This window comes from Bubalus bubalis, chromosome 3, assembly GCF_019923935.1.
Source record: "Bubalus bubalis isolate 160015118507 breed Murrah chromosome 3, NDDB_SH_1, whole genome shotgun sequence".
Classification (NCBI taxonomy): Eukaryota; Metazoa; Chordata; class Mammalia; order Artiodactyla; family Bovidae; genus Bubalus; species Bubalus bubalis.
Genome location: NC_059159.1, coordinates 93,658,395 through 93,946,752, shown reverse-complemented (window position 1 = coordinate 93,946,752; position 288,358 = coordinate 93,658,395). Strand labels below are relative to the sequence as shown.

The 288,358-nt window shown below is 37.7% G+C and overlaps 1 protein-coding gene across 13 annotated transcripts; it reads right to left on the bottom strand.

The window, feature by feature from the left end:
- Positions 1-71,410: 71,410 nt before the first annotated feature.
- On the bottom strand, positions 71,411-239,489 carry MPDZ (multiple PDZ domain crumbs cell polarity complex component). 13 transcript variants are annotated; one of them, XM_044939853.2, is made up of 49 exons: positions 239,363-239,489; positions 213,987-214,064; positions 211,623-211,789; positions 185,633-185,842; positions 184,831-184,970; positions 183,766-183,979; positions 182,725-182,853; positions 180,550-180,759; positions 177,844-177,958; positions 177,396-177,484; positions 168,964-169,144; positions 168,044-168,133; positions 164,509-164,606; positions 161,901-162,047; positions 160,902-161,066; positions 159,326-159,511; positions 157,982-158,191; positions 155,595-155,711; positions 154,056-154,220; positions 147,216-147,500; positions 146,837-146,960; positions 136,063-136,261; positions 128,755-128,859; positions 124,551-124,643; positions 117,547-117,724; positions 114,654-114,764; positions 109,429-109,527; positions 108,630-108,701; positions 106,116-106,278; positions 104,200-104,396; positions 102,773-102,864; positions 102,466-102,556; positions 100,039-100,119; positions 97,457-97,549; positions 97,292-97,366; positions 91,803-91,977; positions 89,252-89,397; positions 88,509-88,592; positions 88,135-88,328; positions 85,797-85,944; positions 83,179-83,265; positions 82,312-82,402; positions 81,646-81,723; positions 81,360-81,403; positions 80,444-80,566; positions 79,095-79,199; positions 78,437-78,549; positions 77,521-77,644; positions 71,411-75,656 (listed from the first exon to the last, which is right to left on the bottom strand). In XM_044939853.2, exons 2-49 carry the CDS (start codon positions 214,000-214,002, stop codon positions 75,510-75,512), a joined length of 6,366 nt encoding a protein of 2,121 aa, XP_044795788.1. In that variant the 5' UTR covers positions 214,003-214,064; positions 239,363-239,489; the 3' UTR covers positions 71,411-75,509. The 13 variants fall into 13 exon arrangements, with proteins under 13 accessions (XP_044795788.1, XP_044795785.1, XP_025137305.2 ...); XM_044939850.2 differs by lacking the exon at positions 239,363-239,489 and adding an exon at positions 222,901-223,090 and having other exon boundaries at positions 168,062-168,133; XM_025281520.3 differs by lacking the exon at positions 239,363-239,489 and adding an exon at positions 222,901-223,088.
- Between the last annotated feature and the right edge of the window lie 48,869 nt (positions 239,490-288,358).

Sequence of the window (288,358 nt, the reverse complement as noted above, 5' to 3'; positions counted from 1 at the left end):
ACCAAGATTACTGTACCTGGCAAGGATCACATTCAAAACTGATGGAGAAATCAAAAGCTTTTCAGACAAGCAAAATTTAAGAGAATTCAGTACTACCAAACCATCTTTAAAATAAGAGTTGAATGGACTTATAAAGTCAAGAAATACAAGAGAAGAAAAAAGATTTACAAAATCAACCCCAAAGTTTTAAGAAAATGGCAATAGGAACATATATATATATATATATATATATATATATATATATATATATATAACATATATATATATATAACATATATATATATATATAACATATATATATATATATATATATCTCAATAATTACTTTAAATGTAAATGGATTAAATGCTCCAACCAAAAGACACAGACTGGCTGAATGGATACAAAAACAAGACCCATATATATGCTGTCTACAAGAAACCCACTTCAGACCTCAAGACACATATAGACTGAAAGTGAGAGAATGGAAAAATATATTCCATGCAAATGGGAAGTAAAAGAAAGCTGGAGTAGCAATCCTCATATCAGAAAAAACAGACCTTAAAATAAAAAATATTACATGAGATAAAGAAGGATACTACATAATGTTCAAGGGATCAATCCAAGAGGAAGACATAACAATTGTAAATATCTATGCAGTCAACATAGGAGCGCCTCAGTACAGAAGACAAACACTAACACACATAAAAGGAGAAACTGACAGTAACACAATAAGAGTAGGAGTCTTTAATACCCCACTCACACCAATGGACAGATCATCAAAACAGAAAATTAATAAGGAAACACAAGTCTTAAATGAAACATTAGATGAGATGGATCTCATTAATAGCATCAGAACATTTCATCCAAAGGCAGAAGAATACACCTTCTTCTCAAGTGCACATGTAACATTCTCCAGGATAGACAAAATCTTGGGTCACATATCAAACCTCAATAAATTTAAGAAAATTGAAATCATATCAAGCATCTTCTCTGACCACAACGCTGAGACTAGATATCAATTACAAGAAAAAAACTGTAAGACACACAAACACATAGAGATTAAATAACATGTTTCTAAATGACCAACATATTACTGAAGAAATCAAAAGGGAAATCAAAAAATTTCTAGAAAAAAATGGCAATGAAAACACAACTCAAAACCTATGGGATGCAGCAAAAGCAGTTCTAAGAGGGAAGTTTATAGCAATACAATCCTATCTCATAAAACAAGAAAAACATCGAATATACAGCCTAACTTTACACCTAAAACAACTGGAAAAAGAAGAACAAAATAAATCCAAAATTAGTAGAAGGAAAGAAATCATAAAGTTCAGAACAGTAATAAGTGAAAAAGAAATGAAAGAAACAATAGTAGAGATCAATAAAACTGGTTCTTTTGAGAAGATAAACAAAACTGACAAACCTTTAACCAGACTCATCAAGAAAAATAGAGAGAAGAATCAAATCAACAAAATTAGAAATGAAAAAGGAGAGGTTACAACAGACAATGCAGAAATACAAAGGATTATAAGAGACTATTATGAACAATGATATGGGAATAAAATGGATAACCTGGAGGAAATGGACAGATTCTTAGAAAAGTTCTATCTTCCAAGACTGAACCAGGAATAAATAGAAATTATGAACAACCCAATTACAAGCACTGAAATTGAAGCTGTTATCAAAAATCTCTCTAAGAAACAAAAGCCCAGGACCAGATGGCTTCTCAGGAGAATTCTATCAAACATTTAGAGAAGAGCTAATGCCTACACTTCTAAAACTCTCAAAAACTGCAGAGGAAGGAACACTTCCAAACTCATTCTATGAGGGCACCATCACCCTGATACCAAAACCAAAGAAAGACAATATGAAAAAAGAAAACTACATGCCAATAACACTGATGAACACAGATGCAAAAATCCTCAGCAAATTTTTAGCAAACAGAATTCAGCAACACATCAAAAAGCTCATACACCATGATCAAGTTGGGTTTATTCCAGGAATGCAAGGATTCTTCAATACATGCAAATCAACCAATGTGATACACAATATTGACAAATTGAAAGATAAAAACCAGATGTAAATCTCAATAGATGTGGAAAAAGCCTTTTACAAAATTCAGCACCCATTTATGATTAAAACTCTTCAAAAAATGGGCATAGAAGGAATCTACCTCAACATAGTAAAGGCCATATATGATAGGCCTACAGCAAACATTATTCTCAATGGTGAGAAACTGAAAGCATTCCCCCTAAGATGAGGAACAAGACAAGGGTGTCCACTTTCACCACTATTATTCAACATAGTTCTGGAAGTCCTAACTAAAGCAGTAAGAGAAGAAAAAGAAATAAAAGGAATCCAGATGAGAAAAGAAGTAAAGCTCTCACTGTTTGTAGATGATACATAGAAGACCCTACAGATAGTATCAGAAAATTACTAGAGCTAATCAGTGAATTTAGCAAAGTTGCAGGATACAAATCAATACACAGAAATCACTTGCATTTCTATATACTAACAATGAAAAATCAGAAAGAGAAATTAAGGAATCAATCCCATTCACCACTACCACAAAAAGAATTAAATATCTAGGAATAAACTTACCTAAGGAGACAAAAGAACTGTACACAGAAAATTATAAGACACTGATGAAAGAAATCAAAGATGACATAAACAGATGGAGAGATAGTCCATGTCCCTGAGTAGGAAGAATCAATATTGTGAAAATGACTGTACTACCAAACACAATCTACAGATTCAATGGGATCCCTATCAAATTACCAATGGCAGTTTTCACAGAACTAGAACAAAAAACTTCACGATTCATATGGAAACACAAAAGACTGCAAATAGCCAAAGCAGTCTTGAGAAAGAAGAATGAACCTGGAGGAATCAACCTTCCTGACTTCAGATTATACTACAAAGCCACAGTCATCAAGACAGTATGGCACTGGCACAAAAACAGAAATATAGACCAATGGAACAAGATAGAAAGCCCAGAAATGAACCCAGGCATGTATGGGTACCTTATTTTTGACAAAAGAGGCAAGAATATACAATGGGGCAAAGACAGCCTCTTCAATAAATGGTGTTGGGAAAACTGGACAGCTACATGTAAAAGAATGAAATTAGAACACTTTCTAACACCATACACAACGATTGACTCAAAATAGATTAAAGACCTAAATTAAGACCAGAAACTATAAAACTCTTAGAGGAAAACATAGGCGGAACACTCAGTGACATAAATCAAAGCTAGATCCTCTATGACCCACCTTCCAGAGTAAAAGATGTAAAACAAAAGTAAACAAATGGGACCTGTTGAATTTAAAGGCTTTCACACAGCAGAGGAAACTATAATCAAGGTGAAAAGACAACCCTCAGAATGGGAGAAAATAATGGCAAATGAAACAACTGACAAAGGATTAATTTCCAAAATATACAAGCAGCTCATACAACTCAATACCAGGAAAACAAACAACCCAATAAAATGTGGGGAAAAGACCTAAACAGACACTTCTCCAAAGAAGACATACAGATGGCTAACAAACCATGAAAAGATGCTCAACATTGCTCATTATTATTAAAGAAATGCAAATCAAAACCACAATGAGCTATCACCTCACAGTAGTCAGAATGGTCATCCTCAAAAAGTCTACAAACAATAAACGCTGGAGTGGGTGTGGAGAAAAGGGAACGCTCTTGCACTCTTGGTGGGAGTGTAAATTGATACAACCACTATGGAAGACGGTATGGAGATTCCGTTAAAAACTAGGGATAAAACCACCATATGACCCAGCAATCCCACCCCTACGCATATACCCTGAGGAAACCAGGGTTGAAAAATACACATGTATCCCATTGTGCATTCCAGCGCTATTTACAATAGCTAGAATATGGAAGCAACTTAGATGCCCATCAACAGATGAATGGATAAAGAAGTTCTGGTACATATACAAAATGGAATATTACTCAGCCATAAAAAGGAAGGCATTTGACTCAGTTCTGATGATGTGGATGAAATTAGAACCTATTATACAGAGTGAAGTGAGTCAGAAAGAGAAAAATAAATATTGTATTCTAATGCACATATATGGAATCTAGAAAAATGGTTCTGAAGAATTTATTTACATGGTAGCAATGGAGAAACAGATATAGAGAAAAACTTATGCACATGAGGAGAGGGGAGGAGAGGGTGAGATGTATGGAAAGAGTAACATGGAAACTTACATTACCGTATGTAAAATAGATAGCCAATGGAAATGTGCTGTATGGCTCAGGAAACTCAAACAGGGGCTCTGTTCAACCTAAGGGGTGGGATGGGGAGGGAGATGGGAGGGGGGTTCAAAAGGGAGGGAATATATGTATACCTATGATTGATTCATTTTGAGGTTTGACAGAAAACAACAAAATTCTGTAAAGAAATTATCCTTCAATAAAAGAAAAATTGAAAAAAAAAGTAACTTAAAAAGCAGAACATATTAAGAAGAGGTGGCAAGAATACATAGAGGAACTATACAGAAAAGATCTCAACAACCCAGATAACCACAATGGTGTGATTGCTCACATAGAACCAGACATCCTGGAATGTGAAGTCAAGTGGGCCTTAGGAAGCATCACTATGAACAAAGCTAGTGGAGGTGATGGAATTCCAGTTGAGCTGAAAGATGATGCTGTGAAAGTGCTGCACTCAATATGCCAGCAAATTTGGAGAACTCAGAAGTGGCCACAAGACTGGAAAAGGTCAGTTTTCATTCCAATCTTAAAGAAAGTCAACGTCAAAGAATGCTCAAACTACTGCATAATTGCACTCATCTCACACACTAGTAAAGTAATGCTAAAAGTTCTCCAAGCCAGGCTTCAGCAGTATGTGAACCGTGAACTTTTAGATGTTCAAGCTGGTTTTAGAAAAGGCAAAGGAACCAGAGATCAAATTGCCAACATTCGCTGGATCATCGAAAGAACAAGATTTCCAGAAAAACATCTATTTCTGCTTTATTGACTATATTGCCTTTGACTATATGGATCACAACAAACTGTGGAAAATTCTGAAAGAGATAGGAAAACCAGACCACCTAACCTGTCTCTTGAGAAATCTGAATGCAGGTCAGGAAGCAACAGTTAGAACTGGACATGGAACAACAGACTGATTCCAAATAGGAAAAGGAGTACGTCAAGGCTGTATATTGTCACCCTGCTTATTTAACTTATATGCAGAATACATTGTGAGAAATGCTGGGCTGGAGGAAACAGAAGCTGGAATCAAGATTGCTGGGAGAAATATCAATAACCTCAGATATGCAGATGACACCACCCTTATGGCAGAAAGTGAAGAAGAACTAAAGAGCCTATTGATGAAAAAGGAGAGTGAAAAAGTTGGTTTAAAGGTCAACATTCAGAAAACTAAGATAATGGCCTCCCATCCCATCACTTCATGGCAAATAGATGGGGAAACAGTGGAAACAGTGGCTGATTTTACTTTGGGGGGCTCCAAAATCACTGCAGATGGTGACTGCAGCCATGAAATTAAAAGACGCTTACTCCTTGGAAGGAAAGTTATGACCAATCTAGACAGCATATTCAAAAACAGAGACATTACTTTGCCAACAAAGTTCCATCTAGTCAAGGCTACGGTTTTTCCAATAGTCATGTATGGATGTGAGAGTTGGACTATTAAGAAAGCTGAGTACCGAATAATTGATGCTTTTGAACTGTGGTGTTGGAGAAGACTCTTGAGAGTCCCTTGGACTGCATGGAGATTCAACCAGTCCATCCTAAAGGAGAACAGCCTGAGTGTTCATTGAAAGGACTGATGTTGAAGCTGAAACCCCAACACTTTGGCCACCTAATGTGAAGAACTGACTCATTTGAAAACACCCTGATGCTGGGAATGATTGAAGGCAGGAGGAGAAGGGGACATCAGAGGATGATATGGTTGGATGGCATCACCAACTCAATGGACATGATTTTGAGTAAACATCAGGAGTTGGTGATGGACAGGGAGGCCTGGTGTGCTGCAGTCCATGGGATTGCAAAGAGTCGGACATGAATGAGTGACTGAACTGAACTGAACTTAAAGGAATAATACAGACTACTGGTGATGTATTTTATAACATGGGGAATATAGCCAATATTTTCATAACCATAAATGGGTATAACCTTTAAAATACATTAAAAATAAAATTTTTATTTAAAAAAGAATCTTTGTCAGTTTGTTAGGTGAAAGCTTGCATAATACTTAAAATTTACTTTTCTAATTTTATAAACTCACGTCTATTGTTCTCTAGAAGGAGGAAGGTATTTCTAAAAAGAAATTACACATCCATGTAGCTTTTTATGTTGAGAATGATTTTCTAATATTTATCTTTGGTTACAATTTCAAATTCTACATTTTCATTTCTAGTAAAAAGAAAGGTGAATGATTTTTGTATATTAACCTTGTATCCTGCACCCTTGCTGTAATTGCTCATTTGTTCCCAGAGTTATTTTGTCAGTTCTTTTGGATTTTTAACATAGGTGATCATATCATGTGTGAATAAAGACAATTTCATATCTTTCTTATCAATCTTGCCTTGTCTTATTGCATTAACTAGAGCTGAACTGATTTTAATGTAACCAAATAACAAAGTTTTTCCTTATAATATCTACATATATCATAAAGGAAAGGAAAAAATGTGGGAATGAAATAAATTCAAGTTTAATAGAATATAGCAATATAACATCTCTATTTAAAAAACTATATATTCTAGCATATGTATATGTTTACTGATGTATTTAGCTAACACCAGATTTGTTAAAAGAAATTATTTTAGGTCACAGTTCTGACCTTTGTGAGGTTACTCAGAGTCCAGCAACAGGTTTCTCAACTGTGCAGGTGGGAGACATCCATCGTTAGCTCATTCCAAAAGGATAAAGCTTAAGATGAATACCAATGAGACCTCCAACCAAATGTATTCACTTAAAATGGGAAAAAAATTCATAAGCAATCAGTTAATTGATCAGCTGTACACAGCACCCATCCCCTAATATAAGAGAGCTGTAAATAAGTGTAAGAAGTTCCTTGGAGATTGTAGAACTTAAGAAAAAAAGGAGTTTTGAATGGTCTATATAGTCTGTCACCTGCCCAGAAATGTATGGAGTGAGACATAGTCTTCAATAGGATCTGAACAGATTCTTTTGACTTAATTACCATAACTGAGTAAACTAACAATTTCCTTTCTCTTCTCATCATTATTATGACTTGGAGTAGTTTCTATCTGTGAATACAAGGCATACTGATGAGCTCCTTTTTGCATTTTTAAAGACCTCCAAGTCAAATGTAAGATTCAGGTTCTTCTCAACTTAAATGAATTGACTTGATAGTTTTGTGATTTAGTTGAGGTGGGGGGGGGGGGTCCTGCATATCAAGCACCATGTTAAGCAAAATTTCCCCCTAAAGGGCAGCTTTGTGGGGCTGATGGATAGAATATACAGGTGTGTATAAATTGCAAAACTAATTGACAGATGACAAATGTATCACTGCTCTATCCTGGAGCCAAAGAACAGCAGGTAACTTATCTTTGCTGTTTCATTGTTCCCCTTTTCAATATTTTCTTTGTCAATAGTGAAATCTCATTATTCCCTATGCATTTATAGTTCGGTATTTAAAAATTTTCTCTTATTCATTTCCAAAACCTCTTAAAATTTGTCACTTTTATTTCAACCTGTTACAAATACTGGCTCATGGTTGCAGCTTTATATAAAGTAGTAACTGGTTTTCAACACAGATGAAGACAGTAAGTACATAAACACCAGTCGTAAGTAGAAATATTTCTTTACTGACAGCCAAGAGTGCACATGCATTATCAGGCCTGACTATAATCAGGTGAAGAATGAAGGTTAAAACTTTGTTTTCAGTATATCTTTCTAATTAATCAGCAGCAGCACTTATTATAGCAGGCATTAATTTTAGGAATTCCAGAAGAGAAACACAATTCCTACTTTCAAGAAGGAAATGGCAACTCACTCCAGTAATCTTGCCTGCAAAATTCCACAGGCAGAGGAGCCTCGTGGGCTAGAGTCCATGGTGTTACAAAGAGTTGGACATGACTGAGTGACTAAACAACCACAAAACCTTCAAGAAGGTAATTAATTCTTTGAAAAGACAAAATATTCACACATGAAAAAGTGAACAATATGAAAGTTAGTCTGTTTAAAAAACAGCAGACTAGATGTCTGCAGGTATTATGCATGAATATGATACAGACAATAAATGCTATGGAATTCAGATGAATTCAGGGAGCCAACTCGGAGAATGTTTCATTGCTCATCAGACTTGAAAGATAGGTAGGACTCACAAAAAACAGAGGACAAGGGTGGATGTCTGGATGGGTGAAGATCGAATAAATGGTGTGAACAGCTATGTTGGCAAAAAGCATGCTGTATTAAAAGAATGACTTTATCAGTCTGAATAGATAAAGCAGTCAAAGACAGAATGCTCTCTTTCATGTCTTACAGAACGTTTGAACACTTCTTTTGTGTTCTTGGGCACTGTGTTAACAACTTTACAACAAAGCATATCCTATTGCTCAAAGTTTTGTTGTAGAGGTTTGTTCTTCAGCTCATCTGAGACCTCTGAGACAGAAGCTGTATTCTTTCTCTACCATGAGCATCTAGTACACGCCTGGTACACGGAAGTCATTTACTAGAACTTAGGTGAATGAAAGAAAGCACGATAAATACCGAGAAATGTTCCTTTTAGTAAAGATCGTCGTGCATGCGTGCATTCTCAGTTGTGTCTGACTCTTTGCAACCCTATGGACCACAGCCTGCTAGGCTCCTCTGTCCATGGAATTTTCCAGTGAAGATCATTTTTCATTAATTACTGGAGTTTTAATTCTCAGTAAGAAAGGCATAAGATATTTGAAGGGTTTCTAGTTTCCAATGAAATTTTATCTAGCTTTCCACTAAAAATGGGATCAACTGAAAAACGTATTTGAAAATGTTGACTTAGACCCCACTAAACAGGTTTATTTTTATGTATTCATTCACAAATATTTATTGAGTACCTACTATTTACAGGTCACTGTTCTACGTGAAAAAAAGTAAGGAGCTAAAAAAAAAAAAAAAAGATACAAAAAACAAAAACAAAACCCTGCCTTTAAGGAGCTTATATTCTAGTAAAGGGAAACAAAAAATTTAAAGTTCCAACAGGTATAGTAGTTTACAAAAGGACCCTGAATTGCTCACCTTTTGCTATATCCACATTTTCTTGGTATGTATTTTTAAAATTTTATTTATTTTATAATGGGTCCTCGCTGTTTATCTGTTTTAAATATAGCAGTGTGTATGTGTCAATTCCAAACTACCAATCTATCCCTCTCTCAACCCTGCTCTCACCAACCATAAATTCATTCTCTAAGTCTGTGGGTCTGTTTCTGTTTTGTAAATAAGTTCATTTGTATCATTTTTTTAGATTCCCCAGTGATACGATATGATATTTGTCTTTCTCTGTCTGACTTACTTCACTTAGTTTAAGGCTTTGTAGCACTGAGTTCCTGCCTGCTCTGAGCTTGTGTCTAGCCAGGTGACCTGCTTTGGCCAATAGGACATTAGCAAACTGATACAAGCTCATAGAAAGGCTTGCTGGCTCTTGCGTCTCTGTCCGGAGACTAGTCCTCTGCTAGTTGAGAAGTCAAGGCTGAGAGGCACATGCAACAGAGCTAAGATGCTCCCGTCATCTCACTGAGGCCCCCTAGAATACCTAGCATCCTGGAGACCCACGGATAGTGACTGTGCTTAACCCAGGGACTGTGCCTAACCCGTTTCAATAGAGTTGCCAGAGAGTGACAGAGAGACATGGGAGATGAAGATAGGAAAGTAAAGGGAATAGGTCAGACCCAATTTTGCAGAGCTCTAAAGTCCATAGCATTGCAAAGAGTCAGACATGACTGGACTGAACACGCACACAGCACAGGAATTCTCAAAGCCTTACTATGCTAATACGTCTTATGAGTTTCCAAGCAGGAGACTTAGAATTCTGCAATTCCTCAAATGTATCTGGTAACCCAACACATTTTCTCTTTTTCTCACAGAGCATCTCAAAGCTCTGCCAAATTCGTCAATGGGTAGTTTTCTTCTTTAGGTCCCAGGCTGGGCTGAGATGGAATGGTTGGAGACATGCTGAAACTAGCACCCTGACAACATTCCAGAAGATCCAAACACTTAGGCGGAGTCAGCTCCAAATCATGCCTCTCCCGGCTATGTAATTTGACATGCAGCAGATATACTGGCTTTTTTCATTAGAAAAGTTTTATATGTAGCATATTACATCATCACATAATGGTTCCAAATGAAATAAAGTTCTACCAAGAAAAAAATCAGATGGCATGTTAAAATACACAGAAGTTATAAATCACTAAGCCTTATAAGCTTTCCATTAATTAAAAAAAAAAAAAAGGTTAGGTTCTCCAGATGTTCCTAATCCACAACACTTGGATGAAAATCCAATACCTTAACCTGTCTCAGCAAAGAACATCTTATTTCTACATAAAAGAAATGGAATTGCTGTGATAATTTTAAAGATGGATTAACATTCAAGTGATTTATATATAAATACACATGACTGTTGATTTGTTACAGGAAGTATTGTCTCAACCCAAGACCCTGATGCCAGGGAGGTTTTGCTCTCTCTGCTCCATTTAAGACCATGTATGTATACACAAGACAAGAATTTTCATTCATACTGTATTATTTGATCCCAAACTCTGCTCTTCCCCTAACTTGTTCATTATACCTTTTCACTCCAACTCCTTCCAATTACAGCTACTTTTTCTGAGAATACAAATATTAAAGGTGAGAATGTATAGCATCTTCACCCAAACACTATCCCTTGTGTATACTATAATTAAATTGAAAAACTCTTGGCCATTACAAAACTATTTGATCAGTTATATTTTCCATATTTTCCCTCTGTCATATTGTATATGAAAGAATGTATGCAGAAATAATATAAATTAAGCACTCTAAGGAAATGGATTCTCAAAACAATATATCATACACACTTTTTAAAATTGTTGTTTAATGGCAAACTCCGTTTCTGTAAACTGAGAAGAGGCACCTTCTTTCTTTGCTCCCCTGAAAGGCCCATATTCCCTCTCTCTCTGACTGATCACACTCTGTCAGTTCCTTTTCTGTAGGCCAGAAGGGAGAGTCCCCCCACCCCCGCCGCCTCCCGCTTCTGTTCCATGTTGCTCATGGCAGGGGAGACTTGTCAAACACATGGAATTGCCAGAAAGCACATACAGGAGAATCCAAAGCAAGTTCCCAAGAGTCTCCTGCTGCAGAAACTGTTTTCCTTCCCACCACAGGACATACTTTCTGCTAAGACGGAGTCCTCCCAGGGAATCCACATATGAGCATGGCACTACATCCTTCAAGGGGACAGAAAAGAAATATCTACTCAATCAAGAAACATGTATTTATTACTTACCCGAGAAGCCATGTACTGGGTATTTTGGAGACATCCACTGTATAACACCAATACTGGCCACAAGGCAAATTCCCTACAGTTGGGGGAATAAGGTAGCACTTTCTCTGTAAAAAATATTAACTGTTCAAAATATATTGACTTATTCAGAGAATAACATTACGGAGTTCAGTGGAAGAGATACTATTTGGGATGAGTCAGGTCATCGGGAAGGAGAAAGTTTTAGTTCAGTCATGCAACATAAGCCTCAATTCAGTTAGTTAGGTAGAGAAATACGGAGATGAACACAAGCAAGGCTTATGGTGGGAACATATATTTCCTCCAGGGGAAAAAAACAAACAAACAAAGTTCATTAAGTGTATCAGGTAATATTCCAGGCAGAGAGACAGTAACACCAGACAAGGCTGGTTCCCTTGGCTCTTACATGAAGCACCATGACATCAAATCATGACAAACATTGTGAAGAAAACAAAACCGGAGGATGGCACAGGGAGGGATGACGACTTCCACCAAGATGGTCAGGGAAGGCCGTTCTGAGGTGTCCTTGCACCTGGGCAATGAAAGAAGCAAAGGACAGGGTTAGGGGTAGGATTTTCTAAACTCTATGTCAGAGAACTCTGGGAAATACCAAAGGGCAACTGAGGAAAACAAAAACGATCCCTTTCCATAGAGATTCTTTTTGAAGTTTCATAATACACATGGGAACACTGAAGACATCTGAAAGTCCTTGAGGAAAAAGAACCTATTAATATTTGGCCCCGTGCTTCCCCAGTACACTACAGAAAGTAGTGATCCTTCCTTTACCGGTGGTGGTGTCTGCATTGCAGGGGTTGGGAGAGTGCAGGGTGGTTCTAATACAATCATATTTTTCATATTGGCTCTCAAAACACTGCTTAATGCTAAATTAAGAAGTCTGCAGACGCCAGTAGAATGAAACCTGAATAGGGTTCCCTGGAGTTATGCCATATGGAGACCTCTTTGGAATTTGATTTATAAATAGGAAGTCCTTCTAACTTTTGAACAGAGAATTGATAAGGTAAAAGCGTGTGTTTTGATGCTGTCACCCTAATACTGATAACGCTGAGTGAGTTTAATAAAGGAGAATGTAGAATGAGGTAGATTAGCTAGGAAACATTTTTCTAGCCTAAGTGAGAATGCTTGAACCAAGATTTAAAGTGGATGAAGGGGAAGGGAGAGAGGTGAAAAATTAGGAAAGAAGACGTGGCCAAACAAGTGGACATCTCTCTTGAACTTGGGAAAGACAAGACACTCAGTAGTGAGTTGGAAGCAGTGGGCTGGTACTGAGATGGTGGATCAAACACAACAAAATCAAATTGATTAACATTTCACAAGCAAACAAAGATATGCAAAGACAGAGGCATGAAATGGCAATAAGGAAGGAAACAAGGTTGAGGTTATGATATGAATGACCTACAGGGGAACGTTTAGGAGTTTACTATGCATTTTATCGGCAAACTACTAGGAATTTCCCAGCAAGAATGATTTGAAGTATGTTTTAGTTAAGTTCTACCAAGTACAGTGTGTAGGATTCCCTGGAGAAGAGAGAATGAAGATAGAGCCACTCAAGGTCAATTTCAAAAGTCCAGGTGAAAGGTAAGCAGTTGCTTAGGAGAGAATGGAGCCTGCGGATGGGGATGAGGAAAGAGAGGCTAAAGGCATCTCACCGGTAGAACATGGGAACTGGCAGAGACCAAGTGTGAGTGAGGCATCATTGATGGGGATGGAAGAGATGACGGCATTTTCATCACAACTGAGGAGGTGAGTCAGCCAATTGAAGTCAAGGGTGGAGGCAGCAGGTACATAGGAGCAGATCCTCCATTCCATCTGCAATGTGCTGAATTTGATGATCTAGTGGGCCGTTTGGGAAGAGATGTTCTGCAACCCAAGTTGGAGATGAAGGAGGAGTTCAGCCTACAGACAGGGATTGTAGGGAGGATCCATTCAGCAGGAAGAGCAGGTGACAAGTCTCTGTCCTGACTCCACCACCTCCTCTCGTGATGACTCTGGATGTTACTCCTCCTTCCTTTGACTCAGTTTTCTCAATAAAATAGGAATGATAATACTACCAACCTTACAACACTGTCATAAGGGTTAATTAAGTCAGTATATGTGAGTTGCCTAAAACGGTATCTAGCACAGTGTGACCACAGTAGTGTTATTATTTTATTGCGGTTATTGTTATTTTATTGTGTTATTAACACAGTTGAGGAACTTTTAAAGTAACGAACTAGAGCAATAATCTTTCAAATAACTTTCTGCTCGCAGTGTCGTTATGCAAACTTTCTTTTCCTTCATGAGAATGGGTAAATAATGCTATTGCTATGCAGTTGAAATTTTGATTTTCAAATTCAGGCTCAGAAAAATAGCCTCATGAAAGCATAATACACTATATCATTCACTGCCTTGGGTACAAAGCTGTTATTTTCTTTGTACTATTTGATTAATTAGACCCTTATAGTAACATAGAGACTAGACCTACATTTTGAATGGATTTTAAAGACAATTCGAGACTCTGTAAGACTGGGATAGACTTGGGGGTTCAGGGGGATGAGTTGAGAAAGTGTGACTTCATTCCTGAAGATTCTGTATCAACTGTTCACAGTACTGATGACCTTCCTCAGACACCTCAGGCACCTTAGGGTTAGGCTGAGGGAAGCTGTAGAGAAATACGTTCTCCAAAAATGTATGACCATGAGAATACTAATCGTTTTCAACAGAAAAGTCTATTTATTTGACGTTAGAATATCACTAGTTACTGTTACAATAAAACTGCAAAGATTATAAATACTGTTTGGTGAAGCTGGCTGTGAACCACCACCTTAAAAATGCATGCCTGTTAATCTGTCTCTGGAAGCAGCCCTTCTCAAAGGAAAGGGTTATCTCACCAGTACATTCTGTTGTGTTGTGCTGTGAGGACACTTCATCGGTTCAACCAATGATGGTTTTCGGGATATCCTGAAGAGGCATGCTGGGATAAGAACAGCACAATTTCTCTTCACAAAGGTAAAACAGTTCATTCATATGTCTTAAATGCAAAGACCTCAAAAATAAAATTGCAAGGCACGCTTTCAGGTGACTTTTTAAGGTCTGAAAAGTATTTAAAATATGTATTTAAAAATGAGGATTCAGTTCTCTTATTGGACTTATTTAATAGTCACCAGTAAAGAATTTGCTTGCCAACATAGGAGACTCAAGAGATGCGGGTTTGATCCCTGGGTCGGGAAGATCCTCTGGAGGAGGGCATGGCACCCCACTACAGTATTCTTGCCTGAAAAATTCCACGGACAGAGAGCCTGGTGGGCTACAGTCCATAAGGGCACAAACAGTCAGACATGAGTGAGCAACTGAGCACAGCACAATAGTATGTTTAAAATTCTGATGAAACATAACTGTTCTTATGTGTAAGCATACATAAATCAGATTTATGTCCTTAAAGGTTAGAGTCAGAGATACATGGGAGAATTTTCTAATATTTGAGTTTAGTTATCAAAAGTATGTAGACAGTACCTTTTTTAGCAACTGCAACCAATGTAAATATACAGAGATTTAGGCAAACGATATTTTCCATTGTTGATCACAAGTTTGTTTTTTTTTTCAAAGATTTTGTTTTTTTCCTCTCAGATGGTACTGTGAATCCAAAGATATTTTCCTTGAAATTCATAAAGAGTGTAAGGTTGGTTTGGTGTATAATGTTTGAAACCCTTGGAACTATAAGGAAGTTGCCAAAGCATAGAATTTTCAATTATATTTTATATGAAATAACACATAGTTTATATTTAGCTTCAGATTAAAAAAAAAAAAACAAAAAAAAAACCTCTCTACAAATTTAAATAGAAGATTCTTTCCAAAGAAGCCAAACAGGAAGCTGAGAAGACTTACGGGTAGGAGGCACTGCGTGCGTGTAAGTCACGTAAGTTGTGTCCTTTCTGTGCAACCCCATGGACTGCAGCCCGCCAGGCTTCTCCGTCTAAGGAATTCTCCAGGCAAGCATACTGGGGTGAGTTGCCATGCCCTCCTCCAAGGGATCTTCTCGACCTAGGAACCAAACTTGGGTCTCTTGTTTCCCCTGCATTGTAGGCGGGTTCTTTACCACTAGCGCCATCTGGGAAGCCCCAAGAAAGCTGTGGCCCTTGGTGTTTAACTTGGTGGGAAGGGTAGTTCAGTTTGAAGGGCTTCCTGGCTCTTACCTCTAGTGAGTTCCATATGATTATTTCAGTCTTCTTTCATGTCAGAACACTAGAAGAGTTTCCCTTGCCTGCTCTGGTTCCCAAAGCTGGAGCAAATGGAAAGACAGCCTACTCTGTGTGTGACTGAGGGGCTGAAGCTGTGGTCCTCTCCCTGATAGCCGTGAGCGCAGGGGCTGGGTGTGTACACAGAGTGCTGCCAGCTTCCTACAATTTGCTATTTCGATCATAAAATTCTGAGACTGTTCATGTTTATTACATGCCTGACCCTAAAGCAGCTGGGAGAAACTGAGAATAAACCTGACAAATGAAGCATTTAATAGAACCAAGATAGAAGTCTTGTCCCAAATTCTGACTTTGCAGCTTAACTGATAAATGAAACCCTTCTGAGCAACAGGAAGTGAAGTCAATTTCCCAGAACCCCTGAGAAAGAAGACTTGATTTAACAGTTTAAATAAAAAATTTAAAAATCAAGCAGTTTGACTTAAAAATCTCAAACTAACCTCAAACAGTTTAGAATAATTGTTCACAAGCTAGTAAGTGGGGAATGGATAACATGGATGGGAAAGAGAAAATAAAAACAAAAAACTGGCCAAAAGTAAGAAAATAGCATACATATGTATATACATATATATATGACATATAAATATTTTTTTAATAGTTCACTCCCCACACATAAGCTTAAAAAAAGAAATATTCCCTGTCTTTTCCCTTTGTATCTGCATCTCCTGGCATCTAACAATAATGCCTGGTATATAGTAGAATCTCAATAAATAATTATTGAATCAAACAATATATCAATCAATAATTATAGCTAGATTTTAAGGTGTATGGGAAAATGACACAAGCAATAGGATCAACACAGGCTTTTCAGGGAATAAGATTAGAACACCAAATATGGGGGGGGGCTTGGGGGGTGTAACACAGCAAGTCTGGCAAATATTAAAAGCTTCCAGTTGGCTCATTTCAAAGGCACTGGCCCTCTCAGTCCTGCATTAGAGCATTTGTGTGATTGCTCTAATATTTTTATCGCAGGTCTGTCTGCACCATTAGACCATGATGCCTGCTTTCCTCCTGCTCAGTACAGTGTCTGGCACAGAGTGTTTAATAAATGTTCCATGAATGAAGGAGCAAATAACAGATAACCAGATAGCAAACACGATTCCAGATGTGTTACTAATTTAGATATCAAGAATTCCTTCGGTTTTTAAATGGAGAAGAATTATAGAGTGATATTCCTCTCAGGTTTTTCAGACTCTTGGGATGACTTGGATTTTTTATTCCACTCTTCAAAGGTATTGAGGAAAGAATGCTTTTCGTCCTCTGAAATTCCACTGATGACCACATGATGGCGCTGGCACTGCACCATAAATACAGAAGCAGCTGAGCAATGCGGATTCCCTCCAGGGGCCTCCCTGTCTCTTCCTCCTGCCCCCACTTTTCTGCTGTGTTTCCCCTCAGGTCCTCTTTCCATCCAGTCGCACTTGATACATATAAAACTTGCCAAGAAGCTGTCAGACCGGAACTGGATACTGCCCACCTGAAGCTGGTATGTTCTTTGTTCTCAGACAGGCCAAATTCTGTCTGTTCTCCCATCTGCAAATTGCCTTAGAACACTTTGAAGGTTATTTAAAGCTGTGCATTCTTAGTTTGCAGTACAGGTCTTTTTATTTCACATTTGACTAGCCCTTGAAAGTGACCTATTCCTTCCTAACAAAATAGCTAACATAGCAAATTATGTCCTGATAAATTATTAGAATTCTCTCAATTAAGGAGATTGACATCTAAGGTTTTGCCAACATTTACAGAAGTGGACTCTGACAGATGTTCATATATTCAAGGTATACTGGATAACTTAGAAAAGAAAAAGTAAATTACTTGATAATAACAGCTTTCAAAAACAGAACAGGGATAAACATTTTCATAAAATTAAATGATTTTCTCTTTTTAAATTGAGGGAAATATCATATGTGGTGAAATGCTCCAAGATTTATGATTCTTTATAACATATTTGTTGAGATATGAAAGTGGTGGAATTTGCTCAGTTGTGTTTGACTCTTTGTGACCCCATGGACTATACAGTCCATGGAATTCTCCAGGCCAGAGTACTGGAGTGGATTGCCTTTCCCTTCTCCAGGGGATCTTCCCAACCCAGGGATTGAACCCAGGTCTCCCGCATTGCAGGTGGATTCTTTACCAACTGAGCCACAAGGTAAGTTGAGATATAATTTACATTTAATAAAATGAATCTACTTAAGTACATAGCTCAGTGGGTTCTGATAAATGTTATATCAAATGTTATACACTAACATAAACAACACCACGTGTCCACAATGGAGATACAGAACTTTCCCAGTACCTAAGATAGTTCCTTCAGGCCCTCTCAGGTCAACTGCCTCCCATACTGGTCTGATTTTTATTGCCTGAAAATAATTTTGCTTGACCTTGACCTTCATATAAATGGACTTATATACTCTCTTTATTTCTGGCTCCTTTTACTATCTTCTCTGGTTTGGTTTTTGATGATCAACCATGCTATAGACTTTATTCTTTTTTTATTGCTAAATAGTGTTTATTTTACACATTTGTTTCCAGTTTTGGTTATAACAATTAAAGCCACTATCAATCAGTTCAGTTCAGTCGCTCAGTCGTGTTTGACTCTTTGCAACCCCATGAACCGCTGCACGACAGGCCTCCCTGTCCATCACCAACTCCTGGAGTCCACCCCAAACCGTGTCCATTGAGTTGGTGATATCCTCCAACCATCTCATCCTCTGTCGTCCCCTTCTCCTCGGGCCCTCAATCTTTCCCAGCATCAGGGTCTTTTCCAATGAGTCAGCTCTTCGCATAAGGTGGCCAAAGTATTGGAGTTTCAGCTTCAACATCAGTCCTTCCAATGAATATTCAGGACTGATCTCCTTTAGGATGGACTGGTTGGATCTCCTTGCAGTCCAACAGACTCTCAAGAGTCTTCTCCAACACCACAGTCCAAAAGCATCAATTCTTCGGCGCTCAGCTTTCTTTATAGTCCAAGTCTCACATCCATACATGACCACTATCAATATTCTCATACAAATATTTTTGCACACAAATACTTTCATGTCTTTGTGGTTAAATACTAAGAAGTGGAATTGCTGAGTCATAAGATAGGTCTTCCCAGGTGGTGCGAGTGGTAAAGATCTCGCCTGCCAATACAAGAGACATAAGAGATTCAGATTTGATCCCTAGGTCGGGAAGGTCCCCTGGAGAAGGGAATGGCAACCCACTCCAGCATTCTTGCCTGGAGAATCCCATGGACAGAGGAGCCTGGCAGGCTACAGTCCATGGGGTCACAGAGTCAGACACAACTGAGTGACTAACGCTTCACTTCAAAGTAAATATATAGATAGATAGATAGATAGATAGATAGATAGATATAGATATAGATATATATGCGTGTGTGTGTGTGTGCGTGTGTGTAAGGTTATCACTTAAGTTTCTAAGGTGGTTGTATTCATTTACTATGAGTGCCGTAACAAAGTACCACAAACTGGGTAGATGAAAACAACAGAAATGCATTGTCTCAGAGTTCAGGAATCTAGAACTCCTGAAATCAGGTAGTGTGATATCAACGTGCTATCACAGACAAACTCCCTCCAAAGGTTCTAGGGAAGAATCTTTACTTGCTTCTTCTAGCTTCTGGTGGTTGCTGGCAATTCTTGACACTCCTTGCCTTATGTCAACATGACTCCAATCTCTACCTAGTCTTGACATGACCTTCTTCCCTGTATGTCTCCTCTGTCTCTGTGATTCTATTTCCCACTTCTTACAAAAACACCAGTTATTAAATTTAGGATCCATCCTAATCCACATTGGGAACTCCAGTTGCTCTGCATCCATACCAATCCTGGGTATGGCCAGTTTTTAAAGTTTTGGTCATTCTACTGTATGCGCAGCAATACCTCATTTTGGTTTTATTTTGTAGTTCCTTGATGACTCCTGATGTTGAGCATTATTTCACATACTTACTGGTCAGTTAGGAATCTTCCTTGGTAAAGTTCTTTAAGATATTTCCCAATTTAAAAGTTAGGTCATCTTTTTTTTTTTTTTTTCTGATTTGTAGGAATTAGTTACATAATCTGAATATAAATCATTGGTACAATATATATTTTACAAATACCTTCTCCCTGTCTATGGCTTTGCTTTTTATTGTCTACAGTGGTTTTCAATGAATGGAAGTTTAATTCTGATATAGTGCCCCCTCTAAGAAACTCCCCGAACACAAGGTTCTGAAGATGTTATATATTTTCCAGGAGCTTTGTGACTTTAGCTTTTTTGTTTAGTTCTATGATTCATGTTGAGTTAATTTCTACATACTGTGAGGTAAGAGTAAATGTTGATTTACCCCCACGTTTATTTAATAGGCCTGACTACATTATTGAGAAGACTCTTGTTATTTCATTATAAAGCTCTGCCTGAAAATCAACTATTTTATGTTGGTACATGGTCAGTTCCAAGGATCTCTGCCTATTCTTGCCACATTAATTTAACTATGATAGTTTTATTGTTAAGTCTTAAAATAAGGTAGTTCAAGTGTTTCAGCTTTGTTCTTTTTCAGGATAATTTTGGTTATTCTAGGTACATTGCTTTTTCATACGAATTTCAGGGTTAGTGTTTCAATTTCCATCAAAAAACCTGTTTTGATTTTATTGGTTCAAATCAAATATATAGTAACTAGGCTTTTAAACAGTTATTTTGTTAAGTCCATTTATTGCTAAGAAAACCTCATTTTCTAAAATTTTTTATTTTTACCAAATTGCCTTGTCTTTGAAAAATATGCATTAACAGTCTTAAGCTAGATCAGAACATATTTTTTAAAAGCTTGGAAATTATCCAATCCATTTTAAGCTACTCTTCCTTGAAAATAAAATAAAACCTTCTCAATAATTCAAATATGGGAAAGAATTTTTCTGACATTAGAAAAAAATGTACCTATTTATGATAAGTAAAAACCATAACTCCCCAAATGTTTTAGAAGCGTTATTTAAAACACACACACACACACACACACATTAATTTCCGTTTCATTTAACTGTAGCGTCTAAATACATCTCCAGACTAGATTTGATAGAAAAGTATGTTGTCCAGTTATTTTAATTCAGTATATTCAAATCATGGAAAGTTAAAAACACAGTTACTTTTCTTCACATATCTCTCTTATTTCTCATTCCACTTTAATTGTATATTTCACAATCCAAGGGTATAGAACGTTGAGAAATCCACCACACAGAAGAAACACCTGGCACACTTTACTTTGCAAATGTTTTCAGCCTCAGGTTATTCCTGGTCTTGTTTGTGTTTCTTCGCACACGAAATATTTCAATGTTCAGAAAGTAAAAACTCAAAAACAAAGTCTTAATTATGACTGCCCCACATTCCTTTCAAAAATCTTGTTCCCTGGTACACTTTGAAGAAAGGAATCCAACTGCTACCCCTTCCCAGACATCTCTAAGCACTTTATCCCAACCTCACTTCAACTTTCAGTGCATGAAATATCTGGATTCTAACATGCTGTCCTTCATCTTTCCAAATTAAAAGTGACAAGAGCCGCAAAAGTAAGGAATTTTTCTGTCTACAGAATTACAATGGTTCAATGAAAACTGCAGCTCTCCCCAGGGTGCAATTTAAGGCTCCACGGTGAAGGCGCCATCTGCTGGGCGGGTCAGGTAGCACAGGACTGCTGCTCATCTCCCTCACTGATTCAAACAGGAGTGCTTCCTGTTTTTCTTCCATCATGAGATGTAGTATCCCCACAGTATAATATTTCCTAAAATTAAAATGCACTGGAAAATCTCCGTTAAAATTTAACCTGAGTAAGTAGTAACATCCCTCAATTAGAGAAATACATAATTGACTTTACTGAAGTTAAACCAATACAACAAAGCTTTAAGATTAGATCTGTTTGGGGAATGCCCTGGAGATTACTTATAAAGAAGCTAATTGAATGAATTATGAAACATCCATATAATGAATGTTTAATAGTTATTAAAGATATTTGAAAATGTCTAATGAAAAATAAAATTATTTTTATTTTAATACTGCATTTTAATATTAATGGGAAAATAAAGATAATGAAATATATGTACCATTTAAGCCCAAACTAAGGCATTAGTATTTCCTAGTTTAGAATGAATCAGACCTGGGTTCCAAGCCTATCTCTGACTTTATTTCCCACGTGACAGTGGGAAAATTAATGACTCTGAGCCTCTGATTCCTCATCAAAAAAAGCTAAAAATTACAAAATTCATAGTATTGTGAAAATTAACTGAAGGTAAAGCCCTTAGAATGATCCCAGGCAGAGATTACACTTTTATGGAAAGTATTTATGAGTTCATAGGAAAAATAAAATAATTCAGGTCAAAACTTAAAAGTTTGCTTATGAAAAACAATTTTAATTCTTCATTAAGTATGTTTGCTAGAGTCGGACACGACTGAAGCAACTTAGCATGCGTGTGTGCATTGCAGAAGGAAATGGCAACCCACTCCAATGTTCTTGCCTGGAGAATGCCAGGGATGGAAGAGCCCGGTGGGCTGCCGTCTATGGGCTCACACAGAGTCAGACATGACTGAAGCGACTTAACAGCATCAGCAAGTATGTTTGCTATTGTTGTTTAGTCACTAGTTTGTGCCTGACTCTTTCTGACCCCATGGACTGTAATCTGCTAGGCTCCTCTGTCCATGGGATTTTCCAGGCAAGCATACTAGAGTGGGTTGCCATGCCCATCTCCAGGGGATTTTCCCTGACCCAGGGACCAAACCCCAGTCTCCTGCATTGGCAGACGAATTCTTTACCACTGAGCCACGTGGGAAGCACCTAAATATTTTTCCACTTCCTAATTTTTTAAGAGTAAAAATATTTGCTTTCAACAATCAAGGAAATGAAGTAAAAATAAAAAATAAGAGATACCTATTAATATTAGTGTTTACAGGCCTGTGGACCAATTACAAAAATAAGAAGAAAATAACTACTATCTGGTTCTAATGTAGGCTTCAAGAGTGGTAGGCCAACTATCAGAAAAGCAGCTCTTTACATGCAAATCTTACACTAGTCCTAACTATGTTAGAGCTGTCTGTAGCAAATGCAGTGTAGTGCATATAAAAGACTTGGGCACCCGGGACCATCAAGATGGAGAGCCATCACTTCTTCTAGAATCTTATATACAGTTTTGGAAAAGCACAAAATAGTTAATATTAAAAGTGATGGGTCCATACCTTTATCAGCAAGAGATGATATTCTTCATTTTGGTAAGTACTAAAAACTGTACAAACCTAAAATTTCCCCACAAATGTATACCAACTAGGTAGGTGCGAACAACTTTATTTCTTATCCTAGGAGTTCTTATTTCCCTTTAGATCCCATAAAAACAAATAATTCTTAATTATACAAAGATGAAAGGGAAAGTTATAATAAAGGCATTGTAAAGAAGGTATGAAGGAGCATTATAATATTAAACCCTATACTGTGGCAGTTAGGAAATGCAGAGTGTATCAGTTTTAACAATATGTAACTGTTCATGAGCTCCTTATTGCAAAATTCAGGCTTAAACTGAAGAAAGTCAGAGAGGGCAATTGCACTCCACTCCAGTACTCTTGCCTGGAAGGTCCCATGGATGGAGGAGCCTAGTGGGCTGCAGTCCATGGGGTCGCTGAGTGTCAGAGACGACTGAGCAATTTCACTTTCACTTTTCACTTTCCTGCATTGGAGAAGGAAATGGCAACCCACTCCAGTGTTCTTGCCTGGAGAATCCCAGGGACAGGGGAGCCTGGTGGGCTGCCGTCTATGGGGTCGCACAGAGTCGGACACGACTGAAGCAACTTAGCAGCAGCAGCAGCAGCAGGGAAAACCACTAGGCCATTCAGGTATGACCTAAATCAAATCCCTTATGATTATATAATGGAGATGACAAATAGATTCAAGGGATATATCTGGTACACAGAGTTCCTAAGAACTACGGACCAATGTTTGTAACCCTACAGGAGGTAGTGACCAAAACATCCCAAAGAAAAAGAAATGCAAGATGGCAAAGTGAGTGAGTGAGGAAGTTTTACAAATAGCTGAGGAAAGAAGAGAAGTGAAAGGCGAGGTAGAAAGGGGAAGATATAACTAACTGAATGCAGAGCTCCAGAAAAGAGTAAGGGGAGGTAAGAAAGCCTTCTTAAATAAACAATGCAAAAAAAAAGAAAAAGAATTGAATAGGAAAAATGAGAGATCTCTTGCAGAAAATTGGAGATATCAAGGGAACATTTCATGCAAGGATGGGCATGATAAAGAACAGAAACGGTAAAGATCTAACACAAGCAGAAGAGATTAAGAAGAGGTGGCAAGGATACAAAGAAGAACTATACAAAAAAGGTCTTAATGACCCAGAAAATGAATGTAGCCACTCATCTAGAGCTAGACATTCTGGAGTGTGAAGTCAAGTGGGCCTTAAGAAGAATGACTATGAACAAAGCTAGTGGAGGTAATGGAATTCCAGCTGAGCTATTTCAAGTCCTAAAAGATGATGTAATTAAAGTGCTGCACTCAATATGTCAGCAAATTTGGAAAATTCAGCAATGGCCAAAGGCCTGGAAAAGGTCAGTTTTCATTCCAATCCTAAAGAAGGACGATGCCAAAGAACGTTCAAAGTACTGTGCAAGTGTGCTCATTTTACATGCTAGCAAGATTATATGCAAAATCTTTCAAGCTAGGCTTCAGCAGTACATGAACTGATTGATGTACAGCTAGGTTTAGAAAAGGCAGAGAAACCAGAGATCAAATTCACTGAGTTTGAGGAACCAGAGACAATATTCACTGGATCATGGAGAAAGTAAGGGAATTCCAGAAAAACATCCACTTGTATTTCACTGACTATGCTAAAGCCTTTGACTGTGTGGATCACAATCAACTGTGGAAAATTCTTAAAGAGATGGGAGTACCAGACCACCTTACCTGTCTCCTGAGAAACCTGCATGCAGGTCAAGAAGCAACAGTTAGAACTGGACAGGGAATTATGTAAAGTTTAAAATAAAATAAAATTAATTAAAAAAAAAAAAAAGAACTGGACAGGGAACAACAGATAGGTTCCAAATTGGGAAAGGAGTACGTCGAGGCTGTATACTGTTGCCCTGTTTATTTAACTTTTATGCAGAGTAGATCATGCTAAATGCTGGACTGGATGAATCACAAACTGGAATTGAGGCTGCCATGAGAAATATCAACAACCTCAAATATGCAGATGACACCACTCTAAAGTAAAGAGGAACTAAAGAGCTTCTTAATGAGGGTAAATGAGGAGAGTGAAAAAACTTGGAACTCAAGTTTGGAACTTGGCTTGGAACTCAACATTAAAGAAGCTAAGATTATGACTTCCAGTCCCATTACTTCATGGCAAATAGATGGGGGAAAAGTGGAAACAGTGACAGATTTTAGACAGTGTATTAAAACATAGAGATTTACTTTGCCTACAAAGATCCATAGAGTCAAACCTATGGTTTTAGGTGTTATTGTTCAGTTGCTAAGTCATCCAACTCTTCGAGACCCATGAACTGCAGCATGCCAAGCTTCCCTGTCCTTCACTGTCTCCCGGAGGTTGCTCAAACTCATGTCCATTAAGTTGGTGATGCCATCCCACCATCTCATCCTCTGTCGCCCCCCTTCTCCTCTTGTCCTCTATCTTTCCCAGAAATCAGGGGTTATTCCAATGAGTTGGCTCTTCCCATCAGGTAGCCAAAGTACTGGAGCTTCAGCACCAGTCCTTCCACTGAATATTCAGGCATGATGTCCTTTAAGATTGATTGGTTTGATCTCCTTGCTTTCCAAGGGATTCTCAAGAGTTTTCACCAGTTCCACAGTTTGAGAGCATAAATTCTTCAGTGTTTGGCTTTCTTTATAGTTCAACACTCACATCCATATCTGACTATTGGGAAAACCATAGCTTTGACTCTATGGACCTTTGTTGGCAAAGTGACGTCTCTGCTTTTTAATACAATGTCTAGTCATGTAAGGATGTGAGAGTTGGACTATAAAGAAAGCTGAGCACCAAAGAATTGATGCTTTTGAACTGTGGTGTTGGAGAAGACTCTTGAGAGCCCCTTGGACTGTAAGGAGATCCAACCAGTCCATCCTAAAGGAGATCAGTCCTGGTTGTTCATTGGAAGGACTGATGTTGAAGCTGAAACTCCAATACTTTGGCCACCTTATGCTGACTCATTGGAAAAGACCCTGACGCTGGGAAAGATTGAAGGCGGGAGAAGGGGACGACAGAGGATGTTTGGATGGCATCACCGACTCAATGGACATGAGTTTGGATAAACTCTGGGAGTTGGTGATGGACAGGGAGACCTGGCGTGCAGCAGTTCATGGGGTCGCAGAGAGTCAGACATGACTGAGAGACTCAACTGAACTAGGTTTGTTATAGCTATTTTCCAAGCAGCAAGCATTTTAATTTCGTGGCTGCAGTGATTTTTCCAGGAGTCCTGTACAGATGTGAGAATTGGACCATAAAGAAGGCTGAGCATCAAAGAATTGATGCTTTCAAACTGTGGTGCTGGAGAAGACTCTTGAGAGTCCCTTGGACTGCAAGGAGATCAAACCAGTCAATCCTAAAGGAAACCAATCCTGAATATTCACTGGAAGGACTGGTACTGAAGCTGAGGCCTCAATACTTTGGTACCTGATGTGAAGAGCCAACTCACTGAAAGGTTCCCTGACACTGGAAAAGACTGAAGGCAAAAGGAGAAGGCATTAGAGGATGAGATGGTGAGGTATCATCACCAATTCAATGGACATGAATTTGAGCAAATTCTGGGAGATAGTAAAGAACAGAAGAGCCTGGCATGCTTCAGTCCATGGGGTCACGAAAAGCCTTACAGCACTTAGCTACTGAACAACTGTTCACATATATTGCAGTTGTACAATTCCTACCAATATAAAAGTCTATTAAACTTACACATGAGGAAGGAATATAATGATGTGATTTCAGATATTTAAAATATTCAGATATTTACTCTGATAAAGGAATTAGCTTCTTACAATGAAGATTATATCTTAATATTTCTATCTTCTTAGTACCAGACATTAGCTTTAGGCTATGCAGCAGGTATGAATTTGCAACCTCATATTTGGGTAATAGAAACAGCACACTTTATTTTCTTTAATTCACTTAAATTCAGCTCTGAGCACCATCCCAACAACAGGCTGTCAAGAAATCTAGTCTCAATCAGTATGGGGACTTCTGCTCCAAAGTCAAATACTGCAGCAAAGCTTGAGAGTTTTGTTTGGCAAGGGGTACAGGGTGAGAGTAAATACTAGTCTTCTGGAAAAATAATGACAGCTGCTGAGATGCAGAATCCAGGCTCTCACGGTCATCACTGCCTCTATGTCATCCTCAGGGCATGTGAACTTGTGCCTTGCATGGGAACCAGAAGGCTGTGAGGACACGCTCCCCTTCAAGCCTCTCTCTCATATCTTGCTGTCACAATCCTTCAGGCTAGAAGGAGTTGGCCTTGGGCTTCCAACGTCCTTTACATAATTTTTATCCCACTTGGGCATAAGATAAAATTTTATGTTTTAATCAGGGAATGATAGAAAAATGGAGATACTTGTTTCTATCCTTTGTCAATCCTGACTATCTAATGCCTGGATAAGATGTCCAAATTTCTTATTGAAGGACAGAAACTTAATATTAACTCTTTCATATATTACCACAATAAAATTCTTAAATGTTCTCTAGTCCACTCATGCCAACACCCACACCTCCCTTGGGTCACTGTGGAAATCACATATACAGAAAAGAGTCTGCCTGCCAATGTGGGGACAGGTTAAATGCCTGGTCCATGAAGACCCCACATGCGGTAGAGCAATTAAGCTCATGTGCCCCAACTACTAGGCCTTAAGAGCTACAACTGCTAAGCCGGTGTGTCTAGAGCCTGTGCTCTGAAACAAGAGAACCACAGTGAGAACCCTGCGCACCGCAGTGAAGAGCAGCCTCCACTTGACACAGCTACAGTATGTCCGCATGCGGCAATGAAGACCCAGCGCAGCCAATAAATGAACACATCAATAAATGGAAAGCAAAGATGAGCAGAACATTTATCTTCCTGAGTGCTGGCCCATCCAATATGATTTCCCTCCTATTACCTCTGCTAAGACCAGTTACATAATTTGCAGGGTCAAGTGCAAAATGCTGGGTCCTTTTATCAAAAATTATTAAAAGTTTCAAGACAATGACAACAGAGCGTGAAAGCTAGCCCCGGACCTTTCTAAGTGGGGGACCATGCTTATGTGACTGCACAGGTCACATGACCTTGAAGCTTGTCCCGACCTCTATTTCAGCCCTTCACCATCTTCAACAACCTCCTAACTGATAGTCTTCAGACTTACTCCCTTGAGAATCATCTTGTACACATTCTCTATATAAAATGCTAAAGCAGACATCAGGTTCTGTCACATCCTTGTTTAAATCCTTCAATAACTCCCTGAAAGGGGGGTGTCCATGCTGTAAATGTGAACTGTAGCACACTCCTCCACCTGGCCTCTGATTGACCGGTCGTCTCCTATCTCTTTCTACTCTCTGCTTCATATGCGATGTTCCAACTAGAAGTCAAAATTCAGAGCCATCTATCAGATTCCATCCAAACCACCTGAGAAAGATGGTAAGTCAACATGAGATTACGCTATACACAGGCCTTTGTTTCATGTTGATAGCAGTCTGTCCTTCCAGAAGAAACAGCTTCCAGAGATGTTATTTTGTCAGCACAAGAAAGCTGAGGAACCATAAAGTTAAATGCTACTTTAAACATGATTGAGATTTATAGACACTATCAATGTCATTATTTCTAATCCTGCTATAGTACAAATTCTCAAAGAGATTTCACCATTCATCTTTTTTTTTTTTTATCTTTTGAGCAAATATGTATTATACAATTGCTATGTGCCAGGCTCTTTGCTAGGTCCTGAGGCCAGATTGACGAATGAGAAGAAATAAGATATTATCCCTTTTTACAAGGAGGTCATTGTTTAAACAAGATGAGGAAGACAGTTAACAAAGCAATTTGTTATGTAATCTATTGTGGCTGTTATATGTTGAGCTCTTACAAGTATAGCATGGTGTATTTCATGCATGCTATTGTTAATCCTCATAAAAATTAAGTATTCTTATTCCTTTTTGACAAATGAGAAAACTAGGTTTCCAAGAGTATAAATAATATGCTATGTAGGTTATAAACGAGGACTTAAGTTCGATTCCAAAGCCCCCTTCTTTCTAGTATGTTACGATGCTGTATCTCATATACATTAAGAGTGGTACTCTAAAAGCTGGTGTGTGCAGAGAAGTGACCAGCAAACCCAGCCGAGGTTTATCTATAATAATAAGCTAAAGAGAAAAGGATAAGAAGTGACTGGTCTGTGGACAAGAGTAAAGAACGGCATACAAAGAAGTACACATTTCCTGGCACAAAAGAGTATCATATTCTAGCAACTGCAAGTAGTCTGGAAGGACAGGACCATGTATGAAGTCAAGACACATGGAACCAAAAAGACAGGCAAAGGGCCCTATCACAAGTTCTCGGCAGGCCACTGAAAGAGCTCAGGCTTCGTTCACTGCGGCGGGGGGTTCCTGGAGAAGATCAGTGGGAAATGATACATCAGATACAAATTTTGGAAAAACAAACTGTTACCAATTTGGGGAACATATCAAAGGAACAGGAGACCACAGGCATAAAGACTGTTCAGCAGGTCACTGAAGTCTAGACAAAAATGGAGACAGCCTGGACAAAGTCAGTGAGGAGAATAATAAGAGGAAGCACATTTTATGACATAGATTACAAGAAGAGGGATTTGGTGATCAGTTAAATCAGGACTTTGTGATAAGTGTGAAAAAAAAAAACAAACCTACATAACTTGAAGGGTTCTAATTTAAATACTGGAGTGAATGGTTCTTAACCCAATTGCTCACCTAGATCAACAACCCCAAGTAGCAGACATGTGAGGTTTTATCTTCTGCCATAACTTTTCATGTAAGAAACCATTACAGCTTTTATCTTCTTCATAATCGAAGCACATCTTCATTCCCACTTTCTTGGATCACAATACCTTGTTGTTGTATCTCTTCTCAACAGAAGAGTCAGTGATAACTTAGGGATGTTGCCTTTCTTCTCAATTATTTTCTAAGAAACTGTTAACTGTTCCAGGATAAAGTGTTCCACAGCTTGTGTATTGGGAAATCTTTACTCTGTTATAGCTCTCTACACTATACACTGCATTTTCATGAAAAGCTTCTGTTTGAATTCCCTGTGAGATGGGAAGGAATTGAATTTCCTATTTTCAAATATGGAAAAGGAAACTTCCAGAGAATCTGTGTCATTCCTGTTCAAACAGGGAACAGAACCCAGGTCAGGCTGGTTTTCTGAAAAGGTGGGCATTCATTGCCATGACTCCTCCCTTTAGCAGCCATGTCTGAATTTTACTGACCAGCAGCAAAGTCACTAGCATGTGCCCTGTAATTAAACGTGAAATTTTATTTTTTCAAATGTATAAGGAGCCAACAACTGTCAGGATTTGGGGAAGCTAAGGCTCAAGCCAGTTGCTGTTAAATAAGGATTCATCTGGTCACTTGAATTTCCTCCCCACCCTCCTGAGACATTATGCATGACTGGATCCAGGCAGTTTGCACAATGCAGTGCATCAGCTAATTGCTCCTCCGCTTACGATAAGTACAATTGGCTACACTGGTTGGAAACCCAACCCAGGGAATAGGCTATGAAATTGGTATTGAAGCTTTGGCAGTGGACTGGCTGATCAGGATACTGAATGAAAAGCTGAAACACAAAGCACAGCTTGTTTTGTTTGGTTCGGTTTTTTTAATAGTAATTTCTAGTGGCGGAGACAGATGTTTCTTGAAGTGGCAAGAGATTTGCTAAGCAGAACGTTATAGCACTTACTGTAATTGCTTTATTAATATTGCATGCGTTTATGGCTTCTATCTGTTGGCTTGTGGCACCTCTTATTTCAAATGACTTTAGGTTTCCTGATGACTGGCAGTTAATCTTTACTCCAGAGATCCTTTGAGTCCCATATTCAGCTTTGTTCCTGCATAGTGAATTATTTCATATGAAGTCACATTTTCATTTGCTTTTATTACACTTAGAAGCCCTCAGGGGGCACTGGAACACTATCAGAGATGGCAGTCCAGTATCTGCCAAGGAACCTCTAGTCTGCAGAGATATAAACAACCAGATGCAAGCCCATCCTTGCGAAAGAAATGACCTAGAACATCCTTAGCCAAGTCTCAGAGCTTAACATCAGCTACCATATCAGGTGAAGGGCCTAAGAAATTTTAGTCCAGGGTCTTGAAAATACTGGATTCATTTGGGAGGGTCAAGTTTGTAATAGGCATATTCTAAATAACTTCTTTTTTGGTGCATGGTTTACTCTGCTTGGAAAAACAGGGATGGTATATTGATTCTCTTTTAGTGTGTGACCAAAAATTAAAAAAAAGGTGGGGGGGAAGGAATCGATATGGAAATTGACCAACAAATGCAAGTTAAATTTGGAGGTGATATTTTAAGAGGTTGGTTGTTTTGCTCAATAGCTATTGTATTTCCTTTATTCCTTCCCAGGCCCACCTGAGTGGCTCTGAGTGGGTCCTTCATCTTCTCTCAGTAGACTTCTGCTGTTTTCTGTGCTTACTCACTGGGCTTTCCTGGGTGAGGAGGGGAAAGGGGAAACCTTTGGGATGTTTTCCTCTGAGTTTCATGGCTGACATCATTATTGTTGCAGTTTGATTTAGAATTGCCCCTCATGGATCTGTGGGTTCAGTGCAGGCCCCACTCAAACAAAGGCCATAAAGGGCGCAAGGAAAGAGCAGCAGAGTTACAGAAAGATTCACATCATCAAGTCCTTTCCAAGAGCTGCTGCTGCTGCTGCTGCTAAGTCACTTCGGTCGTGTCCGACTCTGTGCGACCCCAGAGACGGCAGCCCTCCTTATAACACCAACCCGCGTGGAGGACGGAGCGGGGCATGGCGTCCTCCGCATGACACCAACCCGCGTGGAGGACGGAGCGGGGCATGGCGTCCTCCGCATAACACCAACCCGCGTGGAGGACGGAGCGGGGCATGACGTCCTCCGCATGACACCAACCCGCGTGGAGGACGGAGCGGGGCATGAAGTCCTCCGCGTTCGATGCTATGTTGTGACAGTCATTCCTTTGTAAGTCCTTTTGCAAAAGGACAAAAAAAGACTCACAACAGGAAGCTTCCAGACTCACTGGTGATAAAGAAGCATCTTTCTTTGATTCATTTCTCTAGGAAGAAGCCTGCTCAATATTTAATTTTAATCTAACATGTCACACTTTTTCCATGCCAAGAACTAACCCTCCGGTTATGCATAATTCATCATAGTGGACCAGCCTGACCACAGCGCTCCTGCAGCGGATGCCGTGGGGAGGGGCGTGTGGTAGCCAGCACCGCCACCTTCCCGCAGACTTTCAGAAGGAGGCATTTCTAAAACCAATCAACATATACAGAAATTATCTGATGCAGAGAAGAAAACACTAAAATAGAGTAAAAACATGTAGTGGTTTTTTTTTTATACACTCTGCAAGACGCATAAATAAGTGCAGCTTAGAGCTAACCACTGCTCAGAGCTACACTTGCTGTGCTTCAGTTTCTCCATCTGTCCCAATGGCCCTTCTTTAAATAATGTGTGTGAGACAGACTTGAGAATAACTCAAGACGAAGAAAGAGGACAGCAGATATACTTCCATGGTGCTCCATTATTGTTGCCTTTCAGCTGTAACTAGTAAGAAATTCAGTCAGCCTTCTCATGGTGAAAAAATACAAAAGGATAAAGTTAACTGGAGCCAACATGCAGCCCTCACCACTACATTCACAGTTGTTTCATCTTCAACAATCATCAGTCCTCGCCTCCAAATCTAACTCCTCTCCTTAAAAAAAGCCATTGATGCTACTTCGTTAATACAAATAAAAAATCAAATAAGGATACATATCTATAGAAGTGACATTTCTGTACTTAAGCTAATGCCATCTTGCAGGTAAACAAAGATGATTTATAAAGGCCAGGTTACCACATAATATTATTAAAATACTGCCATTCCCTCAAGCTGTTCCACAGCACAACCAATCTGACACATTAACATACTGCATAGTGAAAAGGCTGCACTTGCAAAATCCCCAGATTTTGTTTCCTTTAAAATATTGTGTACAAAAAAAAAAAGTCATATTCAAGACATTGCTTATCCACAACATCCCTGAAGTGCTTTGACAGCTATGAGACTTTTTTTAAGTAACTGAGCCATGTATACATGCATTTGTTCCTCCTTAATGCTTATTCTTTTTGTATCACTTACCAGCATTTAATTTCACTTTTCCTTATGGTTAGTTCTTAACGTTGTACATTTTTTTTTCTGTGTGGTAACAAACTTTCCAAATGGATACTTCTGAGAGGAAGCTACTTTATCTTATCTGTATATTACATCTGATGCCTTCCTGGTGCACAGTTACAGTGTCTTAAATTGTTTCCTTTAAAAAAAAAAAAAAACAAAAACAAGAAGCTCAGGTTAGTATTCTGTGATGACCTAGAGGGGTGGGCTTGAGTAAACTCCTGGAGTCGGTGATGGACAGGGAGGCCTGGGGTGCTGCAGTCCACAGGGTGGCAAAGAGCTGCTCAAGACCAAGAGGGGTAGGATGCGGGATGCATGGGAGGGAGGCTCACGAGGGAGGGTATTTATGTATACTTGTAGCTGATTCATGCTGTTGTGCAGCAGAAATTAATACAACATTGTAAAGCAATTATACTCCAATTAAAAAAAAAAAAAAACAAGAATAAGAGAAAGAACGAGTGGAGGGTAGTGAAGGAAGGAAGGAAGGAGAGAAAGAACCTCATGGATATTTTCCCTCCAATTTCTCATTTTCTTCAAATCCAACATGTGCAATTCTCAAGAATATTATGTTCCCTGGGCTGATCAGTATTCTCTTTCAATAAAACCACAGGACATAGCTGTTGGGCACAGAAACTAAATGTCATGAATTCAGTGCCTGCTACTTGGCAGGAAACTCTGGCTGCATGCTTTTTATGTAATGTTTTTTTCACCTTCACTCCTTTATTGTGCTTTTTTTCAACAAAAGTTAGACAGTAATAACAAGCACATTTACACACCGCAGTTAATGATTATAATAGTATAAAGTAAGAGGATAAATACTTATTAACACACAAAAAAATACAGTATAACCCTGCAATGAATAGAAAAAATTATTTCAGCAGTTAATGAAAACATGGATATATTTGACAGAATTACTTAGGGGAAGAAAATCGCTTACATGCCTCCTGGGGTCAAATTAACTGGGTGTGTATGTGTTTAATCCTTTCAGGACTATAAAATATAATTGTTGTAAACTGCCATCCTCCTTGCCTCCTACCCAAGTCTGAGTAGGCACCCCCCAGTTCTATCTCACCTTTCAGTAGCTAATCTGAGTTTCTCTTCCCAAGAAGCACCACAATGTCTGCAGGAAAGGAGGCCAATAATGCCTTCCTGGGAAATCCTATATTCTGTTCCCTGGGGTTAATTGTTGATCGAATAACAGACAATCAGAGCAGTAGCCACTTGGATGAAGAAGGAGGAAGGTGGGGAGCCATGGATAGAACAGGGGGAAAGAAAGGATACTTTCAAAAACATTCCAAAAATTATCAAAATTAATTTTTCTTTATTAATTAGCATTTTTATGTCTTTTGATACTGCACTCTGTTAACTTGATGGCCCAGACTAATAAAATAAAATATTTAAATACATATTAATTAATGGTCTTTCTACAATCACCTCGTTCCTTGTTAATCTAGGCATTAGCAAATAGCTTTCCCCCAGTATATATGGAATATATATCCCCAAGGAGAAGGCACTCATCACATATATACAGCCAGTCTATCAAGCCTTAGATGAGTAAAATAATCTTAAAGACATTAGCAAGTAATTGAACAAAATTAGTAAAGGAGCAGTCTAGGGTTAGGATCAATCCTTTCTGATTAGAAATGTCATGAAAGTGAAGAAATTCTCTTGAGACAATTCACTTATGATGGAAATTTTTTCTATAATTTTTGCAAGTTGAGATGAATCACTTAATTACTCTGGCTCTCAACTAAATCCTAGCATCTATAAAAGAGCACGGCTGGGCAAAGTGGCTACAACTCTAGAGTTACTTGATTTATATAATGTTAAAAATTTGTGGTTATCATAACTAAAAGATGTGTATATATATATACTCCAATGTTCACTGCAGCACTATTTACAATAGCTGGGACATGGAAGCCGGAGAAGGCAATGGCACCCCACTCCAGTACTCTTGCCTGGAAAATCCATGGATGGAGGAGCCTGGTAGGCTGCAGTCCATGGGGTGATGAAGAGTCAGACACGACTGAGTGACTTCACTTTCACTTTTCTCTTTCACGCATTGGAGAAGGAAATGGCAACCCACTCCAGTGTTCTTGCCTGGAGAATCCCAGGGACAGCGGAGCCTGGTGGGCTGCTGTCTATGGGGTCTCACAGAGTTGGACACGACTGAAGCAACTTAGCAGCAGCAGTAGCAGGACATGGAAGCAACCTAGATATCAACAGATGAGTGGATAAGGAAGTTGTGGTACATATACACAATGGAATATTACTCAGCTATAAAAAGGAATGCATTTGAGTCAGTTCTAATGAGGAGGATGAACCTAGAGCCTATTATACAGTGTGAACTAAGTCAGAAAAAGACAAGTATCATATATTAACACATGTGTATGGCATCTAGAAAGATAGAACTGGTGATCCTATGAGCAGGGCAGCAAAGGAGAAACAGAGAATGAACTTTTGGACATGGTAAGAGAAGGAGAGTGTGGGATGATTTGAGAGAATAGCATTGAAATACACATATTACCATATGTAAAACAGATGATCAGTGGGAGTTTGCTGTATGACACTGGAAACCCAAAGCCAGTGCTCTGTGACAACCTGGGGAGAGAGGTGGGAGGAGGCTCCAAGAGGAAAGGGGCATATGTATATACCTATGTTGGACTCACGTTAAAATAAGGCAAAAACCATCACAATATTTAATTATCCTACAATTAAAATATAAATAAAAAAAGAAAAAGAAAACATTAGTTTTCTTTAAACACTATGTTTCTTTAAACATTGTGGTTATTAGCAAAAAAGGAAGACTTCAGAATATGAGGACATGAATATATCATCTTAGATTTCTTGATAACATAAACCTTAGCAATGTAGATTTCAGTAAGTTGTGTGTAGAAATATGTGAGATTTTACTGCCAGAGAATCTAAAAACATCCCTAAGAAAGGATGGGAGACACTAAATATTTCAAGCAATCACAGAGCAGAATAAAAGGGAAACAACTCAAGGAACTGTGTCTCTTGGAAGCAGACATGAAAAGGGAATTTGGGGACAAGATGTTTAACAAGGGAGAAGGGGTGATGATGTCCATCGGGGACAGGAAGGAGCAGGAAGCAGGTGTGGGTAAGGAAAGGCATCAGGTGACGGTGCTGATCTGACCCTTGCGGAAGGAAAGCAGGGAGGGGGCAGGAGGGGCGAAGTTGCTGGAGGCAAATTCTCCACCAGCCCAAACAGGAACTATAGATGGAAAACTGATTAACCAGGTCCTGCCAAAATGGTCAGGTTCTAGAATCCCCCCGCCACCACATGCTCAGACATTGGCTGGGGACTTCCAGGCAAGTCTGAAGTCTTGATCCAAAGCAGAGGTGATGATGTCTCACTGTGGATTTGATTTGCATTTCCCTGATGATCAATGATGCTGAGCACCTTTTTATGTACCTGTTGGCCATTTGTATGTCTGTTTTGGAGAAGGATGGCTATTATCAAAAAATCTCAATAGACAACAAGCATTAGTGAGGATGTGGAGAAAAGAAAACAGTTGTGCTCTGTTGGTGGGAACAGAAAGTGGTGTAGCTACTATGGAAGACAGTGTGAGCATCCTCAAACAATTACAGATAGAATTACCTCTGGCTATATATTCAAGGGGATTGAAGTCAGGATCTAGAAGAGATATATGCCCATGTTTGTTATAAATTATTCACAATAGCCATGGAAACAACCTAACTATCCATCACTGCACAGTGCAAATTACTTTTCAATTTAATACCATTTCAGTCTTTCATTTTTCTCTATTACATCTTATTAAGTATTGAATTATACTGTATGTGAGGTATGAGTGCATCTTTTCAAGTATCAGATATAAGCACAAGGCTTGTTATTGCCAATGAATTCAATTTTTTTTTCTATGCACCAGTGCAATATTGTGACGTGTTATTTGACTATCTTAAGAAAACACCACAGATTATTATGATATCTATGTAATTTTAATTGATAATTAAATTGAAATGAATGATTTTACCATGATATTATCAACTTATTTGTATGGAAAACTTATCATTTAAAATAAAGAGTGGAAATGGTACAATTAGTATTGTAACTAAAGCAATAAAAAAAAAAAAGAAAGAAGAATATTTGCCACAAATATACTAAATGCAAAGTGAAATCTGCTGGGGCAAAAAGAAGAGCTATTTGTTGTATAAAATTTTTACAAATAAGATACATGACTATGCCTTTGCTAAAATCTATTCAGAGTGGATGTTGCTGTGAGGGTACTTTTCCATAAGATTAACATTTAAATCAGTCCACTTGCATAAAGCACACGTTCTCTCATAATGTGGGTGGCCCTCATTTAATCAGTTAAAGGCCTGAATAGAATAAGAGACTGACCTCCCCTGAGCAAAAAGGAATTTTCCAGCAGATGGCCTTCAGACTTGAACTACAACATCTGCCCTTCCCTGGGTCTCCAGCCTGCCAGGTCACCCTGTGGATCTCAGACTTGCCAGTCTCCATAATCACATGAACCAATTCCTTAAACAAATCTTTATATACACATCCTGTTGGTTCTGTTTCTCTGCATAACCCTGACTAGGGAACACTGCAACTCATACCACTGCTGAGTCCGCAAGCCCCATTGCCCAGCTCTATCATACTTTTAGTCCCATGTCTGACCAGAGCAGGAATCTAAGAACTTTAATTTCCTTCCCTTAGACTTCTCTTTTGATGGCTCTGTTTCTGAGAATGACTAACTCTAATAACTGACATCCTCAGAGAGACTGTCAACCTGGGTCCCCACAGAAAGACAGTTCAAGGTTAACCCTTGGGAAGCACAGAGTTGAAGGGGCAGAAATGCATCTGTTGAGTGTTCCATCTTCCTATCTTTGATCCTATTCCTGGCCTTGTGGTGCTGTGAAAGACACAAAAAGGATGAGAGTGGGAACTTCATGTCATTCCCCTCTATCTAGGCAAGATGAAGATATTCATCAATCACAAATAAATGCTTTTCAGGATTGAATTCATTACAAGCATTCATTACAATCAGTTTCCCACTTCTGTTATTCACTTAAAATGGATAAACTAGGACTTCCCTGGTGGCCCAGTGACTGAGATTCTATGCTCCCAGCAGAGGGGACCCAGGTTTGATCCCTGATCAGGGAGCTAGATCCCACAATCCCACATGTAGCAACTCGACCTGGCACAGTCAAATAAATAAAGTGGATGGAATAATTCTTCATTGTTTCTTCTCTGAAAAACTCAAGCAACAAAGGCTTCCTCAATGTGAGGCCTTCAATTGACGTATCCTTGGCTGAAGAAGGCACAGATCCTCAGAAACATCTGTGCCTCGTTCAATGGGATTTTGTTGCCCACTGTCCTCCAGGTCAGCCCTCACACAGGAAGAAGATTATCCCAGAAACAGCTGAGGTAGAAGGCAGCTGATGAACGATGTAGAGAAATATCACCTTGGGTGTTACGAAATACCTTAGAAAGACAAATTATCACCACTGATTAACGGTGTCTGGGATTTTCCCTGGTAATTCTACCACACCTGGGAAGATGGTCAGTGAATTTTGCATGGGAGTCTCCAACTCCACTCTGGCCTCTTTCCTGCCCAACTTTTTCCCCTAGAAGGATGGTGTCATATTACTTTCTGAGAGTTTTCATTCAAGTGTCTTTCTGCTCCTGGGAGCTGTTCCAAATTAAAGGAGGCTAAAGAAGCACTATAAGTTAAAGGGTCCAAAATATGTGATCCTTAATTGTATTTTGAACTAGAGGGAAAACATGCTGCAAAGGTCATTGCTGGGTGGGTGAACTGACAATACTGAAATAAAGGTGGTAGATAAGACAGAGCAAATAGGACAAATTATAAACAATAAGTGGATCTGGGTACTGTCTTTACTAGTCTTGCAAATTTCTATGTTTCACACTGATTCCTAATGAATGGTATTAACAAACGGTCCAATGATCATTCCTGCTGAGTTTTAACCATGTGTGTTTGAGACACACACATTGATGCCCACAGCTGTCAGTACCACATCCGACTCTTCAAAGTGAGAAATTCAAACTTTAAAAAAGATTATTTATTTTTGGCTGTGCTGGGTCTTCATTGCTACACGCAGGCTTTCTCTAGTTGTGACAGGTGTGGACTACTCTCTAGTCGTGGTGCATGGGCTGCTCATTGCTGTGGCTTCTCTCGTTGCAGAGCTTGGCCTCTAGAGCTCAGGTTTCAGTGGTTGTGGTTCCCTGGCTTAGATGCCCTGCAGCATGTGGAATCTTCCCTAAAGAGGGGTGGAATCCATATCCTTGTACTGGCAGGCAGATTCTTAACCACTGGACCACCAGGGAAGTCCAGAGATTGCAACTTTAAAGGAGTTTTATTAGATCCCGACTCAGACAAAAGCACCAAGACATGATTGCAACTATGGCTCTAACCTTTTCCACATGGATTTTAAAAATTACTGGAAAATGCAAATAAAAGAAAAATACTTACATGTAAACATGCAAAAAATAAAAGAATCATGTTAATATGATTTTAAACCTTTGCCCTGTAACATACCTGCAGTGTGGCCTGGGAAAAGTCATTTAACTGCTTTCTCTCTCAGTTCCTTTATCTGGAAAATAGAGATAAAAATCCTTTTTCACAGAAATAGACTTATGATTAAGAATACTAACAGAACCAATAGAAGATTTTCTGGACCTAAAATGCCTCTCTTCAGAAGATTCCAATTTTTCTAAATGCACCTGGCACAGTTCCTTGTCCACTAGTACATGGGACACAGTCCTACAAGCTGCTAGATTGATTCTCCTCAACAAGATGAAGTGCTAAGTTCTTCATATTTTCGCATGTTGATATCACTACCTCGTAATGCTGGTGTGTTGAGGACCAACTCCAGGCAAACGTCCCCCACTTCAGCCTTGTATGCGATTCTCCTGAGAGTTCTTTCCCCTCAGCCTTTCTCTTCCACCAAAACCCACTATTGAGTTAGCAGATTTCACTTCATTTCTGTATCTCTTCAAAGTGTTTCTACGCGGGGGTAAAGCTGCCACATGTTCACTTTGCCATGCCTCCTGTGACTTGTGGAGCATCTCCCTTTTAATCTATAGTTGTCATTTTCTACCAACAGAAACATTTTGTTTCCAGCCTCTTACAGAAGAGAAATAAATATTCAGGTACAGGTATCCATGGCTTGCCCTCTGTGCATCACTGTATGTATCTAAAAAGAAATCTACCTCTGGAAAAAAGTCTATAATTGCATGGAGAATATGAATGGTTATTTGAAAGCTGCAGCCTGCTAAACCTGCGGATGAAGGGTGTGTTTCACTAAATTCTTGAAATTCCCAATTTGAAAGCTTAAACCAATGAAACATAAGGCTCTATCATGTATTCCAATGCAAAATATTATTAAACAATTTTTACTGAAAAGGAAAGAATACAAAAGTTTTGGCACTTTTGCTTATGTAGTTTCAAATGCATACTAAAATACTGACATTTTTTAGATAAGTTTATTTTAAAGTAATTTTTTGCCTCAAACCCAACTTCTTTCCCAGGTGTTGCTTTTAAGAAATCCTATGGAGACTTAGCATTTTAGGGTTTCATATAATAAAATCACATTTGAGAAACAAGAAAAACTGTAAGTCATTCATGGCATAACTGAAGATAAAATGATAACCAATATTTCTGCTCTCTGCCTACGTTCCCCCAAAGAGAAAATAATTACCTTTATTTCTAGGGAGTTAGACAAGGGACTTCTGGAATGAAACATATGGATTACAAAAATGTACATTAGATTTAGGAAAGGATCTACAGGGTAAATTAGATTAAGGATTTAATATAATACAAAACTGAGTCCTAAAGAAGGTTTGTCCATGGCTCCACAGTTAGAAATGGCACCTCCACAACTACCTTGGTCTCCGTGCTCCCTGCCTTGTCCTATTTCATGGTCCTGCACGTTCTTCCAGTCCTATAGTCCTATCTCCAATATCCCTCCCCTTTAACAAGGTCCCCTTAGGCCTTCCTAGACAGGATGCTTCAGAATAACATCTTTAAAAGTCCTTATTTCCACCCTAGTTGCTTTCCTTCTGTAATATTGAGTCTTTTCTATTCTAACAGAAATAGCCCATTTTTGGTTCACTGAAATGCAATTTGATAGCCTTCACATCACTTCCTTTTTTCTTCTACCTCCTTTTATCCAACATTATTCAACTACTGCTGAATGAGAGGAACCTTGACATATGTGGAGGATGTAAAGTTAGACCAAGTCCCTGCCAGAAAGAACCCACAGTGTTCTTTGAGTTATTTCTACTGTCATTATTGAGGCTATCTACCGATTTGCAATTCTCTTGTTTCTTCCTGATTTTGTTCTATTTGACTGGGTGACACTTGATTACATGAGTACTAATATTGCCCGCTCATCTATCCATCAGTTCATTCTTCTGTCTGTCCACCCATCTATTTATCCCATCAGCTAAAGATACCACTCTGCTGCCGAGGGCACCAACCTGCCTGATTTATTAGTTGGCCTAGCACAGGCATGTTGAATTCTATCACCTACTTCTCATAATGAATGGGCTTTTGTCCAAAGGGGAAATAGTTTGGAGTTATGTAAGATGAAAATCTGTAATACAGTGGTTTTTACTCTTGTCCCCTCAGGATGATCATTTTGTTAAGGTTCTTCCTCTGTCATTTTTTAAGCTATAAAATGACATTTAAAAATAGTACCATATAATCAAAACTTCTCAAAATACCAGAAAAGAATCAGTAAACCTCTGGAAACCTGAGTCTTCATGTTCTTAATGGTTAGTCTCTTAATTAACAGCTTAGAGATCCCACCTGCTGTCAAAATAATTGTGCCATCTTTTCAGTTAATTTTTATATGACCTCAAAAGCCTCCATTTTTTTCCTTCTTGGAGATTAACTTTAGTTTTTCATACTACTTTTCTCATAAAGTGTTTCAATACACATTCTAACTCAAAGGAAAACTGGAGAAAAAAAAAGAAAAAAGAGTGTTTTCTTTGTTAAAATACAAGAGCCTTCTTGAAAGGGAGGGGCTCTGAAATAAAGAGAACAGCCTTGTTAAAACTTTGAGCTGTGCTTGAACACATCCTACAATGTTTAAATTGTCTGTTCCGGGAATAAATTATAAGCTTGGTAGTTTAAAGCCAACTCCCATTGACTAATAAAATGGAAAATACTGGAGTAGGCCAGATACTAGTTTTTAGTGAACAGCTTCTCCATGAATTGCAATGAGAAATGTTCAGTACAAGCGACAGTAAACAAAAGTTAGATTTAAAAAATGCCTGGAGGATATGTGATTCAGGAGAACTACAGAATTTGTTTCTGCTTCCCAATAAAGATGACTAATAAATTATAAGCACATCAAATGTAGCTGCTGATACAATAATAAATATTGATGTAAAACAAAACTCTGAATACCTTCTTTTGCCGCCTGAATCTTGCAGTCCAGTCTGGCAGCTCTGTGTTACTCAGACTTTACTAAGGGAAATCTTTTCTTTGTTTTTCTTCAGATTAAACAGCAATAATAGAAAGCATTGTGTCTATCTAACAAGGCATTGCAGTTCACATGAGAGTAATAGTCTCCGGTAGATAAGATTTTATATAATGCTAAGTCCCCAAAGGTCAAATAATTGGTACCTCGAAAAGAAACAATCACAATAGCAATAAAAGAAGGTGAGCTTATATGCTTTCATTCTTGGTGCTTCATGTAAACCACAAAATTTAAGAACCTATTTCTACTTTTCTTCACAAAACAATAATATTTGATCTTTAATTTTCAACTGGTTATTCCTATTCTTTGCTTTCCTCCTCAGCGTTCTTCCATTCTAAAAACTCCATGAAAAATATTTTGTGTGTGTGATTGGCTTTGAATTTCACTATACACTAAAATCTGGAAAGTGATATGTAAGAGGACCCCCAGTCTGGAAATTGGAAAATCTCCACTCTGGTTCAAGGCTTGCCTTGCATTAGCTGTGCGGCCATGGTGAATTCACTTCTCATCTCTGTACTTCTGTTTCCACTTATGAGGTGAGAAAACTGGCCTGGATGGCTGATACAATTCCTCCCAGCTATAAATTGTGATTTAGAAAGCTCAGCTTTGCATATCCAAGAAAATGGACAAGTTTGAATCCATCCTATCTTTGACTTTTTTAAAGCTTACATTAGTTTCAGAGTGACTTCCCAGAGAAAACTAAAAATGGTGTGAGACATGTTCTAGCTTTTTGGACTAAGTCTTCATTCCATCTTCCTGACTGAGCCTGGTACAAAAGAGGATGTTTTTGAATCAGCTTTGCAAATTGCAGTTACTCTTTCTTCCATCCATCCTCAATTATGCCAGACCATTTTCTTTAACACAGTTCTCCTTTTATCATTCTTCTATATTCAGTCTTTGCATACTCCCTGGTTGCTATCACTTCAAATCTAAGTATGCTCATCCACCTGAGGGACCTTCACTATCAACATCTACCACCCTCCTCACATACTTTTATCACAAGTTCCCACTGCTCTCAGCAGCTAATCACTGCTCCCCACAGCCACTGATGTCACGCCTTCATTCATATTATGATGCACTTCTTCATTCATCTAGTTCACATTCCGATAGCATTTTTGGCGAAGATGGAAATGTTCTGTGCTGTCCAATTAGGTAGTCACCAGGCGCAAATGATTATTGAGCACATGAAGTGTGGTGAGTCAACTGTGAACCTGACTTTTATTTCTTTTTAATTAATTTCTAATGGTCACATGTGGCTAGTGGTGAACATATTGGCTAGCACAGCTCTAGACGATACTATGATGTGACATCTAGCTCCAATCCCACTTCTTGCAGGATAGGGCTCATTAAACTTACCTCCAAAACATGAAAAAGAGAATTCTCTAAACTCCATCCATTAGATTTTCTAATCTAATGGATCTGGGGTGTAATCTGGCCATGAATATTTTTGAAGGCTTCCAGACCATGCCAGGGGGCATCAAGTTTGGCCACTGCTGCTCCATGAAACTCACTCAGGCTTCCCATGTCTCAGTATTTATTGCTGGATGTCTCTTAAACTCTGCACAATAGTCTGAATCATTCAAGTTAGCTTTTTACTGCCACTTTCAGTTTTCTTTAATTGGAAGCATCTTTCTCCTGTTTTGTCCACTGAATCTGTTGCCACTCATGACAGGTTCTGAATACATTTTTGATTATTGAACACTTTTTACATAGTTACACAAAGCCTTGAAGTGAGAAATATTTATAGTTATTGGATTTAATAAACCCTAAATTAGGGTTTCTATCCTGCCTGAAAATCATTATCATGTACTGTACTGAGTGTATTAATGAGACTTGTGTGCTAGATGGTACGCTCCATGAGAGCAGAGGCCACAGCCCTTCAGCAGTGTACCTCTAATGCCTAGTGCCTAGTCTGACACACAGAGGCACTGAATAAGGCATTGCTGAATGAGTCATTTAATGAAGTACTTGAATGAATGCTTTTAACATCAGTATATTGTCTTATTCATGGAAAGTGAGCATACAGTCATCTGTAAATTGAGGTAGTGTGTGTGTATGTGCGTGCACATGAGTGTATACAGCATGTGTACACACATGCATGAATGTACGTACTTGCAGTCATGCGATACATTATGTGGTGTGTATGTGTGTGTTTCAGATGCACAATCAGTGTGAGCATCCATAAGGGGATCCGAAAGTTGCTGAGTATTCCAAAGGATCCCTTAGCACCTCTTGATTCTGCACAGCTGGTAGCTCTGCTCTCCATAGCTCTCGTCCTGGGAAATATGGTATTAATACTGAATGAACAGATGGTGCAGGGTGTGTTACTTAAGACAGTTTTGCCAGGAGGTAAATTTATGCTTTATAAATGTACTTCAAAACTATGCTATTTGATTTAATCACTTAATGCAAAGACAGCTGCATACTATATTTGCCTTAACTGCAGTTATATGGGTTATCTGCCAATCTGTTAATTATAGTATTTTGAAAGGCTTCAGAAAAAGAAAAAAAAAACAGTAATTACACAGATTGGGAAAGGGGGAGGAACATTTTTGAAGCCTAAATTCAGACATTCATTCCCAGTGAACACAAACTTATTGAAGATTTAGAAAACCTGTTAAGAAAGTGGGAGTAGATGTGATGGCTTTCCTTCGAAAGGGGCTTCTGTGCGTGTTCAGTCTGCATTAGCCACTGTGGGTAACTGCCTGGGAGATGGGAACTGTGTGATGTTCCAACTGGGCAGAGCCCCGGCCCATTCGCCAAGGTCTTGGAACCACTGCTCGATTCTCTGAAATTAAAAAGAGGAGGAGGATGGTGATGAGGAGGAAGACCAGGATTAGGAGGAAAAGAGGGAGTAAGAGGGGGAAGGGGAGAAGAGGGAGAAGAGGAAAAGGAGGGGGAGGACAAGGATGGGGAGAAGGTTCAACTTTAATTGTAAACATGATTCCGTCCTTGCTGTTCTCATAATTTTCCACAATCTGCTTGCTCCCTGAGTTCTCTTGCCTAAATCTTCTTTGCTAAACAGTTGCAGAAATGATTAAGCAGATTTAATTAATATTATACCAGTGAAGAGGAATATTTCAAGTTTTAGTCTGACAACTTCCTTTTCTTGCCAAGGACTAAATGTCACCTACTTGAAGGAGAAGTCTGGCCCATTTCTCCTACCCTCTGGGGATTCATGTTCAATGAATTTCATTGTCATTTTAAGAACAAGATTTCTTCTCTGTGTACCAGGATGAAAGGACTGAATGGGATCCAGGCTGTAAATCAAAAATTGGGGAAAGAGTATTACAGGTTATCTGGTCCACTTCTCTATTTTCACAGATGAGGAAACCAAAGACCCTTTAAACTGATTCAGTTTCCCAAATTAGTTAAGGAATAATGGGGCTTTGACCATGAACCCTCTTCTATCAGTTAAAGCTCTTTTGACACACTCCGACTCTCTATAAATTATAAAGTAACAGGAAGTAAACAGAAAGAGCAGATAATTAATTTTCCTGTATTAGTCCATAGGCTGAACTGGCTGGAGCTGTCTTTGGGCAAAATTTAAAAGCAGCAATAATAACAATCACCATAACTGTCTGCCTAGGATCTCCATGTTCCACAGCTACCGGCGCCATTCACACCTGGAACACTGCCCCGTGGGCATTGCAGCGTGAGTGCTGCCTACTCTGATCTAGGTATTTTCCAAACATCATCTCAATTAAAACTGCCAAAAACTGACAATGCAAACATCATCTCCTGCACTTCACAGACAGTGCTCTCAGAGCCTGAGTAACTTGCTTAAGTCACACAACTGATTTCTAGTAGGATCTTATATTCGGACTTGGATTTACTGAATCAAAAAATACCATATTCACCATCCCAAGAAAATGTGCTTGTTTCTTGGCAACCTCCTTTCAAATATTCCCATTAATTCTCTGAGGCCCTTTACTATATCTGTTCTCCCTAACCTAGAGCCATTTTGTGGCTCGTTACTCCTAGGACTACCCTCTGCACCACAGTTCAACAGATGGACGTCTCACCTGCATAGCCAGGCTATATACAATGTTCAACAAGCCTCAAGTGATGAACTGATACACGCTTAGACAAGGGCACCAAAGCACACATTGAGAACTCACCTCCTTTTTTTGTTCTAAGTATACATTTCCATACAATCTTATCAATGCTGATACATAGGTGTCCAGCTGACCTACTGGAGTAGAATTACTTCAACTTCTTGTGTTAGGCAGAAGGAGAGGATAATACCAGGACTGGCAGGTGAAGAGGAGTTAGAGGGGGCAGGCCTGGCTTTTTGTACTTCTCAAATAATATTTAAATGAATATTGTACTGAATCTATGAAGAAGCTAGAAGGTACTTATTTCTTTAGTGGTCTCTAGTATTTCCATTTCCTTGAGATAAAAATTATGGACAATGCAATCTCTCTGAGCCTTCACATCTCTGCTTTGAACCCATGCCATATCTTAAAAACAAGTGTCTCATTAAAATTTTAAATGTATGCCTACAACCACAATCTTCATGTTTCAGGGCAATATAATCATCAATATTCTCTGGCTGCTCTGTTTTTTTTTGTAATATCTCAAATTTTTCAAAGAAATATTAATCATCTTTGAATGAAGCAACTTTATCATCTACCAGTTTAAAAAATGGTTTGATTTCTGGTGTATTATAAATATTGATATTTTATCAACAGTTTTTTCTATAGCTTTTGAGATTATCATATTTCCCTTTATTCCAAGGGTAAGCAACATTTTCTAGAAAGGATCATACAGTATATATTTTTGGCTTTGTGAGCTATATTATCTTTGTTGCAACCAATCAACTCTGCTATTGTAGAATGGAAGCAATTACAGACCACAGGAAAATGAGTGGGCATAACTGTTTCCCAATAAAACTTTATTAACAAAAAAAGGAAGTTCATGGATGAGAGACTAGCATTCCAAAATACGAAAAATTCTTTCTGGTTGATATTGAAGTACTTTATGTAACGGAGTTGAGTGTGAGAGAGAGTGTGTGTGTGTGTGTCTGTGTGTGTCTGTGTGCTTCTTTATAGTATAAAATTGCTTTCAGGAAAGTTGTGCAACCAGCCCAATTACCAATTTCTGTTCTTCCAAAGAAGGAATTACTCCTAGGAAGTATATTGACTCTGGGGAATTCCAGCTGGTTGGATTCACAGCCCCACATAGAAAACCTAGGTGCCTCCTGGCATCGTTGTTTAACCATTACAACTTCTCCCAATCCTTCATCTGGATACTGTGATTTAGAGTTTAAAAAAATCTCCTCTAGTTAGCAAAGATAAAATCTGTGTCTGCCATTATCCTTATTGCTGTGGAGTGATTACTGAAACAAAGGACCAAAATTACCTTTATTCAATCATCTAACAAATGGAAGCCTTCTCTTTATACATAATTTGTGTTTTTTTAATTATATTTCATTTTATTTTTTTTAATGTAGAAAAAACACCAGGTCCACTCAAATACAGTCAATTGCTTTGTCACCAAAAAAGCAAATTAATAGAAAAAAGATAAGTCTTTTCAACAAATGATGCTGGAACAATTGGCCACTCATATTGAAGACTATGAATTTAGACACAGATTTTATACTCTTCACAAAAAATAACTAAAAATGGATCATAATCCTAAATGTAAGATGCAAAACTACAAACCTGCTAGAAAATAACACAGGAGTACCTCTAGGGGACCTTGGGTCTGACAATAAGTTTGTAGATACAACACCAAAAATATGGTAATTCATAAAAATTAAAAATTTTTGCTCTGTGAAAGAGAATGAGCAAGTAAAAGCATTCTAGACCAACTCGTGCACGCTAAGTCACTTCAGTTGTGTCCAGCTCTTTGTGATCCTATGGACTGTAGCCCGCCAGGCTCCCCTGTCCATGGGATTCTCCAGGCAAGAATAATGGAGTGGGTTGCCATACCCTCCTTCAGGGGATCTTCCTAACCCAGGGATTGGACCTAAGTCTCTTATGTCTCCTGCATTTGCAGGTTGGTTCTTTACCACTAGCACCACCTGGGACTGCTTAAACCCAGGATTGCTTAAGACCAAGACTGCTTAAAAGTAAGACTCTAAAAGTTCAAGATGATGTGTTAAGTTGATAAGTAACTAGCTGTCAGAACCAAGCTCACCACTATTTTAAGAAAAACAACAAAATCAAACATTCAATTCTATATAAACATGATCCATGTGAAAACTACAATGTTGAGTGTCCAATATACAGTACAATAATTACTAAACATGCAAAAGAACAAAACAATATATACTCATTAAGAGGACAGCAATCTTAAATATTCTAATAATATGACTTCAAAATACATGAAGCAAAAACTGATAAAACTATAAAGCAAAAGAGACAAAGCCATACTTTCAGTAAGAAATTGCAATAGCCTTCTCTCAAAATTAAAAGAACATATAAATAGATCATCATCACTATAGATACAGAGGATCTTACCCACTGTCAACCAACTTGACCAATCAGCATTATAGACCACTCAACCCTATGAGAATGGAATGTGTATTAATATTAGTTCACAGCCCAGCCAATCCACAAAGAAAACTCCAAGCCCAGGTCACTTCACTGATAATTTCAACCAAATACTTAAGGAAGAAATATTATCATTAAACATAAACTCTTTCAAAAAACTGAAAAGGAGAGAATATTCCCCAATTTATTTTATGAGAATCACATTATTCTGATATCAAAACATGAAGACATTAATAAGAAAACTAGATGCGAATATCCCTCATGAATGCAGATGTAAAAATTCTAAACAAAATTTTAGCAAGTTGAGTCAAATAAAATATTAAAACTATAATACATTACAACCAAATTTGTTTTTTTCTAGGAAGTCAGGGTTGGTTGAACATTTGGAAATAAAAATAAATGTATTTTAACATATTAATAAACTCAACAAAAATACCAATTTAAGGGAAACAAAAAAGTCACTGAACAAAATCTAACATACCTGGTATATATTCCTAGCAAACTAGAAAAAAAGGAATTTACTCAACTGGATAAAAGGCACAAACAAAAAACTCACAGTTAATTTCATACTACAGGGTGAAAAACTAAACACTTTGAAATAAGACAAAGATTTCTAGTCAATATTATACTGGAGATTCTAGCTAATGAAATAAATCATGAAAAATAAATTGAAACCATTCAGATTGGAAAGGAAAAATAAAACTCTTTTATTCATAGATTACATGATTTTCTAGATGTGAAAGCTAACAGAATCTGCAAATAATGCTGTCATCACTAATAAGTGGTTCAGGAAGTTTGCAGAACACAAGAACAATAAAACCAACTGTATTTCTATATAACAGAAGCAAAAAACCAGAATTTGACATTTAAAAAATACCAATTACAATAACAAGAATTTAAGAGTGATAAATCTAATAAAAGAGGCAAAAGACTTGTACCCTGAAAACAGCAAAAGATTGGTTAGAGAAACCAAAGAAATCTAAATAAAGAAGAAATAGACTCTGCTCATGGTTCAAAAGACTCAGTGAGGTTAAGGGATCACTTCACCCCAAATTGATTTACATATTCAACATGCTGCTGCTGCTGCTGCTGAGTCACTTCAGTCCTGTCTGACTCTGTGTGACCCCATAGACGGCAGCCCACCAGGCTCCCCCGTCCCTGGGATTCTCCAGGCAAGAACACTGGAGTGGGTTGCCATTTCCTTCTCCAATGCATGAAAGTGAAAAGTGAAAGTGAAGTTGCTCAGTCATGTTCGACTCCTAGCAACCCCATGGACTGCAGCCCACCAGGCTCCTCCATCCATGGGATTTTCCAGGCAAGAGTACTGGAGTGGGTTGCCATCGCCTTCTCCGACATATTCAACATAATCTCATTCAAAATCTTCAAAGACTTGTTTTTCAGAAATTAAAAATCTGATTCTAAATCTCTTATGGAAATGCAAAATTCCCAGAATAGCCAAAAGCATTTTGAAAATTAAGATCAGATTTGGAGGATTAACACTAACAAAGTTTAAAGCTTAGTTTAAAGCTAGAACAATAAAGACAGTGTGATATAAATGTAAAGACAGCAAAATAGATCAACAGAACATAAATAAGGTCACATGTAAATGAACAACTGACTTTCCAAAAAGTACAAAGATAATTCAGTGGAGAAAGGACAGTCTTTTTAACAAAGGTGCTGAATCAACTGAATATACACACACCAAAAAAAAAAAAAACAAAACTCATTCATACCTCATCCAAAATATAAAAATTACATAAAAATTAACTGACAATAAATCATTGACCATAATATAAACTTATATCTAATAAGCATTTAGTAAATTAGAAAAAAATCTTTGTGACTTTGAGTTAGGCAAAGATTTTTAGATACACAGAAAAATGGATGACCCATGAAAGAACAAATTAATAATTAGACTGCATCAAAATTAAAATTCTGCTTTTTGAAAGACATTGGGAAGAGAAGGAAAGGACAAATCTAAACTGGGAGGGAAATTACATATAAAATAAAGGATCTCTTAAAACTCATTAATTAGAAAAATAAACATGCCATTTAAAAATCTGCATAAGAGATATGAAGAGACACATCTAAGAAGACATAAAAATAGAAATAAAATAGAAAATAAAAAACAGGAAAAGTTGTCCAAATTGTTATTCAATTTGTTATTGTTATAGCGACATGTAAATTAAAACCACAGTATAACATCACCACATGCCATTTAAATGACTACAATTAAAAAAGACTGATCATATCACATTTTGGTGAGTGTATCAACTAAAAGTAAAACTCATGCTTTGATGCAGGGAATACAAATATTTCCCTTATGACCCAACAATTCTATATAGGCCTTACCCAAGAGAAATAAGTGTTATATGGACACAAAAACTTTTTTAAGAATCTTCTTAGTATCTCTATTATAATAGTTGAAAACCTGAAACAAATGTCTATCCTAGCAGTATGAAGAAGCAAACTGGACATCTCAACAGTGCACCACCACTCAGAAAGGAACTACGAAAACACACAGCACGTATCTCACCGATGGGCTGAGCAAAGGACGCCAACACAAAGATAACACATACTTCATGTAATTTTACTCATATGAAATTCTAATGCAGAAAAATTAATTGGTTGTACAGAGAGCAAGTCAGTGGTTGTCTGTGACCAGGAGTGGTAACTTGCAAATGTGGAATTTGACTGAAAAGTAACACAACTGAACTTTTGGGGATATTGGAAATGATTGGCATGAAGATTTATCAAAGCATATTAAAATCTACAGCTAAATCTGGTACATTTCACTGAATATAAATTATACCTTATTAAAGGTAATTTCAGCTACAGCTCATCTTATCTCCACGAAACATCCTGACCAGAATACCCATTCCATAGTGAACTGTGAATCTACATAATTTTCTGTACTTAAAGTAATTGAAATCATCTTTATTTCAAAAAAAGAATGGGCATCAAAGGAAAGTTTGAAAATAACCTTCTAGAGATGTACCAGCTTGTTTTCAAAACAATCATTTGTATAACTGAGATTAAAATATAACTGGCCATTTCAGCTGAAGCAGATAAAAATCTGCGTTGCTGAAACTTGTTTAGCTGCTCTATAAAATAGCTGCAGTATCATTGGCACTTATTAGGCATGAATCGTGGTGCAACCTTCCTGTTTAAAGACATTAGCAGAACAGCTGCATCCCGAGTTATAATGATGTGTTTGAGGGCAGCATAAAGTCTGTAGGTGCAAGAAGGCTATGGGGGTTCATGCAATGGTTCCCATTAATAGCAATGACTCTTAACTTGGCTTTTGCTTTCAAACCCTCATTTAGTCCAGTTCATACCACTTTCCCTCCTTGGCATGGAACTACAGCTACAGTTTTGGCCAAAGCAAGAATGGAAGTTGACATCAAAAGATGCGGCTTTGATTCTCACTCTTGCCCTTTAAACTGTGTGACCTTAGATTGATAATTGATTTATCTGTTTTTTTTTAAATTTTCTTCATCTGTAAAATGGAGATCACTGTTCCCATCACATGAGTATTTTAAATATTCAATTCTGTAATGTAAAGAGGGAATTAGTCATTATAAGCTCTGAGTAAACAATGGTTGGATAGGAAATCAGAGTCTGGTGTAAAAAGCTAAAATGTTGGAGGTCACTCAGAAATGATGCTACAGATACCAGGGGATGACTGAACTACGAGCCTAGAAGAGGATTAACTGAAGGTTGCTCTCCAGGGCAGGCTGGCTCTCAAGTCCAACAGAGGAAATATTAGCAAAGTGGTAGTCTAGGCTGCAATGTTTGCTGAACTGGATTAAATACTGGGTTAACACCCTCTTTCCAGCTTAATCTGATCAAGTGTCTCTTTTAACTGTAATCCAATCCACAGAGAGGAAGAAAAGGACCTCTCCCAACCCTCATAAAAAACCTTCCTCAGGAATAATTGCCAAATAAGAATGTCTTATTTAAACTGGGCAATTTCATGAGATAAACAGCAGCTCTGACAGGCTTCCATTTTCGGAAAAATCACTTGACAAATGAGGGTCTTCATACCTGAAATACCAACGTTCTGCTTTAGGGTCTGAGGATTTCTATTCCACTCGGAGGAGAACAAAGTAGCATATTTGAGGTTAACCTGGATTTTTTTTTTTTTTTTTTTTTTAAGAAAGAAGTGTTAGAATCTATGGTGGCTGCCTCCCAAGAAATCTCGTTAAAAAATAAGACTGGATTCTTTTGATATGTGTGCACTGTTTCCTTAATATCATGTCCTCCTAGTTCCCTAAGAAGGGCCAATGTAAACTGAGCCACTGCATGACTTACACACCAAAGAGAAACTTAACCTGAACCAGGAAGATATTTGTCTACAAAGCTCTTACTGCAAAGCCTTTCCAGGAAGTTGCCTATCAAGCCCTAGGCCACATCCAGAACTAAATCTTTTGCAAATTTACAAAGTGAATTTGTGCAGGAGGGGCAAAGTACCAAAACTATGTATGGGAGTTACCAAAAAAAAAAATCCTGCTGACAACACGCAGGGAAGTTAGAGAAAATTTATCACTTAGGCCAGTAATTGACAACACTGTCTTTGAGACACTGCAGTTTGCTTGCAATAATAGTCTTAAAGTTTGTTTTACAATGCTCTGCAACAATAACCCAATTCACTTTCACTGGAAAAAAACACTTATCATGGAGCACTTTTGTGAGGAGATTGGGAAACTTTAACCAAAATTAACAAATATAAGTTTTAAAATTAATTTATCCTAGAGTTAGCAATGCAATGGAACCCCCCTCCAGTACCCTTGCCTGGAAAACCCCATGGACGGAGGAGCCTGGTAGGCTGCAGTCCATGGGGTCACTAAGGGTCGGACACGACTGAGTGACTTCACTTTCACTTTTCACTTTCCTGCATTGGAGAAGGAAACGGCAACCCACTCCATTGTTCTTGCCTGGAGAATGCCAGGGACGGGGGAGCCTGGTGGGCTGCCGTCTATGGGGTCACACAGAGTCGGACACGACTGAAGTGACTTTAGCAGCAGCAGCAATATTAAACATTTATTACTCTAGAAACTATTAACTTCCATAAGGAAGGGCTAAGAGTTCCCAGCACGTTTGGAATTTAGATACAACCAACAGATGCTAATTTTTCTTGAACAAATTGAGTATCTGCTCTATGCCCAATACTGTGTGGGGAATAAATAGTTGTTTAAGAGTATAGGTGAAGGTTTAATCATACTTAATCAAATTTTCTAAGGAAAGCTCATATTTCTCAAAAAATATTTCTCTATAGAATTCCATTATTTAGCAAGTAAAACTACCAGTTCTGTAACCATGTTCATAGAAAACTTTAAATTAAAATTAAAAATTTAAGTATTTCTACTCCAAAGATCCTAGCTAAGTTTACTTTATTTTTTCCCCTGCAGAGGAAATTTTATGCACAAAATGTTGACAAATGCAGTGATGATCACTGATAGAAGTGGAAGCAGAAACCAAAGAAATTATTTTAACTTATCAGTGATGTATTAAAACATAATCTTTCCTTATTGGATAAAACACAAAGTACTCACACAATCAGTTTCAACTTAAGTCAAAGAACAATTTTGACTAAATCTTTTGTTTTGCCAAAGATAAAAGCTTTTGTTAGAAGAGAGAAAGATAAAGAAAACTGAAAAATAAATTTAAAAACCCTTTTTTTCTCTTCCAAATTCTAGCAATTATATGCAATGATACCATCAATGAAAATCTAGGCTTCTAAGTTTCAAGTATTTTATGTGGCTATTATTTTATCTTTTTCATACAGAGTTTCTTATTAAGAATACAAAGAGCTTGGCTTTATCACTCTTATATTTTCTCACTTTAAGTTAGCTTTTCAGGAATGGAAGATTTCTTAAGAATTGACTTAAGAATTAACTAATTTAGTATTTTGTATTAATTTTTTCAATAGCTACAGATAAGCCGGTGGATATGCCCCCTCCTTTTTTTGCCCCAAGTATTTACTTCAAAATAGAGCTAATTTTAATAGAAATAAAAAGAATATAATCACACCCTTAAATTTGGAAAAAGATGTATCTCATATTCTACTTGTATCTCAGATATGTTTCTACAAAATGTTATGCTCCAGTATTTTAGAGAGAAGAAACAGCCCCCTTTCTGAAAAATACATTTATCTATTCAGAAAGAGAAAGATGGGCTGAAGACAGAATTGGGGAAGGGGGTCTGAGGAATGGGGCAGGTAATGCCCATCAAAGTCAAAGTACCGTGGACTCTCCTGCCCTCTAGTGGCTGGATTCTGGGAAAAAAAATTAAACTGTTCATGGATTTCTTTTCTTCTCATGGGTTTATTTTCTCTTTGAAAATTTAAACTGAATACAAAGGTGTTTAGCCAATTGGCAACATTTTTTGGAGTATTATGAACAGCCTGATTTTATTCCATCAGGCATATTTATGATCTGGTCTGTATTTTTTCAGTCATTGAGGTAGCATTCCAAACACAAAGTCAGCACTTTGTAAAAGGCACTGGTGGAAAGTCGTCCCCAGTTGTCCCCCAAATTCAACAGCATAGTTTCATAATCATCCACACGTTTTACTCAGTTACCTCCATTTCTCTTAAACATCTAACTTTGTTTAATACCTTGAAACTCAGAAGTAAGATGAGTCTGGCCCAGTGGTGTCACTGTTGCACCGTTGCATACACACATGAACCAGCCACGGCTGTCAAAACCAAAGTACCTGCTGTTCACGTCGTGAGCCTCATATTCAGGTGCGGGTGTAAGGTTAGTTCATCTGTTACACTTATTACTCTATCTCTAAAAGTTGTACGCTAATCCTCAATGTATTTATCCTTAAATTTTCCCTTTAAATGGGATTTGTACTTTCAAAAACTTACCCTGAGATATCTTAATAGTGTTCATTGCTAATCTCAACCTGTCAATTTGTAACGCATTTCCATATATTGAATGAGCTTTATAATCACACATGATTCCAACTGACTATACATGCACAAATGCTTTGAAACTTCTCAAAATATTAATTTACCACAAAATGGGTTTGTTCTATAACTTAATATTACAATCACTATCAAACAAACATAGACATTTAATCAAGCTTATGCAGGACTCTTGGCTCAGTAGTAAACAGAGTAATAATCAAAATATAATTTTGTTAGGATTCCCTGGTGGTACAGTGGCACGGGTCTTGAGTTTGATCTCTGGCAGGGAACTAGATCCCACATGCCACAATAAGAGTCTGCATGCTGCAATGAAGATCAAAGATCCTGTGTGCTGCAAATAAGACTCAGAGCAAATAAAAAATATATATGCATGCGTGCATGCTAAGTCACTTCAGTGTGTCCAACTCTGCAATTTCATGGACTGTAGCCCAACAGGCTCCTCTGTCCATGGGGATTCTACAGGTAGGAATACTAGAGTGGGTTACCATGTTCTCCTCCTGAGGATCTTTCTGACCCAGGGATTGAACCCTCGTCTCTTATGTCTCCTGCCTTGGTAGGTGGGTTCTTAACCAGCAGCACCACGTGGGAAGCCATATAGTATATAAATGTGTGTAGATACATATATATGTAATATTGCTTATTTTTGTTTTTCCGTATCTGTCACAAAACTTAGTTGCTGGAATGATAGTATACTGTTGGGAGGTTTGCCTTACATTTTCATGGAGAATGTAGATGAAAATAAATTAACGCCAACTCACAGACACAATCTGAGAAACAATAAACTTCAACAGCAACTGAAAATGTTGTTCATCTGCAGCTTACTCCTGTCAAAGAACGAGCTGAATCTGAACGATCTTTCAGATAGCATTCTACTAGAAATTTATACATAGTGATGATGATGAAGTCTCATGGTTTAATGTCTGAACTTTTCAAAGTACAGCTCAATAAGCTAATGACAATAATCAGCTATTATCCATTCATCTTCTTGGCTCCAATTTCAAATGTACAAGATCAATATTTGGCTAATTCCCCTCAATGAAATTAATATGGGAAGATACTATTATTATAAATCATTTAAGTACTGAATTCTTTTAAAAAGAATTCAAATCACATTTAAATACTTGTGTTCAATGAAAAGAGTCACTCATTGTCAGGAAACCAGAGTTTTAGTCCCAGTTTAACCATAGATTGCTGTTAATTTTGAAGATGGTTCCTCTATAATATCAGTGGATTAGATTCTTCTATAATTTAAAAATTTTAATCTTATGGAAAGTCAAGGATTTTCAGGCCTTTTATTTAGTATTCACTTTAGAATGACCACATGCCAGATCCATAATATGTGATCAAGGTTTTGGTCAAATTTAATAACCTAGAAAGATGTAAATATTGGAATACTAAAGTATACCCATACATAAGAACTCACCAAGGAAGAGCAGCCAACTTGGAACCATATTTGACTGTAAAAGGACTGGCTTGTACTCTACAACCTAATCTTCTAGTATCAGCTAAATTACTTTGTTGCAACTTTGTGGGCATGCCAAAAGCTAACCCAGTATTTCCCTGTCCAGCTCCATGCTCTCTGTGTGCTCGACAGGCACAGAGGGTTTCCTTTTTACCATTCACAACTCAATTAATTTCTTAAACATAATAAACACATGCTCTCTAACTTCCTTGCTTTCAACTCCTTTCCAGTTCCTTTAGGAAAAAAAAAATCTTTCTCTCTCAAAAAGAAAATGTAATATGGCCTACTATATGATACATGTAATATTTCATGGGGGAAAAAAAATTTAATTCTGGCTCCAGCCAGAAGCTTAAAATTTATTGGGGAAGAGAATATATAGCCAAATGACTTTATTAGATCAAAGTCTGGTGGAGTAGAGATTTGCTTCCTTAAAATGTATTCCTTGGAACTTCAGTTTCACCAGATATTTTTGGTCAATTTGGTTTGGAAAATGGTATCCCACACTCAGTGAAGATTTACAATATATTGCTGTATTTGACATTCTGAGAAGCCTGACATAAAACAAATCTCTTTAACTGAGTTTAACCAAAGATCCAACAAATTATTTTTAGACCATACAAGATTTTTTTTAGTAGGTAATATGTAACACTCAAAAAATTCTAAGCCAGAGATAAAATTTTTTTTTAAGTTTTACCTGTTTATTGCTACCAACCCCTCTCCATGGAGAATTCCATGGACAGAAGAGTGTGGCAGATTACAGTCCATGGGGTCACAAAGAGTCGGACACAACTGAGAGACTAACACTTTCACCATCACCCTCTATCCCCCATCCCCTGCATGCATGCATGCTCAGTCATGTAATCCCATGGACTGCTGCCCGCCAGGCTCTTCTGTCCATGGACTTTCCCAGGCAAGAAAAATGGAGTGGGTTGCCATTTCCTTCTCCACAGAGATGAAATTTTATGAGCATAAGAAGAAAGATGAGTTCTGATTAACAATAATCAGTGTTCTACGTACTTGCCATGGGAAGTACTTTAACACATACTAGCTCATTAAAGAGAGAACTTGATGAAGAATAAATGATTTGAGCTAGGTCTTGAAGAATGAATCCAGGGACAGGTTAAAGAAAAGGTTATTTCAGAAAAAGGTAAGTGTTAATAGAATCACGGAGGCCAGGATATACCAATCATGTTTTGAACATTACAGAGTGATAGGACTAGCACTTCTCTGAAACAGAACTGGAGAATCAGATTGGAAAACTCAGGGCCAAGCTGTAGACTAAGCAAAGTATGGACATGTTTCTACACAGCGGAACACCTAAGATGAATCTGAGTAGAGTGGCATGATTGCACAACTAGTCCAAATGAGTAGTGTTAGTGACACAAATGGATCAAAAAACTTAAAAAACACAGAAGTCTTACACTTATAGGCAAAATCAGGACTCACAAAGAACCAGCTTGCATTTCACTTCCAGAGTTCTTGAGCACATCCAAGGTTTTCTTTGATCTCCACAAAAGTGTTTGACTTATCTTCCTCCTCTAACAAAGCCTGTAAGTGAAAGTTGCTCAGTCATGTCTGACTCTTTGCGACCCCATGGACTATACAGCCCATGGACTTTTCCAGGCCCAAAATACTGGACTGGGTAGCCTTTCCCTTCTCCAGGGATCTTCCCAACTCAGGGATAAAACCCAGGTCTCCCTCATTTGCAGGAGGATTCTTCACCAGCTGAGCCACAGGGGAAGCCCTTTCAAACATGGTATTTAACACATACCAAACACTAGTTTTTCTATGTCAATTGCTTAAAAATGTAACAGAATACAACATAAGTAGACAATCTAGGGGCTTTCCTGGTAGCTCAGACGGTAAAGAACCCGCCTGCAATGTGGGAGATCTGGGTTTGATCTCTGGCTTGGGAAGATCCCCTTGAGGAGGGGCATAGCAAGCCACTCCAGCATTCTTGCCTGGAGAATCCCCATGGAGAGAGGAGCCTGGTGGGCTACAGTCCATGGGGTTGCAAAGAGTTGGACACGGGTGAGCAACTCAGAACAGCACAATCTAGACCAAGGACAAAGACAAGAACAATAAAAGGTCTTCTTAAGAGACAGGAAATGTGAAGTGGGGCTTTGAACCAAGGTCACACTAGGAGCCAAGATAACCATTTAACCTGCTGATTGCAGAATGAAAGTAAACTCTTTCCCTTCTGGTCTCTGCTCAGGACACACCCTGACAAAACAGGGATGCTATGCTATGCTAAATCGCTTCAGTCATGTCTGACTCTGTGAGACCCCATAGACAGCAGCCCACCAGGCTCCCCCAACCCTGGGATTCTCCAGGCAAGAATACTGGAGTGGGTTGCCAATTCCTTCTCCAATGCATGAAAGTGAAAAGTGAAAGTGAAGTCGCTCTGTCGTGCCCAACTCTTTGTGACCTCATGGACTGCAGCCTACCAGGCTCCTCCGTCCATGGGATTTTCCAGGCAAGAGTACTGGAGTGGGGTGCCATTGCCTTCTCCAGACAAAACAGGGATAGACACCCTCAGTGATCACAGAGCACGGCCTTGTGGGAGGACAGTGCTGCTAGGTTATATGAAGTTCAAGCAAGGGAAGTTTCTCCCCTTAACTAACCAGTCTGTGCCCAGGCTAACCATTAGCTAGAGCAGTGGTAAACCATGTTCCAAATGCTATTCTCAACCACCATCCTCTTCATCTCCAATTATTCTCCTTCCACAAAATTCGGAAATGCTAGCCACTCAGGAGTTAGAGATACCCTTTGTATGGGGACTTCAATGTTTGCTTGTGAGAAACAGAAGTGCCATGGTCCTTACTCCCCTCTTACAGAACTTTGTAACTGATAATGATACGCACTCTCCCTAACCAGGGAGGAAGACTTTTCCCTCATGTCACCAAACCTACCCAAGTCCTTCAGTGCCCCTCCCTCCAGTTCCATGACCTGGAGTGTCTGTCACAATCAGGGCACTGCTGGTGGATCCAAGCAAACTGTCAATGGGAGACATTCACTCAAGGACAAGAGGGCCCCAAGCGCCCTCCCCTCAGCTTCTGGGTCTTACATCAGGCGATTCTTTCCCCTGCGTCCCACTTTAAGGCCTTTAATTCCTTCTATTCCTTCTTCTTCAGCAGCGATGTTCTGATATTGTTTTGGGGGATGAAAACACTGTGTATTAAGAACTTAAACTTCTTCCTCTAATACTTTTGCCAGCAGCTACTTTGAGAGTTTGCTTATATTTTACTGTGGGCTGGGGAGGGGGGAAAGTGCTTTTTTTGTTGTTTTTTTGTTTTTTTGTTTTAGGAGAGGGAAAGAAAGAAAGATAGGTGAGGGGCAGAAGGAGTGGAGTGAGAGCTATGCAGTGCATAGAAAAACAGGTATTCCACAGTTCCAGATACAATCTCACTACATATTTGTGCTATATTCACATAAGTCCACCTAACCTTCCCTATACATTCTTCCAAGAAGACAGATTTCTTTTCTTTCTTCTTTTTATCTTTTTGCTTGCCATCATTTATGTGTTGAAACCAGATAATGAGATGATTTTGCCAAGAGAAGTGATCAGAGTTAGAGATCCAATTCATTTCCTATGGGCTACTCTGCATTTCCCTCCATGACAGTCAAGGAGTTTATGCAGAGTTTCGGGGTTAGCCAGAAGTCCTGGGTCAACCTGCCCTGCTTCCCAGACATACATGGCCATTCTAGCCTGAAGATGGAGCATAGAAACAGCGCAGCACGTAGTATGGGAAAAGGACTAGGAGATGAGCAGGCAAGGGGATGGAATTTGCAATCCCTTCTTTGAGAGTGAAGATTGGAGTAAGATAGAGATCAGTCAAAAGTTATTTAAGAAAGTTTAATGAGCATAAACCTAAAGCTCCATAAATGAAATAAATACTTCAGTCTCCTTTCAGTTGCATATTTTAGTTGCCAGTCTGTGCTTCTTCCAATACAGCCCATTTATCATTAATTATAGTTCATCCACTGATCATGTTATGAAAATCAGCTTTAGACTTCAACTCTACCATATAATATGTACTGGGAATCTGAAGACGGCTGACAGGAAAGCAAAAGTGATTGAAAAGTTGATAAATAAGCTACGGACAGAAAAGACTGAGTTATCAGGGGTGGCACATTTTGCTATCAGAGAGTAAAGACAACGGGACTTCATGAAACTGTCTGATCCCTTAACTTCCACAAGCTTCATTTCCTTCATCAAAAAGGTGTTGAGAGCACTTCTTCTAGATGAAGTATGACAACAATTCCGAGAATGAGCTGTGGTTCTTCAGTCTTTGTAGTAAAACAATGGGTTGGAACTGGGGTTCTCCCTGACAGTCACAGTCAGATGGCCCTTCCCTTCAGTTTACCTTAGCAACTAGAGTCCTTAAGGTTATGACACGTCTCGAGGAAATGTTTGCAGTCACTGCTCATTCTCATTTTTTTTTTTTAATCCAAGGCAAAGATTAAAAGATTTCCAGGAACTTAGCTCTTATCTATTTCTTTAAGAGAGGCATCAAATCATCTTTGACAGTTGTGAACAACACTGGAAAGAATAACAAGGACAGAAACAGTATTGGTATTGCAAGGGAACTGCTACAATGGGGATAAATATTTTCACTAAAAGGAGAGGGTTGTTTGGTGGAGGGAGAAGGGAAGACTGGGGAAGATCCTACAGAGGCTGTCCTGACAGTCACTGAACCGCTAATCAATCATCTATTTCCAGGAAACATTCACTGTCTAAAGAGTTCATGCAGAACACAGGTGAAAAAAAAAAAATTGGGCCAAAGAGTACTCTGGTTATCAACTTGTACCTCATTTATCAAACATTACATCTATAACTCTAGGTGTTGAGTACTTTGTTAATACTTTGATTATACTTCAAGCCAAATCTACAGTCTATAAAATATCTAGATTATGGCTTTACTTCACTTTTTCATCATGCCACCTCTAAGGATGCTTCTTAAAGGATTTCAGATGGTTCACAGATTAAAGTACAGAGAAAATATTCTCTGCATGGTATCAACTGGTACCACTGGAATAGACTATTCTAATTATCATTAGTACTACCTAAGGTAGAAGTCAAAGAGATACACAGGGCCTTAGTACTAATATTTATGAAGATTTACTGCTTGTCCAGTAGATGCTGTTCTCAGGTTGATATATTGTGGAAAGTGGGCTTGATTAAATAAGATACATATAATATATTCTTTTTTATAATAAAGACTATATTGGGGAGTAACTTCAATTGAGTAAGAGGTAACTTTTCTTCAAGGACATTCTGAAAAGGTTAAAACCATTCTGCCAGCTTCTACCTAGATACCAAGAATTCCTATGGAAACCATCCACTGGCCCTAAGTTTCAGCAATGTCTGCAGGAACAAACAGAAGCAGCATTCTGCCCTTCAACCCCTTGAAACCTTGTGTAATTTTCCTACTTCCTCAGAGAGTGAAAAATATCCATGATTTATCATCATTCTTTTCAGTTCAGTTCAGTTTGGTCATTCAGTCATGTCCGACTCTTTGCGACCCTATGGACTGAAGCATGCCAGGCCTCCCTGTCCATCACCGACTCCAGAAGTTTACTCAGACTCATGTCCATTGAGTTGGTGATGCCATCCAGCCATCTCATCCTCCGTTGTCCCCTTCTCCTCCTGCCCCCAATCCCTCCCAGCATCAGGGTCTTTTCGAATGAGTCAACTCTTCGCATGAGGTGGCCAAAGTATTGGAGTTTCAGCTTCAGCATCAGTCCTTCCAATGAACACCCAGGACTGATCTCCTTTAGGAGGGACTGGTTGGATCTCCTTGTAGTCCAAGGGACTCTCAAGAGTCTTCTCCAACACCACAGTTCAAAAGCATTAATATTTTGGTGCTCAGCTTTCTTCACAGTCAAACTCTTGCATCCATACATGACCACTGGAAAAACCATAGACTTCACTAGACGGACCTTTGTTGCAAAGTCAAAGTTAAATAAAAAGTCTGAAAAGAAGGAAAAGAGAAAAAAGTTGCAGAAGATGAAAACTAGCATTGGGCCCACTGGCATTATTTTTGGTTTCTTTTACCTTGATCTGGTCAAGTCTGTTCCAAAATGATTCTATCATTTATTTATTTGTAGTTACTAAGTACTTATAAAGGTCTTATTATTTTATATGTAGTATGTGAGATTTTGTAAATTCTGCTTTTTTCCTCCAAAGTGTAATTGATCTTGTCTTTTTGTTTTCCATTGACTCTAAGGAAGAAAATATTTAACTTTCATATTCAATAGTAGAAATTTTATAACAGTCTTGGGGCTAAAGATCTTCTCCTTTTCTCTAAATCAGCTTTTTCTTTCTTCCTGCCTTCCTTCTTTCCCTGGCTCACCTCTCTCTACATTGCTGAGTAACACTCCTGAGCTAATATTATTTCCCTCATCTCTGTATGGGATAAAACTTCTAAGAGGGGACTAGAGAAAAGATATTGTGTGACAATCCTAGAAAGCATTCATCGTAGTCCTCCTTTTAGAAATGAGGACACTGAAGTTCAGAGAAGTCACCTACTGGCACAAGGTCACATGACAACTAAAGAGCCTCTTGATGAAGGTGGAAGAGGAGAGTGAAAAAGCTGACTTAGAATTCAACATTCAAAAAACTAAGATCATGGCATCTGGTCCCATCACTTCATGGAAAATAGATGGGGAAACAGTGGAAACAGTGACAGACTTTATTTTCTTGGGCTACAAAATCACTACAGATGGTTACTGAAGCCATGAAATTAAAAGACGCTTGCTCCTTGGAACAAAAGCTGTGACAAACCTAGACAGCATATTAAAAAGCAGAGACATTACAATACCAACAAAGGCTGGTCTAGTCAAAGCTATGGTTTTTCCAGTAGTCATGTACGGATGTGAGAGTTAGACCATAAGGAAGGCTGAGCACTGAAGAACTGATAATTTTGAACTATGGTGTTAGAGAAAACTCTTAAGAGTCCCTTGACTGCAAGGAGATCCAACCAGTCCACCTAAAGGAAATCAGTCCTGAATATTCATTGGAAGGACTGATGCTGAAGCTGAAGTTCCAATACTTTGGCCACCTGATGCAAAGAACTGACTCATTGGAAAAGATCCTGATGCTGGGAAAGATTGAAAGCAGGAGGAAAAGGGGACAACAGAGGATGAGAGGGTTGGATGGCATCACCAACTCAATGGATATAAGTTTGAGCAAGCTCTAGGAGTTGGTGATGGACAGGGAAGCCTGGCGTGCTGCAGTCCATGGGATCACAAAGAGTCGGACATGACTGAGCTACTTAACTGAACTGAATAAAGCCCATAAGGTACAAAAATTAAAGCAACATGATGTAACTATCTGCTGTAAATGGTTATGTTCAAGACACATTAATGGGGGAAAGATCATGCTTGGGAATGAGTGTGGTTTTGCTCTTTAATGGATTTATCATTATTAATTTTTAAAAAAATTACATAACACAAATTTTAAATACATACACCACCTAATACTTTTGGAAAAGAGTGGCATATATAAATCTTTCATTCATTAATAAAACATTGTATGAGTAGGAACATTTCTAGAGCTATGTAACAGGAAAATGACAAAACATTATTTTGACAGGACTGGTCCATTCGATAACTTTTAATCAAAAAAGTCATAAATGTGTGGTTTAGCTAATAGATAACAACAATGATCTATGCTTTGAGCTATTTCAAATCCTAAAAGATGATGCTGTGAAAGTGCTGCACTCAATATGTCAGCAAATTTGGAAAACTCAGCAGTTGCCACAGGACTGGAAAATGCTGGTTTCATTCCAATCTCTAAGAAAAGCAATGCCAAAGATTGCTCAAACCACCAAACAATTGCAATCATCTCACACGCTAGTAAAGTAATGCTCAAAATTCTCCAAGCTATACGTGAACCATGAACTTCCAGATGTTCAAGCTGGTTTTAGAAAAGGCAGAGGAACCAGAGATCAAACTGCCAACATCTGATGGATCATCAAAAAACCAAGAGTTCCGGAAAAACATCTATTTCTGCTTTACTGACTACACCAAAGCCTTTTGACTGTGTGGATCACAATAAACTGTGGAAAATTCTGAAACAGATGGGAATACCAGACCACCTGACCTGCCTCTTGAGAAACCTATATGCAGTTCAGGAAACAACAGTTAGAACTGGACATAGAACAGCAGACTGGTTCCAAATAGGAAAAGGAGTACGTCAAGGCTGTATATTGTCACCCTGCTTATTTAACTTCTATGCAGAGTACATCATGAGAAACGCTGGGCTGGAAGAAGCACAAGATGGAATCAAGATTGCTGGGAGAAATATCAATAACCTCAGATATGCAGATGACACCACCCTTATGGCAGAAAGTGAAGAGGAACTAAAGAGCGTCTTGATGAAAGTGAAAGAAGAGAGTGAAAAAGTTGGCTTAAAGCTCAACATTCACAAAACTAAGATCATGGCATCTAGTCCCATCACTTCATGGGAAATAGATGGGGAAACAGTGGAAACAGTGTCAGACTTTATTTTGGGGGGCTCCAAAATCACTGCAGATGGTGATTGCTGCCATGAAATTAAAAGACGCTTACTTCTTGGAAGGAAAGTTATGACCAACCTAGATAGCATATTAAAAAGCAGAGATATTACTTTGCCAACAAAAGTCTGTCTAGTCAAGGCTATGGTTTTTCCAGTGGTCATGTGTGGATGTGAGAGTTGGAATGTGAAGAAAGCTGAGCACCGAAGAATTAATGCTTTTGAACTGTGGTATTGGAGAAGACTCTTGAGAGTCCCGTTGCAAGGAGATCCAACCAGTCCCTCCTAAAGGAGATCAGTCCTGGGTGTTCACTGGAAGGACTGATGTTGAAGCTGAAACTCTAATACTTTGGCCACGTGATGTAAAGAAATTTGAAAAGACCCTGATGCTGGTGAAGATTGAGGGCAGGAGGAGAAGGGGATGACAGAGGATGAGATGGTTGGATGGCATCACCAACTCGATGGACATGAGTTTGGGTAAACTCCGGGAGTTGGTGATGGACAGAGAGGCCTGGCATGCTGCAGTTCATGGGCTTGCACAGAGTCAGACATGACTGAGCGACTGAACTGAACTGATGCTTTGAGACTAAAAACTTTCACATCTATTACCTATTTCGACTTTAAAAACCTTAGTTGGAAGATATTATCCCCATTAAGAAATATATTTGGCAAAACCTAGTATCTGGCCTTAATAAAGGAAAGACTTATGGCTCTAATTTCATTTTTTTCTCCTTCAAGTAGGGAACATTTTCCACAATCCCATTCAAATTCTCTAGCAACTAAACTATCTTCTCTAGTATTTAGAATCCCTGTATGGAAAGTTAAATACTTTATTTATTTAATTATTAAATACTACTTTAATAATTTTTTCTTGTTTTCACTTGAAAAATAGTTTTCTAAGTAATAACATCGTCACAAGTGAAAGTTTCTCAGTTGTGTCTGACTCTTTGTGACACCATGGACTATACAGTCCATGGAATTCTGCAGTCCAGAATACTAAAGTGGGTAGCCTTTCCCTTCTCCAGGGGATCTTCCCAACCCAGGGATCAAACCCAGATCTCCCACATTGCAGGCAGATTCTTTACCAGCTGAGCTACCAAGGAAGCCCAACATTATCACAAAGTATCAAGAAATATGTGATCCGTGGTCATCAGGGAAAACCTACCAACATTTTTCCACTTTAGGACTTCCATTTCCAACTTTCTCAGGAGCTCATCTACCCGCAAAGGATCACTTCTGCACAGCTGGTGTAAACATATACATTCATTGGTATTTCAGTGCCTTATAAAGGTTTAAGATGATTCTTGGCTCTTAACTGACTTCTAATATTTAAGTAATTGAAAAGCATGATTTCTTTTGTAAATACCCATAAACCATTTTATTAACAAGTGGGGACTGAGAATGCTTTATAGGCTTATCCCTCCCAATGTCCAAACCTAGAAATTAGGCTTGCATGTACTAGTCATCTGCTCTCTAGTATGGAAAAACATCACCCTTCATCACACCTGAAGAAAAGCATGCTGCAGGATCCAAACAGAGGCCCTCACCTCAATCTTTAACAGTATGAACCATCAAGAGGCAGATCATACACCTTGAAGCTGATTTTATAATCAACTGTGATTGTCACTTGGGAGTAGTCCTCTTTAAAACTTAATAATGTTTCCTTAAATCCTTGGGGCGGGGGGAGGGGTGGTGGAAGGGAAGGGACTAAAGCATTTAATCACTAGCAGTGCATACAATTTCCACCTTACATTTCCCCAACTTGTTCAGTATCAATCACTTGATAAATAATATCTAAGAAAGGAGGATCTGACAGTCTGATCTCACCAACTTCCTTCTAGATGACTGTTTAGTCTACCAAGCTCATTTCTTCATTCCCTCCCTTCTGAAAAGACTGTACCTAAAAAAGAAGATGAAAATAAAGTTCACTTTTCCTATTAATTGAACACAGAAGACTAGGAGAGATTATGGGGTGATGAATATTGAACAACTTCCCATTTACTTTCAAAATTAGAAACTCTGCTTATTATGTAAGAGATGGGGCTCAGATTGATGATAAAGCCTCTCAGTAGGCTTAAATAACTCCCATACCAAAATATCTTATTTAAAATGTTAAGGAGTGACACATTTGCTTCATCAACCAATGAGATTATGTCATTCTCAGCTCTTCCGGAGTAATTTCTGACTTTGCTTTCCATTCTAACAGAAAGTATGAGGACGTTTCTAGGATGAGAAACTAAGAGGACACGTGACAAGTTTATTTCAAAATTGGATACAATTTAAGACTAGTGACAGCACATTCTACTCTAGATGAGCCCCACAATTTCACTACAGGTATCATAGCAGCCCTGAAGTTACACTAACTTAAGAAATACTAAAAATATGTCTATCAATTTACCTAGTGCCACCAGGAGCAGATACATCACCTCATTTGACACTAATGAAGCTGAGAGGAAGACGCTATCATTTCCCTTTTACAGTCAAGGAGGCAGAGACTCTAAGAGGTCAACTGCCCTTCAGTCTGGGACCAAGCCAGGACATGAATCCAGGGCCTTGAGGCCCAGAGGCCCACGATGGATTTCAGAGAAATCTAGAGCTCCTTGAGTGTAAGACATTCATCAGTTCTGACTTACATTCCTTCAAGGCAGTCAAAGTGGGTGTTGAGACTTGATGACTTTGTTACATGAATACCTGTAACATACAGAAAGGAAAAGCTATAAAAAATTAACTACTGAATAGGACTAATAGGTACTTAACAATAAATGTAGATGACTGAGTTGAACCTAATTCCCATTTTTTTTATCCAAATGTTTCTTGGCAGAAACATTACAAATGTATATTTCAAAATGTATAATTCCTTTACTCATTAGCCCTAAGATTAAAGAACAAAAGATGAAGAAATTATATGCTCCCTAGCCCTGATTTTTTTTTTTAAATGAGCCAGCATCCTTATCATAAAATGAACATCTGGCATTAGATCTATTTTGATAAAAACTGTGTCTGAAGAAGAGTATTTTACTTGTCATTTTTTAAAATGTAGGCTATATAAATGGGCTTTCCAGGTGGCACTAGTAGTAAAGAACCTGCCTGCCAATACTGGAGTTGTAAGAGACAAGGGTTCAATCCCTAGGTCGAGAAGATACCCTGCAGGAGGGCATGGCTACCACTCCAATATTCTTGCCTGGAGAAACTGACAGAGGAGCCTGGTGGGCTACAGTCCATAAGTTCACGGAGCTGGACACAACTAAAGTGACTTAGCATGTACACAGGTTACAGACATACATCTAATTATAAGAAAAATAAGGCATGTATACAAGAAGTATCATAAAAGCATTTAAAAAATCATTCTGAAGCTAACACTTGGGAAGTTGCACTTTTAAATGCATAGGTATCCAACTGTAACAAAACAAAGCCAGAATTCACATTCCTTGAAGGAAAAAAATACATAATAAGTTTTATAAAGTTCAGCGACATCTCTGAAATACCGGTAGTAAAAAAAAAAAAAAATTATCTAATTATTACTGACATGTTATCTAGAGTAACTACTTCTTAAATAATTGAACAAATTTATACATATCTGAGTGATATTTGGCCAGTCTAATTTGTACCTGGGGTAAGAAATCAGATGATTTAGGATTCTATTGTAAATTTATCTTTATAACTAATGCATAGGAAGTAAAAATGTAAACTTAAACTACTTCCTAGCTCGTTTGAGAAAATCTTTTCCTAATGGAACTGACCTATATTCTAATATACACAGAAAGGACAAAGACTATGACTCTAAGAATGATTTACTTTAAAAACCAGGCAAATATTTAATCATTTAACTTACAGAATTGCATGTTTTCCTCAAAAAAATATATGTTAGGCTATGTTTTTTTATGTATTGTGCTTGCTGTCTTACTCAAATGTGTCTGGAGCCACTGAACGAACATATTTTATACTCAGCTGAGAGATTTTTACCAGCACACTCAAAGGCAGCAGGGGGCATAATCAGGTATGCCTACCATCTGCATCGCCCTCCAGGTGCAGGAGACACTAGCTTCATTCAATATTATCACAACATTAATTTTACTCCATTAATTTATGTCATTTTCCTTTATTTCAAACTCAGATTGCCAATACGAAAGCATTGGAGGTGATGACCCAATTCTGATTTCAGTGAAAGTCTTATAAACAAAATCTTAACCTCATTAACTAATACTCTTAAAATAGGAATTGAATGGCTTCCTTTTACATTTTCAAAAGGAATCTACAAACAAAACCATTCAGAGTTTTTTTCCAAACAGATAGTATATTGAGAGATCTTTTTTTGTAGGGCATAATGACAAGGCACTAGAAAACTTTAAATCACATTATGAACAAGCTATTTTTCTTTCAGTTCTTTTAAGTCCAGGAGTGTCTCCATTGAGTCATTAACACCATTCTAGTATTTGTAACTCTCCCTCACAGAGTGTAGACTTCAAGTTTTCATCCTTGGTAGGCAATGGTATTTTGACAATTTAATAACACTGTTTTTGCTCATAGTTACCCTAAAACTTAAGGCAAATAACATGGTTTTCCACTTAAAGTAGTGAGATACAACTCTGCGGTTAAGCACACTTAAGTTAAATGGGAGTCTATTTTAATGATAAATATTTAGTAATTAATAGCAGAGTTGTTGGAGAAGGCAATGGCACCCCACTCCAATACTCTTGCCTGGAAAATCCCATGGACGGATGAGCCTGGTGGGCTGCAGTCCATGGGTCGCTGAGGGTTGGACACGACTGAAGTGACTTAGCAGCAGCAGCAGCAGCAGAGTTGTATGAGGATATGGTAAACACCATGAAGATTCTATGCAAAACCACTCAAATTGTTTTGTTGTTTATTTGCTAAGTTGTGTCCGACTCTGCGACCCCGTGGACTGAGTGCGCCAGGTTTCCCTGTCCTTCACTCTCTTCCGGGGTTTGCTCAAACTCATGTCCATTGAATTGGTGATGTTATTTTGCATCCAACTTCAGAAGCAAAAAGACATGGTTATATAAAAATGAAAACAAATCTATTTCAAGAAAGCTACTGAATTTATATTACTCTATGTCTTTCAGGATATAACACTACAATAACCATCACATTCCTTGACAGCTTATCATATGCATGGTTTAAATAGTTATCTAATTTTCCAAAACAAGGTAAATCTGTTAAGTTTTACTGAATGCAAAAAAGACCTTTAGGGAAATGAAATTTAGAGAGTGGAATTTTGAATGCCAAATACTTCAGGGTAGACTCACGTGAAAAATCACAACTTCTAATACATCAATAAGAAAATACGAGAAAAAGTAGGTTTTCCAAGGGTAATTGTTTATTTCAGAAAATACACATGTGAGGAGGGGAAGGATGTCGGAAGGAGGGAGAAAGGATCACGAAGAATCAGCAAATGACACAACTTTCCAAAAAATGTCCTTTATTAAATGAACAAGTTAAAGCACCCTCTTAGAAGCTGCCTTTTTGATGATGGTTGTAATTTTTTTTGAAACATCAAGAAACATTTTCAGTGAGAGAATTCTGAGGTCATTACCATTCGTCTGTCACTGTCTTGAAAGAATTCCTTTGTAGGGCCTATGACTGAACTTACCAGTACTTGAATGCTAAATAAAATTTAGAAAAATGATAAAATTTTTTTCTAATTTACATAAACTGGAGGAACTGTATTTTGAAGGCAAAAAGCTGCAAGGTCAATTTTACAAAAATCATAGTAACCACATTTGCTTTCCTAGTCTCCACACACTTCATTTAGAAATGGTCCTGCCGCCAACATTTTTTCTTTCCTTGAGGTAACAGAGTCCAATCCTGCCATAAAAATAAAATAACTCCCTTTAGGAAGAGTCAAAGTTAAACATTACTTTTTGGTAGACAAAGTTGAGGAACATCTTTGCACAAATCAAATGCATTCCAGAATACTTGTCACTGACACGAAACAACACACCAGGGCTGCTGAAAGCAGGTGATGATAGTTTTGACATTTCCACACCTAGACCTCAAAAGCTTATTGATTCTTGTCTCCCTGCAGGCATCCTTTCAACTTCTCCACTCACCATGATGGAGATCTGAAGAAAGGCACTAAATCACCGTCTGGCATTCTCAGACAGTAAGCTAGATGACCAGATCTAAGGCAGCTTGGCACAGTAATCTCAGAGCAGGGAAGAGCTTCCTTTGCTTCTTTGAATCAATCAAAACCTGCTTTATCAAGAGCCTTAAAATGGGAGAAAAAGATCTTTTTCTTGTCTTTCATGAATTTTAATCTTTCATATTTCCAATTCCATCACTATTCTGATAAATGGGTTCTACTGACTTGCTACACCACACTGCAACATCAGCTGCTATGTATCAGTAGATGTTGAAATTAAACACATCATCATTTTCACCATCATCATCATTCAGAGGATGTCACAAAGAAACCAGAAACGTCTGGCATTCATCGATGTGATTTAATCACACAAGCAAATATACTGAACCTATTAAAGGCAAGCCACAATCATGAGTTGTACAGGTTTTGAGTTGCATTTGGCATTAATACTATAATGTTCAAGTCTTCAAACTCTTTGCTCAAACACTTTCTTCCTTCCCCACCGAGAAATCTTAACGTTTCCAAGAAGGAATAATATAAGAAGCATAAGCCTCTGTCATTCTCTAATGCTGATGTATCTATATTCTTTTCCTCTCAAATCTTCTTTTCCTTCCTTTCTTCCCTCCTTCTCTTCATGTCCACACGCTTTGACTTTGTTAATTAATAGCAGTTCAGGAGGGACGCTTTCCTCTAGTGTTTCACACCCCTAAGTGGCATTTCCACTGCTTTGTTTTGAATTCAATATAAAGGCCGTAGCTAGCTTAACTAAAACAAGGTAATACCATGAAATTAACCACAACTTATAATTCAACCATCTACATACTGAATAAAAATGTATACAGTCTCTCCTATTTGCCAGGCACAGCAATGGTAGCTAAGAATATAAAAACATCCAAGATACTCTATTAAGTGTGTCCTAGGGTTTCCATTGCAAAGTACTTCACATGAGGTGGTTTAAAACAGCAGAAATTTGTTCTCAGTGTTCTGGAGGCCAGATGTCTGAAATTAAGGGACAAGGTGTCTCCGAAGACTCCAGGGAAAAATTCTTCCTAGTCTCATCGAGCTTCTGGTGGCTGCAGATATTTTTTGTTTGTTTTTTTCCCCCCTATCTTTACATGGTCTTCTATGTCTTTCTGTCTCTGCCTGGCCTTCTCGTCAGGACTTTGGGCCTACTATAATCCAGCATGACTTCATTTTAACTGAACTGACTACATCTACAAATACCCTGTTTCGAAATAAGGTCACATTCTGAGGTTCCTGGGAGACGTAATTTTGGGGGCAATGCTACACAGAACAGCACAGTGACCTACTGGGCTGCTGTCACGGCAGCACTCTCACACGTACTCAAGCCAACAGCCTTCCTCGGGCATGCCACAGGGCGGCCTCCATAAGACCTCTGCTACGTAAAACATAAAAGTGGGTGGCTCAGCTTCCAGCGGCCAACCATGAGAGGATCCTGACATGCCTTCATGCTGAAGGGCCATTCCTGGGCGACTAAGAAGTTGACTGTGTCACTGGGCTCCTGAAATGCATTTCGCAGCACCAGGTATCTCAGTTTACAAGACTTAGTTGGGAAGAATATCTCCTGAATTCTTGGAACATGTAGCTCTATCCATTCATTTTGTATATCTAAGAATCACAGAATTTTTATATTTTAGAACTTGACAGTAAGATTTGGGATAAAATAACCTATCACTTCACACAGGAGATAAATCAGAGGGAATGCATATGTTCATTAGCTAATTAGGGAAAGAACTGGCAGAACAAAGGTTCCCCAATTCCTTGCTCAGTGTTCAACTCATATTTCTCATGTTATTAAGAATAATTTTCATTATGACTTTTTCTGTCTGAACATGCTTTAATTTTTGACCCCTCTAAAGAACAATTCAAAACACTGCTTCACTCATAGCATTTCAGAAAAGCACATACAGGCACAACACCTCTCTTTCTTCAATACTGTTTTCTTCCTCTATGCAGAGTTTATGAATCTTTAGCATAAAAAATCTGGGCATAAAAAACATTGAGCTTTTCATAATGCAGTTGTCCAAAGTTTCTCTAACTGTAACTATGGACACCATATGTTCAGTTAGACATGATAAAAACCAATTTTAAATTGCAAATTTTGAACAATAAAGCTCTTTCCCAGTGAAAAGAACAAAAAATAATATGCCTGCCTTTTTTTTTGGTGTACCATGAAACTTATTTATTCACTTCAATTCTGCATTTACACAAAAGTGCTGTAATAAAATATCTGTACACTACTTTTGTTACAAATATAGATAATATTCAAAATGACTTTATATATTCTAATGTAGGAGTTTCATGCTCTAAAATGGGAATGAACACATGATAATTCCTCACCAGTTGTCTCAATAAACAGTTCCATCTGTTTCCCTTAGTCTTAAACTATTGTATTATAAGATGTTAATATAAGGCAATGAAATTAAGTTATGTTAATCCCCTTAATTTTTCTATCAATTTACTAATGGCATACAACCAAAATAATTACTAACACATTGCTTTTTTCTCTGTCATTAAGATTAATACTAACTGAAAACCAATTGCACAGCACACAGACACATTTTCAGCAAAGCATCCCTTAGTACCAGCACTAACAGTTCAGAGACCCTTCCACGCTCCTGCATGGTTAGCATGGAGGCTTTCTAGAGAAACCACAGTCAATACAGGACAAGGCCATCATTTTACTTATAGAAAGGTGACATCAAAAATGAAAATGAACCTCAAGATGTGCAATAAATGGTTTCTTTACCAATTTAGGGACATTGATTCCTATTGCTGCTATTTTACTCAATCATGAAGCCCATTTTTGGAGAAAACTATATATATATATATATATATATTAGAGCTAGGAGATGCAATGTTTAGTAAGTAATATTTAAAATAATTAAATATTGAAAGAATTTTTAAAGACTTTCAGTACAACTTTTCTTGGTTAGAAGTGGGGAGAGAAGGTAGATTAACAAAATACATTTTTATAAAACTCGAGATTTTCTTCCTTATACTTTCATTTTTCACCTTAATTTCATGAAGCCACTTCTCCTCAGTTAGCTTTTGAGTGACTTTTTCTTTCTCTACTAACCACTGATCACACATTAAAATTTGCCCACCTGATTATAAAATGTCAGGTATCTTCAGGAAGAAAGACCAGCTTTATCTATGCAAACAAAGTGCCCTTCTCTTTGAGTTTGCATCACAAAATATAAAGAGAATGGGAATGTGATGCTAGGGTGTCAGTAAGAAAATCATTTCCATATGACAAAACAAACTTAAATGTTATTTTTTTTCCTACAGTATTGAAGAGCCCAGTGAACACAGCCTGGGAAGAATGTGCAGGATCACTCTCTTTATAGTGTGGGATGTGAGGGAGAAGTTGAAGTGGCTCAATTCTGGCAGCAAATTCAGGAGAGAACCATCAAAGTGACAGTGCCTTTTGTCCGCTTAAGGATGGCAACGGCTTCTTCATGGGTTACGCCTTCCAGACTCTGCCCATTGACAGCAATGATCTGATCACCCCTCTTTAGACGGCCATCTTCGGAGGCTGCTCCCTGCAATTATAAAGTGGGCTTATTTACTTCTCAAAAAAAAAAAAAAATGCTGCCTCACAGCTACACAACAGAAAAAGATCCAAACAAGAATGTAAATTGCTCTGCGTGTACACACACATTGCTCTCAGTGCTCCACGGGTGCTCCACAGCCATTAAGCAATGATGAACAGACACAAAGGAAGCCTTTCTCCTAAATGGCTTTAGCACTGAGATTCCAATTTAAGAGAGAATTTAGCAGTCAGTAGATTAGTTGGATGGTTTTTTGGCTGTTCAGCACAGCAGTTGGTGGGAACTCAAATTAATAAAGAATATTTGGGAATATGCCTAGTAGGAATGATTTCATAGAATCCAAGATTTTTTATCCTGTAAAGAAGACCTACAGAAAGAAAACAAAGGATTAGCAGTTTTGTAGGACAAAAGCGGTTTTATAGGACAACGACATGAGGGCCACTGAACCCAAAGTTCTGCAGAAGCACAAAAGCCCACATGTATGTTGACAAGCGCAGGATGAGGCCCAAGTCATGCAAACTCTAATCCTAATTCTTTCTGTGGCTTCAAAAAGGAAGCTTAAGCTGCTTGATTCTTTACTTCCCAAGCGTAGATGGAGTCTTCATATTCCTTATGGGCCCTAAATGATTAAGACTAAACACAGACACTGCTGTTTGTAGAAGAACCCTATCTTAAGGCATACTTACAGTAGGCAATTATGCAATTAAATATAAGATAAAAAATATGGAAAAGTTAATGAGGAATCCATAATGATGAAATTCTTAAAATATGCTCTAACTAGCATGCCTTAAATAAACTGTTCTGAGGCTGAGAAAAAGGATTGCATGACTCTTTTATTTACTGGCAAATGCTATTTGTGTTTTTGGACATACCAATGGCTTTAAAAAAATCTCACAAAATAGGCTTATTGTTAGATTGCTATAGATATAGCACTTTATATTGGTTAAAAAATAATAATAGAATGAAACCTCCATAGGTAAGTACTCAAAAGAATGATACACTAATCTAAAGCCCCTAAATGAAATCTTTTAGTAGGTTAAACATATTGTTTCTTTGTGCTGCAAAATTTTGAGAATCTGAATTTTCTCCTGTAGGAAATTTCATCTAATTTTATAGTTCCTAAAAATTGTCTTCACAACAAATTACCAAATAATAATTATATGGGTTTAAATTATTTTAACAGCCTCACTAATGTTTTAATAACTTGTATCCTAAACATTCTTCCCATCCAACAGGATGCTATATGATTATAACTATATATAATGGTTTTCTTTTCTTCACTGAATCCACATACACTGAATACACATAGCTCGTTTGTGGTAGGTGACAGGGCTGCTGGATACGCAAACATTTTACCAGTTATTTTTCTATTCCATTTAATGAAATGAAACTTGCAAAATAAATACATCTTAGCTATTCTGCGTATGTATTATATGTACTCTTCTGTGCCTATTTTATATTTCACAACAAAAAATGCAAAGAAAAAGAAATGCCAGAGCTCTTTAACATCACATATTTAAAATGTCCTATTTTCAAAAGGCATTCAACTATATGCATCTTGTTTGCAAAGGAAAACAATCAGGCCTGACTGTATAACTCAAGTTCATGAATTTTATGTATATTGTTGAGAGAGCACCCATGGAACTTCAGTTTGAGGCTATATTCCTTTAAACATAACTAAACCTCAAACTGGACAAAAATACTTAATGACCTGTTCCTGCAGGGAGTTGTGCAAGAAAATAATCAAATGTTGACCATTTGGCATTACCTCAGGCCATAAACTAATAAGCCAGCTGCTGACCACTATTAGTGAACATTTTGGGGGGGAAAGGGTAGTTAAAATTTGAAAGCTTACCTTCGCAAACACTGTTTTAACGTAAATGGGTAAGTCTCCATGAGGACTGCCATATCCTCCTACTATACTGAAGCCTAAGCCATCTGGTCCTCGGTCTAGGGTAATAGACTTATACTGAGGAGGCCTACAGTAAAGGCAAGAAAACAAGAGCCATTAGATCTTCTATGTATATCAATGGCTTATCTGACACCCACCTAAAGCTGATATAATTCTCTGTCACCAACAGTGAGAAAACCATGGGTATTCGGGGATGCTTCAATTGTCGGTGTTTGCTGTGCTACATATCTTAAATTTACATAATCTAATAAAGTCCTACTTAACTCCCTGATTCTATTACCCATGTATACTACCCTTAACCTAACATATCTATGGCAACTTCTCATTGTACACGGTAGCAGCTCTTTCTTTTTCCAGTTCATTTAAAGTGAGAGGAACAAGCACCAAAGACTAAGATGGAATAAGTCATAAACATCAGTATTCCCAAGCTCAGAGACAAAAATAGATAAACAAAATAAAAGCAGCATCAAATAATTTAAAATTTCTAATATGCTCCTCTCTTCTCCTCTCTCTATATTCTAATTCTTTTGTACTCAAGTTTTGGGTAATTGTTAAGTTTTTTTACTCAAAAGTATGATCTATTAAATGATTAGGCAATGTAGACATTTTTAAAAGGATAGACTGACCCCAAGACTAAAATGTTCCTTCAAAAAACTCAAGAGATGAAAATGCAGGAACAGCAGTAGCACACATACATGCCTGTCTGTCATCCACCTACTTACCTGTCTTTGATAAAGTAAATCCATACCAAACTTAAAGAGCTTAGACACACCTGGCTTTCAGATTTTATACTTTATCTCCCATCATTTCACCTTTATGTGGCTCATAGGGACATACAAATGGTAGTATGTGAGCTCACCCTAAGTCATCTTGAAATATACTACTTGACGTCAGCCCAGTGGAAGAAAGACTAGAACTGGCAGGCTCCTGTTGATGACCTGTGACCACACTCACATCTCCTCCAGCAACCACCTGAACACAGAAGAAATATAAATAGAAAAACACGCTCATGTGGCTAGGAAGACATCAGTAATTCTTCTTCAAAAAGAGCACTGGGATTAAAAATGTGTATTTCATCATTCACTTAATCATTTTTGTTAACATAAATTTCATAAGGTCCAGAGGTATCTTTGACACTAAGGATATTCTACTGATTCCATTCTATCAAGTTCTTGATGCTTTCAAACATGGTATCACATGCAATTGATTTCTAAAGATCTTTAGAATACAAGCCACTCAATCACACCACTGAAAATTTCAGCAATTAATCATATCCTGCCAAGACTGAGAATTTTCCCCCTTAGACATAAAAACTATGAAATAATACATACATTAAGAAAAAAATGTGACAGAATGTATTTCCTATGTACTTTCTTGGAACTCTCAATGTAATCATTTCTGTTCAAGGGAAACAGTAAATAAAATACGAGCAGGAAATTTCACTTTATAGTTTTAACATCAAAGCTCATGTGTCCTCAAGCTACTCACAATCGGAAGAGTTGGGATAAAAATCTTACCTGTATTTCAATGGAGCCAGAGGCATTTTTCAGTAAGTTAACTGCCTGGGTGTGAGTCATCCCCTCAGTGGATGTGCCGCAGATAGTGACAATCCTATCCCCAACCTGCGATGGAGAGAAATAGCCATCTACTACAAAGCCATGGAGAGGGGGACTATTTGCTTCCCCAGCCTCCACGCCACACATATACTGCTAATCAGCACCAGAAATATAACCAAGGAAACCTCCGATTCCTAGCAGCAGCAACCACAGAGAGAAGCTGCACGTAATGGCTATGTTCTATCATCTTTGGGGCCAGGGGCAGGGAACCACACTTCCCTTATCTGCATTTCTCCCAAAGAACACTGCATCTGTTATCATTTGTGAACAGGAATTCCTCTGGATATTATTATTATATACATTATCTGTGACTATAAGTCAAGGGTTGGCAAACTGTGGCTGATAGGCCAAGACTGGCCCCCCACTTATTTTGGTAAGTAAAATGTGGTTGTAGGAAAGACACAATTATTTGGCTGCATTCACAGGGTAGAGTTGAGTAACTGCAATACAGACACATAAGCCCTGCAAAGTCTAAAATATTCATCTTTAGAGAAAAGTCCTTTAGAAAAAGTTTTCTAACCCCTATGTTATCTGTACAATTAGTTTTAAAGTGCTAGTCAGAAATTCACATATCAAAGGGAGATTGAACCATTACTGATTTACATAGCATTTCTAAACAGTGGTCATTGTTTGAGACAATTTTAAGGCATGAGGCCATACAGATTTTACTGTGTAGAGACTGAGTTACTAATGGAATATTCACATGATTTCAGAACTGGGCAGTTAGCATAAATTCTATCATAGCGCTCTACAAATGAAAAATCCCTCAATTTTGAAGCAAGTTTTGTAGTTTCACGTTATAAATCACATTTACATCAAACTTCTGCAAAACAGATAAATAATATAAATGCAACATAAATGATAATTTTCAGTTTAATAAAATACCAAAAAGACATGTAAATAAAAAATTTCACTTCAAAAAAATAATTTTACTTCATTCTGCCAATACTTTCTGAGAGTACTTTCTGCTTTCTTTTAACTTCTTCCACAGGATTTCAAGCAAATAAAAATATTAAAAAACAACTACAAATTATCCCATTTCATTTACTGACAAATTGCTTACAACAGCAAATTCTTCTTTTAAAATTTCTTCATTTTTTACTCAAAGCAACCCCTATTGCAGCTAGATTAGCTGATTTAAAAGCTGATAGAGACATTTCAAACTGCTTGCAACAGTTGGCCAGATGCAAAGGGTTTATAAAACCTATTGGCAGATTTGCTAAGGCTACCAGGGACTTTGAAGAACTTACTCTGAGTTTCTGCGTCTGAGCTGCAACTCCATTCGGGTGCATCATGGCAATAAATACAGGAACATCACCCAGTGGACTGCCCACTCCTCCAGCAATGCTGATGCCCAATGAGTCAGTGGGCCCCTGCCACAGGACAGACAGAGCATTCTGGTCAAACTGTTATCTTTCATTGGCTTTTGTTCTCTTTGGCACAATGTTCCATAATTAATTCTGATCTAGACTTGAGGGAGGAAAAGGATGCCCAAGAAAACTGCATTAATTTATCTGATACAAGTCCTTAATGTGACTTAGAAAACTAAGCATCTGTTCGGGAGGTAAAAGAAACCACAACAGGCTAAATAAAAATCATGTTACAGGGAATGAGGACAACAGGGACCTGCATTCAAAGCCACAAACCCACACTAACAAATGCTGGGACCTGGAACAAGTCCACTGCTTTCAATGAATCTCTAGCTCTTCATGGACAAAATGGAAATAACCGGGCCTCTTACAAAGAGCTGCAGTGACTACTGAATGAAATGGCGATGGTATGAAGTGTCTACAAGCGTGCTCAGCACTTAAATTTGCTTTTCTTTTCTCTGTTGTACATAGCTGTCAGAAGAATCTGTTTCAGAAGAATGGGAAACTTCTTCTGAAAGTCTGAAGAAGGCAAAGGTTTACTGATCCATAAAAGAAGTCAGAGAGGCCCAGTATCTTTTGTGTGGGTCTGGGTTGATACCATTTTGGGCAAAAAAGGGTATATCAAAAATGATTTTTCAAACAAGGAAATTCAGCAGAGTCTAGATTGTGCTATTTTCACTGCATGTAATACATATTTTATCAGATGGTCCCATAAAGCAGTAAGGCAGCGAACAGGAAAACATGCAGACGACCTTGGAGCCATCAGCGTGTATACTATTTTCTCTCTCCCCATTACCTTTTTAATTTCAACAGTTCTTAATCCCTGTATTTCAGATGCCACTGTAAATGAAAAAAAACAAGAGAAAAATATGATTATTAACACATTTTTAATGTTAATAATAGTTTAAATTTCAGTCGATTCTAAAACTAAATGGGACTAAGTACCTAAGTGAGGTACCCCAATATTTTTGGAAATAGGGTGTTCAAAGTTACTAGCACACATGATTACATCTGTCTTACAGAGGGGCTCCCAACTGAAAAAATGGCACACCATCCCATATCTTCCTTCTTATTTCACGCACCGCTTATACAACTGCATACTCCACTCTGAATGAGACAAGGACAGGATGTGTTTTGGACAGAGACACACATGTGCACAGCTGAGAGGAATAAAGTCATGGAAACATTAAAAAGAATCCATGGACTTAAGGGCCTAAATTTCTAGAATATTAGTCACATTGCACACAGAGACTGCCATATGGTTAGTTTCTTCAATTTGAACAACTTTCAACCAATGCTCCAAGCCAAAAAGCCCTCTGCATCATGATTTCATGTAATTAAAACACAGGAGGATCATATTACTTTTCTCAATCAACATTTTTGCAATCTTATGAAAAATAGATGGCTTCAACTAATAGCATCTTCTGATTTATTGCTATTACATTAAATAGACAACAGGGATAAAAATAAAACACACCAATCTTCTTCATAAGAAAAAAATGACAGAATACTGATTCTAATGTTAGTAGATCTCCTAGGGAAAACATCAAATGGGAAACGCTGCCACAGGCATTGCTTCATGCTGTTCTCAATTTTTGCAGGCACTCATGTTTGCACCTATATTAGAGTTTAGGATGATTTAGAGGGAAGAAATCTTCAGAGGTAAAGTAAAACAGGGGAAAAAAATCAGTGTTGATGGCCAAAATTCAATCCAGTAAATCATGCTTAAGGTTTCAATCCAATCTTACGTGCATTCTTCTTTGAACTACTTTCCAGTAACTCAGATGTACCGGATCCCGAAAATGGAAAAGCGAATGAGGACAGGCTGGCTTCACTCATCTACAAAGACATAATAGTTGTCTTAGAGAGTTTGGGAAGTAATAATACCCCTTAAGTATGACTTATTTCATAATTATTTTAATGCACTTAGAAATACTTGTTAAGCAATAGCGGCATTTGATAATTAGAAAGGTAATCAATATAAACAGTTTCCACTGAGCTTTGTTTTCTTTTTAAGGAAGAATGTGCCCAGTGACATAAATAATTAAAGGTAAAAGAATTTGATTCCAACATAATCTCACCCAAGCTAATCTTCTCTAAATTTAATCTAGTTGCACACAGATGCGAACTTACACAACTGCAGAAATAGAGCCAGGGGACAGGAAACAAAGGTAATCATTCAGGGGTGACTGTGAGGTCTTTAAGACAGGCTATCACTGTGTTTTATATGTAGTGGTGAGGTTGTACAGTTCACCTACACAAGATTCTTTTCGGTTGAATGCTGGCTGATAAATGTTTGCTATAAAAACAGTTTAAACATATGTTATCTTGGTAGGCTTTATAATGTATTAATTGGTTCACTTTTGAGATTATGCAAAAAGAATCATGTCAGAAAAGAAGAATGGTTGGATTGTTTCTCAGAATGACTCACAAACTACTTAAGAGCTTCACCTTGCTTGCCTGTCCGTTCCCATCTCTCAAACTCTGTACCCTAGCTGCTCTGCCATGCTGCCAGGCCTGCGTGCAGGGCCTTGGACAGACTGGCAGGAAAGGCCATCTCTGAACTCCTTCGGCCTGTGAACTGCATCACCTTGATGAACTCCACAGCTACGCACCTGGCTGCTTTGAGAAGGTCTCCTCTCCGAATGGAATGGACCAGTTTTGACTCTTCCAACTTCCAAGGTTACTGTGCCTAGGGAACACTAGGGGGAGGTTGTTTGACAGAAACATTTAAATAAAATGCTACAGTCAGCTTTAGGATTACACTTTATTCTTTACGGCTGGGTTTTTGAAAGTCATGTTTCCTTTGGAATTTCTACAGGCAAGGATATCTCCCATCCTTTGTGGAAAGGTTTTTCTAAAACATTAAAACTAGTAAAAACTGTAACAACAAATCAGTAGTAGTCTGTCTTACTAGCTCATGATTTACATGGAGAGGGTGTCTGTCCAGGCAAAGAGAAATGGAGAATCGACCAATTCTCTCATGCAACACACTAATGTAGAGCCAAATGAGCTAAAGGAATTTGGATTTTAAACAACATAACAAAAGCAATAAATAACCACTATTGCAACAAGTTGCTTTGTTTTCAATTGCAGAGGTACTCAGATAACATAAGCTCTCTACTGGCACACTGCACCTGAATAGACCTATTACGCAATATTTAAGCCATACTGCTGTAGACATCAAATGAGAATTGAGGAAAATTTCCCTGTTGCCCTTTACAAATAAATCACAGGCATGCAAGAAATGCTATACAGTCTAATGTGGAAGCAGCAAAATGAGGTGGGTGAGAACCAGCTTTTTGGAGTCAGATACACTGGTTTAAATCCAGTCTGTGTGATTTACTCGCTGTGTGAACTTAACAGATGTCTACCTTGATAAGTCTTTTACTCTGCATTTTAAAAAACAGAGATCATTATAGGCTGCTGTGATAGAATAATCCATGTACAATGCTCATCAAAATGTCAAACACATGCAGTTTTGTCAACTGTGTTGCTTCCCGATTTTCCATTATAACAAACAGCACTGCAATGAACTTTACCTATGTAAAATTTTTTGTGTACTGAGGATTACTGATGCAAGACTTTAAAATGAGGAATTACTAAGTCAAAACAACAAAATGCAGCAGCAGTTACAAATAGCAAAGCTACAGGGATATTTAAGGCTTTCATTATATACTGGCAAACTGGTTTTTAAATGAGGATTTAACTGGTTCTAAAATTATCTATGTTACATTATGGATGCCTCCTCTATCTTTGAGAGGTTTTTGTCTTACAGAATTAAGTATCATTTTCAATTTATCTCCTGAAGGAAGAGACTTCTCCTTAAAGAACTCTAATTACTTTGTTTTTTGAAAATAACTCCAAGAAGAAAGATTTAAGTGTGCTTTATTAAAAACTAAATTTATATGTACATACCAGGTCCTATGCAAACCAGAGGTTAACTACAATATACTCACTTGAAATCCCTCTGTGAAGCTCAGCTTAATGACTGAAGAGGTTCTGACTAGAATCTGAGACCTCTGACATTATCCACTGCTGCTTAATAATGTCATGAAGTTATATGCTCGTGTTACTGAACATGTACCACATGACATGGATTCTGATGGCAACAGGTGTCTAGTCAACTTTGAACTACACTTCGGGTCATAAAAACACGTGTTAGGTAAAGGAAAACAATGAGATAAGAATTGAGAGAAAATACATCTAAATTTCCAAGAACTGTATTTTTAAGTGACCATCCTGTATTTTATAACTCATTTTTAAAATTAGACTGGTGCTGCCTTTCCAATCAGCAAATGATTCTTCATGGAATTTACTTTGGAGGAAAGAGACTTCACAATGTAAAACGTATTTAAGCTTAGCAACTATACCTTGGGATGGAGGCCTTATAATTACTGAATTAACAACAGTGGTAACTGTTGAAGGAACTGCCAGGTAAATCTGCAAACACTCTTCCGCATTCTTCATCTCTGGGGAAATACTGGGTTGGCAAAAAAGTTCATCTGGGTTTTTCTATAAGATGGTACAAAAAAAACCTGAATGAAATTTTTGGCCAACTCAATATAAAGATGTCCAACTTAGTGTGCCCAGCAAAGGGTAAGGGCAGGGCGGGGCAGTACAGAAAGCATAACTTTCAGAGGTACCCGGCTTGCTCCCTCTGATCTCCCACCTTTCTGTGGGAGCATCCCTGCCAGTATGAGATTCTCCCCTTATGCCAGAGGTCGTAAGAATACATCCAGATATAAATATGGAGGCAGGGTGAATTGACATGAAGACATTTTTTTCTCTTTTGTGGCCTGAATATGTGTTTTTCTTTCAAGAAAAGAGCCACATAACAATCACTTTATGATAAAATATCTGCTAAGATCACAGATATTCAGTTCATAATTCTTCTTACTGTGTGTGCTCCCTCACTCAGTCGTGTCTGACTCTGCAACCCCATAGACTGCAGCCCGCCAGGCTCCACTGTCCATGGGATTTCCCAGGCAAGAATACTAGAGTGGTTTGCCATTTCCTTCTCCAGGGGATAATACTTACTACTACTCTATAAATACATAACCATATAATAAAGAGCTGATCATAAGTGTAGAGATTTACCACTGAAGTATGTTGTCTAACATATAAATATGTCTTATTTGAGAGAACATATTAAATAAATACTTGTTGCATGTGGCAGCTCCTCCTTCTCCTACGCTATTACACATAACCAACTATGGCACTGGATTTCTACCTTCAGCAGAGCCGCAACAGCTTCCTGTGTTGCATGACGGACGTCTTCTCCATTCACCATTAGTATCTGGTCTCCCTGTAGCAGTCGCCCATCAGCATCTGCAATGCCTCCTTTGACAACATCGGACACAAACACTCCAGTATCATTTCTGCAAGTGTGATTTTTAAATACCACCATGTTATTTTTTCCCAATTGGAATGCAATGCTTATTTAATGAAAGGCTAACATTTTAGAATTGAAAATTTTACTTCTATTTTTATGACTTTAAAAGTTTTATTGCTTTATCAACACTGGTGAAACAGAATTTTGTATTATAATAGTCTTATGTCTTTATAATATTTTATAGATTAAACATATCGTTCATAAGCATATTTATTCAACACTTAAAAACTGTGAGTAGAAGTGGTTATTATACACATTTTATAGGTCACATAGCTACTAAATGGAAAAAATGGGACTTAAGAGTCAGTTACTGGGAGAAAAATCTATTGTTCTTTCTACACCATATTGAAGCCTTGAATGGATATTGACCTGTGCCTATATAAATATGTTGCTATTATCAACAACATCATTAACATTACTTAAAAGAAACAACGGATGTGTCTCAAATTAAAACCATTTGTTACTCAAAATTACATACCTTTGCTGTGATGTCTCATTTAAATCATTACGGGTCTAACTTTCATACAAGATAGGTTTATACAAAATGAACAACTATTAAGCTTATTCCAACCTTCTTTTCATAAAAGTAAAAATAACTCAATGACTTCCTGTTGAGATATAAAGATGATCATGTAGAAACATTTAATAAGGTTTAATTGCATCACTTCTTCTTGCCAAGGTCTTGACCTCAAACAAGTCATTTTATCATGTGATACAGTTTTCCCATCTTTAGAATAACTGTGCTGGAATTTACTAGATTAAATTATTTTTAGCATTACCTATATATACATATTTAAATAAATTAGGTATTCAATTTATGTAAATTCACTGACCTACTACTCCAGGCCTCTTAATTTACACTCTGTTTCCTTCAGGTGGTGCGCTCTTGTCATGCTGATGCTTCTCTCTAGAATATCCTCCTTCTCCTTTTGTTAGATCACCTCTCACATATCACACTTTTAGCTTCATCTCAGGCACTTTTTTTATAAAGCAGTTTTCCTAACCTACTTTCCTTAAATAAGGTCACATGATCCCTTTCTCCTTTGCTTCCATGGATTCCTCACAATATGTTTCTGTCTCTCATTAACAGATTCCTTTGTTGCAAGAATGTATTTAATTCTCGTTTACCAAACTGAGTTTTCAGATGTTAGCATTCATGCCTCTTTTAACTTTATTCCCCAGAACCCTATAGATCTCTTGGCACCCAGCAGGTACTCAAAATTACCAAACGCCTTTTTGTCTTGTTGCTGTTGTTCAGCTGCTAAGTCATGTCCTACTCGTTGAGACTCCATGAATTGCAGCATGCCAGCCTCCTCTGTCTTCCACTATTTCTCGGAGTTTGCTCAAATTTATGTCCATTGAGTTGGTGATGCTATCTAAACATCTCATCCCCTGTTGCCCCCATCTCCATTTGCCTTCAATCTTTCCCAGCATCAGGGTCTTTTTCAATGAGTTGGCTCTTCACATCATGTGACCAAAGTATGGGAGCTTTAGCTTCAGCAACAGTCCTTCCAATGAATATTCAGGCTTGATTTTCTTTAGGATTGACTGGTTTGATCTCCTTGCAGTCCAAGGAACTCCCAAGAGTCTTCTCCAGCAACACAATTAATCAAATCTTTGGCAATTAGCCTTCTTTCAGCCTTCTTTATGGTCCAACTCTCACATCTATTCACGACTACAGGAAAAACCACAACTTTGACTATACAGACCTTTATCAGCAACGTGATACCTGTTTTTAATATACTGCCTAGGTTGGTCATAGCTTTCCTTCCAAGGAGCAAGCATCTTTTAATACTGACTAAAAAAGTCTCAATTAGTATCTTCTGATGTTCCACTGCTGCATGGGCTGCCAGTTCAGTTCAGTTCAGTTCAGTTGCTCAGTCGTGTCCAACCCTTCGCGACCCCATGAATCGCAGCACGCCAGGCCTCCCTGTCCATCACCAACTCCCGGAGTTCACTCAGACTCACATCCATCGAGTCAGCGATGCCATCCAGCCATCTCATCCTCTGTCGTCCCCTTCTCCTCCTGCCCCCAATCCCTCCCAGCATCAGCTGACACTAGCTACCTACAGAATACAAGCAATTGGTAAAGATTCTACCACTACTAGTACTCTTCACAGAAATTTAAGTTCAATCCTTTCCAGGAAATCACTGCCTTTGCCCTGATTAGTCATACCTTTTACCAACAATACTCAACCCCAGGCCTTTGCCTGGCTTCTTCTGCAGCTCGACGGAGAGGGTGTCGTACACGTCCTCCTCTTTGTATGGGGCCTCATCTCTGTACAGCGTCAGGCGCACCCTTTGTGGTGTTTGTCTTAGGACGTTTATTGCTTCATCATGTGTGGCCTTCCTCAGGTCAATTCCATTTACCTGTACAGAAGTGGGACACAGATGGTGAGGAAGTAGATGAGTTGAGTAAAGTGAAGAAAGATGGAAAAGGGAAGGAGTGGGGAGAAAGAGGAAAGGGAGGGGCAGGGGGAGAAACAAAAACCACCCTCTCCACAGTTGCCTTTCCTTTGAGGTAAAGGTCAAACGCACAGCATTCTGTACCTCTAAAATCTGATCTCCAGCCCAGAGTCTTCCATCTTTACATGCTGCTCCTTCCTCATAAACTTCATGGATAATAATGGCACCCTAAGGGCACAAACAAAACAAACCATGCTTTACCCCATCCTCCCTAGGAATGGTGAGCAGAAATGCAGTCAAAGCACACTATACTCTTAGAGACACTGATAAGGGTTATACACTGACTACATCTGTATGTGAGTCATGCATCAAAATTCAAAGAAAAGCATAACAAGACAAGTTGCTGTAAGTCTTAAAGAAATTTGTATTTCTTTCAAATGATAGGGAATTTTAAAGAAAAAATTTATAAAATACATAAATCACCCACATACTTATTTATAATAGATACACATCACCTTTCCTATCCACAAATGAAATTAACAGATATGCCTCACATTTCCTATCTTTAAGTGGAATGAATGGCTTTTAAATGCATTTTTGACAATTAGAAATTTTTGTCTATAAATTATCCAATTTATCAAATGTTTTCTCAGTATGGGTCTAACCCAACAATATCCAGTCAGTAAAAAGACAATTTATTACTAAGTCAGTGTTGACTTACTCAAAGTAAATGAGTAATTGCCCCACAAATTAAAATAACAAGAAATGGTACACTGTCTAAGTCTTTGTATTTCATTTCATACGGCTGATGGAAATTTCCCTGCAGTGACCTCTCAGGGACCACTGAAGAGGCTGCATATGTGGAGCATCTCTGACTGCATCCTCACCAGCAGTGTGTCGGACCCCCCAACGATGCTCAGGCCCAGTCCTGTCCGCCCTTTGGAAATCTCAATAGTTGTTTCACAGCCTGGGATGATGGGGCAGGTTGCAGGATCAGAAGCAAAGACTGCTGGTGTTGACGACCTGCTTGTGCCTAAAAGTAAGTTTAAAGTGAAATACAAATAAAAATTGATCAGAAGGCATATACATCAAACTCACCACACTGGTTGCCTTGGGGGATGGAGCAGAAACATGGGCCCGAGTTTGGGGACAAAGAAGACTTCAATTCCACCATAATCTTTTAGTTGTGTCTAAAACCATCCAACAAATAATTACATCATCATTGTTACCTTAGTGTGGTGGGTACAAAATTACCTGTAAATTATTTTCTGCACTATTCTGTATTTTTCTTTAATTACTGGAGATAATAGGTAAAAGGAATGAGAACAGAGTTGAACTGAGCTGCTAGTTTCACTCTGATATTCTATGTTTCATGGGAGCCAAACAAATCTCTGAAGAAATTTTGATTCGTAAAACTTAGAACTGAGATATGCAGTGGAGGCCTAACTCACATTCAGGGAAGACAAAACATAAAGAACATCAGTAATTCTGGTCATGGTGCCTGCCACTCATGGCTTTTTAGATTTCTGATTTGGTTTTCTCTTTATGTAATCAAATCTGTAATCAAATCATACATGCAACCGGATTTAATATCTGGGTTTATAACACATTAAGTGAGCCCCACCTGAAGTTTGTTTCTTAATGTCTCAATGTTTTATAAACTTGAATTTACTGGTGCATATATGCTCAAAATTAAATAAATAAGATTGGATTATGAAAAAATAAGGAGAATATAATCTCATACTCTGCTGTATGAGAGTCTTCATATCATGTTTGGTGATATACCAAAAAGTATATTCAAAGAAATATTCATAAGCAAATAGCATATTCAGAGAAAGTTGGTAGACTTGATAGATTAGCTTTAGGGAAAACGTTCTTTTTAGGAATCAGAGGCAGACTAGTTTCTTGCTCCTGAAATGGTAAGAAGAGGTGAAAGATATCTTCCTTTATGCTATGTTTTCATTTAGCATCTTATATGTTTATAGACACGCTATTTAGGGATCAACTTAATATTGAAAAATTAGAAAATTACTATATTTTTTAACATTTTGGAGAATTATTCAGTCTTTCTAAATAAAGGATTACTTCCATTAGATGTTTATTACTTTAAGTTTTTTAGCAATAAAGTCCAACTGTATAGTACAGGGAACTATATTCAATGTACTGCTGCTGCTGCTAAGTCGCTTCAGTCGTGTCCAACTCCATGCAACCCCATAGACGGCTGCCCACTAGGCTCCCCTGTCCCCGGGATTCTCCAGGCAAGAACACTGGAGTGGGTTGCCATTTCCTTCTCCAATGCATGAAAGTGAAAAGTGAAAGTGAAGTCCCTCAGTCGTGTCCGACTCTTAGCAACCCCATGGAGTGCAGCCGACCGGGCTCCTCCGTCCATGGGATTTTCCAGGCAAGAGTACTGGAGTGGGTTGCCATTGCCTTCTCCGATTCAATGTACTAGGATAAACTATAATGGAAAGATATAAAAGAATGCGTGTATATATATATGTACACACACACACACACACACACACACATATACAACTGAGTCAGCAGAAATTAACACAACATCATAAATCAACTATACTTCAATTTAAAAACAGACTTTTAAACCAACTATATTACAAATGTTTTAAACTGCTGTTTCATTAAAAACCTGTCAAAAGAACTGAATGTTTCAGTTTAGAAACTAAAAGAGCTTTTTTCTCCAAATGCAGAAAAAGTGTTTTTAACTACTTTTTTTAAATGCCACAAAGCTTGAAATGTATTCTTTTACTGAAAATCAGTGTGATTTTTCTGAAAAAGAACCTCAAAGGAATAATTTGCCTCAATATATGAGACTGACATTTCAATGACATGTGAAATGGTCAGCCCAAGCTCCATATCCAACCATTTCATCTACTTTGTTCTCTTCAACAGTATCTGCTGTTTACACCCAAAGGAAGAACTCATATCCACTGTGTACATGTGGCAATGAGCAACATTTTAGGAGTCTGATATAGTGCCAGGCAAAGTTGATTCTACCAATGAAGTGGTATCATTGTATCCATATTAAAAATGAGAATACTGATGTTCCAAGAAGTTACATTACTTATTCAGTAGTGTAAACAAGGAATGTACAAAATTAGATATCTCATATATTAGTAAGATACCTGGAGTCACAGATACTCTTAGCAAAAGATCCTTGGAGAGCAAAGAGTATCACTCCTTTGTCTTAGAGTTGGGTGAGCAGAGGCTTAGAGTGGCTGGATGGGTTCCCCAAGGTTCTATGGCTGGTTAATGTACAGCACCAGATCCCTTCTCTTTATACCATCCTTTCACCAAAATGCTGTCGGACTACGGCCTATCAAGCAGTGGACTACATACAGGCAGATGGCTCCCAAGCAGGGACTTGATACCGAGTCTGAACACGCCATGTGTGAGAACCAGCAGGAGACAAGCCCTTACTTCGCATGGGCTCTGGTTCCGGAGAGCTAGACGGTGGGGCCGCTGGAGACTGGGGGCTGCTCTTTTTCTCTCCGTTGGCTGTACCAATTCCTGAAGTAGTAGCCTGGGAGTCTGGATTCTCAGCACGAATCGTCAATTTCACTTTTGTCTTTGCTGTTTTCAGAAGGTTAATAAACTGGCAGGGGGTTGGTGTGGAGGAGAAATAAAATTAAAGGCAAGTTAGTAGACTTGCACACAAAAAAAGGCACTATGACAGCTGCAATTGGAAACATCTATGGTTGAGAGAAGAGTCAGAGGCAAACTTTTTCCCTGCCAGGACTCAAGAGGTCAAGAAAGAATGGCTGCAGTTTCTAGTTTTTTAAATTTCCTGATACTGATTAAGGCCAAAAAGTCTACTTCAGACTATATTCTTCATTATATAAGAAAGAGCTTTCACTTGTAACATTTCTAATTAATACTGTTCATTTCTCTGGATCCTTACAACCTTAGAAGAATATGGGGTGCTTTACCCACTTCTGATCATAGCAAACACCCTCTTCCAACGACACAAGAGAAGACACTACACATGGACATCACCAGATGGTCAACACCGAAATTAGATTGATTATATTCTTTCCAGCCAAAGATGCAGAAGCTCTATACAGTCAGCAAAAATAAGAACAGATGTGGCTCAGATCATGAACTCCTTATTGCCAAATTCAGATTTAAATTGAAGAAAGTAGGGAAAATCACTAGAACATTCAGGTAAGACCTAAATCAAATCTCTTACAATTATACAGTAGAATTGACAAATAGATTCAAAGGATTAGATCTGACAGACAGAGTGCCTGAAGAACTATGGACAGAGGTTCCTTCCTGACATTGTTCCAGAGGCAGTGATCAAGACCATACCCAAGAAAAAGAAATGGCAAAACGGTTGTCTGACAAGGCCTTACATATAGCTGAGAAAAGAGACACTAAAGGCAAAGGAGACAAGGAAAGACATACCCATTTGAATGCAGAGTTCCAAAGATAGCAAGGAGAGATAAGAAAGCCTTCCTTAGTGATCAGTGCAAAGAAATAGAGGAAAACAATAGAATGGGAAAGACTAGAGGGCTCTTCAAGAAAATTATAGATACTAAGAGAACATTTCACGCAAAAATGGGCACAATAAAGGACAGAAATGGTATGGTAACAGAGCAGAAATATTAAGAAGAGGTGGCAAGAGTACACAGAAGAATTATACAAAAAAGATCTGCATGACCCAGATAATCACGATGGTATGATCACTCACCTAGAGCCAGACAGCCTGGAATTTGAAGTTGAGTTGGCCTTAGGAAGCATCACTACGAACAAAGCTAGCGGAAATGATGGAATTCCAGTTGAGCTACTTCAAATCCTAAAAGATGATGCTATGAAAGTGCTGCACTCAATATGCCAGCTAATTTGGAAAACTCCCCAGCGGCCAAGGGCTGGAAAAGGTCAGTTTTCATTCCAATCCCAAAGAAAGGCAATGCCAGAGACTGTTTAAACTACCACACAACTGCACTCATCTCACATGCTAGCAAAGTAATACTCAAAATTTTCTAAGCCAGGCTTCAATAATATGTGAACCATGAACTTCAGATGTTCAACCTGGACTTAGAAAAGGCAATGAAACCAGAGATCAAATTGCCAACATCTGCTGCATCATCAAAAAAGCAAGAGAGTTCCAGAAAAACATCAACTTCTGCTTTACTGACTGTGCCAAACCCTTGACTGTGTGGATCACAACAAACTGTGGAAAATTCTGAAAGAGATGGGAATACCAGACCTCCTGACCTGCCTCCTGAGAAATCTGTATGCAGGTCAAAAAGCAACAGTTAGAACTGGACATGGAACAACAGACTGGTTCTGAATAGGAAAACGAGTAAATCAAGGCTGTATATTGTCACCCTGCTTATTTAACTTATATGCAGATACATTATGTGAAATGTCAGGCTAGATGAATCACAAGCTGGAATAAAGATTGCTGGGAGAAATACCAATAACCTCAGATATGCAGTTGACACCACCCTTATGGCAGAAAGCAAAGAGGAATTAAATAGACTCTTGACGAAGGTAAAAGAGGAGTGAAAAAGTTGGCTTAAAGCTCAACATTCAGAAAACTAAGATCACGGCATCTGGTGCCATTACTTCATGGAAAATAGATGGGGAAATAATGGAAACAGTGACAGACTTTATTCCTTTGGGCTGCAAAATCACTGCAGATGGTGACTGCAGCCATGGAATTAGAAGATGTTTGCTTCTCGGAAGAAAAGCTGTGACCGGTAGATAGCATATTAAAAAGCAGAGACATTACATTGCCAACAAAGGTCTGTCTAGTCAAAGCTATGGTTTTTTCAGTAGTCATGTATGGATGTGAAAGCTGGACTATAAAGAAAGCTAAGTGCTGAAGAATTGATGCTTTTGAACTGTGGTTTTAGAGAAGACTCCTGAGAGTCCCTTGGACTGCAAGGAGATCCAACCAGTCCATCCTAAAGGAAATCAGTCCTGAATATTCATTGGAAGAACTGATGCTGAAGCTGAAGCTCCAATACTCTGGCCCCCTGACGTGAAGGCCTGACTCATCTGAAATGACCCTGATGCTGGGAAAGATTGAAGGCAGGAGGAGAACGAGACAACAGAGCATAAGATGATTGGATGGCATCACCGACTGGATGGACTGAGTTTGAGCAAGCTCCAGGATTTGGTGATACACAGGGAATCCTGGTGTGCTGTAGTCCACGTGGTCACAAAGAGTCGGACACGACCGAGCAATTAAACTGAACTACTTCTGTTTCTATGGACAACCTGAAGCAGCTTACATAAACATTTTTAATAAAATGGGAACATTTATGCTAAAAGCAAGATAAAGAAAACTATGCAAGAGAAGAATCAAGCCAAATGGAATGTTAAAAACATACACATGTGGGTTAAAGAATAAAACCTATACAATTATTAAAAGTGGTGCTGTAAAGACTGGACAGCTACGTGTGAAAGAATGAGAACACTTTCTAACACCATACACAAAAATAAACTCAAAATGCATTAGAGACTTAAATGTAAGGTCAGAAACTATTAAGCTCTTAAGAGGAAAATAGGCAGTGCACACTTTGACATAAATCACTGCAAGATCCTCTTTGACCCACCTCCTAGAGTACTGGAAACAGAGAAAAATAAACAAACGGGACCTAATTAAACTTAAAAGCTTTTGTATAGCAAACTAAACTATTAATAATATAAAAAGACAAACCTCAGAATGGGAGAAAAAACTGCAAGCGAAACTGACAAAGGATTAATCCCAAAATACACAAGCAGCTCATACAGTTCAATAATAGAAAAACAAAAACAGTCCAATCACACACTGGGCAGAAGACCTAAAGAAGATATCTTCTTCTCCAAAGAAGATATATAAGAAGATGGCCAATAAATACATAAAAAGATGATCAATATAGCTCATTATTAGAGAAAAGAAAATCAAAACTACAATGAGGTATCAACTCACACCAATCAGAATTGCCATTATTAAAAAAAAACAAAAACAAAAGAAACCACAAGCAAAAATGCTGGAGAATATGTGGAGAAAAGGAACCCTCTTGCACTGTCAGTGGACATGTAAATTGGTACAGCCACTATGGAGAACAGTATGGAGAGTCCTTAACAAACTGGGAATAAAACTACCAGATAAAAACCCAGCAGTAAAACCCAACGATCACACTACTGGGTTTATACCCTGAGAAAACCACAATTCAAAAAGACACATGTACCCCAATGTTCAATGCAGCACTGTTTACAATAGCTAGGACAAGGAAGCAATCTAGATATCCACTGACAGATGAACGGATAAAGAAATCGCAGTGTACCACACACACACACACACACACAGAGGAATATTACTTAGACAGAAAAAGGAACAGATCAGTTATAGTGAGGTGGATGAACCTGGAGTCTGTTATACAGAGTGATGTTAGAAAAACAAATATCATAGATTAACGCATATATATGGGATGTAGAAAACTAGTACTGGTGAACTTATTTAGAGGAAAGAAATAAAGACGCAAACATAGAGAACAGACTTGTGGACACAGTGGTTAAGGAGAGGCTAGGAGAAATTGAGAAAGTAGCACTGCCATATTTATACTATCCTGTATAAAATAGATAGCTAACAGGAAGTTGCTATATGACACAGGGAGCCCAGGCTGGCACTCTGTGATGACCTGGAGGGGTGGAATTGGGGGTGGGGAGGCTCAAGATGGAGGAGATACATATATAGTTATAACTGATTCACACTGATGTATGGCAGAGACCACCACAGCACTGTAAGGCAATTTTCCTCCAAAATAACATAAACTGAATTTTAAAATGATTTAAGCACCTTGCTGGCCAATGTATAAATGGACACAGTGACACACCAAATCTCAAAGAAACACAGTTTGTTTGTTTGTTTTTCTAGCACTTACAAAAGGCTCAAGTGAAACTCCCAGTAAGTACAGTATTAAGATCGCTTTTGAGAACGAAGAAACTCAGGCATAAACTATTTATCCACTTAAAAGTTATAATAATTTAATGTCTGAGTCTTAAAATCTGTTTATAAAGCAATATAAATAGTGGATTTATAGGAGCAAATCCATAGACAGTATTAAAAAGCAGAGACATCACTTTGCTAACAAAGGTTCTTATAGTCAAAGCTATGTTTTTTCCAGTAATCATGTACGGATGTGAGAAATGGACCATAAAGGAGGCTGAGTGTTAAAGAACTGATGCTTTCGAATTTCGGTGCTAGAGAAGACTCTTGAGAGTCCCTTAGACAACAAGCAGATCAAGCCAGTCAATCCTAAAGGAAATCAAACCTGAATATTCACTGAAAGGACTGATGCTGAAGCTGAAGTTCCAATACTTTGGCCACTAGATGTGAAGAGCCGACTCATCTGCATAGACCCTGACAATGGGAAAGATTGAGGGCAGGAGGTGAAGAGGGCGATAGTGCACGAGAGGATTGGATGGTGTCACCGACTCAATGGAGATGAGTTTGAGCAAATACAGGGAGATACTGAAGGACGGGGAAGCCTGGTGTGCTGTAGTTTACAGAGTCACAGAGACAGACACGACTTAGTTCCTGAACAAAAACAACACAGGAACAAATATTCATTAAAAATATTCCTTTGGTTTTTTTTTTACTTTTGGTTTTTTTTAATACTAAGTTGTCATTTGTTTAGAAGTTTGAAGTTTTCCTACAGGAAAACTGAAATGATATTTATCAAAAGTGCCCACTGAATACTGAATTTATCAGGTAACAGGAAAAACACTTAACATCATCTTAATTAGAAAACAGAAAGTAGAAATTAAGTACTTTTCAAATCTCCTCTCTTCCTTGCAGATATCTAATACAGCTACACAGTTTTGATCCCATGACTGACCCCCACCCCCACACACTTAGCCATTTCCAAGGATGAGTTCACAGTACCATTTGCTTTCTTTTGGATAATTACCTTTTCAACAGGATAGCCAACAACAACTTCATCATCTACAGCCAAGATCTGATCTCCAACTTTCAGCCGTCCATCCTAGATGGAAACATGGAAACTTTTGAGTGATTTTACAGACAGAATTCCCTTCCTCACCAGTTTCTGACTGTAAGAAGGGGGAGGCCTCACCTTGGCTGCTGCCCCATGCTCTGTTAGACTCTTTATGATGACCCCACTGACTGTATCTTCTTCACTTATGGCAATGCCCAAACCCCCCTGATCCTATAGAAACAAAAACAGAAACACTTAGGAAATGTGAAACATAAAATTTATCCAAACAGAAAGGTGTGTGACCAAAACTTCTGAACATCATCTTCTTACTCAAAGGCTAGAAAAGCAATTAAAGGTGTTCTAAAATCCACTCTTCGAAATCCCCTTAAGCAAACTTTGAATTACTTTAGTGGGATTAAATTTCTCCTCCATCAAATATTCAAATATTCTCATTCCTCCCCTATGTCTAGTACCTCTAGTATTCAGTTGTGTCCGACTCTGCGACCCCATGGACTGCAGCACTCCATCCTTCCCTGTTCATCACCAACTCCCAGACCTTGCTCAAACTCACGTCCATTGAGTCAGTGATGCCATCCAACCACCTTATCCTCTGTCGTCCCCTTCTCCTCCTGCCTTCAATCTTTCCCAGCATCAGGGTCTTTTCTTTTCAGCACATATACCAAGTAACATATCTCTAGTCACTTTATCAGTAGATTCAGAAAATAAAAATGTATTCAACAACTTAATGAATGTACGTTTGAGAATTCAGTTCTGTATAATTGGTTAAGTGACTCAAAACCAAAGCACACTCCTGCCTCCTCATTCTGGCTTAGACATAACACTAATACCGGTCCTTGCACGCCTGTTCCCCTATCCCTTATCCTTCAGCAGACAGGCTGCCCTGACACATGCTCTGTGCTTTCTGGGGCTGAAAATCCACACTGGTTACTTCAAAGACTTGAGTTTTGATTTGATACAGAGTGAAAATGCTCTCAACTCATGAGTCCAAAGACTTACCCTGAAAACCTGCCAAGGCTAGAAGAGCTACACCCACTTTAGCTATATTTTCCATACTTTCTTTTATCAAAACCAGGTGTTCCATAATGCTGGCTTTTACCTCTTCTTAGCATTTATATGAATAAAATTTACCATAGGGTAGTGAATATTTTCATTCTGGTTAGAGCAACTTCCCTCATTACAGTTTCCATCCAGGCAGACAGAAAGCAAGAGACAAAGGAGCTTACATGAGAGCCATGCTTGCCATGGACTTTTAGGATCATGGCATCGAGGTAAAGCTTCATCATCATTTTAAAGATTACGAATACCGCTGCTTTGCTGACAGAGACCATTAATGCTTGATGACATTCCAGACTGTCACTGCACGTCCTCCCTACCACCACTCTTTTCATGTGCATAATACAGAGACAATTACACAGGTTTACGGTAAGCAGAACTCAGCTATAATATACTTGCGGGCTAGATCTGGGAATCTAGATATGTGACTTAACATCCCTAAACCTCTAAAATATCCTGTCCCCTCTCCTCTGCTGTCTCAGAGGACTCTCTCTGACATGGCAACAGAATGAGGGATGCTGGAATGGACATGTATGGACTTTTTGACAGAAAAGCTTTAATGACTTCTGTTCTTTTCCCTTTACCCACAACACAAACTGCCCATGACAATGTTTCTTAAAAGTATATGATAAGATCAGAGCAATCCATTTTTGTACAGGGTTATTTATTAAAAAAATAAATAAATAAACCAAGAAGAATCAGTATTTTTTTCCACTAAGTGCTTAACAAACTTTGACCACATATCAGGCATTATGCCCACCAGTTTAGAAACAACTCATTTAACCTTTATAATTACAATATCAAAGGTAAGACTATCATCTCCAATTTACAGGTAAGAAAAATGGAGGCAAAGCAAGATCACAAAATGTGTTAAGTCTGTAACTGATGAAATAGGATTCATCCCAGTCAGACGGCCTTTGGTGCCCTGCCTTGGAGCTGGGGAGTCTAGGAGGAAAGCACTCCTTTCTGCTGCAGCATTACACATAAAATCCCTCTGTTCCCCTCATTCCACCTCCTCCATTCCTCTCCTCTTCCCTAAGCATGTCACTGCTCTTTCTGTTTAGCCTGTTCATCCACTGTCCACCTGCATTCCAGCATGAACCTGCAGCACCTAAAAGCATTTACAGGATTCTGTTCAACAAACCACCTCTTTCAAGTGGTCACTTGAATCCAAGGTTCAGATCTTTTCAAAAGCAAATACCTCAACGATGCCTATCAATGAGACTTCTAGGCATTTGGGCTTTTGGTCTGACAAAGGACAAAGCCTGTAACTTGTTTAATGTTTTATTTCGTCCATAGCAAGTCCTTGTAAATAAATTAAACATGAGATCACTAAATGTCATACCTTGGGATAATCATAAAAGCAGGAGAAGCTGGGCCCCTGCTCAAGTATCAATTAGCACAATGGTTATCAAACGTCAGTGTATGCTGGCATCATGGAGAAGGCTTATTAAAACATGAGCCGAGGGCACACCCCAGAGCTGCTCCTTCGGGAGATCAGGGTGGGCCAAGCACCTGCAGTTCTAACAAGCTCTCAGGTGATGCTGATGCTGCTGGTCTGTGGAGACTAGTTTTGGGAAACAGTGAATCAGAACACCAGTGTCAAGGTCCTCACATCATTTCAGTCCAATTCTAAGCAGATTTACCTTAGGAAGTTCTAGATGTTGCACGTTTGTCAACAAACTGAGGTCAACAACTGCATCAGAAGTAGTAACACTCGGTTCAGCCTGGCAGAGGGAAAAAAAGCCACAAAACAGGCAAATGTTATGTCGTTTTGCTTGACTAAATAGTTGTTTATTGTTGTTGTTTAGTTACTAAGTTGTGTCCGACTTTTTGCGACCCCGTGGACTGTAGCCCACTAGGCTCCTATGTCCATGAGATTTTGTAGGTAAGGATACTGGAGTGGGCTGTCATTTCCTAACCTGGGGGATCTTCTTGATCCAGGGACTGAACCCATGTCCCCTGCATTGGCAGGTAGATTATTTACTGCTGAGCCACCAGGGAAGCCTCAAAGGGGCCGCTTAATTAACATTATTTCATATGCTATATTCCATCATTATAATTTTAATACTTCATGATGTTTATGAACATTATATCTTAAAGATATGAATGAGGTGTGATTAGCCAGCAATTATTTTGGAGCACAGAAACATAAAATGCTTCACAAGACTGCATGGATTTACTCTACAATGATGCCTAATTGTTACCCAGCTCCGAACAGCGCAAGCACTGACATACAGAACACCAGCAGAGGCTCCATTCACTGTGTTTTACTGTGCTAGACATCAAGTGAATGTAGGAGCTGTTAAATGTTTTACCTGAAAGTTGCTAAAATCCATTTTCTTGATGGACATTTTTGGTACAACTCATATGAAAATAAAATTTTCTCCTTTACAATCTTGAAAAACCACTTGATTCACTCAGTTCCCCACTATGATCAGTGAGTCAGTTCACTGCATGAGACAGTGATTTGTGCATCTTAAGTACAGAAAAGCCTAACGTTTAGATATTAATTTAGGGAAGAGTGTTTCCAATTCATACCCCTTTCCACTGACAGTATCATACTGCCTCTAATTTTAAGTTTTCATTCTCTATCTCCTTTTACTCATTCTAAACAAAGTAAACACAAAACTTTCACCAAAACTCTCTTAAATTTGTGTCATCCTCTGGCCACTGCCTTCTCTTTCCTCAATTTCTTATCCACCATTTGCTTTATCAAAGTCACTAATAATCATCTATTTGCAAATAAAATGAACCCTCTTTATTCACCTTCTCGCAGTATTCAAGGCTGTGCTATATATACACCCTTTCTCAATGGAGCCCTCCTCAGCTGCTGTGCGACCCACCCACCTGATTCTTCATTTTGGACTTGTCAATTCTCCTTACAACTGATATCACACAATTCTGACCTCGGCTCTCATCTTTTCTCAATGTCCTCCACAGACAGAGCCTGAGCTCCCATGGCTCCCAAGTTGGCATCTATGGGGATTCATCTCTAAACTCGAGACCAAACGTCCCTGTGAACACTTCTATCAAGCTTTCCAATGGACACTTCATTCTTTTTATTTATTTTTTTATTTTTTTAAATTTCATTTTATTTTTAAACTTTACAATATTGTATTAGTTTTGCCAAATTCATTCTTAAGCTGCCTCAGAGAGAAAGTTCTCTCTTTTTAAATAAATACCTGCTTCTCTTTTTTACTTTTTCTATTTTGATAAAAGATAACCATCTATTAAGTCACCAAATCAGACATCTGGAAGCCTGGTACATCTCATGTGTTTCATTCTCCAGCCTATGCTCAGCCCCCAAATGGTACCTGGTGTTGGATGAATACATTCTCAACCAGTCATTTTTCCTCACTGAATATATTTAGTTAGGGATGAAGTAATATCTATTTGGGTTCTAAAGACCTGACACAACCATTTCTTCTCTCTCTCTATTTTTGGGCATCAGTTCAGGTCCTCCATATCTATCCCGTGAATTACTTGAATTCTCTTACTCCCTTCAACTTCTCTGTCCTGCAACCTGTGATTTTTCTCTGTACCATTTCCAGAGTTCTTAAAAATAATCTTCATTCTTTGAGTCTGCAAAGATATAGCCTAAAACACAAGGTCTGCATGGTGATCCTCATGATCCAACCCTACCTGTTCCCTGCCTCCCATTGTTCAACAGGGCTCTGCAGTTATCAATTCTCTGCATTTGCCAGAGCCTCCAGCCCATCCCTCAATCCATGTCCTCTGCTTGCAGTGTTTACGGCCCCCAAGACACCTACTTTCAATGTACACCTCATGTGCGACCTCCCCTATGTTCGCATTCTCTCCCCAGAGGGAACACTGTCAACTCCTTTTCTGCCTTCATTATTCCCTTGACAGGCTCTACTAATAGGCTTCATGTAAGCCATGCTTATTTACATGAGTGTTCCATAAACTAGGCTATAAACATATTGGGGATCAAGAGGATCAAGAAATTCACTTCTCCCTCATATCCCTGAAAGGGCTCTATAATTGTTAGCTAAATTAATAAGTGATGCATAAACTAAAGCTTCCCAGAGAAATAAATATAAGCTACAAACCTCCTTATTTTGGAGATTCTCCGAGGTAGCAGGCAAGGGTTCCACTGTATGCCCAGGACATACAGCCATCTGACTCACCGCATCTTTATTTCTAAAGGAAAAAAAGAACTAACCTGTAATATCATGACCATTCATACTATTTTCATTCTTTAGTTTGAAGACTCAGATTATTAGACAAAATTCTGTAGCCACAAAGACTTGGAACTACAACACTTACACGTTCGTATATGTTTCATTTTTATTCAAAAGAATAAGAATTGAACGGCTAAGGAAAAATATTTATAAACCAGGAAAAGAAAATGCTCACCTGATAAAAATTATTTTTACTTTAGAAGGGGCACATTTGATGATTGATGAAGCATTCTGATGACTTCTTCCATATAAAATTTGACCATTGATCTATGAGAAATAAATATCATTTATTGAGCCCAGAATTTTAATTTTACAAATTTTTATCTCCTTCCTAATGAAAAGGACTTCCCTGGTGATGCAGTGGTAAAGAATATGCCTGCCAATGTTTGATCTTCTGGGTTGGGACGATTTCCCCGAGAAGGAAATGGCAACCCACTCCAGTATTCTTGCCTGAAGAATCTCATGGACAGAGGAGCCTGGTAGGCTACAGTCCATGGGCTCACAAGAGTGAGCTAGGACTTGGCAACTAAACAACAACAATCTAATGAAAAGCATATTTTTTTTTCTTCCTTTAAAATAGTACATACATTTTGTTTCCCAGAACATGAACCTAACTTTGATTCTGAGTTAAGAAAAAGCTCATGTTGAAAACCAACATTAAAATTCCATGCATGTAGTCTGATCTCCATGGACTAACGAGGCATCACTTGGACTGACTACAGGAGAAGTATCCAGGCAGGCAACAAGCTTCTAGAATACTCTGCACAAGCAAGGGCTCTGCAGAGGCACCTGTGATCAGCACAGATCATCCTGGGAGGGCCTGACTATCACAGTTCACAGTTAATGTCAGAACTCAAGGCCTGGGGGTAGGCCACTGGGAGAAGCAGTGCTGGTATACCCAGGCTTCAGGCAGTGGAAGGTGCTTAAGCAGCACACTACCTAGCGGAGACTGCCAGTCACCCTGTCAGGTAGCCGCTGCTGACTGAGCCTTCCTAGCGAAGAGGGAAACGCAGGAGGCATGGGAAAATGTGCTAAAGCAATGTAAAGACACGTGGATCCCAGCCTATAGGAGGCAAGGACAAAAAAAAATCAAGTGAACACAATTCTAGACACTATAAAAGTATGGTCTGCAAGTTTATTTTGCTTGGTGGGCTGAATTACTGTTTTTGTTTTTTAGCCTTAAATTCAACCCCACAACAATCCACCCCCATCAAGTCTACCATGAGGGATTCAACTTCTAGAAGGTCCAGTGATCAGTCTCATTACAGGGGCATGATTGGTCATTTGGCTTTTTAAAAGCTCCTAATAAAAATGCAGCACACACTAAAAAATGTTTTTGAAGTGTGATCTTTATTACTGTCTTGGGGAAAAAATTTTTCTGGTGCTACACAGTCACAACCTTTAATGGAAGTTAATGGGAACATGGGTGGTACTTACTAGAGACTTGGTCTCGAGCCAAATTTGCTGCAATGCATCTTTGTTATTAGGTGAGTGATAGTTTTCTCAGTCACCATATGAGACCCAGGTGGGTTTTCTGGAAACTGATGGCTCTGTCACACCAATTCAGTGGGAGTAAATGCAGTGTTTGCCATAAGAACTTACCTCTAGAAGCTCATCTGCAATCTGCAGTTGACCATCTTTCCCAGCTGCTCCATTTGGATCAATCCCCACTATAAAAACACTCATCCTCGATCGGTCTTTGTTCCCAGCAAGACTCAGACCCAAACCACTACGACCTTTCTCTAGTTCAATCATGTGGAGCTCGCCTGTGAGGGTTCCGTAACGTTCTCTGATATTTTCTGCACACAACAAGAACAAAAAACCACAGGGAGTAAGAGATAATTCACAGCCAAATGCTTTACTCTGGAAGGTTATTGAGAATGGCATTGTAAGGCCATGACTGTACCAAAAAATAATTCTTAGTGGTTAAGGAAAGCTAAACAGACTGGCCTCCTGGGCATCAAGACTGGTTTCCTAGAGCACCCAAATTCTGAGTAGCTTTTCTGCCCCTAGGATGCAGAGAGTACGGTGTCTGACTAATCAGTTCACCTGAGGTGAGCAGACCCAAAGAAGTGAACCATGTGATCACGTGAATAAGCTCTCCAAAGACTGTGATTAAAACAGAAAGTTACTTTATCATTTGCAGAGAACAGAACATCCAGAGGATTTGTCTTCCCTGGTCAGGGGAAACTTTTCTCCCACAGCAACACGGACACTGCACATTGCATTATGCTGGGTGGTGCTTGCTACGCAGATCCAGATTAGATGGAATGGGTTTTCTGATTGCACAGAGCCATCCAACCAAGACACATGGACGTACCTGTTCTCATTAAATGAGACCTTTCATATCTCCCATCTCCCATGTTCAAAAGATAGCGTTTATTCTGTAATCCGGTAGGTGTCCCAGGCCCAGATGACAACCAGCCAGTGGCTAACACCTACCACCAGGCACGTGAGGGAGCTAATAACCTGCTTTCATGAGACATTAAGTTTTGGAGTGGCTTGGAATATGATAATAGGTAACTGAAACATTCCATTTCATGTTTTCCTCAGAGTACATTCTGTCCAGTTTGATGGATTAGCAAAATATTCTAATTTCATTAGATATAAGACTAAGAAAACTGCAAACTTTACAAATCATCCCTTAGAAAATCTTACTAAAGGGTTAATGTCATGCATTCTGCATTAATTCTTAATTGCATCAGTTTCATAAACTGCCATTTCCTGATTCCTTCTAGAATCTAGCAGTACAAATTTTATACTTTGTACTTCCCCAAAGCACATACCACAGTATTCTTAAGGAAAACAATTACATTTTTTTAAATGAAACTTTTTAAAGCACTGACACATAACTTTGGTTTAACCTCTGTAAAATGGCTTATTTTGTTAGGAAACAGAGACACTCCCATGATTCTATCAATAATTGCCCTCAAATGATTCCTGTGCATCAGGCATCGTGCTCAGACATTATCTAATTAACCCTTAGCAACCTGAGGCAGAAAGCGCATTTAAAAAGGGGAATAACCACCATGCTACAACTTAGAGGTCGTTAACCAACTTGCCAAATGCCCTAACCTTTTAATCTCAACACTTACACTATGTTACCGTGTTAGTACAGAAATACCTAAATTCCAGGCTGTTTAAACAGCAACAACAAATGCATTTTATAATGAGGAATCTGAGGCCTAAAAGGGGTGATGCTCTGTTGGAGACCATGAGAGGGCGGATCCAATAGAGCTCCTGAGAGAGTGCCCTGACCACCTCAACTTGCAGAAAAATGCAAAGCGTGCTTGAACAGGGTTGCAGATTTACAAAACAGAAGAATGTGATTTCAAGTCTCAGGAATGTGTGCTATACTCAACTACAACAAATATTAGTTTTTTTCTACACAAAACTGCATTATGTGTAACTGAAGATGAAATGTATTTACCCATCTGGGGCATAAGCCTTGAGAGAACCAGAGCTATGAACAGTTTGATACCTCTTACAAGTCAATGCATTTGAAACAAACAACTTACTCCAGCTGTAACCAAACTCATCCTCTTCATCCACATCTTCTGAGGTTTCATTTGCAGATGACAGAGCGTGATCCCCACTCATTTCTGCCAACACTGGAGGCTGGGGTGGAGGCGAGTGGCACAGAGGAGGCTTTTCTGGCTCTGATTCTGACTGACTGGGCACCTGTGGGAACAAGAAGAATGCAGTGGGTATGTGCAGTCTAAGGAAGGAAAACTCAAGGAAAAGAAATAAGACTGCAACATCAAAAACCAAACTACTAGCTTTAAAATATCTAACATATTAAATAATGGGAAAATACACATATATAAAAATGGCAGACAGGATTCAGGTAAAGCTTAAATACACTAGTTCAGAGCACGAGCCATTAAACGATTACATGATATTTTAATGTGAAGAATTACTCAATTTGCAGGCTTAAATAACTGAAGATGCAAAGTTGTACAAATTTCATGTTTTGGGGAAAAAAAATCTCATTCCAAACTCATCTAGACAAGATTGTGGAAGTCTAAAAAAGTCTTCCAAGAAACTGGAAACAAACTAAAAATGGTAATCGAACAAAGCAGTTCAAAGCTTGTTAGTGAGATTATATATAAATACTTTTATTGCTACCTGAATCCTCTCTCCACATGACTCAACAAATTCATGAAAAAGCACTGCACATGCAGGATCCTCTACCAGAGTGACTGCTTGTTAGCAAAGAGCACACAAATTCAGATCTGAGGGGCTGGTTTTAAGGGACAAAACCACCATCTGCTTGCCAAGGTAGCCCTAAACATAAAATGGAAAAACAGGGTTGAATACTTCATAAAAACCCAAAGCTTGGTTGGTATGTTTGCTGTCACTTAAATCTACCAGTCTTAATTAAAAAAAAAAAAAGAAAAAAGGGATTTGGTATCATCGGGTTCTTTCCTATTCTTTTTTTTTTTTTAATTTTATTTTTAAACTTTACAATATTGTATTAGTTTTGCCAAACATCGAAATGAATCCGCCACAGGTATAGTGGGTGAAGGTTTGATATTATAGATTCTCAAGCAGATTACAGTCAGAAACATCTTTACGTCACTGAGTCCATTTTATTCATTTACAGATTAAAGGCCAAGGCCATGAGAGGCGAAAGCTTTTATTCAGAATAACCTTGCGAAACTAGACTTCTCTTTGCTTAATTTCTAACCTAGCCCAATGCACTTTCCACTGTGTCATGTTTTCTCCTGCAGTTTCCACAGTAAGACACAGAGTACCTAAATCAAGGGTCACAGATACCCAGTTAAAGTTCCAACCCGCTGTCAGGTTGTCCCTGATGCCATGAGCCTACATTTCTCCTCCTTTGTCTATTTTACTGTTTGGTTTTTTTTCCCCCTATACAAAAATCCCTCTGATATGCCTCATTTTATTCTACATGTGTATATCTGGAAAAAATATGATTAAAAGTACTTCTTACATGATACACTAAATGAAAGGAATGTACAAATACTTAGAAATTATTCAATGGTGTTGAGTCAAAATACACCTAAAAAGAAAACCACAGGGCACTGAATATGCTCGCTCTTTGATGATTCAGACACTACTTCAGGACTCTAAGCTGCCCCAAAAACGGTCCGGGTAAACATGAATTATTATTTTTCTGGCAAAGCACAGGTGAGCTGATTGACAGCCACTAATGGATGGGCAACAGATTTTCAAGTCACAGAATGTGCTGTATTTAAAATGCTTGGTTTACATACCATTGGTCAAACAGACAAAAATTATTAGTGCCAACAGAATCCTGTTATCTTCCCAAGTGCTGTGCCATAAAACTTTCAAAAAAGCAATGCACAAATACATAAGAACAAACAAACAAAAAACTTCATTTGATCCAGAAGGGTCAGTAATGATACTAAAGTAGGGATAAACATGTAATTTAGAATTTTTCTCATTAAAATTCTTTTAAAAATTTACTAACAATGGAAAATTTGAGAAGAATGAATTAAGCCCATTTCATTTTCAAAAAGTAGAATCAAGTCTAACTTAAAATTGTCATAATTTTAATAAGTTTACAGATGCAAATTTTATAGATCTTACTCTCTGACTTTAACTTCTGACTATAACTTTCCTGAGCTGTTATTTCCTTAAAAAACAAATGAACAAACAAAACTTGGTTGCCTAAAAACTATTCAGGATCTTACTTAGGCAGAACATTTTCATACTGTGAATAAACTCAAATGTTGCCCTAACATAGCTAGTTAATCATAAAGTCAATATAAGCCTGCATTTACTAAAAAGGAAATAAGTGTTCTATTTCGTTATGCCTGATACTCTCATTCTTATTGAGACTGTAGAATTTAGCTTGCTGTTGACACTTCTAAAAATTTATCCACAAAAACACAATTCTTTAACGAAGACCATTCAGCCTTCACTGGCAAAAATGCAATGTACTTGAAATCACTCCATGCCATGTATGCACACAAGTATAATGTACACGCAGAGCACACTGTAACACACTCACTGACTCATGAGAACTTCACACTAAGACAAACCTTAAACGGTGTGGGAGCAAAAGGATTAGTTGGGGAACAACGGAAGAGAACTCTACTTGATTTCTGTAATGCCTACAGTAACAGAAAACATATTCCTTCAGATACAGTATCTTTGATTATCTATATTACAAAAACATGAAAATCCAATGAATATTCATAAAATGCTTCCTGAAAAAAATTAACAGCTTTTCTCCTTTCACAATCAAATTATAGTATACAAATTCTCATAAGTTTTTCTTTCATTTTTGGATTTATAATTTCATCAGAATATGACAAATCCTAGTATAGATTTACAAATGTTGAAACAGTTCCCTGCTTCCTGATCAGGCATTTACATGGACATCCTTTATGAATATTCAACAGATTCTCACACATACACAATTATGTGCGGGCTGATTAACTAAGGAAAAGCTTTTAGGAACACCTTGTATAAGTCTAAGAAGGACTTAAATCAATATAAGGTTTTTAGAGAAATTATGTATGAAAGTAGCTTATATGTTCTGCAACTAACAAAAATTTATATATCTGAAAATTCAATTCACACCAAAATATAAGAAGGGCAGTGGACTCACAATTTTCCCTTACTCTTCAGAAGAGCCATCTAATTTCAGCTATAAAAATGAATAGGTTCTGGCAAGAAAATGTGCTTAAGAAAGGATTTGCATGCCCACTCCAAACACACAGTTGTTTTTTGTCCTTGCCCAAATTCAGTCATCACTGAACTGGGACAAATGCACACTAGCAACAAAGAACAAAACACTGGAAAAAGGCAATGGCAAGACAACGGTCATTATCCAACCTTGTCAGCGTTGAACTGCAGAGAATCAGCAAATGGGTTAGTGCTGCTGAACTTGTACTTAGGGTAAAGGTTGTGCGGCAAGGAAGGCAAAGGGGATTTCTAAAAGGAAACATAAGAGGCGCTGAGCGCAAGAGAAATGTATTTAAAACAACTCCATTATAAGGACAAAGTAATTACTGATTTAAATAACTATGTGACATCAGATCCTATCAGATTTCATCACTAATAACAACATCTTATCAAACAGTCTAGAACCAAGTGTTTCCTAGAGCAACCTGAATCCACACTCAAACCTAAATCTGTCCACAAAACACATAAGGAAGCAAGTCTATCAAACTGGCCCCAAATTTCATTTTCACTGAATGTTGTCACTATCATGGACACATAAGCCTAAATATTTCCCCCACTTATATTAACATATGTTCCATGCATATCAGTAAACATGCTTCAGTATTAAAAACCATAAATGGTTTTTTATTTATACTTAGAAGCAAATTATGCTGTTTTGGTTAAAAAAAAAAAACAAAAATAAGAGTCTATCAGTTGCAGAATGCAAATTAAACATGTATCTTCTAGTCCACTGGTAATCTTCAGTGTTCTGTTATTTTGTTTCTCAGTTAGGAGTCTTTTTAAACCTTGATTAGGTTTTAAGGTTGCTTCAATCAACAGTATTATTTAAACAAAGAAATTAATAATTTTTAAAGAAATGAACCACTTACTACAGTGTTGTTCTCTATTTCTGCCCACTTTTTGTGGTGCTAGGAACACCACAAAATATAGACAGACAGCTATTTTTAATTTCCTATAAAAGTTCCCATCTTATTGGGGAATTTATGAGGTTTGGGTAATATTTGAGGTCCTGCCTTAGAGTGTTCACGTAGGTTTTATGGCTCGCCTGATATGTCCTGAGCTTGAACTATTGGAGTTGAAATATACATATTACAGGCAGGATGACTGCCAAAGAGAATCTAGCATTTTCATAGTAAAAAAAAAAAAGTAATTTCCTTAGCACAATAAATTTTTTTTCACACTACTTTTTATTTTATTGACTATATCTTTCAGAGGAAATTGCAGACATTTAAAATTCAGTTTGGCTCTAATTAACTGTTTGTGTTACTTCTCTCTATAAAAAAGCCCTACTGGCAAGCATCGAGAGTAGGAAGAGGTTGCCATGTGACACCACCCTGCACTCTACAAAGACTATCCTCACTCAGTACGGCTATACTGAAGCTTATGCCACATCACCCTTTCAATCTGCTCTTCCTACAAAGTTTTTTCCTACAGAAGGAAGATGGTCAAAAGAAATGGGCACGCTGACATTTCTGCTCATCTCAACTTTCCCTCTGCTTTTCAATTTAAAATGTCAACTCCTGCTTCACAAAAGGGAAGATCACAAATGCAAAAAAAAAAAAAAAAAAAAAAAGACCATTTATTAAGGTGGAAGAAATGACCAGGCAGAGATTAAAAACACACCCTAGGCAAAATAATGTTATGGAGGGTAGATTATTTCTAATCCTCATACATGGAATTGTATGGTTTTACATTTCCTTTATAATTCTGTAGAACAAGATGAATCAAAATAATGACAACAAGAAATGGAATATTTGAAATTTGAATTTTTTTGTTTGGCTTTGCTTTTTGCATTTTTAACTTGCAGCTCACATAGGATTAGAATTTGGCCCTGAAAGGAGAGTATAAAAGTACAGGATGAGCACAGCACATGAAATAGCAGAACATTCTATTATTAGGGAAGGATTTATAGGGAGAGTGCATTTCTCATTAAAAAATCAATGACAAAACTGTGTTTATAGTTCCAAGGGCTGATAAAAATAGAAGTGTTATTAACTAAGAAGCACAGGGAAGACAAAATCATCCTCTGGCCCAAATTAGTGGGGCCCACTCCTTAATATGACAATGTGGTCAGACTGAATTGTGAACTGTCATATCAGTGGAATTATTGGGGTTAGTTCTGGGAAGTTCTAATTCTTGAACAGTTGAAGAGCTAAAAAGGCTGACTAGTTTTTAGTCTATGTACAATATTTTCTTGATGCTTTATTACATCCACAAATAAAACATTTACCATTAAGAGACTCTTGTTTGGTCTCTAAGTTGTGTCCAACTCTGAGACAGACCCAATGGACTGTAGCCTGCTGGGCCCTTCTGTCCATGGGACTCTCCAGGCAAGAATACTGGAGTAGGGTGCTATCTCCTCCTCCAGGGGATCTTCTCAACCCAGGGATTGAACCCATGTCTCCTGCACTGGCAGGCAGATTCTTTACCACTGAGCCACCACAGAAGCCCAAAGAGACTCTGAAGTATTTATGATATTTTTCCCTGTAGATTCCTGGAGACGTGATTATTTCCACAGATAAGTAAATTACTAAAAACTAAGTATATCTCATTTTGTTGTACTGAGCTAGGGTGTGCATGCTAAGTTGTGTCCAACTCTTGTGACCCCACGAACTGTGTAGGCTGCCAGGTTCTCTGTCCATGGGATTTTTCAGGCAAGGATACTGGAGGGGGTAGCTGTTTCCTTCTCCAGAGGATCTTCCTAACCCAGGGATCGAAGGGCATCTACCTGCATTACAGGCAAATTCTTTACCCACTAAGATATTGGGGAAGTCCTAAGTTACTATAGTCATATCCAACTCTTTGAAACCCTATGAACTAAAGCCTGCTAGGCTCCTCTGTCCATGGGATTCTCCAGGCAAGAATACTGGAGTGGTTGCCATGCCCTCCTCCAGGAGATCTTCTGGACCCAGGGATTGCACCTGCATCTCTCGTCTTCTGCATTTTCAGACGGGTTCTTTACTACTAGCACCACCTGGGAAGCCCAATATCTCATTTTAAAAACAATTTTTTTTCTCATTTCCCAAAGCAAAATATTACTGTAGAGGAGGAGAGAGGTCTTTCCTGTACCCATTTTAAGACTCTTGGTTGGATCTCTGTAACAACAAATTAATGAGAAAAAAACATGCATATTGATGTAACCTAATCTCTGTGTGACACAGAGCCTCCACTGGGAAATGAAGACCAGAAGAAATGGTTAAGTCTGAGTGCTTTTATAAGAGGTCTGATGAAGAGTAGAAAGTTGGGGGAAATATGACAGGACAAAACAGCATGAGCTAAGCATAGTTAACTGGGGAAAACTTAGCAAGGCCTGTTCATTCAGATTCCTCTCAGGGGTCCTTCTCATCTGGAGGTAAGGCTGCGCCTCTCCTGAAGATCTCTCAGGAGAGTCTTATGACCCGCTTCGGGGGAGAAAGGAGAGGTCAGAGTCCTTCTAGCACCTGCCTTTTCTCAAATAGCTTCCATTTAAATATTCAGTGTGCCAAGGTGTTTTGTTTTAGGGTATCAATCCTAAACCTTGTCACGTATCATTTGACTACACATGTCATTCTAAGCAAGATTTATTCTGGAATATTACTATAAATCAGGCGTCATTATACCTCAGATAATAAAATAGGGATATTTTCCAGGTGCATGAGAAAATATCTTCCCAGCACATTAGAAAATACAGCTTGGCACTGAAAGAAATATTTGCAATTTAATATTTAAAAATAATCTGAGAATCCAACTCAGCAGTTTGTAGCACTGTCCTAAATGATACAAAAGTTGGAAAGTAAAAATAAAAAAAGAATAAAACCCACCCACACACATAGAAAACGGCTTTAACTTAACTTAAACAGCCATTTACCAACATCATCATGCTGTGTCTATGTTTAACACAACAAATGGAAACAAATGTAGAAAGACCTGTAGTTATTTAAACAAACTGAACAGCATTTGAAAAGAATGCAGGATGATCTGGTCCCATCATTTGGCAGATTTTTTTATCTGAATGTATAATTATGACCTAACAATAAATAACCGAATGATTAAAAACTGCAAATGTGAAGATAACTGCTTACATTAGGAACTACTAATTCATTTCTTAGCATGAACTCAGACCAGAGCTACACCTGTCTTGACGACAAAAGGAAAAACCAACAACATAAATCTGGTCAGTTTGCTTCCTGGGGCACCGAATGTTGAAAAGTTCCTTTTACTAATCACTAAGAACCTTTTCACTACACTGCTTCCTCCGTAACTTGAGCATTACTATCTTAAATTTTAATTTTAAAAATTAAAATTAAATATATTGTATGAATAAAATTACACATTTTAAATTTCAGATGATCTTTTTCACTTTTGTTACATGTGTTAACATTGTCTTTTTAAAGACAACAAACCCTAAAAGCTAATAAGCAGTTATATCAAAAAGAATCAGTATGACAGATTCTTATATTCAGAAGTGGACCCTGTATGAGCCTCAGGACATCTAAGAAACTCCTGAAATGCTACGCTAACTTCTCAGTAAATCTCAAGAACTTTCTAAGGCCCAGTATGTTTAAGAGCTACTTCACAGGAAAAAAAAAAATTTTTTTCCATTGAGAATAAAGAAGATATAGAAAAAATAGTTTTAAACTACTGGCATAATGTTCATCTTTGGCAACATATCAAATATACAAAGCTTCTCTTAGTATCTTCATCAACAACATGCACTGGATGTGCTTAGATTTCTAAAATATTTTTAAAGCCATTTCACTTGTAATAACCAATAGTAAAATGGATTAATAGGTCTCTGTCCACCAGGGGCTACACAGTGATCAGAGCTACTCAGTGATGGTGGCTGGGAAACAGGAGGTATGAAATTCTGAGTATATAAATGTACAGCTTAAACAAAAACAAACAAACAAAAAAATCCATCATATGGAAAGTTAATGTCCACTATGATAGACAGATGCATTAAAGACCATGCACAGGAAATCACAGATTGCATACTGGAAATTCTAAATTTATAAAGAAAATGAACTCTCTCTAGTTTCTCAGAGACCTGACTAGACGTCACAGACTATCAACCTGAATAACTCCACCACATCTTTCTTAACAACTTACATATTTTATGACTATAGTGAAACTAATGATTATCCATCTAGATGCCTATGGGCCACCAGTCAATCCTACTTTTATGTGTTTTCAACAGACTTCCAGTGTCTGTTATACATGGTAGAAGGATTTTCAGGATAACTCAATGGGGGGGAGGGAAAGCAAAATAAACTTTTTAAGTCTCCTGAGATTTCGAGGCTTGATCTCGGGTCCTAGAAGCAACTTGGCCCTGGAGGCAGCAGATTCCAAGTTGAACGCTGTTGGATGCGCCTACCTTGCCCTTTGTTTTCGCTTACCCTTGGTCTGTTTATAATGCTCTGTACCAGAAAGACTACAGGGTTGCCTGCTTTCCGAATGGCTTCCACAGCTTGTTCATGGCTTGCATCTCTGAGGTCCATGCCATCCACCTGCAATGGAAGGCCTCAGCTTAACATTTTAAGAAGCTATAGAACAACAGAACAATTTGCCGATTTGGAGTTTTGAGAATCCTGGGTGAGGCTCCTAAAAAATCTTTTTCAGATCCAAAAATATTTGAGACTACTTATGAGGCTCCAGAATTTTTCATCTGTCCAGTAGACTTCTGGTCCCTTTTTTTGGACACAGATTTATGTCTCCAAAGATCAAATGAAATAATAATCAATTAGAATGAAGGCTCTGCTTCTACTTCCCTTACACTGCCCAGTTGTTCCTTTAAATTGACAAATCAGCATCATCAAGGAACAATACAAGGGAACTGCCTAGTAGCACTGTTTTCATCATAAAAGTCACTGTACAAATTTTCTTCCCAGTCATCACAGAGCGGTCTAGGAAGTGGCTATGTGATGCTTTGTGTATTTCTATTAGGGAAGCTTGAAGTTAAAAACAAAATTCTGATGTACAGAAAAATCAGCTTATGGTAAGGTTCGTTTGGCAAAAGAATCTTTGCAATAGACATGACACGAGCTGGAAGCCAAGAAATTGTGCTTACTTGTTAACAAATCTTGTATAAATAGCTTGGGAATAAAAGTTATTTTGGAACTTTTTATTGACCACGGCTTGCCTGGGTGATGATCAGCTTAGCTTACGCACTACATGAACAGGAAGGAAAACAGTCTGAGAGGCCAAATGCTAATCTTGCTGGAAAATTATAGGATACTGGTATACTTTTAACATTTCCAATTACCAGAGAATGATATATACAATAAAAATAGCAAAGTAAGAGTAGACACAATTCTGAAAAATAAAATTATTAGATCTCTGCAAAGAACCTTATCACCTTTAAAAGAATTATACGTTGTATTTTATTGAAAACTTCCCTCAGGTTGATACTTAGATGAAATAGCAAAATCTCTTTCAGTGCATATTAAAAATGGCTTCTAACTTTTTGCAAAATAAAATATATATGTTTACTACATATTTCATTTGTGGGAAAATGTAATAGAAAATTAAATATCTTTGCTCAAGTCTAAAGAACTGTATACTTTTCACAGAATATTTCATAGGTCTCTAGTTTACACACATTGTCAGAGATTCTTAGCAGAGCCATGTTCTGGAATTCCAAGGATCACAGAGGTCTAAGGCTTTCTTATTTACTGAAAAAGGCCCCTTGCACATAACTGAATTCAAGAAACTGCCACTGAGCAGTATTTTACCACATGGAAAAAAACCTTCATTCCAATTTCAAAGGCGTGTTTAACTCTACTGATACATTAAAACAACATTTTGGTGCAAAGTATGATTAATCCTTTCTCAAAATTATTATAAACATTTGTTAATTTTTCTACTTAGGTCAAAAGTATTCAGTAGTGAAGTACTCATAAAATAAATTTCCTTGGATAAACTTAAATTAGCAATTTTATGTAGTACTCTAATGAAAAAATTCTTTAACATGGGGCTAAGGTATCATTTAATGAAGAGCAAAGACACAGGAAGAGAGAAAAAAAAAAACCCATCATTCTTCCTTATAAATGGTCAGAAGGAAAAAAAAAAAATGAAACACCAGACAGAGCCCTTGCTTTCTCGCAAATCTCAATCTTCTTTCTTCAGTTCTCAGTGTACATATACTTTAAACAATAGATCAATGCCCACAATGTTCAAGTTGTGGCTGATTCTTACCAACTTCTTCTATAAAATTAAGGTATTTTAGTGTGTAAGTTATATGCATTTAGAAAATGAGAGACAATCATTTGTACAAAGTAAAACTAATGGTTGCCAAAATAACAAAGTGATCAGTTGGTTTTTGTTTGGAAGTTGTCTCTCTTAATTGACTCTCTACCTCCTGACAACCCAGCAAATCTGGGTCAGGATTTGCTGGCCTTCCTCTACACATTTACTAAAACCATGCTTATGTTAATCAAATAATTCATCACACTATCCTGAAGTGACCTGATTACTTGTCAGGTCTGTCCCACTTGACAGGTAGGCTGGATGTTTTATTTACCGTGGGATGCCCAGAGCCTGTTACAGCACCTGGAATGCAACAGTTGCTCTAGGAATACTTGTTGAGCACATGAGTAGTGACTTGTGAGAAGAGTAGATATAAAATATTAAACTTAGCTTTGAATGAAGGGATTAGATACAATTTGACCAAATGCTTCTCTCTCACATATAACGAAATGTGTACACACATGCACATACACACCACTGCACACGTGCACACTCATACACACAGCCCTCGGTGGTGAGTGGGGAACGGGCAAAGCAATGATGTGGAAGAAAAGCCAAACCTGGGGTGGTGGGGGTGGTGGGGAGACCTTTCATAAAAGGTAATGAGGATATTAGCATAAAAAACTTTACCAAAAAGACTCATTTAAAAAAATCTTATCCAACAACATTTAGGTATTTCCTGAAATAACGTCTCATTTGAGGGTTCATCTGTGATGTGTACATTTTGTGTGTGCACACATACATTAAACAATTATTCCCCAAGAAATTTGCTTTGTTTTTTTAACTGAACTTGGTAATTTATCTCAGCACTGACATTTTTTAGAACAGTTGGTTATACCTCCAAACACCTATCAATATATATATAATTTGTCATCATATACTGAAGATAAAAATTATGGATGAAAACAAAAAAATAAGAAAGAAATTGTTTAACAACATACATATTTTACTCGAGTGTTGAGTCAGTGTAAAGATGATGATTCCCTTGGTAAAGAGGATGGCCCAGGTGAGTAATTTTAGCACAGAAAGCTAATTGGAGGGTACCTCTACTATTCTATCGCCAGGTTTCAGGGTTCCATTTTTGCCAGCTGGACTATCTTCAAGAACATGTTTGATGAAAATGCCCCTCATCACTTCACCATTGCTTAGACGACTCCCCATCCCTCGTCCACCAACAATGCTGATGCCCAAGGATTTGCTTGGTTCTCGCCAAAGTTCAACCCTATAAAAAATAAAGAAAATTTTAAAGTCTCATAAGAAAGTACAGGGAGAAAGCCACGTAAAGTTGGGTTTGGCAATGATTTCTTGGCTATAACACCAAAGGCACAGACAGCAAATTAAAAACGGACAAATTCGGTATCAGCAAAAGTAAAAGCTTTTTTTCATCAAAATGTACTATCAAGTGAGTAAAACAGCAACCCAAAGAAAGGAGAAATATTTGCAAACCACAAATCTGATAAGGGATGAACATCCAGAATATATATAGAACCCCTAAAACTCAATGATAACAACAAAGAAAATAATCAAAATTGGGCAAAGAACTTGACTAGATATTTCTCTGGGGACGATAGACAAATGTCCTATAAGCACATAAAAAGATGCTCAATATCACTAACCATTACGTGAATCAACACTGCTTTGAGCCCACGTGCTGCCACTACTGAAGCCCATGCACCTAGAGCCCGTGCTCTGCAACGAGAGAAGCCACTGCAAGGAGAAGCCCACACACCGCATCTGGCGAGCGGCCCCCACTTGCTGTAACTAGAGAAAGCCCACACGCAGCAATGAAGACCCAGGGCAACAACAAAAAACTACTAAGAAATATCCCCTCACACTCAGTAAGAAGGCTAATGCAAAAAAAAAAAAAAAAAAAAACAAAAAACAGAAAATAAGTTTGGCAGGGAGAAATTGTACAAATTATGGGGAAATTAGAAGCCTTGTGCACTGTTTGTACCCATGTGAAATGTTACAGCTGCTATGGAAAAAGAGTATAGAAATTCCTCAAAAAATTAAAAATGGAATTAACATATGATCTGGCAATTCCACTCCTGGGTATATACCCAAAAGAATTCAAAGCAAGGTCTTGAAGACATACATGTATAGTATAGTTCACAGAAATATTTTTCACAATTCACAATAAGAAAATATTATTCACAAGCCAAAAGGTAGAAGCAACCCAAGTGCCCATGAATAGATGAATGAATCAACAAAAGGCATATAAATGCAAAGGAATACTATCCAGCCTTAAAAAGGAAGGAAATTCTGATGCATGCTAAGACATAGATCATCTCTGAGAACACTATGCTAAATGAAATAAAGGACAAATCCTATATGATTCCACTTATACAATGTACCTAGAATAGTCAAATTCACAGAGACTAATGGAGAACAGTGGTTGCTAGATGATGCAGGGAGGGGGAAATAAGAGGTTACTGTTTAGTGGGTACAGAGTTTTAGTTCCGCAAGATCAAAAAAGTTCCAGAGATGGATGGCGGTGATGGTTACAAAGCAATGTGAACACACTTTATGCCACTAACCTACAAGATTAAAAGTGGTTCAAATGATTAAAAATAATAATAATACTAAATACATTTTTAAAAATTCAAAGGAATAAGATATTATACTAAATCTTGTAGATATCATTTGCTCAATTTGTTAAAGTTTTACCCATATTAAGACAAAATCACTATAAATTAATTTTCCAATTAAGTGTTTAATAGAGTCTGATAAATACTATTAATAATATATTTCTGAAACTGATTTGTTACAAGTTAATATTAGGCTCATACTCCAGGCTGAGGCACAAATGAATATAAAAGGACCACCTTCCAGGGGCTCTAATACTGCAGACATTAAAAAATTCAGCTACTCTCAAACAGATGGTAGCTTCTAAGCTTAGCAACCCAGTTAAGAGAGAGAACATTTCTGAATATACTGAATGAGAAGCTTACCTCTGCAACAGTCTGCCTTGCCAACACAGAGCTAGAAACTAACAGTCGGGGCATGAAGAGCGGTTGCTAACACAGTCCTCTGTGACCTGAGCCCATCGCCATCTCCTAAATACATCCTCCTCAGCTCTCCACTCTCCTCTTTCCACTCCGGCGACCACATCCTCTTGCTGTTGCTGAGGTTCATCTCCTGTCCTGGGGCCTTGGCACTTGCTACTGCCTCTGTCCTAAATGTACTTCCTCCACCCACATAATAAGTGCATGAACTCTTATCCAATACCTGTAGATAGCGGTCAGAACCATGGATGAACTGAAAGTACATGTCTTATGAAAAGGCCAAGACACAAGAATAAGGTGATTAGCACCGAGGTGTTTGGCCAAGATGAAGGGGCTCAGATGACTGGAAGCAAACAGGGATACCAAGTAGAAAGTCCTAAGACAGGTAATGAGACTCTGCATTCTACTCTAACCTGCAGGAAGGGAGCCGATGCTGGACATCAGATAGGACAAGAAAGCTTGGTTCAGCATACCCTCAACCTTGACATGTGACGTGCTCCCAAAGGAAACGAAAGGTTGGAGGTAGGACTCCTGGGTGCTGAGGGAGGTCCCGGTAAGAAAAGACTGGGGTTAAAAAGCACCACGGTGAAGTGAGAGGAGGGACAACTGGTCACAGGAAGCAGATGAGGAAATACTTCTTTTCTCTGGTCAGCACGTTTTTTCTTTATTAGAAATCTAAGACCTAAAGATCTGTGGTTTAGTTTAAAGGGATCTCACTATGATTCTTCATCTTAACAAATTTGTGAGAAAAGCTTAAACTAGTTAAAATTCTTTTCATCACTTTCTTTCATTCTAGGAATTCTGCCTCACCAACACAGAGCTAGAAACTAACAGTTGGGGCATGAAGAGCGGTTGCTAACACAGTCCTCTGTGACCTGAGCCCAATTTCTTCCCATGTCTAAGGTAAAACAGCAAAGTAGTAAAGTCAGTAGAGTCAGCCACTGTCTTTAATATTTAAGAATCCAGAATATATAGGTGGGACTCATTCCCTCTTCTTTTAAAAATAAAAAAAATAAAAGAACAAAAGAAAATGTCTCATAGATTCTTAGTAGTGGATATATGTTAGAGAATGGTTCTCATGATTCTCTGGACACTAAAAATAGCAGTTGCAGCAAAAACTCATTAAGGGCTTATGTACTCAGCCTTATTCTCCAAGTGAGTTCCATATACTTTGATTTTATTTTCAAGTCACTCCTGTGAGGTGGATGCTCTTGTCACTCTGTTTTACAAAGGGAAGAGGCACGGAGGTTAAACAGCCTTTGGATACCAGTACCCTGTGCCTCCTCAGGATGTAGCATAGACAGTAAAGTGGTATTAGATCCAGTCCTAAGAGGAAATGCTGTAATTCTTCAAATCATCAGAGCAAATAACCAAAAACAGAGCTGCCAAAATGACCCCAGCACTGAGGAACTGACCCAGGATTCATGAAGCAGAACACGGTCAACATTCCATGTTAAGAAGAAAATAAGAGACCTATAAAAGAAAAACTGTGCAGAACACATGCAGAGCTGGTTTTACAGAAAAATGTCAGCCTTTTTGGAGAACACAGATTTTCAAAAAGTGAAATTAATAAAATCAAAGGTAAAATAGAGCTCTGAGGCCAGGTTGCCTGAACACTGAACCAAGAGTTCCTGGGCTCAATTCCTGCCCTTCTGCTCCTTAACAACTGGGTGACCCTCTTTTACTCCCTTAGTCTCTCTTTTCCTTACCTCAGCTGGAAAATGGATCAAACAAGAGCCCCAACATCAGAGAGTTGCTGTGAGGATTAAATTCATGAATGTATGTCATGTGCAAAACAGTTTTACAAATTAATAAAGCAATCAATAAATCTGATTGCTCTTATGATGATGATGATAACTATGATTACTGAAGTAATGTCAACAAGGTATAATATTCAATTCAAATGACAAATGAACAAACCTGTACAACCAGCACCTCAATCTGTTATGCTTACACATTGTTTACTAAGAGTAACTGGGCTCAATGTACCATATTCTATCCATTGGGTTGATAAAAGCATTTTTAAAGATGATCATATGATGTGGTAACAAGGATATGGGGAAAAAAAGCTCTCATATATTGGAAATAAAACTAAAAATTGGTACAGCCACCTTAAAAAGCAATTTGACAACTTCTAGTAAATAACAGAATTAAATCTACAAGTCAGCAATTTCCCTTTGGAATACATATCTAGACAAATTCTCCAAATGTGTAAGAAAATATACTTACTGCACAAGATTATTATAATAATTAACTGTTAACTACTCAAATATCAATCTGAAAATAAACTGAGCTATATTCATATACTGAAAGGCACTGCCACAAGTAAACTGAATTAATTGGATATTTTTGTATCCACATGAGAGTGTACAGAAACATTCATTTAAGAGTAAGTAAGCTGGAAAATGATACATACAGTATGATATAATCCTGCACATGAAAATCACATGCAAAATAAAAGTGTAACACAGGTTATTTACAGATTTTTCTTGACTGCATGAAAGAATGTCCAGCAGGTTTCCAATGCTGTAAAGCTTATTCATGACCCTTGTTCCTTATTTACTAAAAGCTCTAATTATTTTGGTAAGCTTCCTCATGAACTTCTATGAACTTCTCCCCTAAAAAAAATTGAGGGATTCCATATGGTTAGTGAGGGCAGATTATCTTCTTTAAGATTTACAGAATCTGTAGGCATATTCTCTCGGTAAACTAGTTACCACCATTAGAGACATCACTCAGTGTGATGTGAAGGGTAAAATTGAGAATTAAAGTATAAAAATCTTCTGGTCCAGAAGTTGTACGCAATTTCTCCTCATAAGAAAATTTCATAATGATTCCTGTGCTCAACAATTTTCACTTGCTCTGCTATGAGTGATAATGAAGAAGACGCTGGTGACTGCTAAGACCAACCACTGACTGAGTCCTCACTGTGTACCAAGCATTGTACTAAGGACTTTAAGTGCATTATGATATTAAATTCTCTTCCAAATGTTAATGGTTCTACTTTTTTATTTTCAAATTAAAAATGTAATTACTCTTTCAAAAATATTTTATTTAAGTATACTGACACAGTACAGTAATTCAGTATTTTTACAGATTAACTCCATTAGAAATTATTACAAGATTATGGCCATTATTCCCTGTGCTATACAGTATATCCTTGTTACTTATTATTTTATACATAGTAGTTTATATATCTTAATCTCTGACCCCTAATTTGCCCCTCCTGCCTTTTCTCTCCCCTTTGGTAATCACTAGTTCATTTTCTATATCTGTGAGTCTGTCTCTGTCTCGTATATACATTGGTTTATTTTTTAGAGCCCACATATATGCGACAAAATATAGGATTTCTCTATCTGACTTATTTCACCCTGCAAAATAGCCTCTAGGTCTATCCATGCTGCTGCCAATGGAAGAATATAACTATTTTATGACTGAGTAATAGTATTCCATTGTATGTGTGTGTATATATATACATATATTTCCATCTAGTATTGCAATTCCATCTGTATTTATAACTCCATCTAACTTACTTCTGCCTCTATCTTCAAATAAAAAACCTAACATCTTATAATCGGAGTAGGAAATGGCAACCTATTCCAGTATTCTTGCCTGAAAAGTTCCATGGACAGAGGAGCCTGGCAGGCTACAGTCCATGGGGTTACAAAGAGTTAGACATGACCAAGCGACTGAGCACACTTACAATATTTTTTCTGCTACAAATCTAAGACTTCTATTCTCAATGTGGGCAATAATGCAGAAAGACTTGGATTTTTAAAGCAGTCTGAATAATTTTTTAAAAATTGAAATCAAAAAGTCATTTTATTTGGCCTGAGATGCTGTTTCTTATGAAAGCAACATAAAAGGTTTCCTATACTTTTAACATGATTCAACCTAGAAATTGTTTAAAGGTGATGCAGCCTAAAGTTCATTTATGAGCTTCACAAATCATCAAACTGTATTACACATCAGAAGAGTAGAATTTTATTTATTCATTGTATAATAAATAGTTAATAAATATGTAAAAGGGACCTCTCTGATGGTCAGCTTTAAATCTGTTTAGAGAAAGTGTCCACTGATTATATTTTACACTTAATGCAAAATATCTTACATATTTCTTTCATTATTTTGTGTCTCTCTACACCTTGTCTAACTCAATACACAGTAGCTTCCATAAAGGCAGGATTTATGTCTTACACTTCCCTGTTATTTAAAAACTATCTGCCTCTCATCTTGTCAATAATCAGGAGTCAGTAAATTCCTACTAAACTGAATCTTCTACTCAGAACAGGAAAATACACCTTAGTGATATACAGAGGTATATATGAGTAGATTTAGGAAAGCCATCATTCCTATTATATATGAAATTCATTCTAGAAAGACCATGTGTTAAAATAACCACAGCCTATGATAATACGCTCACACATACATTTTGAATGTATGTGTTTGAATATCTACTTTCTACAAATAATAGAAAAATTTCAAGTTAACATTTGGTTGTTTGCCTAAGATAATCTCCACAAAAAATATTCCAACTACCTATGCATAATTTTCTCTAGTCAATTTTATTTAGTCCCTGCTGCTGCTGCTGCTAAGTCGCTTCAGTCGTGTCCGACTCTGTGGACCCCACAGAAGGCAGCCCACCAGCTCCCCCGTCCCTGGGATTCTCCAGGCAAGAATACTGGAGTGGGTTGCTATTTTCTTCTCTAATGCATGAAAGTGAAAAGTGAAAAGTGAAGTCGCTCAGTCGTGTCCAACTCCTAGTGACCCCATGGACTGCAGCCTGCCAGGCTCCTCCGTCCATGGGATTTTCCAGGCAAGAGTACTGGAGTGGGGGGCCATTTGTGCCAAATCCTCAAGTACATATTAGTGTTAACCCTGTGTGATACATACTATCTTCTCCACTCTGTGGCCACAGAGAAATGGACAGTGAGCAATATTAAACAGCTTGCTCAAAGTCACAGTAGCAAGTTGTAATCTAGTTGAAACCACCCCTCTCTATCTTTAAACCCTGAGTAGGCAGAATACAGAAATAGTCCTTACCGCCTAGGCTGATTCCAGTTGCTGTAGGCTGCATTTTGAAGGTCACTTTCTTCCCCCTCTCCTTCTTCTCGCTCTGGTAGCTCCGGAATGTCTCTGGTAAAGAGTTAGACAGTAAGTACTCCTAGTAAAACCACACAGGCTGTCTTCTAGGTACTTTATTATTGGTTTGGCTAAAAATACAGAACTGCTTCATATTTTCACCACACTTGGCTAATAAGTATATAATATTTTACATTAAAGGGAAAATATAACCTGATTATATAAAATAAAAACCTCATACTGGAATCAGTCTACTATACCTGAACTTCCCAGGTGGCACCTGAACAAACCCATGTGGGTTTGATCCCTCAGTTGGAAAGATCCCCTGGAGAAGGGAATGGCAACCCACTCCAGTATTCTTGCCTGGGAAACCTTGGACAGAGGAGCCTGGCTGGCTAGAGTCCATGGGGTCACAAAGAATCAGACACAACTGAGTGACTGAGCACCCAGCACTGTAACTGAGTCTGGAGATACAGCAGAACACAAAGTGTCTTGTCTAGTCTTTTTCTTTCCTAATGAAACATGGACAAAGGAAGGAAGGGAGTGAAAAGAATGCGGAAATGCCAGAATTCTTAACAGCAACTATTCAACAACTATTTTCTAAATTTTTCCCATGTGTGAGAAGGCAGACACCCCATGTGTGTTATAAGCTTGTACAGTCCCACTGGATCCCTGGCCTGACAGAATTGAACATCAAGTATGCCAGGAGTGCAGCATCTCTACCTCCTCAGGATGGACCAATGCTTTCCCTTCATCTTTTGAAGACAGATGGAAAATGCTTATGGTCCGCTTCTGTCCATCCAAAGGAGCCAGCCACAGTATTCTTACGGGAAGCAGCTTACGGGCACTTGAGTCCAAGGTCAGCTGTCAATTTCTACAGGAATTCACATTTTTCCAAATGCCAAGCATGTAACAAAATGTGTCCAATCTCTTAACTAACTATAAATATAACTGTAAAATAATAATCTTGTCCAAAAATATTTGGTTTTTACCAAAGGTACAATTTGCATCAATAAATGGTATTGTCAGGACAACAAAGAACGGTTAAATCAATTATGGCATGGTCTTATGCTGTTAGGAAAAATTGGATTTCTAAAGAAAAATATTCGTCTTCAAATAGAGAAAGCTTTAAAAACTCTAATTCAATAAATACTTGCAACTGATACAGAAATTGAAAAAAATCTGAAGACAGCATATGTTCAAATTATATCCATTCTCCCCCAACAGGAATACTGAACTCTGTCAAATCATATCATCTTCAGACCTTGAGATCAGAAGTCATCTAATCCAATAATCCACCTGTGCTTCAATGTGTTTACCAACATTTCTGCCAAACAACTGTGCAGCCTCTCCCAGAATGTCTCACACTTTCTTCGACCTGAAAGTTGGGTCTTTGCTTTGTCAGAGGGAAATCCACCTGCCTGTGGTTCCCGCCTATCGGTCGTGTGGCGGAATTCTCCTTCTGTAATCGAGGAAGGAGACTCTGAATGAGGCTGGGCTCACAGAGACTAATCCTGACTGTGGGACAGGACTGTCAGGAATGGAGCCAAAGAAAGATTTTCAAAATGACATTAAGAAGCTGACTGAGAATGAAATAGTCTGAGTGAACCTCAATCTGAAAGATGCAAGGCAGTGGGGGGAAGCAGAGCCTAACCCTCTGGAAATACCACTGGGGAGAGTATGACAGAAAAAGCAGATACAGAATACAGAGAGGAATGGGAAGTAAGAAAGAGTCCTTCTCTAAAATATCCAGTTATTATCCTAAAGCCCAGGCAGGGGGAGCCGCTCAGATGCAGTCACACAGAGCGCATCATATGCTCCTGGCTTGTGAGCTGTACGATGACAAACACCTGGAGTCTTCTCATACAAAAAGCCCCATTTTCTTCAAATGACTGTCCAGTCTCGAATCATTTCACTAACCCAGATACGTTCCTATAAATGTGCTGATTATTCTTTATCCATCTTCAGGCGGGGTTTACAGGACTCAAGCCGTGTGCGCCTCAGCAGAATGAACCTGTTCTGTGTCCCCACACTCACTCAGCCAAGAATGAATTAGACTTCTTGGCACTCATGTTTGATTGTTGAATATCAAATAAGTTCCTGTCAGCTATAACAAGTAACACTCTCTATGTGCATTAAGATTACAGAAACTGGCACAAAGTCACACAGTAAAGGAACAGAGATGAGACTTGAATTGAGCCAGTTTACTACAAAACCTGAGCTCTTAAACTCCACGCTATGCAGCCCCATATTTTCATACAGGACTAGTATAATTCTTTTTTTGGATCCAATGGTTAAGAACATGGAGCCCAACCATGATTTAACCTTGATTCTTCCACCCATTAGTTAGGAAACTTGAGCAAGTAACTTAATCTCTCTGGTGCCGATTCCTCCTGCATGCTTAAAGAGAAATCTGTTACTCAGTTGTTAATATAACTGAAAAAAATACAGGCCCACAGCTGAAAACGTATTGTGCATTCTTTTCGGGATAGCAATTTGACATTATTTCTCTCCCTGTTCTGAACTCAGCAGCAGCATCAAAATCTAGTTTCTGCCTTTCCTAAGGGAGGAAAACAGGATGCACACTGTTTTTGTTTTGAGCATCCTTATATTAACAGTAAATACACTTTTTTGCAGGGAAGCACTTATTCACAGCATTGACAGCTCAGGCCCTTTTCCTTTGTGTGCTAGGAGAGAACCAGCATGCTGAAACTGGCTTTTTTGTTTTAATATTAACATTTTGAGTGCTTTTAAGGCCTCAGAATTTAGTAAGAATATCATGTTATCTTGTCATAGTCTCTAATTAAGCCATGTGAAATGGTATTTCAGAGGGACACTGGAAATTACTGCATCTAGCTTTTTAACAGGAAGTACCACGTAGTTGTAATCAATTCATGTCATTAGCCCTAAGATGGAAATTCTAGAAAGAAGTATGGCTGAGCTTTGCAAAGGGTGGAATGAATACTCTTTTTCCCATAAAATTCAAGGGGCCCTTTGGGCCATGACATTCCTTCCCTTTATTAAACACGTAACAAACCTCTCCTTCTTTAACACTGTCTGCATAGCTGTAGCCACATACAATTTGCAGAGGAAAGAGTGATGTGATGTTACAATGCCTGCAGAGTCACTGGACACCAGAATATTATGGGTTGTTAGAACTGTTGTGAGCAGACCTCAGAATGTTTGCAAAGCTATTTCTTCTTTACAGCATGCTCAAGGAGAAATCTGTTACTCAGCTGCTAATGTAACTGGAAAAAAACAGGCCCACAGCTGAAAATGTATAGTGTATTCTTTCCAGAAAAGCAATTTGACATTATTTCTCTCCTTGTGCTAAACTCAGCAGCAACATCAAAATCTAGTTTCTCTCTTTCCTAAGGGAGGAAAAAACTATATTTCCTGTATTATTCAAATGTTCTCAATACACTGTGTATAAAGAGGCTTTAAAAAGCCAAACATTCTGTACCTAAAATGTATATACACAAAGACGTTCAGCTCAACATTCTCCAAAAGAGGAAAAACATAACCATTAAAAATGTTTGTGAATCTGTATGTACGTTAATGAGTAAATAAATAAAGTTTGAAAATGTTTATGACAGAGGAAAAGTGATATAATACCATAGAAATTGTAGGTTCCAGGGAGTGAATGAAACCATAGTCATATCTGAGGTAAATGCCCCAAAACTCAGTAAGTTGACAGTGGTATATGGACTGATACAACTAAAGACAGATTTAATTTCTTGCTTTTCATATTTTCCCCAAATTTCCCACAATATGTGATCACTCCTTAAGTAATATGGGTTGCTGTTGCTTAGTTGCTAAGGCACGTCCAGCTCTTTTGTGACCCCATGGACTGTTGCCCGCCAGGTTCCTCTGCCCATGGGATTTCCCAGGCAAGAATACTGGAGCAGGTTGCCATTTCCTTCTCCAGGGGATCTTTCCAACCCAGGGATTGAACTTGCATCTCCTGCTTGGTAGGTGGATTCTTTACCACGGAGCCACTAGGGAAGCCCAGTAATATGGGAAAGGGGGGTGATTTTTTTCTTTTTTTTAAATCTTGAAACAGAGAAAAAGAATCCAGTCTTTTTCATTGCTAGGCCTCCCTGACACTGGATTCAAAACTCTTCTTTATAACTTGCTGTATTGATCATTCACACAGCAGACTTACCTGCCAGTGTAGGAAGCAAAAATATCCAGTGCCATTATTCCTCCAGATTGCTGCCCCAAGCTTATTTTGAACTCTTCCATATATTCTGCGGGTACATAAGTAATTCTGGAACAAGACACAATCCATGAAAGCAAAGCTCGCCTGTTGGGAGAATCTTCCAAAATATGAAATAAACTTATTTTGTCCCCTCATCTCTACTTTTTCACACAACTCATTTAAATCAGCTTACTGAGTAGAGACTCCAAACTTCAAAAGAATCAAGTATTCTATAGGCAATAATAACAACAGAAATTAAAAAATTAAAGGCTGCTGATAATTATCTGTTTACTGATAATCATATGGGGGAAGAAAACAGCATAATATATATTTCAAAATGAGAAGACTAACAGCAATTTTTTTTTTTAATTAAAGAGATCTAGAAATCCTTAGAAAAGTAATTTTCAGTAATAACATTTATTTTCTCCAAATATTTTTGGGTGCCTTAGCAGAAACAAACTGGGTAAACTCTACTAAACACTGGGCATTCAAAATTACATTCTCCCATAAGACACAATTAATTATGGACATTAACAAGTATTATCAGTAATCATATCCTAGCTTTATTAAAGTTTTAACTCTTAAGTCTGAGTTAAACCATTATCAGTGCATAGAAAGATTTGCTTACTAATATGTAGCAATGTTTAAGTTCATTTTGGTTTCAGAGAAGAAGACTGACACTTGAATGGTCACCCACTAATTCAACAAGTGCTGGCTGAACGCCTATATGTGGAAGGTACTGAGCAAGTTGCTGACTATAGTTATAATGCTTAGAAATGACATCTGAAAAGTCCAGTTTACTGCTGTCCTAAGAGGCCACACAACTGATACACCTGTTGAAGTAGTCTGTTCCGGATCCTCAAACTAACACATGGCATGGCAAGTGAAAGAAAGAACTTCAAGGAATTTCAGGATATTTGTGCAAAGAAACAAAAGCATATATCAAAAATGCACAACACAAAAATCATGAAGACTGTTATGCCAGCTAACCATAGCTTACGCATGAAGATGACAAGTAGCAAAATCTTAGCACTGGAGGGCAAAGATAAAGGATTACCTTTCATGTTATAAGAATATAATATAATAATAGAAGTATACTAATGGCATCATTTATTGAGTAAGGAGGATATATAATATATACTGGTGATTCCATAAAAGGCATTCACTCTGTGAGGTCGCTTATGTTTAGAGTCAGAGGACAGAGTTCTGTTGCTCCTCTGGAGTGTTCTGGTAAGGTAAATCACCCGCTAACGGATCTCCATATCCCCAATAACGAAAAGATGTCACTTTTGATGAGGCGGTTGTAAGTCAAGAAGCGCAACACACACGTAAAACACTGCTCTAACAGAGCACCAGCCAGCCTGGCCCCCACATCCGATTATTCTGGCAGAAGCCGGCACCCTTACGACACTTTGTGACACTTTCACCTCAAGGATCTAACTGAAGTGAAAAACACAATTCAGTGATTTAGGACTAGTGTGGGTGAGAGAGCTGTATTCTAATTCTGGCCCTACTTTATTTATTCATCTACAAAAACATCATTTCCACAGTGTAACAAAAATATATTGAATAGCAAATCTGCATTTATCCCTTCAAAAATAATGAGTCAAAAATGCAGAACACATTATACTTGGAAAGAAGACTGTCTTTTATACAAAGAAAAATAAATATAAATCATAAATTTGAAAAGTCTATTCAAGAAAATTATTTCTGAATTATATCTGAAAATTATTTCTGAAGGTTCAGTAAAGGTAAAACTCATATAAATATAAACTTAAGAAAAAAAAAAGCTTGGTGAGGTAAAAAAAGGCTAGAAGACACAAAAAATAAGAATAATCAGTTCAAAGTATTAAATTTTTTAATTAAATACTGGTTTGGTTTGAGAAGGAAATGATGTGTCTATCCGAGACACTGTTGAAAATGAATTCTTCTCTGTATTTGTTCAAAGGTGTTAAGGTTTACCAAGGAAGAGTTTTAGAAATGTTTTTCTGATATGTTAGGGGGCAGTGAGAAAGAAAGCAGTTTTCATATATTTAGCCTAATTCGGACAGCAAGGGCACTGGAACAAGCATCCCACAGCGCATTAGCCCATGCAGAGCAATTATAATACATGCCTGGTCACACGGCCATACAAAACCTCCAGACACCAACCAAGAACACCAAAACACATACTGAACTGCATAAACACACTAAAACAGCTTCTCTGAGAGGAGTGTTAAAAATTCTTAAAGGCAAAAACTAACCTTAGGTTAGACATGGAGTACAAGAAAACAGAGCAGCATTAGTGATGCTGAAACGTGACAGTTATTAATCCAGAGGTGATCGCCCCCAACGAAAGAGCCAGAAAGCTTCAGTAGTAGGAAAACATGATTTTCAAATGAGTTCACAATCACCAGTGCAATGTGAAAATGTAACCATCTCATAGCTCTGTTGGAAATATGCTCTTATAAAGAAGAAAAAAAAAAAAAAAGGAAAATGTATATACACTGAATCTCTCTCTGGATCTAGCCCCCCATAGGGATGTTACAAAAGCACGAAGTGGTTTTCACAGACAAGTTGTAACACACAGCCATAATGAGCTTTTGAATCACCGATACTCACACATAAAAGGGGGCTCAATCGTCAGCAGGTGCTGCGGAGAATCTAGAATGTGAAGCATACGCCGCGGCATCTTTTTACAATGGTGTTAACAAATGTCAGTGTCTTGAGCTGAATGTGAGATGCATACATATGCAGTTAAAAGTGGGTGCTCCTGGTTGTTTCTTCCCCTTTCCACAGCCCTCCTATCTACACCTCCCCCAGAAAAGCATCTGCTCTTTACTGGTGTCTATAGCAGTAATTATTAACAAGCACAGAAAAATGTAACTGCAATCAATCTTTTATTCCTTGATCAGGAATTCATCCCACACTTTAGGTTAAGGCAGGTGAATTCAGATTCAGCTTGGTAATTATCTGGCAGATGTTACAAGCAGCTGCCGTGAAACACAGAACCCTGGCTATTATTACAGAAATATAAGCGCCCCTGGCAAGGTGGATTGTGAAGTGAGACAGAATGCATTCTGGTGAGGCTTCACATCTGGTTTTCCATAGAAAATAATGAAACCTGGAACTTCAACTGGCTGTTTCTGAACTCTTGAAACACAAATTATCTACCCAGGCATGCACGAAGGCACACATGTTCAGTTCCTAGCCACCTCTCTTAAACGGCAGTAAAGAAAGCCAGTTCACTGTCTCAATAAGCAATGCTTTACTAAAACCAGTTATGAAATTGAAATAATCAAAGTACATTTTTATTAAGTACCTACAATACATTTCTCCACCACTACCTGAGATTAAGCCAGCTTCCTCATGAGAAATCAAGAAGAGGCATGGATGGAGCCTAGATCAAGGCAATGGCTACAACATTTGACTGGCACTTAGGTCGTGGTTTCATTCACAGTAATGGAAGGATTCGACTTTCTGTTTGGGAGAAATCACCCACATAGTTTTCAAAGTAATTTTAAACCTTTTGTTTGTGAAAGCAAGTGAAAGGGAGAAGAAAGGGCCAAAACCACTTAATGCAAAATGTATATGGAACACGCTGCTCGGCCCTGGTCAATCTAAATGGCTATTTGTTTTATCATCTGACAAATTTACTTGAAAAAGGATGCTATTATTCTCATTTCTTTTTATCATTTACCCAATGAGTCAAAACTATAGCCATGTAAATCACAGCTTTAACAGTATGCCCGAGAAGGTATCAAGGTGATTTGTGGGTGTGTTTGTGAGAGTGTGTGTGTGTGTACGCACCTACGTGAACTTGTAAGAAAGATTGATTGATAGACTGATTTCCAGAGGAGAGAAGGTTGTAGGATTTTTCTTATTTTCTCTTTCTAATGTAAGATACTACATTACATTTTGCTTCCTGGGATACTAAAGCAACTATTTATGAATCTCTAGATATTTATGGATTTCTAGATACCCTTTTGGAGAAGGCAATGGCACCCCACTCCAGTACTCTTGCCTGGGAAAATCCCACGGACAGAGGAGCCTGGTAGGCTGCAGTCCACGGGGTCACTAGGAGTCGGACAAGACTGAGCGACTTCATTTTGACTTTTCACTTTCATGCATTGGAGGAGGAAATGGCAACCCACTCCAGTGTTCTTGCCTGGAGAATCCCATGGACAGAGGAGCCTGGTGGGCTGCTGTCTATGGGGTTGCACAGAGTCGGACGCGACTGAAGCGACTTAACAGCAGTAGCAGCAGCAGCAGATATCCTTTACAGTCATAATAAACCTGCTGAAGGCATAAATGGGTAAATTCTGCTGCTATACCAGAGGATAGGGAAAAAAAAAAAAAAAAAAAAAACATGACAGGAGAAAAAGATTGTAGCCTGAAAATGTACTGGATAGCTTTTCAGCTCTTCTAGAGTTGACTAGGTACAAGATTTAAGCTAAATCATTGTCACAGTGGTCTTATTTTCTGGCCAGTTTTTAAATTCTGCAGGACATTTACAACTCGGAGGTAAAATTAAAACCAAGTACCAATTCTGTCGCTCAAGAGTGCCAAAAAGTGAACAGGAGACTTGCATTAGGGTTCATGACATAAGACAAGCATTATCACACAATAAATTAAATGATCAGTCATGAGGTCATCTGTTTAGATTACCTCTAATATAAAGAGCCTCTTGATGAAAGTGGAAGAGGAGAGTGAAAAAGTTGGCTTAAAGTTCAACATTCAGAAAACTAGGATCATGGCACCCCGTCCCATCAATTCATGGGAAATAGATGGGGAAACAGTGGAAACAGTGGCTGACTTTATTTTTCTGGGCTCCAAAATTATTGAAGATAGTGACTGCAGCCATAAATTAAAAGATACTTACTCCTTAGAAGGAAAGTTATGACCAACCTAGACAGCATATTAAAAAGCAGAGACATTACTTTGCCAACAAAGGTCCATCTAGTCAAGGCTACAGTTTTTCCAGTGGTCATGTATGGATGTGAGAGTTGGACTATAAAGAAAGCTGAGCACCAAAGAATTGATGCTTTTGAACTGTGGTGTTGGAGAAGACTCTTGAGAGTCCCTTGGACTGCAAGGAGATCCAACTAGTCCATCCTAAAGGAGATCAGTCCTGGGTGTTCACTGGAAGGACTGATGTTGAAGCTGAAACTCCAATACTTTGGCCACCTGATGCAACGAGCTGACTCATTGGAAAAGACCCTGATGCTGGGAAAGACTGAGGGCAGGGGGAGAAGGGGATGACAGAGGATGAGACGGTTGGATGGCATCACCGACTTGATGGATGTGGGTTTGGGTGGACTCCGGGAGTTGGTGATGGACAGGGAAGCCTGGAGTGCTGCAGTTCATGGGGTCACAAACAGTTGGACATGAGTGAGCAACTGAACTGAACTGAAAATAAAGAGTTTGCATGTAGATCCTTATCATTCATCTTTGAAGGAAAAGGAATGGACACTAGCCTGCAAGTGGTGAGGAAAGCACTTAACATTTCTCTTTCATTTACTGTAGAGGCACTGAAATTTTTAATGATCTTCACTCTTACTTGCATGATTAATAAAATAATCATGAGAGTGCCACATGACCTGATGATCTGTTTATTATAAAATAAAAGCCAAAAAGGCATTAAAAATATGAAAGCCCCTTAGTGAAATTCCACCCTAAAAATAAAAATCTCCTTTATATAAGACTACAGAACCTACTCTAAACTAAACAGCATGTATTTGTCTGCTTTTTATCAATGGAAAAATGAAAAACAGATTTTAAATACAATCTTTCTTACCTAAGCTCTACCAATATGTATTTTATAAAATAAAAATACAGAATGCAGTCAGTAAGACCATATTAATACAAAAAAGTCTCCCATACTAGTATTTATCACATCAATTTAAAGTAAACAATCTTTCTTTGAATTATTTTACTATTTTATCCCTTATACATTAAATGCAAATATTTAATTATTAATTATAGAGGGGAAAAAAAAGGCAAGCTATTACATTCTTCAGGTGTGACGATCTGACAATAAGGTTAAGTAGTGATTTTTATGCTGGCTCAAGAAATGTTTAGTGATTTAAAAAACAAACCACATATATGACATGCTTTTAGTACACTATGAGATGATGAGATATTTAAATTCTTCTTCACAAACTAGCCTGCATGAGCTACCATCAGACCATAACAGCATTTTTATGAATTATCTTATATGGGTTGAAAAGCAGTTCAACAAAGGGAAAATTATGGGTCAGATTGCTTCTATACAATCTTGGCTGACCCCTAAAGAACTGGCTTACTTGGGAATATTCATACAGATCATTAGGTAGTGCAATTTGCTATACTGAGGCCAATCCAAACTTCTATGCAAGTTCCTAAGTGTGGACCATCCTGCTCAATAAAAGAGATCTCAAATCTCATATAAAGATTTTTGCAGAAATCAATGGAAAATTAAAAATAATAATGGTAGGCAACATGGTTTTGAAATATTGTTGTCGTTAGGTATCTGCAGGGGATTGACTCCATGTGGTTTGGATACCAAAAGCCATGGATGCTCAAATCCCTTATGTATGAAATGCCAGAGTACAGCTGACCCTCTGTATCCACAAGTCTTCCATCTACGGATTAAATCAATCTCAGATGGAAATTTGGATCCAAAGTTGGCTACAACTTAGGATATGAAACCCACAGAGAGCCAACTGTATATTTACTGAAACAAATCTATGCATATTTGGACCTGAGAAATTCAAACCTGTGTTGTTCAAGGGTCAACTCTTTTTTCAGTACTATTAGTATTAAGAAGGAGAAGGCAATGGCAATCCACTCCAATACTCTTGCCTAGAGAATCCCATGGATGGAGGAACCTGGCAGGCTGCAGTCCATGGGGTCGCGAAGAGTCGGACACGACCGAGCGACTTCACTTTCACTTTTTACTTTCATGCATTGGAGAAAGAAATGGCAACCCACTCCATATTCTTGCCAGGAGAATTCCAGGGACAGAGGAGCCTGTTGGGCTGCCGTCTATGGGGTTGCACAGAGTTGGACACGACTGATGAGACTTAGCAGCAGCAGCAGCATTAAGAAGTTATTGACTGCAGATATACTCTCCTAAAGTCTACAATCAATGCAATCAATAACTTTTTAGGAATAGTCAAATTCTTCAATGATTAGTATTAAATATATTATCATTTTTGTATATCAAACAGAAGTATGCACTGAGAAAATTCTGATTAATAGATTGAAATTCGTTTATTTCTCAAGCCAAACTATGGTCCAAATGATACTTACTTTATGTCAGGCCCAATGAGAGAATGTCTTCTCAACAGGGCTCGTGCCTGGGCATTGGTTAAACTGATAGTAGATTCTTCATTAATACACAAGATGCAGTCCCCAACAGCAATCCGACCATCTCGGCTAATGGCACCTCCGTGAATAATGCTTCGAACAATCACCCCCAAGCCATCTTTATTAGCACTTACTGTCATTCCTATGGAAAAGGAGGAACACATGTTAAATACATGACTTTCACAGTCTCCCACAGCAATAAAAATAAAAACAAAAATAAACAAATAAGACCTAATCAAACTTACAAGCTTTCTGCATACCAAAGGAAACCATAAACAAAAAGACAACCTATGGACTGGAAAAAAATATTTGCAAATGATGCAGCCAACAAGAGCTTAATTTCCAAAATATACAAACAGCTCATACAACTATAACAACCAAAAAACCAACAACTCCATCAAAAAAAGAGCATAAGACCTAGACATTTCTCCAAAGAAGACACACAGATGGACAACAGGCACGTGAAAAGATCTCAACATTGCTAATTATTTAGAAATGCAAATGAAATGGGTACAATGAGGTACCACTTCATACTGGTCAGAACTGCCATCACTAAAAAGTCTACAAATAACAAACGCTGAAGGGGATGTGGAGAAAAGGGAACCCTCTGCACTGATGATAGAAATGCAAACTGGTACAGCCCCTATGGAAAACAGTATGGAGATTCCTCAAAAAACAAAAAACAGAATTGTCATATGATCCAGTAATCCATTCCTGGATATATATCTAGAAAAAATTGTAACTTGAAAAGATTTATGCACACCATCTATAATACACAGCAAACCACTTGCAATAAACCAGACACAGAAACAACTTAAATGTCCAAAGATAGATGAATAGATAAAGATGTGGTGTGTGTGTATATACATATATACATATATATACACACATACATACACAAATACATACATACAATGGAATAGTACTCAGTCATAAAAAGAAATGAAATAATGCCATTTGCAGCAGCAAGGATAAACCGAGAGATCATCATACTAAATGAAGTCAGAAAGACAAAGACAAATACCATTTGATCCCACTTACATGTGGAATCTAAAATATGACAAAAATTAAGTTATTTACAAAAGAAACAGAGCCACAGTAAGTACAGACTTGTGGTTGCCAAGGGGCCAGGGGGTGGGGCATGTGGATGAATTGGGAGTTTAGAATTAGTAAATGTAAACTATTATGTACATTTATAACTGAACCACTTTGCTGTAAACCAAAAACTAACACAAAATTGTAAATCGACTATACCTTAATAAAATTTTTTTTTAAAAGCATGACTTTCAAATTCATTTAATTTGAATTTAATAATCTCTACAGATTCATATATAAAAGAACAAGAGTAACTTTTTAAGCTTTGGACCATAAAAAAGGCTGAGTGCTGAAGAACTGACGCCTTTAAAGTGTGATGCTGGAGAAGATTCTTGAGTCCCTTGGACTGCAAGGAGATCAAGCCAGTCAATTCTAAAGGAAATCAATCCTGAATATTCACTGGAGGGACTGATGCTGAAGCAGAAGCTTCAATACTTTGGTCACCTGATTTGAAGAGTCAACTTATTAGAAAAGACCCTGATGCTGGAAAAGATTGAAGGCAGGAGGAGAAGTGGACGAAACAGGATGAGATGGTTGGATGGCATCACCAACTCAACAGACATGAGCTTGAGCAAGATGGTGAAGGACAGGGAAGCTGGACACGCTGCAGTCCATGGGGTTGCAAAGAGTTGGACAAGACTGAGCAACTGAACAACAACAAAACTTTTTAAGCAGTAAAAACAATCAAAAGGAAAGGAAAACATGAGCTTCAAATATTTTTAAAGTCAATTTAGAAATGTTTCTGAGATTTTATCTAAAGACACTCCACATTAAGTATGTTAGAGATGAAACAGGGTCTACACTGTACAGTGAATGTAGCTCAGCCTATGGGATGTGTCTCCACCACACCAAAGCTGAGGGAAAATACGTTGATAGCATCAAATCAATTTTATAATAATAGTTTATCTCTTGCATATATTAAAGAATACGGAGCAGGCCTACAAGTAGAAAATCAGTTCTCTAAATTAAGAAACTCTGCCATTACCTTATTTCTAGATCATTTACTCATTTGGCATATATTTACTATATGTTTTCTATGCGTTAAATACTATGCTGGTAACATGATATAAAGAAGCATACAAAGAGGACACAGACGGTGAAACACACCATGTACTTGGATTGGAAGAATCAATATTGTTAAAATGACTATCCCTGGGTTAAGAAGATCCCTGGGGGAAGGGCATGGCAACCCACTCCAGTATTCATGCCTGGAGAATCCCATGGATAGAGGAGCCTGGTGAGTTATGGTCCTTAGGGTCTCAAAGAGTCAGACATGACTGAAGCGACTTAGCACATGCACATATACTCTCTAAAGCAATCTACATATTCAATGCAATCTCTATCAAAGTCAGTTTGGTTCAGTCACTCAGCTGTACTCTTTGCAACCCATGGACTGCAGCATGCCAGATATCCCTGTCCTTCAACAACTCCCAAAGCTTGCTCAAAATCATGTCCATCAAGCTGGTGATGTCATCCAACCATCTCATCCTCTGTCGTCCCCTTCTCTCCCTGCCTTCGATCTTTCCCAGCATCAGGGTTTTTTCTAATGAGTCAGATCTTTGCATCAGGTGGCCAAAGTATTGGAGCTTCAGCTTCAACATCAGTCCTTCCAATGAATATTCAGGACTGATTTCCTTTAGGATTGACTGGTTTGATCTCCTTGCAGTCCAGGGGACTCTCAAGAGTATTCTCCAACTCCACAGTCAAAAGCATCAATTCTTCGGCACTCAGCTTTCTTAATGGTTCAACTCTCACATCCATACATGCTGGAAAAATGCTAAGTAACATCTCTGCTTTTTAATATGCTGTCTAGGATTGTCATAGCTTTTCTTCCAAAGAGCCAGCATCTTTTAATTTCATGGCTTCTGTCACCATCTGCAGTGATTTTGGAGCCCAAGAAAATAAAGTCTGTCACTGTTTCCATTGTTTCTCCATCTATTTGCCATGAAGTAATGGACTGGATGCCATGATCTTAGTTTTCTGTATGTTGAGTTGGCATGCCATTGGTAATTTGATAGGGATTACATATTCAAGCCAATTCCTATCAAATTACCAATGTCATTTTTCACAGAACTAGAATAAAAAATTTTACAATTTTTATGGAAACACGAAAGACCCCAAAGAGCCAAAACAATCTTAAGAAAGAAAAATGGGACTGAAGGAATCAACCTTCCTGACTTCAGACTATACTAAAAAGCTACAGTCATCAAGTAAGTATGGTACTGGCACAAAAAACATAATTACAGACTAATGGAACAAAATAGAAAGCCGAGAGATAAACCCACACACCTATGGGAGGCAAGAATATACAGTGGAGAAAAGACAGCCTCTTCAATAAGTGGTGCTGGGAAAACTGGGTAGCTACATGTAAAAGAATGAAATTAGAATACTCCCTAACACCATACACAAAAATAAACTCAAAATGGATTAAAGACTTAAATGTAAGGCTAGACACTATAAAACTCTTTGACCCACCTCTTAAGACAATGAAAATAAAAACAAACAAAAAAACCAGGGTTTAATTAAACTTAAAAGTTTTTGCACAGCAAAGGAAAATTAACAAGATGAAAAGACAGTTCTTAGAATGGGAGAAAATAATTGCAAATGAGAAAACTGACAAAGGATTAATCTCCAAAATATGTAAGTAGCTCATGCAGCTGAATATCAGAAAAAAACCTAATCAAAAAATGGACAGAGACCTAAGCAAGCATTCCTCCAAAGAAGGCATACAGATGGCCGATAAACACAGGAAAAGATGCTCAACGTCGCTCATTATTAGAGAAATGCAAATCAAAACTATCATGAGGTACCACCTTCATCAATCAAAATGGCCATCATCAAAAAACCTACAAACAATAAATGCTGGAGAGGATGTGGAGAAAAGGGAACCCTCTTGCGCTGTTATGGGGAATGTAAACTGATACAACCACTATAACAGTACAGAGATTTCTTTTAAAACTATCATATAACCCAACAATCCCACTAATCTAAGAAATTCACAACTCAAAAAGACACATATACCCCAGTGTTCAATGCAGCACTATTTACAACAGCTAGGATATGGAAGCACCTAGATGTTCATGCACAGATGAATGGATAAAGAAGTTGAAAGAAGCTGTGGTACATATATAAAATGTAGTTATCACTCAACCATAAAAAGGAAGAAATATGAGTCAGTAGTGAGGTAAATGAACCTAGAGCCTGTTATACAGAGTGAGGTAATTCAGAGAAAAACAAAGATAGTATATTAAAGCATATATATGGAATCCAGGAAAACGGTACTGATGAACCTATCTGCAGGGAAGGAACAGAGACACAGACATAGAGAATGCACTTGTGGACACAGCATGTGGGACGAATTGAGAAAGTAGCATTGACATACATCTACTGCCGTGTGTGAAACATAGCTTCTGGGAAGCTGATATATAACACAGGGAGCCCAGCCTGGAACTCTGTGATGACCTGGAGGGGTGGAATTGGGTGGGGGCTCAAGATGGAGGGGATACATATATAGTTTTGATTCATTACACACACACACACACACACACACACACACGCACACAGAGTTATGACTGGTTCATGATGTTGTAAGGCAGAAACCAACACAACAATTATCCTCCAGGGGATATTGCCAACCCAAGGATCAAACGTGGATCTCCTGCATCACAGGCACATTCTTTACCATATGAGCCACCACATAAGTCCAACAAAAATAAATAAAAATAATCTTTTTAAAAAAGCATAACAGAATTAGTAAGAAGCTTGTATTCAAGTCTTATCTGCAGTGCCTATCACAGTGCCTAAATGTACAGCAGTCAGCTGAATTAAACTGATGTAAACAATAATCTATTACTGCATTATTTCCAAATCTGAACTTCAATAGCTCCAGATTTCGATAGCCACTTGTGCTCTTGACATGGTCTCTGGATGATTCATAAGCAATACAGCCCTAGTAAGTATAAAATTGAATTCCCTAGTCTCTATTTATCCTCATTTCTCCATCTGTCCTCCTGTTTTTGTTTACGGCACCACCATACTACTCTTCCTTTTTCACTACAGGAGAGTGAAAAACCTGGCTTAAAACTCAACATTCAAAAAACTAAGATGATGGAATCCAGTCCCATCACTTCATGGCAAATAGATGGAGAAACACTGACAGACTTTATTTTCTTGGGCTCCAAAATCACTGCAGATGGTGACTGTAGCCATGAAATTAAAAGACATTTGCTCCTTGGAAGAAAAGCTATGACCAACCTAGACAGCATATTAAAAAGCAGAGACGTTACTTTGCCAACAAAGGTCCATCTAGTCAAAGCTACAGTTTTTCCAGTAGTCACATATGGATGTGTAAGTGGACCATAAAGAAAGTTGAGCGCCAAGGATTTGATGCTTTTGAACTGTGGAGTTGAAGAAGAGTCTTGAGAGTCCCTTGGACTGCAAGGAGATCCAACCAGTCAATCCTAAAGGAAATCAATTCTGAATATTCATTGGAAGGACCGGTGCTGGAGCTGAAGCTCCAATACTTTGGCCATCTGATGTGAAGAGCCAACTCATTAGAAAAGACCCTGATGCTGGGAAAGACTGAAGGCTGAAGAAGGGAACGACAGAGGATGACATGGCTGGATGGCATCACCAACTCGATGGACATGAGTTTGAGCAAGCTCAGCAAGATGGTGAAGGACAGGGAAATCTGGCATGCTGCAGTCCATGAGGTCACAAAGAGTCAGACATGACCGAGCGACTGAACAACAATACTACTCTCCATTATTCAAAGCAGTAATGTTGGTGTTGTTCTGGATTCTTACCCCTCCCTCACTCCCAATATTAATTCATCAGCAAGTTCCATCATTTCTATCTCCAAAACTTACCTTGAATTCGTTCACTTTTCTCCATATCCATACTAAACTATATCCAAGCCATCACTTCTCACCATCACGCCTCACCTTTTGAACCAGCATTGTAATTGGTCTCCCGACTTCCAAAGTTGTTCCTGCCATTGCATTCTTCTCACAGCAGACAGATCATATCACATCATTCTCTATGCTAAGAATATTTTTAACAGTTTCCTATTGTGCAAATATTGGAGAAGGCAATGGCACCCCACTCCAGTACTCTTGCCTGGAAAATCCCATGGACTGAGGAGCCTGGTAGGCTGCAGTCCATGGGGTCGCTAAGAGTCAGATATGACTGAGCAACTTCACTTTCACTTTTCCCTTTCATGCATTGGGGAAGGAAATGGCAACCCACTCCAGTGTTCTTGCCTGGAGAATCCCAGGGACGGCGGAGCCTGGTGGGCTGCCGTCTATGGGGTCGCACAGAGTCGGACACGACTGAAGCGACTTAGCAGCAGCAGCATTGTGCAAATATACAACATACCTACAATACATGACTCTGTCTATATGGAACTCCTGGCCTGGTCCTCCTGATGGGCACCCTTCTTTTGGGTCATGTCCTCCTTGCCTCCCCACCACGTTCTAGTAACAATGACTTTCAGAAATACACTAAGCCTCCCTGTTCAGAGTCCTTGCCTGACACCCCCTTTCTGTAGCTCTTGCACAGCTAACAACTTCTCATTCTTGAATATCACTTCTTCAGGAAAACATTCTCAATAAATCCATTTGAATTGTTCCTTCTCCCCCTACTCTCAACTATGCCTTTAAAAATATCAAACCTACTGAAATTTTTGGCCACCTGATGCGAAGAACTGACTCATTGGAAAAGACCCTGATGATGGGGAGGATTGAAGGCAGGAGGAGAAGGGTACAACAGAGAATGAGATGGTTGGAAGGCACCACCATCTTGATGGACATGAGTTTGAGTAAGCTCCGGGAGGTAGTGATGGACATGGAAGGCTGGCATGCTGCAGTCCATGGGGTAGCAGAGTTGGACATGACAGAGCGACTGAACTGAATTGAACTGATTGAAATTTTAAAATTTACATACAATAATATATAAATAATTTCATTTAAAATCAAGTACTAAAAGTTCTTTTCAAAACAAGATTATACAATTAAACAATATAAGGAGAGATGTAAGTCAATAAGGACATTTACAAAGACATTTACAAAGAGAAACCACTAACTCATTTTTAGGTTTTTATAATTTTTAAAAGAAAGAAATCCTCTCTAACAGTCACGTCTGACTCTTCGGGACCCCATGGACTGTTGCCCGCCATGCTCCTCTGTCCATGGAATTCTTCAGGCAAGAATACTGGAGTGGGTTGCCATTCCCTTCTCCAGGGATTCCTCCCAATTCAGGGATCAAGCCCAAGTCTCTTGCAGATTCTTTAATATCTGAGCCACTAGGGAAGCCCAAATATTAACTGTAATTATACCACATTACACATGATATTTCAAATATTTTTAAAGAAATGATCCTGACTGCAATATGTTCCCAGCCTGATATTTCATGCCTGGAAAGGACCCACCCAGACTTCTAGTTACCATTTACAGATAGAAATGAGCTATTAATCAAACATACTTTAAAAGATTCTGTTAAGACTCATACAAATGAGTTTTAAGTTATATTGTCATTAAGGAAACACCTCTGCTTATCATAAACCAACAAACAAGTTTAGACACTTCTTCAAACGAGGTGGGTTTCTTATGAGCAAAGAGGCTGGTTCTGAAATGTTTCAATAAGCAGTCTGGTTTGCCCTAATGCTGCCAAGTTAACTACCAAGTCCCGCGAGACAACTATAGTTTAAAAAAAAAAAAATGCAAGACTACAAAACACAATTTAACTCAGTGGCCCATCCTGGGAATCTCACCCATCATCTTGTTCTCACTGGCACCATGCATCCTACAATAAAGCAAGCCACAGACATGGGACAAGTTTTCACAAGCTATGGCCAACATGACCTCTAAATTCTTTCTTAACAGCATATTTAACTCATGACTCTACCAGTTATGAAAGCTGTCAGGTCAGGTCAATCATATTAAAAAAAAGAAGTTGACATCAGTTAGCTCAGCTTATACCTTCCTTTCACCAAATGATCACTTTAAGGTTTCAACAACTTCAAGGTAGTACTTATTGACTGGATTATGGTTGTAACTTGTAAGATCTCTCAATTTTGTCCTAAAAGACATACAGGACAATAGTGCAAACCATGTACTGCAGAAATGGGGCACCGGCTCCAAACCTGACTTGCAGCACTTCTCATCAGGGTGGCTTTGGGCAACGGACTTAACCTCACACTGGTCTGCAGTTTACTCATCGAAACAATTGGGATAATGTCCATGTTTGGGGTTATTCAAAGAATTTTTTGAGAAGAGCACATGTTATGTTCCTTTCAAAGCACTCAATAAAGTACAAAAGAAAAAAAACAGAAGAAAATGCACAGGATATGTTTTAAAAGGCATCTCTACTCATTTCCACAAATATATCACTTTCTAAAGGCTAAATGCAAGTTGTAATTCAGCTTCAAAATTACGCTTGCTATTCCAGCAGTGCTAACACAGCCTAGGGTGACTTCAGGACTCAGGTGCCTTGTGTGATGAGCAAAAAGCAGAGACAGAGTCTGGTGTGAGTTCTGGTTCCACCTTGTAAGCGCTGAGTTCTTCCAGAGAAATTTCTGAGTCTGTTTATGTTCTAGTACTTCATCGGTGAAGAAAAGGTAACACTTTCCTTCTTCCTGTTTTACCTTTGCTTTTTACCTTTCAGATTATAATTAGCCAATATACAACAGATCTATCAAAAACCATCAGTTAAATTTTTCAAAGGTCACTACACCTATGTGTACATATGTGTGCATATAATGCCCCCCCACCAACTAAATATAACAAATTTTGTCACTCCTTCAGCTTCAGCTCTTACCTTGCCTGCCACTGTGCCACACTTCATCCACACCAAACAAACCCAGTGATGTTTCACAATTCTCTGCCTTGGCTCTAGCAGCTTCCAATGTTTCCAATGCCTCAACTAGGTGGTAAAATCTATTTCTTCTTCCAGGATGAAATCAAACATCGTCTCTTCTTTCATATCTGTCTACACTCCTCCAAACTCGGAGAGGAGGGCTTGGCTACTCCTTCATTTACGCCTTCAGTGTTCTTTGTGTGAATGCCACTCATGGCAGGTATGATATGTTAATGCAATAAGGGTTCTATACATCAGTCAGTCTACTCTCTTAAACTCATGCTCCTCGAAGAAAACAATTATATCATGGAGTCTAGAATAGTGGCCAGAATACAGAAATAATGTTTGAGAGTTGAGTAAATACATAAGCTAGAAGAGGGTTTCTCATACAGGCTCTGCAAAATTTCTGTCTTATGAGTTAATTTTAAAAATGGGTTCTGTGGCCAATGATGTGTGAGAAATGCTGCATCTTGGAACATGTACTTACAGACACACAAGGCACAAGTGCAAAGCTACTGAGCAATGCTAACAGAAACACCTGTCTCCCTAAGTTTATCACATCCCAAACTTGGAACCCAAGTATAACTCCTGTTAACATCCTACAGAACTAGTGTTCCAAGTAACATGCTCTCACAAACACTGCATTAGCAGATGAAGTAATTCTGACAGTTAGCTGTCTACAGCACGTATCCCATAATTAATGATTAGAGAAAGTTTTGTAGCTTAAGTTTTGTAACATTCTATTAAATGTAATATATAAGAGATATTATAACCAATGAGAAATTCTCTGCTACAATTCTCCTTTTAGCTACTGTTGGTAGGACCCAGCTACCACCAAATGGAAAAAAATCTAGGAGACAGATTGGAATCCCAATCACCAGCTACAGTGGTGTTGCTGCTCGACTCCTCTGCCAACTCCCAAATATAACAAGGAAACCAAATCCCCCCACAGATACCAACATAAAGGGTACTGGCTGGTTACATCCTAAGAGAAAGAAGACATCTGACACAGAGCTGACCATAGAGTCTTAGACTGCAATCAGGCTTCTGGGGGAAATTATTCTTGACCCTATTTCAGTACTGAGCACTAAACACAGAGCTGAATCATGTCACTGCCTAAGTCAAAAGAAGTATAAATGTGAGCTGCCTTGAAATAATTTTAGCTAGTATAATTAGGATTTTATTTCTACAGACAGTCTTTGCCCAAATCAGAGGATTTGAGATTTTTAATCAGTCACAATCTTTTATGGGTGGAAAACCCTCACACCTGGGAAGGACTGTTGAAGAATTGCATTAATGCTTTGGTAATGGCACAGCTGACTGTCTTTTTAGTCTTTATTTCAGTGAATGAAAGAAATTAAATACAAATGAACACACATATAACTGATACCATTCAAAGAAATTAATAATTTACTTTTTCAAAGAATTTAGAATTCCAAGTCGCTGACTTCTCATTTTCTAAGAATTCCTTTCCTTTCCTTACTTTCTGTCTCATACACAATTTGTATATCTTTCACTTGAATGGAAACAAGGCTTGTGAATACTTTTAGATAATTAATAAGAGAGTGAGGGATTGAAGGTAGTCTGAAGTAAACCTGTTAACCATTTCAGATAACTATAGTGAGTACAAAAGGAATTAACATTAAAATTATGGTAAATTTGATCACATCTATCTTCTTATCTACAGTTAAAAGTACTGACTCTATGTTCAACATTTCCTCTTGGCAAGGGGGTTAGCACAGAAGGTATATGTGGAAAAGAAACTTACCTAAGCTAGAGTTGCCTTTTGCTATCACAATAGTCCTCTCGAAAGATTCTCTGGGTGTATTTTGGAGCATGACACACTCAGCAGCAGAGGCCAGGGAACCTTGTGGAATTAAGAACTTGGAGCCCTGTCAGAAAATAAAAATAAGTCATGTGGAAAGGAAAAAACTAGACTTTGGAGTATGATTTCAACATCACCCATACTCTCTAGCTGGTTGTGCTTTATTCAGCAAGAACTTACACAACAAGTTCATAGGTTGTCTTTTGAAAATCTGAGCTTTAGGAGAGCACTGGCTCCAAACGGAGAGAGAAGCCAGAGTAACCTAAGCCTTCACTGCTCCCAACCTCACCATCGTACACAGACTGTATCTTTAGAATGTCACCTTTCCAGTCGAATCAGTCAGCACAGGAGAATTCAGCTCTGCACTTGAAATAACTTCATTTGGTAGGTGAGATTCAGTCCACGCTCTTAAGCCGTCACATTCATACTGCTGTTCAATAGCATTTGCAGGTGTATAGTCATTCATGGTAAAGCCAGAAGCCGGCCCCATGCTCAAGTCCACTGAAGGCGCACTCTCATCCTGTCTTTGCAAGAGATTTTGGGCATAGAGCTCCTCCAAAGACATCTGCAGATCAAGTACTGAATCTGAGGAACTTTCAGTAATATCCTGATGATTAAAGAACAAAATTAAAAATTATGGCCAGAATTCTATCAATGCATTTCCTAAGATCTTAATGAACAACTATTCAGTGAAAAACAAACACAACACAATATTACTCAAAAAGTATTAACAGATGTACAAACTCACTGCTCAGTTTATATGTTGCATATGTTTATTTTTATAAATATGTATACTCTTCCTGAAAATATACATCGACTACTGAGTCATACTACTACAATATACAAGTATTTAATAAGCTTATTAAGATACAATATTTTGTTATACTCACAAATAAAATTATTGACTTCCATATACATAGGAAAGTAAATAACTTATATTTCTAAATCTCATTTAAAAAGTAGTTCATTTCCAATCTATCTGAAATTCTTATTAGTTCTAAGATTCAGAATATAAAGAATATGACAATGATTGAGTAGTTTCTACTTATAAGAACCTCCAAGAAAAAATTATTTGGATAGGGATTTGTAGGTATTTATGTAGTCAAACAGAAAGTCACACAATCCACATTTTTACAGGGAATTTTTTCTTAAGTACTCTGAAAGTTGCAGCAGAAGGAATAGTACTAAGAAAAGTTGTCCTAAGATGTAGATTCCAATCCAGGCTCTTTATTAATAACATCACAGAATTTCTCTTTGTTGTGGTTGACAGTTGCTCAGTCATGTCCAACTCTTTGCGACCCCATGGACTGCAGAGCGCCAGGCCTCCCTGTCCATCACCAGCTCCCAGAGCTTGCTCAAACTCATGTCCATCAAGTCGGTGATGCCATCCAACCATCTCATCCTCTGTCGTCCCCTTCTCCTCCTGCCCTCAATCTCTCCCAGCATCAGAGTCTTTTCTAATATGTGGGCTCCTCGCATCAGGAGGCCAAAGTATTGGAGCTTCAGCTTCAGCATCAGTCCTTCCAGTGACTGTTCAGGATTGATTTCCTTTAGGATTGACTGGTTTGATCTCGGCTTTATGCAAAGTAATCTCTAGAATTCCATGAAATTCTAAAATTCTACAGCTCTACATAAATATATATTATCTACTTACAACACATATATTGTATCACTTCTGTGCTTTGGACAAGTAGTGTCCCACGAACTGCTGTTGAATAAATGTATCAACTGTTCTTTCAATCTTTTTACTGATTTTTTAAAGTATAAAATCAGTGTATGAATATATTATTATCAAAAATAATTTGGACCATACTGCACACAGATTACAGTATGAAAGTCTTCCTTCACTGCTCATTCTGCCAGTCCTTTCCTCAGTAGAAATAAATGGCTGGCCTTAGTTGGGTGTTTATTCATCAGAGTTTTTTATGTATCTGTATAAGTACACATGCACACATATGCACATATTCATATCCATTTTTAAAAATTAAACTAAATACTAAATACTATATTCCTACTTGATTTTTTGAAGTATCTTTATACCTCAACATGAGAGATTTCCAATGTCAGTAAATATGTCGTCATTGATATATTCTGAGTCATTGTGATATATACCGCAAGTATTTCCAAGGTTGTCAATTGTCTTTTAAGTCTGTATATGTCATATACATAAACGTGCAGAAGTTAATGCCTTATGTAATCAAGAATTATGTAATTCTTTATTAAATTTATGCAATCAGACTGGTCAATTTCTTTATGCTTCTGGTTTTATAAGCTGCTTAATAAGTCCTCCTTCTGCACAGAATAAATGAAATACTTTTTAGTATTTTTCTCCAACTTTATAAATGGTTTGTTTTCAGATATGGTTTTAACCCATCTAGATTTATTTTTCTGGAGAAGGCAATGGCAACCTACTCCAGTACTCTTGCCTGGAAAATCCCATGGACGGAGGAGCCTGGTAGGCTGCAGTCCATGGGGTTGCAAAGAGTCAGACACGACTGAGTAACTTCACTTTCACTTTTCACTTTCATGCATTGGAGAAGGAAATGGCAACCCACTCCAGTGTTCTTGCCTGGAGAATCCCAGGGACGGGGGAGCCTGGTGGGCTGCCGTCTCTGGGGTCACACAGAGTCAGACACGACCGAAGTGACTTAGTAGTAGTAGTAGATTTATTTTTCATAGTTTGATGTGAGATATGCATCCTTTTCATTTTTTTTTCTAAATTGGCAATCAATTGCTTCAACACAATTTATTACACTAGTTCAATCAAGTGTCTGTCTCTTTGGAATTATCAAACATTCCTGGTATAAAGAATTGAGGCAAGTGGGAAAATCATGCAAGCAACTAACATCTTTAAAATCCTCAGAAACAAAGGATAGAAAAGTATCATCCTCCACAATCCCAAAACCTAAATAATAACCTGTTGGCTCATACAACCAATTTTTAGTCTTTCGGAAAAAAAAATACAACACAAAGTACTTAATAGAATAGTGGTTAGCTTCTGTATTTCTACATTAATTATAATAATTAGCAGAGATCATCCTTACCGCTCCTCAAATAAAGGTGGCAATCAAAACTACTTTCCACCAGAAAAAGAGGTCAAGTTGCCCTTGTTAGCTGGGGTTTACTAGAAACCATGTAACAGAAATCTCCATGCATTATTCATGAAGGAGTTAACACTGCCACATATGAAAGAAAGAGCTCATCAACACAGCAGACAACACACGCCTACTTCAGAAACATTTCTGGTTGCTGAACAACAACTGAGTTTTATTTTTAAAAGTCTTATGGATCTAAAAGAAAAGCAGTTCTTCCCTCATAAGATGTCCAAAAATAACTACAATTTCCCAGTACAACTTGGTTATCTAAACTGGAATCTTTCAAAATCCACCTTAATAGGTACTTCCACTTGATACATTTATGTTCTTAGGGAAAATGGGGGAAAGGTTAAATGAAAATGACAATTATACTTGAAAATACAGTGTAATGCATATTAATGTTATACTTAGGCACATTATTTACCCAGAGAATATATTTACATAGACAAGATTAAAAACCTGAGCATTCGGTGGACACAATCTGCTTTTCTTTTCAATAATCAGTCTACCACAGAAATCTTCCTATACTTTAGAAAAATATACCATAAGGACAGCTGCTCCAACTTGCATTGCACTCCCACTCTTTCTGAGATAAGGTACACTTCCTTTCCTATCTGTACTCTTACCCTACTGAGAGAGAAGGTAAGATCTTTAGTACCTTTGCTAGCTCATATTTTTATCACTAAGATTTCCACAATCACTCTCATCATCTTGATTATAGTGATGTAATCAGTTTTTGAGACCCTTTCTCCACAAAGTAATAAAAACTGGTATCAAGATTTAAAACATAACTGTGAAGGTAGCAATATTTTATGCTACAGAATGACACTAGTGGAGATTTATTCCTACAAATATGTATATTTTTATTTTTTTTAAATCATGGAGTCCATTGGTTTTGTTTGATTTGTAAAGGTATGAAGAGGGGTTTCTATGGTGACAAACATGAAGTTCAACTTACACTAGAATCAACCGCATTTCCGGGGACCAGCATTCAAGAATGCAGGACATGCACCAAACTGGTAATCTTTTCATCGCTGGAGCAAGAAGAGAGACTATGGGTACACTAGAGAGTGTGGTGCATGGGCGTGTGGATAAGAAGAGGAGGAAATGCATTACACAGCTACTGAATCTTTACTGATTGGACTACTAAGTCAAAATAGAGAAAAAGTATCTTCTCCCACAAAACCATTATTGAGCTTTAAAACAAAAGTGTACAAATATTTAGTAAGTTTCTAAAACAATTATTTCTGCATTCTATTATGTCTTTGGAGTTTAGAAGGAAAAGAGGATAAAAACAGTAATGAAAAAATTAAAACCTAGAAGAATGAGAAAACCCACCAGCTTCTTGCCTTTAATGTCCACCTTTCAGTGACCTGACTCTATTAATTCAAATACCGCTGGAAATGGTCATATTTTTCAGATTCTTGAGTAATGTTTTTTCCCCTAAGTCCCTAAATGATTATTAATCAAATTAAGCAAACACAACTCCTTTATTTAAAAAAAAAAAAACAGGCAGAATGATCCCCCAAATGGGAGAATTCTGTGCGGAGGAGCTTCAATGTATGCCTACGGTGCTAAGCTAGGCAGTGAGTGGTCTAGGTCCAAGCTCTGCCCTTAGGAAGAAGGCCTCCCTCTATAATAAGACCCTGTTCTGTGTGATCAGCTCTTAGAGCTTCCAGCAGCATGCCTGGCAAAGGTCAAAGCCTTCTCATCAGGGTAAAGAAAACAGGTAAACTTATTTGTGCATTTCCAGTCACCATTTAAGGCTACAAGATTATTACATAATTAGCAAAGTCAAAAATTTGAGGAATCACTGAGATCCTCTCACTCTTTTATCCTTCTTTCAAATCTGTATGGAGGTTTCTCTTTTTCTTAAAGATCATATGTGGTATCATTTTATCAATTAAAGAATCCCCAAATGAGCTCACTTTTCTTTAAGAAAAATGGTCGGCTCTAAGTTCTATAACAAACTGCCGCTCTGTCTTTTAAAAATAAATTTAGTGCAAAGAAATAGGAAGATGAATGAATAATCTAACTTTTTCAATTTTCCAGCAAAATATCTTAGTACTAAAAAAATGCCACAAAACAAATACAAACAAGCCAAAAAAGTGGCAAAGATGCACCACGATACACAAACAATCCTACTTTCTAAAAAAACTGAAATCACACAGGAGTTTCACAGTGTGTTTTAAAACACCCTCATTAGTGTCTCTGTTGTTTTGTAGTTTAAATATTTCAGTTGATAGGCCAGCTTGCCAAAATTTGCTTCAACAAAAGAGTAAACTGCCTTGGAAAAAAAAAAAAGAGTCAAACAGACTTCAGTAAGCCAAAATGTTGTGTTGAGCATACCCAGCATTTGCCCTGTAGAATATATGCTTCTCAGTATGCACATTGTGTAATCCCTTTAAGTAACAATTACTAAGTTAAACAATGCAATATGTCCCACTGGCAAGAAGGAGTGTGCTATGCAGCAGATTAGAAGATTCCATTAGGAGATGAACTCAGCTTTGAGCCTTGAGGCCACTAAAGAAGGAATATGTTCCAGACAGGACTCAGTCAGATAGTCTCAGGTGTGGTGAGAGAGGAGCAGCTGCTCCATTCAAGATTATACCTTGCAAACCAATTCAAGGAGATTGCCCAGCATCGTTTGCAAGGATAACAGGTGCATCTTGAACATAAAAGAAAATGCTTTGAAAATGTTCTGGCCAAAAAATTTCTTGTTAATCAGAAAAGGAGGAAAATTGTCCAAGGCCTACTGAAATTCTACTTTCCAACCGACTCATAAATACAGATTTCCTTCCCACTGAATTTATGTGGAAAATATATACTTTATATATTTAAAAAAGAATTATTTTCCAATCTTTTACTGTAATGATTATGTTTATTTACAGTATACTTCCAACATGGAAAAATAAGGAAAATATATCCATATATAAATCTTTTGCCCTGATTTAACATACAATAATATTTTGGCATATTTTCTTCAATTTCTCTTTCTTCTTAAAAGGATATAATGTACTGATATTACAGATACAACCAACTTCCCATGCTTTCATTTTTTCTCCAAGAATAACTTCTTTCCTGAAGTTAAAAGGAATCATTCCTACACATTTTCAGATTTTCAAAATGTACACACTCACATACACACTCAAAGATACACACTAAATTGCTTTGTTTATTAAATTTCTAGGAAATATAAATGAGCCCAAGAAATCAATAGAAAGATAAGCAACTCCATTATATAATGACCAAAAGATATGAAGATGTCATTGCTGGATATGAAAATCAGATGGCCAATATATGAAAACCTGTTCCACTTCCTAACCAATCAGAAATCCAAATTCAAACAGTGATATAACACCTCACACACAAAAGACTGAATAAGCTTTATAAAATGTTACTTATTAAAAATTACAGAAAAAAATTAAATAAAGAAAAAAAAATTATAGAGTGTGTCACTAAGAAAATGAATAGAGTTGGGTGAGGCATCTATTTCTAAAATGTCGATGGCACAGACATATCATACAGTAGCTAAATTCTTCATTCACTTCCAGTGACTTAAACATTCTTTGCCATCGACTGTGTGGTTTTTACGTAAAGTATTCTTTGGCATTATTTTATATAAAAATATATGATGGCATTAAGTTCAACTTAAATAATAAATATTAAAGTAATGCAAGGACTATTTTACTATACAACTTTCCATGGAAATCAGATTTAAAACCATTCAGAAAATAAAGTTACTCTTGAAATTTTTCCAAAGTAGACACTGCCAAAAACACAATTTAAGAAATACATTTCATTAAAATTTTTGTCTAATATGCAAATCCTAATCAAAGTTTTGAATTCTTGTATCTATCACACTGTATCACAGAACCCAGATTTAAATAGTCCCTTGCAGTCTACAAGATACTCAGCTAACACTACCTAAAGGAAACTGCACTTTAAGAGTGAAATCATCACTGCATAAACAGAAGGTCTTTAACATGCCACTCCCACAAAATCCCATTAGCAATGATCTCTGGGCAACAAGTTCTCTCATAAATAAAATGGCATTTCCTTTGTACCTTGGGAGGAGAAGATGGAAGGGAGGGACCATAATTCAGGTTATCACTACAAGCACTGCCATGAAGAGATAAAAGAGAGGCTTGAGTGGAGTAGATACTGTCATTATCAGGAGAGTACTGAGACTCAAAGGCAGATTCATCTAAGTCAGCATCATTTGCGTTCACCTAGAAATAAAAACAATAATATCAGATGGGAATTCTGTTCTGTTACTAAGACTAAAGGGCATACTGGTATCATTCTTTGGTCTATTCTATTTTCTACAGGACCTCTTCACTCTCTTCAACACATCAGAAACCAACCACTGTAACAGAACAAAGACAAACTGGCGCTAGCATCAAGGGTTATTTTGTCTCATCAATGAAAGGGCAAAAGGTAACAACAAAGGGCTTGGAGCAATTCTAAGTTTAAATATTTCTATAATTTAAAAAAATACTTTTTTCCAGTTACCTGGAATTATAATGTGAAATTATTGTACTGATTACAATATACACCAAAACTCCAAATGGCTGATTCAGAAGCTGGCAATTGAAAAATAACTAACAAGAAGAACCGTATCTTTCAACAACAGGATTATTAAAATCAAAGCAAGATGTGCACAATTAATTTTAAACAACTAATGGAGAATTTCACAGGTTTGAAACCTCTCACTAGTCCAACACCACTAAGACAAGTATTTAAAATATTCCTTTCTAGTCACACTGAGGAATGCTTCCCAGCCCTCCAAAAAAATTTTAGGTCAGGAACCTGGCTTTAATGAAAGAAGTACTAGGAATAGGATGTGTACTTTTTACACGTGTATAAATGCCATATGCATATTTATATCTGGTGTTTAGTTTTATACTTGATTAAGTGTTAACATAGCACTGCCTCCTCGACCGGACCATAAGGTTCTCAGGAGCAAGAACCATGTATTCACCCAACAAAGTTGGCCTCCAGTGGTCCCTAAGTGTAGTTATTAATGATTTTATATAGACCAAGTAAAAATAAAATTTTAATGTAAAAGCTTCTGGTAAATCAATAATGTTAACAAACACGTATTCATAGAAAACATGAACATTCCCTCTTTTGGAAGCTTTTGTGCTCTTAATTCATTAAGTGAACCAATGTATGTGATTTTCATATTATTAATATCTAATGAAATAATATAACTGTTACATCATTAAAAGGAAGCTAAAATAACTGATCTATGACTGAATACTGAAAACAGTTAAAGTATGCTTAGAGATACTCCAGTACGTATTTAGAGCAAACAAGTGCTTTAATAACTTTTGGTATGATGTAAAGATTAAATTTACATGTTGACATAATACACTGCTAACTGAATTTCTGCCACAAATCCAACATTTTTCAGATAAATAATGGTTTGCTTTTCTTCTCATTTTGAACTGTGAGAACTACTGAAGTTGAAAATAAAATGTTAAGTTTTCCAAAATATAATGAACAAAGAATACAGTAAGACTTCAGAATGTTTTGAAAAGCAAAAATACGACACATTTAAGATTTTGAAAGAAAGCTTGATAAGCCAGCGCACCACTAACCAGAGCCAAGTCAGCCCTGAAGAGGGCTTTATCAGCCAGCCCTTCCTCCTCGCAGGAATGTGGCGGGTAGAAAAAGGAATCCTCCTTAGCAGAAACATAACCCTCTTCTGGGGACAGCTGCAGGGAGAATGAAGCTCAGTGTTTGAGGATGAGTTCATGAAAAAGAGGAGGAACAGGAAAGAGGGAGGGAAGGGAAAACAGAGGAGAGGGGAGAAAAAAGTAAGGTGGGAAGAAAAATTGGAAAGTTTTCAAATAATGTTTTCAATTTAAAAAGTCATCATAAACAAACAACTTTAACATAAATGATGAGCAAGAAATATAATAAATATTCATGTTGAACAGTTTTATATTTTAAGACACAGTAAGAATGCTTATCCCAATACCAACATCATCTGTTAGATGAGAATCCCTTTCTACAAATTTCTTCACCCTTCTTACAAAAAGATTATCAAAATCAACAATTTTTTACATTATAATAATCTTCTGGTCACTTCTGGTCACCTACCAAATACTCAAGTTAAACAATGACTTCTAAATACAGAAATAAGGCAACTTTTAGGTGTTAGGATGTAGAAGAATTTGCAGAAAAAGAAAGCATTAAAAAGAAGGACCAATATCTCTCTGTCATTCCTTACTAGAATATTACTTTAAAGAATGTAATTTCTCTGACAAAGATAGTTAGTGAACTCTCAACGGAGTCTCTTAATTTAGTATGGCTCAAAATACAACCATCACCACCAACTCTGTATGTATACAATATACTTACACTGCACTCCTGATTATTTTAAAAAATGTTAATTTCTTTGACAAGGACCTTTAGTAAACTCTCAATGAAGTCTCTTAATTTAGCATGGCTTAAAATACACCTCCAACTCTGTATGTATACGATACACTTATATTGCACTCCTGAGGAATCAAATTATAACCATGATCACAGTGATGGAAAACCTAGCATTCTTCTTACAATATCAAGACAAAACAGGCTAAAACATTTAAATTGTCTTGCCTACATCACCCTGTATCACCAATATGTGCAAAAGTATTTCAGAGAAAAAAAATGTTTATCTTCTTTGCCCATACATATGAGCTTAATTTTTAGAAAAACTGACTTCATATAAATGAGATTTATCACAATTGCAATGCATATTCAATTTGAAATACTAAATACTCACATGAAAGAAACTTATTTTGGAACTAGCTAGGGAAAAAAAAAAGACTGTTTCAGAGTTCAGTGGCACAATTTTCCCTTAAGGGCAGTAAAACACATGTATTGATCATGTTTGGCATTTTCTTTGTGTAACAGAAAGACCAGAACCAAATGTATGGTCAATATTAATAAATATGTAGAGTCCCATAATGCACTATCTTCATTCTTACACTCTTCATACTGAACCCTTGTTCTGATTCCTACAATCCTGGTTAAATTTGAGGTTTGCTTAATATTTTCTTTCTTCTTCCCTTCCTTTCTTCCTGTTTTCATAAATACATTTTCACAGGTTACCAAAATTTGGTATGGAATGAAAAGTAGAGCATAAAAAATCTACTCAACATTTTAAATACATCAACAAGCTTACAATCTAAATAAACTCTTTGACATCAATAGACTTTTATTCGATGTTTATGCAAATATATCTATGTGTCTATGTTTATTTAAGAGAAAATATTATTTGTCTTTTCTACTTAAAATATATTTATACACTGAAAAAAAACACAAATATTGAGACTGTCTCTAATATTTCATTGCAATTCAATGGTAAGTGCTATGTTGCAATCACTGTACCAAATAATCATACTGACATTATGTAGCATGAATTTATTAGTTGTTTTTATATTGCAGTAATTAATAACATGAATGCTATTCCCTCCCAGGAGGAGAACTACAGGCTGATGTACCTAAATTAGAAAGTTCAATTTCTTGCTCTGCAGTAATTATACAACAAATATTTTGAAGTCAACAGAATACCGGGACTTAATCCACTCTGACAGAGATTCTATTTCTTCCACTATAACTGAAGATTCCACTGTTAGCTCTTGTTATTAATTTCTCGAATATGTCAACTTACTGGTATAGATATTTTAAAGCCTATTTCTTTGAAAACATTTCTTTGTATATTGATCATGACCTTATTTTTGAATTAAAAAAAGCTAAAAGTGAACCACAGAACATTAACTTTTAAATTTATTTCTGAACTTCCTGGCTGTTTCTTTCCTTTATCCTTTAAAAAAAAAATTACTCAAAATTAAATTTTTACACTCATGAAGCCAATAACCATGCTGATGAAAAGTATCACAAGTCATGATTCAATCATGAAAATACCTGAAGCAAAAAGGCTGAAAGTCACTTTTATTTGCAAATAAAAAGAAATCAATAAAATCTGAATTCTTACAGGCAAAGGTTTGGCAACTCCTATTCTCACAGTTCCTGATGGTGCACCCTTCAGGGCCTGGACAGCTTCTTCGAGACTGCTGTTTTCCAAGTTAACATCATTGACAAACATGAGTCGATCTCCAGGGAGAAGTCGTCCATCCTTTTCGGCAATTCCACCAGGCACCAAAGAACGAATGACGATCACAGTGCTTGCTGGATCAACTGGATCCTGAAAGGACGAGAAAGCAAAGAGCAGGCAACTCCTCTCTACACTTAAAAATGTTATTACCGGTTGCACTCTCTGCATTGTAATGGATGGGTACATTTTTCAAAGTGTCTTTTAAAAATTCCATACAACACTTCCAGTGAATTATCTGGGTGAAGGCTATCTCCATTTTGAAGAGTTTAGGAAGAGTCCACCCTAAACAATGCATCCCCACTTTCAATAGTTCCCAAGTAGATGTTTTAAATTTTATAGGTAAATTTAAAAGTGTGACTTCAGCTATTGACAAACTGTCCAACTTTATAACTATCATCTGAGATTCATGAATTATTAATAGCAGCATTTACTGACAGGCTGTTACTATTGTGGAACATCAGTATATGTGAGTGTTCTGAGGAAAGGGCTTGTTTTGGGAATGAAGAAATATAGAAGGAGGCCATATCGTAGTTGATAATGCAGTGTTTTCTGATACACAGCAACCTTAATATTAGAACAAGACTCCAGAACCACGCCTGAGAAAGAATACAACTCTCTGGAGTCATATGAGACAGCCTTCCAGCTCAGTATTAATTAATGAGGAGCAGCAGCTGCACCTCATCACCCAGCAGTAGCATCCCCTCAGTAACTCGGCACCGAGCGCAGCACGAGGATGCTGCTACACCTGACCTGACCTAATTTAAGATTATTCATCAAGTTTGGTCAAATAATATGAGAATTTACAATATACCCAAAATGATATATCCATCATTCATTTCAGACAAAAGAAGTATTTGATAGTTTCTGTGTTACCAAATATGGTTCAAATATGAACCATCCATTAAGAGCAAGGAAATAAAAACAATTTAGATATATTCCCCAAAGAAACAGGAAAACTGTATTTCTATGATATTCCTAAAAAGTAATCTGCATAGTCTTCAAATTTCCAAGAGCTGAAATATAAAAGAGCTCAAAAATCTCAATGCCAAAAAAATGCTTTATAATAATAATCTTATTATAAATTATTATTCTGAAAGATTAGAAACAAGAACACATATTTGATGACTCTAAAGTATTATCTACTTTTGCTCTGCCAGTAACAATATGCATTTAGCATCTGTTATCTCTTTTTAACAAAATTTGTTAGAAGTAGGATATATTTACCTGGTAATCTAAAATGCTAAAACCAAGTCCTTGGCTCCCTTTCTCCAGCTCTATGTTCTGAATATCGGCTTCCCACATAGCCAAAGGTCCTTGAACTTCCTCTGCATTCCGACCCACATCAGTCATTGCCAGCACAGGATCCTCTGTCTCCGAGCACCCGATGAACTCACCTAGATCTACATGAGGCTGGATAAACAGACCAGACAGCTCTTATTTCAGATGTACTAGATCTGCAGATGTACATACCAACACTATGAGGAAAAGGGAGATTCCCAGCATCTGTCCAGAATATAGCATTCACATATGAGCAGCAATAGTTTACCAAGAAATCTTTATGAATTAAGGTAGCAACTTAGAAATAACCTAACTTGTAACAGGCACTTAAAATGTATGGGTCAAAGAGCTTCCATAAAAATATATAGTGATTCTATCTTAGCAGCATAATTCTGTGTAATTTTCACCTTTTTTCATCAGTGTCTGAATCACATCTGTTATTAGAAAAAGAAATGTAAAGCTATTTTTGATATTAAAGAAAAAGAATGCTTATGATAAAGTAGAACAATTCAAGAGGAAATGGCTGTATGTATAAGTTCTACACACTGAGCAAACAAGGGTTCTAAAATCCTATGAGTTGTGCACGTGATTATTTTATTAATAAATTAACATGCACAGTGGCAAGATGATATCTGAAGACACACTGGCCTTGGCCTGAAGACTTCCTCTATTATTTTCATTTTATCTGTGTTGCCTTGAGCTGCATTCTTAACCTGGGCTTCACAGTTATCCATCTCAAAGAATTTTTGCGGATTAAGGTAATATTTAAAAAGCACTTGGCACAAAAATAGGGGTCCAAACATTAGCGTCTTTTAGTCAAATATATTACAGTGAATCTAGATTATTTCAGTTTTGTATATCTCTTGAAGACATTAGATAGGAAAAACATGTTTTTGATGATGAAATGTTACTTTAAATGCTATCTTTGCTTTTTTAACAATTATTGTACAGTAGGACCATGGATGCAAATCTGTCCACCTGGTTTATTGTAATAATCCCATTTATATCACATAAAATATATCTGGATATGTATGGTGCTAGACTGGTTTCTACAGAATTTGGCATTATGTTTCTTATTTTCCCCTATTCTTATCACCCACATGACAAGCACTGAGCTGGGGAGGTTATACAAAAGTATCTTTGACTAGATATGTACTATATATTCGCTACTTTCATATTAAATTTTCCCTCTATTAAGGGGCACAAGTGTCTACTTCATCGGAATACTATGAATAAATTATAGAAGCACCTATTTTGTAATAATACCTAATGACTGACACTTTACCTCAAGAAAAGTGAGATTCAGAAAGATGAAGTGACTTGCTCATGGTCACAGAGAGAGTAAGGGTCAAGCCTGATTCAAATCTATGTCTGTCTGACTCCAAGATCTAGCCTATACGCCACAGGATTTGTGAGGAAATCAGTACCAAGTAAGAGAAAAAAAGGCTTAAAGATTTTTAAACGCCATATAGCCTTCCCATTATACATTCAGATTAGTCTCCCGTATCTGCGTGTCTGATACCTTTTCTGTTAGTTCAACGCCACGTAAGTCCAGGCTCTCCAACTCCGACGGGGCAGCGGGTGGCACCGTTCGACGGCAGCACACCATTGCCACCTCTATGGGCAGCTCTTTCAAAACAGTCACCACATCCTGGTGATTCTCCCCAAGTAGAGTTATGCCATTCACCTGTGCAAAAAGAAAAGTTGACCAAGAAAGAACACTTCCTAACACTTCAAAGCAATTTTTTATTACATTAATATAAATTGTACTCAAGGGATGATCATAGCTATACTATGCTCAGAACTATGGCCGGATCTGCAGTAGTGTTGCCTAAAATAATTTACATGCAACACTACAGTCTTATTGGAATTGGACTTTCTAAAGTAGTCACAGAAAGATCACTAGCTTTCACCCATGTTTCATATGCCTGTGTAATAGTTTAGAAAGGGAGAATTAATAAAATTGTTCCCAAAGAATAAAGCTTGTTTTAAAATGATATATTACCATGAAATGAAAAAGTTCAAGATAAAAAATGGCATGTATTTTATTATATACTAATACATTTTAAAAGTAGGATAAATTAATAAGTTCAAATTTTCATACATATTCATTAAAAATATCTGGAAGATTGCATAGAACCAATAATAAGCAGTTACACCTAATGAACGGTTGGGACAGAAAAAAACACTTCTCACTGGAGTATATTTTTGTCTTATATGTGATTATGAAACGTGAATATATTACCTATTCTAAAATTTGAACGTTTAAAAAAATGTAAAGACAATTTTTATATTCTTTGGACCTAAAACAAACAAAAACCATGCATGGAATTAGGTCTGATGATCAATGTATATACAGCTTGGAAATTTCTGCTCTGGGTAAAGTTTTACTTGTGTATCTCTCTCAAGTACCCTTTGGAGGAGGAACTTAAAATAAGAACTTAATTGTTTACCACATTAAGCATCCCACAGCTTTTTCAGAATTTTATTTACGAAGGGGAAGATGGAATAGCTTGCTTACTTCCAACAGCTCATCTCCACTGAAAAGCTTCCCACTGTGTCCAACAGGACCTTCCGGGAGGACAGATCGAATAAAATGATGGCCTACTGTTGCTTCCAGACTTATCCCCAACCCGCTGTTCTCGCTGAACTTGCTCACACGAGCCACCTGAAAGGAGAGATATCATCACGATTTTTAATATTCTTTTTTTTTTCTTTTGCTGTATATGTATTTTATGTTCACCCCCCAGAAGGTCAAATTTCTCACAAAAGCTTCAAAAAACACATGTATACCTGTGGCGGATTCATTTTGATATTTGGCAAAACTAATACAGTTATGTAAAGTTTAAAAATAAAATTAAAAAAAAAAAAAAAAAACCTTATTTTAAAGCTGCAAACCTTTAGCGTTTTGCCTTGGAAAGAGTATTGATGTCTATTAGTTCCCTGAACCAACACAAACCAAGAGGAAGCAGCCAGGTGCAAGCTTCCAAGATACTCTGTGTTATCGAAGATGCTGATACCAGATGGAGGGTAGTCAGAGGACCACTGATAAAACCAGAAGCCTGAGCTCAAACCACACAAAGACACACCCTTACCACCTTCCATGTGCTAGGACTACACTAATCCCATTACGCAGATTATCTCACTTACTTTTCATAAATAGGTACAATGTCTATCCCTGCTTCCAAACTTACAAAAATGAGGTTCTGAGAGATCAGTTTCAATAGTCACGCAGCAAACAAAAGCGCTTTGAACCTCAGCAGTCTGAACCCATGGCCCAGGCTCTGGACCATACACTGTATCAAGGGGACAACACTTGTCTTTAAAAGTGAATCAAAGCTTAAAACAGGAGAGTAAACTTTTTATTTTCTACTGTTACTCTAAATAACGAAGAACATTAGGAAATCACTATTTTTACAGACAGTCCAATCACTATAATATTAAAATCAGAAAGTATACTAAAGACGATCTGCTTTATCCCCTTTATAGTTAAGGGAACTGAGTGATAGACAGACTGAGAAAAATACTGTTTAATTATAAAAGATCTTTTTCAAATCTTAATGATAATGAGCACAGAGTTAATACTGGAAGCTGCATTATCTGAGTTTTAAATCTATTGTTGACAAAATTCTTTAATTCCTTATTTAGGTATCACTTCTTCCATGCAGCCGTCCACGTCCCCAAATACATCTATCAATGCTTCTTTCTACTACCCCACTCCTCCTATTACTTCATTTGTGCTGTGTAACTACATAGGAAGCAATTGTAAATCCAGACATGTCATATTTACCTGTGTTTGATAAGGGCCTATAAACAGCTTAGCCCTTTCTGACTTATAAATTTTCAACCTTGATACATTACTGGAAGTGCCACCAAAATAACATGTAGACAAAGGGCAGTTGAAAGTCCACTCTCCATTCTGACCTCTGTGAGGAGTGGCTAGTGAAAGCGTCCTCTTACCACTCAAGTATGACCCAAAGGAGTGCAGTTTCAGTTGTGCGTGCCAGCCATGTTAACCCCACCCCACAAAGGAACCTCCCAACTTTCGTTTCATGCTAAACTAACCATAGTTAAGCTGGACTTTGTTGTATTCTTTCTTGACTCAATTTAAAATGGGAGGGAGGAGGGAGGAGGGTTCAGGATGGGGAACACATGTATACCTGTGGCGGATTCATTTTGATATTTGGCAAAACTAATACAGTTATGTAAAGTTTAAAAATAAAATAAAATTAAAAAAAAAAATGGTAGTCACAGCTGTACTTACTCAAATCTTATTTGATACAAATTGATTAAAAAAAAACTTTGTAATGAGGATTAAAAGAAACACTGAGAATACTGCTTGACACAAAGTACTCAGTAAATGTTATTTTTAGTAATATTATATGTAATTATCTTTTGGGTTTTATCACCTTTAATCTAGAGCTACTTGAACATCATAAGCAATATGAAAATTTTTACCTAACCAAGTATTTTACTGTTCCTTTTGAAATTCCTGAAATTTGCTGGTATATACCTAAAGATTCATAATCAATGTCCACTTCATTAAAACACTTTTTAGAATAGCAGATTACAACTGCTACTCTAGGTATGCAAGTTGTTAAATAAACATGAAATGGTTCACTATGGCCTAAGTAAAATGAAAAAAGCATGCAGACTAAAAATCCTCAAGAAGGGTAAGAGCATAAGAATGATAAAGAGTAAATAGGAAAAAGTTCTTTTTACAATTCTGTACTAAGTCATGATGATTTTTGTTTTATTTTCAAGTAAATTCTGTCATTCTATACAGATTATTTCCATAAATGCCAGGAATGAGAATCAGAAAAACTCTTCCTTTTATCTATATAATATACACTACAACCAGAAATAGTCATGAATTATAAGTTCTAAAACTTCCATTCCATGTACTTTAGCACCTTGGTTATTTACTATCCAACTTTCTCCAATTTGAATTTTTAAATATCTGAATCAGCACATTTAGGTCTTTGAAAAAAACCCTGGTGTTTGCAACTTCTCTAGGACTATTTACAATAGACATCTTTGACTATAACAGTCACCTTTATTACTATCAGAAACTCCCCGCTCAAATACAGTTCACAAGTTAGGAAGTTGGGGAGGGGAAGCTAACGTACCACAATTTCATAATTAATCCCCATAATCCTTTGCCACTTGGTCAGCAGGGCAGCTTCCTGTTGTTGAGCATCTTCTATTTCTTCTCTCTCAGCTGACACTAATGGAAGAGTAGACACAATTAGTGACATACTACAAAAATCTCCATGTTTCAATATTCTGTACCAGAGACACAGGATGAGAACCTGTCTGTCATACTGTTAGGTAGGAAGTCAGGCATGAGCAATGAGGGGTGGCCCGGCTGAAAAGGATGCAAGCTGATCTCTAAACCCCATCCTAGACACATCCAGGGGAGCTCACAAATATGCTACAAAATAACCACAGATTTTTCCAACTCGGGCACATGTGCCCAAGGCACACTAACCACAGGGGCTTCTCCAGGTAACCTTTAGGTAGCTAGGAAGGAGCCCACTAAGGGTCCATAAATACTCTACACACACACACACACACATATATCTGACAAAAGACTGAATTATGGGAAGGCATAAACAACATATCCTGCTGTTAACTTGGAGTTGTCAATAGGCTTCGAGCGGGTGCCCATTTGCATTCACTTTCACTAACTGGTGGTGAGTGCAAGCCCTATTTTGCATTTTGCACAGGGCATAACCAAAAGGAGGAGACAGAAAGTATAAAAAGGGGGACACCAAGAGGAATCAGAAAGAGGGATGACAACTCCTTTGGGGTTGGCCTGCTCCCATGTCTTCGGAGTGTCTGTCTGATAAAAGATCTGTCTGCTTGAGATGAACTGAGCTGTAATTGTCTGTTGTTCTAAACCCTTTAGTCCGTCATACCAAATTTTTGTTGAAATGAGACAAGAACTGAGGAAGAACCGACATGACAATAATAAATTTGACTCTTCTCCTAATATATGATTTACTCTTATTTCTCTACACATTTTAACAATTCACTTTAGAACTGTATATTCCAACACTATTCTCTTTTAAGAGATATCTTTTAGGTCTTAACTGTATTTCAATTAAAGTATCCATATATTATCTAACTTTTATTTGAAAGAATAAGGACTCTAAGTAGCTCTAGGATTCGCTTGATGGCCCTCTAGTGACTATTAAAAAACTATGCTGCCTTCTATGTTAATCTCTTTCATTTTCATTTGGTTCTACAGAGTACAGAAAGGAACATGCTATGACTCAGAAAAAAATAAACAAAAGAAATTAACAAATAATAGATGCAACTCCATGTACTCCATGTACAATGAGAAAATATAAATAAAAAATAAGAAACAAATGGGAAATGTAGATTAAATTAAAACCCTATAATAGGAATCATATTAATTGGTAAAAAAAAAAAAAAGGAAAGTGAAATCTATTTTGTGAAGAAAGTCACAAAACAATTATGTAAACAATACTGAATTAAAATAAACTGGTTGAGGATAATTTTCAAGTCATATTCAAGGATTTCCTATGCCATAATATTTCTTACTCATAAATGCTGTCTTTTAAAAAAATCTTTACAAGGCACTACTCCCTAAATTAGATTTTCAACATCACTTTTAGCATTCAATTCTCAAATTTAAAGAGTATTCTAAAGTTCAGATGTCTCATTAACTGCCTGCTTGTTAGTGGAATGAATGGGCTTTCACTCCAGGCCTATTCAGGTTTTTTATGCTTTAAATTAATAATATTCAGCTTTCTCCTTGAGAAACTAGAAACAGTAAACTATATATTTCTTTAAAAATCTGGAGACTAGCTCCCCAAAATAAGTATTTTTCTCTTCAAAAGCATATTCAGTGCTGAGAGGATACATGTGCAGGAGTGAACACAGATTATAGGAAACCTTTCAACCTGATGAGAGTTAAAAACAGGAGGGTCAGTTCAGTCCCACCTCCTCCCATAACCCATTTCTCTGATTCTGCAGTGGTTATACAAGTGAGCAGTGATTCAAGGAGGGTGAGATTCTGCATAAAGAAAGTAGGAATCTGTAAGCTAATAATAAAAGATTTGTATTCATTCAATCAATCTACAGTCACAAAAACCCTCCATGTTCCCTCTTCCCCATATGTCCCAAGATGAGATTCCAGGCATATTTAAAAAAACCCGAAAGTCCAATCTTCTGATGTTACTGAAAAGTCAAATGACTTGCCCAGGCTCACACAATGAGTTGAATTTCTGTGGAAGAGGCAACGATATCATATCCCTTGTCTGAGGAACAGCACTTGAGTAGAGGCACTAGAATCACTTAGATATTTTTTCCTTTATTTTAAAAAGATTGTGGGACTCCTGATCCCAAGTCTAGACTCTCTCACTCTCAATGCACATCACCGAAGTAAAACAGACAGTTGAGCCTTTAAGGCCATACACTACACTCACTCCATCTACTATGTCGAGTTTCATGCTTTGAATCATTTTTTATCCTTTTCCAGAAACTGTGGTGCTAGAGAAGACTCTTGAGAGTACCTTGGACAGCAACCAGTCAATCCTAAAGGAAATTAACCCTGAATATTCATTGGAAGGACTGATGCTGAAGCTCCAATACTTTGACCACCTGATGCAAAGGGCCAACTCATTGGAAAAGACCCTAATGCTGGGAAAGATTGGGGGCAGGATGATAGAGAGGCAACACAGGATGAGATGGTTGGATGGCATAGACTCAATGGACATGAGTTTGAGCAAACTACAAGAGATAGTGAAGGACAGGGAAACTGGCGTGCTACAGTCTATGTGGTCACAGAGTCGGACATGAAAGAGCGACTAAACAACAAAGTACTTGCGATATTCACTTTATCCTAAATAATTCCTACACTTACTAGTGTAAAAATTGCAGACTGTGATTAACACCTGAGAATCCTACTCACTCTTGGGATAACAAATATTCACTTAAACCAAAAAAGTTAAATCACAATTTTCAGCAAGAAAAATACTTAACAATGAAGGAGCAAATATTTAAATGAACTGCAGCACTTTGATATAACTATTTAGTGAAGGGCAGAATTCCCATAAGGAAATCTGTCTTGGGCTTCATTCAGTGGATTTAATATGTCAAACACCTAAAGCAATATGACAGGTCAAGGAAGCATGGACCACCCAGCCTAGAAAGATGGCAGCAACATGTTGACATAACTATGTGTAACAATGATGCCGTAAAATTTCTTTAAGCAGTGTGAAAAAAATTTGGAGAAAAAGCCTGCAAAATAGTCATACTTTCATTTAAAAGTTTATGCTTTAAAGATTCATTTTTTATGTTTATTTTTTAAATGCTTTAACCCTTTACTGTTGCTTTTCAGTAAGACATATATTGGTTATATCTTAAGAAACAAGGGGAATGAAATAAAACCCTGTAACAGAATGATTTCTAAAGGCTCTAGTTTTAAAAAAATGAAGACTGACTCAGCAAGAAAATCTGCCAGTTATAAATAAACAATTTTAAACAACTAGAGCAATTAATCACATCTCTAAACAAGGATTTAACACTCTTTTTTGAAAGCCATTTTTCTAATAATTTATAATATATCCATAGAGGTTGAACCACATCTGTAAAAGTCATTTCTCTAAAAAAAGTAATAAATATCATAATAACCTGGTTCCGTGTGTTTACCTTCTTCTTCAATTGGTAATATGCTGGCGTTTCTCCTCAGAGATAAAGAATCTTCATCTTCTTGATAATTATCTTAAAGATAAGAAGATTTTAGCACTTGGGCCTGTAATATAATCAAGCAACTTGACTTTTTCAAACTCCACTTTATTTGAACACCTAGATGAGAGCTAACTTTTTGTATCTAAATTTAGTTTTCAACAATCATAGGTACTTACAGGAAAGTTCTCCTGCTAATGGAACAAAGAAGTGATAAAATTCCCCTGGGATTTGCCTCCCTGTTTCCTGGTCTGCAATTAGTAGTGTGTGGAATAAATGGTCAACAGCTTGAGAAATGAAACACACTTTCAAACCAACAGCCTGACTTCTACGAATAAATGCTTACATCAGAGGGCTACGCGGGAATTTTGGTAATTTTCAGAGATGTTCATGTACAAACACTATGAATGACATTTCTAAATGTGGAAATGAGGGTCTCATGGTCTACCGACTGAGCTAGTCAAGCCTAGACACTGACTTAAAGCGGATTCTTTCAAGAAAAGGCTGGGCAATTTGGAAACATTACAGGGCTCACATACATAATCTAGGCAGAACAAACTTCCCCCTAAAGAGAAAATGTATCAATGACATCCCAAAGTAAGGCAACAGCAGAAAGGGAAATGACTGTACATGATTCTAAGTGAGAAGTGGTGACTGAGAAAACAGGACAGAAATTTGCTTTATTCAGAAGTTGTTTCTACAGTTAACGGACAAATCCCTGGTTGCAGTTAATCCCCACTATATTAAAATCCCTTTTTACTTGGTTCTTAATGAATAGTTACAACTAAGATGTTCTTTAAATAATTTCAGAATTAGAAAAAAACTGTTATGAGTCTAACCGAAAAATCAGACTCATGTGTCCTCACCTTTGCTAACATTTGCATTAACAGGAGACAAAACTGCGTCTTTTGTGACGTCCTCCCGCGACGCCAGTTCAGCATCCTGCTTAGTTCTTCTCATGAGCGTCAGGTGCACAGTCTGCCCCGTGTGTCGCAACACCTCCACTGCTTGTTGATTGGTAAAACCCTGAAGGTTTGTGCCATCTACCTATGGTAGGGTTAGATCAAGACATGGTAAAAATAAAAGGATACCAACTCATGAGACACGTGGTTACTGCTGGTCAGTGAGAACTGAATTAGGAATGAGTACTCCCCTAGTTAGGGAATGGGCTGACACCTATTTGGGGACCAGTACTAGCTCAGATGCACTGGAATCACGCAGGGGTGTTTCATTTGTTTTAATATAAGTGATGGAGTCTCTCTTCTAGAAATTATAAGCCAGCGGGTCTCAGGGTGAGGCCCAGGATTCTCTGTCTCTTAAAATATTCTTCTATATTTCTCAAGAGATCCAAATACACAGTCAAGCTTGGAAACCAATACTAGGTAGGACACAGAGGTATAGATGATCGTGAAGAAAGTGGTCACTGAGAGTGCTGACAAATTCCAAAGAAAGATGACGAAACTACCTTCCTTTTTTATATCTTTGTCTCTTCTAAAAATATTTTCCCTTTTTCCTGTTCACAAAGGACAAAACACTTGAGGGTGGCCCAGTGATCTTTGCAAACTACAGATATGATCCTATCACCCCACCCCGCCTTACACAGAACAATCCTTAAGATGTGCTCCCAATCCTCAATGTGGCTTAGAATGGCCCGTGTCAACCCCACCTTGCATCATCGACCTCATCCTGCAGCATCCTGTCTATTTCTCTGCCCTCCAGCTCCAGAGGATCGTTTCCCTTTCTCTGACTTGCAGCACTCCTTCCAGTCATGAGGTCTTTGCAAATTCAGTTCCCTCAGTCTCTCCAGCCCACACTGCTTCTAATTTATTCACTGAGAAGAAGCCCATAACTGCTTAGTTCAATAGTTATTTCCACAATTAAGCTACTGATGCCCATGACTACACTTAAAGCCCCCTTTACCAATTCTCCTTCATGGCATTTAACAGAAATTTAATTTTATGTTTTCCAGCATTATTTGGTCTATGACTGCATCCTCCAAGAGGACAGGTTCTGTGTGTCAGCAAAACAAAATGCTGGGAATTCCCTGGCAGTCCAGTGGTTAGGACTCTGTGTTCTCACTGCTGACGGCCCTGGTTCAGGCATCTCTGAGTGGGGAACACAACCCACAAGCCATGCGGACACACACACACACACACACACATACACACACACACACACAACAAAACCAGTGCTGTTTTCAGAGTAGATATTCACAAATGGGAAACTGGCTCATATGGCAAAGATTTACTTGTGAAGCAAATTATATTTCTGAATAAATAAATGCAGGTTATAACCGCTTAATTTTTAAAATACACAAAATTTTAAAAGGAAAAATTTGGAAAGTTGAAAAAGTAGTACAATACAATTAATGCTGAAATTCAAAGTCACTGATACACCTTTTGAATTGTGAAATAGCTGTAAAATGGCTATGTAAGTATCATGCTTTTCTGAACACAGTCCTGACCATAGTAGGCATTCAAATATTTACCAAGTGAATGAGAACTACAATAAGACCTGTTATCAGTGATCTCCAAGATGAAGTACCTTTACTGTAGAGGTTTCTGGAAGAATGTAATAAAATTCATAATTAAATATATTTTTAAATCCCATTTAGTTTTATATACACACATATATAATTCATATATTAACTTTGTATATAAAATAATATATAATAAATATATAAAACAAGATGCATTATATATCATATAGCATATATAAATACATAGATAGGAGAAAAAAGGAAGGAGAAAGGAATAGGTTATAGATCGACTGATCGCTTGATAGATTGACATAGTTTTTTTTTTTTTAAAACAATGAGGATATTAAAAAAAAAAATCTAGAGACCTCTGATTGAAATGATCAGTCTGATACTCTGCAAGTTAAGTTTTGTATACTTTTGTACTAAATGGCAACTTTAACATAGGTGTCTAACTCTCTCCTCTTTCCTCCCATCTCTATCTTATTGATTCCCTTTTAGAAAGACTAATTAAAATATAACAACAGAGAAAACACTAAAACAAAGCTGGAAACCATGGAAGAAGACAAGTCCTTATACCAGTAACTTGGAGGAACTTCTATGAGGAATGGTCTGAATATGACCAGACTGAAGGCAGGGCAGCTGCATCTACATGTGAGGGAACATCTTGTGTGGTCTGCCAGATGAAACATCGGTAAAATCCAACAACTGTCTTTCATTAACAGGAGCCAGTCAGAAGGTACATGTGGACTTCAACTGGTGATTCCAAAAACCAATCAAGTGCCAGGCATCACACCAAGCTGGGAGCATACGCCACACAGAATCATATACACGCAATGAAGTCACACTATGCACACACATGCATCCACACACGACCCCAATCAACTCCACAACACGCACAGAAAACCACCTGTCAGTACAGACACACAATGTTCTTCATCCTGTTTTCCTGGTTTCCTCTATAGTCTATCAATCTACAAGTGAAACTGACTTGTAAATTTAAACTTTCTCCTTCTTGCTTTGCAATTCCTGAACTATTTGTATAAAAATCCATCTCATCTCCCTTTTGCACAAGCATAGTTCTCACAGATCTATGAGAAAAAAAAAAGGTCACAGGAATAGAATACCACAGTCTGAAAGAAAATGTGTGCCCTGAAGCCTGAGTACAAATATTTTCCAATGAGACCGTCACTGCAGGGAACAGAGTGATATTTTCTGAAGCTTCTCTTCAAAGAGATTCATTTTTCATTGTATTTATGGAAGTGGAGAGAATACATACAAAGAAGAAACAAGTATCTACCAAAAAAGAAAAAAGAAAACTATTGCAATGAAGGCATCAACAGCATTTTACATACTGTACAAAGTTATGGAATGGAAGACAGGAATATGCAACTTTCCTACGCTTTCAGAGGATAAGAACAGGTAGATAAAAATGATCAGGGACATAAGACTGAAGACATAATAAGGCTGATCTAGAAGGAAATGGCAATCCACTCCAGTGTTCTTGCCTGGAGAATCCTATGGACGGAAAAGCCTCGTAGGCTGCATACAGAGTCGGACACGACTGAGGCAACTTAGCAGCAGCAGCAGCAGCAGCAAATCAATATAATTACAAAAAATTACATGGGAGAAGGAAATAACTAAGGAAAAATAATCAAGGAAATTATGAGGAGATAAAGAAATCTGCCTCTATAAATCAGAGGTATATGAAAAACTAGAAACAAGACTAACACTCAGACAAATCTTGATTAAATTCTTGGATTTCAAAAATCAAAAGAAAAAAGCCTATTAGCTTCTATGAAACAGAGTGAGCAGATACCTTGTGAAATAAATTATGAACCCAAAATTTTATACTCAGTGTAACATATATGAAAATGGAAATTATGGTTGAAATGCTACGATGTTATCCTATAGTATCATAAGATAGCATCTGATAGCATCAATTATAGCATGAAATGTTATAATTATATCTTATACCAAAGTGTGTTATGAGAAGACCACAAAGCAGAAATTTAAGCAGTCTGGAATTATAATCTGTACACATTTAGGACATTAAAGGGCTGGGCTGTTAGAGATTAACAAAGACTTAAGAGGAGGTCGGAGAAGGCAATAGCACCCCACTCCAGTACTCTTGCCTGGAAAATCCCATGGACGGAGGAGCCTGGTAGGCTGCAGTCCATGGGGTGGCTAAAAGTCGGATACAACTGAGCGACTTCACTTTCACTTTTCACTTTCCTGCATTGGAGAAGGAAATGGCAGCCCACTCCAGTGTTCTTGCCTGGAGAATCCCAGGGACAGGGGAGCCTGGAGGGCTGCCATCTATGGGGTCACACAGAGTCGGACACGACTGAAGTGACTTAACAGCAAGTAAGAGGAGGTTGCTTTGCTTTTTTAGAGAAGAGTGCTATAAATCCCTACATAGATGTTCAACCTATGACCACAAGTCCAAAGAGCTGTGTCACATGTTGTAAGGAAGGATGCAGTAAGTACCTTGTGTTTAGCTCTATCAGGAGGTTAAGGGCGAGGCTCTTTAACTGCTCTGACAGTGAAACAAGAGAAAACTGCTATTATGTTGAGAACTGTTTGACAGCCTGACTCTGTCTGGGCACAGATCAGAAGGGGGCCACACACACACACACAAATGCATACACACACTCACACACACGAGAAAGCCAGGCTGGAGCCACCTTGAAACCTACCCAAGAGTACCCCTAGGGAATGATGGTGCCCAAAAACGAGAATTTATGGAGCAGAATGTTGATAAACTGCAGCCAAAGGGAAGAAGAGTCAGTCAGATGAAAAATCCACCATCTGTCATGGAACGCTCGGTCAAATATCTCTAGTAGGGTCTCCCAGAAACCCAAGAAGGAAACCTAAGTGACTGTCACATTTAAGCATGAGCCAGGCTCACAGAGCAAAAAACCATGTTACAGAAGTGCCAGTCAGGGATGAAGTGCCTTGCTGTCTTTTACTCTCTTCCTTCACACTGGTAAGGGTCAGCAGGCATAACAAGAAGGGGAGGGAGGAAAAGAAAAGCTCGGTATGGAAGACAGACTAGGAGTGCACTCTCTATCTCTACCAGTTCATAGTAGGCTTCTGCTAGGCCAGGGTGGGGGTTGAAATTAGAATATCATTTAGGATGGGAAATCTTTAATTACTAAATTAGAGCTGTATTTGGTGATCCTGATTGGCCATAGGACATTTTACTCTGAGAATAATAACTTGACCAAGATTTCCTCCAGGGGAAAAGGAAGACCTTTTCCTATAGAAAATAAAAGAGACATCTAAAGACAAATTTTAAAAGGCTGTTTAAGACTATCCCCCCAAGTCTTCTTAATGTGAAGTCTATGTTATTGCCAGCCAAAATGTCCAACTGTGCAAAGGCAACATAAAAGGTTCTCAGAGAGAAAAGCTTCTGAAAGTCTACCAACACATTCTCTTCCTATGAAATTTACTCAAAAAACACTCTAGCTGACTGAGCAGTTAATCAGATTTAAAACTCCAAGTGAGAAAAATGTGGCATACAAGGTTTAGTGCTGAGTAATAAGTAAAATTCAAATCCAAATAACACTATTACAGCAAACTTAAAAGTTTTAAGTCTTGGTCCATAAAAGATATACAAAATGGTATGTAACACATTGCTATTATCTATAATAGCAAACCACTATAAACAATATACCTCTCCATGAATAAGAGGTGCTTAAGTATATTATGATAGATCCATATGTGCTGATACAACTATACATACCAGGTATATTTCTAAACTAAATAAATAATAAAAAGGTATAAACTAATACAATCCTAAGTACAGATACATGGAAATTTTCTGAAATGTTAAATCATAAACTATTAAGAATGGTTTCTATTAGAAGAGCTTTTTAAGCCATGTTCAAATTTAATGTCCTTTAGACCTCAAAGACAAAAATTACTCTAAAAGAAATAAACATGTTATTTATTTTCAGGGTAACCATAGAGAAAAATCTCACAAAAATCTCAACTTTGAGGTGCCATAAAAATTCTTAAAATGCACATAACTTAGGCTGCAAGTTTTCATGTGCAATAGATTTTTACAGCTCAATCTTTTAAATATGTGGTTTAAGAAAAACCAAATGTATATGATTTTGTTTACTAAGTAGCAATAAAGTTCATTATGTAAAGGAAAAACATGTTTCCTTTTTTCCCCAAAAAACCTGATGACCTGAATTTAAAAGTATATTCCTTACTCAAATCTCACAGATGGTAGGTAGTAGCACAGAAGAAATTGCTATAATGGAATAATTACAGACTTTTAATCCTAGACTTTGGTTCAAAGTTTCTCAGTATCTTCATGTGTAATGTGAGAATAATGGTACATACTTTTCCAAAATTACAGTGCATGGTGCTTTGTACTGAAAAGTTACTCAGAAACTTTTATTAATATTTGATTTAATGGCAGATTTCAAGAGGTACTATTATTAATAAAATGAAGAAGTGATTAATAAACATAAAAACCCCAAGCCTTATAGAAGCACTTTCTGCTCAACATAATTACACACATCATAATATGGGACAAGGCACTGAAACCTGAATGAGGGCTCAGGCCAGCTCTGGTCCCTCATTATCACAATAAAAGACCCAATTGTCGCAGAGAGAAAAGTGCTGTGGAACGAGGCACAATGACAGTAAACTGTCTGGGTGCCATCTTGAGGAGATGGCACTGCAGTGTAGATACTGCTATCAATAATTATAGGGGAGAAATCCTAGTTAGAACAAATCGAAAAGCCAGCTCCTCAGTACAGTCAATCTAGCTGGCCAAGTCCTCCTCCAACACGGCCTATAATTACACACATATACAAAGAGGGAAATTGAGACTACTAACAAAGTCACAGAATAGCAAAGGCAACATCTGATACCTTTCCAAATTTTCTTTTCATGATACATTTCATGTATAACATTTTTTAAATCAGATGCATAATTCTATGCTGCTTTTATCAAAGATATCTGTATACCAATCTAAAAAAATGAATATATGACTTTTTGTCTAATGAAAAGTTTGGTTGACTTTACAAAACAGAGTCGCCTTATTAAATTAATTCTTATGTAGTAAAGAAAAAGTCTCATTGGCTCTATTCCCTGCCCCTGTAATACCTACACTGACACCCTAGAACCTTTTATGTTGCCTTTGCACACTAGGGGTTAAGAGAGCATAATTCATAAAACAGGAATCTTATGATAAAAGACTTATTTTTTAAAATAATACATCCTTAAATAATAGAAAATAATTTCTTAATCCTCTCTCCACTTCAACAATTAAAAATAAAAACATTATAGTTCAAAATAGTTGCTGCCAAGACAAAATTGAAAAAAAAAAAAAAAAAGACAGCAGTCGTGAAAAACAACTAGTATTAAGAACTTCTCTACCCATCTCTCAAAAGACTATATAAAATGATGGCATTTTACACAAAATTAATGGATGATCAAAGCACTGCATGATATTTCTTAAAAATCAAGGTGCTTCTAACTTTGAAGTTAGAGAATGTTGCTAAAAATAAAAAATCATAACACTGATGAGAGCAAAGGCAGTGACTTTATTGAAAGCAAGAAAATACTTCAGAAAAAAGGTGCTTCCACTTTTGAGTCAACCATCTCCTTTAGCACTTGCCCAAGCAAACTTATATGAGATTCCAGTTATAAATCAATGCAAATAATCACAAATTTGAAGGGAAGCTTTTGCGAGACTTACATGTGTAATCATTTCAGACCCTCAATAAATATCTGCTTAATTAACTAAACCATACTTATGTACCAAGTATACTATGTATTTTAAATTTTTATCCATTTATCTGCATATGGAACTCTGGGTCACTTACTCATCTTAGCTCTTGTGAATAATGCTGCAGTGATCAGGACTCCTCTATCTTAACATTCTATTTTCTTACTATTATTAAGATCTCAAGGGGAAAATGGAGACTTCATTAAAATATACACAAATGCATATTAAGATAAATCAGCATTCTGCAAATCTACTACAGAGAATATTAATATATGTTTGGGGAAAGAAAGAACCCATGATTACAAAAGTTTAGGAACCTCTGAAATAAAAGAGTTAAACAAGATTCTTTATTAGAAAACTTCTCAATTTTTTTATCTTTCAATGTGTACTGTGAATCCCTAAGAAACTGTATCCCAGGAAGCTTTTCCTATACTTATTTAACCAGAAAGCCCTTGATGCGGGGTTTCTTGGATTCACGTTCTGAAAAGTAGTTAGGGTAGGTCAGTTTACAACTAAACACAGAAGTGAAAGTTGGATTCTTTTTACACCACCTTGAACAGCTATATGGTCAAACATACTAATGTTACCAGGAAAACAATGCTGCCTTGATCTAACTAAGAGGGTCTGACTCTATTTCTTTATACTCTTATGGCTAAAGAAGCCTTGGTCATGGTGCCAACAAAATATTGTCATTCTGCTGATATTAAAAAATGCACACAACTCAAATTCAGATGCAAATACACTAAAACTTATAATGTATGGTCTTTATCTTCAGAGTATCTGCAGCTAAAATACAAGAAAAATTATTAATGTACCAAACTCATTAAAACCAGAAATCAGATCTATCAGAAGCTATTCAAGAAAGAGTCCCACTTTCAGAAATGACATCAATAAACCTTCTATCTAATGCTCTGATTTCCACCTAATAATATAATGAGTAATACTAACACCTAAAATCACAAAAGTAAGGTTAAATTAGTACAGAGCTACCTGTAAACCAGGTGTAAACCAGGAGAATGCATCTCTCAACCATGAAAATTAACAAAGATGTCATTAAATGTGTTACTTACTGCTATAATTTGGTCTCCAATTTGGATTCTTCCATCATGTTCCACAGCACTGCTCTTTGTAATGCTCTTAACAAAGATCCCTGAAGGTTCTAAGATTAGAAACAAGTTTGTTTTGTTTTATTATTTACGAAATACACTCAAAGAATACCCATCCTCCATTCTCCTAAAAATAAAGTCCTAATTCTGAGTAGATATAAATCAACAAACCACACAAACAAAATCACTACTAGAAACCTCGGCTACAGAAGAAGACAATGGTTTTGTTTATGTGAAATAAAATATCACAGTAACCTGCACTACTCCAAAGAAAGACTTCTATCAGTTTATCATGAAAATACATCATCAGACACATGAAAATATATTATGTTGATTCAGTATTTCATAAGACAAAGACATTAGAGGCAATTGCCAAGATAAAAGAAATAGAATATTAATGTTTAAAAACTACCTAATTTTTTATCTCCAATGTATCCTGCAATGGTAATTCCTAATCCTTGGACATTTTTAGTGAGCTCTACGTCAAACGTCTCACTTTCTTCACTTTTCTGAGTTGAAGCATCAACCTGAAATATAATTCGTAAAAAAAAAAAATACATATAAATAAACACACAGACAAACAAAACAAGCTTTTTTCAAGCCACACTCTTCATTTAGAAAAGGTATGATGTAATTAGTTCTTAAAGAACTCTGCTAAAGAATTACAGTTAGGGATTACTCCTTCAATCTTGACAACTTGGCCTCAGCATCACATTTTTACTCAAAAGCAATGTCAGGAGTAAAGCTGAACACCCTCTTCAGAGAAATATATTATTGGTTTTTTGTGAAAATCATAAAAAATTAGTTTCTTATTAACAGCTTATATTTTCAGGAGTGGCTCAACTTCCTTTTTGAAGAAGTTAGAGGATATAATAGAGTTGAAATAAAGCTTTGAATCCACATTAACAAGCTCAAATCTAGCTTTGTCATTGACTTTTTCTAAGCATCACTTTGCTCAGCTGTCTATCAGGAATAAGAAAAAGTCCAGCTAACATTCATTGAGCAGTTTCTACATAATAGACATCTGATATGTCTCAATTAATTTACTCCTTAGAAGAATGAATCAAGTACAATTACTGTCAGTTTTATGCGGGGAAACTAAGGAACATAAACTTTTGCAAGGACTCACAGTGAACCATCTAATAGAGGAAGAATTCAAACACAAGGCGCTGGTTGCAGAGCCCCTGCTCTTAAAAGATGCACAGTATGCAAACCCCCTTAAAATGTAAGGGCCACAGTGCCTGCTCAAGACATGCCATTATTCCTGTCTTAACTTGGAAGCTGATTCTAACATCATGAAGGTGAACCTGTCCTCCAGATAAAATATTAATAGACTGATGGTTATTTTGAAATCCAGTGAAAGGCACCAAATATTAATTAAAACTGTCTTTGTATTTGCTTTATAAATTCAAACTTCAACATGAAAAGCCCTTTAGAAGGAAAGCATGACTTTCCATGCTGATTTCCTTCACCCTGGAATGATATTTGGAAGCAGCATTCTCTAATATGTAGGCTTGTTATTATATACTGGACTAAAGGGCAAGGCTCCCTGAATAAAGCATGAATGGATTAGTGCAGTAAGTCATCAACAAGTTGCTGATATTATATACTGGTGTGGTGTCAGCAGATTCCAGAAAGTACCCTAGGAAGATCACAGAAGAAAGAAGGTTATGGTTTGAATAGACAGGCAGAATGGGGCTAGCTGGTAATGCTTTCTGATTTTCTTTAAGCATACTCTATATCTCATTGATAGTCACCTAAATGAGATATAAAATTTTATAGTAAAGTTTGATTTATTTTTTCATTGCACATAATTATCTATGCAAACTTAGCAAAAGCTTAAAGTTTAGATAATTACAAGAAAATGACAGGATGAAATCTGCTTCAATTGTAACAAATGTGTTTTCTATTTTTAATAGGACTTATGCAAGTGCTATTTTAGAGGGTGGCAATTTGACTATCGAATGGTTTTAAAAGGGGCACAAGCTTCAGAAATGATGATATGCACAGAATAGATATTTTTCTAAGCTTTCAATTACATCAAGTGGTTTTCGGTATTGCATTCATTTATATATTGCTGAATAAAATGTTTTGTTTACCACAAAAGAATGCCACTTAAATACTTTCATAAACAGGCTTTCTTTACTTTTTTCTCCCTGCAAAAAATAGCAACCAAACACAATCCTAAAAACAACAGAATCATGGAAATTTCAAGTGTTCTAATAAAGTTTTAAATGGCTTGTAGAGGAGGTTAGAATAAAAAAAAAAGGAGTTGGTAGCAACTATTTGGAAAAAAAAAAAAACTGTAATAGAAAAAAAACCTGCTTTTAGATCTACAAGAAAGGAATGTAGAACTAGAATTTGCTAGAAAACATATAGAAAGTGAGTATAATTCTCTTCTTAAATATTCAAGAAATTTCTGGATAAAATCATGTTGATATTTAATCCATGATACTGTGTGACTTTAACTATTTGAGATAACATTACATTATAATAATTTTGAAATATTCTAGCTTTTTGCACATCAGGAACAAAGATGGAATGCTCTGTCTATGAATAAAGCTTTTGTTACCACCCTGAAAGCATAACTTGTGTCTAAAAAACTTATATAACTAGGTCAAGAATAGTGACTTCTCATTACAAATCTTATAACAATTATATGACATACCTTAAAACAATAATATTGAAAGGTTTTAGTAAGTTTTATTCATCCACCTTGCCCTCCAAAAGACACTAAGAAGCAAGTTGTTGAAATGGAATGATTAGAACTTATAACCCACCTAACAGAAGACCTTCTAAATAAGAAAAATATAGAATAAAACATTTTAGGTATTAGTAGCATATAATTCATTTAAATTTATTCATACTTCAAAACACTTATCCTCATAAAAGTGTTGCTTAGAGAAAAATGCAAAATATTAATCAATCTATCCTTCATTTGTGAGATAGTATTCCTATTCAATAAACTATTATTAGTGCTAAAACATTCTCTATTTGAGGTTTGTTTCATTCTTTATCAATAATACACTAACATTAATAAATCTAGTTTCTAAATAAACATCACTGTCATCCAAGTGCTATAATCTATGACCTTCCCATTAACTTTTTATGTCCTTACCCGCATTTCTGGCGTAGAAGCTGGGGATGAGGAAAGGGTGGTGCCCAAAGAGGTAGGTGCTGTGGGCTCTTCAATGGCACCTCTTGCAATCATCAGCTTCACTCTGTTTCCACACTGTCTGAGGACTTGGGCTACCTGCTCACTGCTCATCCCTGCTAGATCTGTATCACCAATCTTCAGGATGTGGTCTCCACTGCATAATCGCCCATGCTAAATGAAAAGGAACTGGTTAGTCAGCTTGTTATTATTATTACTAACTTCATCAGAGAAACTCTAAATGAGAGAATGGGAATAATAACAAAAAAGAGCCATACTGTGAATTCTTGGTACATTAAACATAGTGTAGTGTTAACTCTCTTTCAAAGCATCCTAACATTATTCAATGTGATGTAAGTAACCGAAATATTAAAATAAATATTATTTAAATCAATAACTTATATGAGCTTTTCAATTTGATTTATATACACTTGATGCAAGAAAGCACTAGCCCTTCTTTGAATTTTTTGAGAAAAATAAAAGAGAGAAAATGCCACTAGGTAAAGCTGAAACTCCAATACTTTGGCTACCTGATGTGAAGAACTGAAATCATCTGAGAAGACCCTGATGCTGGTAAAGACTGAAGGCAGGAGAAGGGGACAACAGAGGATGAGATGGTTGGATGGCATCACTGACTCAATGGACATGAGTTTGAGTAAACTCCAGGAGTTAGTGATGGACAGGGAGGCCTGGCGTGCTGCAGTCCATGGGGCCGCAAAGAGTTGGACACGACTGAGCAACTGAACTGAACTGAAAGATGAGGTATAACTCACTACACAAATATATATTACTCAAAATACAGTGTGAACCACAAAAAAAGCTCTGAGTTAATATCACAAATTTCTGCCTTGCCATTTCAAAGATAAATATCCCTAAAGGACTCACTTGCAGATGAAATCTTTGCAAGATGTAAATTCAGATAGACCAGGGAAGTGAACACCGATCTGGTAAGCCTCCATACAAGCACTGTCCACAAGAACATTCTGCAGTCATTAAAATGTTCTGCAATGTCCAATATGGCAGCTACAAGCAACATACTGCTCTAGAGTAGGGACCCCCAACTCCAGGCTGTGAACCGGTACCTCCTATCATATCAGCAGCAGTGTTAGGTTAGAAATAAACTGCACATAAATGTAATGCACTTGAATCATCCTGAAACCATCCCCATCACCCCAGTCTGTGGAAAAACAGACCTCCACGAAATGGTTCCTGGTGTCAAAAAGGTTGGGGCCCGTTGTTCTAGAGCGCTTGAAATATAGCTCATCTTATGGAAGAGCTGAGGTGGTAATATTATTTAATTTTAATAAATTCAAATTTGAACTTAAAAGTGGTATGTGGCAAGTACCTACAGTATTAGTGCAACTCTACACAGAAGAGAAAGCTTATTCATCACAAGTCTGTCAATTAGAGAGATTTCACTGGAGACTGCTTGATACTGGCTAATATTTAAAAGTGAGAAAAGACACATGCTATTGAGTTACTCTCAATACCTCTACAAATAAGGTTGGCCATAAATTTGCCTTTTATTTACCAATATGAACAATATTTGATAACCCTGACTTCCTAAGTTCAAATACACATGCAAAAGCAAATAGCTTCATACACAAAACATTATTATCAAGGCAAAGAAGACACGAGAACTTGTCAAATTAAAATATAAATCACAATTAGTAACTATTTTCTCACATATATTACAGCAATTTTATATAGCATAAATGGCAATGGCTTAATGAACTACCCTAAGTAATAAAAAATAGGCTGTACTCTTGTTTTTCCCCCTCAGTAATGAAATATTCTTTTTTCCACAATACCTTGTAGCTATAAAATAGATAGACAGGCTTATAAAAATGACTTACAATCATAAATAAAGAATATCTACCTCTAAAATGATCAAAATCACAACCTGGGCTTTCCTCTCTGATTTGAAAGTCTTAAGATCACTGTAACTGTAAATGAAAATCAAGGTCTCTTCTGAAACGCATTTCACCCCAAGTCAAAGAAAATCATTTTACAAACAAGCCCAGTAAAACAAAAGAATCTGACCTTATCTAAAGCCAAAGTCTCTTCTTTTTGACAGAAATATACAAGATGAAGCTATATTATTGGATAAAACATAAAGTACCTGCTGGAATAGCTTACCTGATCAGCTACACCTCCAGGCAGAATGGTCTTCACAATCACACCAGTTGCTTTTCCTCCTACGATGCCAAAGCCCAGACCAGAACCATCATTGACCAATTCAATGGTTTCCACATGCTGCCAGTGAACCTGAAAACAAAGCCCTCATGTAAATTTGAAAATTAAAATTTTATTGTAGTTGAGATTTCTATGAATATTATTTTGTGATTAGTATTAAATGAGTGAAACATAATAATGAGTTTTAACAGGGTCCCTTTTATTTAGTACACTTTTCTTTCAACAGGTTGTTACTACTGTTGATATAACCATTCTTGAAATTATCAACACACCATTATAGTGGCTCTATTTAACCAGGTAAAGATACAGACTGGCAAGATCCTTTGTAGAATTTGAAAAAAGATGATCAAAGAAAAAGAGAAAAAAAAATGTTAGCTGTTAAAAATTTCTTCTACATAAATCTTGTTGCATGAGATTTCAAGTTAAGTGAGAAAGTGTTAATCACTCAGTCGTGTCCAACTCTTTGCGACCCTATGGATTGTAGCCCGCCAGGCTCCTCTGTCCATGGAATTTCCCAGACAGAAACACTGGAGTGGGTAGCCATTCCCTTCTCCAGTGTACCTTCCCGACCCAGGGATTGAACCTAGGTCTCCTGCACAGTAGGGGGATTCTTTACTGTCTGAGCCACCTGGGATGCCCCCAAATAAAATGACCTGTTAAAGTCACTGATAGCTAACTCTAACAACTTAAAAAATAAAATCAAGATTTTATTTGTTTACAGATAGTCAATTTTTTAAGGGACTTTTTCCTTTTTTAGGAATGAATTCAAGTTAAAAAGCTACATAAATAAAGATAAAAAGTTTTTTGGAAGCCAGAAACTTAATCATAATTGCATAAAATATATTCTATGCACAGAAGGGAAAAAAGAACAAAAAGGCAAAAACTCAAGAATTACAAAGAACCTACAGGAATTGCAAACCTGTGCAAAACCTTAAAGAATTAGAAAAATATGTTCTGTTCCCCTTGAAAAACTTATGTACTCACCGGGTTAGAATGAGCTGAAATTGTGCTCGCCGCAGATGGAGAACGGGAAACTATAGGGCTGATAAGCTGAGGCAATGAGCCTCTGGCAATAACCAGCTGGACAGTATCTTTGGCTTTCTGCAGGATGCTGATGGCCTGCTGATGTGTAATTGTCTGATCAAGTGCCTGTCCATTAATAGCAAGGATTTGGTCAGTTTCCTTCAATCTTCCATCTCTAACAATGAAAAGGGGGATAAAAGAGAACTGATAGATCTCAAGAAAATGACTGCTTCTTTGGCATGTATTTTCAGGTTATTTTTATTTCTATTTTCTAATGTCCACACTATGTAAGTTTTTTCTTGCAATTGTACTCCTAACATATTTTTTCTCTATTTCTTTATTTTTGTTCTATGTGACATGCTGTTCACAAAACCTACCATGATAATCACTCCATGATGTATGTAAGTCCAATCATGATGCTATACACCTTAAACTTACATAGCGCTATATGTCAATTATATCTCAATAAAAATGGAAGGGAAAAATATATATGCTTTGGCACCAGCTGACCTAACCCTAGTCAACCACTCCCAGTTAACAGCCATCTTCTTTTTAGCTACTCATTCAACCTATACGTTGTATTTTAGTACTGCTATTATCTTCTACAGATGAATGCAAAGAAAGATATGTTTACTTTTTGCTTTGAGCATATTAATAAAATACAGCTCTTACTTGTTGTTTTGAGTATATTAATAAAATACAGCTCATATTATCATAGACCACTTGAATGCTTTTCTATAATTTTTAAATTTAATCAAAAAGAGCCTGTTTAAACACAATGGGAATAATGTACTAGTTAAATTTCTATTTCCTTATTAAAAAGTGATTAAGTCATGACTATATTTAAAAGTTACTCTGCTTTCAAAGGACTTTCTTGTTATTGTAGCAATGTTAATGATTTCTAAAAACTGTTTAATAACATTTTATATTGTTTGTAGGCATTTTTGTTTCTTGAAATTCTTCTAGGGTGAGCAGCACCTTCTGAATGTGGTATCAAAAACAGGGAAGTCACAGTGACAGTCTCACCTGTGGGCCACACTGCCCTCCTGGATCTCCTGCACAAATATACCCAGCTCTCCCCGGTTTTCACTCCTCAGTCCCACCACACTGAACCCAAGGCCTCCACATGGAGGTTTGAGGAGGTCAAAAACTTCTATCTGGCGACCCTGTCCAGAAAAAGCAGCAAGAAATATAATTATATGCCAGCCACTGTGGTCATAGTCTTATTAGTGGCATTAATCTGTTAAAAATTTTTTTCAATTTTTTCTAAGATAACCTTCATTTAGAAAAATCCCTGAAGCACTTAAACTTACACGAAATCTACATCTTTTTCATTCTAATTTTTTCAATGTTAAAAATGTCTTCATAAATAAGAACATATATCATAGTATAATATACATTTAAGATATACTTTATATTGTTGTTCAGTAACATGTTCAGGCTTCCCTGGTGGCTCAGAGGTTAGAGCATCTGCCTGGAATGCGGGAGACCTGGGTTCAATCCCTGGGTCGGGAAGATCACCTGGAGAAGGAAATGGCAACCCATTCCAGTACTCTTGCCTGGAGAATCCCATGGAGGGAGGAGCCTAGTAGGCTACAGTCCACGGGGTCGCAAAGAGTCGGACACGACTGAGCAACTTCATTTTCACTTTCAGTAAAATGTAATAAAATTTATAAAAGAATATAAAACAAAATATATTATTGCCATATTTTCTATTATAATAATATATTTAAAGTATATATTTAACATATGCAATATAAATATGCAAGTATTCTTCAAATTATCCAGGACACATTCTATCAAAACTAACAGGAACAAACACTCTTACCTGGGCCATATTTTTGATCAGTTGATCAAATTCATCACAAGCAGGTTTCCCATTGATATGTGCAGTACCGAATCCTGTAAGAACTTCCAGATTTCCATTATTTGGGGATGATAAAAATGATTCATTTTGTAGAGTAGGAATTACACCTGGGCTGAGATGCGGAATGTGACCATACTCGACATTTGAAATTGTTGAAGTTGCAATGTTTACCTAAGAGTAATATGGAGATTATTAACAATTTTGATATTCCAGAAGCTACCTCATAGAAATATGCCAAGAGGGGTAATAATGAAGTACATATGAAATTTCAAAATATCCATACCATTTTATTCAGCAACTCTATTTCAAGAAGAAAAATTAGAAAAACACATGAAGATGTACATGCAAGGATGTTCAATGAAGCACTATTTTTAGGTGGAAAAAGTTTTAAACACTAATTATGTGAAAAAAATTAGCATTCAATGTCAAGGTCATTTAAATACACAAAAACACATACATCTATACCTACATTCTTAAGTAAAAAAGCCTAGTTAATGAACAATAAACAAAGTATAGTTCAATGTACATTCAAAAAATTATTAAACACCTGGAACAATATATACTAAATAACCAACACAGCAATAGTTGTCTCCAAGATATGGCAATGCAGGGAGACATTGCTGTCCCCAAGATATGGGAACCCAAGGAGACATAGCTGTCCCCAAGATATGGGAATCCAATGAGACATTTACTTACTATATTACTTGAATTTTCATAACAACTTATGCAGTAAAGAATTTGGTCTTTCCCAAAGAGAGGCCTGGCCTTTGTCTCCAGTTTAGAGAAGAAATTTCTAAATCCTTGGAATGTTTCCAGATGACGGAAGTGTCTCTGTTGTTCACAGTCCCCAAGGCCACATAATATCCACTCAAACTCTGAAACTGAGTCATCTCACATGGGCAATTAATCATACATATGAAATGATGTCCCAATAAATACTGTGTACACCAAGCTCATGTGAGCTTCCTGAGTTGGCAATACTCCATGTGAACTGTCACACACACAAATTTGGGAAGAGAATACTTCCTGAGGAACAGAAGCTTCACATCAGGAATGTTCCCAGACATGATGCTGTGCATCTCGTTCTTATGCTAATTATTTACCTGTATCCTTCCCTATAACAGACCATAATCATGAGTCGAACAGCTTTTAGTAAGTTCAATAGGTCCTTCTAATGAATTACTGAACCCGAGGGTGGTTTGGGGAACCTCCTCAACATACATGGTTGGTATCAGAAGTGAGAGTGGTCCTGTGTGGACTCTTCCTACCAACTCTGTATTTGGAGCTTAACTCGTTGCTGTTTATGTCACAAGTTTGGGCACAGCTGCCATTCTGAAGGACAGTGCCCGTAAACTTCACAGTATGGCTAGCTCCAGGTACAATAACATTAGTAAACAACAACAAAAAAGATCATTCCATTTTGGAAAAATATTCTAGTTATCTACAATAACATTAGTAAACAACAACAAAAAAGATCATTCCATTTTGGAAAAATATTCTAACATACATAACAGTTATGTGCCTGTTATACAGACCTAAATAATCTAATAATATAGACACCATATTAAAAAGCAGAGACATTACTTTGCCAACAAAGGTCCGTCTAGTCAAGGCTATGGTTTTTCCAGTGGTCACGTATGGATGTGAGAGTTGGACTATAAAGAAAGCTGAGCACCAAAGAATTGATGCTTTTGAACTGTGGTGTTGGAGAAGACTCTTGAAAGTCCCTTGGACTGCAAGGAGATCCAACCAGTTCATCCTAAAGGAGGTCAGTCCTGTGTGTTCACTGGAAGGACTGATGTTGAAGCTTAAACTCCAATACTTTGGCCACCTGATGCGAAGAGCTGACTCATTTGAAAAGACCCTGATGCTGGAAAAGATTGAGGGCAGGAGGAGAAGGGGACGACAGAGGATGAGATGGCTGGATGGCATCACTGACTCTCGATGGATATGGGTTTGAGTGGACTCCAGGAGTTGGTGATGGACAGGGAGGCCTGGCATGCTGTGGTTCATGGGGTTGCAAAGAGTAGGACACAACTGAGCGACTGAACTGAACTGAATATATTATTAAATAATATTATACTCAATATTAATATATATCAAATTAAATGATGATATTGGCCACCTCATGCGAAGAATTGACTCATTGGAAAAGACTCTGATGCTGGGAGGGATTGGGGGCAAGAGGAGAAGGGGACAACAGAGGATGAGATGGCTGGATGGCATCACTGACTCCATGGACGTGAGTCTGAGTGAACTCCAGAAGTTGGTGATGGACAGGGAGGCCTGGCGTGCTGCGATTCATGGGGTCGCAAAGAGTTGGACCGACTGAGCAACTGATCTGATCTGATCTGATTAACATATTAATACCAAATAATAATAAATATAAACAATAATAATATTTCATTAAGGTAAATAATCATTCAACTAGTGCAAACAACTAGACCTAATTTTATATATCTATAAAGTATATGGAATATAACTTTTTATTTATAATTAATCAGAAGAAAGACTATATCAATGACATTTTTGGATCACTCTCTGAACTCATCAGCACTCTGTCCTTCACACACATAGCTTCAGCTATAACTGATCACAGTTCCTCAAACCACCAAGCTGCTCTCTCTAGCCATCAAGGCTAGACATCCTTCCCCCAAGTATCTACATGCTTACATCTTTACTTCATCCAAGTGCACTCAACATCATCACCTCAGAGAAGGTTCCCTGACAGTACATCCCAGAATTACGCTCCATGAGCTGACTCTGCCCTGTTTTTCTTCACGGTGCTTATTATCACCTACATGTTCTCTGTTGTTAAGTAGCTTCCATCCCAATCTGTAGAGACAGACTAGAACACAGAATACTCCAGTGGATCAATAAAACCTGATTACTTTATTCTCTACTGTATCCTCATTCTCTATGGTAGTGTCTTGCACGGAGATGGCATTCAATATCCATTTGCAGAATAAATGTTAATCCAATTTTTAAGGATCTACTCTAATTTAATCTGTCCAACAAACCTCCAAGAATCACCATTTCCATTTTACACATGAGATGATTACACAAAGTCACACACTTAGTAAGTAGATTATGACCTATATCTTTTCCTGTCATCTTTGTATTATATACAGAGGAAACAATCATTTAGATATCAATTTCTAGAAAGGAGACATTAGTAAATGGCTTCCACTAACAGAAGCAATCAAAATACTTCACAATATGTCACCAATTGATGCCTAAGAGTTTGTTACTTGTCCTGAAAAATAAAATGGGAAACTCAGTAAATCACCCATAGTTAACAACAATCCACAATTATTTGGTTGGCTATCTATAAAGGCAAATGAAAAAGACATCAATGTGTTCGAGGAAGAAGCTTCAGGGAATTCTTTCAAATGCTTCTTTTAAAATCTACAGCAGACATGATTAATTATTTTTTTTTTTTTTCAAAAGCAAGCTTCTTACTCCAAACCTGATTTTTTTTTTTAAACCTGAGCATGATAACTTCAATAAAGTCTGCCAGGAGAAGATACACTGTACAGGTTGAAGCAGACAGGATCATGAAATCTGTGACAGGCTGAGGATCTCGCACACCAAGACCTCATGCCTATGGGATGTTTGCATAGGGAATAAATAATTGGAGCTTTGCTACAGTGAGCTAGAATGAACAAGTCATGTTATAAGAACAAAGAGTCTATGTAAAGTTAACTGCTGAAGAAGCTCTGAAACTATGTTAGATAAGGTGTGAAGGCATTCTAAGAGTGAAGTTATATATACATATAAAGCTATATGATACTGGATATTGACTGTCTTCTCCAAATTTTTTAAAGGCTTAACCAGTGACAATGACTCCTCCTATCTCCATCCAGCCACTGAGGCCTATATAAATGTAAAAGCAAAGAGATCACGCATGTAAAAACTATAATTTAATTATACCATACAAAAGACGTGTTTTTTAATTTGAAAATTTATTGCCATAGGGAAAAACACAAAGGCACAGCTATGACTCTGCTACAGCTTTATTAAAATGGTTTTCTGAAATAAAATCTCCTGGAAGGATAGGAACGAATCTTCTTTGACATGACTAGTCAGTTCACAGCAGACACACTACAGATGGTTAATAAAAAGACCCTGACTCCCATCTTGGTTTATACAATATAAAATAAGCAGAAGAAAACACAACTATCTGGTGATTTGTATACACAGATATACAATCTGTATTATTTGGGCAAGTTACTAGTAGATGAACAAGAGTCATTAAATAATTATGTTTTCAGTTTAGCTTCTGGCTATTTCAGTCTAAAAAGGTCTTTCATGTTCTTACTAAATAAACATGTATTAATTTAATTAGGGATGTTTCATTAGTGCCAACACCTAAGATAAGTTAAATGAAAATTAAGTAAGGTATTCAGTTAAAAACTTGTCACATTCTTTGTGAATGGTAATACGAAATACCATCTCAGTATTTAGGACAGGAAGAGGCTCTCTTACAAGCCACAGTCAGAACCAGCAAAAGGTTCACTTACTCTAAAAGGTCAGATAAGGCAAAAATCATAACAAAGGACAATTATACAACTTAAGCACACTGTTTTAACGCAAAACACATGCACAGCCATTTACAAATACCTTAATGTATCTGAGGTCCCCATCTTCTTTCTTGTATAAATCACACTCATACGATATGATTTTTTTTCAAATTTAGTCACTCTCTCTTTAAAAGGTGAAGCAAGTACATGGGCACATGAGAAATAACTTTAATAAAGAACCTTTAATGAGATCTTTCTTCTTCACAGTTTTATCTAACACAACCAACTCACCAACAATTGTTTTATCATCTATGTAGTCTTTCAAAAGAATTTAAATAAGTTTTTAGAGAAAAATATCTCATCATATATTTTATACATGATAGAACCCTACAAATATAAAAATAATTATGACTGGCATAAGCAACTCTAAAATGACTTTTTTAATAAATCTATACTTACGGAACCAAACAGACAAGAAAATACCTGAGTAAACAAGTGTTTAGTCCTCTGACCATCAGTCAATACATGTTACAGGAGAAAAAGACAGCATCTTTTCCACCTAGCAAACAACTAATTTTCAGGTGTAGTAAGAGTGCTGCATCTTCTATAACAGCATTCCAAGAAAACAAGAATTCTCTTTAGTTATAAATACAATTAAGCTCACCCTCTGGAAATAACTATATCAGAATAACCCTTCCTCTGAGATTAATCAGAAAATGTGCATAAAAGCTGTAACAACAACAACAACAAAAACTTTAAAAGATCAAAAAGAAAGTGTCAGATCTGCTCTAGTCTATTCATTAGAAGTAAATCAGTAAGCCCAGCCCACACTCAAGAAGGTTATCATACAAGAGCACAATTACCAGAAAGTACAGATTATCTGGTGTCCATCTTCCAGGCTGTCTACACAGTACATCATAGTAAAGCAGCTGAAAGCCAAGACAGAGGGAAGACCTTAAAAGCTACCGGAGCAAAAACGGACCTTATCTTCAAAAGAATAAAGCTGACATCTGACTTAAAAATTTTAAAGAACTGACAACCCAACATTTTCAGAACAACTCCCCCACACACACACTCACACACAAAGCATTGTCTCAGTTTGGGACAAAATAAATACCAAAATGAATTCTCTGGCAGAAAGAAAATGGCCTCTGATGGAATTTCCTGAATGCAGAAAACACTGAAAAGCACAGGAAGGGGTTTAAAATGTGAGTAAAACAACAGAAATTGGTTATAACACATAATCTAAAACTTGTGAAGTTTTAAATTCATGTAGAATTAAACTACATGAACAATTACACAACTACAGGAGTAAGTTAAAGAGGTGGAAATATATTAAATTTCTTTTATTTTCCAGGAAGTAGGGCAAGTACTAAAGTAAAATCAAGTTAAGGATATGCATATCTGACAAAGAAGTCAGACCTAAAATACATAAAGAAAATCCAAAACTCAAAAGTTTAAGAAATTCAATTAAAAATGAACAAAAGACACAGACAATGAACCAAAGAGGACACAGAGATGACAAGTAAGAACATAAAGGTGTTCAACATCTGATCCATTAAAGAAATGCAGATTACAAGCACAATGAGGTATCACTCCATACCTGAAAGAATAACTAAATAAAAACAAATAATGACACTGGCACACACGGATCAGGATGTGGAGAAATGTAAAGAATGGAAAACAGAAGAGTGCCTTTGGAAAACAGTTTGGCTGTTTCTGAAACAAACTATATTTACCATATGACCCAGTAATGGCACTCCTGGACACCTACTATAGAGGAATGAAAAAAAAAGAAAATCTATGTCCACAAAAAACATGTACAAAATTGCTCACAGTACCTTCAATGATACGAGTAAAATACTGGAAACAAAGTGTCCCCCAGTAAGTACATTCATAGCCAGAATAAACCTAAGAAACAAAATATTAAAATGCACAATAACTTGGAGGGATCACGTTGAGTGAAAAAAGACAATATCAAACAGTCACATAATTATTAAATTTTTAATATTCTTGAAAAACTATATACATAGAAATAAACTATATACATATACACCATTTTAGGGTCAGGAATGGTGTGGAATATATGGCTGGATATAAAAGGTAGCATAAGGGAGATCTTTGTGGTGCTAGATAGATCAGTACTTAGATGGTGGGTAGTTACACAAATCTACACAAGTGGAAAAATAACACAAATTTGAAAAATTAACTCATATTTTATCAATACCAGTTTTGTGATATGATGCTTTACTAAGACTGGAACCACTGAAAGAAACTTGATGAAGCACACATACCATACTGAAAATTTTCTGTGAATACATAATTAACTCAAAATAACTTTTTAGGGTTAACTGAAATAGGTCAGGGATACTATATCTTTAAGCTAATCAATAAAAGAATAATAAAATTAAGTATAAATAACATGCTAATACAGGAAGAAGATAATATTAAAAACTTAACGAATACAAAACAGGCATAAAAGAATATGAAAACAAAAATGTCAAATTTATAAATAATTAAATATGAAGGAGTTAAATACCCAAAAGACTAAAATTGTCAGATTGGATAACACAGTAAAAATCAAATGCATACTGATTACCAAAGATATAAATTAATAATAAATAAGAGATACAGTAAAGATGAAGTAGGAAGAAGGGAAAAAAATACATCACACTTCAATTAACCAACAGAAGTCTAGTACAACAAAACTAATATCAGACAAGTAGATGTCAAGAAACACTACTGGACACAAAAATGGACAATCCCTAGAGACAAAGGGTCAATTCAACAAACAAGAAGAAACAATCTTGGCAATCTAAAAAGATAATCACAAAACAGGTAGGGCATTCCGCCTAAGATCAGGCACAAGACAAGGATGTCCCCACTCTCACCACCATTATTCAACACAGTTTTGGAAGTCCTAGCTACAGCAATCAAGTGAAGAAACAGAAATAAAAGGAATCCAGAGCAGAGAGGAAGAAGTAAGGCTCTCACTGTTTGCAGATGACATGATACTATACCAAGAAAACCCTAAAGATACTATCAGAAAATTATAGAGCTAACCAGTGAATTTAGCAAAGTGCAGTTCACTTGAGTCGCTCAGTTGTGTCTGACTCTTTGCGACTCCATGGACTGCAGCACGTCAGGCCTCCTTGTCCATCATCAATTCCTGGAGTTCACTCAAACTCACGTCCACTGAGTGGGTGATGCCATCCAGCCATCTCATCCTCTGTCGTCTCCTTCTCCTGCCTTCAATATTTCCCAGCATCAGGGTTTTTTCAAATGAGTCAGTTCTTCATATCAGGTGGCAAAATTACTGGAGTTTTAGCATCAGCGTCAGTCCTTCCAATGACTGTTTAGGACTGATATCCTTTCAGATGGACTGGCTGGATCTCCTTGCACTCCAAGGGACTCCCAAGAGTCTTCTCCAACACCACAGTTCAAAAGCATCAATTCTCTAAGTGCTCAGCTTTCTTTATACCTCAAATCCATACATGACCACTGGAAAAATTATAGCTTTGACTAGATGGACCTTTGTTGGCAAAGTAATGTCTCTGTTTTTTAATATGCTGCCTAGGTTGGTCATAACTTTTCTTCCAAGGAGCAACCATCTTTTAATTTCATGGCTGCAGTCACCATCTGCAGTCATTTTGGAGCCCAAAAAATAAACTGTCACTGTTTCCATTGTTTCTCATCTATTTGACATGAAGTGATGGAACCAGATGCCATGATCTTAGTTTTCTGAATATTGAGCTTTAAGCCAACTTTTTCAATCTCCTCTTTTACTTTCATGAAGAGGCTCTTTAGTTTTTCTTCACTTTCTGCCATAAGGGTGGTATCATCTACATATCTGAGGATAATGATAGTTCTCCCGGCAATCTTGATTCCAGCTTGTGCTTCTTCCAGCTGAGTGTTTCTCATGATGTACTGCATATAAGTTAAATAAGCAGGGGACAATATAGCCTTGACATACTCCTTTTCCTATTTGGAACCAGTCTGTTGTTCCATGTCCAGTTCTAACTGTTGCTTCCTGACCTGCATACAGGTTTCTCAAGAGGCAGGTCAGGTGGTCTGGTATTCCCATCTCTTTCAGAATTTACCACAGTTTATTGTGATCCACACAGTCAAAGACTTTGGCATAGTCAACAAAGCAGAAATAGGTGTTTTTCTGGAATTCTCTTGCTTTTTTGATGATCCAGCAGATGTTGGCAATTTGATCTCCGGTTCCTCTGCCTTTTCTAAAACCAGCTTAAACATCTGGAAGTTCACGGTTCACGTATTGCTCAAGCCTGGCTTGGAGAATTTTGAGCATTACTTTACTATCATGTGAGATGAGTGCAACTGTGTGGTAGTTTGCTCATTCTCTGGCATTGCCTTTCTTAGAGACTGGAATGAAAACTGACCTTCCACTCATGTGGCCCCTGCTGAGTTTTCCAAATTTGCTAGCATATTGAGTGCAGCACTTTCACAGCATCATCTTTTAGGATTTGAAATAGCTCAACTAGAATTCCATCACCTCCACTATCTTGTTTGTACTGACGCTTCCTAAGGCCCACTTGACTTCACATTCCAGGATGTCTGGCTCTAGGTGAGTGATCACACCATCATGATTATCTGGGTCATGAAGATCTTTTTTGCACAGTTCTTCTGTGTATTCTTGCCACCTCTTCTTAATATCTTCTGCTTTTGTTCGGTCCACACCATTTCAGTCATTTATTCAGCCCATCTTTGCATGAAATGTTCCCTTGGTATCTCTAATTTTCTTGAAGAGATCTCTGGTCTTTCCCGTTCTGTTGTTTTCCTCTATTTCTTTGCATTGATCGCTGAGGAAGGCTTTCTTATCTCTCCTTGCTATTCTTTGGAACTCTGCATTCAGATGCTTATATCTTTCCTTTCCTCCTTTGCTTTTGGCTTCTCTTCTTTTAACAGCTATTTGTAAGGCCTCCTCAGACAGCCATTTTGCCTTTTTGCATTTCTTTTTCTTGGAGATGGTCTTGATCCCTGTCTCCTGTACAATGTCACAAGCCTCCATCCATAGTTCATCAGGTACTCTGTCTATCAGATCTAGGCCCTTAAATCTATTTCTCACTTCCACTGTATCATCATAAGGGATTTGATTCAGGTCATACCTCAATGGTTTAGTGATTTTCTCCACTTTCTTTAATTTCAGTCTGAATTTGGCAATACTGAGTTCATGGTCTGAGTCATAGTCTGCTCCCAGTCTTGTTTTTGCTGACTGTATAGAGCTACTCCATCTTTGGCTGCAAAGAATATAATCAATCTGATTTCAGTGTTGGCCATCTCGTGTGTCCTTGTGTTGTTGGAAGAGGGTGTTTGCTATGACCAGTGTGTTCTCTTGGCAAAACACTATTAGCCTTTCCCTGTTTCATTCTGTACTCCAAGGCCAAATTTGCCTGTTATTCCAGGTGTTTCTTGACTTCGTACTTTTGCATTCCAGTCCCCTATAATGAAAAGGACATGTTTTTTGAGTGTTAGTTCTAAAAGGCCTTGTAGGTCTTTATAGAACTGTTCAACTTCAGCTTCTTCAGCATTACTGGTTGGGGCATAGACTTGGATTACCGTGATATTGAACAGTTTGCCTTGGAAACAAACAGAGGTCACTCTGTCATTTTTGAGATTGCATCCAAGTACTGCATTTTGGACTCTTTGTTGACTATGATGGCTACTCTATTTCTTCTAAGGGATTCCTGCCCACCGTAGTAGATATAATGGTCATCTGAGTTAAATTCACCCATTCCAGTCCACTTTAGTTCGCTGATTCCTAGAATGTTGACATTCACTCTTGCCATCTCCTGTTTGACCACTTCCAATTTGCCTTGATTCATGAACCTAACATTCCAGGTTCCTATGCAATATTGCTCTTTACAGCATCAGACCTTGCTTCTATCACCAGTCACATCCACAACTGGGTATATTTTTTGCTTTGGCTCCATCCCTTCATTCTTTCTTGAGTTATTTCTCCACTGATCTCCAGTAGCATATTGGGCACCTACCAACCTGGGGAGTTCATCTTTCAGTGTCCTATCTTTTTGCCTTTTCATACTGTTCATGGGGTTGTCAAGGCAAGAATACTGAAGTGGTTTGCCATTCCCTTCTCCAGTGGACCACATTCTGTCAGACCTTTCCACCATGACCCGTCCATCTTGTGTGGCCCCACATGGCATGGCTTAGTTTCACTGAGTTAGACAAGGCTCTGGTCCATGTGATCAGATTGGCTAGTTTTCTGTGATTGTGGTTTCAGTCTGTCTGTCTCAGCAAACTCAAACAGGGGCTCTGTATCAACCTAGAGGGATGGGATGGGGAGGGAGATGGGATGGAGGGTCAAGAAGGAGGGGATATATGTACACCTATGGCTGAGTCATGGAGATGTTTGACAGAAAACAACAAAATTCTGTAAACCAATTATCCTTCAATTAAAAAATAAATTATTTTTTTAAAAAACAAGGCAAATGAGAAATAGATAAATCCACAATCATAATTAGAATTTATAACATGTCTCTCTCAGACGTGACAGAATGAAAAAAAGATCAATAAGGAAACATTCTAAATAATGTTGACCTAATTAACATACATAGAACAGTGAGCTCAACAATTGCTGAATGTTAAATTCCTTCCAAATGTAAAAGAAATGGTTATCTAAGTAGACTATGGGCAGTTCACAAAGCAAGTGTCAACAAACCTCAGAATGAGACCTCTGAATACAGTAAAGTAAGCTAGAAACCAGTAACAGAAAGGTAACATGAAAACCAAAGCATGTCAATTAAGCAATACATTCTAAGTAAACCACGGATAAAAGAAACTATATTAAAAATTAAACATTTTAATCAAATGATAAGATACAACAAATCAAAATTATGGGATGCAGCTAACACAATGCTTAGATTCAGACTTAAATGAATCTATTTAGAAAAATTAAAGCATAAAATGCGATGAGCTAAGCATATTGTAAAAAAGCTAAAATAGAACATATGCAAAACCCAAAAAAGGAAGAAAATAACATAGGTTAGGCCAGAATTGAGGAAAATTTTTTAAAAATACAAAGAAAATTCAAGAAAGGCAAAAGTTGGTCTTTGAAAGAAATGGATTAATAAAATAGGTAAACCTCCAGCAAAGTTTTAGAAATTGGACATTATACACTTTTTAAATTTCTGGTCATCAAAAGATACAATTATGGGAGTCAAAAGGCAAAACACAAAGCAGAAGAAGACAGGTGTGTACGTATGTTCAACAAAAAAGTTGTATTCAGAATATATTTAAAAAAGAACCTTGTCAGTCAATGAGAGAAGGACTGACAATGTCTATAGATGCGGAAACAGTGTCAGACTTTATTTTTTTGGGCTCCAAAAACCACTGCAGATGGTGATTGCAGCCATGAAATTAAAAGACACTTACTCCTTGGAAGGAAAGTTATGACCAACCTAGATAGTATATTTAAAAGCAGAGACGTTACTTCGTCAACAAAAGTCTGTCTAGTCAAGGCTATGGTTTTTCCAGTGGTCATGTATGGATGTGAGAGTTGGACTATAAAGAAAGCTGAGTGCCGAAGAATTGATGCTTTTGAACTGTGGTGTTGGAGAAGACTCTTGAGAGTCCTTTGGACTGCAAGAAGATCCAACCAGTCCATCCTAAAGGAGACCAGTCCTGGGTGTTCACTGGAAGGACTGATGCTAAAGCTGAAACTCCAATACTTTGGCCACCTCATGCGAAGAGTTGACTCATTGGAAAAGACCCTAATGCTGGAAAGGATTGGGGGCAGGAGGAGAAGGGGACGACAGAGGATGAGATGGCTGGATGGCATCACTGACTGGATGGACATGGGTTTGGGTAGACTCCAGGAGTTGGTGATGGACAGGGAGGCCTGGCATGCTGCAATTCATGGGGTCACAAAGAGTCGGACACGACTGAGAGACTGAACTGAACTGAATTGACAAAACAGAAAAGTGGACAAAAGACATATAGAAATTCCACAAAAGAGGATTTCTAAATGTCGAACAAACATGCAAAAAGGTATTCAACATTATTGAGAAATGCAAATTAAATCAATAATGTGATACAACAAGTACCCTAGAGTAGTTAATGGGGAGAGGGGGAAGAAGACTAAAGCTGGCAGTAGCAAGTAAAGGCAATGATATGGATGAGGATTTTCATACATTATAAGGAGAGATTGACAACTGATTTGGGAAACAGCTAGATGGAATATACAAATGTTGAATATATACCTTAAGACCCAGAAATTTCACTCCTGAGAAATGCACACTTGTGAACATCAAAAGATACATGTTAGAACATTTATGGAAGTTTTATTTATAATACAGTCAAACACTGGGGAGGGGGTAGGCAAAATTATAGTCAACAGTCCCTGATAGCTCAGTTGGTAAAAGAATCCACCTGCAATGCAAGAGACCCCAGTTCGATTCCTGGGTCGGAAAGATCCACTGGAGAAGGGATAGGCTACCCACTCCAGTGTTGTTGGTTTCCCTTGTGGCTCAGCTGGTAAAGAATCTGCTTACAATGTGGGAGATCTGGGTTCAATCCATGGGTTGGGAAGATCCCCTGCAGAAGGGAAAGGCTACCCACTCCAGTATTCTGACCTGGAGAATTCCATGGACTCTACAGTCCATAGTGTCACAAAGAGCCGGACACAACTAAGCAACTTTCACTTTCACTTTCTTTCACAGTCAACAGAAGAAAGGAAAAATATATTCCAGTGTACTCATGCAATGAAAAATGAAAGACAGCTACAAAGAACAAGATAATGAATCTCACAGACACTAAGCGAAGACAAAGGAGCCATGTACAAAAGTATATATATTCAGGCTGTAATATATAAAATTCAAATACTTATCTATGGGATGGAAGTCAGAACAGTGTATGATCTGACTTACATGTGGAATCTAAAAAAGCCAAACTCATAGAAACAAAGAGTAGACCGGTGGTTACTAGGGACTGCAGGGTATGGGAAATGGGGAGATGTTGGTCAAAAGGGTACAAACTTTCAGGTAAGAGATGAATAAATTCTAGGATCTAACGTACAGCAATGATGACTACAGTTAATAATACTGTATTATATACTTGAAATCTAATAAGACAGTAGATTTTTAAAGTTTTCAGCACATACACATATAAATGGTTAATTATGTGAAGGGACAGATGTATTAACTGGCCTTACTGTTGATAATCATTTTGCAATGTATACATGTATCAAATATCTCAAATATCACATTGTACATCTTAAACTTATACAACAATATATGTCAGTCAGTCGGTTCAGTCACTCAGTCATGTCCGACCCCATGAATCACAGCACGCCAGGCCTCCGTGTCCATCACCAACTCCGGGAGTTCACTCAGACTCATGTCCATCAAGTCGGTGATGCCATCTAGCCATCTCATCCTCTGTCGTCCCCTTCTCCTCCTGCCCTCAATCCCTCCCAGCATCAGAATATATGTCAACATAACTCAAATAGTCTGGAAAAAATAAGTGATTCCTTTGGGATTGTTAGGACTGACTGCGGGAACAGAGAATATTATAGAGTGCTGGTAATTTTCTACTCTGTGATTTATGGAAAGGGTCATACTTCTACATTCAATTTGTGAAAAATCCTTGAGCTATGCAATTTTCCTTTGATTGTACTGAATATGTTCTTTCTTAATATTTTTTTTTAAGTTTACAAAGTAAGTTTTACAATCAGAGCAGAGAACCTGGGGTGCCCCAATGAACGATACAATTCAATGATACAACAAAAAAAGAAGTGTGAATGATACACACTTCTCCTAAATGGGGGGCTTAGGAATAGCCTCTACGTATCGACCTAAATGTTTTCTGACAGAAAGTCAAAGTTCAGTTATCTAGCATTCACCGTAAACAAAGGAAAATGAAGAAATGGATATCTGAAGATGAAGTTTAGTCTATTACTGTGATAGATTACCTTCCACAGGCTTGATATAGATTCAAGAGGCTAATTCCCATTCCCAAAATAAATTTTTACAAGTGCTCAAGTCAAGATGAATCCTCAGCAAACATGTCTTAACTGCTGAAGCACATCTAAATTTGTTCCTTAAAGATTATAAATTTTTAACACTCGTATCATTTAATTGCACATCAAATTAGAAGAAAAACAATCATTACACTATCTTATACTTTTATACTAAGGTATTTGACCCACCCTACTACAAGGCTGATATACTTGTAAGATTTTTAAATTATAAACTGCTTTTTATTATATTTTCAATAATAAATATACTATTCTTCAAAATAAACATCATTCCAAAAATAGTCAAAAAGATCAATAGAAAATTTTCAAATAAATTCATTTAACTAAAACAGCTTCAAAATGCTGAATACTGACTTCTTACTTTTTATCTATCCCTTTTAGGCTGTTAACTGAAAAGAAGTTAACATTACTAGCTCTATTTAATGGCAAACATCAATCTTTCCAGAAATACTTGTGTAATTGTCTACGAACATGATAGCTTAGGATCAAACTGAATTTCCCAAAGCATTACTATATAAATTATCCAAACCTAATTTGTGGTCCTGTTATTTTGACTTAATCTGAATTCATAGTACAACAAGGAGAATAAAATCACCCAAACACTTATATACATTTGATGAATATTATATTTCTATCATTTACAAGCTAAAGTATATTATTTAAATTAAGCAAGAAAAATGACCACTGCTTTTACAACGCCAGTTTTAGTTAGATTTTAAACAAATTTATAAATATATATTGCTAGTTCAATTCCCCAATTTTCTGTTTGTTACTCCTCAACATAGAGAAAAATAAGAAGCAAGGCTCACTCTGAGGATTTTGCCGTAACAGGTGCACCTCACAGAACTGCGGACTTTTTTTTTTTTATTCCACACCTTGTCTTTTCTTCATGCAGAGCAAGAAAAGTGCTTATATTCTTGTGAATTTACAAAAATGCTGTAAAACACTCTCTGGAACTGATCCCAAATATGAAATGCAAAGAGGGATAGAATCCTAATAGTATTCAATGAAATACAGCACCTAAAATGGCAGAATAGGAAAAAAAATTTATACATAATAAAGCTCTATTTCAAGTTTGGAACCAAGAGAGGGGAGGTCTCCTCTTCCATAAATCTTTCAGAGAAATACTGAGTAGAGCACAACTCTGATGCATTATTGAACAGGCAAACCCTAGCACAGTAATTGATGGTGGCACTCTGATTTAATGATCCTTATTTTTAAAGCTAATTAAAGAAATTGAATTGCATGTTCAAAGCAGATTTGCTTAATGTGACGAGACTATTTTGGACATAAAGTAGCTCACAGTTCCTGAACTAAACAAGTTACAAAATGGAGCAGCGAGTTTTAAGGAAGGGAAGGGGCTTGGGGGGAGTGGGGCTTTAAGACAAGACAGTGTATAATTTTACATTTTCTATGAGACCTTCCTTTCTTTCATTGGAATACTTATTCAGCACCTGAAATGTTCAAGACATTCGGCTCTAGGGGATGGGACAGTAATAAAAGAGGTGTCTGTGGAAGGCTGTGAAAAAAGGGCAACAAATCATTTTCAGCTCCTCTTCACAAGAACAAGTCTATTCCCCTACCAGAGAATCACATACAAAAGTCCTTTTTTTGTATGTGATTCAAAAGTAAATCAGTAGTAAAGTAGTAGTAGTAAAAAACTATTAATTTTATTCAATATTGACTCTTAAAAGTATGTCTTTTAAAATTCTGTGTTTCAAAGTGGTAAGTAAATATGAAGTACTTCTCATATATTAAAAATACATTCATCACAAGAAAAGCACTATTGTTTGAGTTGCAAGCTAAACTAGGTTATTTTTTTCATGGGCACTGTATTACTTGAAAAATGACTTAAATCCAAAAACTGATTATACAGACTTTGGTATATGGCAGACACTTTCTCAAAAATAAAGTATGCCTGACACTTCAAAGAAAACAACTGACAGTAATTGTTGCCAGTAGTAAAATTTGAGCTTTCAAGTAAAAATTAAGAATTTTGAAAAACTTGCATCTGCCAACCTGGGCTTGACGCTTTTCCATAATTTAAAGACTATTGATAAGATCAGAAGCAATACCAGCAAGTCTAATTTTCTGATACTATGTAATGAAAGGTGAAGTGCAATTTTTCTACTTTTCAGATTTTCCAAATGACCAATGTAATATAAAATTGTGCATGGGTAATGAAAGTAAAAATTCAAAGCACAGGGAAGTATTCCCTGTTTTGGTTTCAGATTCCACACTGCAACTAGCCTCTAAGAAACTAACAAGAGTTTGGTGCCCTATCAAATAAGGATAACCACAGTTATCTGAAGGCTATATACACCCCTCTCCTTTCCATCTACATACTTGTGTGAAGCCAGATTTTCTGATATTCATAAACTAAAACAACAGATCCAAACAGATCAAATCCAGAAGCAGATATGAGAATCCGATATCTTCTACTGAGCCATGTTAAAGAAAAATGCAAAAATGTAAAACAATGCCACTCTTTTCACCAACTTTTAAATGTAATGGGCTTATTACTGTGATTTTTTAGGTACTACTAAGTAAATATTTACAAAAGTTCTCAATTTTAATTTCTAACCTGATATAAATATTGATGGATAAAACCACAGAAACAAAAGCTCTTTGAGGTCCTCAGAAATGTTTAAGAATGTAATGGGGTCATGAGAGGAAACTGAGAGCCACGGCCTTAGAACATTAAATCTCCACAGAAGAAGAAGCAATAAACAGAGAACGGGTATTTACTGAGCTCTTGGTAAACACTGGGCTTAGGCCTTCCGTTTTTAAAATCCATGCTATTTAGCTCCCATTTTACAACTAAAGGAGGAGCAAAAAAGGGCTCAGTCAAGATTAATACATATTTTTTTCATTTAAAGAAATAAACTCACGGTTAAGATCATTGTCGGTCTCTGAACAACACTACAACACTGCCAGCATCTGAGAGCAGATAATCAACACGAAAGCCTCGAGATAACCAGGAATTCCTTACATTATGTTCATTATACTGTTTTCAAGGACAGTGAAACAAAAAGCAACAGAGCGTTGTGATTAAGACCTGAGCTCTGGAGTCAGCTTGCCTGCATTCAAATACCAACTCCCTCACCTAACCTCTCTGTGCTTCCATTACCCCTCTGTAAAATGAGGAAAATATTATCCTCTGCTTTATAGTATTGTCGTAATGATGAAACATGGAAGAGCTCCTGGCACGCAGTAAGAACTCCTTCCAAGTTAATTGTGATGATGATGAATGATGAGTGATGTATCTATTTAATATGGTTCCTAAGAGAAAAATGAGGGGTCTTCAAAGTAACTTTAGTTATTTGGCTAGTTTATTGATATAAACAACTAGTTATCTAGCAAGGAAAGACAAATTATTAATGCACAACAGTTCTGAATATTCAAGAACATTCATGTAATCATTCATTGTTTACTGAGTCTGAGTTAAGTGTCATGTTAGGGACGAGGTATTCAAAGATGAACGTGTCATGGATTTTATTCCAAAAGTGGGAAATGGATTCCAAACAAACCTCCAAACAAATGAATTCTTCAGCCCCTTCTCATGCTTGTTAAGAACAAATGGCGCAGTGGCGCGCAGCATAGACACCACTAGTCTAGGCATGTGTGTTGATGTGTATTTACAGAATGTCTTTCCTTTATTTAAATCTCAACACTTCTGTGCTTTCTGAACAAAATTTCCAAAGAAAAAGAGTGTAAAGAATGTAGCTTGACCAAAAATAATAGTCTTATCAAAGTATGCTGGAATTTTCTACAGTAAAGGGGCAAAGGTATAAAAATAAACTTTATTTCAAATGTCACCACAAATTTTAGAAATTAAAAATTTAGAAAAATGACATGTTAGAATGTTTGCAGTGTTTTTTCTACCAGTCCCACATTTCTAGAAGATAAAATTGATTCACTGTTCACAGTCTGCTTAGAGAAAAATAAAAATAAAACCCTCTAGACAAGTATAAATATATGAAAATGGGCACATGAAAACTGATGTTACTTTACCATGCTGGCTCTCCATCTTACTATTACTCTACCCAGTCCATTTACTTTAGAAGTTTGCCTAATTATAAATAAAAGGAGAGTGAAACTTCTGGTTTATATTTACAAGGATTTCTGATTAAAATTTAGGAGAGAGAATTCAAGGGAAACAGCAAATTTTAATACATTTGAATTTACAAAAGATTGAATTTAAATTCATTTCTCTTTATGATTGCTATTAACTGTTTTTTTTAAACTTATTTTTTCCTTTATGTTATAGAACTAAGGATTTAGAAAAAGTGTAAATTAGAAGGAAAAAAAAAGTATTGGCTTCAGAGTCACACAGACCTAGATTCTTCCCCTAAATCTACCAACGAATAACTGTATGGTCCAGACAAAGTTATATAATCTCTCTTAGCCCCTATTTCCTCACTGGACAAAGTGGGGAGAAACCCCACCTCAAAAAACTGATGGACTGAATAAATGAGACAGAGTCCATAGCACACAAGGGTTTCCTAAAAGGAATTGTTCTTACTGTTGCCATACTTCAAATGCAAATCAACCTCTATTGTTCTAAATTCGTGGGTTAAAAAACTGATTTAGATTATACTCAGTAAATTTCTTATTTTTTTCCCTCTTCTCCAAAGACCATTTAACTTTGTCACAAAAACACCATACAATTAGCACCATTTGCTGTTTTAGACACACATGCATACTCAATGGCAAGATGGTGTTGCATTTTAATCCAGCACTGTATAAAAAGCTTGAACATTGCCTTCTTGCCCAGGATAAAACAAGAATTTTAGTCCCTTCAAAGGCTCTATATTTACAAACTTTTAGTTAAAGGAACAAACATTTAAAAGCTGTTATTGTACCAAAAATAAAGTATTTGAAATTCTGACAGTAAATAAACTTTATGGTAAATGCAAAAACATGAGACTCAACTCTTCTTGTAACTTCTCCTAGATAATGTACATTGAAGTCTTACAGACACTTTCTGTTAGGCTGCTGTAATGCTCAATCATAAAAGTAAAACCATTTTAAGGGTAAGAAAAATATTTTTTAATTTTCATGGGCAACATCAACTGGGAAGAATTCTATTTGACTTCTAGATAATTCTTGTTAATGGGTTGAGGCATATATTCTTTCTCTCCATTCCCCTCCCTTCACACCAAGTCATAATTTAACCTAAGCATTCTTGAGAGACAGTAGTCATTTCCCTTTTCCTGACAGCAAGCTTGCAGATGAATCATCTTCATTTCAGTCTCAAATTAGAAACTATCAACACAGGATTACATTTTCATCTTTAATATAGGTAATAAATCAGACTGAGGAAACACAGGCATTTCTGCTCTTTGAGACAAGAATTACACAAAATAGTGGGGGTTTATTAATTACGTAAGTCAAAACAGAGCAAGCAAGTGCTCAATTATCAAAATTTTCAACTTTTCATCAATCTAAAAATCATAAATGTAAGAAAGTGTCAGAGGTGTTGATGTTACTGCTTAAAAGCAGCATACCTCAACACTTTGGCCATGAACTTGATTTATCAGTCCTACAAATACAGAAGAGTGGCTCTTTGGGCAGGCCCCAGCATGGTGATGTTACATCTAATACCCTCTGCTGATGTCAGGTATTTGAAAGTGACCTTCTGAAGTTTACTGTCAGTGCCTGGTGGTTCAGACAGTAAAGAATCTGCCTGCAGTGCAGGACCTGGGTTCGATACCTAGATCAGGAAGATCCCCTGGAGAAGGGAATGGCAACCTACTTCAGTATTCTTGCCTGGAGAATTCCATGGAGAGGAGATTGGTGGGCTACAGTCCATGGGGTGGTAAAGAGTCGGATACAACTAAGCAACTAACACACACACAAAACTCTGAAGTCCACACTGACTGCCTGCTTCTCTAGGTTCTATAAAGTGTGCTTTTGTTTTAAGACAGAGGATCAGAAAAATATACATGGGGTACCTTATCTCATGCATGCTTTAGCAGAAAAGTCATTACTAAATTAGTGTGTATCCTTAGTGTATTTCAGACTTCAAAAGATGAAAGAAACAGCCCTTTGAAGAATGATTCATGTATTTTACAATTATATGTGAGGGTCTTATCCATCAAAATGTCATTAAAACCTTTACCTTCATTTTATGTGGTATGTTTTTTACTACAGTCTTTAAAATGTGCAGAAATAAAAATAAATAATTGTTAAAATATTGTATTAAATAGCACCTTTATGTGGTATGTTTTTTACTACAGTCTTTAAAATGTGCAGAAATAAAAATAATTGTTAAAATATTGTATTAAATAGCACCTTAAGAGATAAAGTTGATACAACTTCAACTTGTTACAAAAAAAAAATGATATGGAAAGCTGAATGCAAAAGAGCAATGATGATAAAAAACAGAAAGAGAAAAACAGAAAACCTTACTAAAGCCTTCACAGTCTGGCTCCAAAGTTTCCTCTTCTGTCAATAGCCTCCCATACCCTATTTCTCTGATAACACAGGTATATCCGCGACTCTCTGTCAAGATTTGTCAACCTCAGAACTGAAGACTCTCTAAACCCAGCAATTCCCTGTTTGAGGGGCTGTCCTCTATATTAAGGATGTGGAGCAGCATCCCTGGACTCCATACATTACACGCCTCTAGCATTGTCCCACCCCTCCAACCCACAAGCTGCAACCATCTAAAGTGTCTCCAGACACTGTTCAGTGTCCCCTGGAGAGAAAATGTACAGTAAGCCTGAACTGAGAACAGCTCTACATTTGTAAACACTCTTCCCATTACCTGAAATAATTCCCTCTATCTCTACAGAAAACTTCTACTCATTTTTCAAAACCCATCTTCAATGTCACCTCCAATGTGAAGTTTTCCTCTAGTCAAAGTTGGAATTTCTTCCTCCCTCTTCCTTTTATACTACTTAGCTTGTTTTTCTATTTAATGACATAAGATTCTTTCCCTCTAGATAGGTAAGAATCTCCATCTTACTTATTCATTGCATTTTTATTTATTTTAAGTGTTCAACAAAGGTTATTTACTAAATGATTATGAGCTTTCTATTAAAAAAAAAAAAAAACATGAGCTCCCATACCCTTCCCATTGCCAAGGGGAAATTTGGTTTATTGAATGATGTCTCATATTGATCATCTGGTTCTTTTTTGCCTTTGTCCTGGGAAATGAGAATTAAATTATATACTCAATTTTAGCCACCCAAGAGACTTGGTATATCTAGTTCTCTAATATTTTTATTTGATCTTTATTTAGATTTACATTTGAATCATCTATTAGGATGTTTTGCCCTCAGGAGTTGTCCCAAACTTTTTTCGGAATGTGAACAGATAAAACTTATAAACACAGAAATATAAAACCATGACTTTTATACCGTGAAGACCATATTTTTCGAGAATAAAAATGAAAAAGGACTGAATTACTCTAATCAACACTGAAGAATAATTTCCAATACTTGTTTTAAGTTAAATCAATGTCTCTCCAATAATTCCAAGAAATTTCATAAAATTTCCAAATAAAAACCTAGAAAAATCTGGCTTAATTTTGTGTATATATACATATGCATCTAGATGATATATAGGTAAGCCAACACTTCCCTGTGAAAAAGGTGAACAAACCAGGAACCTGGAAATCAAACAACAACAAAATAAGGAGTGCCATACTCCAAAAAGGCTGGAAATCCCTGACAAGGAGAAACCTTCAGAATACTGCGCCCCAAGGCTAATTTTCCAGATCAGCAGCTTTTGTAACCCTGATATCCATATCATTTCTTCAATGTTAGAATTGGTTTCTGTAACCATAATTTTAAAAAATCTTAGCAATGACAATTTTAAGTATCAGTCCTTTCTAAAAAAGTTAATAATTTTAATTCACAGTTTTCCTAAAAATAACTCAAAATAAAAAGACATTTAACTTAGTACCCTTAGTCATTTCAGAAGGCAAGGCAATTAATTAATCAGGAAAGTAGCATCCACCTATATTGGGTTGGACAAACGTTACAGAATAAATATGCTAATCCAATATCCTCTCGTCTGACAAGTTTCTATTATTAAATTGCTAACGTGTTTATTTCCTCCACAATAGCTGGATTTTTGTCATGAATATGCATTAAGCCCTGCAGTTATTAGCCTGGATGACTAGGTGACAGAGAGGACACTACTTGAGAATTTGCATTTGACAGATCATTGACACAAAGTCACAGTTATCCACCCCCCTTCACTTAAACAGGATCATGCAATAGGAAATGAACTGGAGCTATTAGAGATTATTCAGGTTTAACAGCGCACATCCTTTTAGCTGGTGGTTAGAACAATACACAATGTGGCAGAGTTAACCAGAGGCATCAATTATACTCTCAGACCTGTTAATATTTTTGACAATATTTAAATAGCACATCCCTTCAGGGCATGGCTTTTTTGCCCTCTCAGTTACACACCTGTCAAGTGTTTAATTTGCCAAAGGGAAACAGTTTGATTTCTAAGGGCTGTCTTAATACTGAAGAAGCAAATTGGAAAAATCAAACATTATTGAAAAGAAGTAATGAAAAGGATCTGAGGGGAAAAAAATAGTAGGTTTAATTCAACAAGGCATGTTAACATCTGTCATTAATACAACAATATGATCATGTTCCCCATATGGTGAATATACCTTGGGCTTTTCAATTATTCACTCCCTTTGCTTTTAAAAGGCAGAATGGTGGCAGAGAAAAATTAAAGGGGTCAAACTTTACAGTAATACTAAAAGAGACAGAGATAGTAACTTGCTCCTATCATGCATATAAAATTAAATACTTGAAAATGTAATTTAGGTGAAAGATAATAAATAAAAGTTGGCCATTCATCAGATTTGTATAGCTACTCACTCCTTAGATGCACTACTTAAATATTAAATTACAAATAGTAATAAATTAGCAGTTGGTAAATGATATAGAAAATTTAAATCTAACATGATAACACTTAGAATATATACGTTTAACTTTAAAACAGAAAATATTACAAGTTTTTGAAAATTTTCTCTAGTCAGGCAAGGGAAAAAAATAAATGATTTTGAACTGGTAAAGAATGGAGAGTAAAGTGAAGAGTACAGAAACTGTGGGACGTTATCTATGGTTTCAACAGACACTAAACTCATGGCATCCAGGCACTGTTAACCTTGGTCTGGGGGAGATGTAAGACAAGCTTCAGGGTCAAACGTGGGAAAGGACTGTGCCTTGGGAGCCAAGAAGTCCAAGTTCCACCTCTGGCTCTACTCTCTAAACTAATCTGTTATAATCAGCAGGGGGATGAACAGATAGTTTCCATGGTCCCTTTCAGTATTTGAAGAGGTGACCAATGAGCCAAAAGCAGGAAAGTCATGTCAAACACACCTACATAATTCACGAACATCACAGCCTTGAAATATAGTTGACCCCTGCACAACACAGGGGCGAGGAGTGGGGTGAGACATCAATTACGATGCAGTCAAAAATCCAAGTACTATAGCTTTGACTCCTCCAAAAGTTAACTACTAATAGCTACTGCTGACTAAAGTCTCACCTATAACATAGTCAATTAACACATGTTTTGTATGTTATATGTATTATATACCGTATTCTTATAATAAAACAAACTAGAGAAAAGAAAATGTTATCAAAAACATCAAAAGGAAGAGAAAATACAAGTTTGTACAGTTCAAACCCAGGTTATTCAAGGGTCAACTGTATAACAGCATTTGTCATTAATAAAATGAGATCATACTGTCCGTAGTCCTAGACTACGAGGCTCCATGATATTATCCTCAATAATTTCCAAAGAAGTTTTAGGTTGAATTACATGGGACCCAAATAGTTTTAGATCCCATATCCTAGTTCCATTTGGAAAGGGTAAAACAAGCTCAACAACAAGCAGTCCTTTTTCTTCCCTCCTTTCAGCAGACCTGTCAAGTACAAAAGCTATTCCCCTTACATAAGACTAGATAGCAGGGACATTTTGACAGCTGCTTCACTAGACTAACAGCATTTCCTAACATAATCACTAGTAATTTTTCTTTCAACTTTCCCTCTCATTCAAGTCATATTTCCACATAATACAATAAGGGGAGAAGATATCTGTAAAACATCTTCACATTGTTTAAAAACCAGGTAATTTTCTATACCATAATTACACTAATATCCATAATACTGGTTTCTCCAAAAGAATGCCAATCCATTCTGAAAATGAGTACCTGAAACCAATTTTTTCAATAATTTACAAAGGAAAAAAACACAATTATATATAATGAAACCACCTCTTTTTCTTAACTCATGATTATCACTTTTAAAATCAGTGTGTACAAATTCACTTGAGAGAAATATTTTTAAAGATTCTTCTTGATCTATGTACTTAATTTGGGGGGGTCATTAAAATAGCTAGATTAAGAAGTTATATGACATTTAACAAATTCCTTCTCTATTGCTACTACTGTTCTTTTTACATTTGGCAGATTTTGGGGTTTTTATTGTTGTTAATTGAAGCTGTTCTTCAACTGAATTATGAAACTAGTCTTCAGGTTTCATGTTAAACTTTTAAGGCAGGATATTGGCTAGCCAGTCATCCATAACCATTAGATTAATGCTAAAAACATCAGAATGAGAATTAACTTGGACTGAAGACATAATTAGATTAACTTCAAACCTTGTGAGGATAACTACCATTTAAAAACTATTTTTAAAAAACCTGAGAAATGGTGATTACATTAAGTAAGTTCAGTGACCATCTGACTTCAGTTTTCATTCTGTCATTGCATTATGTTTCAATTTTAATATAAACGCTAGGACTTTTTAATGCTCATAATTTTTACAGAAATAAACACTGTGTTACATTTAGAAGTCCTAATGTTTATCACCATCTGATGCTGTCATGGTAGCAATTGCTACTTACACTCTTTTTAGAAGTGAGAATTGCAATGCCTCTAACTGATGACAATGTAATTATTCCTTCTATTGTCAACATAGAGGTGATTTCCTTTCCTCACATACATGATTACACATGCAAATCTAGGCTCATCTGAAATCTTCTAAGTGTGCTGAATGTCTGAATTTGAATAAGCACAATCACATGAACCATGAGTCACAGTGATGATGGAAACCAAGCTACGGCCATCCACCCTAAACATATTTTTATCATCTTCCTCTCCTGCAGGAACTCATTCTTCCACTTGCCCACAGCTTTCAACACAATGTCATATCATTTACAATATACAGCCACGACCATTAAGAAAATAACTGAGGGCACAGCCGAGTGGGGAGCCACAGTGAACATGAAGTCTCACTTGGAGGTTTAAATGACCTCATTAACAATTAATTCACATATACAACAATCAGCCTTTCAGAAAAAAACAGGAGACTTTACAAGCTCTATGCCATGCTCTGCAGGCCTCCTGTGGATACACACCATGTCTTACCTGGTCTTTCAGCTGCTGTATGGAAGTCTGAAAGTTCAGAATCTGGCTGAAGAGCGGGCTCTGCAGCACTGACTTGAGAAGGTTCAGTTTGTCTTCATTTGCTGCATCCCCACGTTCCCGCAGCTTGGCCTGCAAGCGCTCTGCTGCCTGCAGGGCCCGATTTTTGTCTAAACCAAAGAGCAGCATTAGTCAGTAACAGGATTCAAAAGACAGGCATCAAACCATGCTTATAGAAATTCTAAAACTATTTCTTGGGAGAGCTGAAAATTGACTTGGACAAAAGAAGGGACTAAAACATGTCACTCTAAATACATTCTTCAAACCTTGAAGCCTCTAATAAGAAAGTTTGTTTAAAAGCAGCCAACTGGTTATAGTGTACAGTACATGCAACTAACTAAGTATGGAAACAAATTCAGATGATGCATATCTGACATGCTTCTAATACCAGCTGTTTCAACTCTTTTATAAAAATTAATTAAAACCAAACATTCTGTGATCTTATAAATGCTATTTCTTTTTTATTAAAAATGTATACATAAGAAAAATTAGAAATATAACTAGTAAGTAGAGGTAAATAATGTCACTGATGAATTATAACAGTTAAAATATAACAATTTCATGTATTAAGTAAGAGGCAATGCATTATATATTTTTGCATTTACTTGAAAATACATTACAATAACACATATTCCTTCAAAAACACAATTTTTTAATGCTTGAAATGTCTTACCTCCAAATTAAATAGCATATGTACATAAGCATAAAACTGAATACAATTTATTTATTAATCATCTGTGTAAGGTACAAAGGTGCCAAAGTTAGTATTTTCCATAAGTGTATCCTTAATAATCCTAACATCTAACATGCAAGACTCTAGACAGTTAAATGCTACCATAAATAATAGTTTAAAACATCTCTCAAAATCCCACTCTCACTCCCTCTCTCCCTTCCATGTAAGTGAAGCTACAATTTTTAAAAAATACTGGAGACTGCTAAGATATATGCCCTAACATATTCTCGATGATATCTATTAAAATATATTTGCCATATCATAGTAATAAAAAAGAGTGCAAACTATCACTAGAGACATTTTTTGATAGCAAAAATATGATTACACAGGAATGGAGAAACTAAAATATTAACTAATGCTGACCATGAGTTCATGCACAAAGTTAAACACTCATATGCAGAATTTAAAAGCAAACAGTAATAAAGGTATGCCTAAGAACTGATTTCAGGTCATATTTCCCATGGTATCTCAAAAAATAAATCTAGTATGAATTCTCACATCAATTCTTGAAAGGTGTACAACTCAGTAATAACTTACAAAATGAAGATTATAGGTAATGGCTTAAATAATTCTGTATTTCCCCTTTGCTGTCCACTTTCTTATGAGGAACTTTCCTATGTAAACTATTAGTCTTTACTCTGTGTGACTTTAGTATAAAATAGGTGATACACGAAATGTGCACCCATGCATTCTTATTATGGTCATAGTACCAGGAACAAAAGTCAACAGTAATGATCCTCATGATCACAAAAACAGTTCCTCCTTTCCTGCCACCCACTTCCCGCTACTCCTCAAAACCTGCAGGTGTCAAGCATCAGCCATGATCATCAATCAAGACATCACAGATACCCTCCAATACCTTCCGATAATCACACCCAAAGAGTTCCCAGGAAAAGGCGAAGACTGCAGTGTCAGATAAGGGACCATGACAGACTGGATGTTCCATACCTGACATACCTGAAACCAGTTCTATAAACCAGCTTCTCTAAAACTAAAGAGCAGTACAGTGTTGTGGGGGTGGAGATCAACACAGAAGTCTAGAAAATTTGTTGGATATTTCAACCTAAATTATCTACTGCAGAAATTAAACTACCATAAATTGTCACTCAAGTTTGTCAACCTATTCGGTACTGTTATAACAGTTTTACCAACTTAAAAGCTCAGTACTATTTAACCTGCCAAGAGTAAAGTAAAAGTAAGACATAGGCAATGACCTTCAGTATTAAAAATATTGTTATACTTTTGGTGCTATCCAGAAACAAACTTTAACCAGAACTGAGTTCATAAATCAGAACTGGGTTTACATTAAGCTTTCTTAAAACCCATATTTGGTAGAACACTTCATATGCTTTTAACTTTTGCTTATAAATGATGTGATTTGACAACACTTCGTATGAAACCATCTAAATATCGAAACACAGTGCCCTAGTACACATTGCCCTAGTACAATGATAGTGGATAAAAAAAAATAACCAAATTATTATAGACAGAATTTTAATATGTAGAACATATTTCAAAGATCCCAATGGAAGAATTTTAAATCATTATCAAAACAGGAAGAAATAGGTTCTTACCTATAGTTTCTAACATTTTTTTCCAAATTTCAATGTTCTTCTTTAGAATGATTATAAACCAAGGACTATAATGGAACTCTAGGGAGAAAAGAAAATGAAATGGTTATGTTTTACAACTTTAAAGTTATGTTCTAAAACTAAATATTTTAAAAACCACTTGATACTACTATGATTCCTCTGACCATTAAGATATTGTGGAGATAACTTAAGATAGTTTTCTGTATAGGTTAAAAAAAAAGTATTCATTTTAGGATTTATTCAAAATTGTCTTATATTTGAATAAGATTTGCACAAGTGCATACAGATTGCATTTGTATAATAAGGTAAAAGGCATAAAATCTATTTTAAATAAGTTGGTGCTCAGTTGCTCAGTCATGTCTGACTCTTTGGGACCCAATGGACTGTAGCCCACCAGGCTTCTCTGTCCATGGAATTCTCCAGGCAAGAATACTGGGGGGAGGGTTGCCATTTCCTCCTCCAGGGAATATTCCCAAACCAGGGATCAAACTCATATCTTTTGCATTGGCAGGTGGATTCTTTACCACTGAGCCACCTGGGAAGCCCCAAATAAGTTGGTGGAAGTATCCAAAATATTTCCTTAAAAGCTCCTCAACAGAGACCACTATAACTCTGGATTCACTTACAGATCCTTACCCAAAGTGGAAGGAGCTTACTAGGCTCTGAATAAGAAATTCTGTAGGCAAAAAAATATTTTTAAGATAAAAAGTAGAAGATATGACCCTGCTGTTGAATGCTCCTAGTCTTAATTGGGAAGACAATTCAGACACACCAATTAAGAAATGAACTGTGATGCTCAATCAGCGAGTGAGTGCAAGATATATTAAACCATGGATGAAAAACTGAATAAAGGAGAGCACAACATTCCAAAGATATTTTACATTTTTAAAATACCCTCTTGTCAATATCTTTTTCCCTACTCAAAAAAACTCCTTCAACCCACACAGATCTCATCTTTCTCTGATTATACTCATCTAAACTCTTTCAAGTACGGGATGCAGGTCTCCACTGACAATACCCACATCACTAGCCCATCCTGAATCTCTGCTGTCCAACAGTTTTGTACAACTGACTCCAAGTTATATTGATCCTTCCCCTTGAAGAAAACCCACAGTCATCAGAAGTCAGTGGGTCATTCCTTCAATGGAGAAGAGGAATTCAGAACCAGACATCCTCACTTTTCATCTAGAAGATGAGATAGGGACTTCTCTGAGAAGGAACAAGCTGACCCCCCGTTTGAGAAAGAATGCCTTTGGGAGAAAAGGAAGAATCTGGTATGCAGGAGCAGATGCACAGACCATTGATGGTTAGCTCTGTGTAAACTCTGAGAATAATACCTATTGACCTTTCTTAAGCCAGGTCGGATATACAATTTAAAATGACTCCATTTCAAATAGTCAAACACCTCAAGTACTAACACATGTATTAGAAAATCTCATAAAGTTTTGAAAAAGTAAAGTTATATACATGAGTGCTTGGTATGCACAATAAAATTTAATTCTATGCTCTTTCCCCTATGAAAACTTAACTCAGAAAGATAAAAAGTCAAGAAAAAAGAGCACTGACTCTAACATGAAATTAGGAGTGATATAGCCTTGAACAAGGGGCCTATCATATGAACCTCAGTTTCTTAGAAAATACACTTACTCTTTGGGTATGTTATGAGAAGTGAGATAAACATACAAATTTCCAGCTCGCTGCAAAACACCTACCTCTCTGTTTTTATGATTAATGTTGATCACATGTAGATGAGCATTCCAAGGCCAAGCCTTGCATGGTTTCACAGGGGAAAATATAGGAAGATCTTAAAGGACAATATAAGAATCCTTCATAAAAGAGTATTATTAGGTCCTCTCTCAAAAAATTATTAACTTCTGACAAACAAACAAATGGAAAGATACCCCAATAGCAGGAAGTCCAGGACTACAAACATGTAGTTAATGCAACTGCCCCGGATGAAGCGTGACGGTAATGAAAGGGCATTGACGAGAGAGTCTGATGACCTGAGTAAAAACTTCAGCCTGACCATTTACTAGCTCTACACCCTTGTTATGTCACTCATCTGTCTTTTCTGAACTTGGAATCTATAATTACAAGTGAATGGTATTCATAAAGTTTTGAAAGAGTACAATTATTTACATGAGTACTTGGTATGCACAATAAAATTTAGTTCTATGTATGCTCTTTCCTCTATGAAAAATTAACTTCAAAAGATAAATAGTAGCCATTGCTTGGTGGGGGATGGAGGTTGGCCTATGGATTCAGAGGCCCACTGATTCGTGAGGAGTCTGCAGAGAAAGCACAAAGTAGTTCTCAATTGTGAAACACCCTGGCATCCAAAAGTTCACCTACAAGTCAGTTATGTGGACGTAGAATTGCTTATTCTTTCAGAGAAACCCTTATCATAAATGTTTATATGTATATAAAAGCCTAGACTATTCCTGCAAGCTTTCCAAAGACACTAGTGGTTGGATGTCAAGAGGTGGACAACAGAAGAAAATTTTGAGCTGCATTTCTTCTGAATTTTAATATTTTGTGTCAGTATATGGTGGCCAGATTTAGCAAATAATAATACAGGATACCCAGTTTAATCTGAAATTCAGATAAATGAATAAATTCTAGTACAGGTATATCCCACACAATACTTGGGATATAATCGCACAAAACACTAACTTGTTGATTATCTGAAATTCAAATTTAACCAGGGATCCATTATTGTATCTGGCAAGCCTACTTATGTGTATATGAGCTTAGGAAAAATACAAATTTTAGAAACCATTTTTAATCTAAGGACTCTATGCTTCCTTTAATGACAAATCTTTTAAAAATCCTCTTAATGATTTTAGCCGTTACCTTTCGATTCTCCATCAAGTGGTTGATAACACTGGTTCCAATCGAAGATAAAAATCAAACAGCTTCTTTCGTTTCTTTTAGAAACAGAAACTGATTAATTAGGAATCATTTTACTTTTCAACAAGTTGTACTGGTAATGTGTAGGCACAGCTTTTGTGTAGTTGAGAATCATTACTTGAAACATAAAACAAATCATTCTTGCCCAACACAGATTATATGGCAACTAACAAGTGAAAATGTCTTATGCTAAAAATAATTCTACTAACAGAAACTGCCCCAAATGCATACAATTTTCTAGATATCTTAACTATTTTGACTGTAAAAGAAGTACACCACTAAAAGAGCTTGCTGCAATGGTTCACGGCTTGTCAAAGTTGCTCAGCACCCGTTAATGCATTTAAATTTAGCATTCATCTCATTCTTAGCTGCCTCAGCACTACCTGAAGTTAGCAGACAAATGCAAGGCTGTAGTCATTTGTAGGCAATCTGTCGTAAAGTCAATTGGCCATGACAGAAAAACTGACACTGGCAGTCATAATTCATATTCTAGAGTTACTGAACTATTGCTCCAAGAGCACAAAAATGTCCAACTACCCACCAGCATCATGCAATCATCCAACAGAAAATAGTCAGCTCTTTTTAGCATCTGTTCTGTAGGACTTCTCCCTCATTTTTACAGGCTTGATCAGAAAAGCATTTGTGAACAAAATCTTTCTTTTGAAGTTGACATTTATGAATCTCTCCAAACTCCTTCAATAATAATAGAATTTATTCATTCTTTTTGCTCTTTCAAATCAAAGAAAATCTAGTATCCAGGAACCTTGCCTTAATGTAAGTCAAATACTGATTGATGGTCTCATCCTTCCTTTATAAAATGAAAAGATAAATTACCTATCCAAAATGAATATGCTGAGAGGGGTCACAAGCTTACAAAAGAACTCAAATTCTCTTATTTATTGATCCAGCAACTCACAGAGTGCCTACACGATGAGCATGTTTCTGGGTGGGAGAATTAGAGGAATGAGGACACAGTTTGAGAACTCATGGGCCAAGTGAATGGAAGAAGAAAAAAAAGCAAACATACATTGGAAATAGTAAGAATACAAAAGAGAGATGCCATCAAACCCAAACTGAAGAGAAAAGGGAAAGCTTCCTGGAGGCAGCGGCCCGTGCACGGAATTTTAAAAAACAGTTGGGAGGTAGGACAGAAGGGGTGATGGAAGGCTGCCCACACAGAAGCAAGAGCACACAGTACCTTCTGAGCACTGCAAGCCCTTACTTAGGCCTGGACTGGGCCTGAAGGACAAAGGAAAGAGAGGTGGCGAGGTACAGATGTGGCTACAGGGTAAATCACTGAGGGCCCTGGGTGCCATTCGTGAAGAGTTTATTTAAAACTGAAGCTTCTTTTGGTAGAGTGAGTGATACAGCCAATCTTTGGTTTAGAAAGATCACTCTGGTGATGGTGTGGAGTATCTATAAAAGAAAGAAAAACTGGAAGCAAGAAGATCAGTTAAGAAGCATTTTCAAGAGGTGAAAGTGAAAAGTAAATGAAAATGGGAGACAGATCTGAGGAATAAGAGCTGTAAGCAACAGGACCTGGTGATGTGAAGATAAGGCAGATGAGTCTAGGAAGAATCTCAGCTTTCCTGCTTGAGTTACTGATCGGACGGTAATATTAACACCATCAAGATTGAGAATATTGAAAAAAAATAGTAAGTGATATGATGTTCTAGAAATAAAGCTCTATCCTGATCAAGAGTTTAAAAGGCTGAGTGAGTGTTACAGTGCCTTATAAGACTGCTAGGCCCCCAAACTTCATTTGTTGAAGCTGTAACCCTCAATGAGATTATATTTGGAGATAGGGTTTTTAGGAAATAATCAAGTTTAAATGAGGTTATAAGGGTGGGGTCCTAAACCAAGAGGACTGAAAACCTTATAAGAAGACAAAGAGATATCTATGTTCCTCTCCCTCCTTCCTTTTCCCCCTCTCATCACATGCAAGCAAGAAAAGAAAAGCCATGCTTTTTCTTTGGAAGTACACAGTGAGAAAGTGGCCATCCACAAAACCAGGAAGAGAGCTCTCACCTGAAACCAAACCCTGCTAGACCTTGAGGGTGAACTTCCCAGCCTTTACAGCAGTGGGGAAATAAATTTCTACTGTTTCAGCCACCCAGTCTATGGCATTATTTACAGCAGCCTGAACTAATTACTGCAGACTGCAACCTTCCCACAGCCCCTGCTCCAAGGAATATGCCATTGCATACTATGCTATGCCCCTCTCCTCCAACCATAACCAAGGAAGCAAAGGGTGGGCCCCTCACTCAATGGAAGACAATCTAAGTGCTGACCTAAGAGGTAAAACTGGGCTAGATTGAGAATTTGAAAGAATTAACCAATTAGTAGTAGAGCTCGAGTTGAAAAGATAGAAGCATGAGTAAGAATGAAGAAGCTAAGGTGGGGCACACACAGGCTTGAGTTATGAGAGACAGAAACAAATCAGTGGACAGAGACAGAAAAACACAGCTAACATGAGGAGAGAGGCAAGTATAGCCTGGGAGACCCAACACAGCGAATGAGAGGAAAGCTAAGTAAAACTGGCCCCCAAGAAACAGCCACTGACATCCATTTTTACCGTGCACTCCACTTTGCCAAAGGTAATCTGTATGAGGCTCTCTGTTCCAATCACACACACCTATTATGCTCTTCTTCGGTACAGCATTATACTATCACATCCCAAATAAACCAGTATCTTTCTTAAGATGAACCCTTCCTCCTTTAATTCATGTGGATACTCTACTTCCAATAAAGATTTGAGGGAACTTACAAGCAAATACAACTTTAATATGAAAACTGAGACAATTAAGAATTTTACAAGAGAGATAGTTACTTCAAAAAAACAGAGCATGGAGAACTTTTACTACACCAGGTGAATAAAATGCTGTAAAGGATTCAGTTTTGATCAGAGCCTGAGAAAAGTCATCAGGTTTAAATCAAAGAAATCATAAATCTACTGTTGATAAAGGAATGTGAGATCTGACTAATAAGGTTTCATTCTATAAATGAAACCATAGTAACTGAGGAAAACATTCACAAGTAATGAAAATATTCCTGGCTAAAATATTCTAGTCAAAGGAGAATAGAAATACTTTCACTTCAAACTCCACTAGAAAAATAAGCCAAACATGTAGGTTAAAATTAAAACACTAAAAAAAAAAAAAAAAAGAATTTACAATTTATAAACCAGGAGGAAAAAAGATGGAACAAACCATACTCCAGCAATCTAAAAGAGTTTGGGAATATAGAAAATAAAGAAAAAGGAAAAAGCATCATTAAAAAAAGAGAAATGAAATAAATTCAGATACCCATATTCACAATAAATATAAACGGGTTAGACTCACTGAAGAACAGGCTCACAATCTATATCTCAAAAATGAAAATGAGAGTTGTAAACAGTCTGATGTCAACCTATAATTTTTAATATATAGAATAATAATATATGCTACACATAAAAAGATATTTATGTGATTTCATCATTACAACAATGAGTTATTGATAAAAGGATGCATTCTAAAATCAATTACAGTTATAGTTACTTTTAGGAGTGGACAGATGGAAGTGGTAGCTTTTGATTAGAGAGAGGTCAAAAGGTGACTTTAGCTTTCTCTACTTTTTTAAGGAAACTATAATTTTAGAATGTTTTAAAATGTCTAAAATGTTTAAAATGTATAAAAATTAATTGAGTTGAAGTATTTATGGATAAAGTGGTGAAATGCATGGTATTTTCTTCCAAAAAATGGAAGAGGACAGAAGAAATATGACTGGACATGAAACAGTGGCTATTAAAAGTGAATAATGGATACATGAGGATTCACTATAATATACACATCATAAAATGTACATTATAAAGTTTTCATAAGGAATCTGTATTTGTACCATTAAAAGCAAATTTATTCTGATTTTCTGATGGCTAGAAGTACTGCTTCTAGTTTTACCAAGCCCTGTGAGATAAGAGCCTTAGAAGCAGATCTATGGCCCCGGATTAGCTAATTCCAAGTGAGACTGAGCAGCAGGGCAGGAAGTGATAAATGACTATTACTGTTCTACTTCCAAACACACACACAGAGCAAACTAAAACCCCCACCACTGGAAATGATGGGTCAACCCAAGAGAGTACATAAATATAAATTTGTTTCAGTTGAAAGAAAACTTATCTTTCATGTATATGTAAATGATGATTCAATATTATGAAAAGTCCCACAATATATTTAAGCTAAAATTATAATATGGGCAAATGGCATATTAATCCACATTTGGAAATACATAAATTATAATCATTACTCTGATCAGGAATCTACATACTCTAAACAAATTTGGTGATAATAATCATCTCATTCCTTTTCCTAGGAATTTTCTAATACGGAGAAAAGAACTTACTGAAAATACATATAGATATTAGGCTATTTAGTAACTTACAGACACACTTACACAACAATGTGTTTATACTAACAAACATTAACTTTATTTAATGTTCATTAACTTTATTTTGGTTTTGAAAGCTACTTCCTTTTATTTTTAAAACTGTTGGCCTGAAGTGAAAGGTTCATTGTCCTTTCAAAAGGTATAACATGTTCTGTCCTTAACTGTGGATTTCCTAAAAGCACAAAGATACTAATTTTATACAGACATTTTGCCAGATTCATATCCACTTCCAGAAACACACACATAAATTATATTTTGTGATGATTTTGAGTCAAGCTCCTTATTTATTGCTCACACTCAAAGATGAAGTCAATTTTATGGTTGAAAGCAGCCTTAAAAAACACGTAGGGCACAGACAAATGTAAGTTTGTGAAGGTCTGGTGAACTATAATTTAAAAAATAACTATAACCATTTAAACAATAAGAATCAGCAGTGTGTCTGGGATTAGAACCTCAGGCTGCTTTATTACTCAATTGACTTTTTGAAAGGCTGGACTTTTTTTAAATATACTACAAACCAATTAAGTTTATAGTCCATTGTACTATATTCATTTCCTTCCTCCTCCATCATCCATATATATTTTTTTTAAAGGACAACCAGGGAGACACACACATACACACTGCTAGAGAACTGGAGATTCCAATACCTTCTCTTGGACAACCATTTTTATGTATTTTCCATCCATTTTGTTCTCTCTTAAAACAATCATCCCTACAGGAAAGGGACCCTCTGCCCAAATCAACTCACACCAAATATGGTGACTCCATAAAAAGACTTAGATGCTTCTGAGAATAAAGATTTAGCCTCTTCTGTTCTCTCATCCCCTAGCTAAACTCAGGAATTCAGGTTGGTGGGCAGTTTGCTCCTGTTTGCCACCACACTGTCAGTGTTGAGAGCCAAGCAGCAACAGGCTGGGCGCACTTCTTGGACAGAACCAGGCAGGGGAATCCCTCCAAGGGCTGCCCCTGCAGGCAAACAACACTGGGTCCACATCAGACTCCAGAGGCAGCCAGCTGTTCATACCGCACTCACTCCAGCCGCATAACTGAACTGAGGGAAACCAAAAATGGACAGGGGGATTAACTCTGCCACAGGATCCTCAGGTGTCATTCCTCCAGCTGCCAAAATCCACCAGAGAAAGTACTGCAGGTGCCTGTCTCCTGCCCTTTGCCTGCCTGGAACGGAGCAATTCTCCAGTGGGCAGGGCCAATGGTGTCCCTGGTGCTTAGAAAAAGCACGAATACACAAAGCATCCCCACAGGACCCTGTAACATGGCCCGGCAGCCGCCAGTCAGTTCTGTGTTAAGACTGACCAACTGCAAGAGGAGGTGATAGACGAAGCTCTGTCGTTCCTGGCTGCCCTCTCAGAGATGAGTTTGTGAGATCTCAGTAACAATACTGGCATATAACAAAACAATTGATGGTTTTGTCAGTTGCAACTCAATGATTCCTTAGGGGAAAGCCCTAAAGAACAGTAAAGAGAGACAGACTTTTCAACACAGATACACTGCGGAACTAGGAGATAGAAGGTCAGAATATCACAACCATACTGCTTCAACTTACCTCCCCATCCAACTAGTTCATGTTCTTCATCAAAGGTCATCCAAGGGCTTTGCCCCATAATTTAAAAAATAACTCTATATCCACCATTCCCAAACAGTTTTTCCTGTTCTGGAATCTTTTCTACAAAAATTATGAAGCGTTGTCTATAATATCGCCACTTAGCTATCATTTAGCTGTAAGTACTAAACGTAGTTAGATATTTTTATTTTTCCCCATCAATCAGTGCTTCCTAAATTCCGTCTGTGGCTTTCATGATTTCCCTCTGCTGAATCTGGATGGAAACAAAGACAACGTTTACAAACTTTAATCAGAAAAGGGCAGCCTCAAATTTCTAACAGGAAACCCTCTGGGAAGAAAACGGCATACTGAAATGTGACTTAACGTAGCTGTTTTTCTTTCCTGGATTATGCTTGTGGTGACTAGAGGTCTGCACCCATGTTGACTCAGTTACAACCCTTTGCTATGCTGAGAAATACCAGGCATGTGCTGAGAAGTACCAGGCATGTGCTGAGAAGAGCTCACGAAAGATCATGCTCTCTTGCTCTGAGTCCATTCTTTGCCATATTTGTCATGGAGCATTTAGAACCCTTAAGTTTAGCTGGCAGAAGAAATTAATGCATTTTTGCAATTATTAATGCTTAATAATTTCAAATATCTTATTTAAAGACATCAGAAAAGTTTGTGACCTTTTACCAAAACAACTTGTTAACACCTTATTTTGTTGATAAGGAGTAAAAGGTCAAAGAGATTACTAACTTTCCCAAGATTACATAACTCAGAACTTTTATTAAGCAATCCTATTTCTACAGCCATTATTATGCAGGGGCACTGTAAAGTTTACATAATAAAACATCAATAACTATCTGAAAGTTTCAACCGAAGGTAGTCTTAATTCATCTACAAGAGGATATGGGGGCAGAAGAAAAATGGAGAAATAATAAGCTTAAAAACCTTACTCCGTTAGATTGGGTGTCTATTAAATTCCCTAAACAATGAACTGTTTCATTTTCCATGTCATTTTGTGGATTTTTTTTTAAAGCAACTTTATTGCTCAGGTACAAATTAACCACCAAATATTCTCTTAAAGAGCCAAAGGTTTCCTAATATATATTCACCACTGGAATATTTAAAATGTAGGTGTGTTGTAATCCACAACTAAGCCAATAATTTGTCATTTAAGACTGTTAAAATATGCTCTTCAATAACAACTGATAATAAAACTGTATATAAGAATTGGTTTCTGTTGCATCTACTATAATAACTCTTTCATAAGTGAGTTTTTTAGACAATGAACTGGCATTTATTGTTACTCTTTGAAATGAAACCATTTATGAAATAGCTGTCATATATCCCTATCTTCTTAAACACAGCATATGTGCTTCACAAACATGCATACGTTTAAACCTACCAATAGCTGAATATTAGATATACCCACTTTCAAGTAAGAAAACTGAGGCTGAAAGATTGAAGTATTTTCTCCTATACTCATGAAGTATGTAAGCAACAGAGCTAACATTAAAAGCCAATCTGAGTTTGACTGACATGAAAGCCAAGTGCTTTCCACCAAATCATAGCTCTGTGCTCTAATAATAATACTACAGGAAAGAAAATAGCTACTTACCTTCAGATAAGTAGCCTCAAACAGCCATGCTTTCAGAGGTCCCAAACTCCTACTATAAGGCTCTCTTGAAAAAACATTCTTACCATTTCACTAGTTGAGATCCTGGGCAAGTCACTTAACCTCTTGGAGCTGCTGTTGTAAAGTAAGCATTAACAATAACATATGCAAAATGCCTAGAAGAAACAGGCATACAAAAGCCGCTGCTATCATTATTTCGTCTTCTAGTGTCTGCACCAACTCAATAGACATGAGCTTGGGTAAACTCCGGGAGTTGGCAATGGACAGGGAAGCCTGGCGTGCTGCAGTCCATGGGGTCGCAGAGTCATACAGGACTGAGCGACTGAACTGAACTGAGTGTCTGCTGTTTCCAATTTGAACGTAACTCTTTAACAGGAGTGAAAATTTGATCATTTCTGACCTTGGTCTTGTAAGTTACACGATGTCTTACCTATGTAGCAAATAAAGCATTTAGCTTTAGGACAGCTTTCCCAATGCTGAAAAATACACGTACTTTTTGTACTATTAAAGATCCCACAAATCCTTCGCTCTAAAATACTTCAAAGAAGTAGAAATGAACCCAAAGAAAGTGCAGTCCAAAATTCAGCTTAGTCAAATAACTGACACTTTAAAAAGTGTTAAGTTACCAACCAGAGGAGACAGACGGAGAGGGAATAGATGTGGTGTCTGACAAGACAGAGATAAACGAACAGGAAGAAAGGAAAAAGAAATATTGAGGTGAAGAAACTGAAAGGGGGAAGAAATAGAAAGCTGAAGGACAGCAAAGCAAGTTAGAAAGCCCTGAGAAAAGTCCTTAACATTGGCCAGGCTAACAGGAGGTGGAGGGCGTGCTGACTAAGGTCACAGATGCCCAGAAGAACTGAATCATCTCCCTGCCAATGTAAAATCTGATCTCAAAGGAAGAACTGCAACTCAATCTTCCTGTATCCAAACACAGTAAAACTCATTACATTTGAGTCACTATCTTTTGAGTCAGTTATCAGAATCTCCTGAGATAAAGTATGTGAAAATGTTTAGAAAATGGGAAGTTATAGAAGCAATGGCACCGCACTCCAGTACTCTTGCCTGGAAAATCCCATGGACAGAGGAGCCTGGTAGGCTGCAGTCCATGGGGTCGCTAAGAGTCGGACCTGACTGAGCAACTTCACTTTCACAGTTCACTTTCATGCATTGGAGAAGGAAATGGCAACCCACTCGTGTTCTTGCCTGGAGAATCCCAGGGACGGGGGAGCCTGGTGGGCTGCCGTCTATGGGGTCGCACAGAGTCGGACACGACTGAAGCGACTTAGCAGAAGCATTAGGCATTATTATTAATATCAACGGTATTGGCATCAGAATGGCTGACTGATGCTGTTGTTTCCTATCCCTAACTTCAGAAAATCAATAACGATAAAAAATTATATATACACAGCACTATTTTAGCAAGTTTTAAATAAGCACTTACATTTCCTGAAGCATAAGGCACAGGCAGATTCAGCAGGAAGATACTTGCACCAGATACTTCCATTCTCATACAAATAAATACATACTTTCACATCTAATTTTGCATTCATAATTGTGTTTTTGTTTTTTTAAGAAAGCCATCCTAAATTCTATAAACTTTAAGCACCCCCCAAAAAAAAAACAAACTGTACTATCTGCCTCTATCACTAAACCATATGGCAAAGAAAAATAAAGACAGGTATCTTGCTTCCGAGCTCTCAATTTTGTAGAAAACAGTACATATTTACACTGCAACAAGATGTGCTAAATTTTGGGAGAGTAAAAGGAACCAATGCTATCAGAATGAGTCAGAAAAAAAACTGGGAACGTGACATGTGAATCGTTCTGAAAGACCTGCAACTTGGGATATGAGGGATAGCCAGGAGAGGGAATGGCATCTCTTACAAATGGAAAGACACCTGCTAAGACAACAAAGCCACATAATTTAATGACAATGGTTCTGTAGCACAAGGCTGCCACACTAGACAGGAGAGGAAAGCCATGTTTTCATGGCCTTCGTGGGACTTTGCCCTACAGGGGGAGAGCAGTGAATTTTAGATACATGGGGCAGGGGTGGCAGGGAAGAGGGGGAGTTACTAAAATTTGTTTTCTGGGGAAAAAAAAATTCTGGCAATAGGCTACATAGTTCATCAAAAATAGAAAAGAACTAGGGATTTCCCTGGAGGTCCAGTGGTTAAGTCTCAGCGCTTCCAACATAAGGGGCCCAGGTTCCATCCTGCAAACTGAGGGTTCATGAGCCTCAACTGAAGATTCCTTACGGCATAACTAAGAAAAAAATCCCACAATTCTCAACCAAATTGTGACCTGGCACAGCAAAAGAAATAAATAAATACGTTTTAAAAAATAGAAAAGAACTAATAATAGAACAAACAGACGTTAGGTTGTTAAAAACAGCCCAGACCTGGGGTAGGGTGGGGGGTGGAGGGGGTGGGAATGCGGAAATGTGAGCAAGATTAATGCCAAGAAACAAGAGAGGTGATACAGACACACACATTAGAGAGTATTAAAAGGACCAATGACCACTAGTTGTGTGTTTGGGACAGGTGTAATGTTTGAATGACAGCAGCAGAGGTCAACTCTCAGCATTTCTAATCTGGGAAACTACAAATACCAGAGCATCATTAGCTTAAAGAGCAGAAAAAGAAATGTCACTTAGAGAAAGGGGGTAGAAATGCATTCCTTTTGGGCATATTGAGCTTGAAATGTCTAGAAAACAGGATATAATAGAATTTAGGCTCCATGAGGGTAGGAACTTTTGTTTGTATTTTTAAATGTTGTTGATTTCTTTTTCTCACTGGACTATATCACCAGCTCCAGAAACAGTGGCTGGCCCAAAGTGGGCACTCAATAAATATTTGCTGAAAGAATGAATCAATTACATAAGTGAATCTAAGGAGAAAAAAATTTGGAAGTATAAATCAGGGAATCCCTGGCCTAAAGATGTTGCTGAAGATAAAGAAGATTAATCAGGGAGAAAATAGAGATTAAGGAGAGAACAGAGACTGGAACTCTGGGAAACACAGACATTTAAAAATAGAACATAAGAATTACTTTGGGGTAAAAATCCATTAGAAGTAAGGGCTCTTCATGCTTTATCACTCTCAACATGTACTTACAAAACTCCCACCAGGGCCAACAGTCTAGGCCAGGTTACTGTTTATTTAGCTGACCCTAAATAAGGGTCATCATTAACATCACATTTGACATCACTTTGGTTCCTATACCAATGTGATAACAAATGACTTATGGAAAGTGAAAGGCGCTCAGTCAAATCCAACTCTTTGCGACCCCATAGACTATACAGTCTATGGAATTCTCCAGGCCAGAATACTGGAGTGGGTAGCCGTTCCCTTCTCCAGGGGATCTTCCCAACCCAGGGATCGAACCCAGGCCTCTGGCATTGCAGGCAGATTCTCTACCAGCTGAGACACAAGGCAAGTCCCTGACTTATGGAAGATAACCTTAATCAAGTCAAATTAAATACAGAAGATCAAAATATCTTAGACATCAAACAATTATTTGTAAGAAAAATTCAAAATCCTAGTGGAATCAAAATATTCCAGCCAGATCCAAGATGAAATAATATCTACATATATGGAAAATCTGGGCTTCCCAGGGAGCTCAGTGGTAAAGAATTTGCCTACCAACGCAAGAAACACAAGAGACGCAGGTTCAGTCCCTTATGGAAAATCCCGTGGAGTAGGAAATGGCAACCCATTCTAGTACTCTTGCCTGGGAAATCCTACAGACAGAGGATCCTGGTGGGCTACAGTCTACAGGGTCGCAAAGTGTTGGACACAACTGAGCACACACGCACGCAAAACATGGGGGAAAAAAAAAATCTAAAAAATCAGTGATCAGGCTCTCTTATTTACCTCCATGCTGCTGCTGCTGCTAAGTCATTTCAGCCATGTCCGACTCTGTGCGATCCCATAGACGGCAGCCCACCAGGCTCCCCCATCCCTGGGATTCTCCAGGCAAGAACACTGGAGTGGGTTGCCATTTCCTTCTCCAATGCATGAAAGTGAAAAGTGAAAGTGAAGTTGCTCAGTCGTGTCCAACCCTAGTGACCCCATGGACCGCAGCCTACCAGACTCCTCCGTCCATGGGATTTTCCAGGCAAGAACACTGGAGTGGAATGCCAGTGCCTTCTCCGACCTCCATACTAAACCAAAACAAATTCACCTCTAGATCTTCCATTAACTGAACAGGCAAACACTCAAAAATAAAGTCTGTCCACAGTAACTGAAACCAATGTTTTTCATAACCTGTACTAAAGGCTTTCTAGAGAGAATGCAGTATCCCTCTGACAGCAAAGAGATGCCAGTCTCTAAAGCACCTGATAAGCTCCTCAGGCAGCGATAGTCTACACTGCTGAAGACACACTGAGGAAAATCAGCTGATCATTCCCATCATGCTGGCCAGATTCCAAGTGGCTCAGCTAAGGGAGAATTATACAAAGAAGTCAAAAGTGATATGAACCTACTCAAACACAAACCTTAGCCATATAAGATAAGTACTGTGGACCAATTCAATCCCCTAATTACTAATTCAGAAATAATTATAACAGGCTACACTATTTAGTTACCTTATGTAATTCCATAGGCCTCACTATGGCCATCCTAACAACCTGGTATTTTCTCTCTAAAAGTAATTTAAAAGATCTTATTCTTTCAATAAACATGACTATTTGCTCTTAATTAACCCATCTACTCTTTAATCACATACATTAACTGTATTTTACTATGGCACTCAAAGGGCTGTTAAAAGTAAGATTATAAACAAACTTTTACTTTTGTAATAATCCAGAGAGTGTACCTGCTTTAAATGGTGTTGTTCTGGGGTTTGCAGTTTTTGTTGTTAACAAAATTTCAATCAAGTGATGAGAAAGTAGCAACAAACATATAAACGTTAAAAATGGCCTGAGAAATCTGAATGACCCCAGTAAGAATAACATGTTTTCATAAAATAATAACTATCCCTTCTCCAATTCCTGGTGTGTCCAATGATCTTAGGTGTAACATACACTGGGGGGCAATTATTTGGCTAATTCGGGCACCAAATTACTCCTTTGTTATCCAATTCACTGTATGATTGTTACATAAAGTTGTCAAAAGAAGTAACCAATAAAACTTTCAAAAATAATAAGAGCTACCAAAAATATGTACAAAGGTCAGGAGAACTAAGCAAGTACTCTGGAATAAAGCTCGGGGCTCAATACTAAGAGTGACTTCATAACGTCATATACAAAAGCTTGTGGAAAGCCTCAATACTCATGCAACTTTTTTTTTAATTAGCGGACATCTTCAAAAATTAGAAAAATTTAAACCTCCTTATTTTACAATTTACTAGGCTTTTTTTTTTAAACAAAACATAACTTACATATTTTGAAACTTCAACTAACATTAAATAGGGGTATTCAAATTTTATGTTGATCAAAAAGGGACAGGAATTTAAGAAGATAGAGCAAAACTACCAAATACAAAAGTCTGACCCAACACAGTTGAAACCAAACAAGCACACTACAAGACAACGAAGTATAAGAGAATCCTGAATTATTAAAAAAAAACTCTGAATGGTATATTCATACAATGAATTAATACTCAGCAATAAACAGTAAAAAAACACAAGTAAAGGCAACACGGATGAACCCAAAATAGAGTCAAAACAGTCAGACACAAAGAACACACTGTATGACTCCATCTATTTAAAGCTCTAGAGAATGCAAACTAATCTATAGTGACAGAAAGCAGATCAGTGGTTACTTGGAGATGGGGAAGTAGGCAAGGCAGGAAAGGATTACCAAGGGACATGAAAAAAAATCTGCCAGGGATGGACATGCTCAGTCTTGACCGCCAGGATGGTTTCACAAGGGCCAAAACTCAACAAGCTATACAATTTCAATACATGAAGTTTATCACATGTGAACTTCCATTATATTAATACCTCAGTAAAATACTTAAACAAGCCCTCCTCACTCCTTGACAAAAGGGGAGAGCCTAAACATCCTGAGTTTAGCACACAACAGATATTCATTGAATTTAACAGAGCAGCCTAGGGAGAAAAATTCAGGCCAAGGGGGACTGTTTAGACAGAGAAAGATATTGATAGATATATGGCTATGGCTATAGACAAATAGCTGAGAAAAGAAAAGAAGCTAAAGGCAAAGGAGAAAAGGAAAGATACACCCATTTGAATGCAGAGTTCCAAAGAATAGCAAGGAGAGATAAGAAAGACTTCCTCAATGATCAGTGCAAACAAATAGAGGAAAACAATAGAATGGAAAAGACGAGATCTCTTCAAGAAAATTAGAGATACCAAGGGAACATTTCATGCAAAGATGAGCACAAAAAAGGACAGAAATGGTATAGAACAAACAGAAGCAGAAGATATTAAGAAGAGGTGGCAAGAATACACAGAAGATCCATACAAAAAAGAAGTTCATGGCCCAGACAATCATGATGGTGTGATCACTCACCTAGAGCCACACATCTTGGAATGCAAAGTCAAGTGGGCCTTAGGAAGCATCACTACGAACAAAGCTAGCGGAGGTGATGGAATTCCAGTTGAGCTATTTCACATTCTAAAAGATGACGCTGTGAAAGTGCTGCACTCAATATGCCTGCAAATCTGGCAAACTCAGCAGTGGCTACAGGACTGGGAAAGGTCAATTTTCATTCCAATCCCAAAGAAAGGCAATGCCAAAGACTGTTCAAACTACCACACAATTGCACTCATCTCACATGCTAGCAAAGCAATGCTCAAAATTCTCCAAGCCAGGCTTCAATAGTACGTGAACCATGAACTTCCAGATGTTCAAGCTGGATTTAGAAAAGGCAGAGGAACCAGAGATCAAATTGCCAACATCCACTGTATCATCGAAAAAGGAAGAGAGTTCCAGAAAAACATCTACTTTTCCTTTATTGCTACGCTAAAGCCTTTGACTGTGTGAATCACAACATACTGTGGGAAATACTTAAAGAGATGGGAATACCAGACCACCTGACCTGCCTCCTGAGAAACCGTATGCAGTTCAAGAAGTAACAGTTAGAACTGGACATGGAACAACAGACTGGTTCCAAATCAGAAAGGGGTACGTCAAGACTGTGTACTGTCACCCTGCTTATTTAACTTCTATGCACAGTATTCATGCAAAATGCTGGGTTGGATGAAGCACAAGCTGGAATTGAGATTGCCGGGAGAAATATCAATAGCTCAGATACGCAGATGACACCACCCTTATGGCAGAAAGCAAAGAAGAACTAATGAGTCTCTTGATGAAAGTGAAAGAGAACAGTGAAAAAGTTGGCTTAAAGCTCAACATTCAGAAAACTAAGATCATGGTATCCGGTCCAATCACTTTAGGCCAAATAGATGGGGAAACAATAGAAACAATGAGAGAGATTATTTTTATGGGCTCCAAAATCACCGCAGATGGTGACTACAGCCATGAAATTAAAAGACGCTTGCTCCTTGGAAGAAAAGCTATGATGAACCTAAACTGCATATTAAAAATCAGAGACATTACTCTGCCAACAAAGGTCCATCTAGTCAAAGCTATGGTTTTTCCAATAGTCATGTATGGATGTGAGAGTTGGACTATAAAGAAAGCTGAGTGGTGAAGAATTGATGCTTTTGAACTGTGGTGTTGGAGAAGACTCTTGAGAGTCCCTTGGACTGCAAGGAGATCCAACCAGTCCATCCTAAAGGAAATTAGTCCTGAATATTCATTTGAAGGACTGACGTTGAAGCTGAAGCTCCAATACTTTGGCCACCACTGTAAAAGACCCTGATGCTGGGAATGACTGAAGGCAGGAGGAAAAGGGGACAACAGAGGATGAGATGGTTGAATGGTATCACCAACGCAATGGACATGAGTTTGAGTAGGCTCCGGGAGTTGGTGATGGACAGGGAAGCCTGGCTTGCCGCAGTCCATGGGGTCTCAAAGAGTCAGACAGGACTGAGCAACTGAATTAATTGATAAGAGAGATAAATACACACACATATATGTATATTCTGCAGATTTAATCAGTATAAAGAGGCATTCCAGCACTGTACTTTTTCTAAAAGGGAATAGCATGAATACATTCACCACTCCCAGATAAATCATGAATGAAGTAGTCAAGCAGGGGGTCAATGTCAGTCAAAACTGCACTGACTCCTATAGATGAGGCTCCTCCAGTGCTAAAGTAGGAAATAAATGTTGCCCAGAGGCAGACTTCATGTTTGACTTACTAAAACAAATTACCTTCAAAAGCCTGGGGTGGATGGGGGGAGAAAGGCAGGATACTTGACTTAAACCTTTTCAACATTATCCAGTAAAGCCTCAGACAAACTGGACCTGTTGGTGAAGGGGAGAACTAGCAACATACAAGAGAAGCTAGCCATTCCTTGTATAGATCAGAGAGGACCTTTTCAACTGTAGAATAATCTTTAGTATTTATGGTTCTGTTGTCACAGTTTTGTCCGTTTAGTGATGTCTTATGAGCACTAGATAACAGATTCCCATTATCATTTTCTTCAGCTAGGTCCCTGAAGCAAGGCATACTACTGCTGCTAAGTCGCTTCAGTCGTGTCTGATTCTGTGCGACCCCATCGATGGCAGCCCACCAGGCCCCACTGTCCCTGGGATTCTCCAGGCAAGAACACTGGAGTGGGTTGCCATTTCCTTCTCCAATGCATGAAAGTGAAAAGGGAAAGTGAAGTCTCTCAGTCGTGCCCGACTCTTAGCGACCCCATGGACTGCAGCCTACCAGGCTCCTCTGTCCACGGGATTTTCCAGGCAAGAGTACTGGAGTGGGGTGCCATTGCCTTCTCCGAAGGCATACTAGGGCCCACCTAATTACATATTGTAAAGTTAATCCAAAATTAACTATATAGGTCTATAAGAACATTTACTTTTAAGCCCAGATCAAGATTTAAACATGCCTTCTCCACTGGCATCCTGTGTACCACATGATGCTCAGCCATATTATACCTCTTTAAAGAGTCAAGAGACACTGCTTCTAACAGATGCTGTTAATGTCAATTCAAATGTATGGATGTTTAATAATCTCAAATTATCCTCACTGAGAAGAATGACAATTAGTGAAAACTACTGATCAACAGTTGTACTTGTTCATTTGTATATCAAAACAAGCTGGGCTTCCTCATTTCACAAAATACTTGTTTTCTTTAGGGAGGGATAGCACCTAGGTGCAGAGAAGGCAATGGCACCCCACTCCAGTACTCTTGCCTGGAGAATCCCATGGACAGAGGAGCCTGGTGGGCTGCAGTCCATGGGGCCGCTAGGAGTCGGACACGACTGAGCGACTTCACTTTCACTTTTCACTTTCATGCTTTGGAGAAGGAAATGGCAACCCACTCCAGTGTTCTTGCCTGGAGAATCCCAGGGATGGGGGAGCCTGGTGGGCTGCCGTCTATGGGGTCGCACAGAGTCAGACACAACTGAAGCCACTTAGCAGCAGCAGCAGCAGCAGCACCTAGGTGAGAGAACTATAGCTAAGTTTTCAGTTTCTTTGCACCTGTCTATGTCATCCATATTTTTCAATGTGCTTTCTTAATCATCAAAGTAAGTTACTAAAAGAAAAAACTATCTTATGTTTTAAAACATAAGTAATAGAGTAAATGGAAAGCATTCCTAAATGTATTCTTACTGTCAACATTAAATCATCAGCACAAGCGAAATAGGTTTTTCCTTAAGTTTTTGTTTTGGTTTTTTGTTGTCTAGTAACTGATGTTTCTGTTTTATTTCCTTTCTTATAAGTGTTTTACTTTTCACTTTCCCCTCCTGCATTTATTTATAGCACCTCAGATATGGAGGTAGACTGGTTTACAATAGCATAATAATGAATGCTGATTTTGCAGATGTAAATAAACTAAAACGAAGATATAGATAACAATTCCCTAGACCAAACAAATTTAACCACCACAGTCAAGAAGAAAAAAGGCAGGAATTTAAGTATTGTTTTACCTTTTTAAAAAAAAACTCAGTTCTCCAAATCTGGAAGAACTGCTTTAACATTTCTCTAACAAATATAATTTCATCACTTCAAAAAAGCTTTTTTATTTTATGATATAGGATATAAATTACTTTTTAAATTATATTTTTTCAAAATGGAGAATAAATTTCTGGGGGGCAAAAAGACTATGCCAAATATTTGCCCACAAAAATGTGCACAGGATATACACACAACTGTCAGGCCAATATAATCTAAATAACAAATTATACTGTTTTAATCACACTCCAAAACCATCACAAGATGCTGACAATGCTAATAGTTCATCTTTGCCAAATTTAATGTTTTACTCATTTTGTGAGAGAAAAAATATTTTAAGAAAACTGATGCTTTTATGAAACACTTAAAAAGAAAACTAATTCTGTCTACAAAAAGAAAAGGCCAATTTCCCAGTGAACATCAGAAGAGACAAAATGAGTGGCCTCAGACCAAAGATAAAATACCCTTTTCCTCACATAACAGTTTTCCTTTCTTTCCAAACATCAAATTACCAAAGTAATGCTTGGTTACACCACCACAGTAGCCTCCTACAGGACTTCCCTCCCTGACTCCGAAACAGTCCAGTTCTTCAAGGTCTCATGAGTTTACAACCTACAGTCTGAGAGAGCCTTACGGTGTCTGTAAGAATCTATCATGAATTGTGCGTCCCCCCAAATTTATATGCTGAAGTTCTAACCTCCAGTACTTCAGAATGTGACAGTAATCTTCTGGAACGTTGTGTTTATTTTGTGCTCTCTCCAGTGCCTAATTCAGTTTCTCATATCTGCTAATCTATTACTATCTATTCAATGAATGACTATCTTAGACCTTCCTGGGAAGTATCTCACAGGAAAGCAAGGATATCAGTTTTCTCTATCTAGAAACAGTTCATCTTATTCTTAGCTGCCCATGTGGAAAATGAAAGTGAAGTCGCTCAGTCGTGTCCCACTCTTTGTGACTCCATGGACTACCAGGCTCCTCATCCATGGAATTTTCCAGGCAAGGAATCTACAGTGGGTGGCCATTTCCTTCTCCAGGGGATCTTCCCGACCCAGGGATCGAACCCTGGTCTCCTGCACTGCAGGCATTCTCTTTACTGTCTGGGCCACTAGGGAAGCCCCCACCCATGTGGAATCCACTATAATTATTTAAGCACAGTATATCAACTTCACCATACTACATGTCATTTCCAATTGTATTTATATTGATGCTCTTTTATGCAAGAAACTAATTTACAAGACAAAATAATTCCATTCTTGTTATAAAGATGGGGTTGATAATGTTATGTAACAATGTATTAATAACAATATCAAATGAACTGCTACTTTAGGCCAAATTTGTTTTAAGAGCACATGTGACTGTTTAGAAAATACAACTGGTGCTATATCACCATTCACATGCACCATCAAGCAGTCCTGAACTATACAGGAAGGTGTTTACTTCTTCACTCAATTACAGAATCTTTGGCTGATAAATGTGTATCTTGCTCTAATAACATATAGGGACATTTCCAATCCAATATGTTATCTCTGCCCAAAGATCTTTTGTGAAAAGCACAGAGGGCTTTGTGCATATTGTAAATATACAAAATGGAGCAACTCAACCTGAATCAAGTCTATGACATCAGACTTCAGATGTAATCTGGAGAAAATCATCGGCTCTTAACGCAGGACAGTATCTTCCAGGCAATTCATTACTACTCTACAGCTTCAAATCCCTTAATCTAAACCCTAGACAATGGGTGCATTTCTTTGGAAAGCAGAGTCCCTCCAGGGGAGGTCACAGCAGCTGAAGACCTGAATCAATGTGAAATTACATTTCAAAGTGAGTGAAGTGAAGTCGCTCAGTTGTGTCCGACCCTCAGCGACCCCATGGACTGCAACCTTCCAGGCTCCTCCGTCCATGGGATTTTCCAGGCAAGACTGCTGGAGTGGGGTGCCATTGTCTTCTCCAAATTACATTTCAAGGCCTTCCATAAATATCTCAGAGCACCAAGCCTTGCAGACATGTAGTCAACTCTGGGGACAGCCTCTACTCTGACACCGTATTTATGCATTCAAAAGTTACCTGACACGCAAAGAGGACTGCAGGGACCAAACAGGGCACTGCCTACATGCCAGAAATTTGGAACACAACAAAACCTGACTTCCACCTCTCCCTTCCCCAGCAACAACCACCACTGGGCTCAGGCAATACAATGAAGTGTGTTAAAGGAAGAAAGGAAACCAGAAACAAGTGAAGGGAAAAGAAATACTGAAAAGAGCCAAGGAAACCGGAGGGAAGGTATCACATGTGAGCAATCTAGTAGTAATACGTTGAGATAAACTTCATCGATTTTTTGTTTGTTTTACAAATAAGGTAGGCAAGACGAGCGATGATGAGTCAAGGAGCCCCCCAAAATACCTTTGTGTAAGTGACAACTCACTTGTGGAAAGGAATTTATGACATCCCCTAACCTCTGCTTCTCTCTACATAAATAAAGATATAGTTATCAAAACTGCTCAGGTAGCAGAGTAACTGGAAGTCACCAGAACTCACTGCAGAGCACCTTGAGATATAGCTATCTATATTAAACTTAAAATAACTAAATATATAGTTTCTGCTAATCAGAAACCCCACTTTAGGCTAGATTCTAAAAAAGAAAGATGCCAAAAGGTTAAGAAAACTTTTTGAGAGTGAAACATGGAAATGAGAAAATCCAACACATTAACTTGTCCAACTACTGGGGAACAGTCTGCCATTTCCTAGGATACCAGAAACAGGACTTAAAAGGCAATGAAATTAAACAATACACTCATCACAAGAGGGAGTATGTAAGCGATACTTCTGAAGCCTGATCTTGATTGGCAACTTTTTCTGTAAAGTAAGACAGTAAACTTTTCAGACTCTGAAGGCTATCCATCTCTATCTCAACTATGCAACCAGTCAACTATGTCACTGCTTCTGTGAAAGCAGATACCAAGAGTAAGAATGCATCACAGACAAAAGGAATGAATGTGGCTGTGCTCCAATTAAACTTTATGGGCACTGAAATTTGATTTTCATGTAATTTTCACGTCATGAAATGTTATTCTTTTGATTGTGTTTTTCGACTATTTAAAAGTGTACAAACCATCCAAAGCTCTTAAACTTTAGGGGAAAAAAACAGGCTGCGGCAGAAAGATTTGGCCCATGGCCCTTAAGTTTACAAATCTCTGCTTTTAAGGATTTTCCTGTCAACTGTGAGGAGCAGAGTATGCAGTACAGCCCAGTCTAGATAAATGTCGCCCATGTGTAAACTAGCCCATTATCAAACAGGAAATCTGGGCTCTCCAGACAAAACTATCTCCAGCACCCTCCAAAGCTTCCAGCCCCTCCCTCAGGCAAGGGTGCAGGTGCATTCATCTTGAGCTTTGCATTGCATTAGAACTCTAGCCAAGGAACTTCAAGTTTTGTGGGGTTTTTTAATTCAACTGCCTAAATTCTACCAAGGGCTAAAGCAAGTATTAAGCAAATTTAGATGATGCAATTTTATATAAAGTTCACTTTAGTCACCTATACCCAAATGTACATGTAATCCTGAAATCCCACTGCCATCACCTTGTAAGTTTTTCAGACTGGATATTATTTATTCTTAAAAGGCAACCTAAATGAGAAATGTCCAGAGAAACACAAAAAGGGATGTTTACGCCACAGCTGTCCAACAAAGCTGGATGACAAGTTTGGCCACTTTTCAGATTATTCCTCTCTCGACATCAAAAGAACTTGGAGAGGTTTCCTTCTAGACCGGGGAAAGTAAGGACCTCTCATCTGGTATCTCTGAAACACTAGCTGCCACCCGCTCCCATTCTGCCCAGGGCACATAGTGCCCATACCCAGGTTCTGCCCTAGCAGAGCGACCTCAGCACCCCCAGCCGCGTAGATGGAGGGAGACGTCCCGCCGCCCTCGACTCGCCCCCGGACACTGAGCAGAGGCGGCCACCCTCGGCCTTCGCACGGCCCCTCCTCCTCTCCGCAGTCCCAGCTTGAATTTCCACGCGATCTACAGGAAAGAATAGCCCAGCCTTTGTGCCTCTGTAAGAACGCAAGCAAGAATTGACACCATCACCACCGGTGAAACAAACATACACGCACAGCGTATTCAGAGCAGCGCTTCCCTAGAAACATCCGGCATCCCGAGGCTGCGAAATTGCAGACAAAGGCGCCCCACTGGCGCGGGCTGGGGGTGGGGGGCAGAGTAGAAGGAGGAGAGAGCAAAATGCGCCCACCAACGCGGACACGAGATGTTAAGGGCACGGGCGCTAGGGGAAGGGGTGAAGAGTGGGGGCGGGTACCAGTGAGCCGCCGGTTCTGGGTGCCCCGCCGCAGCTGAGGCGAGGATCGCCAGTCTAGGGGCGCATCCCCATCCCCTGCCCACCCTCGCGGAGCGATGGAGTGGGCGTCCGGCCTGGGGCGCGGCCAGTGCAGCGAACAGCAACAGGCGCCCGTGCCAGGCCCGGGACTTCCCCTCCCTGGCACCCTTACTATGCCCTAACAGGCGAACGAAAAGATGAAACTTTTCAGCCTCTTAGAGTCAACAAGAGCAGAAGAGGAGGGAAGTGGCTGAAAGAACCAGGACAACCGCTCGGGAACCTGGCGAGTCGCAAAGGAAACTTCCAGACTCCCCTTCTTTTCAAGAGCCAAAGCAGCGGCTTCTCGGTAGCGCGGGGTGGGGCAAGCGCACCCTTCCCGCCGCCCGCCCTGAGCGCCCAGCCCCCGGCACCCGCGCACCTTCCCAGCCGGGGCGCGCGCAGGCCGCGGGGGCGCGCTCCGGCCTCCCGGCCCGGGCCCCGGCGCCGCTTACCCGGCTCGCGACGGCAGCCCCCGGCGGGAACGCTAAAGGGGCGGAGGGTGGGGACGCGGGGAGCCTCGCCTCGCCCACGCTTGCTCTCTTCTGTCCCGAAGTAACGGCCCGGGGAGGAGCTTCGGGATGAACGCGCACAGACGCTCCCGTGCGACCGAGAAACTTAATCCCGCCCGGCCACCGGCGGCCCGACGCCAACTTCAGCCTCCGTCGCCCCCTCCCCCTGCGCGCGCCGCACTTGCGCCGACCGGGGCTGCCGCGGAGGCGGCGGCGTTGGCGGCGGCGAGGCTCGGGCCGCCAGGGCTGCGTGACGCCTGCGGCCGGCGGGGCGGCGGGCGCGCCTCGGCCAATCAGGGGGCGCGGCCCAGCCGGCCGGCCCGGGGTTTAAACCAGCTCGGCGGGCGCTCGGCTGGGATGTGGGGAGTGGGCTCTGCGAGGTTGCTGGGGAGAAGCCCCGTTTAATTCCAATGTCAAATTTAAAAAAAAAAAAGAAGAAGAAGAAGCGTTCATTTGGACAAGTCTGCCCCATGCAATATTTGGAATATTCTTCTACACTGAATTCTTACACACTTCCCTGGTGGCTCAGACGGTAAAGCATCTGCCTACAATGCGAGAGACCTGGGTTCAATCCCTAGGTCGGGAAGATCTCCTGGAGAAAGAAATGGCAACCCACTCCAGTATTCTTTCCTGGAAAATCCCGTGGACGGAGGAACCTAGTATGCTATAGTCCATGGGATCGCAAAGAGTCGGACACTACTGAGCAACTTCACTTTCACTTTCTATACACTAAAAAATTGTTTATCTGAAATTCGGATTTAACTGAGCAGCCTTGATTTTATTTGCTGAATCTGGCAACCTTTGGAAACTGGTAGGCCCTATTTCTAAATCTGAGAACCTCTTTTTTTTCTTTTTAATCCCAACGGAAAGGGCCACCCACTCCAGTATTCTTGCTTGGAGAATTCCTGGACTGACTACATACAGTCCATTGGGTCACAAAGAGGTGGACACGACTGAGCGACTAACACACACACACACACTGTCTCTCTCTCCCTCACACTCGCTCACAGTCTGACTGTCTCTCTCTGCTTGTTACAGTGATGAGAAGCACTTTAATGAGGATGCCTGGGCGCTAATCTCACTTTGTAAAAAAGTAACTTTTACTTCATCAGTGTCCATTTTTTGACAATAATGGAACTAAAAGACACAAAGAAAAAAAATGTAAGAAGGCTTCAGAATTACAAGGTGCCAGAAAAAGCATATTTATTTCTATCTTGTGCCGATTAAGATTATCTTTCTGAAATCCTCGATTCATGAGTCCCAGGAATCTTGTCTGGGAAAGAAAATTGCTCCCTTTTCAATACATAAGTATAACATTAGGGCATACATTAAAGGATACGCAAAAGCCCAATTAGAATGTTTAAAGAATGTATTTAATATCCTGAATTAAAAATCTATTTTTCCTTGGCAGAATTGTAATTTTTGATTTGTATTTAAAAAGCGATTTGTATATATTTCTACAATATTTACCAACTATTTGAGGGGAAATAGGTTATAAAATAGACAAGACTTCAGGGGGAAATTGGTTTGAGTTTTTAAATGCATATTTGCAGAAAGCTACAAAATAAAACATTTGCCTGCAAATGACTAGGAATTGAGTAAAGTGACCTCAGTGCCCTGGATGGAGTATCCTCAGCCCAAGGACCCTAGTGCTTTTATAAACATTATGAATCCGTCTAGTTTTTCCCACCAGTGAAACAAAAATACTGACTAGATTTCTTCATAGTATATGGATATTCATTTGCTCTGAGTCTTTTGAAAATAAAAGTTGAGATATAATAAGTGGAAAACTCATCTCAGCTTAAGGTTTCCCCTTGTCTCCTCAGCACACCTCTGTGTTGTGTAACCTTTCAATCAGCACTCTTAGGTTTCACCATTCTGAAAGAGAGACAGAAGAGGAGGAAGAAAGAAAGGAGAGAGAGAAGAAAGGAGGGAGGAAGGAAGGAAGCAAGGAAAAAAGAAAGGGAAGGATGGAGGGACAAAGGAAAAAAGAAAATAACCTTCCTGAGCAGCTCCTTTCTCATCAGCTACCACACTTTCCTCTTTTCCTTCACAGTTAAGTTTGTTGAAACCAACTAACCGAACCTGGCTTCCTGGCCCATCAGGGCACTGAAGGGACTTTACTAGGGACACAGTTATCTTCCATCCACTAAATCCAATGGAAATGTTTCTCACCTCCTATTCCTGTCTTCTCAGGTTCATCCATAACTGTTGCACATTCTCTCCCTAAACTGTTCCCGTCCCCTTGTCTTTCCATGCATCACCTTCTCCTGGTTTTACGCCTTCCTCTTAGAGGCAGATGTGTGAGTCCTGAAGCTCATACAATTGGAGACTCTGCTTTAAGAAAAGAAAAACAAAGATATTCTTCTTTTGAAAATTTTACAAAACTACGATACCATGTAAACCTGTTGCTAGGACTTTTCCCAGGCAAAAGAAGGACCCAGAATCATCACCTTTATTAGCTGCAAAGCTGCTCTGCCTCTGTCAGACCACTCTTCGATATTCTTTGCCAACTAATCACTCCTTAATCTTTAAATGGAATTCCTCAAGACTCAATGATAGGCCCTGTTTTCTTTTTAACTCTAAGTCAGTTCATTCTCACCTCTGGTTTATCATTTATTGGTTAAGGATTCCTAAACTGTTATCTTCAATCCAGACGTCTTCATCTATCTGAGTTAAACACTCAGATAGATGTTTGACTTTCCTGTATATATCTGTCTCAAACCTAGATTACTCAAAATGAAGCCATGATATTTCTGCTCAGACCATCTTTCACAGTTCAGTATTTCAGTGAATAGCACTGCCATGGACTTTACTCCATGTTTCCCATAATTAGGATAAACCCATTGAGATACATTCTCATCTATACACTTGTTCCATAGTATTCATCCTACTCTATAATTATACATTTAGTTTATGCATTTAGTTATATATGCAATCTTTCCGTTCTCTCTGAGACCATAAACTACTTGAGAGAAGTGCCCACATCACATTTTATCCTCAGAGCACAGAAAAATGTTTCATATCTAATTAGTGTTCAGTTGACATGGGCTAAATACATGAATGCAGAAATGAATGATTTATCTATATAACTTTCGTTTTCTTGTTGTAGAGACATCTCCAGGTATCCCATTTGGAAAGAATTCTCTTATTGCTTAAACATTCCAGATGATTCCTCCTCTTTGAAGAGCAAAGCCCTTCCATTTGTCCTTTTCCAAATCTGGTCATTCTCAGATGTAAAGAAAGTGCATGAAATACTAGTTTGTAGAAGTACAGAAGGAAAATGATGCCATACCTAGCGACTAAAGGTATTCTGAGAGTCTTGAAAGTCAAAATGGCATTTCAAGCAAACACAAATTTAATATTTTGCTTTGTCGCAAGTCTATACATGAGATTAAAATAATGAATTGGTTTAAAAGACACTGTTGTTCTGGTCTCATTTAGCAAATCAAATTGTACGTGCCCACCTTAAATGGTAATACATCAGTGGTCAAAAAAGCATTTTGTTTCCATTGCTTCTTCCATAAAACTATCCAGCACTGGGATGATTCCACTCAGGATCATATCCTTTCGAAGTAAACCCATATTATTACTGCTGTTTTCTCTTATGCTTGTTCTAACCCAGACACAAGCTTTCTGGTAGAAACAAGACAGTGTGGTTTATTGCACTGGTTTAAAAAAATGTTTTTTTAATTAAAAGAAAATCTTACAGAAAAAGCCCAGATATAAAGCAGATAAAGTAGAGCTGCTCTCCTCTGTGAGGTGGGTTTAAACTCACTCCCTGTGTATAGATTAATGATTCCTTCTATTCTTTCTATTTCATGTCAAGCACAGTCTTCAGATCTGATGATGAGGGAATTGGGCACATTGTCTGCATCCCAGTTGTTTTCCCAGGGAAGCATTCTGCACACTAATTTGTTTCTATCAAATCTGAATAATGTTCAGACCAATTTTGTACGGGAAAAATTCTGTGGACTTCCAGTATTAGCTAGATTTTTTAATAATTTAACAAGTATTGATACAAATATCAATTAAGTTTATAAAACTCGGATACTGGCGAAAGGTCCAATTTGTCTACTCAAAACCCTTAGTGTCTGCCAAAAAGAAATCCTGGAAATTCTATGTATGATCCATCAAGATAGAAAGTTGCCTCCCAGGCAAAAGAGTCTTTGTTCTGCTTTCCTGACAGCGATCCAGTCCCTCCCTCACTTGGTAGATGTTACTACAGGGCCCCCAGGTCAGTATTGTGTATGAATACACAATGAGATGATCCTGAGTGGAATCATCCCAGTGCTGGATAGTTTTATGGAAGAAGCAATGGAAACAAAATGCTTTTTTGATCACTGATGTATTACCATTTAAGGTGGGCACGTACAATTTGCTTTGCTAAATGAGACCAGAACAACAGTGTCTTTTAAACCAATTCATTATTTTAATCTCATGTATAGACTTGCGACAAACCAGATCCTTTTCCCAGGACTAGATGACTTTGGAGGAATTCTAATTGTAGGCAAATGGTTTATTTCCATATCTTTAAACTGCTGTGTCTGTTATTAACTAATAATGCTCCATTTAAATGCAAACTTGTTGATGTACTTACATCTCTTCCTGCCTAAGGATTAGCAGGAATATATAATAAATATTCATTTTTTTATTTATTATAGTTTGTAGAGGAGAAGGCAATGGCACCCCACTCCAGTACTCTTGCCTGGAAAATCCCGTGGGCGGAGGAGCCTGGTGGGCTGCAATCCATGGGGTCGCTAAGAGTCGGACATGACTGAGCGACTTCACTTTCACTTTTCACTTTCATGCATTGGAGGAGGAAATGGCAACCCACTCCAGTGTTCTTGCCTGGAGAATCCCAGGGATGGCAGGGCCTGGTGGGTTGCCGTCTATGGGGTCGCAAAGAGTCGAACACGACTGAAGTGACTTAGCAGCAGCAGCAGCATAGTTTGTAGAAAGGTTTTTATATTCAGTGTTGGCTGGATAACTTTATGATTTTAACTGGCCTCTAGTTGGAGAAGGAAATGGCAACTCACTCCAGTATTCTTGCCTGGAGAATCCCAGGGACAGAGGAGCCTGGTGGGCTGCCGTCTGTGGGGTCGCACAGAGTCGGACACGACTGACATGACTTAGCAGCAGCAGCAGTTTCTCAACTAAAAGAAAGGAGTTTGAATACTTTTTTTTTTTCTTCTGTTTGTTCAATGTTAGAAAAAAATAGGCTATTTTAAACAATCTTTAACTTCTTTTGATAATTGAAAACAGACAAGATTGAAAAAAGAAGAATGTTAGGATAATAAATATATGTCTACAAGAAATCCATTAGGAGGAAAGAATGGCTGAGAGAGAATGCCAGGCATGTGAAAAATGTAAAAATTATATCTCTTTTGAGAACATGTAGAGTAATCTGTCTCTCTTCATATAACAAACTGTTTATAGAAGAAGAGAGAAAAAAAAAAAAGAAGAAGAGAGGCACTGCATACTGTGTGTGAGACTGGGTCTTATCAGAGGAAGAAAGAAAGGGCATTGGGAGGTCATGACTGTCTGACTTTGACTCTATTTACTCATGGTCCCACAGAATTATGGTGCAGTGAGGAAAAGCTAAGAGAAAGCTTTAGGATGAGCTTGTTTTTGGGGTGTAACACATCCAAATAATCTGACTTGAGTTTATACCAGCTAGAATGACATTTGGAATCTCTCTCCTGTAAAGTATTTCTTCTGCATCATGTATACTATTAGAGTATAAATCAGTCATCCAAAAAAAAAGTCAAAATAAATAAGCAATAATCATAATGAGAACTTGCTTAAGTCATATCATAATTTTTAGGTAATACACCTCCTTTGTGATGACAGAAAGAATAGAGAAAAGAAATTGTGTTTTTGAGAGTGCCACTGGATGACTAGATCACACTTTACCTGAAGTCCATGCCCTCTTTTCTATTTTCATTTACATGAGACAAAAAATATCCTTTAGTTCTTAAACTAGTGTGAATTGTGTCTTCTGTAATTTGCAACTAAAAGCTTTCAAACTGATAAAACATACATATTAAGGCATTCACAGTGATCTAAACAGTACTTTCAACTTCCTAGGAACACACGGGGTTCCGTCATCTAGTAGGAGTTGTTAAAGAATAGCTAGGAATGCAGGAAAGACAAGAGTTTCCATAGGTGAAACTCACCGAGAAATGTGATATATTTCTGGTTATACTACAAGTGTGCAGAGAAAACTGTAAGCTTGTTTCAGAGGATGTAGCACTACAGACCAGGTTTTCTTTGAGTCTCTGCATTTCTACCATAATTTTGACTCACTGTAGTCCTTACCCTATTTCACTTGTTTTCCATCTTCCTCTGAAAATATTTGTTTAAATTGGTTCCTTGGACGTCTGGTGATCCTTAGTGTTCTGATCTATTTAATAAAGAGGCAATAAACAGTTCTAGTCTCTATCCTTGGGACGCCTTCTTGACCCATGTGTTTCACTTTTGAAGAAATAGCACTTAGGAGACTCTGATTTCCAGAAGGAGGAAGTCTTGGCTTATAGTCATTGAAATGTTTACAAAGGATATTTCTGGGTGTTTATCGGAGAAATAGATGATAGATGCCTGGCTGCCAGGAGTTCTGTATGGAAGCTTTGTGTGTGTGTGTGTGTGTGTGTGTGTGTAGCTGTCTGTCTGTCTTTATGCATGTGTGTGGTGATAATGGTAATGTTGATTGTCCTAATCCCCATTTTTTGCACCTGACATTTTATTTCTATTCTCCATCATACCTTGTTTCCAACTTCTTTGCAGTTTTTCTAGCTTCTTTGCAGTTTTTGTAACTTCTTTACAGTTTCCAGCTTCTTAGCAGTTATAGAAGATAATTCAGTTCTCTCCAGCTGTAGCTCTGTAGACTCTCAGGTAGTGTTTCTCAAACTATCTATGCGGAGTCAGATTTTGCACTTTAAACTCCCAGTGTATCACTGCCCATTGTGCTTAAAATGGATTACTAAAAAAGTGATTTACATGCATGGATGTTGCATCAATGTTAAATTAATATAAAGATATTCAAAGTAACTTGAAATGTCAATGTGGACCAAGCTGTAGACCACACTTTGGGGAGCAACTCTGTAGGGCCTTGCTACTCCACATATGGTCCATAAACCAGAAATATTTGAATTGCTTGGGAGCTTGTCAGAAATGCAGAATCTCAGTCATCACCCCAAAATTCTGAATTTGCGTCTTCAGTTTAACCAGACCTCCAAGTGCACATTAAAGTTCTTAGGGAGTTTCCACTCTTTCATCTCTTTCTTGTCTCCTGGGAATGTGCTGCTATATCTTTACCTGAAAAGATTTTTCTTCAGAGCTTCAGACAGCTCGCATCTTCTCCTCATTGAGGTCACAGGTCAAATGTCACCTCTGTGAAGAAGGCTTCTCTCCTGCTCCAACAGAAGCAGTAGTCTCTCTCAGGCCACATTACCCTGTATTACTTTCTTTTAAGTGTTTCATTCAGTTCAGTTCAGTTCAGTCGCTCAGTCGTGTCCGACTCTCTGTGGCCCCATGAATCACAGCACGCCAGGCCTCCCCGTCCATCACCAACACCCGGAGTTCACTCAAACTCACGTCCATTGAGTCGGTGATGCCATCCAGCCATCTCATCCTCTGTCGTCCCCTTCTCCTCCTGCCCCCAATCCCTCCCAGCATCAGGGTCTTTTCCAGTGAGTCAACTCTTCACATGAGGTGGCCAAAGTATTGGAGTTTCAGCTTCAGCATCAGTCCCTTCAATGAACACTCAGGATTGGTCTCCTTTAGGATGGACTGGTTGGATCTCCTTGCAGTCCAAGGAACTCTCAAGAGTCTTCTCCAACACCACAGTTCAAAAGCATCAATTCTTCGGTGCTCAGCTTTCTTCACAGTCCAACTCTCACATCCATACATGACCACTAGAAAAACCATAGCCTTGACTACACGGACCTTTGTTGGCAAAGTAATATCCCTGCTTTTGAATATGCTGTCTAGGTTGGTCATAACTTTCCTTCCAAGCAGTAAGCATCTTTAATTTCAGGGCTGCAGTCACCATTTGTCCAGAATGGTTGCTTGTCCTTCCTCCTGTCTCCCAACCCCAGCTAGCCTCTAAACCCCATGAGAGCAGAGATCTTGTCTGTCTCATGTCCTGTCTTTCAACCCGTGGGAGCACAGTGCCTGGAAAGTGGTAGGTTCTGTTCACAATGCTAGGTGTATTACTTCTGTTGACTCATGACTTCTGCCCACCACTGGCTCCTCTTGCCTCCTGTTTCTGTTTATTGCTTTCATTGTGTGTCTCTCTGAATTTGTAATAGAAAATCCAACATAAACTGACTTTTAAATAAAATGGATGCTGGTTCATGTCCAGAGGAAACCCAGTAATCAGTTAGGGCTCTGGCCCTTTTGGCTCTGACTGTTTTGACCCCACCCATCTCCATGTGTCAGCTTCATATTCAGGCTGGCAGCTAGGTAAACAGGGCAGTCCCAAGTGTCACATACACACAGAATGCTGCTCACAGACCATCCAGTGTGCTCACTTGCTTTTAAAAACCAATTAAACTCTGTCCCTCACACCTCCTGCAGCATTCCTTCAACACTCCTTAGACTGAATTAGATTCCATGCCTATTCACAATTCAAATACTTATATACAAATAGAGAGTGGTATAATTACAAACAATAAAATGTACACATCTCAAATGTGCATTTCAGTCCATTTTGATAATTATATAGACACCAACAAATCAAGATGTCAGATATTTTCATCACCCCAGAAAGTTGCCTTGGGTCCTTTGTAGTTAATCAGATGAGTACCAGCTTTGCTGAACGAGCCATACTGAAGTTGGAGGAAAAAGAAATAATCAGGAATACTGATCCTGTCCTTATTTAAAATGCTGATGTTTCATTCATTATTTACCTCAAATTTATTTTTTAACATTGCATTAAAATATGATTTATTTTGATCATTAGGTTTTTTTGGTACCCCTCCCTTAAATTTTGTGCCAAGGCAAATGCCATACTCACTTCACTCACCTCTTTGGTTGCAACCCGGTGTTCCATGAACCTCTATCTCTGTCTTGCTATCTCTGTCTCAATATGATTTCTCCATGTGACCTGCATGAATGGCCAAACTTCTTCCACTGTAGCTGAAGGCTCACAGTGTAAGTGTCCAAGAGAAGCCAGAAGGCCAGGGGCATTCCCTATTTGATTTAGGCTCAGAAGTCACCCAGAGCTACTTCTGCCGTGTTTCATTCATAATGACAGTCACAAAGACTCACCAGGTACAAGAAGAAGGGGCAGATACTCTATCTCTTGATAGGAAGAATGTCAAAGAATTTGAAGACATATTTTAAAACTGTCATGGAGCCTGGTGGCTTTTATGGCCAATTTGAGGTATTAATAAATAGACCTTATTTACAAGTACTAAAATTTCCCAACCAAATGAATTTTTAAAATTTGTACCTTACATTCAATTTAAAGTATCTTCTCTTTGCTCCAAGGTGAAGTTGGATGGTTTTGGTTTTATTCATTACTTCCTTTCCATTCACTCACTGCTATTTCTGGCTCTTCCAAGTTAAGGATAAGAGAAGCTGGGAATCAGACAAAAAAGAGCACAAACGTATTTTTTTTTACTTGGCCAGATGTTGAAAACTCTCTTCCATGGCAGGTAGCCAAAGGCTAACTCCATCTCTTAAGGAGTGATTTAGTGATCTGAAGACCTCTTCCACTTTGGCTCCCTGGACCTCTGCCCAGTTTAGAGATGATGTACATTCCTGCTGACCTCCTAAGACTCCCAGTCAGCTCCTGCTTTCCTGGTACACCCTCTACAGCCTCTTCCTCCTAGAGTCTGTTCCTCCAGGCAGGAAGATCTTTGGAGAAAGCCTTTCAAAATGGGGCTAGTCTAGAAGCATTACTTTCCAAGGTGTCTTTATGACAAACAAACCCCCAATCCATTCAAATCTATAGATCGGTTTTTGACCTGCCATCTCAGGCAATTCAAGACAGCCTGTCACATTCAAACTTTTCTAGGGGAGAATCAGGCTGTCATCTCTATGATACACTTCTCACACTCTGGAGAACCTCAATTAAGTTCCCTAAAAGATTTTTGCACCACACTCTGTTTTAATAGCAGCACCAGATCAGACCTAAGGTTTCACAGCTCAGAAACATCCAGTCTGTGTGAGGAAATGCCTCCCCTCCACAGACTTTCTTTTCTTGGGCTCCAATATCATTGCAGATGGTGACTGTAATCATAAAATTAAAAAACACTTGTTCCTTGGAAGAAAGGCCTAGACAGCATATTAAAAAGCAGAGACATTACTTTGCCGACAAAGGTCTGTCTAGTCAAAGCTATGGTTTTTCCAGTGGTCATGTATGGATGTGAAAGCTGGACTGTGAAGAAAGCTGAGCGCTGAAGAATTGATGCTTTTGAACTGTGGTGTTGGAGAAGACTCTTGAGAGTCCCTTGGACTGCAAGGAGATCCAACCAGTCCATCCTAAAGGAGATCAGTCCTGGGTGTTCATTGGAAGGAGTGATGTTGAAGCTGAAGCTCCAGTACTTTGGCCACCTGATGTGAAGATCTGACTCATTTGAAAAGACCCTGATGTTGGGAAAGATTGAGGGCAGGAGAAGAAGGGGACAGCAGAGGATGAAATGGTTGGATGGCATCAGCAACTCAATGGACATGAGTTTGAGCAAGCTCTGGGAGTTGGTGAAGGACAGGGAAGCCTGATGTGCTGCAGTCCATGGGGTGGCAAAGAGTCAGACGTGACTGAGCAACTGAACTGATTTTTGTTCACACAAATCAGAATTGGTGAATAATTCTCGTGAAGTTCCATTCACTTTGGTGGAAGATGTTGAAAAAGCATGACTTTGCCCAGTATGAGCAAAGAAGAGAAATGTGTAATATTTTCTACCAAGGGTACAACTGTCTCCAAAGAAAGCCTCACTCTGAAAAACCCCTATGAATTCCTTATCAGGATTTGTGTTGATTTCTTAGTAAGTTCCATGGGGAATGTGTCTAGTTCTTCTGTTTAGAATATGTGAATCAGATATCCCTGGGGTCCTGAGATTGGGATTTCATCAAAGTTTCAAGACAACAAAAATATCCCAGTTGACACTGATACAGATCCTGTTATCCCATATTAAGGATCACATCTTACAATATATGCTGCTTTATCATGTCCCATTTGTCTCATTTCATGCATCAATATCAATTTGTTTTAACTGATATAGCTTTATATTGTATTTTAATAACTAGTACCCTCCACTACTATTTTTTTCCTCAAAATTCTCATAAATTTCATCACTTGATAGAATTTTTAAAATATATACATTAACTTATGGAAATCAAGAATATTAGAAAATCCAAATGAAATTTGTACTTTATTTTTTTTCTTTTAATAGAGTCTAAAGTTATTTGCATCTCTTTTAAAAGTAACAACATAAGCAGATTTTATGAAATCTATATTTTAGAGGCAAATACAAAAAGCAGTAGTGGCTTTGAGATGTAGTTCTCCACCCATCCCCCAAATTCCCTTTAAAAATGTAATGTCATCCAGAGGTCAACTACCAAGTTAATTCATTATATAGATATTAAGTGAGTTATGAGATCTGCTTTGTCATTTATAGTTTAAAAATACATGCTTACCTAGGGGAAGTTGGAAATTGAAGAAGAATGATGAAAAGGAGAATAGAAAAGTGAAACACTTTTAAACTATATGCTGGGTCTATATTATCATCCATACCTTTTAAAGTCTTTGCTTCCCACTATTAGTTCTTAATCTTCTCAGCGTGGTAATGATAACTGAAATTAAAAAATATTTATCCATGGATAAAGCAAAGGATTTAAATTATCTGTAGACTAAATAATTCACCTATGAAAGGTCTTATCTTTGTTTTCAGGAATGATGCATTTAATGAACACAGAGATTATATTTTCTAAAAAGGTTTATAAAATGAATGAACATGGAACATTCTTAGCAATCTTGGTTCAGTAATAAGATTGTAAAATTGAAAGGGGGAAGGTGAAAAATTTGACAAGAGCAAACTAACCCATCAGTAACATTATCTCAAAGGAATAGTTGAGATATTTCAAGCTTTACAGGGCTTTACCTCTTCATAATATTCTCTGAATTTGGGCTGTTTATCTCTGTGATACATGCCATAGTCTTTATGAAATAGTTCAATGATTGAAGAAAATTTGGTCTAAGTTACTCAATAAGTACAGGTTTACTTATATTTGATATCAATTATAAGTTTGAGGGTTTTCTCTTTTATCTTATGTTGCAATTATATTACATATAATATGATTGACAACATGTGAAGACAAAGCTTACATGAACAATGTTCATTCAGTACATTTAGTATATTATTTAACATTTTTAGAATAAGAAAATTTTAAAAGATTAATTGGCATATATGTGGGAATATGTATAATATAATAATTATATATGTGTAGCAGGCAAGTTCACTGAAATATTTTGAAGGGTTTTTTGGCTTAGACATATCAGGTAAAGTTGGAAGAGAAAGAGGAACTAGATTAAGAACTGTTCTGTGTTCACTTGAAAGACAAGTAGGAGATAGAGCTCAGAGAAATTTGGTACTAGGTCACTGGACAAAATGCCTCATTTTATTTAAAGTAGATTTATATCCTTTGTTGTTTCACTTTAATTAAGTAATGAATATCTGGGTGATAAGGGGATGACTGCCATTCATTATTTAGTAAATGATAACTAAGTACCTGGTAAGAGCCCCACTCCGAGTTCCTTAAAGGAACAGAGACTATGTAGATTCTGCTCCCAAGACACTCATATTGCAAAGGGGAAGGCAGATAGGATGACAGCAATGTGGCTATATTGTCCATGCAGACAAAGCCACATTAGCACTTCTGTAATGGCATTAGACGGAGAAGGCAATGGCACCTCACTCCAGTACTCTTGCCTGGAAAATCCCATGGACAGAGGAGCCTGGTGGGCTGCAGTCCATGGGGTCGCTAGGAGTCGGACACGACTGAGCGACTTCACTTTCACTTTTCACTTTCATGCATCGGAAAAGGAAATCGCAACCCACTCCAGTGTTCTTGCCTGGAGAATCCCAGGGACGGGGGAGCCTGGTGGGCTGCCGTCTATGGGGTCGCACAGAGTCGGACACGACTGAAGCGACTTAGCAGCAATGGCATTAGACGGAGAAGGCAATGGCACCCCACTCCAGTACTCTTGCCTGGAAAATCACATAGACAGAGGAGCCTGGTGGGCTGCAGTCCATGGGGTTGCTAAAAGTCAGACACGACTGAGCGACTTCACTTTCACTCTTCACTTTCATGCATTGGAGAAGGAAATGGCAACCGATTCCAGTGTTCCTGCCTGGAGAATCCCAGGGATGGGGGAGGCTGGTGGGCTGTCGTCTCTGGGGTCGCACAGAGTCAGACACGACTGAAGCGACTTAGCAGCAGCAGCAGAAGGGCTTTAAGATGGAGAACATTATCAACTTGGTAAATCTCAGAGATCAAAAAAGTAGAGGGAAATTATCTTTTCAGGAAAAGACCTTCTGTCTCTTCTTTTTGAGGTCAAGTGCAAAAGGCTTTTTTTGCACTTTGTTTTGAGGCTTTTTTTTTTTTTTGAAGTCTTTGGACAGACCCAGACTTAGGGTTCTAAGGCAAAGAGGGGAAGGAATGCACCTGCCAGAGAGAGCTGATTGCATGCATGATATGTACATCATGTACATATAGGGAGATATGTACGTCATGTACATATAGGGAGATATGTACGTCATGTACATATAGGGAGATATGTACGTCATGTACATATAGGGAGATATGTACGTCATGTACATATAGGGAGATATGTACGTCATGTACATATAGGGAGATATGTACGTCATGTACATATAGGGAGATATGTACGTCATGTACATATAGGGAGATATGTACGTCATGTACATATAGGGAGATATGTACGTCATGTACATATAGGGAGATATGTACGTCATGTACATATAGGGAGATATGTACGTCATGTACATATAGGGAGATATGTACGTCATGTACATATAGGGAGATATGTACGTCATGTACATATAGGGAGATATGTACGTCATGTACATATAGGGAGATATGTACGTCATGTACATATAGGGAGATATGTACGTCATGTATATATAGGGAGATATGTACATCAAAAAAGTACAGGAATATTAGTCCCTTTCTATGGCCATGTCAGGGCTTCCCAGGTATCTCACTTGGTAAAGAATCTACCTGCAATGCAGGAGACCCTGGTTCTATTCCTGGGTCAGGAAGTTCCTCGGGAGAAGGGATTGGCTACCCACTCCAGTATTCTTGGGTTTCCCTGAAGGCTCAGATAGTAAAGAATCTACCCGCAATGCAGGAGATCTGGGTTTGATCCCTGGATTGGGACAATCCCCTAGAGGAGGGCATGGCAACCCACTCCAGTATTTTTGCCTGGAGAATCCCCATGGACAGAGGAGCCAGGCAGGCTACAGTCCATGTGGACACAAAGAGTCGAACATGACTGAGTGACTATGTACAAGCACATGGCTATGTTCATAACAGTTTTCAGCAAAAATCTGGCTTCCGCCTATCATGTGCCCACTGTCTATCTGTTGCTTATAAGAATTGTCCCAGTTCCTAACTGAAAGTCATCTCTACAACCAATGATCTATTATCTCAGATTTCTGGACTTCTCAGGGTCCCCACCAATGATGTCCCAATACCTACACATACTATACATACTACTTACAGCAAGGACTGTACTGTCAACTCTTTCCCATACCACCTCTGCTATTACCAATACCACAACTACTACAGTTTCCACAATCATCTCCACTACCATGAGCCCTTATAATCAACACCAACATCATCCTAACAACCAAAGTAGAATGTAAATGTATACATTGTGCTACCATTCAAATACTCTGGAAAGCATAAATTTTGTTGGGGAATACCCTTGGGATCAACATCTGGATGAGGAGGTCGTGACAGAAGTACGACTGGGCAAAGGGAGGTGGTGAATGTTGTAGAATTAAACCCTCAGTAGATTCTACAGGCTGCTCCGAAAGTAAAATGGCCCTTTAGAGCACCTTGAAGAAAGGCGTCTGGTCTTTTATAAGTTTATGGAAATTGTATAACTTATTAACAGTATTCCCAAAGATTGTTTCAGCATCATCATCCTTGCCTGTATCTTTGTGGACTTTGCTTTTGTTTGTTAATGTTTTCCAGATATTTTCCTAATTCTGTATTTGTTCTCCAAAAAAAATTATATTTCTTAGGGTCTGCCCAATTGCTCTTCTCTCTAGACACAAAAGTATAGTGCAAAAAATGCAATGCTGAGTACAGCAAGATTAGAGTGCAATCAGCTCATCGAAGTATCCTCAGGTGGAAGGAGACAAATACCAATACCATGACTGACTCAAGCCTGAGAAAGCAAGTGTAATGTGAAATCCAGAGGCAGAAGCAGGGTAACAAGCAAGAAACAATTGGGTATCAGGAACAGGATAGAAACTGGAGCAGGGAAGAAATCAGAACAGAGCAAGAATAGGTCAGAAACAAAGCAGTTGCTGCAAACAGCACCCAGTTACCACAGTTTGCTTTTAATGGTCAATCAGTCCTCATTATGTGGAGAAATGGAGTTGTTAGCATGGCTTAAAAAAGACACAGAAAGGAGGGATTTTAATATTTGGGTTTATTTCAAGAGAAATGGACCAGGACTGAGTTACGAAGAAATAAAAAACCTAAACAGCCCTATTACTAATGAGGAGATTAAATCAAGAATTAAATCAAAAACCTAGGGCCCAATGGCTTCACTGTGAATTCTACCAAAGATTAAATGAAAAATTAATGCCAATCCTTTTCAAATTCTTCCAGAAAATACAAAATGAGGGAACACTTCCAAAAAGGCCAGCATTTCCTTGATACCAAACCCAGACAAGGACTCAACAAGAAATTTACAGGCCAATATTCCTGATGGATATAGATGCAGAAATTCTCAACAAAGTATTAGCAAATCAAATTTAACAGTACATTAAAAGGATCACACACCATGATCAAGTGGGACTTATTCTAGGGATATAAGGATGGTTCTACATCTGCAAATTAATCAGCATGATATACCATATCAACCCTAATGAAGGATAAAATGATATGATCATCCCAATAAATGCAGACAAAGCATTTGATAAAATTCAACATCTGATTTTGATACCTTTCAACAAGTGAGTATAGAAGAAATGTACCTGGGTGTAATAAAGGCCATATATGACAATCTCACAGCTAACATAATACTCAACAGTGAAAAATTGAAAGCTTTTCCTCTAAGATCAGAAATAAGACAAGGATGCCCACTCTCACCACTACTATTTAACATAGTATTGGAAGCCATAACCAGAGTAATTAGACAAATAAAAATTACCCAAATCGTAAAAGGAGTAAAACTGTCACTATTTGCATATGATGCAATATTATGTAAATAAAACTATAAAAACTCTACCAGAAAGGTATTAACATTAATAAATGAATTCAGTAAAGTTGTAGGATACAAAATAAATATACAAAAATCAATTGTATTACTATACACTAATAATGAACTATCAGAAAGAGAAATTCAAAAAACAGTCTCATTTATAATTGCATCAAGAAGAATAAAATACCTAGAAAAACATTTAACCAAAGAGGTAAAAGACTGTTACTGAAGACTCCAAGACTCTGCTGAAAGAAACTAAAGAAGACACAAACAAACAGAAAGATACTTCATGCTAATGGATTGAAACAATATCATTAAAATGTCCAAACCACTCAAAGCAATCTCTTACTGCATATTCAATGCAATCTCTATCAAAATTCCAATGAAATTTTTACATAAATAGAACACATAATCCTAAACTTTGTATGTAACTGCAAAAGATATATTTCTTACCCATCTCTGCAAACAATATTTTTTAGGTTCCTTGGTCAACTGGATACCAGCTCAATTCTAGAATGGAAGGAAAGAAAAAATGGGAGAAACCAGGTTTTTGCCCTCTTTCTCTTTGCTTTGGGCAGCCTAGGGCAGTGCCTTTTTTCCCTATAGATTCCTGATCCTTCTGGATGGATACAGAGGTTGCCATTCATCATGCTCTTGAGTTCTGGTAAACACTGCCTTATCCTTCTTTCTCTTCACCCTTAGGCACAGTAGAGACTTACTGGTTTAGGCTTTAGAGGACTCACCATCCCCACCTTGGTTTGTCTGCTTTTCCAATATACTTGTAACTCATATCTCATGCAAAAGTCTTTTTATTAAACCAGCTGGCATAAGTTCTGTTTCCTTCCTGAACCTTGATAGACCTAATTTTTTCTGTTCCCTTGTGCAAAATGAGGATTGCATTGACTTCTAAGGTCATTTCAGCTTTTTTGGAGATTACTGCCAACCAACCCTTTCCCAGCAATGTAGTACATCTGTTCATGCATTCATTTAACAAATACTGATCTTTCGACTATCAAGTGTGAGGCCCTATTCTAGTTCCTGAGGAAGCAAACAACAGTAAAAGCAAAGTCTTGCTCTCAAAGAGCATGCATCCTATTGTGGGGGAGGATAAACAAGTGTTGCTGCTGCTGCTGCTGCTAAGTCGCCTCAGTCATGTCCGACTCTGTGCGACCCCATAGATGGCAGCCCGCCAGGCTCTGCCATCCCTGGGATTCTCCAGGCAAGAACACTGGAATGGGTTGCCATTTCCTTCTCCAATGCATGAAAGTGAAAGGTGAAAGTGAAGTCGCTCAGTCGTGTCCAACTCTTAGCGACCCCATGGACTGCAGCCTAGCAGGCTCCTCTGTCCATGGGGTTTTCCAAGCAAGAGTACTGGAGTGGGGTGCCATTGACTTCTCCGAAACAAGTGTTACAGTTTGATTAGTACTGAGGTTTTATTTATTTATTTTTCAACTTTAAGTATACAGTTTTTTGTACTGTATTTTATACAAATTGTTAAGTATACACTTATACATTTCATAAATTTTACACTGATGAGATCCCATGTGAAATCTCCTAAAACATATGACTAATCTAATTCATATCCTTAATCATCATAATAAAATGCATTAATAAATGGTTGCCCATTCCAGGTATCTCTGAAAATTTCACACATGCATTTTAAATATCATTTTGTAAAGGACCCAATTTAAGACATTTTAAAAAATACTGAAATCTATATATTCTAATATCACATATGAAATCTGTTCTCAGAAAATAAACTAAGACATTGATGAAATATGAAGTCACATGATCAGTGCACCCTTACTACAAATAGGAAAAGAATTAGAACCTAACAAAACATCCAAAGGTGAGGAGGTGCTGAAGTAAATGTTTTGTCCATGCAAGAGAATATTCCACAGCCATCAAAATTTAAGGGCTTCCTCAGTGACTCAGCACGAAAAGAATCAATCGACAATGCAGGAAATGTGAGTTCAATTCCCGGGTCGGGAAGATCCCTTGGAGAAGGAAATGGCAACCTATTCCAATATTCTTGTCTGGAAAATCCCATGGACAGAGTAGCCTGGAAGGCTACAAGTCCGTGGAGTCACAAAAGAATTAAACACGACTTAAGCGACTAAACTACAATGGCTGATTTGCACTTTAGTATGGCAAAAACCAATACAACATTGTAAAGCAATTATCCTCCAATCAAAAATTAAATTTTAAAAATTCCCTGCCCTCATGAACTCATTGGTGGAATCATCTAATGTGTAAATACATATAGAGCCTGCTGCTGCTGCTAAGTCACTTCAGTCGTGTTCGACTCTGTGTGACCCCATAGACGGCAGCCCACCAGGCTCCGCATCCCTGGGATTCTCCAGGCAAGAACACTAGAGTGGGTTGCCATTTCCTTCTCCAATGCATGAAAGTGAAAAGTGAAAGTGAAGTCGCTCAGTCGAGTCCGACCCTCAGCGACCCCATGAACTGCAGCCTACCAGGCTTCTCCATCCATGGGATTTTCCAGGCAGGAGTACTGGAGTGAGGTGCCATTGCCTTCTCCGCATATAGAGCCTAAGTTAAAATCTAATGAGTACATTTCCTTTAAAATTTATTAAATGAACTGGTAGAAATAAGAAAGGGATGGGATGTGATAGTAATGGGGAAATATGAGACACATATCGATGACTTTCAGTTCAGCCCCCAATTATTTCCTTCATTAATTATTTATGCCATCATATTTATAATGTTTTATAGCATCTTATTGGTCATTTAAAAATTGAAAATACTACATTTATAGTGTCAACAAATAAGATCAAAGTTCAGAGACTATAATCACTCCTGCATATACCTTTGATAACCAAAACCCCACTATCCTAATTGCTCCACAAAATGCTTTAACCGTGGCTGTGATTCACCTACTCTGCACCTACACTCATGCTGGAGAACAGTCACACAGATAATTTATGACCATGAACGTCAGGTGAGCATTCTTTCAGTACTGAGGTATTTTTTGTTTTTGTTTTTGTTTTATTTTGTTTTTGATACAGAACTTTCAGTACTAAAACGGGGAAAATTCTAGGTAATTGGGGCAAGTTGGTTACCTTTGTGTAGGGAGATAGTTAAGAAATATATTGTTGTTCAGCCTCTCAGTCATGTCCAACTCTTTGAGACCCCATGGACTGCAGCATTCCAGGCCTCCCTGTCCATCACCAACTCCCAGAGTTCACTCAAACTCACATCCATCGAGTCGGTGATGCCATCTAACCATCTCATCCTCTGTCGTCCCCTTCTCTTGCCTTCAACCTTTCCCAGCATCAGGGTCTTTTCAAATGAGTCAGTTCTTCGCATCAGGTGGCCAAAGTATTGGAGTTTCAGCTCCAACATCAGTCCTTCCAATGAATATTCAGGACTGATTTCCTTTAGGATGGACTGGTTGGATCTCCTTGCTGTCCAAGTTATTCTCAAGAGTCTTCTCCAACACCACAGCATCGTTATGCTAGGTGAAGCCTAGGTTGGAGAATTTTGAGCATCACTTTGCTAGATGTGTAATGAGATGGTCAATACCAAAATAAGATTGATTATATTCATTGCAGCTAATGATGGAGAAGCTCTATAGAATCAGCAAAAATAAGACTAGGAGCTGACTGTGGCTCAGATCATGAACTCCTTATTGCAAAATTCAGACTTAAATTGAAGAAAGTAGGGAAAACTGCTAGACCATTCAGGTATGACCTAAGTCAAATCCCTTAAGATTATACAGTGGAAGTGACAAACAGATTCAAGAGATTAGATCTGATAGACAGAGTGCCTAAGGAAGTATGAATGGAAGTTCCTAACATTGTAATCCAAGTAATCCAAGTGATCCAATATCATAGTAATCCAACTCTGTGCCCCAACCACTAATGCCAAAGAAGCTGAAGTGAATGGTTCTATAAGACCTACAAGACCTTCTAGAACTAACACCAAAAAAAAAGATGTCCTTTTCAACATAGGGGACTTGAATGCAAAAGTAGGAAGTCAAGAGATACCTGGAATAACAGGCAAGTTTGACCTTGGAGTACATAATGAAGTACGGCAAAGGCTAACAGAGTTTTGCCAAGAGAATGCACTGGTCATATTAAACACCCTATTCCAACAACACAAGAGACGACTCTACACATAGACATCAGCAGATGTTGTTTTTCATTCACTCAGTCATGCCCAACTCTTGTGACACCATGGACAGTGGCACACCAGGCTTTCCTGTCCTGTAATCCAAGTGATCCACTTACTTGGATTACTATGCCCTGGAATCGAACCAAGATCATTCTGTCATGTTTCAGATTGCATCCAAGTGCTGCCTTTTGGAGTCTTATGTTGACTATGAAGGCTACTCCATTTCTTTAAGGAAATCTTACCCGCAGTAGTAGATATAATGGTCATTTGAATTAAACTTGCCCAGTCCCATCCCTTTAAGTTCGCTGATTCCTAAAATGTCAGTGTTCACTCTTTCCATCTTCTGTTTGACCACTTCCAATTTACCTTGATTCACGGACCTGAAATTCCAGGATCCTACGCAATATTGTTCTTTGCAGCATCAGACTTTACTTTCACCACCAGACATTTCCACGACTGGGCATTGTTTTTGCTTTGGCTCAACTTCTTCATTCCTTCTGGAGCTATTTCTCCACTCTTCTCCAGTAGCATATTGGGCACCTACCGACCTTGGGAGTTCATCTTTCAGTGTCGTATCATTTTGCATTTTCAGATTGTTCACGGGGTTCTCAAGGAATCCCATCAAAAATAAGACAAAAAATATAGATCTCTAAAAAGTCAGGTGGTAATAAGTGGGATGACAAAAAATGAATCCAAATATAAGAGAGGAAGGGTAGAGTTGCAAGAGGTCTCTTTCAATGGTTTGGTCTAGGAGACATTTTGGATAAAATAACATTGAACAGAGACCTGAATAATGTAAGAAGACAAATACTACAGATATCCAGGTTGAGAGGTCATCCAAAGGAAAGACCCTGGTACTGAAATATGTTTGACATATGTAGTATCAGTCATAGTTCCAGCAGGAAACAAATGGCATAAATATAAACAGTAGACAGGAAGTAGGAATACCTTGAAGGATACAGACTCTAAACCAGTTAGTGAGGCTGGGTACATGAGGAGATGCCATCTCAATTTCTCTATGATGTTTCTCAATATTTCTATTAAGTTTCTCAATTTCTCTGCTCTGCTCACCTCAAAGGCATCATCAAAACAATCCCTTCCCACAAAATAAAGGAAAAATATATGCACAAAAACATCTCACCTCAAATTATATACCTCCTGGATCAAAAGGTTTTTAGGGAAGTGATATCTTTCATATATTTATTCAAAGTATCCACATACCATTTAAAATCTAGCCAGAATTCTAAATTATAATGAAATACTTTATTATAATATTTTAGAATATATTGGGTTATTTAAAGCTTTGTTAAAATAAATATTACTATATAAAATAGCTATCTCAGGAAATAGGTTATACTATAGGCATTATTTATTTGTATCCAACTTTATTCCTCCCTTCTCCATTGGTGACAGAAACCTGAATTTTTTCAGGATGGTATTGTTTGTTGGGAGAGGCAGTCCACCATGAGCCCTGCACATTCTTGTTGGGTATGCTAAGAATGTAAGGTCCTGATAGCCTTGACCTAGACCATTTTTCAGGGCTGCTTTTGCAGCAAATAGGGTCAACAACAGGCTGGCTTACTCCTTACCATAAAATGTTGCATTTTTTACAAACCTCATGCTCTTCTCCTGTAATAATGCAACCCATGGCTCAGTCATCCAAGCCCATGGCATAATTCCCATGGGACTTAAGGACCAGGGTATTCTACAAGAAAATGCTGTGCAATGATTAATAAAACCCAAGAGTTTCTTGTCTTCTTTTAGCCACCATGAAACAGGATAACTTAATAGGTTGTAGGTTATTAAGTTATAAAAATCAAACTTACAGACCTGACTTGTGAAAAAGTTGATCGCAGCTAGTGTGACCAGGTGTCTACATTCAGGGCAAGGACTGGTAAGTAAAAAAAAAAATTTGTGCAAAGAGTGCTTAAAGGCAGACAGATGTCTAGGGTATACTTGCTTTCTGTGCTTTATCGCCTCTTTCTTTCTATTGTGAGAAAAAAGGTAAGATGGGGGGAGACCCAGCAGCCATCCTGGACCACACAGTGACCTTGAGGATGGTAGCCTACACCAGTGACGGGACAGGAGCAAGAAGAGCCTCAGGTCTCTGTGGACCTTTGTGGAGTCTTCATACCTATGTTAGTCTACTTCCCTGTCTCTAGATGGCTATTTGTGGCAAGAGAATAAAGGAGAATGTCTCTGTTAGTCCTTTAGGGCTCTTCTACTCTCAGAATTATTAAATATTTTAAAAATTATAAACATCTAATAAATGAGAGAGCAGTGGATTTAAGTGTCTCAAGGGCATTAACAATTTCTTATAAATGCTTCATGGACCCCTCTGAAAAAACAACTAATAAAATTTTTGGAGTCAGAGTGTTTGTTGGGTAGGCTTCTATTTTATATCAGCTGATCTTCTTGGTAAACTTTTATTTGAAGAAGGGGTCCACCTCTATAAGAAAGTTTGAAAACTACTGTGTTAGAGAAATAGGTTATGGAATACCATTCATGTTATTATGTGAACTTTAAATTAGGAAAATTTATCTTAAGTTTGCCATTTGGACTTTATTTGATATTTTTATAATTATGTCTGCAAGAATAGAAAATTAGTTTTAGTTGTGACGAAATGTGTTTTGGCAATTCTAGTGCACGGATTTCCATTTGTAAGCAATTTTAAAAGGTTATATTCTTCCCTGAGTACACATTTTCAAGTACTATTCTACTTTATTCATTAGTATCTTGGGAAGACTATGGCCCTTAATGTAGGACCAGGGATTATAATGCTATCATTTTTCAGATTTTTAACAACTAAGAGGACTCTGCAATTACAACACATTAAAATAGTTTTACTATTGCACAAAAATAATCTTATAATAACTGCTTCAGCATTTATCATAGTAAACACAGCAACACTTCTGATAAAATACATAGCAGGTTAAATAAGCACAAAAGATTTTTTAAGGTGCTAACTTCTGGAGTAGAATATGATTTTATTCTATTTTATTTTTCAATAGTCATGTATTTATTTCTTTTGAATTCAGATCTAATATGCAATAATGAGATGGGGGAAGCAGCTACATAATAAACTAGCTAGTCTCAAGAATGCACCACGATGTCTTCTGGATAGTAAGAATTTTTCAAAAAATTACAATGGTGTTTCTAACAGTTGGCCTAGTAAAATAGCAATAAGACCATTTGTCATCTAGATGGCCACCAGAAAATATGCTATCATTAAACATTCAAAATGGCTCCATTGCCTTCCACCAAAGGAAGATTATGTAGCAGAATGATCCAGAATCAGCAACTGATTGAGAATGAACAGTAGATTGAGAAGGGGTCTATTCTAACTGTTTAATAATTGGTATGACCTGGACACTAGGGAGACAATGAAAAGAGACTGCACCTCTTTATGGGAAGAGTCAAGTATTCATTCATGCATAATGTTACATGATATGAGAGGGACTATTGTAATTTCCTCAGCTTTTGTTGCTCCAATTGGTGTATATCTGCAAATAAAAAGGCTCTCATAGATGGGCTAGGAGAAGAAGCATATTATTCTCTTGTGGAAATAAGAGATATTCTTAAGATTCCACATGAGCTATGGTAAAATGCCTGAAAAGATCCAAGAAAACACAAGCCGTAGTCCCCCCAGCAAGTAAGAACCAAGAAACCACAGTGGAATTCTGAGACTGAATTCTACTATCTTTGGCTTAGCATTATAAAGTGTGGTAGACAGGAAAACTTATAATGTGATCCCTATGACTTGTCTACCATTTCTCAGAAGTCATCTGTGTTGTCTCTAAGATGGGAGTTTCTCCTGCCTCATTCCTGTTACCGAACAAAGCTTCATAAATAGCATAATCAAATACAAAATTAATATCCCAAACTCAATCTCTTAGTAAATATTATGGAAGATATTGTTTATAAAATCAATCAAAAGTATTAAAAAACTAGGAATATGGTTTTATAAACATAGGATATATATTTAACACTATATTACTTGACTGATATACATTAAAAGACTTGAATAAATGGAGAGTTATGCTTTGTTGTTAAATAAGAAGACAACATCATGTCTGTTCCTTACATTAATTTAGAATTTAAATGGGATTCTAATAAATATTTCCATATTTTTAAGAGCAAAGTTGATAATGCTAATGCATATACAAAAGGATAAATATATGGAATTTCTAATTTAAGACAGTTGATAAGAACATGCATATTCCACTCCATTTCTGAACCACACAAAAATGGGAGTAAACAGATACGACCACATTAAAAGAAGTCATAAATACTTCTTTTAATATAATGGAAGTAAATATATTGCGGGTAATTGGGAGACAACAATAACAAAATTCTGTACGTTGAAAAGAGATGGCAAGCTATAAAAACGCTTTATTTTTCTTGCAGACTTGGGTACCTGGGAATTGTGGAGAGGAAAACAGCATAAAAATAGTAGCAAAGTATCTTGTAGCAGAAGCAAGCTCCCATCATCTGCCCCACTCCACAAAGCTGGGATTGTTGCCTCTTTCCCATCATGGCAGAAGACAGGCAGTTTATTCTTTGTGGAGAGTAGAACCAAAGGGCTCTGGCCTGGGGAATGTGGGGTAGAGCTGAGAGACAGGACACTGTACTGAAAATAGGGATATTAAAGTGAAGGCTTAGAAAGTAACTGTTAATACACAACAGTCTTCTCACTCAATTCAGCTTCCAGATTGCTAATAGCCTGACCTATTAGAGTACTAATATTTCTTAAACGCAATGTTAGAAAATTCTTTATTGAGAACGCCAATCAATCCAAAGTAAATTCCTAAAGATATTGATATTATGTAGTCTCTAAATTTTTAATAACAAAAATTAAGACAACCTATTGTAGATGCTCAACATCACTAACTGTTAGAGAAATTCAAATCAAAACTCCAGTGAGGACCTCACACCAGTCAGAATGATTATCATCAAAAAGTCCACAAATAACAAATGCTGGAGAAGGTATGGAGAAAAGGGAGCCCTCTTACACTGTTGATGGAAATGCAAATTAGTACAACCCTATAGAGACAAGTATGGAGTTTCTTTAAAAAACTGTAAATAGAGCTACCATATGTTCTAGTAATCTCACTCTTAGGCATATATCTGGAAAAGAGGAAAATTCTAATTCAAAAAAGATACATGCAACCCAATGTTCACAGCAGCATTGTTTACAATAACCAAGACATTGAAGCAACCTGAGTTCCACCAAGTGGATAAAGAAGATGTTTTATATACATATATAATATATATATATATAAGATGTTTTATATATACATATGGGATGTTTTATGTATATATGATGGCCTAAGGCTACCTTAAATATATATATATAAAATATCTTTTATATATATATATATAAAACATCTTATATATATATATATATATATGATGCTATATATATGCTTTTGAACTGTGGTGTTGGAGAAGACTCTTGAGAGTCCCTTGGACTGCAAGGAGATCCAACCAGTCCCTCCTAAAGGAGATCAGTCCTTAATGTTCATTGGAAGGACTGATGCTGAAGCTGAAACTCCAATACTTTGGCCATCTCATGTGAAGAGTTGACTCATTGAAAAAGACCCTGATGCTGGGAGGGATTGGGGGCAGGAGGAGAAGGGGATGACGGAGGATGAGATGGCTGGATGGTATCACCAACTCGATGGACATGAGTTTGAGTGAACTCCGGGAGTTGGTGATGGACAGGGAGGCCTGGTGTGCTGTGATTCATGGGGTTGCAAAGAGTCGGACACAACTGAGCGACTAAACTGAACTGATATATAAGATAACATTCTTAAACACCATGCCTATCTCTTGTACTTATTACTTATTATATATAAGATGTGTTATATATATATATACACACACACACACATGCATACATACAATGAACTATTGCTCAGCCACAGAAAAGAATAAAATAATGACATTTACAGTAACGTGGATGGACCTAGAGATTATCATACTAAGTGAAGTGAGACAGGGAAAGAAAAATATCATTTGATATCATGTATAGGTGAAACCTAAAAAAATATAACACTAATGAACTTATTTACAAATCAGAAATAGACCTACAAATACAGAAAACAAACTTATGGTTACCAAAATGGAAGGGAAAGGAAGGATAAATTAGAATTCTGAGATTAACAGATACAGACTGTTATGTATAACACAGATGAACAACTAAGACCTCCAGTATAGCACAGAGAACTATATTCAATACCCGGTAATAATGTGTAATGGAAAGAATCTGAAAATGAATATATATGTGTGTATTCCTGAAACTAACACAACATTGTAAATTACTCTACTTCAATAACATTATATATATATTGGAGAAGGCAATGGCACCCTACTCCAGTGTTCTTGCCTGGAGAATCCTATGGACGGGGGAGCCTGGTGGGCTGCCATCTATGGGGTCACATAGAGTCGGACACTACTGAAGCAACTTAGCAGCAGCAGCATATATATATATATATATATACACATACATATATATATACACACATACATATATATATGTATGTATATGTATCTCACATCTTTATCCATGCTGATGGACCTCAGGCTGCTTCGATGTCTTGAGGGCTACGTCTGAAACTGCCATCACATCTGCTGCATGACGTGGGTCAGTCTTTTTCGAGGGAGGAGATGTAGAAAGCAATGAGAGGGATTGCTGGCAGCTGCCACTGCAGGCCATTTATTCTACTTACTCTTAACAGGTAGGAAGACAGAATTACTTGGTGACTGATCATAATATTTTTCACTAGAGAGATACAGAAATCAAGTGTCTGAGGAAACCTCAAACATGAGACAGAAACCTAAACACACTGAATGAGAAAAACAGCTTGGAAGAAACCACATAGAAAGAGGAAATTGTAAAAACAAAAACAGAAAAACCCACTTAAAGTTCAAAGAAAAAAAAAGATTTCATCCATAAAAAGATAACATGATTTTTTAAAAAGAGAAGGCAAAGAGGGTTTTGGAATTTTAAAACAATGGTAGAAATTAAAAAATTGCATTAGACATTTTGATTATTAAGATATCTGCCAGGAGATAAGGCACATATAAAAAGTGGAAAATAATTGGAAAAAGAAAAGAAAACAAGAGCATCAGTCTGGGAAGTCCAAATTTACAGTAATCAGAGATGCAAAGATAGTGAACAAAAGAAATAGGGGGAGGAAAATCACTAAATAAATAATCCAAGAAAATTTCCCAGAACTAAAGTTCATGAGTTTTCAGACTTTAAAGGCCCCTGACAGCAAAATGGATCAAAACAGACTTAAACTAAGACACACATTATGTAATTTCAGAAATTTAGAAGATAAGAGCCTACAAGTTCTAAAGAGGAAAAGATGTTTCGTATAAAAGATCAAGGATCACAATGGCACGGAACTTATGCATTAGTGATTCTGTGTGGGAGAAGACAGAGGCGATTAGCCTTCAAATTCTAAGAGAAAGAGATTTCCAGTCTACAATTCTAAACTCAATTAGCTATCTAACTGATCCAAGGAATGTTTAGAAGGGTATTTAACAATAGTTTTCATGTGTGCAGTGTCTCAAAATATTATCCTCCATTCATCTTATATTTAAGGGAATAAATCAGAGAAAGAAATGGGAGCCAGAAAGTAAAAGACTGTCAGAGGCAAAGGAGATCCAAGATAATGTCTGACTTACAAAGACAAACAATTCAGAAGAAGAAAAAAAAAAAAAAAGATGACTCATTGAAGACAATATATTTGAACAAACAGAGAAGATAAAGACTTCTAAGAGAGAGTTTGTGTGTGAATTAAAAATGAGTACTTACATTGCTCATGTCTGAATGGCAGCTACATAGCTTGCAGAAACCTTGAATATTAAACTGTACTGCAAAGTATGAGAGAGGAAGTTCAAGGAGGCTTGGAAGGGAAAGAAATTGGTGATAAATTAAGTCCTCATCTTCCACAGTAGAAAGTCAATAGATAAGTCAAGACATGAAGAACTGAAACTACTCATGTTATTTAGAAGTAGGAAGCATAGCCCAGTCAGTTCAGTCCAGTCACTCAGTTGTGTTCGACTCTTGCGACCCCACGGACTGCAGCACGCCAGGCCTCCCTGACCATCACCAACTACCAGAGTTTACTCAAACTCATGTCCATTGAGTCAGTGATGCCATCCAACCATCTCATCCTCTATCATTCCCTTCTCCTCCCACCTTCAATCTTTCCCAGCATCAGGGTCTTTTCAAATGAGTCAGCTCTTTGCATCAGGTGGCCAAAGTTATGGAGTTTCAGCTTCAGCATCAGTCCTTCCAATGAACATTAAGGACTGATCTCCTTTAGGAGGGACTGGTTGGATCTCCTTGCAGTCCAAGGGACTCTCAAGAGTCTTCTCCAACACCACAGTTCATAAGCATCAATTCTTCAGCACTCAGCTTTCTTTATAGTCCAACTCTCACATCCATACATGACTACTGGAAAAAAACATAGCCTTGACTAGACGGACCTTTGTTGGCAAAGTAATGTCTCTGCTTTTTAATATGCTGTCTAGGTTGATCATAACTTTTCTTCCAAGGAGTAAGCATCTTTTAATTTCATGGCTCCAGTCACCATCTGTAGTGATTTTGGAGCCCAAATAAATAGAGTCTGCCAGTGTTTCCACTGTTTCTCCATCAATTTGCCATGAAGTGATAGGACCATGGAGTGATGGGACCATGAAGTGATGGATGCCATGATCTTTGTTTTCTGAATGTTGAGCTATAAGTCAATTTTTTCACTTTCATCAAGACGCTCTTTAGTTCTTCACTTTCCACAATAAGGGTGATGTCATGAGGTTATTGATATTTCTCCCGGCAATCTTGATTCCAGCTTGTGCTTCATCCAGCCCAGCATTTCTCATGATGTACTCTGCATATAAGTTAAATAAGCAGGGTGACAATATACAGCCTTGATGAAATCCTTTTTGTATTTGGAACCAGTCTGTTGTTTCATGTCCAGTTCTAACTGGCTTCCTGACCTGCATACAGGTTTCTCAGGAGGCAGGTCAGGTGGTCTGATATTCCCATCTCTTTCAGAATTTTCCACAGTTTACTGTGATCCACACAGTCAAAGGTTTTGGCATAGTCAATAAAGCAGAAATAGATGTTTTTCTGGAACTCTCTTGCTTTTTCCATGATTCAGCAGATGCTGGCAATTTGATCTCTGGTTCCTCTGCCTTTTCTAAAAACCAGATTGAACATCTGGAAGTTCACCGTTCACATATTGTTGAAGGCTGGCTTGGAGAATTTTGAGCATTACTTTGCTAGCATGTGAGATGAGTGCAATTGTGCGGTAGTTTGAGCATTCTTTGGCATTGCCTTTCTTTGGGATTGGAATGAAAAATGACCTTTTCCAGTTCTGTGGCCACTGCTGAGTGTTCCAAATTTGCTGGCATTTTGAATGCAGCACTTTCACAGCATCATCTATTAGGATTTGAAATAGCTCAATTGGAATTCCATCACCTCCACTAGCTTTGTTCGTAGTGATGCTTCTTAAGGCCCATTTGACTTCACATTCCAGGATGTCTGGCTCTAGGTGAGTGATCACTCCATTGTGATTATCTGGGTTGTGGAGATCTTTTTGATAGTTCTTCTGTGTATTCTTGCCACCTATTCTTAATATCTTCTGTTTCTGTTAGGTCCATACCATTTCTGTCCTTTATTGCACCCATCTTTACATGAAATGTTCTGTTGGTATCTCTAATTTTCTTGAAGAGATCTCTAGTCTTGCCCATTATTGTTTTCCTCTTTTTCTTTGCATTGATCACTAAGGAAGGCTTTCTTATCTCTCCTTGCTATTCTTTGGAACTCTGCATTCAAATGGGTATATCATTCCTTTTCTCTTTGCTTTTAGAAAACCACTAGACCATTCAGGTATGACATAAATCAAATCCCTAACGATTATACGGAGAAGGCAATGGCATCCCACTCCAGTACTCTTGCCTGTAAAATCCCATGGAAGGAGGAGCCTGGTGGGCTGCCATCCATGGGGTTGCTAAGAGTCAGACAAGACTGAGCAACTTCACTTTCACTTTTCCCTTTCATGCATTGGAGAAGGAAATGGCAACCCACTCCAGTATTCTTGCCTGGAGAATCCCAGGGATGGGGGAGCCTGGTGGGCTGCCGTCTATGGGGTCGCACAGAGTCGGACATGACTGAAGCGATTTAGCAATAGCAACAATTATACAGTGGGAGTGAGAAATAGATTTAAGGGTCTAGATCTGATAGACAGAGTGCCTGATTAACTATGGTTGGAGGTTCGTGACATTGTACAGGAGACAGGGAGCAAGACCATCCCCAAAGAAAAAAAATGCAAAAAAGCCAAATGGCTGTCTGAGGAGGCCTTACAAATAGCTCTGAAAAGAAGAGAAGCCAAAAGCAAAGGAGAAAAGGGAAGATATACCCATTTGAATACATAGCCCAGTAGAAACACCTAAAAGAGTAGACTATTTAGTTATATAAATTAATAAATCTCCCTACATTTTTTTTCTTGTCAGTTTGAGTTGCAGTTTCTGTTTTTTTAAATTTTTTGTTTAAACTTTGCTTTTTGTTTCTGTTTTATTTTTTACACTGAAAGAGTCCTGTTCAATACATATATATATATATATATATATATATATATATATATATATAGATTCCACATCAGAATTTTTGGAAAAAGGTATTTTGAAAAACTTTCTGGGCAATTCTGATGCACAGTCTGGTTGGGCATCAGCCCTCTGAAGAACAATACTCTTAGCAATGATCTGTGTTCTTAAATAAGGATTCTAGTGAGGTCATCTTTCAAATTCAGATGGAAATGATAGCTCATGTTCCAGTACAGCTCTTGACATTTCTTCTTATCTTCAATTCAGAGGTAAGATTTTATCTTACATATTCAAGTATGAAATAGTGATGATGGCAGTAGCAAGAAACACACTGCTTTCTTAGTGGAAAACACAAAAAACAAAGAACTTGAAGAAATTAGGAATTTGTTATCTGATAAACTTATAAACTGCCTAATGTTCTTTGAACTTTTCTGTTTTCCTAATACTCTTTCACCTCCCCTGCCTTCACCCTGGAGAAATGTCTTTGTGTTTTATTCTGTATAAATAAAGGCCCACCCTTTATCTATGAACTTTCATCCTTCATTCTATGAAGACTCTATTTCTTCTGTCAGGAGATATTTTTCCAGTTGAAATGACCCTAAATTCACTTAATAAAATGGCAAGCTGGACTTTCTTTAATTCTACTTCACCTGATGAACCAATGTCTCTGCACCCCAATTTGCTCTGTTGAAGGTAGAATTTTCATAAGATCTACCATATTAGTTACTGACATTAAAACAGTCATGAAGTGCTTAAAGATTAAAACTACCAAACTTCTTCAGTGAGAAAGGAAAGTTCTAGTTATCAATTGCTGTATAACAAATTATCTCCAAACTTAGTGGCTTAACCAACGACCATTTTTTAACATCTCATGATTTTGTAGGTTAGGAACTCCAGCTGGCCTGGGTGATTATTCTGTTCCACATTCCTGAATACTGAGTACTCAGTAGTCCTCAATGAGTAGGATGGACTGCAGGGTTTAAGGTGGCTTCATTTGCATGTCTGTCACCTTGGCAGAGATGACTGGAAGGCAGAGCTCCCCGAGCACGGCTGCCCAAGCATCTACACATGGAATCTCCAGAATGGTGGTCTCGGGATAGTCAGGCCTTTTACCTGACTAGCCAGGGCTCCCAAGAGGGATTGTACCAAGAGACTTGCTTGCATTTTGCTAATATCTGAGAGACAATTATTCCAACGATGTTGACAGAATATGTGTTGAAGTATATAGGAAGAGTGCATACTTCTCTTTTTCTTATGAAATATAAAATGATGTTGGTGTTGACCCTGAACGTTCTGGGGTGTAAGAATATCAGATATGTTAGGAGATTGAGTCTCTCAGACTGGCAGGTGTCCCATGAAGGAACTGTATTTCAGGAATAAAAAGGGGAAATGTCACAGTTTGTAATACAGTAAATGGAAAAGGAGAGAGCAAGTTGTCAAACATGATTATAAATCAGGACAAATTGATTTTTTTTTTAAAGAGACTTTCCTGGGTAGTGATGGATAACTTTACATAATTTAGAATTGGGAAACAATGGTCATAGTTTAGCTTCCTGAGAACTATTATAAATTTGCTCTGTATTGCTAATAATACTAGCTGTACAGTATGGTGGGGGATGATACATACTGGAGGCAGGCCAAAAATAACTAAATGAATGGTTTTTATTTATATAGAATTATAATTATGCAAATTAACACTTAGGTATAGTTACTCTTGCCTTGTAGCTTAATGGACTATAAGCACAGATCTTAGGGAAGATTGGAATTATGTTTTTAGTGATGTATATAGCACCTGTATGGGAGAAGGCAATGGCAACCCACTCCAGTACTCTTACCTGGAAAATCCCATGGACGGAGGAGCCTAGTAGGCTGCAGTCCATGGGGTAGCTAAGAGTCGGCACGACCGAGCAGCTGCACTTTCACTTTTCACTTTCATGCATTGGAGAAGGAAATGGCAACCCATTCCAGTGTTCTTGCCTGGAGAATCCCAGGGACATGGGAGCCTGGTGGCTGCCGTCTATGGGGTCACACAGAGTCGGACATGACTGAAACGACTTAGCAGCAGCAGCAGCATAGCACCTGTATACCAGGAAAGGGCTTGAACTGAAAATGTAGAAATAAGAGTGGCTTTGGTTGTCAGATAGCTCAGTTGGTAAAGAATCTGCCTGCAATGCAGGAGATCCCAGTTCGATTCCTGGGTTGGGAAGATCTCCTGGAGAAGGGAAAGGCTACCTACTCCAGTATTCTGGCCTGGAGAATTCCCTGGATTGAATAGTCCATGGGGTCACAAAGAGTTGGATATGACTGAGCGACTTTCACTTTCACTTTGGTTATCAGCGTAGTTTCAGACTCTGCACTCTTTTGTATTGGTAGCATGACTTCTTGCTGGGCTGCTGTTGCTCAGTCGCTTCAGTCGTGTCCGACTCTCTGCAACCCCATAGACAGCAGCCCACCAGGCTCCACCGTCCCTGGGATTCTCCAGGCAAGAACACTGGAGTGGATTGCCAGTTCCTTCTCCAATGCATGAAAGTGAAAAGTGAAAGTGAGGTCGCTCAGTCATTTCTGACTCTTAGCGACCCCATGATCTGCAGCCTACCAGGCTCCTCTGTCCATGGGATTTTCCAGACAAGAGTACTGGAGTGGGGTGCCATTGCCTTCTCCGAGCATGACTTCTTAGAAAGACTGAAATATTTTTTACCCAGGGAGGATTGCTCAGAATTTTGTTCTTAACCTAAATATATCTATGGTTTTGATTCTAAAATTAGTATTTTCATAATGAAAGAAACTTGGAAATTTTCCAAGAGTAAAATAAGACATGCAATATTTACCACCTCAGGATAGCTATCATTTACATGTATCTGCTTTTCCTTTCAGTGTCTTTTTTTATATATCTGTGTGAATACTCTCATTATTTCAGAAGTTAGAATAGCACAGTGGTTGCAGGTACAAGAAGTTAGTATAGCATAGTGGAGCCCAAGTACTTGGATTACATTCTAGTCTCATTAGCTTTTTATCTGCATGATCTTATATGATGCCTCAGTTGTCTCATTTGTAACAAAATAGTGTATGCGGTCGCACAGAGTCGGACACGACTGAAGCGACTTAGCAGCAGCAGCAGCAGAGATAATTATTACCTAGAGTTTTTATTGTATAGGCATTAAATGACATAATCCTCATTAGAGCTCTCAAGAGAAAGTTCATACCCTTCTCTCAGCCCAACCTTATTAAAGAGGGCCAGGTTGTGGCTCACTGAATGGAAGAGAACGCTCTGTGGTGACACGTTGAAGCATTAGCAGAAGTTGCCAGGAATCTGCCCTCTAGGGTCCCCTGTGATCATGTAAGATTTTCATAGGAAAGTGTCTCACAGGAAGCTTAGCTACAAAACTGACTGGGGAAAGGGCAGGTACCAAGGGATGCCACTGGTCAAAGGTATTGCAGGGCTTAGGTGCTAGAGAAACCTATGAAACAGGAGGTAAAACCCTTTTCTCCAGCAACCTCTCTCTAGCACCCTCTACTGCCAAAGCTTAACACTGTGACAAGATGGTAAAGGAAAAAATGTTTAAGGGCCTAGTCCCCTTTTTCACAGAGCAGACAAAAAGGGTAAATTTGGAGCTGAGAGGCAATATATTGATAACTGGCAGACTGTGAAACAGAACAATGACTAGAACATTGTAAGTGCTCAAGAGCTATTCGTTTTACTTTTTTCAGTCACGTATGCATACATGTGTGAAAATATGGGATCACATCTACTGGACACATATTTTGAATCCTGAATTTTCATTTAGCATCTTCTATAGCTATTTTCATTAACATTTCTTGGAATCTCAATTTCATGTCTATTTAATTATCCATCATGTTGAGATGTCATAATATATTTAGTTATTTTATTATTGTGCATAGTGTAGACATTCTAATTTTCAGGCTGATAAGTAAAGCTAGGTGAATGGTCATGTTTTTAAGGTATATTAGATAATTCCTATGGTTAATTCCCCAAGATAGAACTCAAAGAATGGATATTCTTAAAACTTTATGTATGTTGCCAACTTTCTTTGCAGAAATATAATTCATTTTTATACTTTCTATTGAAATTAGTTTCTGCCAACATACATTTTATATTCTATATTTTTTAACTTTGACTCTTTGATAAGAGAAAAAGTACCTTATGTTTGTTTAAGTTTCTAGTCTATTAATGAAGTTTGACATTTGTCATTTTATACCATATATGTGTCCATATTTTATTGGATTATTAGAGTTCTTACAATTTTGAAGAATTCTTTATGCATAAAGGATAATAGTCCATTATCTATTAGATTTGTAATAAATGGGTTTTTTTTTAATTTTCCACTAGAAATTTATGTTCTTTTAAAAAGCCAAACTTAAATTTTATAATTCTCATATATTTTCCTTGATGATTTTTCTAATTCTTTCATGACAAGAAAGAAACTACTTCCATTTTCCAAAGATTTTTTAACATATTTACAGTTTCTCTTGGTTTTTTATTTTATCTATTTGATATTTAAAGCACCTGAAATCAAGTTTGGTGATCATATAACATTGTGTTTATTCAAAGTAAGTTATCCATCATTATTTGCTTAATAATCTAGCATTTTCTGATTGGCTTGCAATATCCCCTTATACACATACATTTTTTTCATCATTCCATTTGTAAAATTTATGCTAGTTGCAGATATTTTTAAATGTATGCTTTGTGAAAATAAGTTTTTATAATTTATGCCAGTGACCTTGCACCAGGAGAGTAGTATTGCTTATTAAATAGCTCCCTTATTAATCAGTTCCTATTTTCCTATGAAAAAGATTTGAAGGAAATTGTGTTCCTATATTTGTGAAATTTTGTTAGGTAAAATAACTCTGTCCTGCTGTTATCTAGGGGATAGTTAACAGAATTGACCTTATTTTAAAACTACTGAAATTTTGTCATCTGCATAATTTTTCTCCCTCTAATTTAAATTATTTCTTCACTTTAGGATCTATTTTATCCCTACTTTTATAAAAATATATGCATTGGACATCAGCAGTGTACAGTAACACTATACTGTAGCCTGAATGAGTTTTAATTTTAGCAGTTTAATCAGTAAAAATTAAATATTTTCTAAATCATACACACACACACACACACACACACACCCCTCCTTCTGATTATATACCAATTTGTGAAGACAGAAAATCTAAGCAACACAAAGACAAAAATGAAGAAAATGTAACATTATTCAAAACTAACCACCAGGGAAAACTGGATGTTAATATTTTGGTACATCTCTCTGCCTTTGCCCCACAATTTTCCTGTGAATGCTTAGTTAAAAGAGACAATTTTTTGAAGCAAATTTATTTTATCCAATATTTTTCAACAAATGCCTTTAGAGTTTATGTAACATTTTAGTACATAATAGTTCCATAATTTACTGAATTCCATATTATTGAATATTTATTTTGTTTACTTTACAAAGCTATTAATGCTATGAATATTTGTCTATAGATCCCTAGGTGGTCCAATTACCTTCTGAGGATAAAATACTAAAAACTAAATTACTGGGTCAAAGGGTATGGACATATTTAAGGTTCTATTCCATATTACTAGATTACACCTCACAAAGTTTATACAAATTTACGGTTTCAGCAGCTATAAGAATGATCTTTTCTTTACAGCTGATTTTGTACCAGATGTTTAAAACAGAGAGAGGTGGAAACCCTGTTAATTTAATTTGTAAAATGTGTATTTCATAGTTAGAATACTATTTTATTTTATCAAGTTTCCCAATTGAGTGGGTGAGTACATTCTTCAATAATCTTTAGAAAAATCCTAGGGCTTTTTTTTTTTTTTTGCCTGTTTTCTTTCAAAACAATTTTAAAATAAATTTTAATTTAAAAAATTTTATGAACTTAATTGGGATTAGGTCAAGTCTAAAACTGATTTGGGTCAAAATGATATCTTCACAATATTCCAATTGAGGAATATGCTATCCTTTCCCTTTTATTCAAGGAATGATTTTTATTTATTCTATATATTTTAAATTTCATGTACTTTGGTATTTTATGATTTTTGCTGCCACTGAAATTGGAATCCTTTTTTCACCTTGGATCATCTAAAGGGCAGTTTCAATATTAGGGAGAAGCAGTAAATGTGGTCACTGAAAGCTCATGTTCTGTATCTAGATTTCTCATCTGTGTCTATACACACATCTTAGAATATAACTTGGAAAGCTGGTGTGCTGAATATGTCTCTTAAATCTCTTCCCCACCCTCAGAGACCTCTCCCAGCTCTGCACCCTGCTCCATGTCTAGAGAGAGGGGAAGCCTGTTCTGACTAGGGCTCCCTTGCTTCCTGGCTTCCAGGTAGATTCAGCCAGTGAGGGCACTGGCAGGAAATGAGAGTGGCAGGAAAGTGAGGAGAAGGTACTTATTCCCACACTCCCTCTCTGCTTAGTTGTTGTCTGACTCATGTCCTGCCAGGAGTCCTCTCCACATTGTTACCCTATCCCAGTCTGAAAAAGCGTCCCTCCACTAGCCCCTTCAGCCTTGTCAGTGGCCTCAGGCTCACTGCTGCTGCTCATTTAGGATGCTGCAGAATCCTCTGGTGTTTCTCTAGACTTGTTATCCAGCCTGAGTGTGTCATCTGTCTCCTGGTAGGAACTTGACCAAGAGGAAAAAGAAGCACATACTCTGGCCCTTTTTCTCATATTATTGAGAATGCCTCTTGGTTTTCATCATAAGGATAGTTTTGGCAATTGATGTAAGATAGGTGTTCTACATTATGTTCAGAAAATATCCTCTTCTCCTTGATTTTTTTGTCAGTTATATTTTATATTCTGCATATATGTGATATATATTGCATTTCTTTTGGATGTATTGATGTATTATTTTATATTGTGGAGCTTTTATCAGTCAATAAAATCCTTTTATTCCTGGAATAATAAAAATTAAATTCACTTTACTAATATTTTATCTTAAATTTAAAACATCATCTTTCACCTGCATAACAGGCACCTTCATGGATCACAGCCTTGTCGTGAAGAAGGGGCTTACATAACTCAATGAAGCTATGAGCCATGTCATGCAGGGCCACCCAAGATGGACAGGTCACAGTGGAGAGTTCTGACAAACATAGACCACTGGAGGAGGAAATGACAACCCACTCCAGTATTCTTGCCTGGAGGACCCCAAGGACAGGATGAGAAAGCAAAAAGATATGACACCTGAAGATGAGCCCCCCAGGTCAGAAGGTGTCCAATATGCTACTGGAGAGAGTGGAGGGCAATTACTAATAGCTCCAGAAAGAATGGAGCTCCAGTAAGAAGAGAGTGAAGTGGCTTGGCCAAAGCAGAAATGATGGTCAGTTGCGGATCTGTCTGGTGGTGAGAGTGAAGTCTGATGGTTTAAAGAAAAATATTGCATAGGAATCTGGGATGTTAGGTCTATGAATCAAAGTAAATTGGATATGGTCAAGCAAGAGATAGCAAGATTGAATGACACCTTACAAATCAATGAACTAAAATGGATGGGAATGGGCAAATTTCATCCATATGACTATTATATCTACTGCTGTGGGCAAGAATCCCCTAGAAGAAATGGAGAAGCCCTCATCAGTCGTGTCCAACTCTTTGGGACCCCATGGACTGCAGCATGCCAGGCTTCCCTGTCCATCACCAACTCCTGGAGTTTACCCAAACTCATGTCCATCGAGTCAGTGATGCCATCCAACCATCTCATCCTCTGCCATCCACTCCTCCTTCCACCTTCAATCATTCCCAGTATCAGGGTCTTTTCTAGTGATTCAGTTTTTCTCATCAGGTGGGCAAAATACTGGAGCTTCAGCTTCAGCATCTGTCCTTCCAATGAATATTCAGGACTGATTTCCTTTAGGATGGACTGGATGGATCTCCTTGTAGTCCAAGGGACTCTCAAGAGTCTTCTCCAACACCACAGTTCAAAAGCATCAATTCTTTCAGCTTTCTTTATAGTCCAACTCTCACATTCTTGTATGACTACTGGAAAAACCATAGCTTTGATTAGACAGACCTTTGTTGGCAAAGCAATCTCTATGATTTTTAATATGCTATCTAAGTTGATCGTAGCTTTTCTTCCAAGGAGCTACAGTCACCATCTGCAGTGATTTTGGAGCTCATAAAAATAAAGTCTCTCACTGGTTCCATTGTTCCCCCATCTATCCACTATGAAGTGATTGGAGTGGATGCCACGATCTTAGTTTCCTGAATGTTGAGTTTTAAGCCAACTTTTTTACTCTCCTCTTTCATTTTTATCAAGAGGCTCTTTAGTTCTTCGTTTTCTGCCATAAGGGTGGTGCCATCTGCATATCTGAGGTGATTGATATTTCTCTTGGCAATCTTGATTCCAGCTTGTGCTTCATCCAGACCAGTGTTTCTCATGATGTACTCTGCATAGAAGTTAAATAAACAGGGCGACAATATACAGCCTTGACGTACTCCTTTTCCTATTTGGAACCAGTCTGTTGTTCCATGTCCAGTTCTAACTGTTGCTTCCTGACCTGCATACAGATTTCTCAAGAGGCAGGTCAGGTGGTCTGGTATTTCCATCTCTTTCAGAATTTTCCACAGTTTTGTTGTGATCCACACAGTCAAAGGCTTTGGCATTGTCAATAAAGCAGAAGTAGATGTTTTTCTGGAACTCTCTTGCTTTTTTGATGATCCAGTGAATGTTGGCAATTTGATCTCTGGTTTCTCTGCCTTTTCTAAATCCAGCTTGAACATCTGGAAGTTCATGGGTCATGTACTGTTGAAGCCTGACTTGGAGAATTTTGAGCATTACTTTGCTAGCATATGAGATGAGTGCAATTGTGCGGTAGTTTGAATATTCTTTGGCATTGCCTTTCTTTTAGATTGGAATGAAAACTGACCTTTTCCAGTCCTGTGGCCACTGCTGAGTTTTCCAAATTTGCTGGCATATTGAGTGCAGCACTTTAACAGCATCATCTTTTAGGAGCCCTCACAGTCAACAAAAGAGTCTGAAATACTTGTGTGCAAACTCAAAAATGACAGAATGATCTTGGTTTATTTTCAAGACAAATCATTAATATCAGATTAATCCAAAACTATGCCACTAACTACTGATGCTGAAGAATCTGAGGTTGATCAGGTCTATGAAGATCTACAACATCTTCTAGAACTAACACCCCCCCCCCTAAAAAAAATCCTTTTCATCATAGGGGATTGGTATGGAAAAGTAGGAATTCAAGAGATATCAGGCATAACAGGCAAGTTTGGCCTTGGAGTACAAAATGTAGCAGGGCATAGGCTTATAGAGTTTTGTCAGGAGAACATGCTGATCATAGCAAATACCCTTTTACATCAACCCAAGGGACAACTCTACTCATGGACATCACCAGATAATACCAAAATCAGATTGATTATGTTCTTTGCAGTCAAAGTTGGAGAAGCTCTCTACAGTCAGCAGAAACAAGACCTGCACCTGACTGTGGCTCAGATCATGTGCTTCTTATTGCAAAATTCAGGCTTATATTGAAGACAATGGGGGAAACCACGAGGCCATTCAGGTATGACCTGTATCTAATCCCATATGATTATACAATGGCAGTGATGAATAGATTCAAGAAATTAGATTTGGTAGACAGAGTACCTGAAGAACCATGGATGGGGGTTTGTAACATTTTACAGGAGGCAGTGACCTAAACCATCCCCAAGAAAAAGAAATGCCAGGAGGCAAAGTGGTTGTCCGAGGAGGCCTTACAAATAGCTGACAAAAGAATAGAAGTGAAAGGCAAGGGAGAATGGGATACACTCCACTGAATGCAGAGTTCCAAAGAATAGCAAGGAGAGATAGAAGACCTTTAAATGAACAATGTAAAGAAATAGAGAGAAACAATAAAATGAGAAAGATTAGAGATCTCTTCAAGAAAATTGGAAATACCAAGAGAACATTTCATGCAAGAATGGTCATGAAAAAGGACAGAAAGAGTAAGCACCTAACAGAAACAGAAGACATTAAGGAAAGGTGGCAAGAATACACTGAAGAACTACACAAAAAGGTCTTAATGACCTGAATAACCACAATGGTGTGGCCACTCACCTAGAGCCAAATGTTCTGGAGTGTGAAGTCAAGTGGACCTTAGGAAGCAGTATGAAGAACAAAGCTAGTAGAGTTGATGAAATTGCAGCTAAGCTACTGAAAAATCTGAAAGATGATGCTCTTAAAGTTCTGCATTCAATATGTCAGTAGCAGCCACAGGACTGGAAAATGTCAGTTTTCATTCCAATCCCAAAGAAGGGCAAGGCCAAAGAATGCTCAAACTACCATACAATTGTGCTCATTTCTCATATTATCAAGGTTACGCTCAAAATCCTTCAAGCTAGGCTTCAGTAGTATGTGAACTGAGAAATTCCAGATATACAAATTGGATTCAGAAAAGGCAGAGGAACCAGAGATCAAATTGCCAACATTTGTTGGATCACGGAGAAAGAAAGGGAGTTCCAGAAAAACATATACTGCTTCATTGGCTATGCTAAACCCTTTGGCTATGCAGATAACAACAAACTGTGGAAAATGCTTCAGGAGATGAGAGTACCAGACCACCTGATGTGAAGAGCTGACTCCTTGGAAAAGACCCTGATGCTGGGATTGAGGGCAAAAAGGGAAGGGGACAGCAGAGTATGATATTGTTAGATAGCATTTCAACTCAATGGACATGAATTTGAGCAAACTCTGGGAGGTAGTGGAGGATAGAGGAGCTTCGGATGCTGCAGTCCATAGGTTGCAAAGATTTGGACATGACTTAGCAACTAAACAGCAACAACTTCAGGTCATCTCAAATAATAGATGAAAAATGTAACACACTTAAATATACTTTTTGCTTAAGCACAAATTGCTTTGAATGACTGAAAGTCTTAGAAGCCCTTTATCTTCCAAAGTCCTTTTGTGTGTTTTTCAGTTTGGGGTTCAGAATCAAGTTGTTCATCCAAGTTTTCAAGGTACAGTGTTTTGGTGGGATACAGTAGGGGTGGTGGAAAGAAAGATGAAAAAAGAAAAATGAAAAAAGGAAAGAATAAAGCAGACCACAAAGTATCTAAAAATTAAGTCTGAAGCAGAGAGAAGAGGATACAAAATGATTAGAGTGTCTTCTCCCCTTCCTTCATTTTTTTCTCTAGAAAAAAATTACTGTATTCTTTCAACTGTGTTTCTAATTTTATCAACCTTGGATTCAGAATGTGCCAATAGCTTGAAAGCCTATGCAATAAAAACCTTTCCTAGGTGATTACTGTAATGTATACTAGATCATAAAATCTAGAACATCAACTTATAGCAATTGATAATTCCAATATTTTATACCTGGTATACCATGCTGTACCATACCATTTCAAGCATGAATTTTAATTTTAATTCCCATAAATCAGTTCCATCATGGCAGAATCCTGAACACAAAAATCTCATAGGGATACAGATATTTTATTTAAGTTTTTAATAGTGCTTATAAATTTGGTGCCTAGCCCTGGAAACATTAGAATCAAAACTGGTATAACGCTGAGTCATTGATGTAAGGAAATACAGGCTGTTTAGTTCTCCTTGAAGAGTCTGACATTGAAAACAGAAGTTAGCACCATGCTAAGTGAAATAAATCAGAGTAAGATAAATACTGTAGAATATCACTTATTTGTGGAATCTGAAAAAGACAACAAGCTAGTGAATGTAATGTAAAAGAAATGATTCACAGCTAGAGAACAAACTAGTAGCTACTGGAGAAAATGGTAATGTAGGAGTGGGACTGGAAGCTACAAACTATTGGTTGTAAGATCAGCTCAAGGAAGTATTGTACAACATGGGAAATATAGGTAGTATTATAAATATAAAATAGTACAAATATTTTGTAGTAACTGTAAATGGAAAGTAACCTTGAAAATTGCACAAAAAAATGTTAAAAAAGGAAACAGAAGTAAGACTACAAAGATTCTATCTGAACTTCCAGATGACTATCTGACTTGGTCTGACTTAATAGAACCTGTAATTACTAAACTATACATATTTATTTCAAATTTTATCAGGCAAATCCCTAGTAAAGATAAAATGTCATTATTTATAATCAAAGATAGTTATAGTTGTCAAAGAAGTTTTAGAATTTGTTTGAGAAGGGGCAAGTTGCTAAATTCCAAGTGGAGAGTTTACTTTTGGAAGTGTTTTCTTGTTTACTGTCTCTCCTCAGTTCCCACTCCCCACTTAAGGGGCTGTTCCCTCACTCTGAACACATTGGCATTTGAGAATTCCATTCCCACAATCTACTTGATTCACAGACTTTCCTTTCCAGTACTCTGTTGTGGTTTAGATCTGAAAAACCAAGCATGAGAACATACAATATCCAGTAAATGCCAGGATTACTGAATGAAATCATTAAAGTCAAGTGGGGATTGCAAACTCTGAAATTTAAAACATGGGAACATCTGTTAAAATTCAATTTGTGTTTCTTTGAGAAAAATAATAAATCTGATTAACTCAGTGTAGCATCATAAAAGAATAAATAGAAGATCTTGATGAGTAAAATTTATTTGGCAGATGGTTCAACAAGTTAGGATCTGGGATAATTCTTGGAAAGTTTCTTTAATTTCTTTGAAAAGTGAATATAAATCAAGAAAATTCCCAAGCAACAATAAAGTGAGCCTGAGAAACTGTAGTCACATAAGTTTTAAGAAGTGATGGAAAATGATGAAGATCAGCCAGATTATTTGTAAAGAAAAGGAAGAAAAATCAACTGAGATGCATTTCATCAGCAAATATTTTAAGTTACCAGGAAAGTTAAAAGCTTGGTCTTTTTAAAGTTGTTTGTTTACTTAAGCTTTATTTTTACAAACTACTTTCCCCCCACTCTAAGAATGGCTTTGTTAACTTTTCATTCTTCTCCTCAGCATTCCTTTATGCTTTATGGTTGGCTTTTTCTCATAATGACAAGATGAAATCTTTGTAGGATTTCACCAAAGATCAGGTTTCTATACAATATATATCATGTACATGCAAAAAGTATCACGTATTCCAGGACTGGTGTAAACAATACGTTTAACTTTTACTGTCTCTGTGTGTGTGCTCAGTTTCTCAGTTGTGTCTGACTCTTTGTGACCCTGTGGATTGTAGCCTGCCAGGTGATTCTATCCAGGCAATTTTCCAGGCAAGAATACTGGGGCGGGTTGCCATATCCTGCTCCAGGGGATCTTCCTGACCCAGGGATCAAATCCATGTCTTTTGCAACTCCTACGTTGGCAGGAGAATACTTTACCGCTGTACTACCTGGGAAACCCTTTTACTTTTTAGAAACAGTCAAATGCCTGACAGTCCTATCATAAATATTTATCATTGATCTTTCTCTGACTTCCAAATTAAGGTGTGATATCTCTGTTCTCTGCTCCAGAAATTCTTACTTTTTTCTTGTGGTGGCAAGTTTAAAAACAGTAAGAAAGAAATATATGATTGATTTTGCATGCTTTATTATGGAATATGATTTCATTACTGAAAGTACAGTTTCCCTAAGCCACGCCAGCATAGGTGTCAGATGGTTATCAAGTACCCCTTCTGCAGCTGACCCTTATCGTCTAGGGTCCTAAAACATCAGCTCTATGCCACCCACTCTCATTCCTTTCACTTGAAGCAGAACAAAGGAAGCTGGGATGCTCACAAAATTCTCCTTGGCCTTTGATTTTGTTCTCCGTGATATCAGGTGCTGCAAATAAGGCTATTTGGTGTCCAGTTTCAAGCCCTCTGGTCTTTGAGCTCCTAGCTCTAGATTTCTCAAGGACGCCTGGTATTTTTGTTGAAACCATCTGGAAACATAAAGACCTGTTACAAGTCATGAAACAAGGCTCTCCATGAGGATACTTCCACTTGTTCACTTTTACCCAGATGCTTTCCAGGCCTGGTGCCCCTCCAGTGTCAAGTTGCAATGTTGTTATCTGTCCTTCCTTTTTTTTTTTTTTTTTTTTTTTAGCTATCTAGGCTCTAGGCTGAAGTTGAGACAAATTCCTGGGAAATTTCACTGTTCTCCCCATTCACGTCTTCTCTTACACAGGGAAAGCTCTAGTCCTTTTTGCTCCACCTTCCTGGGTTACCCCAGCTCCAGCTAACTTCCCCCAACCTCATTCTAGACAAACTCAATGCTGCTGCTGCTGCTGCTGCTAAGTCGCTTCAGTTCAGTCGCTCAGTCATGTCAGACTCTTTGCGACCCCATGAATCGCAGCAGCCAGGCCTCCCTGTCCATCACCAACTCTTGGAGTTCACTGAGACTCATGTCCATCGAGTCAGTGATGCCATCCAGCCATCTCATCCTCTGTCATCCCCTTCTCCTCCTGCCCCCAATCCCTCCCAGCATCAGAGTCTTTTCCAATGAGTCAATTCTTCGCATGAGGTGGCCAAAGTACTGGAGTTTCAGCTTTAGCATCATTCCCTCCAAAGAAATCCCAGGGCTGATCTCCTTCAGAATGGACTGGTTGGATATCCTTGCAGTCCAAGGGACTCTTAAGAGTCTTCTCCAACACCACAGTTCAAAAGCATCAATTCTTCGGCGCTCAGCCTTCTTCACAGTCCAACTCTCACATCCATACATGACCACAGGAAAAACCATAGCCTTGACTAGACGGACCTTTGTTGGCAAGTAATGTCTCTGCTTTTCAATATGCTATCTAGGTTGGTCATAACTTTCCTTCCAAGGAGTAAGCATCTTTTAATTTCATGGCTGCAGTCATATCCAACTCTGTGTGACCCCATAGATGGCAGACAAACTCAATACATTGCCAGTATTTTCTCAGTCTTCCTTTTGGAAAGGAAACAACGCAGTGCTGACTTTAGATACAGAGTATTTCCATGTAGCATTTAAACAAATAATGATACTATGTGCAGTTGTGTACAAGTGGTGGTTGTTGTTTTATGTTTTTAATTTTGTACATAGTTGACTCAGCATATGATAAAGACTGAAAGTAATAAAAAAGTGTAGTATTAAAGGTGCATTTTCCTCCCATCCTTGGTCTCTACGTGTGTGCTTCTTCACCTCAGAGAACACTCCTATACTTAGTTTTCTACGTGCATTTCTGGAGATAGGTAAAAGACATACATTTATAAAGGAGAAGGAAATGGCAACCCACTGCAGTATTCTTGCCTGGAAATTTCATGGACAGAGGAGCCTTTCTTGAGAAATTTCATGGACAGAGGAGAAATCTCATGGGACAGTCCAAGGGGTCCCAAAGAGTCAAACATGACTGAGCATGCACACACACACACACATATATATAAGCATATTTATGATTTTCATACAAATGCTAGTATACTTTATATTTTCTTTCTCATTTTGCTTTTTAAAAGTTTGTGAAATAATTTCATATCAGTATCACAGGTCTGTTTTATTCTTATTAGTGGTTAGAGTATTCTGTTGCATGAATATACCATATATTAAAAATAATCCTTCACTGATGACCATTGATGTTTCTTTCCAGTCTTTTTATTACTACAATGATGTAGTCAGTATCTTTGTACATTTGCTATTCAATAAAAGCTGAAAATGAGAAGGGAAATTACTGGGTCAAAAGATATGTGAATTTTATATCTGGGTAGAGATTGTTAAATTTCCCATGCCAGAAATCATACCAATTCATACTCCTTACAATGAGTGGCTGCTGCTGCTGCTGCTGCTAAGTCGCTTCAATCATGTCTGACTCTGTGCGACCCCATAGACGGCAGCCCACCAGGCTCCCCTGTCCCTGGCATTCTCCAGGCAAGAACACTGGAGTGGGTTGCCATTTGCTTCTCCAATGCATGAAAGTGAAAAGTGAAAGTGAAGTCGCTCAGTCATGTCCAACTCTTAGCGACCCTTCTCTAAACCTCACCAACATCATGCATATTTTAAAATGAAATAGTTGGTCTTTGTGAGACTCATAAACATTGTTATTTCATTGTTATGCACTAAGAGAGCAAAGAGGTAAACTGTGATCTTCCTAAGAGTGTTTAGGCATAGTCAATGAGTCCTGATTGTTCCTAATTCTACTCCTAATTAGTTTTTCTAGTATTGTGCATTCAGGCGTGTTTTTTACTTCTCTAAATCTTATTTCCTTGTTTCAAGTCAGTAATATTAATAACTTACTATGTGTAACTACTATTATATACTTAATTCAATCTTTACAAAAAATCTATAAACAAGCTATTAGCAACTTCATTTCACAGATGTGAATAGTTTTCTAATCTTTAAGACTGTGATGAAAGTGTATTTTTATAGGATGATATGAGAATTAAAGGATAAGCTTCATGTAAAACAATTAGCAAAATATGTGGTTGTAATGCAGTATACATTATTATTTTTGTATTAATATAGACATAGGAAAAGGATTTATCACTATAGGTATGAAAGAATAGATCTTAAAAATATGCTTAGCACATTTAATTTTTTTTATTATACTAAACTTCCAAAAGCTAGAGTGAAATGTTTAATATTAATTTCTAGCTGATGACTTGCAGCCTCTATTTCTTCAGTTATCTCTAGGATTAGCCTCTAAGTCTCAACAAAATTAATTTAAATGTACTGATTTAAAAAAAAATGCTGAAATTGCTCATCAGAAGTAGGAATGCTGTTGCAAAATAAGAATTAAATATATGATAGCCATAAGAAGATATCAATTTTCCACTTTCTTTCTGGAGGGCATAATCTAATACTCCTTTAGTCATACCCAGAGTTAACAAATGATGATATTTTTGCCACTTTGCTTTAGTCTAAGTGATTCACCATTACAAAGATGAAACCTTTCTTCCCCCATTGTGGAGAAAAATTCTTGACCTGCCCCCAAAGCTAATCCTGTGTAGAATTCAAAACATGTCCAGGTTCTGTTTTCATATATTCACATATATTTCATCCTATAAACATATGTATTTTAAGATGTGAATTGCTTATTCACTTTCAGTTCAGTTCAGTGGCTCAGTCTTGTCTGACCCTCTGGGACCCCATGGACATGAAGTGATGGGACCAGATGCCATGATCTTTAGTTTTTTATGTACTCTGCATACAAGTTAAATAAGCAGGGTGACAATATACAGCCTTGACATATTCCTTTCCCACTTTCCAAAGAGTCTGTTGTTCCATATCCGGGTCTAACTGGTGCTCCTTGACCTACATACAGATTTCTCAGGAGGCAGGTAAGGTGGTCTGGTATTTCCATCTCTTGAAGAATTTTCCTCAGTTTGTTGTGATCCATACTAAAGTCAAAGGCATTAGTGTAGTCAATGAAGCAGAAGTAGATGTTTTTCTGGAGTTCTCTAGCTTTTTCTATGATCCAACAGATATTGGGAATTTGATCTATGGTTCCTCTGCCTTTTCTAAATCTGGCTTGAACATCTGGAAGTTCTTGGTTCACTTACTGTTGAAGCCTAGCTTGGAGAATTTTGAGTATAACTTTGCTAGCATGTGAGATGAGTAAATTGTACGGTAGTTAGAAGATTCTTTGTCTTTCTTTGGGACTGGAATGAAACTGGACCCTTCCCAGTCCTGTGGCCCCGGCTGAGTTTTCCAAATTTGCTGACATATTGAGTGTACTACTTTAACAGCATCATCTTTTAGAATTTTAAATAGCTCAGCTGGAATTCCATCACCTCCACTAGTTTTGTTCGTAGTGATGCTTCCTAAGGCCCACTTGACTTCACATTCCAGAATGTCTGGCTCTAGGTGAGTGACTACACCATTGTGGTTATCC

What these genes read in the sequence shown, in the direction of transcription:
- MPDZ (XM_025281520.3), bottom strand. Translation starts at nt 222,958, where the DNA reads ATGGGGCAAAGCCCTTGGATGACCTTTGATGAAGAACATGAACTAGTT. An exon ending in TGACTGATTCGACTGGAAAG is followed by an intron (nt 146,961 to 147,215) that starts GTGACATTCTAA and finishes ATTTTCTGACAG; the next exon opens with GGCTCCAAGTTCTTAATTCC. An exon ending in TTGCTCCCACACCGTTTAAG is followed by an intron (nt 106,279 to 108,629) that starts GTTTGTCTTAGT and finishes TTGTTCCCACAG; the next exon opens with GTGCCCAGTCAGTCAGAATC.